This window comes from Toxorhynchites rutilus, chromosome 1, assembly GCF_029784135.1.
Source record: "Toxorhynchites rutilus septentrionalis strain SRP chromosome 1, ASM2978413v1, whole genome shotgun sequence".
Lineage (NCBI taxonomy): Eukaryota > Metazoa > Arthropoda > Insecta > Diptera > Culicidae > Toxorhynchites > Toxorhynchites rutilus.
Window position 1 is genome coordinate 18,854,239 of NC_073744.1, and position 214,990 is coordinate 19,069,228.

At 39.7% G+C, this 214,990-nt stretch overlaps 11 protein-coding genes and 1 long non-coding RNA gene across 15 annotated transcripts; 7 read left to right on the forward strand and 5 right to left on the reverse strand.

The window, feature by feature from the left end:
* The first annotated feature begins 44,063 nt into the window (after positions 1-44,063).
* On the forward strand, positions 44,064-78,209 carry LOC129770921 (probable sodium/potassium/calcium exchanger CG1090). Its single transcript, XM_055774117.1, has 4 exons — positions 44,064-44,790; positions 74,935-75,426; positions 75,488-76,948; positions 77,017-78,209. Exons 2-4 carry the CDS (start codon positions 74,973-74,975, stop codon positions 77,025-77,027), a joined length of 1,926 nt encoding a protein of 641 aa, XP_055630092.1. The 5' UTR covers positions 44,064-44,790; positions 74,935-74,972; the 3' UTR covers positions 77,028-78,209.
* A 5,784-nt stretch (positions 78,210-83,993) lies between these two features.
* LOC129762358 (jerky protein homolog-like) lies at positions 83,994-88,683 on the reverse strand. Of its 2 annotated transcripts, none has more exons than XM_055760575.1 (3): positions 87,979-88,683; positions 85,006-87,880; positions 83,994-84,856 (listed from the first exon to the last, which is right to left on the reverse strand). In XM_055760575.1, the coding sequence occupies exons 2-3, from the start codon at positions 86,085-86,087 to the stop codon at positions 84,757-84,759; spliced, it is 1,182 nt and encodes a 393-aa protein (XP_055616550.1). In that variant the 5' UTR covers positions 86,088-87,880; positions 87,979-88,683; the 3' UTR covers positions 83,994-84,756. The 2 variants fall into 2 exon arrangements, with proteins under 2 accessions (XP_055616550.1, XP_055616549.1); XM_055760574.1 differs by having other exon boundaries at positions 85,006-86,094; positions 86,163-88,683.
* Positions 87,035-90,276, forward strand: LOC129762359 (sideroflexin-1-3). Of its 2 annotated transcripts, XM_055760578.1 has the most exons (6): positions 87,035-87,270; positions 87,334-87,827; positions 88,348-88,696; positions 88,756-88,841; positions 89,058-89,185; positions 89,254-90,276. In XM_055760578.1, the coding sequence occupies exons 2-6, from the start codon at positions 87,670-87,672 to the stop codon at positions 89,496-89,498; spliced, it is 966 nt and encodes a 321-aa protein (XP_055616553.1). In that variant the 5' UTR covers positions 87,035-87,270; positions 87,334-87,669; the 3' UTR covers positions 89,499-90,276. The 2 variants fall into 2 exon arrangements, with proteins under 2 accessions (XP_055616553.1, XP_055616552.1); XM_055760577.1 differs by having other exon boundaries at positions 87,035-87,827.
* A 3,104-nt stretch (positions 90,277-93,380) lies between these two features.
* Positions 93,381-95,330, forward strand: LOC129775794 (ran-binding protein 3). Its single transcript, XM_055780898.1, has 4 exons — positions 93,381-93,510; positions 93,769-94,745; positions 94,805-94,900; positions 94,974-95,330. The coding sequence occupies exons 1-4, from the start codon at positions 93,495-93,497 to the stop codon at positions 95,202-95,204; spliced, it is 1,320 nt and encodes a 439-aa protein (XP_055636873.1). The 5' UTR covers positions 93,381-93,494; the 3' UTR covers positions 95,205-95,330.
* Positions 95,331-103,859: 8,529 nt separating this feature from the next.
* LOC129774398 (puff-specific protein Bx42-like) lies at positions 103,860-105,871 on the reverse strand. The gene is made up of 2 exons (XM_055778130.1): positions 105,764-105,871; positions 103,860-105,693 (listed from the first exon to the last, which is right to left on the reverse strand). Exon 2 carries the CDS (start codon positions 105,677-105,679, stop codon positions 104,024-104,026), a length of 1,656 nt encoding a protein of 551 aa, XP_055634105.1. The 5' UTR covers positions 105,680-105,693; positions 105,764-105,871; the 3' UTR covers positions 103,860-104,023.
* A 2,872-nt stretch (positions 105,872-108,743) lies between these two features.
* Positions 108,744-111,784, forward strand: LOC129770938 (TBC1 domain family member 22B). The gene is made up of 5 exons (XM_055774149.1): positions 108,744-109,595; positions 109,656-110,185; positions 110,249-110,431; positions 110,494-110,717; positions 110,784-111,784. The coding sequence occupies exons 1-5, from the start codon at positions 109,099-109,101 to the stop codon at positions 110,916-110,918; spliced, it is 1,569 nt and encodes a 522-aa protein (XP_055630124.1). The 5' UTR covers positions 108,744-109,098; the 3' UTR covers positions 110,919-111,784.
* Positions 111,785-115,163: 3,379 nt separating this feature from the next.
* LOC129769546 (uncharacterized) lies at positions 115,164-118,692 on the reverse strand. Its single transcript, XM_055771896.1, has 5 exons — positions 118,375-118,692; positions 116,857-118,301; positions 116,591-116,795; positions 116,361-116,533; positions 115,164-116,307 (listed from the first exon to the last, which is right to left on the reverse strand). Exons 1-5 carry the CDS (start codon positions 118,565-118,567, stop codon positions 115,348-115,350), a joined length of 2,976 nt encoding a protein of 991 aa, XP_055627871.1. The 5' UTR covers positions 118,568-118,692; the 3' UTR covers positions 115,164-115,347.
* A 2,939-nt stretch (positions 118,693-121,631) lies between these two features.
* LOC129779767 (uncharacterized) lies at positions 121,632-127,619 on the forward strand. Its single transcript, XM_055787454.1, has one exon. The coding sequence runs from the start codon at positions 121,632-121,634 to the stop codon at positions 127,617-127,619; it is 5,988 nt and encodes a 1,995-aa protein (XP_055643429.1).
* A 1,952-nt stretch (positions 127,620-129,571) lies between these two features.
* On the forward strand, positions 129,572-167,925 carry LOC129777912 (rho GTPase-activating protein 39). Of its 2 annotated transcripts, XM_055784490.1 has the most exons (11): positions 129,572-130,002; positions 131,228-131,318; positions 158,850-159,292; positions 159,780-160,052; positions 160,165-160,484; positions 160,550-161,466; positions 161,532-161,833; positions 161,905-162,925; positions 162,988-163,111; positions 163,173-163,324; positions 165,805-167,925. In XM_055784490.1, exons 1-11 carry the CDS (start codon positions 129,986-129,988, stop codon positions 166,027-166,029), a joined length of 3,885 nt encoding a protein of 1,294 aa, XP_055640465.1. In that variant the 5' UTR covers positions 129,572-129,985; the 3' UTR covers positions 166,030-167,925. The 2 variants fall into 2 exon arrangements, with proteins under 2 accessions (XP_055640465.1, XP_055640474.1); XM_055784499.1 differs by lacking the exon at positions 159,780-160,052.
* Positions 167,926-172,020: 4,095 nt separating this feature from the next.
* LOC129774259 (exonuclease 1) lies at positions 172,021-174,844 on the forward strand. Its single transcript, XM_055777979.1, has 3 exons — positions 172,021-173,736; positions 173,789-174,642; positions 174,703-174,844. The coding sequence occupies exons 1-3, from the start codon at positions 172,291-172,293 to the stop codon at positions 174,716-174,718; spliced, it is 2,316 nt and encodes a 771-aa protein (XP_055633954.1). The 5' UTR covers positions 172,021-172,290; the 3' UTR covers positions 174,719-174,844.
* Positions 174,845-178,914: 4,070 nt separating this feature from the next.
* On the reverse strand, positions 178,915-179,861 carry LOC129762736 (uncharacterized). Its single transcript, XR_008740709.1, has 3 exons — positions 179,387-179,861; positions 179,282-179,331; positions 178,915-179,222 (listed from the first exon to the last, which is right to left on the reverse strand). It is a non-coding gene; the product is annotated as an uncharacterized LOC129762736 (long non-coding RNA).
* A 7,650-nt stretch (positions 179,862-187,511) lies between these two features.
* Positions 187,512-214,010, reverse strand: LOC129762699 (uncharacterized). Its single transcript, XM_055761204.1, has 5 exons — positions 212,934-214,010; positions 189,200-189,311; positions 189,048-189,129; positions 187,934-188,914; positions 187,512-187,873 (listed from the first exon to the last, which is right to left on the reverse strand). The coding sequence occupies exons 1-4, from the start codon at positions 212,992-212,994 to the stop codon at positions 188,102-188,104; spliced, it is 1,068 nt and encodes a 355-aa protein (XP_055617179.1). The 5' UTR covers positions 212,995-214,010; the 3' UTR covers positions 187,512-187,873; positions 187,934-188,101.
* Positions 214,011-214,990: the final 980 nt, after the last annotated feature.

Consider the following 214,990-nt stretch of genomic DNA (forward strand, 5'->3'; position numbering starts at 1 on the left):
TTTAAACGGTTCTATTTAGCTTGCCCTGTAATTTGTATGTTTGTAACATGTTTGTCTGTAGCGCTTTACCACATTAATAGAAATTTGAACCCCTTCCAGTTGACCGATTGATCTGAAATTTGGAACCCACCTTTATCTCTGCAGTCATTATAAAACTGCGTATTTCATGATTTTAAAAATCCAATCCACTAAAAAATGGCGGATTGCATATTTTCTCAAAACCCCATCAGTATGGGGACTTGACTAATAGAACAAAGTTATTCATGAGTAATGCAATTCCAAAATGGCCGCCACAACAAAATGGTGGATGACATATTTTGTCAAAGCCACATCAATATGGATATCAAATGAAAGGGATTGACTAATAGAACACAATTATTCATGAAAAAGCAAATTCAAAATGGCCGCCACCACAAAATGACGAATGTCAAATACAAAATAAACAAAATAGTCAATTACTTTAAAAAAAGTTTCATTCAACTTGATCTGTTTGTACGTATGTTGTACGTATCCCTACATACATACGCTGTCCCACATTAATAAAAATTTGACCCCGTTCCTTTTGATTTATTGATCTGAGACTTGGAACAAACCTTTATCTCTGCTGTCATTATAGTACTGTGTATTCCATTATATAGAAAAATCCTATTTGGCCGCCGGTAAAAAATGGCTGGATGGCTTGACTTGGGGAACACACTACATTATGAACAACGTAAATTCAAAAATTTGGACTTTTTTGTAATTCCCTCAATATTGATATCGAATGAAATGATTAATAATAATGACTAATAGAATACAATACATTATCAAAATATTTCGAAAAAAATTAGGTAAGAAATAAAAATTTAAAAAAAGTTGAATGTTTTTATTGTAGATAATGTTCTAAAAACTAGAAAATAAAAAAAGTAGAAAAAACTTTTTAAGTTAAACGGTTTAATGTACTAAAAGCTAGAAAATAATAAGGCAAGTAGCAGTTAATAGTTATCACATCTCTTCCTTCATTTATCTAGGGCAATGATGAGACAAAAATAAAATCGTGGGGCACAACAGATTTCCATTATCCACAGTTAGTCGTTTCATCATATGCCCACGATTTTATTTTAGTCTCATCATTGTGCTAGATTAATGAAGGAAGAGATGTGATAACTATTAACTGCTACTTGCCTAATTATTTCCTAGCTTTCAGTGCTTAAAAAGTTTAACTTAAAATGTTTTTTTTACGTTAACACATTTGGAGGAAAAAAGGCGTCGTATGAATCAAAGCTGACAAAAACCGGATAATTTTTATGTTACAATTTTTCTGGTATTCATAAACATCCATTGACGATAATTGGAAAATTGAAGAACCCTCGATGTTTCAAAGCGGAAACTATTTCTTGAATGCTTCTAAAATCAGTATGTTCTGGAAGTTCCCGGAAAAGACTACAACCTAGGGGCGTTCCGATAATAGATAACTGCATTGCGCACCATTGCTTGTGGGGATGGAATTTCCTCTGGCGATGGACTGATTAAAGATTGTCCAACGCCAACAGAATGATGAATCAGGGACAAATTCAAAACATAAAAGTAATATATCGATAAAAAATAGAAATGTCGATCATGCTAAATTCAGAAATACTGGACAAGGCACTGAAAAAAAATTACATTCAACGATCTAGCAATTTGAATATTGGCAGCACGTCAACCACAATCACAAAATCTTGGACGCAATTTTATGTTGTCCAAGACAAATATATATTTGGTTAATGAAGACAGAATTTCTGTATCCACCTTATTTATGATTAGTGATCCTGGTAATCAAATAGTGATACCGGACCTCGAAGAAGGAAGAATATTTCACACACAACTTTCCGACAACCAAACTGTCGGTATAGTGAATGATCCATCAGAAAAGGATGAAGACTAATGTTGGGAAAGATGAAGATGAAGAAAAAAAGAAGAAGTAATCAACCGGGAATAGCAACTCTGAAAAACACAATACAATTCATACGAAACATCAATTCAAAATTTGAATAATACGATAGAATGGGAAGAACAAAATAACTTAGATTAAGGTACAAGGTCTTTCACACAATGTCTTCGAGAAAACAAAAGAATTTGCTATGAGAAAAGCACTGCAACTATAATTTCGTTATATCATGCTATACTTCGTTGTATTACTTGTCCGTGTGATAAATATTGTAATAAATGTTTTACTATAAATTTTGCATGTTGCTCGGAAAATAATGTTCAAATCATATTGGAGAGAAAAAAAGATTTTTCGTTTAATAAAAATATCTGTTTCGAATATATCACGTTTCCATTTTATCACACGAAAATTTTTTTTGAGCGTGATATAATCGAGACGTCACTGTACAACGAATTTTGTGAATCATATGACATGAAATGAGCTGTTCTTAATTCATTCCTGTTTCTAGTGTTATATCTATGAAAATCACTCCTCTTTCAACTCGATCACACAAATATCGAGGCAGCAAACCGTTAACTATTTTAAAAATAAACACCACATGTTACGGCCCATACGCGGATATCGGAAGGAAAACACATTTTTTTCGAGCAGACAATTCATTGCACACAACATAACAATATAACATAACACAAAAAACTACACTAAGAACACTATAAACAACACTTTAACATTATCCAGAATCCGCTCCTGTAAAGCGAGAACAATTAGAATAGATATACATGAGAATTTTATTCACTTACATTCTCATCCACCCACAATTACCTGCAGATGGATTGAACATTACATCAATCACAATACAAAACACACAGTACTTACCACTCACAGAACACAACACAACATATAAACATATAAACAGTCATAACAATAACAATCAATACAAATTCGCTTGTCAAAGGATAGGAACGGATGGTAACGATCCCACTGTATACAAAGTGTAATTGTTTATGGCGAATATTCTTGACGCGACCCATACAAGAATTGCGCCATTCAAAGGACTATGGAAGTAGTCGTATGAATAGGGCACGGAATGTTCAGAACACAGTCAGTCGCAATAAAACCTTCGATCAGTATAATTCTACTTTGGCTATATTCCCGTATATTCCCTACAATAACTGCTAGCCAGTCCAGTGTCTTAGAATATCAACAAATATTCACGAGAAACGAATATGATTTTGTACCAGTGTAAATGACTTTTTTTCAGTCTGAATCACACTGCCCTCATTATTTTGATGACAATAACAAACGAGTTCATTTTGTTCATATCGCTGTTGCATGAGCAAATTTGCTATAATGAATGAATGCGACATTGAGTGGGGTTCATAACTTCGCTGTTATTTATACTTTGGATATCAAAAGCAACAAATTGATATTCATCACATCCGAAACGATATTCGTTCTGGCAGTGAATTTAAGTTCAAAATAAATTTTATTTGGCGAGACGGTAGCAACGGCATATGCAGAATGGATACAACGAGTGGTTTTAGCTGCCGTCAAGTCATTTGCGACATCGGGAATTCCATAAGGTATTTCCGATTACGGCATCCGGCAACTGCAAAACCCAACCGCACACAGCAGCCTCAGGTTAGAAGTTAACAACAGCTGATATTCATTTGGCTGAAATGAAATTCAGTTCTAACGTTTCCGATAATCAAAATGAAAATGACACTGGGTGGAAAAAATAAACATCGAAACATATTGAAGGACAAAAGTTCATTTGCTCATATTCAATGGTTGCCTGGATCTGTCATTTTAATTTTCGTTTGGAATTTATAGGTTTTCGAAGCAACCTAGCCCGAAAATCTATGCATTTGATCTTAGCTAAGATGATTTTTTCCAACACTGAGCCAGTCTACTCCCTCTATCACTAGAACTCTGCTCAGAAACCTCTATGGGCGGAGAAACCATAGCTAACATTCCTATACTGCCGTTCTGAGCATAGTTGTCCCATGTTACTTTTTGACAATTTTCACTTTTCTTCATAAAACGATGTTTTTATGTCTAGTCTTCCGGAAAAAACACAAAAAAAATATGGTTTGTTCCCAGCTTTTGAAACAACATCAAGCTCAATTGTCCCATGTTGATATTCTATTCATAACTTTTCCACTATATATTTTTTGTAGATCCTTATCAAATAAATCGGTTCAAGTATAATAATTTCATGTCACGCTTTCAGCAGGGCTAATGTACTCATATCTGGTTTGAAAGAACGAACTAATTCTCAAACAAAAAAAAAATCAACAAAACACATGTACACCGTGTTAGCGAATGCCTATTAACAACGAGATTTATATTCTGCAAAGTAATGCAGATCACTTCCTTCTTCATAAAACGATGTTTTTATGCATAACCTTTCGGAAGAACACAAAAAACATATTGTTTGTTCCCGGTATTTCAAAAATCAACATTAAGTTCAATTGTCCCATGTTGACATTCTAGGCATAATTGTCCCACCATGAATTTTTAAGCCTGTAACCAAGATTTATTGATTCAAATGAGGGGATCTTTTCACATTTCATTGTACAATAGTTCTGTGCTTATAAAAAAAACAGTATATTGCTAAACCGAAATGCTTAAAGCTTCTGGTAGACAAATATGCTAGAAAACTTTGAATGCATTTTTCTCAGTTGCTGATTTTGGGAACATGGGACAACTATGCGTAGAACGACAGTATACTCACGCGAAAAATCGTAACTTGTGTATTGCTGTTGCTATTGTGTATTTTCCGACGTTATTGGTATACATTCAAAGAAAGAGATATAATTGAATGAAGAAACTCCAGAAAATAATTTTTCCCTCAACTTCATTCAGTTTTAATAGTCGTTTAATTCAGCCACCTCATTAATTCTCGGTCTGTCAGACCTATGCACGAGTGCGATAACCATTGCAGAGCGTCCAGCATCATAGATGTGGAAGTGAATCTGTTACATTTTAGTATCAACCGCATTATTTTATTCTGCATGCGCTGTAACCTCGATATTTGTGTGGCATTGGCTAATCATAGAATGGAAGAAAAAAAGTCTAAATAAGGAGAGATGATTGATTTGTACAGTAGTATTTTGCTGTGAATGGTCAAATCGTTTTGCAATCGACATAAGATTCCATACTTTTTGGCAATTTTCTTGATGATAGTGTCAATGTGAACTTGTTGAACTTGAGTTTGTAATCAATAATCACGCCAAAATATTTAATTTTTTATTAAGTCTCATCATTGTTGAAAAAGAAATTTTAACGCTTTTTGTTGAGTACACAAATTATGTTAAAAACACTAATGAAATTAATATCAACGAATTAGAATTCCATTTGAGTTTGAATGATGAATTATACTTCAAAATCTGTGATGTAATTACTTTCAATAACTACATAATAAACTATATTTTAACCATAAAAAAATTCATCAGTTACAATAGAGACCTTTTCATTAGAACGATTTCACGAGATTGCCATATATTTAGTTTTGTTATGATCAATTTTAAATGGTTTGGGAGGTTTATGGACTCGGTTTCAATAAAGATTCAAAAGTTTCCATAACTCTTTGCTGTTGTTTTGATGCTGATCAATTTTCCTCTGAATATATTCAGAACGAGTTATTTTTAATCGATTGTGCATATCTATTGCGCGTACGTATACCAATTATTTTCATTATTCGTTCTACGAAATTTATTGTACCATCTGTCTCTCTTAAGTTTAAGGCGCAGAAGATCCAAATTGTACCAGCTGTTCGAGTTTTTCATAGATTCCAACTTTGGCGTAACTAGTCGATTTGTACACGTTTTCAAGACATTAGTTAGAATAGCTCCTAATACATCTAAATTATCGCCATCGAATGGAAAACCCAGGCTTCTCATCACGAGATTCGAATTAGCCTATTTGAAATTTGATTCGAAATAGCATATTTCGTATAGTTTCTCCAGCACATCGATTTTACGATATCTTCGTTTTTAACGAAATTACCTTCAACATTGATAACTAAAGTAAATAAAACCCAGCCTCAGGATAGGCCATTCGGGATAAGAACTAATTAAGCAAACGGAACCAAATTTGGCATGTGAAGGCTTTAGGGGGCAAGAAACGTATCTATGGTGAATAGACACTCCTCCTCCCTCTCAAAGGGGGGAGGGGTTGCCATGCAAATGAAACACAAATTTCTGCATAACACGAAAACTAATCAAGCAAATGGAACGAAATTTGGTATATGGGGGTTTTAGGGTGCCATAAATGTTTCTATGGTACCCCTTTACTCCTCTCTAAGGGGAGGGCTGCCATTTAAATGAAACACAAATTTCTACATAATGACAATCGTTGTTAGTCCATTTAATGTTTGCTTTAACGAAATTGATCTTTGTTTGAAAGTGAAATGGATTTTAATGCGATAAAACGCACTTTTATCTATATAAATAAAAATCATTTCATGTAACGGAAAAAAATTTATTTGCAAATGATTTAAAACATCATGAAGGAGGATTGTGCTTGAAAATAAACTGATATTATAATGACGAGTTTTGGTAGAAGTACTAGGAACTTTATAGTAATTTCAAAGGGTTCTGCGATTGGACCCATGAACGTGCGCTTCGTAAGAAAACGTGATTGTTTGAAGGTATTTATAACAACAAATTAATTTTGGGCAGGACGAAGTTTGCCGGGTCAGCTAGTTCATAATAAATATGATTATTTCTATCAACCAAATTAAAGCTTTCTAACCGCTCCACAATTTAATCCATTCTGTGTGTTCTTGCAATTGCAATTTGGTTGGTTCAGGTCAATCACGGGTAGCAACTACGAATTGTACAGTCTACCCAAGCTCAAGCTCAAGCTCAAGCTCTAACCACTCCACAATTTAATCTTTGACACCTAAATTCTACCTTTCTTAATTTCGCTGCCATAAACAATTTCTGGTGAGAAGTCAATCAAAATCTTCAAAAATCACAATTTTTGCTCCACTGTACTTATAATAGTCAATTGACTAATCTCGAGTCAACACGTATATATATTTCAAGGGAATAAACCGTTGCTGCTGAATCGTTTAACCGTATTCTTTGTAACCTTCGACAAACAACTGACTATCAACCTGTTGTTCGTACTTGGTCGAAGTAAAACCAAAAAATAAGATAAGAGTCAGTTGTCAAGTCTCGTCTCAGGTAATAATTGTTTACATTACTATCTAACATTCGCAGGCGGAAACTATGTTAAGGTTCTCCTAATCACTTAGTGTGGGATGGGGTAACCGATTTTTAAAGTTTGATTTCTGTAGATCTTCAATCCTTGAATAAGTATATAAAAATCCAAATGACTGATTGACACGCGACTTCTGTCGAGCCACACACAATAAAAACCCCACGCGCTACAAATTGTCCCATCCCACCACAACATCGCCGCCAGCTGGAAAAGTGCGCCCGCGACAAAGCCCGCGTCGATCCTTCTTCGAACTCTCAATAGTTGTCGGCCTCGAGAGTGCCTCTCCACAAACCCAACCACAATCGGTTCTGCACCCATTCCAAACCCTCATCGTCGCTGGGTTCAGCGCAAAACCGATTACAATAAATTAGAGCCAGCGATGAAAGAGACCGTTGCTGCCGTCGCATCTCTTTGTCCGTGATAAATGATTAATATTATTCGATTTGTCCCCTCCGCTTCATCCACCGCGCGCTCCTATTAGAGCTAGCCGAGAGAGGATACCACTCAGACTAAACAAACACGCCAGTTGCCGCGCAAGAGATCGGCCACAAAAATCCGGGCCATAAGTGTGAAAATGCGGCTGCGGATGCACCGCAACCGAAAGTCCTCCCGAAAACGTGCGTACTTAAATTAATATTATTTATGGATTTCGATTTCTACTGTGTCGCTCTCTCTCTCTCTCTCCCTGTCAATAAGTAGAAAAGCGATGACACCGCAGCTTGACAGTGGTCCCTTTCAATTGAATCGAAACCACCGGGAGTCCTTTTGTGACGTGCCACCCTCCAGTCGATTTTATGGACGCCTAAAAGCCCTGTGCACACTTCCAAGAAAACGCGCGCGCGCTTCATCTCTTCGCTCTCAATCGTAGCAGCCGACGATATCTCAAGACGCCGAGAAAACCCAAAAAACACCCGGCTGGCTGGCTAACTGGCATAGCTGACTTCGATCAACCCGCGATCACATTCGCTCAGGTATGTACAACATCCACGGATGGAAGGATCCGCTCACAACAAAAGGACGCTCTTTTTTCCGTCTCACCTCTTCACGGCACTTCAGAATGCTTGCCAAAATTTGGAGTGGAAAAAAAATACAAGGACCCTAAACATGACAATTTATGATCCAATTTTTGATTCGCTCTCTTTTGAAACCTCTTTCAAAAACGAGAGGAAACAGCAGAGGCTGGCGGACGCAAAAAGATTCATCGATCATTTGATTCTCGTTCTTCTGTTCGCAATACAGAACAAAAAAAAAATCGATCGGACAGGCTAGACAAAGCGTCGGCATTGCTCGCAATTCTGCGGCAGTGGCGGAAAACGGTCCGCCAGAGGTTAGAGAAAAGGTACAATATCTGAAGTTGCAATAAATTCATAGTTCAAATCAAATTGTCCCTCGCTTGGCCGCAAAAATTTGGGCTGGTTTCCAGGGATTGGTTTTTTTTTGGTTTAGTTTGGTGATCGATCAAAAGATTTTGGACAGTTTTTCGAAGAAAACTGAAAAACGTAATTAGAGCGGACATTGTGTTGTGTGGAGGAAGTGCACGCGGTAAGTGCACTTTGCGTAATCCGTCTCAATTAGGACTGGGATTTGAATGGGAGTTTCACGAAGGGCGCACGACATCTTGAGATGCGCGCCTCAAGACGCCTGTCCGGGATTGAATGATGGATCGATTGCGTGAGCTGGGTATGATTTCATTAGCCCATTCATTGTCCAATTGCACACCATGGACGCGTTTCAACATTGATTTGCTATCGACATGCAGCAAAATTGGTGAAATTCATGTCCAAAGTGAGGAACACGATTAAAATAATAGAATTTGCTAAATCGCTAATTAGAAGCAGTTCGTATCACAAAATAAAAATAACGGGCCTGATCACGTCACTTCACGCTGAAAACGTAGCGAATTTATACAACGTTATTACGGCTGCCATCGTGTGTGTAGAATCCGGAAGAGTTCATCCGTCGTGACAACTTTGATGAACTCCGTGTTATTCTGAATATTACGATACTGTCAAGTCACGTCGGAAAACAAGCATATTTGTCACTTTTGTTTTAGATGGTGAAAGCTAGTCACGCGGAATGGAGTAAGTTAAATTTCGGTTTTATTTAGCATTTTTGCTAACATTTTGAATTTACAAACAGCAATTTACCCGCTTGGTGGCATTTTTAGAACGAAATCCTGACGTATCCAGAGGACGTAAATTTGTTTATTTTTATTTAGATTCGATAAATGCGCTATGGGATGTAATGGAGGACTAAAAATGTAGCTCCCGTAGACCGATTGAAACATGGCGAAAGGTCTAATTTCGATTGTCCTAAATGAATAGAAATTTTTTGTTTCTATTTTAAGGATTAGACTAACAGAGAGTTGCAACCCCATAAAATGGCAATGGAGGCCACTGGCCCAAAACGATAACTATTATTGATTATGTATAATATTGATTTGTTGATATTTTGAATATAAAATAATAACTGTAATGTTTTTCCAACATTGCAGAGCTTGTTTTTGTAATTCTAATATTCGCAATTGGTTGACAAGACCCGAATCAGGACGATAGTTACATCGAATAAGGCCATTGATCTTTTGTTTTTACGTAATAGATACTTTCAACGATATTGTTTTGAAGACATACTTTGAATGAAAGAATTTTTAAGTTTCTAATAAGGAAAAAATGAATCTATCCTTTCATGACTTTTAAATTAATAATTTTTGAATTATTCTCTAGTTCTTTTTCCATAATTTTGATATCAGTCTAAAGAAAATCTGAATCATTTTCTGCTTTTGGCAAATTCCTTGGAACTCATCAGATGTTTCATATGAAAATTATGCTTCTGACCGACGCTACTGATCAATTTCTGTTCAAATAATTATATCAAACCTCATGTCCCGTATATCAAATTACACGAGAATGGGAAGGATAAGAGAATTAAACTTCAGAATCCCATACGGCAGCAGCTCAGATTATACTGATCATGAGATGGATAAATTGGGGTTTATTCTGAGATATAGAAGATATTATTATTCATCAAAATTGTAGAAACGGTTCATGATTTTAACGTTGACCTATACTAAATACTTCTCACTTTTCAAACGAGTAAGACAGAGCTGAATACGAGAGTATGCGAGATATCGATTATTAAACTCATGATAGTCATGCTTTATCTCTACAGTAATTTATAGAAGAAATAAAATTACATTCCCATATGTTCAACAACTACATTATTTAAGACCAACCAAGTATTCCTCCTTATCTTTGAACCAGCGTTTCATTCAGCAAACTAACGCACCGAGCAAATGATTCATGGAATGAGTCCGTATAGATGGCATTGAAATACCGAACCATCGAGGTATCGCAAACTTGTCATTCTAAAACATACGTTCAATTAAATGGAATATTATCTCATACACTTATTAATTTTACCTACATAACGTTCAAACGCCCGAAATTATGCAACCGACTTAACGTTCAAACGCCCGAAATTATGCAACTGACATGTCTCTTATAAACTGAAATGAACTCTTTCACTTCACGGAGTTTATTTTTACACGCAACTGTCCGTGACAATGATGATAGACATAAAAAGATTAAGTGAAGTGTAAGTGATGTGAAAGCGTTTGTGACAGTGATGTTCGTGATCAAGCCCAACATATTGTGAATGTAAAATTGACAAATATAAATTTGAGTGACTCTTTTTCGACGTTAAAGCTTCTTTTTTGGTCAGTGTGAAGCGCTAGTGTGATAAATTTACGTGACCGGAATGAATCGCCCCGGAAAACAACTGCAACAGAAACAACCGCTCAGAGAAGGTGTAATAGGCTAGAAAGACGGATGGGATACCGTGCGCGAGTATACGAGTTACGATTTTGCGCACTTTATTCCGGGAACCAAAAATTTAATATTGATCCCCATTAGCTCACTCTCGAAAGCCCTGGGATTCTACATCAGGTGTCTACATCGGAATATGAGTTTGAGGCAACCTGAGTACCTGTTCTAATCTGGACTTAGCTCTTGGTCAATGCTCGGAATTTCTTCATATTACGTCAGCTTATGAAGGGGTCTGTCTATTGCGGACATTTCCCCGCAAACCGATTTCAAAAATCTTGATTTGGCTCGGAGCTTTCCGCATAGAAGTGAAACAACTCAAATTCGAGTACCCGAGATGCCTGGGTATAAATTAGGCACCCCATAAATTAAAGGAATCGTCCTGAAAATACTGAAAATGTATTTTTTGACATTTTCATACAAAATAGAAGTGAAGTACACTATCTTACGTAAATTAACCCAACTTTGACGAAAAAGCGTGCAATTTTATAAAACAAAGAGGAACAAAAAAACGATTTTTTCAAGAAAAAGTGAACAAATCACATCATTATCAATTTAAATCTGCGGCGAAAAAAACAATGTTGCCAGACCGGGTAGGTTTTTATCCTCAAATCGGGCGAAATTTAATTTTGCTGCATGGGCATGTAATACTTAGTATATTGTATCATTAACACTTTGTTTACATTGGGGTGCTAAAAAAACTGTATCAATACGGGATTAGAGGAGTTGCCAATGATCTGATGAAAAGCTATTTATGTGATCGAAAACAATTCGTTATAATCAACGGTGTTCGCAGTAGCTTGCGCCCAATTGACATAGGAGTTCCCCAGGGAAGTAATATAGGTCCTTTGCTTTTTTTAATCTATATCAATGACCTAGGAAACCTACAGCTTCATGGTACACCAAGACTATTTGCGGATGATTCGGCTTTATTCTATCCTCGCCATAATACTCAATCCATGATAGCAAACATGGAAGCAGATTTAGCGTTACTAATTGAATACTTCAACGGTAATTATCTTACTATCAATCTTACCAAAACAAAGTATATGGTTTTCCATTCGCCACGCAAAAAAATCTTCCAACATCCAGATCCGTCTGTCTGTAGCTTAACGATTGAAAAAGTCGCATCATTTGAATACTTAGGGCTACATCTAGACTCACGTCTCTCTTGGGACACCCACATAAACCACGTATCGAGTAAAGTTTCAACTTTATGTGGTCTCATGAAAAGAGTACGATGTTTCGTGCCCAAAGAAGCGTTGTTGCGATTTTATTACGCATGTATTCATTCCATTCTTCAATATCTAATAATAAATAGTCTGGGGCCATGCTGCTAAGTCAAGACTTAAAAAAATCCAAACATTGCAGAATAGATGTGTAAAAATAATCTTCAATCTACATTTCTTACATCCGACAGATGCGCTCTATACCAGTATACAGCACAGAATCATTCCTATTTTAAGGCTTGTGTGATTCACAAACAATCATGTTTGTACATATCACTTTACACAATACCAAATTTCACCACAACATGAATTTTCCGACTCGAGTTAACCATCACAATACTAGAAATGCCAATGAACTAATGAGAAGCAGAGCATACACGAACTTGGGTCTTACACGTATTATAAACTATGGTCCATCAAAGTTTAATACACTTCCTAACGACTTGAAGTCCACAACTAACAGCAATAATTTTAAAAGTAAGCTTAAACAATATATAAACAGGAACGTAAGCGAATATTTCCTTTAAGTGTGCCAATCATCCAACCAAGTAGTTTAGTGTATGTTTTGTATTTTTTCGTGAATCCCTCCAAAGAAACTATGTTCCACCGGGATTTCACTGTTTCTTTGGCTGTAATCATACTCTCCGCGTTTTTTTAAAGTTAGTAAGTGTCCACTTCCAGTGGGCTCTGCTGAGCCCATTGGTGTGGGGGTCAGTGGAGGGTATTAAAACATAAAAAAAATTACCCGCATACCGAATTTTTACTATGGCATGAAATCTATGAAATTTATGATTAAAATCTCGATAGACTTACTCGAATTCGTTGAGGAACATCAATTTCTTGATCCAAATCAGCTTTAATATTTAAAATCGGCTCGCTATTCGATATTTAATGATTTTTCAAAAGACGCATATGAAAAATTTTCGAGATTTCAAAAACAGCAACACTTGGATTTTTTTTAAAACACTGATATTTTGGGTTTTTGGCATCTGACGTTTGTTACTACATTACTAGAACACTTTTTTTTATTCACCACCAGAGTGCGCTCATTACCGCCGGAGATCCGAGTGGGTACCAAATTACCCACGGGGTACCGAATTTGTACCAGTTCCTCTACAGGAATCAATTTCCTCAATCTCTCGTTTCTAAATTTTTTTTATATGTATCTCTACTTGGCAGCTTCTTGATCGGCTCAGAACGAAACGATTAACGCAAGCTTGATATGTAAACCTTTGATTTAAATTTCGAAATCAAATCGATTTGAATAGTATAGATTTTGGTATAGATTTTTGAAGGAAAAAGTACAGATGACGAAGATTTTTACCTTAGCAGTCCAGATGAATATGTGACAACACTGTGGACAACGATTTTCGTCGGCAGATAGAGATGATGCATTTAAAAGAAAAATTCTTTAGTAAGTAAGTTGGTAAGTTGGGAACAATTTTTTGTATTATTGAGAATAAAATGTAAATTGACGGGTTCAAAACTTGCAAAGATTTTTTTCACGTAGGATTACGTCTACCTAGAACATCTTGAGAGCATAAATTGAAAAACAAAATGTAGGTCGCGTCATGAAAATCGTCCAATTTTGAGCGCTTATTGCTCAGTCATTTATTGAGGGATTTACGAGAATGTTGCAATTTGGACACATCCTTCCACTTCTTCTTTAAACTTTTCCCACTTATTACCACTATATTCCCACTATACAGTAGAACACGTCTATTATGACTCCGTTTATATTGATCAACCGCTTATTATGACGTAATTACACGACGAAGTTTGGTTTCATTTAAAAAAAATTGTAAAAAAATCGGATATAATGACTACATTTACAGTGACGTGTCGCCTATTATGATCCATTTTTAATAAATTATGTTTGAATGTAATGACGGACATTTTTCCACAAAACGCTTTGTATACGTCGGTTTATTAAGACCCTTTTGTCAATTTTCGTCGATGTCATTATAAACGGATTTAAAAAATAATGAATTTTCGTGATTTTGTTTCAGATGTTAGGAAGAAAGTGAAGTGTTCGGGTATTTTGGTTATTGTTTGAGGTATACATGAAGATGTATTTTCCATTTTTTGAGTGCACGAATAATGATTATTACGCTGTTGACAGCGGGATGCGTAGTTGCTGTCTGAAAATCGGTATCTTACTGCTGGTATCGGTTCTGAAGCAACGGGGTGTCGCATAAAGAATTCCAATGATTATTTTGAAACTATAGAACAAAACCTGAAGCCCCCTATGTAACGGTTTTTCAAAATACGGAAAATTGCCAAAATGGCGGCCATTAAAATAAAAAAAAAAAGTTATTTTTAATGAAAAATCGCTGTTTGGAAGTTCCTAAAAATTAAAAAAATATAAAAAAACGGCTATGTAAAACTTTAAATAATTCATTTTTACAGGTTGATGAAAAATTTCAGCCAAATCGGTCGAGCAGATACTGTGATATCGATACCACCAGCTGGGGAAACATGGTTTCGAGAAAAACGCGTTTCAAAATTCGTACACCAATGCTATATTCCTTGAGGTGACCTCATCCTTTTAGGACATCATTTCTGAGGGCATGAGCTCCCCAAAAATGCAAAAAAATGAATTTTTTCGACCTTCCATACAAGGGTCGCCCCTTAAAATGCATCCTGCTAGTGTTGGAGTGGTTATATTAGTAGCTACGGTTGGTAAAACCTGGATCAGGTGTTTATACCGGAAGGTGATTAAGAGCATACATAGTTGTACATGGGCATTATCAACAAGCATTTTCCTCCATGCGTCACAAGGCAATGTGGTATTTCAATGAACCGGGCCAAATCTAATCGTACTCAAAAATTACCGTTATTGGCGAAATATATGTGGTCGGTGTTAAGTCAGAGGGGACCAAGTCGGAAAAATACAAAATTTCGAGTTATTGATTACATTTGGTTAAGCATTATGTAAGCTACAAACCACATTTATCAGATTTGGAAAATCACGCATACAGCACGAATAACGGATCGAAATTGTTATGATTGATCAACGAAAATCCCTTATAGTATGCAGTCAGAGCGGACCATGTACCATTTACCATGGCGAAATAGCTCTATATCATGTGCAGACAGAGTGGACCATGTGACAATCATTTGTATATTGAATTTAAACAATATCCAAGCGCCGAATTTAAACCAACAAAACATTTTCTTGAAGCTAATAGGTACCTTGTCGAAATTTGCTTGAACCCGTTAGTGTGAAAAGTGCACATCCGGAGTATATTAAAACATAAACTTGGTCCACTCCGACTGAACGGATCAGTGAAAAATACTGGTCTTCGCTGGATCGCAAAATGTACTATGTCAGAGTGCGATTTAGGCTGTAGCGATGAAAATGAATTCAAATTTGACGATTCTATTGACGAATACTGCCTAAGATGATTGAAAATGGGAAGTTTATGATTAACATGTTTGCCGTGCAAGCATATTCATGCCAACAGTAGATGACAGAGTCTATTATGCTGAACGCAAACAAATGCTTATGCAGCTCCAAACTCACAATCCTTCTCGCTCTAATTTTCATAACAGAATGGCACACTCATAACTGTTATTTGATTGAGAAATATTTCGAAATTGTTCAGTCATAGCGAACCAACTCTTAAAAAATGCTTCATTTGGTTCAGTCAGAATGAACCATGTACATATAGGCAGCCAAATAACTGCATTTTTTGGCATGATACTTGATGTTTTTTACAACTATCATACATCAAAGTATTGTCAGAGAGTAGCTAACATTTCTGAGAACAATATTGAACGAAGAAATTAAATGCTTTGAAAATTACAGAGCAGTAAACTTTATGTTCGTTTTTCTCGAAATCATTAAAATGTCACATGGCTCGGTCTGACTTAACACCGACCATGTGGTCGCCATCTAGCTCTGATCTTAATCCATTGGTAAGGATACACTAAAAATATATCCCTTCTAATTAAATAGAAATCAAATCATAAAAATTTACCTTTTTTTAATTTCCCAGTGTTCAAATCACATGTACTGTGTGATCCTTTGACCTTTGACAGACTTCGACTAGGTTCCTCGTTATTGAGCATTGCATCAGAACAAGATCTCGCAGTGTATGACTCGGAGGTCAAGGAAGGGAAAAAAAGGCAACTCCAATAGTATTCAATTACAACTTCATCACAGTGTCAACATCCCGGACATTGGCGGAGATTTTCAACCTAATTAACTCTCACATTCGTTAAGCACAAAGCCCTTGTGACTCTTGTTAATCCGGACAAAATCAGAACCATTCACAAGTTTCACCCATCAGCACTCGCTGTCCAGCAATTGCCCAGTGGCATGCGACCTTGCGGGTCATAAACCAATCGGATCCATAAAAAAACCAACTAACTGTTTGCGATAATCTACGACTCGTGTATGTGTACCGAAATGAGCTGCGAGAAAACCCAAAACCCAAAGTGAATAGAAAATTGACCTCCATTCCCTCGCCATGTAAGTATATTACACTTCTGGTTCATTTCATGAATGACCAGCTGAATGAAGGATACGAATCCGTGCCCGGAGGGAGACCGGAGATCCTAATCGGATAATCCCTATTCATAAATAAACAGTTTACGGCTCCAATTTAGCTCGCTTCGGCAACTCTCAGGTGTGAATGAGCAAACGCATCCGATATCGATCTACGACGATTTTGCGGGACACAGATAATGCTAACAGCAAAAACTGGATTACGGATTACAGCCCGAAAAGTACAAACAGAACAAGCGGCGGCACCCAGAGTCAAAGGATCACAACGAGAGTGCAGAAGCATCGGTTTTGCATGTGCCCAAGCGAGCGGATGAAAACGGCTGGAGGAAGGACCACAGCCCAACATAACGTCAAACAGTGTTAGTTTCGGTATGAAAAGTGTGTTTTTTTTTCATTTCTGATGTGGCATATGTTTTCTTTCCGCTTGTCGGCCGGTTGATTTGTGCCAGCTGAAGGCGAGGGGGTACTTGGCCAATTGAAAAGTTGTGAAAGGAGATATGCTAATATTTGCTTCAATATGTCCCCACCCCCGGCAAGTCGAACCCTGCCTTTGGTGCACAAATTAGTGGGTTATTGAATTCGGTTTCATGCAATTTGGGATGAATGGCAAGAGAGTTCAATAGACGAGCTGAGCTACAGCAAGTTCAGCGTGTTGAGCATGTTTTTGAAGACGGTCCCTGAGCTGCAAGTTTTAACCACTAACAGCCTTTGATCTTCTTCTGGGGGAAAGTGAAGATATAGAACATACAAACTTTTGTAATGTCAAAAGTTATCCCGTTCCATTTTGGTATGTTGGGAAAAGTTATCCTTTTTGGGCTGCTGCTTGCGGAAAACACGAGTTCAATTATAGAGATAACTGGGGAGCTACGTCAGTTATTGCTGGCGGCGGGAATGCAATTTGAGATATGCACTAGCTTGAAAGTGAGGCGAAAATAGCGATATAGTAGGATTTCATCCGATAACAACTGAAACTACCGACGGAGACGTTTTGACTACTATCGAAAATGTGAATACTAACGCTACAGACAGAGCAACATGATGATTACGTCTAGCTATGCGAACAAATGTTCATTGAAACGATTGATTGTCCACATAAATAGACGTAAGCGTTTTCCAAATGGAAAAAAAAATGTTTTAATCCGCAAAATCTCCTAGACCCTCTTCTTGCCGATAATATCCTTCAACTGGACAGATTATTTCATTGGAAATTTGCATGGCTACGCTTGTAGGCAAAAAACAACAAAATTGCGTTTTCCCAACACTAATGGTGCTGGTGATTACGTCTCCTATGCAAACATGGGCAGTGAATAGCTCTTACAATTTCCAAGTCATCCATACATTGGAAGATGGGTACTTTAACATGGAAAAAGTTTTTTCTAACAACAAGTTTTTCATGTGTTGTTTGAAAAAATTATATCTCATTCCAATTTTGTTCAAAATCAAGATAGCGATATAGTGTATTCAAGTTTAAGATTTTATCAAAATATGAACTTTGATTGAAGATATCAACTTTCTATCTTTTATAGTTTCTGGAATATATGCCATTTTTGTAAATTCTTGCATTTGACATGTTTATGACGTGTTGACAAATAGAAAAATTAATTGCAGAATATGTCAATCGAGATAGTTTACACACTAAAATGTTACAACATAAACATAAGTAGTAATTGTTCAAAGAAACCATGAAGAAAGTGTTACTGAGAAAACTCTTTCTCTGTAGCAGTAATCTTCTTCTGATATGAAAACTTGAATAATTTCCTACATTTCATTCTTCAGACAACATTATTTAGGTCTATTAGTTATGAAAAATTTGAATTCAAAAAATTAAAAAATCTACAAATTTAAGAACCAAAAAAAAAACTAAATCTCTTCTTTTAGAAACGGAAAAATGATAAAAATGGTGATAAATGTGAAAAATGTGAAAATTTTTTGAAATGTACAAAATCGAAAAAATCTACAAATTCTAAAAGCGCCAAAAATGTAACTAATGTAGATAAACAAAAATCTTTTAAAAATTAAAAAAAAAATGAAAAACATATAAATCACAAAAGTCTGAAAAAGCCGTTGAAAATGTAAAAGCCCTCAAAAATTTAAAATATAAAAAATAAAAAATTAAGAAATGTTAAAAGTTTAAAAATTCAAAAATGTGAACACGTGAAAATATAAAAAAACTATAGAATTCGAAATATTTCTAGAATCAACCAAATCCGAAGATCAAAAAAATTTGAAAAATGTACTAAATGTAGAAAAATCTAAAAACTAAAAAAATATAAATATAAAATATTTTAAACAAATATTAAAAAATGTATAAAATCTGGGAAAGAACTAAAATGTTAAAAAGGAAAATAAAGTAAAAAGAGAAAAAATCTAAGAAATGTAAAACAAAAAAAACAGAAAATTAAACATTTATTACATTTATGTGAAAATGTGAAAAATTAAAGAAACTGTGAAATCAAAGAATGCATAGAAAAACATAAAAATTGGCAAGAAATCTAAAAACTGGAAAATCTGAACACGTGAAATCTTAAGATAAAAAAAAGTCAAAAATGTAATAAATATAGAAAAAATCTCAAATCTAAAAACATATAAACATAAAAAATCGTAACCATCTCAAAAATCATCAATATCTCAAAAGTCTAATGAAAATCTGTTAAAAAAATTAATAAAATCTGGGAAAAAAACTAAAATGTCAAAAAGGAAAATAAAGTAAGAAAGAAAAAAATCTCTAAATTTGAAAAAATCTAAAAAATGTAAGACAAACAAAAATTAATAAATAGAAAATTAAACATTGATTACATTTATGTGAAAATGTGAAAAATGCGAAAATCTGTGAAACCAAAGAGTGCATAGGAAAACAAAAAGAGAAATCTAAAAATTGAGAAATCTAATTAATTTTAGAAAATCTTCCGACGTATGCATGGCTTGCTTGTTATAAGGGCTATTCTTTTCATTTTTGTTCAGATTGTAAAAAAAATTGTAAAAATCTAAAAAAATCATCAAAATCTTGAAAGTCTGATAAAAATCTGGTAAAAAAATGCATAAAATCTGGAAAAAAATTAAAATGTCAAAAAGAAGGATATGAAGAATGAAAAAAATCTCTAAATTTTGAAAAATCCAAGAAATGTAAAATAAAAAAAATAAATAGAAAAATAAAAATTTATAAAATTTATGTGAAAATGTGACAAATGTAAGAATCTGTGAAACCAAATAATGCCTAGGAAAACATAAAAATTGACAAGAAATTTAGAAAAAATGATAAGGTGTTACAAACTCGTAACGAATTTTGAAGCTTTTTAGGATCAGCTCAAACTGAAATATTTTGTCTATTCACAATACAAATTTCCAATACAATTAACATCAATTTTCATTTTTACTCACAAAGTAGTTTCTTTTCAATAAACCTCGTGCTAACTTTTCTTCCTTCTGTCCTTCGCATTTCCAATTATTCTTTTTACTATCCGCTTTTCCGATTATCCTTTTTTTTCCTTTCCTCCAATTTTCGCCTGATTTCCTGCAATTTTCCAACTCTGCTTCGCACCAAATTTATGTGAAAACAAATGCATTTATAACCCTTTAATCTCTTCCTTTTCAGGTATTTCATGTTTCCGGATTTACGAACTTCTACTTCCGGACGAATGCTCTACTTCAAACGCGTGATACACACTTAAATAAACAAACCTTTTCTGTCAAACGCCGCTACTGAAATTGCCTCTTCGAATTTATGGTTTCGCCGTGTTAGCAACAAGGAATTGAAAAAAAATGTAATAAATGTAGAAAACATAAAAATCTGAAAAATTACAAAATCTGAAAAAATCTAAATAATCTAGAAAAATCTGAAGAAATTCCAAAATCTAAAATATTCGAAAATCATAAAACTAAAAATCCAAAAAATGTCAACGATGTAATAAATGAAAAAAAGGGAAAAAGTAATAAATATTGAAAGCGATTAAAAATCCAATTCGAAAAATAATAAAATTTAGAAAATAATGTGAAAAATTGAAAAACATCAAAAAATTAAAATATTCGAAAAAAACTTAAATCTTTTTTTTAACTTACAAAAATCTAAAAAAATCCAGAAAACCTAAAACCAGAAAAATGCCAATAACAAAAATTGGATAAATGCGAAAAAATCATAAATTCAAAATTTTAAAAATAATAAAACCTTAAAAAATCTTCAGCATCAAGATTTTTGATGCTCATTACAAATCAACATGCTCAACAACAGACAGTGTGAAGAAATCTGAGGAAATATAATAAATGTGAAAATGCGATAAATGGGAATTATTCTGAAGGATATGATCTGTGTGCATTCGAAACAATTTCGATACGTTATTCCTGCTGCACGCGTGATTTTCCAGATCTGATAAATGTGGTATGTACCTTACGAAATGTTAACCTAATGCAATCAATAACTCGAAATTTTCAATTTTATGACTTGGTTCCCTCTGACCGACCGACCTTATAAAAATGAAGGAATAATTTATTATGAGTTGCTTCCGTATGACCGAACACTAAACTCAGATCTCTACTGTCAACAACTAGACCGTTTGAAGCTAGCGATTGACCAGAACCGGTCAGAATTGACCAACAGAAGAGGTGTTGTGTTCCATCAGGACAACGCAAGGCCACACACACACACACGCCAGAAAGCTTGTTTGGGAGGTTTGAATGCATCCACCATATCTGGATCAGGATCTGGCACTAAGCGATAACCACCTTTTTCTCGTATTGCAAAATTTCCTGACTGATGGGAAATTGGGATTGAGAGAAGTTTGTAAAAATAGATTACTAGAGTTTTTCGCCAATAAGGATCAAGATTTCTATGAGAGAAGATTTCTTATGAGGCTACCTTCAAAATGGCAACAAATGAATTTCACGCAAAATTATGGATTTCTTATTCCCCAAAAAAATACACTAATGCCAAAATTAGCCCAAACATTTATTATAGTGTTTCAAGTTAAATCTGATTGACTGTAATATGCTGTAAATTTTTGCTTATCTGAAAATATTGTTTGACTAGTTGACAACCGACTAAGAGCAATCAATTAGCGAAAATGAAGTGAAGGCTTCTTCTTCTTCTTTTTAAACACTGAATGAAAAATACCAACGCCAACCGTGACCAAACCTCGGCTTAATAACTCAATACGGCAATGAACGCAGTTCCTTCATTGAACAGCCCATCACAACCGCAACTAATCCAATTTTCAAGCATTCTACTGAAAACATATCGCCAAGTTCTCGAATCGGGTTAATAGTTTAAACACTCTTGCCGTCGTATTCAATCCCAATCCAACGTCCTCTTTGACAACATCCAGCGGAGCAAAAAAATTACATTAGTCACAGCAACCTACGCGAAGCGATCTGAAGTGCAATAATGAACTTGGAAATGTTATAAATTTTCCCCCACCCTTGAGGAGTGCACGACTCGAGTTGTGTCATCCGTTTCAGGTAGGTATTCGAGAGTCCTTTCCATTCGAAACGGCATCCCTCTCTTCACGTTAATAGGCGGAGGACGCGGACTGTCTTCGTTTATCTAATTCTTTCTGCTAAATTTCAGCCTTATAAATAGGAAATAAAAGCGAAAAGCCAGGCCACATTGTGTAAGTGCTTTGTGCTTCTTCTACCACACCAAGTTTTCTGGGCAGGGGACGGCCCGACAGCAGCGAAGAAGACCTAACCACCGTGTTGTGTGGATGAGGAGAACCCGATTCATTTTTTATGTACGAGTATCATACGAGATAGAGGAGATGTGTCTAAAACGCACCTGCCGGGCAATTTGACCCGCCTGATTTTCTCGTAAACCAGCAAGAATAGAAATTCAATGGATATAGGCAATCGTGCTAGTCGATGATAGAATCCTACCATGCAAGTTTTACATTTGTAACATGCTTTAAAAAAATAAGAAAAATAATTTTCTTTGGAAGCGATTTTCGATGTAAATTTTCTACATCATTTCTATAAGGTTTTTGTTGCTTGAAACCGATTTAGAAGCGATAGCTGTTGGGCATATTTATTGAGTCGAGTTCCCAGTGAATATCTCAGATGAAGAAAATGGTAGGAGAGGTAGGATTCTTTTCTTCAATTCGATTTGATATTTTCCGCATCAGCTAACCATCGGGCAGTATGGCATACCCTCGATCGGGGCAATTTGCTCGTTTTCGGCCGCAAACATTCTCACGAGAGAGATAGCTTGTATGTGAGGGATGCCTGATGATTTTTTCAAATATCTCTGCATGGCACGAATAAATGTCTTCAAATGTAATCATAATGAACAAAAATGAGCAAACCATCACGATATTTCTAAATCATGTACGATAAATCACACAAACAATAGTTTTCTCATACTTTGAAATGACCATAGTATGTTTTCACAAAATTAAATGTCTTCAAAACGAAAACATGTCTTCACATCTGGCAACTATGTTATGTGCTCAGAGAATGCAGGAAAACAAGAGCGCGGACTGGAGAATTAATACACGAATACCGGGAGAACACGCTCACAGGAGGAACGGTTTCTTCTCTTCGCTGGTGGCGAAGGCAAAATATACGCCTTACAAAATAAAATTCGTAGCACTTTTGTTATTCAGTATCTAAAATACAGAACGATTACAGATTACTGAGGGTTAACTAATCTACGTACTGACGTAGTTGTTACCTTAAATTTTAAGAGCACGATCAAGATAAATCCATTCTCGCTTAGGGAGTGCGTATTACACACTTCTCCTATACATCAGGATACGTTGAAGAGGAAAGCGTCACTCTGTCTGGCGAGTGTTTATGGTCCGGATAAACACAGAGATTGGTGGAGAACGGCTGGCTTCGACTTCGATTGTAATTTTCGCTTGGATTGAGGACTCTTGTTTGTGGCGGCTGCGATGGTCCGCTAGCAGCGAAACGATGCTGACGAGCTTTGTCTATTTTTAACTGAAATGCTGACGTCGAGTGCGGAATTGATTTCGCCATCCGAGATATGATATATCTTCGGGGATTATTATTTATTAATTCGTAAGTTCTAGAGGGTTTTACCATGCTGCTTCTTGTGGTCGAACATACAGTGACTCACATTCGTACGCCACTATGCAGATCTCTTTTCCCTTCTTTCGAAAGTCGAAAGCAAGCTTTCGGACCATTCTATCCAGATAAAGTCATAGTGCCATATGAGAGCGAAAAGATTGCGCACAAAGTTTGCACATAGTTACATTACAATTGCTCAAAAGTTATTGATATTCCTCCACAATCTCCCGACATCAATCCCAGTAAAAAAGTACGGAAGTTATCTGTGTAGGAGATTTAGAAACCATCAAATTTCTTAAAATAACGATTTTAAATACAGTCACCGCCAGAAAAAAGTGCCCGTCTACCTAAGTTTCACTTTCTTGTGCACAAAATTACATTATGTATAGTGAAACGTTCTATTTTTCTGTTTTTTATTGTCCAGCAAATTCATGTTTTCTTCAGGAAAGATTAAACAGTGTTGGTCAAAATAAAGTGCCCACTTTTTATTTTATTTAAACTTCAGGTGTAGATTCAACCTGTTGAGTGTTCAGTAGTTGATATGTCCTCCCTTCGCCTTCAACAGTTTTTGCAAACGTTTCGGCATACTATCCACCAGATTTTTGAGGTGTTGCGGGTCAATATCTTCCCAGGCATTCTCAAAGGCTTGAAAATAGTTATGCTTGTTGGTGACCCCTGTCTTATCAACTCGTGTATCCAAAATGGCCCATAAATTCTCTCTCGTTTAACACTTTTTGTTAAACGTTGGTCTGCTCTCAGCCACCATACCTTTTTTACCGTTCTGGTCGTTTGTCTGCCCTCAGCCACCACAGCATGAAATCATGCTAATCTTATATTTTACTCAACCAAGTATCAGTTTATGCTTTCCCTAAACGAAGCTTGATGTTTAGTGAACCTATTCACTAAAAAATACGGTGATCCTATGAGTATACTATAAGATAACGGAACTCAATATCAAACAAAGTAGTCACCCACACAAAACAACGCAAAGTGCGTTGAATGCATAGGAATGTGGGACAAAAATCAGAACAGCTGAATTTAGCCATTGTAACACTTTGGTGTGATGGAAAAGATTGTTCATAAGTGTCAGAACTACTGTTTGCATAAATGTCTCATGTTATTTGAACAATCGCATAGGTGTCTCAAGCGACAAAATCTTTGTTTATCTAAAGTGAAAAGTTCTGATCATTCCGGATACGCAAAAATCATCATTGGAGTAACTGGTTTAAATTATGTTCAAGCAGTTGTTTTCGAAGAGCAGAATAATTGTTTGTATAAGTGTCTTGTGTCATCTGAATAATCTCATGTATAAAAATCTTTGTTTGTTAAAAGTGAAAAGTGCTGATCTTTTCGGATAAACATCGCTGGCATCAATTACACATTTATTGGCAAACACATTAATGGCAAAAGTGTCTCATATTCAACGGATAATGAAAAAAATGTATTGATTATACTTCATATGACTTACTCTTGGAGACTGTTTCGAAAGATTTCACATTTTTTTCACGAAGACGAATAAGTAAATATAATTTTCATATAAAACATCACACTGGAACACATTGTTAAGTTAATACATATATTATATAGTTCACAAAAAAAATTAAAAATGTTCATTTTTCATAATTTTACATTATATCTGCTTTTTCAAGGAAAAATAATTCCGACCAGTACGACACCCAAGTTTAATACGACCGCAAAGGGTTAATATGGTAGGAACAGAAAAAAGGCTTCGTCTCCTTCGCGGTATATTTTGCCTCGTTATCTTGCTGGAACACAAATTTGTTTTCTAGCCCAGTTTTTACCAACGAAACCTCCAAATTGTCACATAATATATCAATGTATGAGTCTGCTGTCATAATATCATCAATTTTTATCAAAGCACTAACAACGGCTCAAGAAAAACACCCCTATATTTCATGTTTCAGTTCAACGCCATACGCGAGCTCGTTTTTTTTTACACTGAACAACTCGAATTTGAACTCATCAGTCCACAAAACAGTCTTCCAAAATTCAAAAGGCTTATCAATATGTTCTTTAGCAAATTTGAGCCGTTTCGCTTTGTTGACTTTGTTAATAGTTGGCAACTTCTTGCAAAACCTGCTCTTCATATCGTGTCCGGCGATCCTTCTTCGTAGAGTGCTGTCCGAAATCGGTTGTTCGCTTCCTTGAACTCCCTGAGGGTAACCTTCTGATTTTTCTGAATTTCTCGAACGAGTCTCCTATCGGTACGGGGATCTGTTCTACGCTTCCTTTCCCTTCCTGGACGATCAGCTACTGAACAATAGAGATTGAACTTATCCATACGTTTTACCAATCTTGCGATGTGATTCATCTTTCTCGATGTCACGAATAATAAGTTTTCGGATCTGCAAGGGAATAGTTTTGCTTGCCGTCGTATTATCCATGGCTACTTAGATATTTCGTACTGAATCTTTCCGACCGACAAATGAAAGCAGCAACGAGGTCAACAGACACTTGGAAATGACAATTAAAAACGAAGGGTGATTCAATGAGAAAATTACATGAACATGTAATATTTTTATGTGGGCTCCTTATAATGACACACCAATTTTACAAGACTCATCAGTTAAAAAAATATTATATAAAACCGCACTTATTGTAAATGATTCGTGGTCTCCAACATCTGGAATACTTATTCCACCGATGCCAATTATATCCCTGACGTAAAATGATATCAAATACTCGAATTTGCAGGGAATATCGAATATTTTTGTCGACAGTTTAAAACATAGGGTGGAGCAAAATGCCATGACCCATGGATAGAATGCACCATAACAACGGGTGGTATGTCACAAAACAAACGAATACAACACACCCAATGGTTCGGACAAAATTTTCAAAAAATAGATGATTCACGCTACTCTTGACGATACCACTTTTAATTTATATTCTCAATGGATTGTGTTTTCTCACGGTGTTGAAAATGACCTACCAACCTACCACGTAAATATCGAAATCAAACAATATTTCGTAATTTTTTTTCCTCTGGAATCACGAAAAAAAGATGCCAAATTAGGTGACTATCATAAAAATATTGCGTTTCGTTGGCCCCATTTCATGAATTTGATAGTAAAATAAGCCACGATCCCTACCGAAAACAGAAAATTCCGTTCCAGCAAATCCTTGCTGCCACTCAAACGTATGATCAATATTCATCTTTTCCGCCATCTGGTATGTTAGTTCTCGCATTTATTTGTGCGTTAATCCAAATCCATATTGCGACATCTGGATGATGTGTTTCACTAGATTTTTTTATCCCATCTGTTTATTTTATTAGGCTGATTTAGCAATTCAGCTAAAGCCGAATTCAGAGCCGAATTTATTCGTGTCTAACGATAATTTTATTGTATATTACACAGTAACCACTTTTTGGCGTAACAGTATTCCTATCTCATCGATACACATTTTTATCTATTACACAGTAGCCATTCGGGTGTAAGAGTATTCCTATTCTATTGATACACATGTCGCCTTTTTTCGGCGTGAGAATGTTCATATTGTTCGAATTTTCACAGTTGGACCATACACAGCGGCGGGACTGTTGATATGAGGCTTCCATTGTTGAGTTATAAATAGTACCAATTACCGATGCAGCAGACCGTAATGTGAGCGGTGAGGGACTGGGATTACCGTCACAAAGATGGTCAGCTGAGGACCCTGAGTCATGAGCTCATGATCGTTCGCTTAGTAGCGGACACGCAACCAATTAGGCTACGAAGATCCTAGTTCTTCCTCTTGTTTTGCAATGAAAGCTGTCTTGAACCGGTCCAACTTTTAGCGATTCAATCTACTGGTTTTTACCTGTCTATCCAGGCAACGTAGCAAACTTCCCATGGGCGCGACATCCAGCTCAGCAGCAGCAGTGCACACTCTTCTCATTTAAGTTCATTAAATCACAACGATGTTACCAAAATTCATAGTGGGCTTGCAGGACGTCCGTAATGGGCACCTTACACGATCAAAATAATTGACAACGTCCTACCTACCTACTAAAATTTATTATTATAATATAACGTCAATTTCGGACACAATTTTTGTATGTGATTTTTTCACCACTTGCAGAAAAAAAGTGATTTGCATTCAAAAAGAATACTAATTTGATTCGGAAAAGTTAATTTTCATTCATAATTTACACTCGTAACTCGTTTTTCCTTCTCAAAAACACATCATAATATTCGCTTCACAAATACAGACTGTTCCTTTCAGTTTCAGAGATGCCAGATTATTTTAGATTGCGAAAATATATGCAAGTTATATTATCTGCAAGCAAATGTTTTTATTCCATAAATAATGCTATGACAGTAGAACCACGATTATCCGTGAGCGGGTGATCCACCGTGCGGATGATTCGCGCCTGCGAGTTCCATAGTAAATCTGTAAGCCCTCTCGGAATTTGTTAGTGAGTGGTAGGCCCATGATCTTCTCCACAATAGTCATGGTTTTTACATTATTTAACACTGATATACACGGCCTTGATTTCTGTATTGATAAAACATAGTTTTTATGTTGAAACATCTTTTTTTAGTGTTTGTATTTCTTTTTTGGTCCTTTAATGGGTCATCCGCGATTTTCGTTATTCGCGGTGAGTTTACCCAACTATTCCGCGGATAATCGGGATTCTACTGTAACTTGAATTAATACGTGATGTTTTTTCACCTGTGATTTTCCCAGATCTTCGCATTCTCCAAATTTGTTAGCGGAGTGTGAAGAATCACACAACTTAGACTAAAGTGCATTCGCTACCGCAAAGAATGACCGAGTTCAACGTTAAAAAAATCGTAAGACGTTGTTGATTTTCATTCACTCTCTCGCCATCACATTGTCAGTTTACTTTGAGGTTTTGATTTCTATCGTGAACAGTACCGTATTTTGCTATTTAAAGTACAGTAATTTACATTTAATGCGACATTTTTCTAATTGGACAGACCTGTAATGCTTTCATTTATGATTCCTACAATTTGAGAAGTTTATAAATTTTAATTGCAATCGCAAAAAAGACTAACAAAAATTAAATGTCCGCTTGCAAATCTGGCAACTCAGTCTGGAAGTCCGGCCATGTTCAGCTGTCATTATGCTCTCAAATGTAATCATATTGTCAATAAAGTTGACCGTGTAAGGTCCGCTTAAGATTGATCTGTTTTTTTGTTATCTATAAGTTAACACGTTGAGTGCCACACGGTTTTATAGCGCGCCTGTATCGTGTGCAGCGAATGCGAAGCGCAATATTGGCAAATTAAAAGCTCGGTGTCAGTCAAGATCTGAACGGAAAGCTCGGTGTTAGTCACCGATGACTGACACTCAACGTATTAATTGATAAATCGTGCGTATTAATAAAAATCATTCAATTTTTCTGGAAAATATATCAATTTTTCCCTTAATATTATATTTTATACTGTCAATCACCGGTGACTGACACGACTTGAACGGAAAGCTTGGTGTCAGTCACGACCTGAACGGAAAGTTCGGTGTCAGTCACCGATGACAGACATGGCACTCAACGTGGTAATAAAAGTCATAAAAGTTTTCTGGGAAATAAATCAATTTTTACCTTTATTATCATATTTTACACTGTCAGTCACCGGTGTACTTTCATTTATTATATTTCATAAAAAACATCTTCGACATCCCAACCAACACAAATTGAGCGTAGGCTGCATAGAAAGGGCTCAAACGCTCAAGTTTTTCAAGATTACTGTGAAGTGAAATGAATAAAGTGATATATCATTTTACATGACTAATCCAAAGATTTTTAACACTTCGGCGTCCGGCGACATTATCCAAAGCTCAGCATATAAAAAAAAACTTTGCCGTCGCGAAATGCCAGAAGCCATCCCATTACCAATTCTGCGGCCGTTTTCGGGATTTGTTAGCCAATTAGATCAAATCTATGTAGGATTCATGGTTTGACTAGGCGCGATACCGCGAACAGCACCCGCGGAGAGCAGAGAATACTCAAAAAAATGTAAGCGGATGGTAAACGGTAATCGAGTTTGTGAAATTCAGCGGCGATGTTTTTTAATTTGCTGGCGCGTATTGAATTTATTTTGTCACAACGATTAGAAAGTATTGTGGTTCTATTATTATTTCTGTTTTCAATGAGAAAACACGCTAATTTTCCATGAACCGTGAAATGGTGACTTTTTTCCGGAGATTCACAATATAAATTATCGTTTCGTACACAGTAAAATAAAAGTGACAAGCAAACAAATTACTTTAAAGAGAAACATCAATATACACGACAAGTCATGGCCTACTCACGCTTCAATGACGTTCCGCCGGCTCTAAAGACGCTAAAAACACACAGATATTGTTAACCACATCAAAGCTTTCCAGGGCCGAAACAGCACCTGGGTTTAGTAAATGGTCAATTCGCAGCGTTTGAAAATTTCGCAAAACAAACATCAATAATGACAGTTCTCACCGGGACACACTGTTTGAAGTCAACGCGCACGCTGTATCACCATATTCTATGTGTTTTACAGGACTTTTTTACGCATACTACCGGTTTTTACACTCGGTGACATAAAAGAAAAGCGATCATCGCACTCCTACGAAATGACATTTCGAGGTTTGGCAGGGAGAGATGCCGCCTTCGGGTTCCCTTTGTTTTTGCCTCTTTCGGTTGTAATCTTGGCATCGCATTAATGTCAGTAGAAAACAGAGACAGCGAGTGCAACAGCAATTCAACAATGAACAATAATGGGCGAAAATAGGTGTTAAGGAAACAGTTTTTGTTGATTGTTTTTCTTTCCTTTCTGTTTGGGCTGCTTTAACTTTCCGCCGGCTTCAGAAGTTTGTATAAACCAAAAAGTCAATTTCACACAACAAAGTAAGTAAGCCGAGAGCTCAATGAGAGCAGGGCGAAGTTTACATCACAATCAACCAGAGCGGAACACTTCAGAGGGCAAGCCTTCTGACCGTGATCTGGATTGTCCTCTGTGAAGGACAAAGACTCGGCAAAGGGAGGAGTTGCCGACTGCAGAAATGTGCTGATGAATTATCGATCGGGGCTGCTATTTTTCAGCACTGTCACCGCCAACACAAAACAAACGCATGGCTCCGATACGTCTCAATCCAGTCACAAACTTCTGGGAAACCTGAGCTCACACACAATCGCAGAATTCCAGTTCAGCAGTCAATTAGAGTGCCAATAGGTACACGGATCCTGGATGCTTTGGGTACGGCGTACGCTTCAATTGTCAACGAGAAGGGGGTTGAAAGCTAGCGCAGACAACAGTTCGCAGCTTTTCCACTAGCGTGATTCCTACATTTTAGAGTTTGGTCCCAACCTCTGCGAAAGGGGTTGGCGAATAATGTGGCCTTTCAGTGCGTTCCTTCGAGTCCTTCCCATTTATCCCTTTTCAACAAACTGTCGCACTTTTTGCTGCCACCCGTTTTGTTGTGCCGCACAATGGAAACCCCGATTCGGAGGGCTGTCACCGCGTGTGAAGAGATTTTCATTTATTAGATGACTTTAATTTATGATAGCACTCAGCTTAAATTATTGATGTCTGTTGTACCGCTCGCTGATGCTGCGTTTCTCCCCGGAGTACACACACATACCTTTTGTGGTGTACCGATGACAGCCTCCTTTGTGGAGAGGGAATATTATTGACAGACTGTAAAATTGGTTGCCTACAGGTCGGATGAGGATTGACACTTCTAACCGTGGTTATCATTAAAAAAAACAAATTCGGCAAATTTTATAATGGAAGCGACTAGGACTTCCTTTTTGTTTTATTCATAAATGCAAACAACTTTCATAAACCACTCACCATAGATCAATTCGGTGAACCTGAAAAGAGTAAATTGTTAAACCTTGACTTTGTAGAAGCAGTTCTAGATTCATTCATGCCTCGCCAATACACGAACTGGGCATATATCGCATTTTGCATTTTTATTTCAATGCACTCATTGTGCTGAGTATTCATCGCGCTCCCGACGGTCTTTTGATTCGCATTTGACACACACACTTGGCCACATGCGATTGAATATTTGTTCCACCGGCACCCACCGTTATTCCACATTCCGTAATCACTTCACTATATCTTTGACAACCCATAAAAACAACAAAAATGGCAATATTAGCAAGTCTTAAGTGTTGTGCTTCATGTTGAGCACCTATAGCCATCTTCCGTACATTGCCATTCAACCAGCTCCAAACAAGCGTTCCACAGAGAACGCACATGGTAACACACAGATACATCGATAAAAATGAAACATCTCGAGAATGACCGCTTCTCGAATTCTCGGTCACAATCGCTAGCAGATTGTTGCATCGGAACGGGGTCGATGCGCACGAGAGCAACTACAAATGACAACTGGAAGCGAAGATGCGCTATTCATACGTACAGGATATGAACAAATTGGAAGTTTCGCGCAACGAAAGCAAATAGCACACTCAAAGTCAAACACTGGTTTCTTGAAGCGACTTAATACATACACACATTTATAACTTGCACTTTTCTCAAAATAAACTCTTTTGTTAGTATCATTGGTCTCGAAGAGACGATTGCTTGGTGAGGTGCAGTTGCAGTTGAATTGGATAGATCCTTGATGGAGACAGTTTTGCGACAGGAACGCGAACCTAATTACACATAGCATTCCAGCAGAAGTTTAATTTTCCTTGTGAGCTGACGGTAATAGCCCAGTTTATTTTTTTCCTACACATTTGGCGAAAAACATTATAATTACGCCTTCGCCCACGTCCACATTTCAGATGGCACAGAATGAACAGAATGAGATAGACAATTCATTCTCGCTCGACGCTCGCCGGCAACGATGTTGCTTCGATGACCACCAAACGAAAAGTGGAAATTCTCCTCAGAGGACATGCAATATCTATATGCTAGCGACATCGTACTTACTGTGCAAGGATGGAATTTATGCCGCAGATATTCTCTTTTAGTTATCCCCCTTCGTTTTTTTTTCTATTCTCGCGGCCGCAAAGTTACCCGTTTTTGACAGCACGGTTAGGTAAGCACAAAAATGAACAGAACAAATGTATGGGAAAATGGGAATGCATCTGGTTTTCAACACTTTACACACTAGAGGATTGTAGTGTACAGCATATCAAACATATCTTAGAGAATTTCCGACTTGTTTGGTAGGTGAATCGTCAGAGTCCGTTGGCAGCAAAAATAGGTATTAACGTTAACTTTATATCCCTGTTTCACCCTGATGTTGTCTGTAGAAGACGCTCGTAGCGAAAGGGTAAATGAAAGACGTAGTCCTACGTCAAAAAATATTTTTTTATACTTCAAATATGACTTATTTCAAGAAAAAAATGTAATATTGAGGTGACATTTAATTGACTATTATAAGTACAGTGGAATAAAAATCGTAATTTTTGATGATTTCATTTGAATATTCACCAGGAATTGTTATAATAATATCGTGGGGCACATTGGATTTCCATTATCTACAATTTGCGACTTCATCATATGTCCCACGATTTTATTTTAGTCTTATCAATGCCCCAGACTAATGAAGGAGAGGTGTGATAACTGCTAACTGCTACTTGACTAATTAGTTTTTAGCTTTTAGTACATTATTATGGTCAATCACAATTAAACCGTTTAACTTAAAAAGTTTTTTTTTACTTATTTTTTTCGATTTTACTAGCCTCGTTTTCCCCCACAACGCAACGAACAGTCTTTTGCCTATAATTAGGCGTTAGCTCATAATGTGATTAGATGCGTATTATGAATTATTCTCGATTTGCCGATAATAGGCATTTATCGATTGTCAGAATCAATGGAGGGATGATTTAGGAATGATCTTGAAGATGATATTGGATGATTTCACTCTATACTCCCCAAAGATTTGACGAGAGCCTGGCTCAAAAGGTTAAACGTCGATAGAAATTTTATCAGATTGAAGTTCGGGTTGTTGTCCAGTCAATACGTGCTCTATTCACGTTTAACGTGTTATGTCTTGCTACTAACAATTTGTGGAATTGTGGTCCAGAATGTCATTATATCGAGATTGTATTTTGGTTATGTAAAAAATGCAATTGATGGATTTAACCGGCTGCTGATTTAGAAGTTTCAAAAGGTATACTCACGCATATGTTCATGACTTTCATTTGATGTATCAAGAAAGACAAAAATACAGATTTTGAACAATGAAAAAACTCAATTTAAATGCAATTACTACAAACAATCACAGTCCTATGTCAAGATCGCGTCCGTGCCTCTGAGCTCAGAACCATCAACTTTTTTTTATCTTTCAAATGGAAGTAACAGAATCATCCTGCATAGCGTTCTTTTTGAAGAAGAGCCTGTTTAAGATTCCAGAACAATTAATAAGTTCAATAACTCTGTCATCGTTAAAATTAGACCATATGCGTAGAAGAATTTTTTCATCAATCACCTTCTACGAGATTTCGGATAGATTAATTTTTTTAATGTGAGAAAGGTGTTTGGTTTGGTGTAAGGTGTAAGGGGATGAATCAAAAATTAAATTATTCTTTTTTATTCCAAAAAAAATTAAAAATATAGATGTTGAAGCAGAGGCAGGTGGCCAAAAGCCGCACACAGAGGTTGTATAAACAGGTTCTGATGAGGTATCAAGGATGCCTACTCATTGACGATGATACTTACGTGAGAATGAACTCCAGACAGCTTCCTGCCAAAAACATCACCTAGCCAAGCCACGAAGAGATGTGACCGGAAGTTCATGATTTGGCCAGATATTTGTATCGGTGCAGCGAAAACAGAGGTATTTATCACAAACAAGACGATGGACACGAAGTTGCTCAAAGAAGAAGACCTAATTCATTGTTGAAAATATGAAAATATGGCCGTTCATAATCCATACTCATATCTTGTACAGAATTTCATCGGTTGTCTAATGTGACACCCTTGAAAATATACGTAGTGCCACATTGAAAAACACTAAAAATACAATGCAAACTATTCTCAGAAATACAATAAACTCGTTACTTTGATTGGGGAAAATCTAAGGGGCAAAATAACGTTCACAATGCACAAAGTTTGAAAAGAGCTAACAATATCTCATCCCTAATTCTCACCGCGGTGATTGATCATTTCACAATCAGACCAATTTTCCACCGTTAGCTCCTAATTAGTACAATTTCACCTTCAGTCGCGACAGAAGGGTTACATTCATCCCATCAAACGTCCGATTGAAAATTCTATGATTGATGGCCCCCGATAACGAATTAGTCCAACGCAAATATACAACAAATCAATGCTCGTTTGGTTGCGTAATAGTTTAGACATTCACCCTGCGGGAAGTCATGATGTTGGGTAACAACGTGTGAAATAAATGTCCTCTGCATTGCCTCGGAATGTCGTCACTCGGTAGGTTTATTCCCGCCACTACCGGTCACTGCAGCGCTGGACAAATTGGTTTTCTGAACAAATTCCAAAATGTATCCATCCCCCTGCTGGGACAGGAAAGGACCTTTCTGCGCCCCATGTGTTCTTCGTTCATTCAACCGCAGCAGAAGCAGCACCAGTCTGAGAAAAACGGCTGGAAGTAGGAGAATAAATTACACCCATCATATGTGCCCTTAATTGCTTTTGTGGTTTATCGATTGCACAGCAAAAGCATCTCAAATGATTTATCTGCATGTGAAATTTCTGCCGACGTCTTTCGCAAGCCCAACGGTGGGCGTCTTAAAGTTGTTGTCGTGGAGATAACTGTCAGTATGACATCTCCGAATCTCCTAACATGAGACACAATGGGCCAGCGAGGGGATGACGCAAGCGGTCCGAAATAAATGTAACGAAAATGTATATAAATAGAAAGGGGTTCAGGGGTAATTATGTCTTCTTCTATTTATGCTTGGCCTTGATTTTGCATAGGGACTAATTTGCGAACGGACGTTTGTTTGTCTCGTGCGCCGTTGGAAATCTTCATTTGTATTTATAATTTCGAAATTTGGGACTTTAGACCAGTGGTGGCCATCCAGCGGCCCGCTTGACTTGTTCGTGCGGCCCGCCGCCTGATTTTATAAATGCTGAAATTAATTATTTCATCTGGAGTATGAATGAGAATATTGCTTGAAATGCCTCCATACAATTTCGCCCAAATTATTTTTGTGATTAATTCTTTTTAGCCATGTGTATCCAAGCTGATTATTGTATGTTTTTATCTCGCATTTCCCATGCTAACTCAATCTTCTGACAGTTGTCTTGACGCTTTTTAAACTGTGCAGCTTACACTCACATCAATTCGTGCGAGTGGCGGCAATGTTTTCAAGTTTATTATGAAATGAAACAGGATGCACGAAAGTGTGTGTCCATAAGAGAGAGAAAGTTTGGGAGAGAATTTATTCGATTTTTGGGGCATTCTCGTCATTGAAGGGCAGTCGAGTTCATTCACCATTTCAGTGGGTTGGAGCGTTATCATCCACCCAACACTACGTCCCTGGATTAGCAAAAACAATACGCTCAGAGAATGTAGCAAACAACACAAGAGCAATAACGGCAATGAAACAGTAGCAATCCACAACAAGAGAGCACACGATCGAGAATAGCAGTGAGTGCCGTAAATGTGCGTTGTTTTGTTTTGGGTTTATTTCGTTAAGTGGATGGAATAAAGAAAGAAAGGGGAATACAGATTAGAGTGGAATAATAGATTAGTGTTCAGTACTGTCCAATAGTCGTTGAATTCTCTGACCGCTTCCCGCTCTTGACGCCGACCATCCTGCTTTGGAGGTAACAATTAGTCTCTCACAATCCATCGTACTTATAAACATTCCGGATGAGCCTGGACTTGACTTTCACCGAGCCAATTCTGAAGGGTTACTAGAAGCCCTACGCCAAACTGATTGGCATTTCCTAGAATCCGCAGATGACATAAACGTTGCAGTTGACTGCTTTACAAGTTTGCTTAAAGGTTACATGGTTGATTTTATCCCATTGCGTAGACCATCCCCCAAGCCACCCAGGGGAAACGCACACCTCAGACGTTTGAAACGACTGAGATCGAAGGCACTTCAAGACTATTGCCAGTCCCGCTGTGTATTCACCAAGCAATGTTTCGCACGGGCTAGTAACAGTTATCGAACGTTCAACCGCTATTTATACAAACGCTACTGCATAAGAACTCAAGAAGATTTACGTAGACATCCCCGAAATTTTTGGAAATTCGTGAATTCAAAACGGAAGGATAACAATGGACTATCCGCGGAGATGTTTCTGGGCAGTGAAGTAGCCAATTCCACCGCAACAAAATGTAACCTTTTCGCAACTCACTTCAGAAGTGCGTTCAATGATTCGACTTTGTCGGGATGCCGTCTTATAGACGCTTGTAGAGATACACCTAGAGATGTGTGTCATCTGAGAAACCTCGCGGTCTCACTGGACCAAGTGAAATTCGCCATAAACAAATTGAAGTGTTCAATGTCTAGTCCCGATGGCATTCCCTCCTTCATCCTTAAAAAATGTGGCGAGGAGTTGATTCGTCCACTCACTGCACTCTTCAATCTCTCATTAAGACAACATTGCTTTCCACCCTGTTGGAAGACGTCAATCATGTTTCCTGTGTTCAAAAAAGGTGATCGACAGAACATCGAAAACTACAGAGGCATAACTTCGCTTTGTGCGTGTTCCAAAGTTTTCGAAATTTTATTGAATGATTTGCTTTTTGACTCTTGCAAGAACTACATTGCCACCGATCAACATGGATTCTACCCCAAAAGATCGACTACCACGAACCTGGCTTAGTTCGTCTCGTTTTGCATAAGCAACATTGATGCTGGTGCTCAAGTCGACATCGTTTACACAGACTTGAAATCAGCATTTGATAGAGTTGACCACGGAATACTACTGGAACGATTAGGACGAATCGGTTTCTCAACGGATCTTGTCAGCTGGTTCGAATCATACCTAACGAATCGTATGCTCACCGTTAACATTGGATCATTAACGAGCTTTCTATCGTACTACCTCCTGGCTGCCAATTGTTCTACGCTGATGACGTCAAAATTTACATGGTCATCCGAAGCTTTGAGGACTGCCACGCTCTACAACAGCTGCTGGATCATTTCACCGAATGGTGTACACGGAACATGCTAACGCTAAGCATTCACAAATGTAATGTTATTACGTATCACCGCAAGCTCAATCCGATAACATTTGATTGTTCAATTGACGGACAGTCTCTCGATCGTGTTCCTAAAGTTCGTGATCTTGGCGTCATCCTAGACTTATCATTTAACTTCAGATTGCTCTACAACGACATGATTTCTAGAGCCAACCGGCAGCTGCGATTTATGTTTAAAATATCCCGAGAATTTAATGACCCGCTTTGCCTCCGATCTCTATACTGCACTTTGGTGAGAACGATTTTGGAATCTAACTCTCAAGTATGGTGCCCATATCAATCAACTTGGACTGCTAGGATCGAATCAATACAACGGAAATTTGTAAGACATGCCCTTCGTCGTCTTCCGTGGCGGGATCCTATGAACCTTCCCCGATACGAAGATCGATACAGATTACTGGGATTGCAGACATTACAGCAGAGAAGGAGCATTGCTCAAGCTATGTTTATCGCAAAAATTTTAAACGGTGAAATTGACGCACTTGAATTGCTAGGGCAACTCAAAATTTATGCATTTACGTGGGGTTTTTATGTCTTCCCTTGTCTGGCTTTTCCCCATCACATATTTAATATTTCATTAAGACAGTTAAAAGTCAGATGAATAAAGAAATAAATAAAGAAATGAAGAAATAAAGAATGTAGCTCGTCCTATATTCAAAATTTCAACGTTTGCGAATGTAATGTAAATAGTCCTGTAAAATAAAATATATGTTGTTTTGTGCAATAAGTCAAGTGATTGATTCATTCGTTGAATTTCCAATTTCGAGTGTCCGATCACCCACCGCCCATTGAAATACGACATATATTGTAAGAATTTTGGCTGGAATTTAACAAAGTATCTATTGGAAATCCCTACTTTTGTTTGCAGTTGCGTGTCTTCTGTAAGTTGAAAAAAATGGAAGCCAGCACTAGCAGAAAACGGAAAGAATCCGACGAAGGACGTGTTTTCCAGGAGCAATGGTCCGAAATGTACTTTTTCACGTGCATAAATAAAAAACCGGTATGTTTGATTTGTAATGAAGCTGTTGCTGTAATGAAAGAGTTTAGTTTGAAACGACATTATGAGTCGAAACATGCGTCTAAAATGGATAAGTTTGTTGGCACAGCCCGTGCTGAAAAATTTGCTGAGTTAAGAGGAAAACTAAGTAGTCAGCAAAATGTTTTTGTGAAACCGAAACAAGAAAACGTATTGTGTATAAAGGCAAGCTACATTGTTGCGGAAAAAATTGCTGCACGATCAAAGGTGTTTTCGGATGGCGAGTTTGTAAAGGAGTGCATTGAGGCTGTGGCTCAAACGATATGCCCCGAAAAAAGCAGTATTTTTGCACAAGTGAGCTTATCTCGGCAAACCATCACAAGGCGAGTTGAGGACATAGCAGAAAATTTATTGCCGAGTTTGAAAGAACGAACTGCTGACTTTAAATTCTATTCATTGGGCGTGGATGAGAGTACGGATATTTCGGATACAGCTCAATTAGCTATATTTGTTCGGGGAATAACCAAATAATTTGAAGTGACTGAGGAATTGGCTTGTCTTTTTCCGATGAAAGGAACGACAAAAGGCATCGATATTTTCAATGCACTACGTGAAGTTCAGCAGAAACTCAATCTATCATTGCAGAAAATGTCTGGTGCAGTTACTGATGGAGCTCCTGCTATGTGTGGCAAGTTTAACTTTAATTTCACTTTCCATACTTCGTATTAATATTGACTTATTACCGTAGGAGAGAACGAAGGTGCTATCGCTCATCTTCGCAAACAACCAGAAGTTTCACAGCAGTTAATGCAGTATCAATGCATCATACACCAGGAAAGCATCTGCGCTAAAAATGTGGGATTCAAGGATGTTATGAAGGATGTTGTCAAAATCGTGAATTACATTAGATCACAAGTGCCTCTTTAAATCAAAGATCCCTGTTCCGTGTATGTCGCTGAACTGGGTGCGATACACTACGCACTGGGGATCATTGAAACATTGCCCATCGACCACTATTTTATTTTTTCAGACAGTCTCAGCTCAATAGAGGCAATCCGCTCAATGAAGGTTGATAAACGCTCATCTTATTTCCTATCAAGAATAAGACAACTATTGAGTGTTTTGGTCGAAAAATTATTCAAGATTACCTAAGCATGGGTTCCCTCTCATTGCTTGATTCCGGGGAATAAGAAAGCGGACTCGCTAGCTAAGGTGGGCGCTTTAGAAGGCACTCTTTTTGAAAGGCAAATTGCTTATAATGAATTTTTCCACATTCCTCGTCAGCACACGCTCGTAAGTTGGCAGCGCATGTGGAGTGAAGATGAGTTCGGTCGTTGGTTACACACGATTATCCCTAAGGTTTCGACGAAAGCTTGGTTTAAGGGATTGAATGTCGGTCGTGATTTCATTCGCGTGATATCTCGACTTATGTCCAATCACTACAACCTAAACGCGCATCTCTATCGCATTGGGCTCGCAGCAAACAATCTTTGTGATTGTGGCGATGGCTACCACGACATCGAGCATGTTGTCTGGTCGTGTATCCGGTTCCATATTGCTCGCTCTCAGCTCTCTAGAGCACTGAGAGCACAAGGCAGACAATCGGAGATCCCCGTCCGGGATATCTTAGGTAGCCGTGATCCTGATCTTCTGCTTCATCTATACCTGTTCCTCAGAAACGCCGATGTCAACGTTTAATGATGTTTCCTTCGTTGTGTCCCTGTTTCATATCCCTCCTATCCGATCGAAAAAAAGGTTGTGCCAAAGGTTGTGCAGTCCACTGATCATTCAACAAGAGCCACAGGTTGTACCGCTCATGACAACTCTACACGAGCTGATGATTGCGCCGGCTAGTGACCATTCTATCCTGGGTTCCTCGAGTCGAGAAAGACGCACCTCGCTAGATATGAGGTACAGACTAGGGGGCGTTGCTGATTAATGGTCAGCTGCATCCCAATAGGAAGTATCCCGTGTCGGGCACACGTACAGAGCATTGGAGACAGCAACATCTCAATTACGAAAACACTTGTAATACTAACCTCGAGCCAACCGCGAGTAATCGGTTACATATTACCAACATAGATAATAAGAAAAATTGTCAAAGTATTGAACTCCCGGCCCCGTGAGGCTAACGCCATATGAGCCTTGATAAAAATATATATTTTGGAAAAAAAAAATTAGTTCACACGCACTGAATCATCGTGAGTTTCAAGCCTTTCTTGAAGATTTGGATGCACAGTATGGTGACATTCCATATTTTACGGAGGTGCGATGGCTCAGTAGGGGAAAGGCATTGCAACGTGTTTTTGACCTTCATAAATAAATTGTGGAATTCATGCAAAGTAAAGGAAACCCGGTCGAGAATTTAAAAAACGAGGAGTGGTTAGCAGATCTAGGTTTCCTGACGGACATCTCAGGTCATCTGAACAATTTGAACCTGGGCCTGCATGGTAGAAATAAATTGGTTCACAACATGTTCAACCAGATCAAATCATTCGAGACAAAACTCACGTTGTTCGAAAAACAAATGGAAAATTTCAATTTTGCGCACTTTCCGACACTGAGAATTTCCAAAGTGATGTCAACTAGGAAATACGTTGATGCACTCCAGGAGATGAAAGTTGATTTTTCACGCAGATTTGGGGACTTCAAAGTACATGAAAGATTTTTTCAAATTTTTTCTACACCATCCAGTATTGATGATGAAAACGCCCCAGAAAACATGCAGATGGAACTCATTGAAATGCAATGTGATGGAGAATTGCGTGACAAATTTGGTAACCACGATCTTTTAGATTTCTACTCCAAATTTGTTCTGGAAGCGCGATTCCCCGAATTAAGAAAACATGCTCTTTTTATCGCTTCTTTGTTTGGATCCACATTACATTTGTGAGCAATTGTTTTCTGTTATGAAACAGGCCAAATCAAAATCAAGAAACAAAATAACAAATGATCATTTGGAAAACTCGCTTCGCATAGCAACCTCTAGCATCCGAGCTGATTTAGATAAATTGGCTTAAGAAAAGTCGTCTAAGTAAAATTGAAATAGCGTATGTTTTTGGTATTTGAACATTTTCTATGTACAGGGTTTTCCAACTTTAAATTCCGAAAGTAAATTGAAATAAAACACACTTAGAATTCGAATTTCGATGAAACTTTTATTTCAAATTAAAGTTTGGTTTATGCCATTATGTGTGAAATACAATATCATTCAAATGTCCACCTAGCGCTTCCTCGCACACCTTGATCCGGAACAGGTAATTTTCGATGACTTTTCGGCACATATGGGGCGGTATCTCGGTCATAACTTCACGAATGTTGTCTTTCAAATATTCAAGAGTTTGCGGAGAGTTGGCATAGACACGGTCTTTCGCATAACCCCACAAAAAAAAGTCTAGCGGGTTCAAATCGCATGATCTGGACGGCCAATTGGCATCACCAAAACGCGAAGTTATGCGTCCCTCAAATTTCGTTCGCAATATGGCCATGTTCGGTCGTGTTGTGTGGCACGTGGCGCCGTCCTGCTGAAACCACATGTCATCCGTATCCATATCTTCAATTTGTGGCAAAAAAAATCGGTTAACATGCGGCCATAGCGCTCACCATTCACAGTTACCGTCTCGCCGTCATCATTTTCAAAGAAAAACGGCCCGATGACTCCACCAGACCATAATGCGCACCAAACAGTGACTTTTGGCGGATGCAATGGCCTCTCAACAATCATGTGTGGATTTTCTGAGCCCCATATACGGAAATTTTGGGTGTTCACATAGCCACCGAGCTCGAAATGTGCCTCATCGCTGAAGAAAATTTGATGCGAAAATTCAGCATTTTGCTGCTATTGTTCGTTCACCCAATCGACGTATGCCCGACGCATTCCATGGTCACCACGCTCTAATGTTTGTACCAGTTGGACTTTATATGGATGTAGGTGCAAGGCCAAATGCAAAATTCGCCACAATGATGTGTTTGACAAGCCCAATTGCTGAGCATGCCGTGGAATCGAGACATTCGGGTCATCCTCCACACTGGCAGCAACAGCAGCAATATTTTCGGCCGAACGCACATTACGATGATGCACAGGTTTCACAATATCCGCTACGGATCCAGTTTGTTCGAATTTACGCACTACATTAGCGATTGTGTGCTCTGTAGGCCGTCCATGACGACCAAAATCCGTCCGTAATGCTCGAAAAACATTTGCCGCTTTTTCATCATTTTTATAGTATAATTTAACAAAATTAACACGATGTGCGATGCTAAAACGATCCATATTGTAAAATGGCAGACATTCAACTAACGATATGACGCTTTGGTTGACAGCTATGTCAAACGGTTGTCAGCGCAGGGCTGTATACTTTCGGAAGCCCGAAATGGAAAACCCTGTATATTGAAATAAACTAAAAATATTCTAATATTTTTTTCGTAATGACTGAAAGAACACCCAATTAAATCGTGATACAGTAATCACATAATTAAACCTAGTTATTGCCTGCTATAGTTGGTCATATAAAGTACCAGTTAAATTCGTATTTTTTTATTTTATTATGGATAGTAGTGGAAAAAATCATTGCGGCCCGCGAGCGCGATGAAAAATCTGATTCGGCCCGTGTCATGGCCATACCTGGCCACCACTGCTTTAGACGAAGGGTTTTATCGCTATTCAAATTACGATATTACTTTTTCGAACCATTAATGTTATTATCTTTTTTTTCGATGGCCCTATAGTGCCTAGAGGAGCTTCGCTAACCTCTCGGCCGCGAAAATCTTAATGTCTTTTATCTATGTTCATTTACAGAAATCTCGTCTTCTCGGCTTGTATCGTCAATACATAACTGGGACAGATCCACATTGAACGTAAGCCAAACAAATACTCACTGATGACAGATAAAAACGCTACTAATATTTGCCCTACGATCTCTTTGGCCATACCGAGGTTTTCCTAATTGATTGCAAACGTCGGTGGTTATCAATCATTACCACGGCTATTATTGAAAATAAAAGCAAAAGCTCGTCTGCAGTCTCCCAGTGTGAGCTCGGAATTTATGAGCCATTCTCAGCTACTCCCACGATCTCTTTGAGGAAAAAAAAAGCAAAAGTGTGAAGGTTTCTCCCGAAGAGCGAAAACTGTCAGATTGCGCCTGTCACAGAGGCACTGGTACTGCGTTCGTGCACTCAGCACAGCCTACCTCGAAGGGGCTCTCTCGCGTGCTCTCGGGAAAAAAGCACGAGCGCACATTTTCCCTTCGCATTCCGATGGTTTTCCACCGTGGAAAACGCGTTCGACGTCAGTCCAGCAGCGATCGTGAACACGCTAAGGGCTGTCTCTTTCGGGTTTCCGCACAAACAATAACAAAAAAATATTAGTTACCACCACCATCACAATCGCCACCAGCACTTCCTTCGCTTCACCGTGATACCACCGTAGTTTAGAGCCACTGTATCTGCAAGTAGGATCAAAGAAGCTACGGAAGAACGGTGCCAACCGGGCGGCAACGACGGGGCTTTTTTGCGAGTGCGTGTGTGCGAGCTTCGAGCGACCCCCAGTAGCAGCAGCACAGTGTAGCCGCGGGGGAGTTGGAGTGGAGCGGATAAGTGTAGCGGATTCGTAGTTCCGTTCCGTGTGCAATCGCGAATCTAACGCGAACTCGGAGTGGGTGCATCGTCGTGCGCCAGGACGGCTCTCCTTCTCTTTTTTCTTCGTCCTAATGCGAGCAGGAAGCGTGTAAAGTTTGGTAATTTTGGATATTCGGTTCGTTCAGAACGTGACCAGTGGTAAGATATGGCCGAGGTTCTGTGAAATATAGCTAGAAAAGCGCTCGGAAGGTTACATCCACGGATATGAAACTGTGATACGAGAAGTGAACGCAATCGTAGAAGATTTCTGAGTGGAGCGTTTAGTTTTTGGTGCATAGTGCCAACAGTGACATAATTGAAACAGTAAACACGGGAGGCCCGCAGAACTCAGCATCTTACATCACAGGATACGGAACTAGGTGAGATTTTCCCACTCCTCAGAAGTACAAACCAGAGGGAGCAGAAAGAGAGGAGAATGGAGAGCATATGTGCGGGAGAGGGTACAGGAATAAATGTGCGAAAACAGGGAAAACGGACTGCCAGAAAAGCCGCCTCGAAACAGGAAAATCGATGATTTTTTTTCGCTGAGCCTGCCTGAATACGATCGAACTTGGCAAACTTTGTGCATGTGCGGTAGCATGTATTTGTAATTTGTTGGAGTGTGGGCTGCTCTTTTCTCGTTGGGTTTGTGAGTGTGCGCTGAAACCATCACGTCATTCAACGTTGTGAATCACCGTAAGGAACGTGGAAAAAAGGCAATGACATGCAGGACAGAAAAGTTCTGCTACATCGCACAAAACGTCGCCAGAATGGATACACTTTTTCCTTGAAGGGGATTGAAGACTTCTCCATATGCATATTTCACACCCACGCACACACACACACACACACAAAGCTCCTCTAAACACACTAATTTGCGAGTGATTGAACCGAATGGAAGATTTTAGTGTTATCGTTAGATAGTAGAAACAGAAACCGTAACAGAATACCTAATCCTGTTATTCTCGAGAAATGTGCCCGCCGAGAATTGGGGAACATGTTTCCACGCCTCGGGACACGTACCTCCGAGTGAGACGTATACTCGAATCTTCGTCGAACTGATGGTACCAGAAAAGACAGAGAATTTAATTTAAACTAATGAAACAATCGAATCTTTAAAATTGAGGATTTGAATCGTGCCTTTTTCCGCCACATGAATTGAAATTAATTTCCCTGACGTGATCAATTTTGGTTGACAGATTATTCTGAGAGAAATCTTAAGGGAAATTGGTTTTTAAATCTAACAAAATAATTTTTTTGGTCTATAGAATTTCCACATTTTCCACATTTGTTCAAAAAATTCAATGATTCAAAAACAACAAGCTGACCCAGCAAAAGTTGTTCTGCCATATAAATTATTTCTAAACATAACTAATCTATTGTCAGCGTGTTTGAATGGTTTAACGATCATTAAAATTAACCGAATGTGATCGTTAAAAAAGCCAATGGAACGATTCCGTTTCGTTCCATTCATGAATTAGAAACCCAACGATACAACTTCAATGGAGCTGATGTACCGGCCTATTTGGAACCGCATTATTTGGTCATTGTCATTCAATCGAGGAGTATTCGCATCGGTACAGGTAAACTTCGATATAACGTACATTTCACTTTCAAAATTGTACGTTGTACCGAATTGTACGTTATATCGAAGCATAATAAAGTACTCACAAACGTAGTCTATAATACATTATTGTGTTGCTGTTTTAGTACAGTTAATGAATAACTTCAATCAGAAAACGAAGCCAGCCTTTCTCATAATGTTTCCCTACGTACTACGTATTTCGAGATTGATTGAAGGTACAAAACTTGTTTTAGCATCACAATACAGATAATTCATTGTTCTATCAGAAAAAAAATATAAAAAAAAATTTCTTTACACTTTGGAAATGTGTACGTTATATCGAGGTAAAATGTACGTTATATCGAGTGACGTTATATCGAGAGTACGTTATAACGAGGGTACGTTATATCGAAGTTTCCCTGTATTCTGAATTTGAAACAGCCATATTGCTTCTTTTAGTAACGGACTTGTAGATGTATTGATTGCTCTTCACCGATCTGCAAAACTCAGTATTAATAAGAGCAATGAATGTTATTTCAGCTGAGGCGAGTATGGTAGTACCCAACGATTTTCGAAGTCAATGTCTGCGTTGTTGAGCAGTTTTCGTTGATATATTGGATAGCCACGTGCGCTTGTAATCGTGTCGTTGGTGAAATCTCTAAGAAAACGATTCGTACATATTCCATCAGCCATGATTCGATCGAAATCGACTTTTGTATCCTTGAATTCGTTCGATTCAAATCAATCTATGGAAATGTGGCAACCTTGCCTCGCAGAACAAACCTAAAAAAAATCATCCGTATTTGTGTAGCAATTTACTCTTTATCAGATTGGCAGACCCGGTAACGAATTTAAATTGTTGAAGTTTAAATGAAAATTATTACTCGGTGTTGTTCAAATGCATAGAAGATGTAGTCCTGATCCTAATTCAACTTTTTTCAATACATTTCCTTGCATTTCCACCAAAACTTTGTACATACACTCTGTCCAACTTCTATAAGACCACTCTGATTCTATTTCGTTGCAACACAAACAGTTAGAATTTCAACAATATACATTCATACATTGTTGAATGCTTAGAATAAAGTGTACTCAACATCAATTTCGTTCAAAAGAGTTGTTTGTTTATTTATTGTGCTAAAATATGATAATTTCAGCTGTCCAGTTTCTATAAGACCACTTCAAAATTCATAAGTATTATCCATGAAAATTCAAAACGATCGGCTGATTTACATGTCAACAATTAGTAACCTTGCCATTTAGACTAATAATCTTAAAAATTCGTGTGGGAATACTATTTACCAAATTTTGCTGAACGGATTTCTCGATATTTTTTCCCATTTTTCCGAAATTGCGACCTTGAGCTCTTCAATCGTGGTGTACCGTTTTCCCTCAGTGTAGATTCTGTGTACAAGGATCCCCCCTTAAGATTTTCAATAGGATTCAAGTCTGGAGAGCGAACCGGCCAGTCGAAAAAATTAAGTTTTTGGTCCTTAATCCATTGCTTAGTTTACTTGCTGGTATGAATAGTAGCATTGTTTTGCTGGAATGTGAATTTTTTGTGATGATATCCACGCAAAAATGGTAGGAGAGAGGATTGCAGAACATGTGTGTAATCCTTGAATGATATGAAAGCTATCTTGAGCTTTCCGGTTGCACAGAATCCCACCCAAACCATGCACGAGCCTCCACCAAAATCCCTGGTTGAAAAATATTGTTCCTTCTTCCGTAAATCACGTCAGTTCTCGTTGAAACCATCAGAACCATCCAAATTTAATTTTTTTCACCAGTAAAGATAACCTATCATTGAAGAACTTTTCGTTATGGTATATAGCAAAATGTATTCTTTTGGAAACATTCTTTGACACAACTTACCATGTCCCACTGTCGGTTCATGTGAGTTTTGGCAAAACTCAGACGTCTTCCGATGTGAGATGGTGTAAAAGAGAAGCTTCAACCTTTTAAGCCCTCTTTATGTAAGGATTTTTACCAAAACTTGACGAATTGTCACCCGAGAAACATTTTAATTTAGATATTGCTTTATTAGCATAAGCGATTTCGAAGTTGTTCTATCTATTTCCCGCTTATCCCGGTCAGAGAACTTCGATTTACGTGGAATTCTCTCCTTCTTACCGTATCCTTGAGGATTCATCAAATAATTGAATACTACTTGATGGGATCGTCCAATTCGACTTCGACAACTTCTTCGATACCAACATTTTTTTGGTGAAATGCATCGATTTGTCTTTTTTCTCTCTCCGTGAGTACTTTTCCCTTCGGAATTTTCCAGATTTATTGATTAAAACACTAAAACAACGGAAAATGTAACTGGTCTTATAGAGACTTGACACTTGAAAAATACAAAAACATTCGTTTACGCTCAGCGCTTGCACACACACATATGAAAATCATGCAATGTATGGAAGTCACCAATATCAACACACTAGAATATAAATTGAAGCATTTTTTGTTTACAATGACACAAAGCAGCAAGATCATCACCTGGTCTTATAGAAGTTGGACAGAGTGCATTTATGATTTGATTTCCCATCTTAACACCATTGTTCCATGGTGTTCTTCTTCTTGTAAAAGACATCGAAGTGCATTTTCTAACGTTGAGCTGTAATAAACTTTTAGTGCACCAATTATGAAAGATGTAAACCTAATTTTTTAATGTTTGAAAGTCTTCTTCATTCTTTATTTCCATATACAGCCTTACATCATATGCGTAGATAAGTTTTTGAGTTGTAATCTTCAAAGGCGTTTTTAACAGTTGAGCTGAGCTGTTCGAAAAAGTTCAGATAATTTTCGAGATTAGCGTTAGATTTGTATTTCTTAGAAATTGTATGTGCCATCTTTTTTTTATTTTTCAGATTCTTTATGTTTTGATTAAACCAAACCGAATATTTTGTGTTTATGTTTCTTCTTTGTCGTCTTGTTGTTATCTCCTCTTCTATAATTTCATTGAACCGTGCCAATTGATATAGTTGAGCCTACATCTTATTAGTTGGTAGTTTAGTGTAATCAGAGCCTTTCTCAGATTCATAATCGAATGGTTTTTGAATGTTATCTATAAATATAGAGTATTCGATAGCTAAGTGGAAAGCTTCATTTTTCCAAAACGGAGTTAATGATTCAGTTACACAGAAATCTTCGGTCATATTTATCATCAAGAAATTCAAGAAGTATTTCTGTCAATTATAAACATTGTTTATTTGATTCAATCCAAGGCCGGCTATTTTATCAAAAAAAAATTGCAGAGTCTTATTATCAATAACAACAACACAACGCCAACAAAATAATTTGATTATCAAAATTTGTGATAAAACATGATATATATTACGTTGATTGAAATCTCCATATATGGGGATTTTTGATTCTGGTGCAAAGGAAAATAAAATATTTTCAGCAACTTCAAAGAGTTTCTCATAACAAATAATTTGAGCAGTAAACAGATGCAAATATATGTACAGTCAATCGCAAAATTGAGTATACACGCCGTGTTGGTTTGTTATTTTTGAGTCTTTCGGGGTTTAAAAATAAATCATTAAAAACGACTTATTATTATTATTATTATTATTACTCTCATGTAGTGATAAGAAAAAAATTGAAGTGGTCATATTTCTATTTCATGTTTAAAAAACAAACAAAAAATCTTCGATTCAGACGCTGCAAAATTCAGTGTACAGTTCAAGTTTTTCTTAGAAAAAAATTGAAATCAGTTCTGAAATGTTAACAGATAACAAAAATCAATCCCCTAGTATATAGTATGGCCCCCCTTTGGCGTTCAGCACTTCCTGCAAGCGGCGAGGCGAGATTTCTGGTCACTGTAGACGGAAGAGCCTCCCAGATCTCCCGAATCGTCGTTTCAAGTTCCGCTTTGTTCCCTGGATTTTTATTCTTCAGATGGTTCTTGGTTTCTCACCAAAGGTTCTCAATGTGTTGAAATCCGGTGATTTCGGAGGTGTTTTGAGTTGATTGGGACATTATGGAATTCCCGCATGATCAGGTCAGTTTGCTTGGGGTCATCATTCTGTTGAAAGTAGTAATCACGAGGGAGAGCCAATTTCTGCACGGGACACTGAAGGTTACGTTTCAGGATTTTCAATGAAGCCATCTTGTCCATCGCCGAATCGATAAACTCCATGGTTCCAGTTCCATAAGCCGCCATCGTACCATACATTATCTGACTTTCTGACTTTTTTGACGCCGTGTTTTACTGTGGGAACCAAATGCTGAATCTGAAGCACCAATCCTGGTTTCCTTTACACTATCTGTCCTTCATCCGATTCAAAGAGATTGGTTTACATCTCATCCGTATAAAGGACCTTGTTCCAGAACTCCTTAGGTCAGTTTACATATGCCTTAGCAAACTATAGTCGTGTTTACATAAGGGCTTCTACGATAACTTGGTCTTTTACAGATCAGATAACTTGGTCTTTTACGGACCAAATTTCTGTCAGATACGGACCAAATTTCTGTGAGTCCTGATTGGCTAATTTCGATATAAATTTTGTAAACAAAGTCGATTTTTTCAGTGCTGCCAATAAAAATCAATAGCGTTGGATTTGCATTGAATTTAGAAATAGTGAATTTAATGAATATTACGATATTTAGTTTAAAGGAAATGTGAAGGAATTATATGCAAGTTTATTTATGTGTTTTTTTTACAATGGAATAAAGTGAACGGAAAAACACTCATTTGTCAATTTAGTTTCGTTAGGTCCCTAATGCGATTTCATATTTCGGAATAAAATTTCCATCGCTAAGAAGAAATGGAAAGTCTCATCATTCACTATGCAGATGGGAGAGTTGTTAGCTCTAGCTCGTAAATATGAAAAAAGAGATGATTGATACCATCCAGGTTGTGTTTTGCTGACTACCAATTGTTACACTGCTGACATGTTCTTTCCCGCTGACTTATTTTGATGATGTAACCAACTATATAGAACTACGAATTTTGTTCTGTTCTGTCGAGGAAAGTTTTCGCTTCATCGATGGTGTAGTCGAATTCAATATTCATGTCATCCACATTATCACTAAAATTAGATGAAGCTGAATTTCGGTATGATTTCAATGCTGCTTCACTGTCCATCAATTTCTGGGCTGAACATTCTTCTCGCCGTTTCGATAGCAAGTCCATCAATTCAACAAGATGTTCTTGTGTATCGACTGTATACGAAGCATTCGGTACTACGGTCATGTGTTGCGAATAAGTCACAATGTTCAAGTTGTTCCTGAAATGCAATGGAGTTGAGCGCCGTTGTTTTGCACGGAGAAAAGACTCTCCAGGCAATATTGGACGAGTTGTTATGGATATCATTATTACATTACAGATATGGGTATTTAAAAACTTATTATATCTTTGTAAAACATATTTTTGAGATTTCCTAATTGAAAATATGCAAAATCATTAAATTTATTAGCCACTTGTCTGATCTTATCTTAGGTCAGATTGTTCCTGTATGCCACTCTCCGGTCTGGATCTGCACTTACAGGTCTGCCAATGGTGCCGGCTTTTTCAGTAGTTAATTTAGGAATGTTTCATTTAGGGTTCTTTCGAAAGAGTCGCACAATTACCCGTTCATCGTCAGAATATAGGATCCGTTTGTGTCCTCTACCCGGCAGATTTCCCATGGTTCTTTTCTATTTCCACTTGACTATGTTTTTTTTTACTGTGGAGTGTATTTTTCCGACAGCAGATGCTATTTCCCGTTTGACCTTTCCTCGAAAAATCAAGCTTGTTAGCATTGTTCATGTAACAATATCTATTAGTATGAAAAAAGTACGCTAATTTGCAATGATCTCACTCACAAGGTTTGTTTGTTTTCTATTAATTCAAGGTGTACACTCAATTTTGCAACGCCTCAAATTGAGTTTTTTTTTCTTCTTTTAGGGTTAAATAATTAGCAAAAGAACTTTTCGCGGAATTTTATTGCGTGTATAGCTAGTTAAATATATGTGTAATTAATATGCATCAAAAAAATAAATATATTGAAATATTTTGTACCAAATATATGAAAAGTATCGTCAAGTAGCATGTGCACACTCAATTTTACGATTGACTGTATCTCTCCCATACGGAGTGCTCTCACCCACACTTGCTCAAACTCGTCGAATTCTATTGTTGGAATAGGTTCTGAATGTATTAATGAATTGATAGCAATGAGGACGCCGCCTCTCGATTTCTGAGTGGGATTTGTGAAGATTACGGTCTTCTCTAAAGACATTAATTAATTTAAATTGGGTCTGTATAAAATCGCGAATGACCTGTAGGGGAGGACGGGGTAAGACGGCCACCCTAAGCACAATAAAACACAATGTATACAAAACTGAAGCATTTTTTCATATCAGCATTGATCTTAAGGATGTTTTCCACAATCACGTTGATTTTCAGAAAGTTTACATCTTATTTCATAATGTTATATGATAAATCAAAAATCATGCGGGGTAACGTTGGCCACCACCAGTCTTCCATGTTTCACAAAAAACACTGCGTCCGGGATAAACATGTCCACGCTGCTGTTGGCAGTTTTGTGTTTGAATACAAACATGATTTTTTTGTACCTATGTTTGAAAATATGACATGTTTGTATTCGTAGTACGTTTGGACCTACAATGTTTCACATTATGTACGAACATGGTGTACAGTTTCTCTTGCATTTTCACCCCAAGTACCGGCAGTGCGTAGAGTAGAAGAAGCGAATCGGACATCACACCACCACCACTCAACACATGGTGTGTTGATATGTTGACATGGAAAAAAAGCTTTCCTAGCATGATAATGGGTGCTTCGTCTAAAATTTTGGGCAAATTAATCTTTATCCTCTTTATCTGTTCCGAACAAAATAAACGTCGATTGATATCAGAGTTATTCACAATTGATACCATTATTGAGTGCACGCATCAATTTATATATTGAGTTCATGTAACATTCGCTATTATTAGCTATTTGAACAAGTACTAAAATTGAATAGAGCGTGGCGGAGATGATTAGTTACCCACAACAAATTTTGATTACAATATTCCTATAATTTTAATCGTAAGTACCAGAATTATTCAGCAGTGACATGTTAGGCGTGACGCTAACCACTCGATCACGGTAGCAACAATTTTAACTGGATCTTCGAATGTTTGCAAATGGCTAATACTGCCTGTTCGCGACAAATGCGACCCGAGCTATAAAACGAGCGAAGAAGAAGAGAAGAAAAGATGATGCAATCGCATACACACATAGCATATGTAGTGTAGCTTTTAGTTTTTTCCTTCATTCAGTTTGTGATAACATCGAGAAATTAATGGCTTGCTACGGCAACTGATATGTCTCTATGCGCAGTATACCTGTTATTGAAGCTCATCTTTCCTCCAATACCCATTTATAATGATATACATATATAAAGGAGAGTATCGAGATACAGAACATAAATTAAAGGAGGGTTGATTGTATTTCTTTCACAAATCTTCATTGCAAAAGCTAAACATGAATATGGTACAGATTTTTCCATAATAATTTTGCAGGTTCCAACTCAACTGATTTTATGCGTTTGATGCATAAATTTTTTAGAAACATTACCCTGCAAAATGATTTTTTCGGAATTGGTTTTTTGAACGACCTAACTTGGACCGCCCTAATCAAACTACCATAAAAATATCAAGAATATCTGTAAACCTTCCTGAAAACAGGCATGTAAAATAAATTTCTGGGCATTTGTTTATTTATTTGGCCAGCTTCTTTCTATTCAGAGAATGTTTTCTTTCCACGAAACCAAGGATTATTTAATCAGACTTGCAAAATGTACATGAACTCATAGCCTATTAGTTCATGCAATTATTGTAATTGTAATTGTAATGCGAACTGAATTTCAAGTTCGTTTCTGTGAAAAAGTATTCTACGAAGAAAGGTTTTAGGATGAATAATTTCTTTCCGTGCATGAAAAGAAACGAAACGAAAGCAATGAATACTGCGTCATCGGGTGATATGTTTGCACATGATGTTCTTGAATTATAAACACCGTGTTTGTTTACACATATTTATGTTTGTGTATCATTGTTCGTGTTTGGGATAGACATCCAACACTAGCGAAAATCGTGTTCGAGTTCAAACAAAAACATGGAATTTTCAAATCGCGTGGACATGTGTAAGTGTTTTTCGGAAGACTGATACATTTGAGGATTATTGTTTCCGGTAGAATTGTACTACAGATCAAAGCCATTGTACTTTAGATCAATCGTGACAAGAGTGGGAGGTGTTATTTTCACTTAATTACCTATAACGGGCTTAATGCGCAACCCTTAACATAGTTACCAAAAACAAATCAAATTTATCATGAACCAATGCAACCATGCAACCAACAAATCAAGTGCGTTCAAATGACATCTTTTATGACAAATCACATCTCTTACGATAGTAGCCGTCTTAACCCCGTTATGAGTCGAGTAAAAATGCCTCAATAATTCAACGAAATGCTTAAAAACATACCGTTTTCTATACAAGCCCACATAACAGATCTGTGTGTTTACTCTTATACCATTGGTTTCACGAGACATGTACATATTCACCACTGAAACACTAAATTTCTAGCGAGCAAAATTATAAATCGATGCTCGACGCCATCTGAAAAGATTATTTTTGTTGTTTTATCATAACGTTTCACCTATACACACGCCAAAATGAGTATACATAATTGAGGGTAATACAATATACTAAAATAATGTATTATAATTGTCCAACAGTTGGTTGTTTCAATAATCTAGAGAGTGGCCATCTTACCCCGGATGGCCGTCTTGCCCCGCTAACACAAACTAAATGTTTATAATCTCTACAGCCTTTTCAACCTTATTTCACGGTAGTAATTTAGAATTTGAAGTGAATTTCATTGCCGTTCAAATGTATTTGCATGAACCTATCTGTTTTCAGTGGATCAACAAGGTTCAAATTTGTTGCAATGACTTGGGGTTTGCAGAAAAACAACCCAGAGATTGCACAATTTTAATTCCAACTATTTACAATTAGCCCACTCCATTCTCAATTCAGTTCAATTACGTCATCAATAATTAAAACTAGTTATAAAGCATCGAAGAAATGGAATGCTTCCTCCAGAAACTGCGAAGAGCTGATGCGGATTCGAAATCAATTACAGCACAATTCGATTCGAATTGTTATGTAACGAAGAAAATTTTTCATTTCAAATTGTCACAGCTGACTTCATTCATTTAGTGAAATTCTCAATCCATGATTAACGTTAGATTGATTCAATCCCGTTACAATCGAGCAACTGGCACAAGAGTATGATAAGTCAGCACCGACACAGTGGGATACAATTATCAGTCACTATCATCACAGATTTCGGTTTTTTTTGCACGAATTTCCTCGCAAACTCCACATTCATCGGAGCGCCCCATGTCGAGTAATAGGATGAGTCAAATCGTCAATTTAGCATCCTTTTTGCCAGTCTATCCGTCCACTTTCGCTCGCAGGATCGCCAGTAATCGATGGTGCGTAGCTGATGGGGATGATGCTCAGCTGCCGCTTTCCTTCAATCGACCGACATCAAGTTGACAGTTGGAAGTGCCACTAGGAAGCGCCACCCCGCTCCATCGCCCGCTGCTCTCGTGTGTGAAGTGGATTTTCGAAAGCATACCACATTCAGCCTCCAATCATTATCCCTCAGCATTCTCGAAGGCTCGTTCAAGTTATGTTTGGGCAAAGGGAGGGAAACATTTTAAATTGGCGTTGACGAAAAACAAGTGAATGAAACAAATATGAAAATAACGGCGACAGATTGACAGCGTTTCTCGTTTCTGGTGCTGCAATGAAAGCACTTTTCTTGGTAGACATTTTTTTCAATGGTACATTGCTGCAGGCAACAACATTTCATCGAAAATAGATTGAAATGGATGTCGTTATGCAAGCAATATGCGTGTTTTAGGTCGATATGTTTAAATGCCTTGGCAATGTTCCGATGGAGACGCCTGGCAGCTGAGATCGTGCGTAAAACACAGTGCGCACACGCTAAACCGAAAAACATCCCCTAAAGTGTCAACATCAAATTACCAAATATCAAAATTAAGCTCACGTAATAAAATTATGCTGTCATTCCGGTGGTTCTTCCACTCATTCTCGCCTGAAAATATCGATTTTTGGTTCGGTCGTCGTCTCCGCCCGCTACCGGAAGGTGAAAGAAAGCTTTCCCACCGGGCAAAAGTATCAAAACCGGAGAGATGGAAAAAAGTAACGCAAAAGTCCCATTACGACCCCATCTATAATGCAGGCCACAGAATGAGACTATTTTTCCCGAATTTAACATCGCCATTATTAAAACAACGTTCGTCATTTCGGGGCCGGGACCCAATACGAAGATGTTGAATGAAAAATGAATCATCCGTAGTGCTGCCCTCCGAGGGTTTGGGGGACGGGAAGCAAAGATGGAAATGATGAAATTTCTCATGAATTATGGTAAGCTTGAGTTTCGCAAAACGCACACGCGTTCAGAAAATCGCCTCTTTCGATTACTGTTAGCGGAAGGAGAACCATTGACGTAATCCTGTTTCCATGTTCGAGCGTTGAGCGTTTCCCTTGAAAGACACAGCCAATTAATCATTTGGATCCGGTGGTTTCCATATCCTAGCGAGTGTGAAATGAGGCGCTAGGTGGCAACCAATTAGAAGAGTATTTGCGATGAAAATAAGCTTGTATAAAATAAAACTAGAAGTGAGAGATGTGAAATCTGAATTCATCATAAGTAAAATCGTGGAGGAAATTATCAGAACCATAGAAATTAACCAGCTTTCTATAAGTAAAGAGCGTCTCAGAATGAAGCAAATTTTCCATCTATACATCAACCATGTTGAGGCAAATAAATTCAATTTATGTACGGGTTTCCGTCAACATTGTCCGTTGGAAACCCCTTAAATTTTTCTGTGTACATATCTACGATTGTGTCTCTCTTTGTCCCATATTTGCCCCCTGAACCAGAGAGTGAACCCTTTCCCAAACATTCGAGCGACACAAATAGGTCGGGAATAATGGTGAAAATCCACAATAAGAAGAATAAACACCGTGTATGTTCATTTAGCCCTGTTTGGTGGAGGAAAATAATTGCTATCCGGCTAGTCCAATTAGTCGACCGAGAATGTTTGAATGGAAATGTTTGGAAAGGCTTCGCATTTTGTTTTGCATCCAATCGATACAACGTTCACGGAGAAGCGCTGAAGTTATTAAATTGTTGGCACGATTAGGGATGGACCGCTACATGAGAATGAAAAAACGGTCGCAAACACCAATAACATCCTGACTACAAGCGATTCAATCTATTCGTCATAGTGGCGTCTGCCTGACCACATCCCCTGAGGAACAACGTGGAACTTGCTATCCGTTGGTTGGATAGTAGCTGTTGCAATTAATGTGACGTGCCTTCTACAACGAGTTTACACCGTAAATCGCTCAGTGTACACTCAGGAAAATAATGAATGAATACGAACTATTTCACGGAAAATTTAACTGTTTGTTAGGCATTATATATACTAGCTATCGGTACCTTCTACGAGGGAAATTGGCAAACAAACAAGTCAAGCAGTAGTACAATTTATCTGTTCGGCATCGGTCCAACGTCGATGATTCATTGATATCAGGAGTGTTTACATTTTATATAATGCATTAAAAACATATTTCCATTTTTTTCCATATTACTCATGGACTCATGGAAAATGAATAGAACATGCCAAAATGTTTAACAATATGTGAACATCTTGAAGACAACAACACTTTTCTTCAATACTCGGGCGTAATACACAAAAAATGTAACGCTAAAAATGCGGTTATTCGTCCACCATAATGCCTCTCTCATCGAAGTTTTGGTCCTTATTGGAGAAAAACTCAAGCAATAGATTTTTACAATCTTCTCTTGATCCCAATTTCTTATCACTCAGAAAGTTTTACAATGCGAGATGAAGGTGGTAATTGTTTGGTGCCAGGTCCGGACTATACGGTGGATGCATAAAAACATCCCAATCAAGCTCCCGGAGTTGTGTGGCCTTGTGTTGTCCTGTAGAACGAAACATCTCCTCTGTTGGTCATTTCTGGGCGTTTTTGGTCAATCGCTAGCTTCAATACGGTCCATTTGTTGACTGCAGCGATCTGAAGATCTGTGTATTGCACTTAGAAAATTTAGAAAAAAAAACAACAAAAAATTTTTTTTAAATAATTAAAAATCAACAAAAAAAATTAAAATAAAAAAAAATTCTCAAAAAAAAAGGGTTCTCAAATGGGGATCAACATAGGGTAGGAGCCTGCCTGTTGGTCTCAAATGTTCCTATCTCACGCCTCCACGAAGATCATATGACGACATTTTTAGATCGGGCGTGAACTGGAAACACACACCTGGTCTTGGCTCCGAGAACGGGTGTCGAAAGTGGCTAAGTGAGGGGGTGCGAGCGAGTCAGAGCGCTATATCTCTCCCGGGGAAGGCCTCCCGGGTCATGGAGGCCTTGCCAACCCGCTGTCTCCCGGGCAAAGGAGATACACCCAGAAAATGGAGCTACGTTCACGAAGAGTAATTAGAATGCGATCACCCGAGGAGGGTCCCCGAACTGGAGCTGGTCCTGGAACGGGCGTAAGAGCGAGCGGCCAGCGGCTGGAGGGCGATGTGCAAGAGCGGGCCACCAGCCGGGTTCAACCCGAAGAGCTACCGCCACACGGAAACAGCAGCCATCGACATCACCCAAGAAACGCTGCGCCTACGAGACGTGTTGCGACTGCCAGACGACAGTCGTCCACACTTGTGGGTACCACTAGGCGCCGGATCATGTGGACACACGAAATGAATGAATTCGTGATCCGCGCCTATTACATCTGCACTGCTTTGGAGACGGACATGAGCGGTCGCCCTCGAATACTAACAATGTTCGAGGAAGCGTATCCAGAGTTCGTCGGGAGGCTTGATCAGAACGCGATGAACGCGAGGCGTAGAGCGATAGTACGCAACAACATGCTCTCCCAAACGCAAATCGACGAGATCAAGCAGCAGGTGCAGAGAGAAATAAGCTCCAGGAACAACAGAGCAAGCGATGTGTCGAGACGAAGTTCAGTACGGCTGAGCAATTCATTCGCGAGTGGGGCACGCGAATCAGCACCAGTGGAGGCCACAGTACTACAACCCCCTGAGCCGGAAGACCCACAGCCAGATCAACAACTACTACGCGATCTGGTCTTCCACTACGACGAGGCGATCTCACAGTTCCGCGACACAGACCCATTGTCGCGCCCCAGGATCCCGAAGTTGCAGCATTCCCGCAGGCTGACAAGTGCAGTAAAGCTCATGAACGAGCACGTTCTTCCGCTGCACTTGGTTGATGCTGAGAACATGGAGGAGCTGCAACTGAAAGTTTACTGTGCTGCTGTGGCGACCGCCAAAAGTTTAGGATACCGTATTAGGCCAAGAGGCGGACTGCTCCAACATCTCCGTGAAAGGCGTGAGCCTCCATGGCGAAGGAGATTGGAGCAACGGATCCTAAACAAACGCGCCGCAATTGGAAGACTGATGGCGTACAAAAGAGGCAGCAGATCGGCGAAATTATGTCGCCAAGTTGCTGTGATCGTGCGGCCTACTGAACTTCGCCAGCTGGGAGCTCACCAGCTGACGGAAAAACTCGACACACTGGTACAGCAATTGAGCGTCCTAACTAAACGGCTGAAACGTTACTCTGACTCTGCAAAGCGCCAGGAACAAAATCGGATGTTCAGAGATAACGAAAAAGCGTTCTACGACCACATTAGCGACGAGAAGCCCGACTACCGCGAAGGTTTGCCAGATATTAGCGATGTGACGAACTTCTGGGCTGGTATTTGGGAGACCCCAGTACAACATCGCGACGGGCAAATGTGGTTAAGACGGGAGGAGGAGAGTTGTGGTGAAATTGGAGAGATGCCAGCTATCATCGTCGAAGAGAACGATGTCCGCGAAGCCTCGCGGTACCTGAGGAACTGGGCAGCACCGGGCCCCGATGGTGTTCAGAACTTCTGGCACAAGAAGCTGACCGTCGCACATCAAAAGATAGCTGAGTGCTTCAATAAGGTGCTACGTGACCCACACAACCTCCCTGAATTCGCCACCCGTGGCGTCACATTCCTCCTCCCGAAAGACAGCAACACATTGAACCCATCAAAGTACAGGCCGATAACGTGCCTATCGAGTCTGTACAAGATATTAAGCAGCATCATAACCGCCAAAGTTTCTGCCCACTGCGAACAACACCATATCATCGCAGAAGAGCAGAAAGGATGCAGAAAAAATACGCATGGCTGCAAAGACCAGGCCATCATCGACGCAACCATAGTCGGCCAGGCGGTTTATAATCAGCGGAACCTAAGCATGGCCTATATCGATTACAGGAAGGCTTATGACTCCATACCTCACTCGTTTCTCGTCCGGGTATTGGAGCTCTACAAAATTGATCCCGTCGTCGTTAGGTTCCTGCAGCATGCGATGAGGCAGTGGAGCACGTCTCTGCACCTTAGTGATGGGGAAAATGTGTTGCAGTCTAGAACGCTGCAGATAAAGAGGGGGATATTCCAAGGCGACTCTTTCAGCCCGCTTTGGTTTTGTCTGGCACTGAACCCCCTCAGTAGGACGCTCAATAGAAACGGTCATGGCTATAAAATAAGGTATGGCGACGGCGCCCACGAAGAAGTGACCCATACCTTTTACATGGACGATCTCAAGGTCTACGCTGATTCACGTCAGCGTCTAGGTGTAGCTATCCGGGTTGTCGAAGACATAAGCAGGGACATCTGTATGGAGTTCGGCCTCGACAAGTGTCGCTGTGTCCACCTGCTGAAAGGACAACTTACCGAATCCGGAGGCTACGAGGTCTATGACGGCGAGTTTATAAGAGACATGGTTCGTGGCGAATCCTATAAATATCTTGGATTCCGACAGCTCACCGGGATTCGCCACTCCGACATCAAGACGGAGCTGCGAGACAAGTTCTTGAGTCGAGTGAACACATTCGCGGTTCCCCTGCTGACCTTCAGTTTTGGTGTAGTCAAATGGAGCAAAACTAACCTAGAGGACCTTGAGAGGAAGATGAGGAAAGCATTCAAAGAGGCCGGAATGCACCATCCTCAATCGGCACTGGAGAGAGTTTCACTACCACGCAAAGAAGGGGGACTTGGAATCGTCGACATTTCTGCACTGTGTGTTGCCCAGGTACGACAACTGCGCGAGTACTTCGCAGAACGCGCCAACCAAAACGCGCTATACCGGGCTGTCTGCGCCGCCGACAGAGGATACAGCGCTCTGCACTTGGCGCAAGCGGAGTACCAACTCAACTGCAATCTGCAGACAGTGGAGGAGAAGATTGCAGCTTGGAAGCAGAAGGCAGTGCATGGTGCCCACCCCCATCAACTGGACCGGCCACACGTCGACAAGGCCGCATCTAATCTGTGGCTAACGCGTGGTGAACTCTCTTCAGTAGTAGAAGCCGACATGATAGCCATCCAGGACAGGATAATGCCGACGAGAAACTGCAGGCGGTACGTCTGGCATCAAGACGTTGATGACATTTGCCGGATGTGCCATCAACCAGGTGAAAACATAGAGCACATTATGGGAGGCTGTCCCGTTTTGGCCAACGCAGCCTACACTGAGCGCCACAACAACGTGGCCCGTATTGTTCATCGACAACTGGCGCTCCAATGTGCTCTACTGGAAGACAACGTACCAAACTACCGGTACCTGCCTGCACCTGTCCTGGAAAATGACCGTTTCAAGCTGTACTGGGATCGCACTGTTCTGACCGACCTCTCGATCCACCACAACCGGCCAGATATAATGGTTTACGACAAGAGCGACCGCAAAGTCACCATCATCGATGTCGCTATTCCACTGAACCAGAATCTGGAGGAGACCCACGGTCGCAAAATCTGCAAGTACCGACCATTGGCCGTGGAGCTCAAGGAACTGTGGGGGCTAAGGGAGGTCCCAAGAATTGTTCCAGTCGTTCTCTCTGGAACTGGAATTATCCCGAAGACACTTCTGGAAGCGCTAAAGGTGTTGAACATCGAGAAGGAATTGGCCGGCATCCAAAAGTCGGTCATCCTTAGCACCTGCGCGATTGTCCGACAATTCCTCGGTCAGGACTAAAACAGCACGAGCATGCAGATACGTGCATTCCGCAGAGCCTAGTCCCCCTTTGGCATTCAGAAGCCCGGGGGCAGGTGAAAATTCTGGCTAGGTTCGCCTAGTTAAGAAGTGAGATAAGTCTGCCAAAAAAAAAATTATTGCACGTATTTTTCTGTTAAACTAACGGCACCATTAACACCATTCACTATTTCAGCGGCCTAGCTTGAATTTTCGCCTTTACAAAAGAAAAAAAAAATTAAAATGTACCGAATTTTCTCTTTGTTGACCTTCTTTTGTTGGTAACTCACAACTGGATGGAACAAACAAAAAACAGAAAAAGTATGTTTTTTAGTGTGATATGTTTACCTCTACAACGAGCCTAAAATTGAAATTGTATGATCGATTTTACGCGAGATATTGATCACTAAAGCCAGCTATCGAAAAAATAATGGATTACTTTTTCCCCAACCTAATATATGCCATATCAATGTAAAAGCACCCGGTGGCCGAGTGGTTAGCGTCGCACATTATCATGCCGGGTGTTCGGGTTCGATTCCCGTTCTGGCCGGGGGATTTTTTCGTCAAAGAAATTTCCTTCGACTTGCACTGTGATCACGCGTATTCTAGAGCTTGCCCCTCGGAATACATTCAAGGCGTGTTATTTGGCTTAGAAAATCTCAACTAAGTATTAATAAATGACGCTAGTTAATGCATACGTTGAGACGGCAAAAGTTCCACAGGGAACATTAACGCCATTCAAGAAGAAGATCAATATAAAAGCAATATGAAAGAGTAAAACAAGAGACACATTGCAAATTAGCACGCAATAAACCTTTTCGCATACTTTGCCACATACAGGTTCACGTTTAAGATCCAACTTCATTTTATAATGAGTATTACACATTTATGCAACAGTACTAATAGCTTATGGATAGCGTAGTCGTGTAAAACAGCTTTGCATTCCAGTCGGCCTTGGTTCGATTCCCTACTTGGCATCCTTTGGACTTTTCTTTTGGTACAATTTCAAGCTGGTGTTCTGTCTGAGAGAAAGACAGGTCTGCTTCCATACGAGGTATGGCTATTAAATAACGAGACTGGTTACGAAAAAGGGTTATATTTTAAAAATTGCGGTACAACGATATGCTGCCCTTCAATATACTCCCCTTGGCTCCTCACACTCCTTCCATACGTTTACCACCGCCCCCCCCCCCTCTAGGGACCCTCCAGGCGCGCAGTCTCGTTATTTAATAGCCATACCTCGTACATACAAATATTTGAAAACTCTCGAAAAAAGGTGCATTTATTTGTTCATTTCACCCTTCACCACACGAAAAGCATTTTTTTTCTGCCAAATTTAATATGTTTTCTGCTTGGGCGTAGAGCTTGCCATTTCGAAACACATTCAAAGCGTGTTATCCGGCATAGAAGTCTCAATTTATTACTACCAATGAAAAAAAACGCAAGTAATACCTACGTTGAGAAGGCAAAAGTTCCACTGGGAACGTTAGTGCTGCTTAAACCTTCAGCATTCGGAATATTTAACGAACATATTTGTATGTCCATGTGGATGTAGTGGACAAAAATTTGATGGGTCTGAGCCTAGGGGCACGGACGGGATCTTAACATAGGCCTGTGATTGTGTGTAGTAATTGCATTTAAATTGAGTTTTTCATTGTTCAAAATCTGTATTTTTTTCTCTTTTGATACATCAAATGGATGCCCTGGAAAAAACCGTTCCCTATATGTACTTGTATCATTTAAACGGGTTAGATGACATAACGTGATAGAATTCGGTACCGCATTCTGTTCAAAAATGTACACAAAACTACCATTAAAGCCATTACTACCCTTTTCTTCTGTTTATTCAATCATGCAGAAGAAGACAAAGAGTCATCATGTATTATTTTTAAACACAAGTCTAAATAGTTAAGACCTACATAAATATAAGCCTGAGTCAAATCAATCTATGACTACAAAAATATATTATAGATAAAAATAGCATTATCTCCTTCGTTACCACGTTGTCCGGAACATTGTTTATAATAATATTATATTCCTGTAAGATCGCGACTACTCAAGCTATCAGAATCTGATTTACGTGGGTATACCCTTTCGATCTTCTAAATCAGCAGCCATTTAAATTAATTTATTGCATTTTCACATAACCAAACAACATACTCGATATTATGACATCCTGGACCACAATTACACAAATTGTTAGTAGTGAGACCTACACGATAAAAACATGAATTGAGCAGAAATTGATTGGACTACATACAATATAATATAAAATTAATGCCTATCATCGGTAAATGGAGAATAATTATTTCACGCATCAACTCACATTATGAGCTAACGCCCGAATTTAGGCAAAAAGATTATTCGTTGCGTCGGGGAGGAAGCGAGTGGATAGTACAATCGACAGAAAACATACCCAATTAAATCGTCAAATTGTTAACTTTTTTTACTATAGCAAAAAAAAATTGTATAAATTTCCTGTCTAACGATATATGACACAACATATGTCGCAATAATCATTTTGAGTAATATGCGTTTGAAAACTCCTAATAAATCGTTACATTTTTCATAGACTGACCCCCCTATATAGAAATCAAACACATAGTCCTATGTCTAAATATCGGAAAGAAAACAAAACACGATTTCTTTCTGTTTTTTTTTTGAAAGATTTTATTGATTACACCATTTTTGCTACACAATTTTTCGCTAACCAACTTAACGGCAAATTCAATTAATCTTATCAACCAGTTTTCTTTTGGTTCCTATGACGTTCATGTAGAGCCTTTCCATACAGATATTTTTTGTTTGAATGGAAAATTACCCCTTCGTTGTTGATGTTGAATAATTCAATAAACAATGATCGCACCGTAAACCGAGAGATAGTTTCAGATAGAAAATTCAAATAAATGCTGTTTAATTTGTTGTCAAATCTGTTTTCATCAAAACGAAAACAAACTTATTTAATTTTTTTGTATCAATTGTAAAAAAATAGCAAAAAGCAAGGTTTTAGAAAATCATCTGTAGTTTTGCAAATATTGCAGTAAATTCTAATGTTAACAGGAAAATTGTTAACCTGATGTATTCCAAAAACACCTATGAAGGCTTCATATGGTTACGTTCAGTTGTTTTCATTTAGCCGATCGATCAAAGTATGGTGAAAATTAAAGAAGCATTTCAACGCATGTTGTACCAGAAGTTCAAAATGCAATGCGTACTCTCATAATGAACGATCCGTAACTCTTTTTTTATCCCATTTGTTTATTTATTTGGGCCCATTAGTATTTTAACTGTAACAGAGCTGGATTTTAATCGTGTACATACAGGGTTGATATTAGGAGTATATGCGGTTTTATCCATTTCCCAGGCCATTTTTATGTAGAACACTGCTCTTTTCGACACGTTTACGAGTTAATTATATCGTTTACACTCATTCCGGCTAGAGGAAGATTGACTACAAAACAATGAATATCCTCTTGTTTCTCCATACCAAGAAGCATTGGCTATCCATTGCTGCCAAATTTGTTGTAATCATACTACACAGAGCTGACATGCAGCTATTTGAATTTCAGTGAAAAATTACCGTACGCACCCTGTACACTTGTGTATGGTTCTATAAATTACACAGTAGTAGTAGCCGATTAGGCGTAAGAGTATTTTTCTGTTCCATTACATTTTGGTAAATTACACAGTAGTAGTCATTCAGGCGTAAGGGTATTCTTTCTGTTCTTTCATTGTTCAATTAGTCCACCGGACAGCGGAGATAGTTCATATTGATCATTGTTGGGTTATTAATAGCACTACAGCCCGATGTTTCTTGCAGAGCAGAGCAGTTGTATGGATGAATCGATCTTCAATCGACCGTGGATCGATCTCCAGCGCTGATGATTGTGGGCCCTCAGTTTGAACTCACGATCGATCGCTTAGTAAGCGAACGCGCAACCAAGTTGCTACGAAGGCCCCCTGTTCGATTCGTAACTTTCATTTCCATGCGATTGCAGGTACGATGATTGCAAGAAGTGATGACACTCACACGTATACATACGTATTCCCACATATACATGCACTCCTAGCACTCCCACGAACTCAAGGGGAAATTTTTCATTAAAACAAAAATATCTCTTTGTTGAAAAGACCTACAGGAATACAGGGTGGGCCATTTAAAGTGGAAGGATTTGTTTTTGCAATAGCAAAGTAAAGAAGTGAAATTTTAATTTTTTTTTTAAATTCATTTATTTTGGTCCAAGGAGATTTGTTCTAACTACTTTTTGATTATGATATCTCGTAAATGACCGCCTCTGGCCTTGACCGCAAAATGTGCCCTTTTTTCGGCATTTTCCATCACTTTGCCCAATGTTTCGGCCGATATGGCAGCAATTTCTTGTCGGATATTGTCTTTCAGCGCAGCCAGGGTCCTTGGTTTACCAGTGTATACCTTGGATTTTAAATATCCCCATAAAAAAAGTCAGGAGGCGTCAAATCAGGTGATCTCGGTGGCTAGTCATAATCGCCGTTTTCGATAACATTTCGCGCAATAATTTGGTCGTGGCAGCCGCTGTATGGCATGTAGCGCCGTCCTGTTGGAACCAGTAATTGTCCAATTCATTTTCACAAACAAATGGCAATAAAAAGATGCCTAACTCTTGCGAACGATGGCGACCTGATGTCGATGGAGTCTCTGCAACACTGGCTCGAACGGCATCAATATTCTCGTCGAAACGTCTTGGTCGTTGTCTGGACAGATGACTGGCATTACCAACACTACCAGACGATATAAATTTGGCATATAATCGACGTATAGTGTTGTCTCCAGGCGATGTTTTAACTTTATTTTTATTTTTCCACGCACGTTTAGTTAACACAATTGAGAAGTTATTTTGAATGTACAGCTGAACAATTTCAGCGCGTTGTTTAGGTGTGTACTGTTCCATGGTTAAAATTGTACTGAAATGACGCTTCCAACGCGGTATGACATTTGTTAATCTGACATCTCTGTCAAAAGTTATGGGGTTGCCAGATGCTTCCACTTTAAATGGCCCACCCTGTATTATAGGGATCAAATGAAAACTGGTTCATAAATTGAATGGCTTTACTATTCATTTAGCTGGCAAAAAATTATGTTATTCCACCAAATATTTGAAAAAACTGAAATTAACCCATTATATTGAACAAAAATCTAGTATCTGGGATCAAGGTATCTAGGATCTTGTATTGAACCTGTGTTCTCGGGAGAAAGAGAAGCCATCCGACGTCCAACTCGGTTAAAAGCACCGCATCTTGGAGTATTTTTAGAATAGAATATTACATCAAGATTCATATGATTAAAATGCTCGAAAACATTTATGACTTTTTTTTGAGAACGAGTTCTTGTCTGGTCCTCCATCCACATTCGTTATGATTACTGGCTTGATTATTCGTTGATACCTAATAAACCCGAATTCAGGCAGCGCGCACACCCATTTAAAATCGATAAAAAAAACCCTTTTAAACCCATAAGAAAATGCGTTTGAAGAACAGTGCCATCCTGAAGGAACTACAACGTACATCGGACCACTGTATTGAACGGCTTCAGCATGACCAAAGTGCCCTAGCTTTACTTTTGTTAGGAACCATGAAAAAATCACGATCCAGTAGATTCACACTGTTCAAGATAAGATCTAGTGGTTGGATTCCACACTTGGAAAAAAGCTATTTTGATTTCGTGGTTCGAAGAAACACTTTATTTCGAATCTGGTATAACTGGATTTAATAAATTTGAGATGCGTGTGATCTATCCGATTTTCTATTTGCGACCAACTCGACTGCCACTGCCACTGGTATTTTATACGATACCAATGGTCAGTGGTGAATGTAGAACAATTCTCCTATTGGCCAACAGCGAGCGAGCGATCATTGTTACGAAAGAGAAAGACTTTGTTGCTTTTAGTACAACAGTGTGGATCACGTTAGGGTGACCAACTTGGCATAATTAACTCATTCCTTAACACACACAATATTCGAGTTGCATTAATCGATGCCAACTTACTGGCTGCTGTTAAGCACGTGAATTTATTTAGGAATAAGAATAGAATTTTGTTACGTAACGATCACGGCTTGAACAGTACAAGAAATTCTACAATTTCGTCAAAAACAACTTCAGCGAGATGAACAGTTTCCCCCCAAATGTAAATTGGGAAGAACGACTGCTCAATCGTAAGAAGGTCGCGGCGTTGACGGTGTCGTGCATTATAATGCACGCTATCGGTCAAGTTGAACCCAAACGAACTAACCATGGACCTATTAACGTGACCAGAAAATTTCACAAAGGAAACAAGCGTAACGGGAATAATTGCAGAGGAAAAAAACATAATGTCACAAAAGTCTGTTAGATATATTTTCACGCGGAAAAAACCTCTGAGCATTATGAATTTATTTTCACGTTATGAAATTGATTGAGTTCAATCTAATGGGGCACAGTCCCCACCAAAGAAGGACAAGAAACCGATGCGGCCCTAAGCCGCCGAGATGACGTGATCCGGGCCGGCCGCCGACCCGCCGTCGGAAGCGGTGGCCACTTGCAAGCAAACCTGTACTCCACTGATTGCCCGATTAGTTTGAAACATAGGAGATGATCCTTTAGTAAGGTCCGACCGAGCTTCAGCAAGCGTCGGACGGCATACGTTTGCCTGGTGCATTCCGTTTGGATGGTTGATTTTTGTTTTGAAATATATCAACATTGCTATTCAAAACTATTGTAACATCATCTGAAGAAATTTCCACACACACAGCCATTTTGGCATAGGCACTTTGAAAATACTTTCAAAAAAACTCCATCCCACTTATCCACTTATTATTACGATTTCATATATAATTTCGCCCAGAACGCCTGCCATGACGTCGATGTGGTGATGCAATGTCAAATATATTCGGATGTTGACTGCTCACTGGCAGAAGCAAAATAGTATTAGAATTGATTGTTTTTTTTACTATTATAGAGGCATTCAACTACGAAGTTTTTTCGCATCTCGCCTTGAAAAATAGCCGATCCATCAATGGGGATCCTAGGATTGAACACACGATCGTTCGTTTGGTGAACGGAGGCGTAGCCATTCAGACTACGCTCCCTGTCCGGGCGCAGGCACAACTCGTCAAATTATTTGCACAATTAACACTCTCTGGAAAACACAAACTCTTAACAGGTAGTTCTTAAATGAACTGCTCGTGTAAATTGTGACTCAAAAACTCAACGTTATAAGGACGAACGCATGGTGTCTCGATTAACAACAAAAAGTGTTCTGTTTACGGATTGAAATTTATACCACCGCGTTCGCACGGATAGCTGCACCGTCGAAAAGATGCAACTGTACCCTTTTCGTCAAACTGCACTCTGTACGATGATTGGCGGAATATTGCTTGGTGATGGAAAGAAAACTGAATGTGGAGCGCATCGTGTTCGCCACTTTTATAGCGGATTGCATTGTTGCGCATTTTCGGTTGGCGTGGTTTCGGTTGCTGAATTTTTGTTCTGCACTCGGAGCGTCGGGCGCGAACCCCCTCTATTTTAGAAATCGCCAATAATATTTTACATGTTACATGAGTTGCAATATTCTCCTTATATTCCTCCTGCACTGTATTCGCATTTCGAGCGAGCGATGAACGCGCGATTGAATATAGTCCTTTATCAAGAACTTTTAACCATGATCCCGAAGTATCCGGCGATCCACTATCGCCTATGTGTGTTTTTCGCAATTCCTCTTCCAAAGTTGTCCCTACCAAACCCATCATATTATGTTGCGATTCAAAATGGATTCGCAGGTGAAAATTTGATCCTTGAGGGTTATTCACATTAACTTGTGTGGAACACACACATCCAGCTTGTTGTTATATTCACCCTTATTCTAGTAGTTACAAACGAAACTGTTTTTCACACTATCATTTGTGAAAATTTCCTTCAAATACTGAACAATACCAATATTCAAAACTGGCCACCATGTTTGAACCGCTCAAATAATGGCTTTTCGCTTACGAAACTATTTTAAGTATACAAAGGCGGGATGCTTAATGATTTCCAGCAATATTGCTATTATTGGAGCTAATCACGCCAGAGTTTCCATTTGCGTGAAGATAATCCAGAAGAAAATAAAAATTATGTGGGTGGGGGAACCTTTACACCGGCAACAGGATAAGCTGTTTCCCTATAATAATATTGTTGTTCATCATGAGTGGCTTCTTTTCCAATCTTCAATCAAATTACGAATTTTAAATCTCTCCAATGACTAACAATAAACACCCACTGAACACAAGCCAACATTTCCGTGGAAACTCAAAAATAAACTGATGAACGGAATCGGAAATCTTCCATTTTGTTTTGTCTCTTTCCGTCTTATAGAAAACAAAGTACGGAAGTGAAACGACGCTTTTATCGTCACAATAAAAGTAGAAAAAGTTTTTCTTATAACCAGAAGAACACTCAAAACTAGAGACAGTCATCGGCTGAAATTTTTGTTATAGTTTTAAGCCTCATGAGCTATCCTTTTTGCTTCGGGAAATCTTGCCTTGGAGCGCATATCTTAATTAAAGTTTGTCCCTCGAATGACGGAAGAACTTTCCATATCGGAACGATCGATTTGAGAAACAGAAGACGGCCGTAGCTTTGGTTGCTCATGAATAATAATTCGATTAACAAGCAAGCGAGCCGCTTTTCCCTGCGGTGAATCATCGAAACCCGCATTGCCATACTATTCGTATATATATATATATATATATATATATATATATATATATATATATATATATATATATATATATATTTTTTTTTTTTTTTTATTTGTATGGCAGCCACCCCTAAGAGAGGGGGAGGGGTATCTAACCACCATAGAAACATTCATTGCACCCTAAAGTTTCCATATGCCTAATTTGGTTTAATTTGCTTGATTAATTCTCGGGTAATGCAAAAATTTGTGTTTCATTTGTACGGCAGCCCCCTCTAAGAGAGGGGGAAGGAGTATCTAACCATCATAGAAACATTTATTGCATCCTAAAACCTCCACATGCCAAATTTGGTTTCATTTGCTTGATGCAGAAATTTGTGTTTCATTTGTATGGCAGCCCCCCCTTTGAGTGGGGGAAGGACTGTCTAACCATCATAGAAACATTTATTGCACCCTAAAACTTTCACATGCCAATTTTGGTTTCGTTTGCTTGGTTAATTTCCGAGTAATGCAGAAATTTGTGTTTCATTTGTATGGCAGCCCCCCCTTAGAGAGGGGGGAGGGGTCTCAAAATATCACGAAAACCTTCCCCGGCCCCAAAAACCCCTACATACCAATTTTCATGTCGATCGGTTCAGTAGTTTCCGAGTCTATAAGAATCAGACAGACAGACAGACATCACTCCATTTTTATATATATAGAAGATATATATATATATATATATATATATATATATATATATATATATATATAAAAATACACTAGCTAAACAAGCATCACCGCACGCATAAAGCATTCCCGCCAGAAATTGTTTATTTTCGGATGCGCCACCGGAAAAGGTCTGTTCATAATCATTGATGTTCAGATATTTGGTGAAGCGATTAAATCCAGTAGCCAGCAGCGCCCGCAGGTCATGCCAAACGGAAATAGTAGGAAACCCAACGGAATAAAAATAATAATTTGTTTAATCAAATTGATTTGCGAGGAGAGAAGAGCCAAATCATCCGCCACAAGAATGGTTTGCGTGGTCTATGATGTATCAAAATGAAGGCATCAAGTTCTCTATGAATGGTATACATTCAATTACGTAATTGAAATAAAATTATACTGGTAGTCATCGTACGATTCGAGCTGTACTATTCAACAAACGACAACGTAAACATAAACATTTCCGAGTCAAACGAAATTGCAGTGGAAAAAAACTCCCTGCTCTTCCAAGAACGATGCCCAACAGAAGCGGATACACGTTAAAATTTTTGTTAACTTCTCCATATCGGTGGAATTCGCCAGAAGCTTTCGATTCACTCGTTCTGTCTAATGTTTGAACAAAGTATCCATTTTCATAATTCCTGATTTCCTCCGGACATTCGGTGAATAATACGAAGAATTGTTGTTTCGGTATGTTAGGCTCTCTTCCGATAAATCTCGCTGAAGATTACTTATTTTATCGGTAATTGATGTTATCAAATGGATGGCCTGTTAGTTTTTAGGCATCGGTTAACTGATGACGACAACGTTTCTGTCTGTAGGATGTAATCACGAAAATGTAGTGATGATTTCCATGGCCGAGTGGTTAAAACACATTATTGCATTATGAAATCATTCTCCGATACAATTTCCGTTCAGTATTTTTACAATACTTGCAAAAAACGTGTTACTCTATGTAGTGCATATTGCATAAGAAAATGTTGATTTTCATTCAGATTTTTAATTTGAATTGATTTTGAGTGGAATTTCACAAATCGAACACACGTAGCTAAATGCCGTCGACGCGAATTGCGTTACTCCATGTACTGTGACCAAGTATGGAGAAGTTCATTCGCTCATTTCTCCACACCTAATTATAAATCACTCTTGTATCTGCTTGGAATAATCATGGCGAAGAGAATGCAGCAAGCAATCGTGAGATTGCACGATGAATCATTTTACACTCTCTGACCATCTTCATTCGGGACTGAGAGTGAACATAACAAAACCAGGAGTGGAAAACAATATTCAATGCATGATTACTCCTTTGGAAGGATCGCACGAAACAAAATAACGAGTGAGTCAAAATAAACTCAATCTGCGTGTATGTATGATTTTATTTTCCCTTCAACTCTCTTCCTTGTCAGTATTCAAGTGCATTTGTTATCGGGAATGCACATGAATCTACCTTCCCGCACACCAATAACTTGCGTTAATATGGTCTTTTGCGTTGGCTTAGACTTAAATCATTCTATACTAGAAACAAAAAAATGCCATTGCAATAAGGCACAGGAAACAACTCTATTTCAACTATCTACCTGTATTGGAGGTCTTCGTAGCCTAATTGGTTGTGTGTCCGCTACTAAGCGAACAATCATGAGGTTATAATTCAGGACCCTCAACTGGCCATCTTTGTGTGTTATTCTAGCTACTACGCCCATGCATCAATCACCATGTGATGGCGATCCCAGCCTCTCACTCCACATACGATCGATCCGCTGCATCAGTAATTGGTGCTATTTATAAACACAACAATGGAAGCCTCATATCAACAGTCTCGCTGTGTTCAACTGTGAACATTCGAACAATAGGAATATTCTTACGCCTAAAATGGATAATAAGTAATAGATAAAAAAAAATGTGTATCGATGAGATAGGAATACTCTTACACCTGAAATGGGTAATGTGTAATTGATAAAAAACATGTGTATCGATGAGATAGGATTATTTTTACGCCTATATGGCTACTGTGTAATATACAACATGAGGAAAAATGTACCCGATAAATTCGGCTCTGTCACAGCTGAATTGCTAGATGAGCCTAATAATAAAAATAAAACAGATGGGATAAAAATAATCTACCTGTATTTTACTGCCGCGATAGAGACTTCAATGATTGATATTTGAGTGAAAAACGAATGATTTTACAGAGACATTCGCTGGCTCAAGCAAAAGTTTCCAATTTGATTCTATCACCGTCTAATGTCACTCCGAGAAGCAAATGAGAGAATGCAAACTTCTCTGAGAATAGATGAGCGGAATCGAGACTGTATTTTTCCGTTTAACTCGAGAATGAACTTTGCGAAGATGATAGGTGAATGTTTTCTGTCTCATATAAAGTGAGGCATAAACGGAGAAAAGAAGGGTGAACTTTATCTGCGAACGAGTGTTGTTGAACGAATTTCGATGCGATTTTGCCCATATCTGACTGTGACAGAGTTTCTGTTATATCGCTTCACGTTTTTCAGATACGTTCGAAAGTTCTGTCCATTCTTATTTCTGCTTTAGTTCGAAGCAGTTCGGGCTTTTGAAAATAATTCGTTCGAACGAATCGTCTAATTTAAGCTTTCGTTGAACACATTAACGACAAAGGTGTAAAAAATATTTTTTTGACGAAAGTCATTTGTGTATTTTCGGTCATTGACGCCAAAGAAACCCCAATATTCAAGAACTATTTTTTGCCATCTTCCATTTTCCGGAAAATGACTATTAAAAAAATCGAACATTTGCCGAAACCGCACTTTTTTTTTGCAAAGACAAACATACTGCGAACTAAAAGTCACTTTAATTAGCAAATATATATAATATATATTGTAAAATTGATGCATTTATTGATACCTAAATGCATCAATTTTACAAGCACAAGAGGATGGAGGTCTCTAAGTATAAAACTAATTGAATCCCCACCTCAACCTGTTTAAACGTTGGACTTGGTCTTCTACCGGCTCAACTTTTTATTCACATTCCCGATTTCACCGGCTCAACTTTTCATTCTATTTCGATTCCGCATATAGTTCGACTCGATTTTTTTTCTTTCAGCTTCCATCTCACTCCGCGCCATGAAATCAAAACAAATGTATGTTCCTTACCTCAAGTACCTTCCGGATTTTTCTCCCGGAATATTCACAACAATAGAAACATAAGTAAACAAACATAATTACTGATTACTGGCAGGATCGCTAATGTGATATACTGCTATCTATACCTCATCTGACAACTGCTTTCCAAAACCAACCCTCTTTTGACGTTGTCCTATTCGTTTACACACTCAATGTAACATACCAAGTACTGGGTAAATACTCTGATCAGGATGGGATTGAATAACGATGACATTTTTCGCTGTCTTCGTGAGCACAAATCTAACCGGTTTGCACGATTTTTTTCTAGCTGCAAACTCCCGAACCCGGACCGCGCCAAGTCCAGAGATGAAGCGAACACGACGCGGTCGCTATTGGCACATGGGCATCGTGTTTCTGGTGTACTCCAGCTTTCGTGCGTATTCGGCATCAATTGGCGACATTACAACGCCGGGAACCGATCTTGACGAGCTGCCCGTGGATGAGCCATCGAATGTGTCACCAAACCCACTGTACCACAGCACGACACCAGCAAGCGAAAGTGATTCGGAAGTGTCTTCGACGCCCGCTGCATCGGTCAATGCAACGGACGCAACTCACCACGGTCATCCTACGTGGCGACCTATCCGAGACGGTTGCACAGCACCTGCCATTGAACAGTTTCCGAAGCCACTGATGAGACCGACGATAAGGAAGCATGGAGGTCTCATCATTCATGTGCTCGTTGCTGTGTTCACCTTTCTTGGATTAGCCATCGTGTGCGATGACTATTTCGTTTCCAGCTTAGATAGAATCTGTGAAGGTAGGGAACAAGGTTTGATTTCCCTCGCAACTTGTTACAAGTTATTTTTTTTCAATTGCAGAAATGAAGCTGTCTCCAGATGTAGCTGGTGCTACCTTCATGGCGGCCGGCAGTTCAGCACCCGAGCTGGCGACCGTCATCATAGGCGTATTCTTCGCAAAGGACGACATTGGTATCAGCGGTGTCATCGGTTCAGCTGTGTTCAATATCATGTTCGTGATTTCCGTTTGTGCACTGTGCGCCGGAACGGTATCGCAGCTGAACTGGTGGCCTCTGGTACGGGATTGTACATTTTACGCAATCTCGATCCTAGTGATGCTGATAGTGATAATCAATGATGTCATCTCTTGGGTGGAATCGCTTATCATGCTGCTATTCTATGTACTGTACTGTGTCGCACTACATTTCAACGGTCCGCTCGAGAAGTGGGCTCACACCTGGAATCTTCCCATCAAACTTCCAACCAAAGAAGAGCAATCAGCACTGGTTACCTACAAGAATCTTCCAGATACAACTTACACCCAGGGACAGCAACCTAGCACTGGACCATCCGCACCAGCACCACAACAAGAACCGCAACAACCCGTAGACCAAGGCTACCCCGCGTATGCCGATCCGAACACTAGCTGGGACCCAAATGCTGCGTGGAGTGATTCTGCCCAAGCTGCTGCTGCAGCACCGACAAACAATTATTCGTATGATCCCAATAGTGCTTGGGGAACCGGCCAGCAAAACTATGGCTACGAGGATCAATACGGACAGGAAACAGCGAAAACTCCGCAACAACAAGTTCAACCGGCAACCCAGACAACGGCAAACGTCACCACAGGAGCCGTCCAAACCACAGCGGACGATTACTACAAACCGAAAGAACCCAGACCACAGGAAACGCGCAATCCATTGGAAAAACCAGTGGACGGCGGCATACTAGCACAAATATCCTGGGCCATCGTATATCCCATCCATTATACCGCCAGGATGACGATGCCCGATTGTAAAACGGAAAAGTATAAAAACTGGTACCCGTTCACCTTCCTCGTTTCCATGATCTGGATATCGTTCTACTCATACTTCATGGTGTGGATGATAACGATTATCGGCTCCACCTTCGGCGTCCCTGATACCGTAATGGGACTAACGTTCGTAGCAGCCGGTGTTTCCGTCCCGGACGCCCTTAGTTCCATTGCGGTCATCAAGGAAGGATATGGCGATATGGCCGTTTCCAATGCCGTTGGATCGAACGTGTTCGACATTCTCGTCTGTCTCGGTTTGCCCTGGTTCATACAAACTGCCATCATCAAACCGGGATCCCACGTCAATGTCATCAGCAAGGGTTTGACCTATTCGACACTATCGCTACTGTCCACCGTGATCTTCTTCCTATTCGCAATACACTTGAACGGCTGGAAGCTAGACAAACGTCTCGGTATCATCCTGATGGTGTGGTACCTGCTCTTCATCACCTTTGCCTCACTGTATGAACTCAACTTCTTCGGGATAACGAATCCCGCACCGTGTGCCAGTGAGTACTGAACCAAATGCGTATCTTAATACCCAAGCTGATAAGCTTTTTTTTCTCATGTATTGCAGCCGATTATTAGACGTTACCATACATCATAAGTGTGTTACCCTTGTGCTCGCAACTGTACACACGAGTTGAAACGCTAGTGTACCGCACGGAAATTTCAGAAACTTCAAAGCCCAGAAAGCGTCATGTCCATGACGGATTAATCTAGTACTATTTATTATTGTTTTCGTTCTACTTCCTATGCGATTTAGATTTTGCCGCCAATGAGTACAACAGTCTGACCCCGTGGGTGAGATTTACATTACTTGCGGTACGTCTTGAAAGCTATATTATTCACCCAAACCACACAAAAGAAAAAAACAAACCGACTGAAGTTTGCCAACGTCATTCCATTAGCTAATTTAAACACAAACTGATTGCTTCCCTTTTTTTCGTTAGCGATACTTACTTGACCGCACACTGTTACTCGAACTTCACCTATCACTTGTTAATTCTTAGCTACAAAGTAGTACTAGCTCTAGAATTGTATTTTTTCCTAAACCGCTCCCATACAGACACCATGACGCTAGCAAACGTCAAACCTGCCGATTGGTGCTAGCGGTCGGGAGGGGTTAGTATACCAATGCACACTGTTTGCATGTAGCAAGGAGGAAGCGGGGAGCCACCCTTTCTCTAACCTGTAAATACTCAGGATTTCTGAATATACTCTCTATATATAGGCAGCCTAAATCTGAAACATAGCTTTCGTCTCATAATAAAAAAAAAAAGTATTATTGTTTCATATGTTACTGTTAACCTTTGTTTGAAATAGAACAAATTAAACTGTGTTGTTATCGCTCTAGTTCGAATCTAAATCAATACACGGCTCTATGTCTGGTCATATTTCCGATATTCAATATCGGTTTGCTACAATGTTTTAAAAATGGAGCAATCATTAGCAAAGAAAATTATAAAACAAAAGTGAATAAAATGCGTCATGCAAACACCCAAAACAGCGAATATTAAAAAAAAAAAGAGCAGAACAGTTTTACATAAGGAAATCATAGATATTACTATATTTACCAAGCAGAAGAGGGTATTAAAAGAATCTTAAGTGAACTAATCTTAACTAGATCGTTTACTCTCTGACGATAGATGGAACGAACACAGTTATACTTATTTACTGCAATCGCAGCGAACTCTAAACTTGAAGGTTCCCGGGTCAATCGTGTTAATAACAATACTATATTTACAAACAGTCAGCATAACATAACCTCCAAACCGTTTGAGTTATCGAGTTCCCACTCTAATGAAAAGCAACACCATGTTGTACATGTACAAGTATCTATAACCTAGTTCGATTAAGCAAGGAATGTAATGATTATCGGCCCGAGGAAGAAACATCGGTGCTATTGTAAAAATAAACACCCACAATGCATATGACTCTCAGCAAAACCATTGTCATGATAATAATGGCACGAATCATTCAGAATAGAAGAAAACCCACGTCGCTCCAAATATTCCGAAACTACCCAATCAACACAGTTACAATAGCTACTACCTGCGGACATCCCGATTGTGCCATCAGTATGGAAAAACCCCATGATGTGGAATCGAAGCATGAGATTTTTGTGAAATCCATATGTCCTGCCTACAACAACACATGGACCTAATCTCTATTCTTTCCTGAATAGAGCTCACGGAAACAATAGATTAACGATGCACACCTGAGGCGTAATGACAAAACAATTATCAAACTGACACGATTCATCCCGAGAAGGTTAATCTTACGCGCGAAAATGTTTGCAATGTGAAAACGATCGTTTCCCTCAATTACAATTGTTCCATGCAATATCGTTTTACAACCGGTAACAACACCCTTTAAGCAATTCTTGTGTGTGTAGCACTGAAAAGAGTAATCACCGTCAATTTCGAACTTTTGGAAGGTTCGCCATTTGAATCCAACGGTACTTAACTAGATCAAGCAAAACGCGCAATCTGATGGAGGAAGAGAAGTTGGATGTCGGTATATTGGTTTTATGTTAGTTTCAACATATTAACAGCGCGAAAGTATGTAACTAATCAGTCACCTGCGTACTTACTCGTGAGAGATGATATTAATCGTAGCATAGGTCACATGATTGCACAACAAGAAAGAAATAACACACATACCGCTAATGCTAAAACAAAATGCCGGAAGACCCAAAATACCAAACAAAACAAAAAATCACTCGATGGAAACAGAAAAATAAAAAAGTGAAAGAGAGAACACAGTTGAAGCTTCATATATGTTAATACCGCCGTGAGAAAGCGTTCATCGTTCGAGAATTGTACTTGAAAATTTTCCGGAAAAAAACGTAGCAGAACAAACTATAAAACAATTTATTCACACTATACCTATACCACACACACACACACATACCACAAAAAATCATTAGCATGCCGCGAACATATAGCATGTCAATCAGATAAGAAAAAAACCAGATAAGTAAGACAACCAACCAGAACAAGTGAACAAAAGTGAACTGCTCATACCATGAGATGTTAATTGTTGAGAAGTTAAATAAAAATGTATTGAAAATCAACACAAAATACGATTGGAGCATTTATTCATTTATTTACAATGATTCAACATCCAATTCAAACTCCCGGCTGCACCGATGCTTGTCAAGTCCTGCTCCACCTGGTCTAACCACCTCCACCTTCTTGTTCCTACCGGATCGGTGCGAACACCATCTTTGCAGGGCCGCTGTCCGACAATCTTGCAACATGCCCTGCCCATCGCACTCGTCCAGCCTTGGCGACTTTCTGGATGCTGGGTTCGCCGTAGAGTTGCGCCAGTTCGTGGTTCATTCTCCTTCTCGATACTCCATTTTCCTGTACACCACCGTATATTGTTCTGAGCACTCGGCGTTCGAAAACACCAAGTGCTTGTGAGTCCTCTTCAAGCATCGTCCATGCTTCGTGCCCATAGAGAACAACCGGTCAAATTAGGGATTTGTACATGGTACACTTCGTACGGGGTCGGAGTTTGTTGGACCTCAAGGATTTGCGGAGCCCATAGTAGGCACGACTTCCATTGACTATGCGTCTTCGAATTTCATGGCTGTTGTTGTTGTCAGATATTATCAACGAGCCAGAGTAGACAAATTCCTCTACCACCTCGAGCTCTTCGCCGTCGATCACAACACTACTACCAAGAAGAGCTCTGTTGCGATCAGTCCCTCCTGCTATCATGTATTTAGTCTCAGACGCATTGATCCCAAGCCCAATCAGCCCTGCTTCGTGTTTCAGTCGGTATACAAGTCGGCTACCGTCGCATGTGTTCTTCTGATCATGTCCACATCGTCGGCGAAGCAGATAAACTGATTAGACTTGTTGAAAATCGTGCTTGCCTGTTGAAGCCCGCTCTCCACATAACACTTTCCAGCGCCACGTTGAAGAGCAGACAGGAGAGTCCATCGCCTTGTCGAAGTCCCCTGTGAGTCTCAAATGATTCCGACAGCTCACCTGAGATCCGAACACTGCACCGCACACCGTTTATCGTTGCCTGAATTAGTCTTGTCAGCATTCGGGGAAAGTCGTGTTCGTCCATGAATTTCCATAGTTGTCGTCGGTCGATTATATCATATGCGGCCTTGAAGTCAACAAAGATGTGGTGCGTGGGCACTTTATACTCGCGGAATTTTTGGAGGATCTGCTGCTTTGTGGTTCTTTAGCTGATTAATGGCCTCCTTAACTTCACCAATCGTCGGGGGTGATACGTCGTCGTTGTTCACTGCGCCGGTCCTCCTCAACGTCGTCTTGGTCTCCTGTCTGCGCGCTGTTCAGGTGTTCATCGTTGTGCTGCCTCCGCCTTTCGATCGCCTCGCGTTCGTACGTCAAGATGCCTCCTTCCCTGTTCCTGCACATTTCGGCCCGCGTCACAAAGCCTTTGTGCTAGGCGTTTAGTTTCTTGAAGAACCTTCGCGATTCTCGAGAACGATAAAACAATTCCATCTCTTCGCAATCTTTCTCTTCCAGGCGGCTTTTTCCCGAAAGAGAAGTGTTTGCTGCCTTTCAAGGAACTTATACCAACAGGTAAATTTAAACAAATCCAGATTATACAATTAGTGCACAAAACAGTTTATTTTTAGCTATTCCTATTGTCAGAAAGTCCAACGATTTTCATGCCTCGGGAAATCAAAACCGAACGGTTCGCCGAAAGGTCTTGACAGACATCAAGCAAGAGTTGAATCCAGTAGAAACATCCGGTCCAGTTTTTGTAATGGGAGATAACAATACTATCCCGAGACGGATATTCCGTCAAAGGAAATCGGGAGCAGCATCATCAACATCTCTAATGGAAATCCCAGTGATTCGCCCGGTTCTGATAGGTTAATTCAAGCTCTGCGGCAGGAGATATCGAAGAGCTACAGAGAGCTTCAGGAAATTAAAATCTGCATTACCGAACCACAACTTCCCCTAGGTTTTGATTAGAAAGAAAATCTAAACAGATTATCTTTACGCTACAATGAATAAATATATACAATAGAAATAAATTTATTCAGACAAATTGATTATATCTCTCCATGATACCTGAAAAAGCTAACACGTCACAGCCTCACTGTTACTGATGTCCAGTCCAGTCCAGTCAGTCCAGAATACCTTGTCATATACGTACTCTGCTTACGCTGTATTATTTTTACCTACACAACGTTCAAACGCCCGAAATTATGCAACCTCTTATTTATTTCGTTTTTCTCTTATAAACGGGAATGAACACTTTCACTTCATGGAGTTAATTTTCATACGCAACTGTTCGAATACGGTGGATGTGGAAGCAATTCGAAGCCCAATCCATGCAATTACACACGAAATTCGATTTTTTTTTTCATTTTTTTCACAATAAAAAAAAGTTGCTTCACTCGCAATGCTGTAACTCACGAACCAATCGACCAATTGCTGTCAAATTTAGACACGTATCCATTGAAAGATGGTGCTTTGTGATAGTCAAGTAGATTTTCGTAAGAGGCGCCATCTAGACGTCAACCTTATGAACTTTCTAGCCGAACTGTTAGAAATGTTCACACAATTACCCGTTCATCATTAGAAGACATGATCCGTTTGTGTCCTCTACCCGTCAAATTTATTATGTTTCCACTTGTTTATGATTCTCTTCACTGTAGAGTGAGTTCTTCCGACAGTAGCTGCTATTTCCCGCAATGTCTTTTCTTGGCTAGTCTTACTTGTTATCATTGTACGTGTATGAATTGGGGAAGACGGGGTAAGACCGCCCCTTAAGAAAACAAATTTTTAGTTAAATGTCCTTCAGGATTTCCCTTATTTGTTGTGCTCAGTATTTGGATTTCGATCAAAATCGAATGATACACAATGTGTCATGCAAGTAACCTCTCACGAACATATAACCAAATATGAGAGAATCATTCAGATACTTGTATGAATGACAGTAATCACTTGTGTAACTTTACATGATTAAACCAAGAGAAGAACGAAGACTGTTGTTTGCATATTCGAGCTGTGTCATCATTCGGTCACCATTTGCGGAGAGCAACGAATGGGAAAAGAGAGCGGTGTTGCCAGTAAAACTTTGCCGTCTATATGAATATACACATTTCAAGGGACAGCGGCGTTAAAAATGGAAAACTATTATCTGTCTACCCTTCCCTTAGTCTCTATCGAGCTAAATAATCATATAGTTTGCACTCTCTGAGACTTAATAATCAGGATCTGCTACATTAGCTGAATATGAATCATTCGCTTTGCGTAGTCCGTACGATCCTGCTGTTTCATGATACATGGAGAGGTCGATATGCATATGTTAGAGGCAAAGAAGAAAATAAACTTTCTGCACCGAAAGCGTATATGATGGTTCTGCATGCGTGTCGGTGTATCATGAAGTGCGAACCGATGCAAGAGTTGTCTCGTTCTCTTTTGTGTCGTGATTTGCAGTACGTAACAAAAAAAGGATGCCGCTGGGGGAAATGATTTGTGTATGATCATATTTGAACGAACGAAAGCGATTTTTTAGTGAATGGATCATTTGGCAAACACTGGTTGTGCTGCATATCTTTGAGTATATAATAATATACTACTAATATGTGAAACTGTTGATTATATAACTTTTTTGGCGTTTTTTTAAATTAATTTTTGAAATGATAAAAAAATACATTTTATTTTGCTGGTGGGGTAAGAGGGACCATCCGCGGGGTAAAACGGACCATTACGAGATAAGACGGAGCGATGCTTTTTTCAAACAGTTAAGTCTAGTAAAAATAACAGGAACAGTGTTGTCTAAGGTACTAAATGTTTAGGGTTCTTCATAAACTACACACAAACTTCTGGAAAGGCCATCCATATTCCACGTGCAGAGTTTTGAAAATATTCGTGGAAAATTTACCAAATTTTCGGGATCTATAAGGACGATTATCTACGTGGGTCTAAAATCTCTCAAAATCTGTTCACGTGAAGTCTTTCTAGTTCTGATTCGATATGTTGTTTCGTCAGCCAGCTCGAATTTCAGTTCCTTGACATCTCGCATTGTGATGGCGTAGAATCGATTATCCAGCTGCAGCAAATGCTCTCCCAGTTCTTGTTCTGAGTAGTGGTAAAAACTGGATTAACTGATCCGAGCTTCATCGTTATCTTCATCGTTTATTGCCTTTGATTTGTTGGTGGTTCTAGAAATTCCAAAACTGACTGAAGCTGTCCTGATGGACATGCCGTTATCCACTGCCGCTTTAACCATATTCAGCTTATCCAACGTCCATTGCATCCACGACGACTTCTTTATGTACTTTCGAGGTATTTGTGTGTAAAGAGACGAGCAAAAAGATATTTTATTTGATATGAAAATCATTCAATATCACAACGTGTGGCGCTTTTACCTCGTCGAAAATGGTCCGTCTTCCCCCCAGAACACCTTTTGCATTTACACGCATTTTATATTATATTTTACATACCTTTTCACGCAGGCAGAAACGGAACAATTTACTGCGACTGGGACACTGATAACTAACAAAATATACAGTATACAATCAAGTGTTACAAGGTGTTTCTAAATGACAAAAATATACTACAGTTGAATTTCACTCGTTGGGCTATCTTTAGTTGGGCTTCGATTTAGTTGGGCTCCCGTTCGTTGGGCTATAGCCCAACTAAATCGAAGACAAACGTCAATTCTGACAACGTAAAATTTTTTTCGAGGGGCTCGTGGATGGTGTTTTTAGGTTTAAAATAAATTTTAAATGAATCATTGAAATAAATAAAATCGAATATTATTCAACAAAAACAATATTTATTTTAAACGTTTCAAACAAAATTAAACAAACCACGTAAATTCATTTTCAACAAAATGGTAGAGTTCTTCAACATGCTCGTTTTAGCCATTCAACTTCGGTGATTTTCGAACGTAGCGCGTTCAAACGGCATACTTCTGCAACATCATGCTTCATATAGCGAACTAGGCAATCAATTGACTTGATTGCATCGCCAAAATCAGGATCTCCGGTACTAGTAATGGAAGTATCAAACGAATTACTTCCATCTTCTGTGTCTACCAACCATTCTTCTTGCATTTCAGGTTGATCTTTCTTGAGAACTGATGACAAAATCTCGTCATCAGAGAACACTTCACTGGTTACCCAATCTGGATTATGATCACCATCATACACCTGATCTTTGATCCACAGATCAATATCTTGCTCAGATGTTTTTGTTCCTGCCAAACTGTCAATCCTGGACACAAGCGCTTTGAAGTCATCATCGGCCGCTTTCGAGTCTACATTAACAGCATCCTCCGGCAAACCATCGATCAATTTCTTTCACGAATTACGTATAGTTTTGTCAGATATCTCCTCCCAAGAGGTTGCCAACCACGAAATACACTGTTGAAGATTAATCTTCTTCAATCGTTCTTCGAAACTAAAGAGGAAAGTACATAAATAAAACCTCAATTAGAATTTGAATTTAAATTTTGAAAAAGCACAGACGAAAAACTATCGTGCGCATAGTTTTGTGTTTATATTTGGAATTAATTACAAAAATTTAATGTTTAATATTTGGAAATTTACCTTAAGTGTTCGTTTTCCAGAATTAATGCGAGCATCAGTTTTCTTTTATACTTTCGCTTGATTGCATTGATGACCGATTGGTCCATCGGCTGGCATTCAGCAGTTACATTTGGTGGGAGGTAGATCACTTGAATCAGTCCATCGTCACTCTGTAGAGATTCGTCAACGTCATAATGACTGGTGCAATTAGCAAGAACCAGCAATGCCTTTGGCTCCAATCCTCTCTCGGCCGAAAATTTTCGAACAGCGGGGACAAACTCTTCGTGGAACCATTGACGGAACAACAGTCTGGTCATCCAAGCCTTTTTGGAATGATTATATGAAACGGGAGCTCGTGGTTTTGCAGCAGTGCAAATGAAATACAACGGAAGCTTTAGGGAACCATCTATGTTGGAGCAAGGCATAAACGTATACCTTGTCTTGTTTTGCTTCCGTCCGCTTGCCACGGTCTCATCACAGGTAACGACAGAGCGTGTGGCTAGGAGCTTGATGAACAAGGCAGATTCATCTGCATTAAAGACTTGGGATAGTGATAGCTGCATTTCCTGAATCTTCTTCTGTAGAACCTTCTTGAAATTTAGGTACGCTTCAACGTTTACCGATGCCTTTTCTCCTGTTACGGCTTTCACGCGCAATCCAAACCGCTGCTTAAAACGATGCATCCAGCCATCCGAAGCAGTAAAACCGTGCACCGCATAGAGCCCCCGGTCCTGGAACATCTTAAACAGCAGCTCCGCCTTTGCTTTAAGAATATCCACTGTCAACAAAATGTTGGACTGCCGCTGCTGTAAAATCCAGATGTAAAGAGCTTCTTCCAGCAAAGGGAACGTCTGCTCTTTCAATGTTTTTCGATTATTTACACCATATTCCTTGAACTTGTCCACCGCCTCACGAATTGCTTCTTTCTTTTGGATTATTCTCGTGACCGTAGAAGATCCTACGCCGTACTTCTTCCCAAGAAAGTCATGCGTACCACATCCTGCTTCAAAATCTTCAATTATGCGAACCTTCTCCACCAGCGTCAGGAAATTGCTCCTCCGTTTCCGGTTAACGTTCGTACTGGATCCTTGCAAACCATCCATTTTGAGCCTGGCGATCGAAATGAACGTATATTAAATCTACGCTAATTTTAATATCAAACTTCATTAAGAACTTACCAATTAATCCAACCTAGAACGAAACTCAACCACGAATGAAATAAACGTCAGTGGTGTGAAAACTTTTTTGCGTTTCCCATAACAACAAACAATCGGTGTGACCCTCGATCGATTTTCGACTTTGACAGTTCAGCCCAACGAGTGAAAGTCTTTCACAAATTGGGCTAAAAGCTTAGTGCAACGAGTGACTGTATTATTCTTCTTGCGTAGCATATTTGCCAAAATACTGAGGATTGCTTATAAAACTAGAAGTGGTTCTCACTCCTCCGGGCGATCTTACCCCGTCTTCCCCTATTTATTTCTTTAATCCTACTCGCCATTTTGATAAAAACTATTTCAAACATTAATAAAAAAAATAAGAATAATGCATCAAAAGAATACACGTATCAGAAAAAGTTTGTATCAAATAAATGGAAAATATTGTCAAGTAGCATGTGTACACTCAATTTTGCAATGTGAATAACAAGTTAAAACAGCAAAGTCATTAAAATCGAACAAATAACCATTAGAAAAGTATGCAAAATACATAATCTAGGTTGAAGACACTCCTAAAAAATTTTTCGTGTTGTAGAAACTGGCACAAAAATGTTTACAAAAATGTCCAATTAGAGACGAATCTCTGTATATGCTTTTATGACATCACCGATTTCAAATGGGCTCGTCCGATGTCGTCACTGCTGGCCGCTCGCGAAATCCACAGACGCAAAGTGAAAGAGTAATGAATGAATAAATCAAGGGATGGAATGAATTCTCCGGCCATATTCAGCTGACACGAGTTATCAGCATGAACGCGTTGAGTGAAATCACACTCACACAATCCAAAACGCCAGCTTTTGAACTGCGTGTTATTTGTTCCCAGCAAGGGGAAGACGATCAACCTCTGATAGAGCTTGCTCAAAGTTGTATTTATAAGTATGACGTTCCGTACACACGATACTTCTTCACCATTTCAATTCCTGTTGTGCAAAAAAATCGATTTTTGACCAGTCAAATAATCAGCGCAAGAAACCGTCGACGACAGTTCAGTGTAGTGCGACAGACGGAAACCAATTGAAATCTCCTCATATCAGCAGTCAATTTGGAACAAGTCTAGGAACCTTATCACCGAGTACGACCGAGATCTGTGAAATACTCAATAACTCTATTATCGATAATCTTCCGCAATATTCAGTGTCGTCAACTTGCCATAATTGAGAGTTATCGGAGATATCAATTATCAGTAGCACTATTCAGAGGACAGAGCTGGAGAAAAAATCTCATCCGTAGCACGGAGATTGTAGTAACGTTATCACTTCTGTCCGAGAAACATCTAATAACTCAACCGGCCAGGACCTTTCGGACCTTTGGATTACATAATAATATTCCTACAGTATAGCATATACTTATATGCAACCTCTCTAAGCGCAACAATTGTGTTCGTGATCAGGAACGTTGAACCAAGTGTACAAATACGACCATTATTATAATTGTAAATTAGCTACGGTACTCCCGTTTGCGCTCGAGAATAATGTCGTCTCTACCTCGCGTCAATTTGGACGAACCACGGTATGACCAGAGTACGTACCTCAATCGGGCGAAACACTTCCTAATCGTTACCAATCCGCTCAATGTTTTCGTCACCGAGGAGCAGCTGGATCGTGCCGCACGGATCGTTAAAGATTACCGGTGAGTGGCGATCAGAGCCTTTTCTTGTTTTGTAAGTTGAAGATTTTCTGGTACTACAATTGTTTGAATGCGACGTAATGCCTTCGGTTGCGATGTTTGTTGTTGAGTGATATATTCACGGTGTGACCGAAAAATATCTCACACAATTTACCTTCTATAAATAGACAAATAACGAAAATGCTGAGGTATATAGTCCCTGGAGAATGATCGCGTTTTCTTTGATTTTTGAGTAAAACCAATTATACAAGTTGCTTCATGTGCGTTGATTACTAATCAGTTTACGAACGGTCACTGAGAATCGAGATTGTATCGGAGTGTCCTACAACATAGTTGGTGAATGAGCAAGTAAACAAGAGAAATGGATGATTGCCAACGTAGTATACTATACTGGCAAACATCCAAAACGTAATTGCCATTCACAACTAGCATGATTCTCATCGAGACAAACACCACCGCGTCTCTCGTAACACTAGTTTGAATTTCGAGATCACATACAACTAAAGCAGTATTCATCCATCAGCGCCGGCAAACCAGTGCCCGATATTTCCTCGGTGGACGAGCTGTGGGCAGCCAAATACCTGTACGACAGTGCTTTCCATCCGGATACGGGCGAGAAAATGCTCCTGGTCGGCCGTATGTCCGCCCAGGTGCCCATGAATATGAGCATCACCGGCTGTATGATGACGTTCTACAAATCCACTCCGGCGGTTATCTTCTGGCAGTGGTTCAATCAGTCCTTCAACGCGGTCGTCAATTACACCAACCGATCGGGGAAGTCTCCAATCAGCCAGGAGCAGCTGCTAACTTCGTACTGCCTGGCCACAGGCGGTGCTCTCGCAACGGCACTCTCGCTGAACCGGCTTGTGCGGGTAAGTTGTCTCAAGTTCAAGCATGTGATTTTTTTTTATCTTGCTTTACATTTTCGCAGAATGCTCCACCACTTGTTGGCCGACTTGTGCCGCTAGCAGCTGTCGCCGCCGCGAACTGCATCAACATTCCGCTGATGCGCATGCAGTAAGTACGGTTGGATCGCTTCATTTCATTCCATTCGCGCTAGCTTGGTCGTGGCATGGCAAAAACATGCAAAAAGTGTGTGTTAACCATGTGGTGCGAATTCTCCTCTTCTGACGTAAATTGATCACGATGTGAAGAGAAGCGTATGAAATGATACAGTTTTTAATATCAAGTCGAAGATATTGTTTCTAATGGTACTCTTTTTCTGATAACCAGAGAACTGAAGAACGGCGTCACGTTAATCGACAGCGAAGGAAATGAGCTCGGGCAATCGGTTCGCGCAGCGAAGGAAGGCATCGCAGCGGTTACCTTTAGCCGTATTCTGATGGCCATGCCGGGCATGGGTAAAACAATTTTCCAGTTTCAACAATCGATTATCAAATGAACTATTGCCAATTTTTCCCATCCCCAGTGTTTACACCCGTACTGATGAACACGCTCGATAAGCGCGGCTTCCTGAAGCGTGTTCCCTGGGCGAACGCCCCCATCCAGATGTTGTTCTGTGGCTTCTGTCTCACGTTCGCGACCCCACTCTGCTGTGCACTGTTCAGCCAGAAGGCATCGATAAGCGTTAACAGTCTTGAGGCGGACGTCCGCGAAAAGATTCGAAAGGAACGCCCCGAACTGGAGCTAGTCTATTACAACAAGGGACTGTAAATTTCACTGCCGGATAGATATTACTCCTGTATGGGTCTCGCGAAGCTGATCATTTGTGCTTCAGTTACAATGAAAGTGAAAGGGACAATAATAGATTGTGAAAAGTTATATATTATGCGTGGTAAAACATTGGGAGATTTTATTAGCTTTGTGTTATTCATGTCGAGCTTAAAACCAACCAAACAGATGGATTCATTCCAATTGCAATTTTATAACCAATGTAATGTATACTCAGCATGGGAAGCCGCCATCGTCTTCACAGTCGTGTAAGGTGTTTTGACAATAATCGATACTAGGTAAAAGACAAATATTGTAGAAAATGCTATGGAAAATATTCAGCACAAATAGAATGGGATTATTTCAATCTGTATAACCTATAGAAATAAAACATACCATATACACAAAATACTAAATTAACATGTCTCCACCGAGGTTATCGATGTGAATCGAGGTGGAATGTTGGAAACAGTGGCGTACCTGGAGTGAGTGGTGACACCCAGTGTTGCCACACGTACAGATTTTTTTCGTTATTTTTGGTACAGATTTCGTTTATCAATTTTTCCCATCAGTAAAACATGTTACTTTAATATAGAGAAAACATATTTGAAATGGAAAAGGTAATTTTCTTTTATAATTTTAATTTTCTGAGTGTTTATTCAACCCAACGCGAATTTCAATTGGACTAACAACATATGTAGCATATGTAGAGCTATCACTTTTTGTTGCCGTATAAACTTTCCTTGGGTGAAAATGAATACAACAAAACAGACAGCTTAAACCACACGACCCGTTCTCGAGCGGGAACACACCTTTGTTTTATTTGTGAAAATTGAAAGAAATCGTTTCATATATCATGCCATTTTTAACACAACTGCTACCGTATACAATTTTAGACTTACACTTGTGCTGAATTTTTCACAATCCACGATCGGTCATTGATATGAAATTTCACGAAGCAACCAACATCAAAGTTTCAAGTTTAAATTTTATTTGCTAGAATTAATCGTATCATTCACCCAATTTGCAGAATAAAAATGCCCCCGGCTTGCATATATTTCCAATGCTGATTTCCCCCGGGCACCTTGGTTTTGATGTCTCTGTTAGGGAACACATGTCGGTGGGAACAAAAGTTCCCCCTACTTTCATGTATTTGCAATGCCGATTTTCTCCAGGTAGCTTGATTTTGATGTCTCTGTTAGGGACCCGCCGCATGTGTCGTCAATTTCGACCAATCATAAGTTGGTGGGCCTGATTCTCCAGCGCGAATGGAATGTGCCAACAATGAACTCCTCAAAGTGACATGAGCCAGGTCAACGTATCGCCGAAGGCGATTGTTCTGACGTGAGAGGTTCATTTTGGAGTAAAATACTCAATGAATTACAAATGGTGCAGTGTTCATTGAAATATATGTCAAAGCTTGTGTATTTTGCAAAGGCTCTATGTATTTAATGTGTTTCATGAATATATATTTCTTTTATTTTAAAAATTTTCATTCCTTGTTACAAATATGTACAGGAAATAATTTCGTTCATCTTTATAAATGTTTTCCTCTTATTGTAATTGATGAAAAATAATATCTTTGGCATAAGAAAACAAATAAAAATATATTTTCAAATCTGTTTTTGCATAGTCCCTTTGCATTAATATGAGTGTATGTTATTTCAATTGTTTTGATTTCGTATCCGTGTTTTGATTCCGCATTCGTTTTTTGACTTAGTGTCCGGTGCTGATTTTAGCGTAATTATTGCTAAAAGTTTATCGGAAGGTTGACTATTCTTTATAACATTACAGTGAACATTAATTTTATAGTCGCCTCACATAAAAGTCATCAAGGTAAGATATATTTATTATCGCATTCAAATAAATTTAGAAGTTAAATTTTGTTCACAGACAATGATAAAAATGATGGAGCTGTCAAGAATCTTGTAATTCCACTGTCCGAAACTGCGCTGTTATCGTTCGGATTCTCACTGGATGAGCCCGGTGAGCACGCATCTCGCATCTACCTTATGGTCAAGCTGGGTCTTGAAATGGATAAGCACAGATGATACTCCATCCGAAACTACTGATGAAGATGCTCCTCCACTAGTGGATGACACCGAGGATGCCTCACACATGGAAGAAGTTGATTAAACATATACAGTTTTTAACTACTTAAGTAGCTTTTCGTAATTTTTGAAAGTCTGATTTGTGTTTTTGGAGAAAGGAAACGGTATGCTGAATTGAGTTTCTCGTATCAGTTAGGGTCAACTATTGTAAACTTTCAATTTAATTTTGTACCGCGTTATAGCGGCTGCAGAAGATGTATATTCTTGTCATTAGTAATAGCATACCAAATACTTGAACTGACTACATGTTAATAATAAATATAAATCATTTCAAAATTCACAATTTAACTGGATTGCATTCGAAATTGCCTATTTTTTCCGAAAATTTTCATAAAGTAGATGATGAATTCATCTTTGAATCTGCAGTAGCTATTGCCCGTTGGGAACGGCGAATTATTAGAGATCGTTCAAATCCTTTGGAAATGCCTAATTCTATTTTTGGCTACCATTGCTGGTACTAGTCGATAACGAATGAGGATACGACTTCAAAAGTCACAAAATAGCATGTTTTTCCACTGCAATCGCCCACGGGAATTGAGTGAGTGTTCATGAGAGTTCACTCAAGGTAAAAATCTCACCACAGCCGCCTTCGGGAATTGAGTGAGGCAATTATTCCGAGCTGTCACTTCACATTCGCGCATCAGAATCAGCCCCGGCAGTCTTCCGACAAACACTTACACATGTCCACCCGATGTGAAAATTACATGTCTTTGTTTGAATTCAAACATGATTTTCGCTAGTGTAGAATGTCTATCCCAAACGCGAACAATGATACACAAACATAAACATTGTAAACAAACACGATGTTCATAATTCACGAACATCATGTACAAACATATCACCCGATGTCGCAGTATTCATTGCTTTCGTTTCGTTTCTTTTCACGCACGGAAAGAAATTATTCATCCTAAAATATTTCTTCGTAGAATACTTTTTCACAGAAACGAACTTGAAATTTAGTTCGCATTACAAAAACTGCATGAACTAAGAGGCTATGAGTTCATGCACATTTTGCAAGTCTGATTATATAATCCTTGGTTTCGTGCAAAGAAAACATTCTCTGAATAGAAAGAAGTTTCTATGAGATTTTTTTGCGTGCATGTTGCCAATTGAAGTCTGGGGAAGCGACTGCACCATTGTCATGATAAATGCTTCCCTTCCCTTTTCATATCAACGCACCAACACACCGTGTGTTGAGTGGTGGTGGTGTGCTGTCTAATTCGCTTCTTTTACTCTACACACTGCTGTTGCTTGGGATGAAAATGCGAGAGAAACTGAACATCATGTTTGAACATCATGGGAAACAAACATGACACATTCTTAAACAACGGGTACAAAAAATAATGTTTGTCTGCAAACATAAAACTGCGAGAGTAGGGAGAACACTGTTCGTCTCGTACCCAGTGTTCAATGTGAAACACGGAAGACTGAGCCCCGGTATTTCCGTTAGGATAGGGGTTGAGATTTTTCAATTGTTCGATAGTTAGTTTCATGACATATATTATTTTCTTTAATATAAAAAATTGTTATGGAGTGCCGAAATCGATTGACGCAAAAATTTCAACAATCCATCATGAAATGACTGAGCAATAAGCGTTTGAAATTGGACAATTTTCACGATGTATTCGATTTTCGATTTTCAATTTGTGCCCCAATATGTTCCCGAAAGACGTAATCCTACGTCAAAAACAACAACAAATTCGTCGGTCTTACAATTAGTGTGTACGTTCGATAATAACACCGTTTTTGGCTCACGGTCACTCTTTCGACAAAGCGATCGCATACCACATTTCACTTGACGTTTGCGCTTCGCAAGGGATTTCTAGTCATTAGCTTGACTTTTCTTGTGGGAGCTAGGGCTAGCGCAAAAAGTAAAACGAACGAACAAATGGCGAATGTCGATCGTAAGTTTTGATTTTCTTGCTCCTTGTGGCTGATCGGGGTGGTTTTGGAATATTGTAAAAATAGTGCAATTTAATAATAAACGATATGGGGCTGAATGATTTTGGTTGTGTATTGCGAGAAGCCTCCGATAACCGCACAAAAAGTTGAAGGAAAATTGTGCATCCTTGGTTTGTGGTGTTGGGGATGGAAATGTGGAAAAAGAAGAATAGCAAAACTTTTTGTTTGTTTTCGTTGCGTCTTATTTTTTCTCATTGTAGGTGACAACAGAGACAACATGCTCAACGAGGAGCAGGAATCGTCTCAATCAAACAGCTCGACAGGATCGGGAGCGGTCCCACAGCAGTCCACACTTTCCGGCAGTGGATTCCAGCTCAAGTCGAGCATACTTCGCCAGCCAGCAACATTTGGTTCAGGAGCCGGCGCTGGAGGAGGATTGGGTGGATTGTTCGGTAATTGTTCCACATCCGGATCGTCGGGGCACATCGGTAGTTTCAATTTGAAACCAAGTGTGTTGAAACCATCTCATCTCGGTGGCTTTGGGAGTTTGGCTGGTGACCAGAAGGAACAGGACCAGAACGAAACTAACAGCAATAGTTTCAGCTCGAATCCATTCCTTAAAACTCAGAATAGTGAGGAAGAACCGGAAACTAAAACGGACGAGGCGAATGTGGACAAAGAGGAAAACAGTGGTGACCCACTGGCCAAGCTGAACCGGTCGTCACTGCCAAAATCCAATCTGTTCGCGAATGTGAAATCAATTAGTGAAGACAAAGGCTTTGTGTTCGGTCAAAATGTGCATGAAAGGGTCACCGGTGAGAACATCCAGGCAGATAGCTCCGGCCCAACTGCTGGTTTATCCTTCTCCAGTACTTTAACTAACAACAGTAATGATTCTTCGTCGTCAAACTCGGTTGTTGTGGCTGGAGGAAGTACAACGGGAACTGCAATGTCCGGTAGTAAGCCGGAAGGGAACGACGAGAGCCTCGAGGAAGCTGCTCGACGATACGAAGAGAGCAGAGGTGCCCTCAAGAGGAAGTTTGACGAAGTGGAAACTATCACCGGCGAAGAGGATGAACGAAATGTGGTCGAGATCAACTGTAAGCTTTTCGCGTTCGCCAAAAGTAATTGGGAAGAACGTGGCCATGGCACGTTGCGACTTAACGATAAGGATAGTAGAGAATCAAGAGTTGTGTTCCGGCAGGCGGGAAATCTCCGAGTGATTATTAACACGAAGGTTTTCGAGCGTTAGAAACTTGGATATTTGCATTTCATTACATGGTTTTTTTTTCGTAGGTATGGTCTGGAATGACTGCCGATCAATCGAGTCACAAAAGCCTGCGTTTCACCGCCATGGACAACAACGGTCAGGTCAAAGTATTTCTCGTAATGGTACGTACGAACTTGAATTTAAACAAAGAAAACGCGTCGAAACGCCTTGCCATACTTTCCCCCACCCCCACAGTCTCGCCCTGATGTGATTGCAAAGCTGCATAAAGAACTCACGAAGCGTATTCTGACAGCGAAGGAAACTGCAGCGGAACAGGACGATGAGGCCGGCAAAGAAAACAACAATGACAATGCCAGCAGTGTTAGAGCGAGCGAGGAAAACTGCCCCGAGTCGACTGAGAATGCGAAAGATGAACCGGGAAATGGCGAACCCTGCGCTAAAAAACGTCTCAACTCGTCGACCTAGAACGCAGGACAAAGCGCAATCGATGGTTCGGAGTTCTGTCTGAATTGGCCCTCCCCCGTATTTTCAAAGTGTTTCTCGCTGGAATTAGGAATTTTCAAATAAAAACGCTTCAACACATGCCGAAAAGTGGTGGATGTTTGGCTAATTCTAGTTTGGAAAGATTTTCCTTTTGTGCGACTACATTTGTAATGTATTTGGCTTCTCCGCCAAATGTTATTTAAGTGAAAATTGTGGAGCAGAAAAGCGAATAACAAATAAGACATTGTGTTTATGATTTAAACCGCATTTTACAGACCATCAATTATTTTTTATAATAACCAGAATTATTCTGTTCTGCCTCTTTAAAAAATATGTCCAATTACAGGTCACAACCGCCTCTAATGCGACACTGAGTGGTACCGCGCTTTTTTCAAAAAAAATTGTAAGGGGTTGTATCTAGGATACGACCGCATTTTTTCGACGTAGAACTACGCAATTATATTATGCTACTTGTTTACCACTTCGAATATTAATGTAGAAGGCATCGAAATTTTTGTAAAAGATTATGTACTTCGTTACAAATAAATTTGAACGTCCTTTTACGTTTGATATGATGCCTAGGACTACCAGAATATGTGAACGGAACAATTGTCAAACGATCATTGTATTTTACATTTCCCTCTGAAATAATTGCACATCTCAATGTTTACGTAGTTCTCGAACTGCGAAAGTTCATTCACCTCTAGTATCTAAAATGACGATTTTCCCAGGCTTCTCTATTTAAAAGTATGTTCTAGGGAAACATATTCCGGTCTGCACAATGACAAGCGAGTACAAAAGTACTCAACACCAAAAAATACCCCCGACTTGCATGTATTTGCAAAGCAGATTCCCCCAGGCACACTAGTTTTAAAGTCCGTGTTAGGGAAATACACTTCAGTGGGAACAAAAATATCCTCGACTTGTATGTATATTTGCAAAGCGGATTCCACAGGTACATCGATTTAGATGTCTGTGTTGGGAAAACCGTAAATCGGGCCAATCAAAATGTGGCAGTTGGGGCGTTTAGATAACGCTTGATATATTACAGTTATTCTATTGTTCATCTCATAAAAAATAACATTTTGTTAATTGTGATAGACGTGAGAATTGTTAAGAAATGTTCGAGTTACAAGCATTGGAAATACGGGTAGGTTTATCACACAAATCGGCAGAACAAATGTATGGGATAAAAGGAAGGTCTTCCAGTTTTCAAGAATTTAAACTGTTCAGAGATTAGCGAATTGTAATGCATAGCATAACAAACAAATCTTAGAGAATTTCCGATTCGATTGGTTTGCAAATCATTATAATTCATTCACAGTGAAAATAGTTATTAACGTTAACTTTATTTCATAAAAACGTGACCTGTTTTCTGATTTGGCACCCTTCCTGAAAGACGTAGTTCTACGTCAAAATATTATTTTTTTTATGAGATGAACAATTAACTGTAAAATGTCAAGCGTTATCTAAACGCCCTAACTACCAAGTTTTCATTGGCCCGATTTACGGTTTCCCCAACACAGACTTCAAAATCGATCTAGAGCTGTTTCGGCAGTCACCGCCAACAAAAAAAATTACTTGACTAAAAAATGAATTGACTAGCGTTGACTAGCGAGGATGACTGGTGAACTAGTCCAGTCAGTGGTTATTTTAACTGACTCGACTAATGAATACAAATCTGCCTCTTCATTCAACTGACTTCAATCCACATTTCCATTTCCCCCTGACACTAATTTTGCCACAACCGTATGCAATCTTATTGTACGTCCATATAAAGAGGAACGAAAACATGACTCCTGATGCAAAAACAGGAAGTGGGTTATATCTATGGTATAACCGCAAGGGAGACGTACGACTATCGTTGATTTAGAGATCATTTGTTTGAAGTTGAATCTGAATTCATTCTGAATGAATGAATGAATATTTGGAGAACTTCGAAAACGAGAGCGTTACGTTGGAGGCACAAGTTTTTATGCATCCAATATTGGATACGGAAATATCCTACTGATGGGGAAGAATAATCTTCAGAAGCTATCCTATTAATTGCGATTGATTGAAAAATCACAAAACTAAATGTATTTGATCACAGTGTTACATGGATAGAAAACACTCGAACATTACTGTGAAACAATATTCGAGGAACTTCTATTGGTTTCAGAGGATTTCTCTCGGTAACCTTCTCAGGTTACCTAAAGATAACTCTCCTCCGTCGCGATTTAATTTCTATAAAGCTTACGCATAATGGAACATAACTCCGGGACGATTGTTTCTAGAGGAGTTCTCTCGGCTTCTCAGGCTTCTGAAATATAACTGTGTCCTTTTGAGACGGAAGTTCAATATAGATGGATAACGGAATATAACGCCGGTCCGATTGATTCTAGAGTTCTTCCGGTTATCTCTTCAGGTTTCGCAAAGATAACTCTCCGCCATCGCGAATGGAGTTCTATAAAGCTATTGATTAACGTATCGACGGGACGGTTGATTTTAGAGAAGTTCTCTCGGATACCTTCTCAGGTTATAACTGTGAGAATGGATTTCGATTGAGAAAGATGCGATAAATAATAGAATATATAGCCGGTCTAATTAATTGTACAGGTTTTCTTTTTTAGGTTACCTAAAAATAATCTTTGCCGCATGTTGTGACACATGAGATTTTCGGATTTTTATTTCGTTGAAGGGTCGATTGATGTATACGGATGTAAACGGAAGCAAGATTACTTGGGTTTAATAATCATATCAATTAAAGTCAATGCACATTGATCCTATGACCTTCTGAACTTCTGAATGAATTGGATGACCTAGAACATATAATAAACTCAATGTCATCATAGCACGCGGGCTTTATGAACCATTTAGGGTTAGGTTTCTTGTTGTGAACATTGCACCAGTCGTTGTTGAAATGGTAGATCAATTGGTCTGAACTTTAGCATGTTTTGGAGGACCTACAACATATAATATGTATATAAACTCGAAGACAATATAGAACGTTGCTGCTTGGGTAGACACCACACACAGCAGGAAGTGTAAGCAGGAAGAAAAAAAACACTGAGAGTGTGTAGGAAAAGAAAGATCGATCCAAGGCAAATACACCTTCGATCGATCGAACGATTAATGTCAAAAAACGAAATTGGTTAAGGAATAGAAAGGGTGAGGGAGGGATAATATTTATGCATTGTGAATATATTTCACATAAAATTGAAGCACACATATAAAAAAAACTGGATAAAACTGGACAGTATTTGAAAAAGCTGGAAGATTTCAAGGTTTAACTGTTTGACTGGATCGAGGAAAAAAAACTGGAAAAATCCAGTTTAAACTGGAATATTGGCAATGCTGCTACGGATAGAGTCAGTCGGTTAGTCAGCCGACTATCCTCAGTTGACTATGACTATGCCATGCCTAGTGATCCCCGATTTTTGATATTAATCGTTCATCAGCTAATCGAATAGTTTTCAGCAGTTTGTTATTCGATACGATTAATCGCCCCAAATAATCGATTAATCGATAAATCGTCACACCGAAAGAAATAATTAGTTAGACTAATATTTCTCATTTGCTAGAAAGCCATATGGAATCAAAAAAGTGTTCAATTCGCCGAAATCAATTATTATCTTTTACGCTCCCCTTGTAAACAAAGCTTAATGTGCGATTCACATAGCACGTTACGGAGAAGAACGTCTACGTTCCGTCAACGTCTCCACCAATTCACACATGCAGTCAATGCTTCCACCAGCACCGTCACGTCAAATGCCAAACGAATGATTTATTTAATTTTATTCATGGTGTCGCCACCTACAACAATTTTAAATTGCAATGCCCTCTTTCAAATCAGCATGCCTAGAATCAGTTCTAAATTTTGAAAAATTCAATGTGAATCATTGAATTCAATTATTTAAAACCTTAAACCCCGTAGTCCGACCCTTATGCAATAACAATAATACATAGAATAATTCTTTCAACTAATCGCGAATGATTTTCACTCCGAAATTTGGAGCTAAAGGCCCATTTATACGTTGCTAGTAGCTGACTTCACAATGAGCAGCTACTGACCCGGTGAACTCGCTTGACAAATGGTTGACTCGCCTTGTCCGTTCACACAATGTGAGCTGCTGACAAGAAACCAGATACCACGACACGGGTTTACCAGAGATGCCAGGCGATTTTTCAAATGTCCATCAAATAGTCAGAAACAGCAATCAGGTCCGAATTTGTCAGATGATTGATCCGAAATCGGCTTCTTTATTGGCAGTTTTCATCTTAGGTTTTCAGTTGAATTTATCATTACACAATTTTATAGCGAAACACACGCTGGCCGTGTTTAAAAATACTTTGTGCTGAATTTATTTTATACTGAAGGTACTATCCGAAAAAAGCAGAAAGAAAAAAGGATTCGGGCCAGGAATTGGATGCAAAGAAAAGAAGCAACAAATACAATATTGAAGTAACTCTACAATGATGATCTCCGAGAGTACAGAGCAGTGTTGAGAATAACACCTGAAAAAGTGAGAAAACTGTTGGATTTAATTGCTCCACAAATATAACGCCAAGATACACTCATGAAGGATGCTAAACCTACAAGAGTGAAACTAGAAATGATGTGCCTTTCTTCTGGAATATCGTTCAGATTATTGTCGAATTTTTTTAAAATCTCGAAAGCATCCATAGCTAAAATAATTCCGAAAGTATGTGGTGCTCCAAATGGCAGTCTAAAAGATTTTTCAAAATTTGATTTATTTCGCCTTGACAGCAGCTTCGTGTACCAATTTGTGAAATAAAAATGTTAGTAGATTTGCAGGAGCAATTAATACGCCTCAAAAACTAAAATAATGAATGAAAATCTACTTTTTCTAAATCGAATATGTATTCTGTTTCTTAGAACAATACTTTTTTGCAAGTTTTGAGTGAATTTTGAATTAAAATCGTGCCCGATAATGATTTTATATTTAGATCCCCAAGAAAACTATTTTTAAAAAACGTGCCCCGTCAGCGTGCAAAACTAAATAATAACGATTCCGTTTAGAAACTATGAGGGTTTAATTTGTTCTTCCAATAATTTTCAAGTCTATAAATATCTTCGCATATTTTCAAATATCTTAAAAATAGAGAAATGTAAAGACAATGTCAAGATTTGGCATCCCTGATTCGAGCGCTAAAATCTGTTTTTGACGTTTTGAGGGATGCGAGTGCGAGTAAATTCAAAAAACTTTGAAGTAGCTCGCACACCGAATCACACATGACACTAGCTGGCATGATGTGTTCACACGGTGTGAGTAGCTGCACTGCAGTAACTGACTAGACCGACTCGTATGTTTACTCGCACCGTCTGAACCCGGCTTAAGAGATATGTTGGCATAAAAAGTACAGTTAGTTACTTATAAAGCGATATGCTGAGGCACCACTCAGTGTCGCATTGGAGTCGGTTTTGACCAGTAATTGGACATTTGCGACTGGTGGCGACTTTCAATGTGGGGCTATAATTTGGGCCCCGAACTCAATGTTTACAAAAATGTCCAACTAGAGGTAAAAATGTCTAATTAAACGTGTTGCATCACAGATCTGTTCAATTAGCCTTATGTCGATGTAGATGTAAATTACTGTATAACCAAATCAAAACAAAAGCCGAGACACAAAGCCCAGACAAAAACCAAACGAGCCGTCCGTCTCCGTCAATTATTCTTTTCTACAAACCCTGCCGGTCGTTTTCGTTGAACGTATGCTGACGGGTCGTTACGTTGCTGGTGTATGTGAATGTTTTCATGAGAATTGCATGGTAGAATCATTGACGTATCGTGACGTGACGGGACGTGAACGTGACGTGTATGTTGTATGTGAATCGCACTTAATTCGCGTTGACGTCATTGAGCATCGTTTACGAACTTAGGGGAGCATCAAAAATAATGATTGATTTTCAGGATAAAACTGCAGCGGCCGTACGTTTTTTCTATTCTGGGTTTGGATCGATTAATCGACGTAAATTATTCGTTCGCTTCGATTATTGATCGTGCAGTATTCGTTCGATTAATAATCTATTTCTGTAGGAAGTATTCGATTAATCGATTAATCGAACGATTATCGGGGATCACTAGCCATGCCCTGATTGAGACGATGACGTGGTATCTTATTTATTTTAATTACAGTGGAACATTTCTATAGAAGCAGAAAGAAATAAATAGACATGATTTTTTCACCTGACAAATATGGTTTTACTTGGCTGCCGGAATAACTCGTTTGGTCGCCGAGGTTGAAACAGACAGCTAATTTTTGATGTTGAACAGGTGAACGATGATGGCTGATTTTCATTTGATTCGGATGATTTTGAATTTTTATCCTAAGCCGTTCAATCCATTCTAGCAACCAGATTTCATCCGTCTTGACATGTTGGCTCTACTGCTCAATGTAGTATACACCCTTATTCCTGTTTTCGAACGAATACAAAACGTTCGAAAGTATTAGCGAATTCGTTTTTGTTCAGTTTCAACCCCAGTGCCGCACTAACTGCTGTCAAAACGTTTTTTTATTCACTCAGTGTCGCACTAGTTCGCCCCGAAAACTGTTAGTTTCGCACTGAGATGTTTCACGGGTTGGCACTCGGGTTCACCAATACAACTATACTGAACTGTCAAGTTCCGAATATTATTTTGGAAAATTTAAAAATAAACACTATGAAAATGGAAAACCTGATGCTTTTGCTTTTGTATTATTGGAAGCGTAATCCAATTCGGATTCTGATTTTGAAGAGTATATTCGAGTAGACGGCATTAAGCTACGTGTGCTTTCATTGGGAGGTGAAAATAATGATGGATATTCAGGTGGAATAAATTTCAAAATCAAAATTATGAATGAAAATTTACTTTAACGTATCGAATATTTATTTTATGTGATTAAATAAGAGGATTTTTCCGATATCGCAGAAACATATTGAACGAAAACTGTCTAATGATGATTTTATATTATAATAGTAATTATTTGTGGAACAAACAGGAAATGCATCGACAAATGGTTAAGTGAGTGTCAGAACTACATGTGTTAGGTAATCGAACAATATGAAGTACAAATTTTCATTCAAACTTTTATATGTTTACACTGCACTTGGCCCTTCTGATCTGATGGAGAACAATTTACCTCCCAAGCACTAATATCAGCCGGGTGACGTCTTTAGAGAACCCCCATTGAACTGACAGGAGCCAACATATTGGGTATCCCACTGACATTTTCCCTTTGTTTCCATATGATTTGGGTATCCCACTGACAGTTCTGCTTGAGATTTTGCTAACGATCCTAGCATCAATCATAGCACCCGGCTGACTAATATCACCACCAGACGTCGACACTGTACATTTGCCGTCGTAAATATAAACAAATCAGACTATATAACGTACACCAACAAACCAACGCATTCGTGAAACTGAAAACGTTTTTTTATTACAGAGTCAGTTTGGCACTGACTCAGTTTTAAAAACGAATTCGCTATATGCCTCATTCGTATCCTTGGTTTCGTACAAAGCAAATCTATCCATTCGAACATCGTTCGATCGAAAGAATTACCCTATCCTTGTTTTCGTACGAACGTGCTTTTAGTCTGTCAGTCAAACGCTACTGTTGAGTTGCGAATCAGATCAAGTGGTTTATTGAGACGATGTGGTATGTAAATTAATTTTCTCTCATGTTTAGTTTAATAACAATGGGAAATTTCAATAGAAGCATAAAAAATAAATAGAGATGATTTTCTTCTGTCGATATTTTCGATTTTGCTGTCGGAGAAAATCATTTGGTTGTCGACGATCGAATGAATTGATTTTCTCCGACAGCAAAATTGAAAATATCGGCAGACGAAAATCATCTCTATTTATTTTTTATGCTTCTATTGAAATTTCCCATTGTTATTAAAATAAACATGAGAGAAAATTAATTTACATACCACATCGTCTCAATAAACCACTTGATCTGATTCGCAACTCAACAGTAGCGTTTGACTGACAGACTAAAAGCACGTTCGTACGAAAACAAGGATAGGGTAATTCTTTCGATCGAACGATGTTCGAATGGATAGATTTGCTTCGTACGAAACCAAGGATACGAATGAGGCATATAGCGAATTGCTTCTATTCAAATTTCCCACTGTAATTAAAATGAACATTAGAGAAAATTAATTTACATACCACATCATCTCAATAAACCACAAAAAAACAAAAACATTAATTGAATTTTCTTCTACACTTGATCTGATTCGCAACTCAGCAGTAGCGTTTGACTGACAGACGAAAAAGCACGTTCGTACGGAAACAAAGATAGGGTAATTCTTTCGATCGAACGATGTTCGAATGGATACATTTGCTTCGTACGAAACCAAGGATACGGATGAGGCATACTTTCGAACGTTTTGTGTTCGTTCGAAAACAAGAATAAGGGTGATAGTCGCTGCCATTCTCCTATTATTTATATCATGTTTCGCTGTACTATTGCCCATGTTGCCGCAACCCGGAAGACACTCGCTTAACGTGTTCGTCGCCCCATCAGCCATATACGTGTGGGTGACATTTTCATTTTCATCGTTGCTTTGATGAAATTTGAGTGATGCAAAAGATCTTGTATCTGATTATTTCGATTTAAAGTCATTTAATAAAAAAAAAACCATTCCAAGATTTATAACTAGTTTATTAATTTATTATTTTTATGTATCTTTCATAATCATATATACCTAGTAGAAAAGAAATTTGCTTGTCATTGAGGAAAACAAGATATCAGCACCGAATACACATGCGGTGTTGATCTTGTTTGCGCAACGGATAATGTTCAATTTAATCCCTTCTCTTCTTACGATCTTTATCGCGATTAGTGCTCCCGCTACCGCCAACCATAGCGTCTTCCTTCCGCTTCGGCGCTTTCTTGGCCATAGTCAAGAACTGATCCAAACCAAACGGATCCTCTTCTTTCTCGAACTGCACCGGTCCCTGGCGAGCTGCCTGAGCCGACCGATCCGTACCGCTAAACTCCTTATCCGGCACAAACCGCTGTGTGCTAATGATCTTATCCAGATCCGCACCGTATGCATCGTTGTCGATTGCTTTGCTCGGCCGATACAGATGCGTACCGAGAGAGTTTCCCTCGCGCCAAGGCTTGTCGTACACATTGTATGCCTCGTCATCCCCGTATCCAGAATCCATTCCTTTCGTTGTGTTGAACAACCTCTGATCGAACTGGGCTTCACCCGATAAGCTGGACTTCGCGGGCATTCCAAGCGCAATTTGCTCGGAAATATCCCGCTCTCGTTCACGCTGCAGTTTCGAGCGCTTATCTGGGGCGGCACGAGCGAGATTACGATCGCGGGCGCGCTCACGGTGCCGTTCGGCACGAATTTCATCACGTTCGCGGAGGTCCGCTGAAATGGCACCAGGATCACCGGACCCTCCAGCCACCTCTCCCGGATGACGAATTCCTGCACGTTCCTCACGGGCACGTTGTGCCATCTGCCGCAACATATCCTCTTTCTTTTCCTTTTCTTTCTGCGCCAGCTTCTTCTCCAATTGGGCGCGCGCCTCAACAGCTTCGCGAGCCTTTCGGTCGGCGATATACAGAGCTTCTGCCATTTTCGCAAACTTTTCATTGATATGAACCTGCTGCAGCCCACGACCATCCGCTGCCAGACGCTTATCGAGTGGTATCGTGTATCCTTTGGCGTTCTTCCAATTGGAAATACACGGAGGAACCTTCCATTCCTTTTGCTCTTTCACAGTCACCTTCCTAGTCGGCGAATGCAACACTGGTGCAGGAGGCGACGGTGGACCCCGAGGAATTTTCTTATTGATCCGGAAACGAGGTGGTTCCATTGGATCTACCTGAGCTTCCACCATGCGGATAACGCGCTGCTTAGCCCCTGAATTAAATGCATCTCCCTGCTGAGAGGGAGTGTATCGAATGTATTGAGCAGGAGCTTGCTTTTCGGCCGCCCGGACCGGCATAGCGGAAACAATCTTCTGGTTGGTTAACTTCTCAAGAGCCTTTCGCGTATTCTCCGTAATCTCGTCGATCGTCTCCTGATCTGGCTTCTGTAATTCCTCGGCATCTTCGGCCAGAACTTCCGCCGGAAGCAATTGATTTATGTTGGAATAAACAATCTTATCCTTCGAATGTCCCTGTCTTGCAATGGTGTCATATTTGATTTTCCCGCTGGAATCCAGTTGCACTGCAAGCGCATTTGATTTTTTACTGCTACTGCCAGGTGCCCCCAGTCCTAGGGGATGTTGTGCTACGTGAATCTCTGGAAATGCTCCGCCATCGCCAAAATCTGCTTCCGTTCGGGGAATCCATCCCTTCCGCTGGCCATAGGGAGGAGCTGCTACTTTTGCACTCACCAAAGCGCCCATCGACGGGGTGCCCTTAGCGATGTGTTTACGCTCATCGTCGCGATCCCACACGGGATTCGAGGGCGTCGGCAGTAAACTAGACAATGACATCGCACAAGCTTAATCTGGGAATTAATTTTGGGGAAAATATTTTTAAAAGGAATTTTAAAAACAACAAATCACTAGAAAACACACTTGATTCTACAGCAGCACGATATCTCTCCACAATGGAGAAGCAGGAAAATATTGTTTGACACACACTGACAGGTCGCAGATGAGTTTGGCCGAACTGGTCGACGTCTGATTATACCGTTCAAGTTTTGAGGTACTAACGATAGAACTGACTATGAGGGCTTTTTAACTGATAATGGATGGAGAAATTAAATACTCGCAGTTAAAACTTGCAACTAATTCCCTACGTACGTATTTCATGTATGTACCCACTTTCAGGTACCGCAGGTAGAATATTTTCTATATACTGAATTAATGCATTATCTACCCGCCTAGAAACAAAGTTACCGGGATACGACTAAACTCTGAAATGATATATAAAATCGCTGCAAATGTAACGAATAAAAAATAAAATACGACGGAGATGTGTTTTTAAAACAAAACTATTTGCTTGCTATGTTTCTTTTCAGACATTATTTTAAAAAAAAGCAATCTCGTTGAACTTTGAGTATAAAAAATATATAATGATATTCGACCCTAATCGTATGATATACCAGAAACAGTCATATATAATATTAGCTGTACCCTGTCACGCTTTGCTGTGATACATTGTTGCGGTTGCATGATTAAGATGAATTTTTCAATTTTTTATGTCATAACAACAATCCTAGAAGTGTAGATTGTTTTGTACATTGTATCAAAGTTTGAGCTCAATCGTTTCAATTTTTTGGATTGTATATTGTGCCATAATTTAGGCTCAAACGGTTCCGAACTTTTCGAATTTTTGAACCATACACAAACGAACAGAACAATTTTATATATAGATGTTTTTTTAACACTAGAACTCGGTCGGTATAAATAGGTATAAATAGGTATGAATATAGAAAAAGTCATAACATCATTAAAAAATATAAAAATTAATTTCAACACAAAATCTTGCGAACAAATTACAACCGGTCAAAATGACCGGTCGTGATTTTTGATGTTTCTAATTCCGAAATTGCTTAGAAACAACGTCAATCTGCCATTACGGTACCAGCCAATCAAAATTTCCGGAACAATTACTGCTTCTGAACCACACAATTTGTGAAATTTTTTTGAATTTTGTAATATATGGGTAATAAAGAAATGGGTAATAATGAAATTAGTGCAGTTGAAATACTCACAATATTGTGGACAATTGGGTTGATTTTATAAAAAATTACAGTTATAGTAGTTTGCAGTGCACAATGGTCCAGGAGATGTATTTAAGTGGAAATTAGCATTTAGAGCTCAACAGTTATTCTCTAGACAAAAACTATCTTCGTCTAATCTTCTAAAAGTCTTCCGAAGACAGTTTGTATGCAGAATTTAAAATATAAAAGTTAAAGCAAAAAAACAGTTTTTTCATGGTGACCCTAACGTAATTTAGAAAAAAGGCGCTATATCGGTTATTTCAAGAGATAGAAAAAACTTTGTTCTACAAAGATGTCTCAAATAACTGGGACTACACCGTTGTTGAACCGTTGTACCTCTTTCTATAGAGATAAGAAAGTTAGAGATATCATCGACAATTTTGGTCACCCAATTTTTGATAACATAAAAATGAGCGCTCTATCATATGTAACAACTTTGTCGAAGATAGTTTTTGTCTAGAGAATAACTGTTGAGCTCTAAATGCTAATTTCCACTTAAATACATCTCCTGGACCATTGTGCAGTGTAAGTAAGTTGTGAATATTTGTATCATATTGAGGGGAAACAATTACAATATTCTAAATATATATTGTTATCTAGTTATAAAACTTAACCCAAAAATGCCAAGTCGCCCGAAAATATCTAGAGTTTTGGAAGACAGATTCAAGAGAAAACTTTTCTGATATCGATCAAGATGTTTATGAAATTAAATTCTGAAATTTGACCAGTATCCGAAATATAGATGATCAATCATAAGAAAAATGTTTGTTTCCTCGGAGAGCATTAGTAAAGAGAATCAATTTACTTAGACCAAGAAGAATATTAGTACTTTCGTCATATTCGGATTAGAATGACCGTCAACATAGCTATAATTGCTGCTGATGGAACTATCTGCACAAAAAGCTGAATGCACTTCAGGAAGGATAGAAAGACAAAGCATTTTCAAAGCAATAATTGGAGGGGTAGAGTGTGTGTATATGTGAAAATACGTAAGTATACGTGAGAGTCACTCCTTACAATCTTTGATCACATCCATGCCTCTCACGCTAAAGGTCATGAGTTCAATTCTCACTCCCAACATTCTTCCAAAAATGGAAGTAAAAAGTGACGAACCAGCCAAATGAGTAGAAAATCACTATAATACAGATAGAAAAAAAAAAAATCTTTGATCGATCGGTTAGAAAAAAACGGCTGAACGTATCGATATGAAATGTTCACAGGAGTTTAGGGGATACACTATGCTAAAAATGTACCTGCTAGCATTCAAATTTACTGCAATATTTGCAAAATTACAGAAGATTTTCTAAAACACTAAAAAAACGTAATTTGTTTTTTTATACGCGACAGCGTAATTAGTTTTTTTCATCAAAGCAACAAATTAACTTTATACAAAATTTATTGGAGTTTTCAAAACTACCTTTCCGTTTGCGATGCGATAATTATTTATTGAATTATTTATCATCAAAGATTAAGGATTAACTTTTCATTCAAACAAAAATATCTTTGTATGTAAAGGGCCTACATGAACGTTATATGAATCAAATGAAAGCTGTTTAATAATGTTAATTGGATTTGTTATTGAGTTGGTTTGCAAAAAATTGTGCCAGTCTACAAAATGTTTAGAAAACAGAAAAAAATCTATTGATATTTGCTTCCTTATATTTTAGTCCATTATATCTACATACACCCAGATGAAAATATGTTAATAACATATTCCAAAACAAATGATATGCATCCCATGAAGCCACCCTGTCCAAATATTGATACTCTTTTGGGTAATATAAAAGTTTTATTCTGAGACTTTCCCATTAACGTGTGGTTGTGTCAAAATAGCGAGAAAATTTCATTAGTTTCCCTACCGCAGAAACTTGTTCAGCGTATTTACGAATTTTATATACTCTTTGGATTGTTATCTTCCAACTGGAGCCGCCGTTTCGAGTGAAAGAAGATTCATCCGCCGGCACCAGGCGGAAACAGTATCCTGCAGGGAAGGATGACCTATCAAAATAAGTCCTACTGCAATATACTCGTCATTTGTAACAACATCAGACCGTCATCGTCAGCCAATTAGGGTGCGATCGAGTGACAACATAATTCGTCTTATTTTCTTTTATTGCTGGTTGGCTCCGAGTCTCACATACTTCGCATCGTAGGAGCAGTAAACGCACGACGTTAGCGGAAATCATGAATAGCAGTAGTGATACCGGTTCCTCATTTTGGAAGAACAATTCGGCACGGATACCGGGACGCCCAACGATGGCAACCAGGATGTCATCGGGAGCGGTGAGAACTCAGGGGGGATCGACTTCGGCAGGGGCGAGTAGTTCATTCCAAGATTATCAGGAGTCGGTGAGCGATGCGTGGGATCTTGGGGATGACGAGTTTTGTATCATTTCCGGTGTGGTTGACACTCCCCGGATATCGAAAAAGGTATCTCAATCGGCGGCATTGAACGTTATCAAGACTCACAGAACTGGTGGAAATAGTGAAAAGGGACGAACCGTGGTTGAGACGATGGTTTGCAGAAGTATCGCATCTGATATGCGCAATGCGATTACAGGAAGCGATGTAGCCGTAGTCGAAAGTCTGGATGGGATGAAGATTTGCAAGAATATAGATAATGAAGTCGAAGGAAACGGTGTTCAACAACACGAGGAGTTAAACAACATGACCGATAACCGGTAAGTCGGTTTTTGTAAATAATATAATCAATAAATTTTCTATTGTAAATTATTCGTTAGGCTCCGACAGCGGTTCCATGCTTACCCAGGTCGTCCCCAGCTGCTAAAGCTTTCGTCTCATATAGCTTCAAAGGACGTCGAATGTGAATCCAAGTACGAGAAGTTTACCAACATTCTAGACGCCCCTTTGTTGAATCTTATCGCCCTGAAGGAATTAAGCTGGTCAGGGATCCCGAGGAAGATGCGTGCCGTTACGTGGCGACTGCTGTCCGGCTATCTGCCAACGAGTTTGGAGCGCCGAAATACCGTCCTTGAGCGAAAACGAGTCGACTACCGGAAACTGGTTCAGCAATATTTTCACGTTGACAACCGGGACGAAATCCAGCAGGATACGTACCGACAGATCCACATCGATGTACCTCGGATGAATCCTCACGTAGCGCTCTTCCAGCAAAAGTTAGTCCAGGAAATGTTCGAACGCATTCTGTTTATTTGGGCCATCAGGCATCCGGCTTCTGGTTACGTGCAGGGCATAAACGACCTTGTGACGCCGTTTTTCATAGTGTTTCTTCAGGAATCCGTTGGAACTGGTTTGTTTTATTGGATGAAGAACATTTTTTCGCATAACCAATAGTCGTTCCAATTCATTGTAGACAAAGATCTGGAAAAGTATCAGTTGGGAGATCTATCCGAGGAGCAGCGGGATATTATCGAGGCGGACTCTTTCTGGTGTTTGTCCAAATTTCTCGATTGCATCCAGGATAATTACATTTTTGCCCAGCTAGGAATACAAGAGAAAGTGAATCAACTGAAAGAACTAATCCAACGGATCGATGGTAGAGATAAATAGGCAAATCCGGGATGAATGGATTTTATTTGTTTTTGCATTTGATTTCAGGAACACTGCACCGGCATCTACAGTCGCATGGGGTGGATTATTTACAGTTTTCTTTCCGCTGGATGAACAACTTGCTAACCCGTGAACTGCCACTGTACTGTACGATCCGACTATGGGACACGTATCTGGCTGAATCGGATGGTTTTGCCGTGTTCCAGTTGTACGTCTGTGCCGCCTTTTTGTTGCACTGGCGTGAACAGCTGCTCCAGGAGAAAGATTTTCAGGTTGGCTAAATGATATAATACCCCTTTTCTCGTGGGTTCTGAAAATGTAAATTATTCTACCATCAGGGCTTGATGCTGCTGCTGCAGAATCTGCCCACTCACAGCTGGATGGACTCGCATATTGGTGTGCTGGTGGCGGAAGCATTCCGTCTCAAGTTTACCTACGCTGACACACCGAAACACCTCGAGGGCAAAAGTTGACAGCATCACAGCGAGCGCAACTACAACTACTGTAAAAATTATCTCTATAAGTTTATCTGAGGATCGCCAACGCTAGATAGTATCGGCAATATTTGCAGTTTCTCTTGTTTTCTTTATATTTCTCGTGTCGTTTAGGTCTATTTTGTTCTAACATTGGTTTCACACAAATTGTACGTTGAAAAGAATTGCGGCGGGCTGTAGACTTTAGCTTAATTTTAGGAAAAACACAGTAAAACATAAATTTCTATCGATCAAATTTTCGTTTTTGGCAAAAAGATATGCGATACGTAGGGAAACGATTATTGAACAGGTTAAAATCCATTACATTGTAAATAGGAATGCTTCCATGGGAAGGAAAAGAGTTATGAAATTTGTGAAAAAGTTGAATCAATGGTTGTTTACCTTTTTAGATTCCGTGTTGCGTAGATATGAACTACATAATCGGTACAGACGCGATACGAAGCTGCGAAAAAACTTCAACTGGATCAACAAACGCTGAAGGTTATTGCACAGCGTTATCATTTCAATGTGTCAGAATTTTTGAAGGAACTGCCAATAAAGATCGAAGAATCTACTCTCCGAGAAAGGAATAATGAATTTCAAAGAAACGCGGCAAAGCAAACCGTTTATCGATGGTAGAAAGGACTACAAATAGATGTTATGATTTTTTTATCATTATTGCGGATTGCAAATTATATTTAGATATACATAGTGTTTTATAGGAACAATAAATCCGATAACTCACCACTAGAGAAGGGATTACGATTGGAACATTCAGAAGGGATGACAAAAATGATAACGAAAACATGATAAAACCAATTATACACAGAGGTAATCAAATTAGATAATAAAAACATACACGTTAACGCCGATGCTCATTTATCTGAAAACCTTGCGTCTATAACTAACACCCCGATTATGCAGTGTCGGACAACACATTAAGACTCTAATGCAAAAAAATCAAATTAATTTTAAATGCCGATTCATACATAGTACATGCGAAACCTAGAAGCGAGTACTTATACTAGTATGACAACTTTGAAAACCGCAATTCAACGCAATCAAAGCAACCTATTTTAGCAAGACGAACTGACAGTCAACGAAAAATGGGTCGCACGAAAACACAGCGGATGGTCGTCCGCAAAATGTTCAAGGCAGGCAACAGCCAATGCGAAATCGCAGAGTACTTGGGACGACCCGAAACAGCAAAACGATCGAAGTAGGGAATGGTAAATTCTATGAATTCGAATTCGATCGAAATATCACTTTCGAACGGAATGCAAATCCGTCGGAATACAGAATCGGGGTGTCGCGTGAACAGGAGGTACTCCCCTTTATTCCGCGCGGCGAGTGAGGTGAGATGGCTCAAGTCACTGCATTCCCGTAGGCGAATGGCGTGACTATAATTTGTCACTAAGTGAGATTCGAAGTGGTGTCCTCATATGTTATCGATTCGGGTATGAAAAATAAGTAGAAAAGTAATGTAGCTTCCACAACGAAGCGAGAAACTTTGCTATCTCGCGTCACTCGCCGCGTGGAATAAGGGGGACTGATAGTAACAGAATCCTATTTGGTAGTAATATTGTAATTGACAGCGACGAGCTAGATGTGGTCGAAAAGTTTGCCTACCATGCCTCGTTGGTAACAAACGACAACATTAACAGCTGCGAAATTCGAAGATGCATAGTTACAGGAGTTCGAGTTCGTCGCAATCAGGGATTTTGCGCAGATAAGCGGTTGGCTTAGCGTCACTCCCGCGAGAGAGAACGTCCGCTGTGTTCTTCTTTAAATTCCCCGGCAATGAGACATTCACTGAGGGCGGGTTTCTCCTTTCTCCTCACAAACCCGGTTAATTCCGCGACGTTTTCTGCGCTCTCGAGAGGACCCGCGACACTGTTGTTTCGCAATCCGCGATACAACCACAAAACTGAGAACTTCGTCTGGTTCCAAGAACACCGGAACATGGACCGGATTTATGGGCGAAACATTGTGAATGGTCGAAATCTATTAGGTGTACCGGTAAGTTTCTTCGGTTTTACAACAGATGGCGTAACTTGATTATCATTCCAGTGAATCAAATTTTCAGACATTTGTTGGAAAACTACTGTCATTGCGCGTCTTTTTCAGTATATGTCAAAAAGTTGACGCGTCACAACATAGTTTTTTGCCACTTCGAATATGTCGAATTTCGTACCAACGAAAGTGTCTTGGCGGGGAGTGTTACTTCATTACTTCAATATGAAAAAAAAGCTTTTTTTTTAGGCATCGCGTTTTGGTGGAAGTTTATGGTGACCATGCTCCAACTGAGCGAACGTGTCAGACGAGATTTGCACGGTTTAAGGTAATATTATATTATCAGGCACGTAGTGTAACCGGCACGGCACGTTTCATGCAAGACCAATATTATTGCGTGTTTTTCAAATGTATATGCGTACATATAGCGGAACGGCTTCGAACATACACAGCACGTTTCAGACAAATGCATGAAGGATTTCTCGAAAAGAATATTTTGCCGGTGCCGGGCACGACTACACGGGCGAGTAGCACCATACATACAAATCAAACGTCGAAGTTCGTGATATGGGTGCGTTCGTCGCTCTTCGGTACGACATCGGTTCAATCAGCAGTAGCATTTCTCCGCTCCATCCGCGCTGCCGGTCCGTACAGAGAAGTTGCTATGTCTGATTATACGAATACATCATGTATTTGTCTGCCGGTGTCGGTACGTGCCGTTCACGCTACGTGCTGGATAATATAAAACGGCCTTTAAAAGTGGTAATTTTGACTTGGAAGACGAAGAACGTTCCGGACCACCAAAAAAGTTTGAAGATGAAGAATTGGAGTTTTTACTCGATCGAGATCCGTCACAATCGCAACAAGAACTTGCAGATACACTTTGAGCAGCTCAGCAAACTATATCCGATCGTTTAAAAGCAATGGGAATGATCCGAAAGATAAGACATTGGGTGTCTTATGAATTGAAGTCACGAGACGTCGAACGCCGTTTTTTCACGTGCGAACAACTGCTCCTACGGCATAGAAAAGGGTTTTTTTTTAATTGAATCGTTACTGGCAATGAAAAGTGGGTCCATTACGACAATCCTAGACGTCGGGCAACGTATGGATACCCCGGCCATGCATCAACATCAACAGCCGCGGGGAATATTCACGGCCAGAAGGTTATGCTGTCTATTTGGTGGGACCAGCTGCTAAAACCGAATGAAACCATTACGGGGGCCTCTACCGACGACAATTGATGTGTTTGAGCCGACAGAAAAACGGCCACAATACACGAGAAGGTTATTTTGCAGCACGACAAAGCTCGGCCGCATGTCGCGTTTTGTTTTTCGATCGATGCAACATGACCTGGGTGACCAGCACTTCTCCAATTTTGATGAAGTCAAAAATTGGATCGATTCGTGGTAAGCCGACGAACCGGCCGATTATTTCCGCAAAGGGATCCGTGCATTGCCAGAAGGGAAAAAGATGGGTGACTAGCAATGGGCAATGCTATGAGAAAACTTACCTGTACTCATATTAATATCTCCTGGAATGAAGAACATTGTGAATAATTTTTTTTTAAATAATCCATTTCGTTGCATCAAAGTGATTGTCTAAAACGACTTTTGTTTTCCAGAAAAGTGGTAAGAAAAAAGACACAGGAGTCACGCTTACCGGCCACTGCTTAATCATGCTGGCACAACCGTTCATCTCGCCGTTTTCGTTTCTTCGTGAATAAGGGCCCTATTATAGAAATCGAGTCGATACGAATTTATTATGGATACCGAGCTCGAATTTCATGTGTTGCGATTGCATATATTTTGGCGTTTCTGAAAAGGACGCAAACCAAAACAAAATAATTCTCTGAAAGTATGCTACAAGAAAACCAAACAACTCGAAAAAGTATGACAGTTGCACCGATAGCTATCGAATTGCTCGATAGGTATAATATTAAAATAGAGTTAACGAACAAAATTCTTATCGACTCGATTTCTGTAACAGGGCCAATTTTCAAATAAATGAATGTTTCAATTCGCTCTGTACAGAGAAGGTGTATTTTCTTTATTGAGCGTGACAAGAGAGCAGCAATGAATTGAGCCAGCATGAATAAGGTGTCACTTGAAACGCAGTAAGTTCACTAGTGAGAGGCGCTTTGTCAATAAGAGTGAATTTCCAATGCCCTTATCATAAAAAGTCTCGCTGTTGGATCGGTTCTTTCTCTCTTATTTCGGTATTTAATGAAATTTTTCTTAGAGAAGTCTTAAACTTTCATTTATTCGTACTTTTACGGGCATCTGGTCTAACAGTCTACACAATTCGATTGCGGGAGTTATCAAAGGGTAATCGTTGCAAAATAGCACTTTCTATCACATCGCTTCCAGCGTGTATGTCAGGGTAGAATACTTGTATCCGGAGTTCGCTCTTCTCACTAGTAGCAATCGGCATCATTAACCTCTACGGCGTAGTACGAGAACAGTACGTCATCCAGCAACGAGCCGAAGCTTTCGGTGTTTTGTAACCATCGCTCTCTGCTGGCAACAAGCTCGTCAAAGTTTATTTTCGCTATTTTCTCAAGAAAATCATCCGCCGTTACTTCGGCACACTTTTTGAACAGATCCTCGTGAAGCTTTCTCGATTCGGATGTAAATGAGTTGTGCAGTGAACATTCCGCCATTTTCATGTTGTTCTGGTAGGTAACCGAGAGCAGATTCATGTCGTTCATTTTAACTATCGATTCTATTATTTCATCCGGGTTGATCAAACGAGGTACATTCCCGCTGCTGTAATCCGCATCGTTTCGCTGGGTGGATTTCACCGGGCTCGTCGTTTTCGTATGTTCCGAATAGTTGGTGTCCATGACAGGCACTACATTACTGCAGATTCGTTCACCCGTTGCCGGATCCACCTGACTCTTGCAATGCTCCATGAAGTTGTACTTGTCCAAATAAGCCATCAGCTTGCGGATAATTTCCACCGCCTGTTTGACCACTTCCAGATCACAGTCGTCATGCAGACATGCCAACAACACACCCAACCCACCCCTCAGTGAGAGTTCGTTTAGCACCTTTCGCAGACGCAGCAGAATTTCCTTGTCCGTCAACGTTATAATCTTCTTATGCTCCTTTGAGAACGTCACAGCAGGAAATGTACCATCGATCATGCCCTGGTGCTGGAACTGCCGACACATAACAATCTTCCAGAACTGCAGCGCATTTATTTTGACCTCCCAGTAAAGATCGTTGACAGCGCAAAAAGCCAACACCGAAAAAACGCTATCCAAACATTGCGAGTTGATCTTGTGATTGGCGTAGATTTCCCGAATTGTGTTCACCGCTTCACGCCGGACCACTCCTTCGCTCTCGGTGTCGAACACTTTTATCAGGTGATTCTGTAGTGAGAGGGGAAATGGAAAAACTCGTATCACAACACAATTGAGCTTACCATTAAATCCAATTCAACCAATGATCTCTCCCACAGCACCTTGATCTTAACCATCAGTGTAAGGCAGCGCAACGCCGAGGCTCTCACATACGGCTCAGAGTCGTTCTTTGCTACCGCTTCCACCACTGGAATGATTTCGCAATCCAAAATATGCCTCTGAAATGCCGAATATTCTAGAATGATAAATATAAGCACATCATCCAGTAAAGCAATTAAACTGAGACTCTCACTGAATTCAGATATTTCCACAATGGACGCGAGTAGCTCCAGCGCGGAGTCGCGCACTTCCCAGTTGGTGTCGTGCAATCGTTTGTAAATAATCCGACCGAGGAATTCCAGCCCCGAACCCTTGATGTCATTCATGAGTAGTGCTAGGCTTGGCGCGAGAAAGTATTCGATCGAAAGCTGAGTTAGTTTGAGTGCGAGAACTACGTGCTGTAAACGGAAAGAAAACTCAACGCTTACCCTTTACAATACAAACCAAAATCTCACTTACCCTTGGTGGCAAATTCGGATTGCCTAGTAGATTGAGCATGAAGTTTACCAACGTGGTGGACTCTATACACTCGTTCCAAGTGAACTTAAAGTTCTGAATCAAAGTGTGCAGTCCGGTGATGATTGCCGCCAGCAGGTTGGGTCGTGACAGTATCAGATCTGTGTTGGAGAAGTCGCACTGGTTCTCCAGATAGCACATGCTCGGCAGAAACTCCTTCAGGACGTAAACAAATGCCTGGAAGGCGATAATCGCCCGCGACCGAGGTAGAGTGTGGATGGAAACGATTCCCTGGATCGATTTGATTGCCAGCTCCGTCACGTTCATGTTGTACGCCTCCATTACATCCCTGCAGGCATAGCACAGACGAACTGTGAACTCACACGATATGTCGAATAGTTTCATGCAAAATTTTTCTATATAATCCGGCGGCTCTTTCGAGGTGAGACTTTTAATTTCGTAAATGGCGGGGAAAAGCTGCAGCAATAGAATCTGGTCGCCAAATTTGATGCTCTGATTTTTGAGCACCATCTCTTCTGGCGCTCGATCACCGAGGAGGCGCCAAGCGTGATGATGAAACTGACCCATATGCATAACATTCTGTACGTTCCCTCGGCGAATCGAGAAGTTGACATAGTTGAGGAAATTAATGGTATACTTCTCGAACGGGAGAATGGTCACTTCTGTATCCTCCGGTGGAATGTCCATGCTGACAAGACGAACACAATTCGCTAGGATGTGTGCTTCCCAGATTTTCGTCATGAAGCTGTGATCCTGGATAGAGTCTGCGTAGCGCCAGAGATTTCTCTCGAAGCGAAAAGTTATCAGTATATGATAAGCCGCTCGGTTAGTTTTGTTACTTTCAAGTATTTTTCGGAGTAAAGTACAAAGCAAATTCAATAACGATGTTAGGACCCGCTGAGCCTTCTCATCATTTACCATAACGGTGTTTTCCTGTTCCGGGTGTTGCCACACACGATCCAAGAGAGGCGATAATATGCAACTAACGATTTCCCGCACCAAATCATCGTCTCCGATCAAGCTAAATTTTTCCAGAACTTCATGCAGAAACAGAGATGTTTCTTTCAGTATATAGATCGTCTGCAGCTGACCATTGTAATAATCTATACAAACTTTCCAGGACTCTGAACTTTTTATCCAATTCAATCCCACCGCATGATTTGTGATAGCCTTCAAAACCGACACATGAGCTAATTTAATTGATGAATGGTGAAACTTTCCATTCGTTCGTATACAAGCGTGAAATCGATCCAGCATCTTTTTATTCTGAACGCGAACAAAGTCCCACTCGCCCTCAACGATCATTGCAAGTATTTGCAATGTGAATGCGGCCGTATCCATCGAAGGTACCATTTCACTTTCCCATTGGCACAATGCATCCTCCAGCCATTTGAGTACCTCTGGGGATTTCAGCAGCTTCTTGTGTTCTATCAATTCACAATGATTACCAAATCAAAGGATTACTTGAATATTACTAAAAACGGTAGTTTTTACACTTACCCTCGTTATATTTCCCCGTTAGATGGGACAGTACCATCTCCAGATACACATCGTTGTTGATTTTGAAATCCCTATTTAGCAATGCCGTCAGCACCTTGTGAAATTTCTCCTGGCAATTTTCATCCTTTTCGTGCAATTTCGGGGCCGCTGGCTTGTTCGTATCACTGGTACTAGCTCCTTCGCGAGCCGACATTGTTATAGATGGTGTGTAGAACTTAGCTCTCTTGTTTTTATTGTTCTGATTCGCGCGGCACGGGCTTCAATATGCGAACATATTGTTGTTGTGTTGTTACAGAGAGGCAAATGCCTGACGGCAAGTATTATCAGCGGTGAGATGATACAAATGTATGCCAATTCATCATGTCGCACTACACTGTTCGTTGCGACTATATGTGTCGGATGACAGTTTCGTTACTAAAATTTCCGACGAAGCAAACAAATCGAGCCGCGGAAGGGTAATTCCGCATATACTTGACAACAGTTGAGTGGAACTATAAATTATTGCTTGGCTGGGAGTGAAGTAATTTTACAGCTGTTAGTTTACTTTAAATTAATTTCATGTTTTTAATCTTCTTTATTAATCTTGTTTCTTACTAACAAAAATATACACATTGCAAATTACTAACATACATTGGTCACGTAATTCTGAAACCGGTTTCACCGGTTGTGACACAGCACAGGTTCAAAAGGCCGTTCAGAAATCAAGGATAACAGACTATCTTGGATTATTATTAGTGGATGTAGACAACCTTTCTTAGGTTGTTGTTAGGTACCCAGCAAACATAAAATCGTATGTATAGCCATAATTGGAGGCGATATACGGTTCCCGGAATAAATCCCTATGAAAAACGACTGCAACAGATACAACCACTCAGAAAAAGTGTAGTAGGTAGGCTAGACGCTCACTCGCTAAAGCTCGGTCGGATATTCCTAAAGGATCGTATCCTATGTTTCAAATTAACCGGGCAATCAGTGCAACCCAGGTTTGCGTTTGCGGCGGTGGACTCGGATCGCATCATCTTGTCGGCTTGAGCCTCGATTTCTTATCCTCGTTGAATGAGGACTCCATGCCCATTACATTAACCTCAGAGTTAATTTCGAAAAACGAAAACGAGAGAATTAATTTCTAATAGAAATGTGAGGCATTCATACACATGATGTTTTCCCGCGCCACAATATTTCTACCCTACAGCACTTTTTACTGCGGCGATTTATTTCGGTCACGAATAAAATATATCCGCTCCTACCTCTTCCACGACCACGGTCGGAATGAGCGAATATAATTTCCGGTCCTTTGATCATCGGAACATTCTGTGGAACCGGAATTACAGTATTATCAACGAACAATCCCGTAGTTATTCGGAAGTTCCTTTATGCTCGGTTCTATCTCGCTTTCAACCATTCTGGGGCGATTGTCCTTAACTTCCAAGCGCAGATAGTCCAGAGTTTAAAGACAAAGAAAACACCACCGAGAGTTTGCGGAAAAGTGTTTTGGAGATTATGGGTTTCAATCAGCGTCCTGGCCTAATTAAGCTATCGAGTCAGATCTGGCACTCAAAATGGAAGGCCGCCCTAATCTACAAAAGGAAAGGCACTCTCATTGTCGATCATCCAAGAAACATACTCATGAAGAGAGGGAATCAGATCCACACAAGCGATATTAGGAAACGTGAGGCTCTACAATACTGGAATATGTGGTACCACACTGCAACTTGAAGAAAGTAGTGAATCACTGAGCAATTGGCTTCACAGATAAAACAGATGGACCAAACAGCGAGAGTTTCTTCCTTGCTGGGTCTATGTCCTTCCTTTCCGAAACTATCGGCCTGGAGCTCCCGCCGGTTTCCGAAATACAATGTAAATAGGATTTATGATTGATTCCAACCCCGTAGTCCTCCGAAAAATTCTCACGGAACTACTTAACCACCTATCACCGCCTGCCAAACATGTCCAATGTCTTTTAACAGAAGCAGTAGCAGGATTCATCGCCGCGACTTACCCGTCGGACCACTTAATTCTGGTACTGTATGACTCGGCAGACGTGATAACATCATAGGATTCGGAAAAACCGACGCACTCATTGGAACAAAAAAAACTCACTGACGCACGTCCGCATATTATATTTATGTGGTAACCAGGTCGTTTCGGGATCCTCGGGAACGAGGTGGCGAATCAACTTGCAGTAAACAATCTAGTTGCTGCAGATGTACTGAAGACATGGGTGGCCAAACTGTCCGAGGGAAGATGGGCCCAGGAATGGTTCGTAACAGGCTAAGATGTAGCTAGAGACTTCAGCTCACGCGAGGTCAAGGAAGACATTCTTAAATGCGATGTTCGCCTACAACATGGACAAAGACAGGAACAAGAACCGAATCTAGTGCGGCTGTATCATCAGCAGAACACGCCATATGTCATTACCCTCAGTTTGAGGGTCCAGGAGCACTCTTGGGGAACCCCGAAAAACCATGGATGCCCTAAGAAATGACGAATTCAGAATTGTAGCAGTGATATTCTACCTGAAAGCCAGTATTTATGCAACCATACAGGGAAAATTGTAGGCTAAGGATAAAAGAAAACATACAACGATGAGTGTTACGCCTCTCAGGCTGAGCGCACCTTAACATCCAATTGCCTCTTCGAATCTTGTTCAGAGTTTTGAGTTCAATGGATGGAAATAGGGGAAAAAAGGAAACTATAGCAACCATTGTTAGAAGGAAAAATCTAGTAGGCATTGTTGAAAAGAAAATCGAGATAGTTAGAAAAGAGAGTAGCAAGTGCGAAGTGCGAAGATTTTCAATGAAAATTAAATTATTTGAAATTCTAGACCAGGTAAAAGAAACAAAATTATTTGATTTTGAATTCGAGTTAAAAATTAATTCATTCATAGATTAGCACCAAGCATACACCTAGCCTCAGTTAAATGATTCTACTGCTAAGTGATTTATCTACTATAAAGGGTAAGCACTTAAGTTTACTTAAATTAAACCTTAACTTATTTCTAACATTATACTTAAAATAAATAGGCTAGTTAAAAGGCGTATTGAATACACCTGAGGAGGCTTCCTGATAGAACAGGCAACAGGAGTCACTAAAACGTAAGACTTACTAACTAGACCAGAAACAATCATATGTAACTAATTAAAATTTAATTATAGGAAATTTTAATATACCCAGCAAAAATAGTGGTGATTTGTTTTTCGGAAACTGCACTCCTGTTGGCGAAGCCAACATTTTAAAATTTCGTTTTAAACATAACGATGTTGGATCGGACCACAAACGCTCCAGACAGAACCGGTAAACAAGCTACCGCAGATCATCGAAACCTTATTGGCTCAACCCCGGAAGTTTCAAGTCTCCATAACATGGTAGATCCGCCCGCGGGTACATCTAAATCTACCGTTGTACAACAAAGTACGTCGAAGGTGCCATGTTCATGTTTGGAATGTGAGAAACCGGACACTAGTAGCATGGTCCAATGCGACAAGTGTGATGGATGGGCTCATTATTCATGTGTAGGTGTGGATGAAGACATTGCGGACCGAAGTTGGAACTGCTCGAAATGTGAAATCGCGGGAGCATACCGGAAAGGTAAACTGAAGTCCAAGAAGATCTCATCATCGCTGAAGACATCGAACGCCAAGGACCGGAAGAAGACGTTACTTGTTGCGATAGTGAAAGGTGGCGGAAAGAAGACGACATCGAAGGTTGTTAAAAAGTCAACCGATAATGGTCATGCTAAGGAATCTGCTGATACAGAAGCATGCGGAAGAGGTGGAATGTCTGTGGATAAAACTAATGACACGGCGCAGAAGGCTAAATCGATTGTTTCTGCGTCTTCCTTTAAATCTGCCAAAGCACGTTTGGAGGTTCGCTTGAAGCAGATTGAAGCAGAAGAAACGCTGATGGCAGAAGAAATGAAACGTAAGCGCGAGCTAGTAAATAAGAAGTTCGAAGTCCTCAAGGAGTTGGCTGACCTGGAAGATGATGGTGAATCTGTGGACGATACACCAAACTCTCACGGTAAAGTGGAAGGTTGGCTGAAGGACAACGACAGAAAATTCGTAAAAGAAAAACACGATTCAGAGCACGATGGAGAGGATAAGTTTGAGGATGACGCCAGCAACAGTGAAGAGGACGTTTCTGTCGACAACGAGAGCAACGAAGTATCTGGAGATGAGTCAGAAATGGGAGATGAAGAAGTGTTGGAAGAGAACCATGGCATAGAATCATTCAAACCCGGAAGGCAATCGACGATGAAGGATGCAGCTAGTAGAACGTCAGGAGCGGGATCTAAGAGTCATTTACAAAGATACAAACGACTCACTAAAGATGAGTTAGCAGCGCGTCAGGTCGTTCCACGTGAATTGCCCAAGTTTAGCGGCAATCCCGAAGAATGGCCAATGTTCGTCTCAACCTACGAAGATACCACAGAAATGTGTGGGTACACCGAAGCCGAGAATATGATCCGCTTAAGAAATTGCTTGAAGGGGGAAGCGTTTTATGCAGTTCGCAGTTTTCTCATGCGCCCGGCAACGGTGGGAAAAGCAATGAATGCCTTAAAGTTGCGGTTTGGAAGACCGGAGACAATCATCGAGTACCTTAAGGACAAGATCCTGTCGTTGCCGGCTATCAAAGGAGAAGCAATAAATAAGATCGTTGATTTTGCTCTTGAGGTGCAGAACTTGAGTGCCACCATAGAAGCTTGCGGAAAAATGGAGTATAGCTCTGACGTAACTCTACTGAAGGAATTAGTGAACAAATTACCACCTCACATCAGGCTTGATTGGGCGAAGTACCGGAAGAACAAATCAAAGGTGAAGCTTTCTACATTCAGCCGTTGGATATATGGTCTGGCAGAGGACGTAAACGTTGTTTTCGAACCACAGTTTCGAGTAGGAAAACAGAAGTACGTGAATACCCATTCAGAAGAGGTTGGTAAAGAGGAGTCACAGAAAATCCCTCAGAAACCTGTAGCGAAGGCTGATTCCTCAACGAGCGCAGCAGCAGATAAAAACAAAAGTTGTTTGGTGTGCAAAGGTGGTTGTACGAACGTCGGGAAATGTAAACGAATCCATGAGTTATCGTATGAGGCAAAATGGGCGACCATCCGGGAATTCCATCTATGTCGTAGGTGCTTACGACGCCAAAAAGGAGGCTGTGATGGTGCGTGTGGAAAAAATGGATGTACCTTTAGACACCATGCGTTGTTACACAAGGATCTCAACGATACGGTTACTGTTGGGGAATCCGGAAATGACACTTCACGTCGAATGCAAAACGAGGAGCGCAACATTAATACTCATCTATCCGGCAGTGGTCCAGGTACTTTCCGCTATGTGCCCGTTACGCTCTATGGAAATAACAAGCAGGTGAAATGCTTCGCCTTCCTTGATGATGGATCGGAGCTGACTCTCGTTGACGAGGAATTAGTTAAAGAGTTGCAGCTTTCTGGAGTACTGCACCCACTTTGTCTCAAATGGACCGGAGGTACACATCGTTTCGAGTCGAACTCGCACAGCGTAAATATTGAGATCTCCGGTCACGAAGGCAAACGATATCGGCTTCAAGACGTCAGAACGGTTAAAGAGCTTCAGTTACCTTGTCAGTCGCTGGACATGAACTATCTCGAACGCGAGTTTAGCTATTTACGAAATCTTCCTATCGATTCTTACTCAGAAGTCCGTCCCCGAATCTTGATCGGCCTCAAGCACGCCAACATAATGCTGGTACGCAAAAGCCGTGAAGGTAAAATGAGTGAACCTATCGCGGTGAAGACTAACCTTGGCTGGGTCGTTTATGGTGTTCAATCAACGGTGGATTCCATGAATACTAGTCACACCTACCATATCTGCACTTGCAGTGAGACGGATGATACGAAACTCCATCAAATAGTGAAAAATTATTTCTCACTGGACAGTGCAGGAATCATCAAGCAAGAACGCACATTGTTATCCAGAGAAGATGAGCAAGCTGTGGCGCTTCTGGAATCCCGTACTCGCTACAACGGTGAACGGTTCGAAACCGGATTACTGTGGCGATCAGATGGTATCCGTCTACCGAATAACAGATCAATAGCAGATCGGCGTTTTAAATGCTTGGAAAATCGCATGGATAGAGATAAGGAACTGGCGAAGGTCCTACACGAAAAAATGGCAGACTACCGAACGAAGGATTACATTCGGAAGTTATCACCGGAAGAGCTCGCCGAAAATCACGAGCGTGTGTGGTATCTTCCTATCTTTCCTGTCAGCAATCCCAACAAACCAGGAAAGATAAGGATTGTATGGGACGCTGCAGCCGCAGTTCACGGAGTTTCCTTGAATTCAGCGTTGCTCACCGGCCCGGACCAGTTGTCGTCATTGGTTGGAATTCTGTACCAGTTTCGAGAACATAGAATCGGTATTTGCGCAGATATCCGGGAAATGTTCCACCAGGTGAGGATTCTTCCTGAAGACCAACACTGTCAACGGTTTCTCTGGCGTGATGATCCCGAGCAATGTGAGCCGAGCATCTACGTAATGCAAGTAATGACATTTGGTGCCTGCTGTTCGCCAAGCGCTGCCCAGTTCGTGAAGAATCGGAATGCGGAGCGGTTTCAAAATGTGCACCCAGAGGCGGTGGCGATTATCAAGTACAAACATTATGTGGATGATATGGTGCTGAGTACGCAGACGGTGGAAAAAGCTATCGAGTTGGCTACAACAGTGCGATTCATTCACGAGCAGGGTGGATTTGAAATCCGCAACTGGGTGTCTAACTCACCGGAAGTGTTGGCCAAAATCAACGGCATAACGGTAACTGAGAAAAATTTGGATTTAACTTCGGAGCTGGCGAGTCAAAAGATTCTCGGTATGTGGTGGGATACCCAAGCCGACACCTTCAAGTATAAGATCTGTTGGTCCCGATTTGATAGTGATCTTTTAGAAGGAACCCGGCGTTCGACGAAACGTGAGATACTGAGGACGTTGATGACCATTTACGATCCTCTAGGGCTTATCGAACATTTTATGGTTTTGTTGAAGATTCTTCTACAAGAAGTGTGGAGGGCTGATGTAGGATGGGACGAATCAATTCCCCAGGCACAGTTCGAGAATTGGCAAGTTTGGCTGAAGTTGCTTCCGGAATTAGAGAAACTGCAAATCTCACGATGTTACCAGCGGAATACAACTGTGGACGAAGAAACCATCGTAGAAATGCACACGTTTGTTGACTCCAGTGAAACAGCAATGGCAGCTACGGTATATCTACGCTTTGTCAGGAACGGTGATGTGGATTTCACGCTTGTGGGAGCTAAAACCCGTGTGGCACCAATCAAGTATACGTCCATCCCAAGATTGGAGCTCCAGGCTGCAGTAATAGGGTGCAGGCTAGCTTCCAGTATAAAAAAGAACCTGAACTTCAAAATCTCGAAGCACGTTTTCTGGACGAACTCGCGGAATGTCCTCTGCTGGTTGCGCTCCGACCACAGACGATACAGTGTGTTTGTCGCGTCGAGAGTTGGCGAAATCCTGGAATCAACAGATCTGCAAGACTGGAGATGGGTGCCTACTGGTTCCAATGTGGCTGACGATGGAACTAGATGGAAAACCCGACCGGATTTGACATCAGAAAGTAGGTGGTATATGGGCCCCGCGTTCCTGAAAAAGTGTGAAGCAGAATGGCCGGTCCTTCCCATCAAAACTGTCTCTACCGAGGAGGAGCTACGACCGAGACTATTAGTTCACTGTCTAGCACCGGCATCAGTGATCGACGTTGGGAGGTTTTCGAGTTGGCGTACAATGATAGCGGTGACAGCCTGGGTATTCCGGTTCTTTTCAAACCTCCGCCATCGAATCAGCGGAGAATCAACAACGTCAGGGCCAATTGCAAGCGAAGAGCTGCGTCGAGCCGAACAGTATCACTTCAAGCAAGCTCAACGGGAGGTCTACCAAAACGAAATCACTGTTTTAAAAACATGTGATAGTAACGGAACGTACAAACACCTTCAAAAAAGCAGTCCTTTATACAAGCTGAGCCCGTTTGTAGATGAATTCGGTGTCCTGAAAATGAGAGGGAGAACGGGAACTTGCACATACTTACACGCCGATGCAAGAAATCCAACAATTCTACCACCAAACCATCCGATAACGTCGCTGCTTCTCCGCTATTATCATGAAAGGTACCTGCACCGCAATCACGAGATTGTTGTGAATGAAGTCCGTCAAAAATACCGCATCTTCCGTCTTAGACCGGCCCTTGCAAAAATCCGAAAAAATTGCCAATGGTGCAAGAACCGCGATGTACTTCCTCAGCCTCCGGAAATGGCAGATCTCCCAGAAGCTAGGTTGGCAGCGTACACTAGACCTTTTGCTCACGTGGGGATTGATTATTTTGGACCAATTGAAGTATCTGTGGGTCGGAGGATCGAGAAGCGATGGGGAGTTTTACTGACCTGTCTGACAACCAGAGGGGTCTATATTGAAGTAGCTAGCACTCTAACGACTAACTCTTGTATAATGGCCATTAAAAACTTCATTGTACGGAGGGGAACGCCAGTCAGTTTCTACAGCGACTGTGGCACTAACTTTGTAGGCGCTAGCAAGGTGCTTCGAGAAGCCTTGCGCGAAGTTGACCGACACCAGTTGATGCGAGAGTTCGTGACACCAACTACGTCCTGGCACTTCAACCCACCTGCTTCGCCCCACATGGGTGGAATCTGGGAGCGCCTAATACGGTCGGTAAAGCGCAATCTGATGGAAGTCCTTGCAGTGAAGCACACTACTGACGAGGAGTTGCGGAATGCGTTGACGGAGATAGAGGGTATACTCAATTCGAGGCCACTAACGCATGTTCCCATCGAAGACGAAGCAGCTGCAGCATTGACACCAAACCATTTTATTTTGGGGTCATCGGATGGATCTAAACCGCTAACCCTGATTGATGACGACAAAGCGAATCTACGGTGGGGATGGCCAACATCTCAGTGGTTGGCCAATCTTTTCTGGAAGCGCTGGATCAGAGACTACCTCCCTGAAATATCCCGGCGCACGAAGTGGTACGAAAAGGTAAAGCCATTAGAAGTTGGAGATATCGTGCTCATCGTCGACGTCGACAACCCGAGGAACTGTTGGCCAAAAGGAAAAGTTATCGGTGTGGTGTCCAGTGGTGGCCAAACGCGTAAAGCGACGGTACAGACTAGCAGCGGTGTTTATGAAAGACCGGTGGTGAAGCTGGCGGTATTGGATGTCCGTCGCGGAGTCGAGTAAGGTGGACCGATCGGATCATGCGGTCCGCTTACGGGGGGGAGTGTTACGCCTCTCAGGCTGAGCGCACCTTAACATCCAATTGCCTCTTCGAATCTTGTTCAGAGTTTTGAGTTCAATGGATGGAAATAGGGGAAAAAAGGAAACTATAGCAACCATTGTTAGAAGGAAAAATCTAGTAGGCATTGTTGAAAAGAAAATCGAGATAGTTAGAAAAGAGAGTAGCAAGTGCGAAGTGCGAAGATTTTCAATGAAAATTAAATTATTTGAAATTCTAGACCAGGTAAAAGAAACAAAATTATTTGATTTTGAATTCGAGTTAAAAATTAATTCATTCATAGATTAGCACCAAGCATACACCTAGCCTCAGTTAAATGATTCTACTGCTAAGTGATTTATCTACTATAAAGGGTAAGCACTTAAGTTTACTTAAATTAAACCTTAACTTATTTCTAACATTATACTTAAAATAAATAGGCTAGTTAAAAGGCGTATTGAATACACCTGAGGAGGCTTCCTGATAGAACAGGCAACAGGAGTCACTAAAACGTAAGACTTACTAACTAGACCAGAAACAATCATATGTAACTAATTAAAATTTAATTATAGGAAATTTTAATATACCCAGCAAAAATAGTGGTGATTTGTTTTTCGGAAACTGCACTCCTGTTGGCGAAGCCAACAATGAGTGCTACTCAAAAGGGATACAACAACGGAATTGACAGTAACGGATGTACAAGATAATGACCAGGCACGAACTAGGATAATTAGAATGGATACTAATAAAGTTAACACTATACGAGGTCCGTTGAAAACGTACTTTTGAATTTAAGTATATTCGATTTTCGCTTTTTTGTGTTATGTTGGTACTCTCGTCACCGGAGCCTTATCCTTATCCTCGTTAGATGGCGACTTCGTCAACATTGCATTGACCCTAGAATGAACTTCATTACAAACAAAATCATAATGAAAATTGAGCTTGTTGAAAGTCACTATAATACAGAAATATATATATATATATATATATATATATATATATATATATATATATATATATATATATATATATATATATATATATATATATATATATATATATATATATATATATATCAAATTTTGTGTTAAGACACAATTGAGTGCACGGACGCATTCCGAATGTTGATTTTAAAATATGGCTAGGCCACTTTGGACCGGACCAACGCTTTATCGGTGGTAGAAATTTTTTCAGAGGACCGAGGAGATGTAAACGACGAAGAGCGTGCCGGACGCCCGAGAACGTCAGTAACAGACGAAAACATTAATGAACATATTATTGAACAATCGTCGTATCACCGTCAGAGAAGTTGTTGAGGGTCTAAACATATTGATTGGCTCGTGCGATTGGATTTTTACCAATGATTTGGGCATGAGACGGGTCGCTGTGAAATTCATACCAAAATTTCTATTTTAGGCAAAAATCAGCATCGAATTAACATTGCTAAGGAGCTATGTACGCGACGACTCAAATTTGTACCAGAGTGTAATAACTGGTGACTAATCAAGTGTTTGTCATGGACCAAAGGTCCATCATTCCAATGGAAGCTGCTGGAATGGAATAGGTAAGAATCGGAGCGATCAAACTCAAATTTTCATTGAAACTTGATCATTGATTTATTATGATCATCCAAATCTAACTCCAAATTTGAATTTCATCTTTACCAAGACGGGTCTATGGTTGTGTTTTGTTTACAAACAAAACACAGTAGACTTCCAAGATGGCTGAAGAGTGGTTTTAGCAAGTTGGCCCACCTTAGGATATACTTCTACGCGCCTTGATCTTTACATGACATGCCCCCACACAGTGTGTTCCGTCACTGCGAGGTCGAAAACATTTCTATCTCTTTCTTTTTATCATTCCTTCTCATAGTTTTCATATACGGCTTTACGTTTTCTTCGTGCGCTCGCTTCTCACATTTGATGGCTGTCGGTCGTCGGGCACATATCTTCTTCGTACAATTGCGTATAACCATCGCGTTCCCCAGAGGTTCTTTTTTGTCTTTTTCCCCCAGAGTGCTATTTTGTTTTTAAGAAAAAAGTAATCATCCGTGAGTGGCGACAGTTCGAGTTCTTTATCGGCAGCAAAAACCAATCGCGAGTGATTCGTGCAAGTGTTTCCTCCAATAGTTGAAAATGTAGCGGTGTTATTTCAGGCTCAAGTTTCACAAAAGAAAAACGGGAAGAAAATTTGCATCAAAGATTTTCTGTTCGATGCGTGCTGGATGTGAGCCTGTGTGCGTGTGTATTCCTGTGCCTACTTTGCGTTGCCAAAGGCAAAAAGAGTCGGGGCTTCTGGTTGAAACGAGTGAAACATAAAGAAGCGAAGGAAAATGTCAACATCGGAGAGGTTCGTTCCGGGAAAATTATCTTTTTTTCGTGTCTATACTTAGTGTGTGCCAATTCTAAGAAGTGCAACGGAGAGCAATTCGATCGCGAATATGGTCCTATTGTTGCTGGGTTGGGTATAATTCGATCCAAATGCGAATAGAAAAGTCTGCGATCAGAATCCAGTCAGCAACAGAAAACTATTTTTTTGCTGCTGTCAAAATCGATACCGATTTTCCGAGTTTCCCCCTTGCGCGGCGCACTCCTGGTCAGTCAACGCTGTTCTCTGTTCCTCCCAGCCGGTGACTTGTTCGTGTTCTACCCTTCTCGCTCACTGTTTATTTGTGAAGACACAATGCAGCCAGAGAGTGCGGAAAACAGCCGGAACCAATACAAGACGATGAAGGGGTGACAAAATGCCTCGACGGTGTGGTTTTTTTATTTCTTACAAGAATGAAAATCATTATTTGAGTGATTTCAACAGATTCCGGTAATTAGGGGGAAATGGATGCGGAAAAGTCAGGCCTCCAATATTGGGTGTGCCACATTGCGCCTCTTCCTCAAGACAGAAAACTTTTGCCCCCACAACCGAAGAGACTGTCAATGTTCGATTGGATCGAGGCGCAGGAAGTGCCGGATGTCTGGTAGATGTTTTGAGACGCGTGTTGGCAGGCGAATAAATTAATCGATGATTAGTCATAACTTACTCGAACCAGATTGTACCCCAAACGTACACATAAAATTGAGAAATGATAATAATTGGATTGGATAGATTGATTTTATGTATTGAGCGCCGAAGGAAACCAAGAAAACCTTGATTGGCACCTGACACCGGGCTTTGAAGTGTCTGCATCGCATAATGATAATCAATGTGATTTTCGGAAGAGCCTGAAGGCCAATGTCTTCTCAAGACTTGGAAACCGTAGCCTTTCTAGTCGTAGTCACTTCGTCACTGTCACAGTGTATAATGAATGGAAAAAAAATCTATAATAAAGAAGACCTCTTTGCACGACATTGACTGAAGGCAGGCAGCAATAGAGTGCAGAACATGATAATAGTTTGAGTGTGTGACCCTTGGGGGATGAAAGCTAAGTGAAAGGACTAGTTGTTCCCATTTTTTCATCTCTCTATCGTTTGGAACCGAGCTTAGCAAACAAAAATCTGTACAAAAGCGCTCTAAGTGTGTGTTTTTCTATCTCGTCCTCTTTTTTTCTGGCGGTATCACACATCTGGCGCCGGGAACACAGAGTGGAATGGGTGGAAATCATCGAACCTCGCACCAAGGAGCACATGTATGCTAATCTGACGACAGGCGAATGCGTCTGGGACCCACCAGAGGTGAGTGTTTTATTGAACTTTTTCCCCGTTTTCGGTCATATATTTGATTCCCGCTCTGCAAGATGATACCGAGAAAAGGATTCAATAATAAAATTTAAGACGTCTCGATATTTTTTTTTATTAACAATGTTTTCAATTTGCTGGTGGCATCGTACCCTTTCTGTTTGAGGGTCTGTTAACAAATGCCAATCCGATTCGGCAGAATGGAAGCTGGTGCGCATGGTGCAAATGCATTCTCTGTCCCAACTGAGGCTATTGATCTATCATTCGTTAATTCGAACGACTATCTATCATAGAATGCAATTATCTTGGACCGAAAGAGCAGCAACGGACAGTAAAAACAACACAGTTGAGAGCTAGTGGATGTGTGTGTATGCTTTTGTTTGATTTTATTGGCGGCTATTACGGAATACGCGAAAAACAACGCTGGAGATAATGGAATATTTTGCAGCTGCTAGAATCGAGATCTTACTGCGGGAAGTATAACGCCATGAATAACTTTCTGTCAGTTGGAATAGCAGCAAAGAGTAGTCGCCTCAGCAACGAATTGATAAAGCAATAATGAGAGTTTTATTATCGCAATGAGCGTACGGATCGATGCTCTGCGCTTGATGACTGTTGGAAACAGCTATATTTTATTCCATCCGGTCTTTGGAGCTTTGAACCCTGCCATAATCCGCAATCGCATTAATATTCTTCCTATTCCGAGCATAGAAGTTTGATTTCTAAGAAACAGAACAATCATTCATTCATAAGCTAGGCCGAAACTCCTGCTGCTGTCGGCTATTTGTCACACTTCGAAGAATCGTTTCAACCAGACGTCAGCCAAAGGAAGTTATGCTTCCGATTCGGCTGCCTTGTACTGTTCCATGCATGAGCCGAGGTGTGATTTAATGGAAAAAAAATCAACGCGTTTCATTTACACAGTGATTCCTGGCCCATCCATGTACAAACAATCGATCTCCAGAGGACCACTCCACTAATGAGCTCTCTGGCGTTCAATATGAAATTAATTGCTATGACAGTAACCGGCGATTTCATGACTCGTGACTCGTTCCAACAAAAACGACCCTGTAGCTAGCTGGGCTAACGTTTTGGTTCGATGCTCCAGTTGGTGTGTGCTCAAAAGTGCAACATTGTGCAGCGCTGTTTGCTTTCAGAGCTAACCTTGGAAGATGTGCCGCAAGCTGACCTGGGATTGCAACTCTAATCAATAACATCAGAGGCGGCGGCGACGGTACCGCCATCACCTCGAATCTAGGTCAATCTCGGTTGGGAACACCAATGTTTGTTATTGCGCCTCCTCTACCGCGCTCCATCTAGCCATTCGAAAATTCATATCGTGCAACAAACGAGCGCACACGAGATCGGTTCCACCCCGTTGGCTTGCATCTCTCTATTGTGTGGTTCCATAGTTTTGCGGGTCAATGTCGTTTCCTTGCATGCGCAAAAATTCGCAAAATCAACCGCAAGATTGTGTGTTTACAGCAAGAGCATTTTCGCTCGATTACGCATCGAGCGCCATTTAAGACACTGACGTGTAATTTTTTGAATATTTATAAAGGAATTCGTTTAAACTTCCGTTCACACTCCTTTGTTCTCGTCTTCCCCATTCATTAATTTATTCGAACGGCTCTCCACAAATTTTACTTTCAGTCGTACACGTTATGACCCCTGGCCAGTCGCTCTAATCGCAGACCGTTAAGACGAAAAATAAATTCCATCACAAACTGAATGTTGAATATTTATTGGTGGCAGAGTTTCGTCTCATCCGCTTGGACAACGAGAGCGGCGATACGGAGCTTCGAGTTCAAGGTTGCTTTCGGTTATATCAGCAAGTAGCTTCCCGCTCCAGTTCGCGCGGGAGGTGATTGCGGAGTACATACCAAAACAAAGTTGTCTCAAAATAAATGCCTGATTATACTACTCCGTCGATCGAAATACACGCGCTCTAGTGTGTGCTTTGCCTTCTTCCTCTTCAGTCGTCATTTTTAATGTTGCCTTCTATCCTACACATCATCTTTTGGCGCGTGTCTTTTTGTTTCTTTTTCGTAAAGTGGATTTGCGGATCTTATTTAAAGGTGAGATTCAGCAGCGGCAACACCAATCGGCAAGCCGAACCGATTCGTTGACTATCGAAAAGACACTTTTCGACATGTCAAATAAAATAGATGGGTTGCATTGAAAGTCTATGTCTAGTGTGCGTAAATGCTTCTTCTTCTCTTTTATATTGTAAAGGCTTCAAATTTTCAAATTCATTTGTCCTTAGCCTTGAATTTTTTTTTTTTTAATTCAATTTTATTATTCAACATAATTGCCTTCGAGGGCGATACAGCGATTATAGCGATCTTGCAACTTTTCGATACCATTTTTATAGTACTCTTTCGGTTTTTCTAAAATAGGCATCAGTTGCGGTAATCACTTCATCATCGGTCTTAAATTTCGTGCCAGCGAGCATTCTCTTCAGGTCTGCGAGCAGAAACTAGTCGCTGGGGGCCAGATCTGGAGAATACAGTGGATGCGGAAGCAATTCGAAGCCCAATTCATGCAATTTTGCCATCGTTTTCATTGATTTGTGATTTCTCCATTTTTTTTCAAAATAACAAAAGTTGCTTCACTCTCAATGTTGTAATTCACGAAACAATCGATTGATTGCTGTCAAATTTTGACACGTATCCATTGAAAGATAGTGCTTTGTGATAGGCATGTAGATTTTTGCAAAAGGCGCCATCTAGACGTCAACCTTATGAACTTTTCAGACGAACTGTTATATTAATCATGAACGAAGACTGGATAGAAACAGAGCCCTTTTTCTTCCGGCCCAAATCGAAGGAAAAGCCATTAAAGCCATTCAGATCATGAAAGAACTGACAAGATATCGCTCCGTTACAGACATTTGTGAGATTCGACCGACAAAACTGTCAGTTTTATGCGTGTATCTAACCGGAAGCACGTGAATTAGATTGGCATTTTACGTTAGAATATCGTGTTTACATCTCTTCTCAAGGACGTAGAAGGAATAATAACTGAAGCGGCCCTGACGTGCGAAGCTATGAAAAGTATCGCTGCAAGTGTTTCGAGTCACTTTTGTTGTTTTTGGGTTTTCTTACCACATTATGGTGCATAAACCGAATTTATCTGTACTACTTTTAGTATCTGAGCACACTGCCAGTCAAAAGTGTAAGTCGAAATTAACGCTGTGCCACTTTCTGGGAAAGACATATTATTTGTGCTGGGAATTTTCGAGGAGAAATCGATTCCTTCTTTTAGCGGTAATAGCTCTTTTCCAGCTAAACGAAGCGGATTGTTATCATTTTGTGCAAAAAAATAAAATGTCGAAGAGTTCTATGCTTATTATTTATTGGCCCGAAAACTTGTTTCAATAGTATTAAAAATGTTTTGAAACGGGCTAATGCAATCTCAATTCTGTATATAAACTGGTGCCCATTCGGAAATCCATTTCAAGAACGTCGTTTTATGTTTTCTGAAACGGGCACGGTTTGCTGAGAAGCGTCGAACGACAATGGAGTGTCTTTGTCAAGGCAGGTCGAGAAAAAGTTTGGATTGAGTTGTCCCCAAGGGCCCCTCTCAGGGCTAGAGACGAATGACCGGTAAACGTTTGAAGTCTATAATTCAACAATAAGAAGAAGAACTGGAGGAATAAATCTATTTAGTAGTGAGTGTGAAGTGACGTGAGAATGGTCTCGTTAACTCGCCAAGCACTATGCTCTTCTCTCCCAATCCCATTTCTTGTCTGCCTCTGGATTGAACGAAGCCGCATTTTTTGTAAGCAGTTCTATTATCAAATGCTCACGAATGTCGCTATAAGTGGCGTCATAAAAGCGTAAAAAGACCTACAGATGATGGAGTGGTGTCTGTCGGTGTATCCGAAGAATCTGACCTACAAGAACTCTTTCGAGATATTTTGCACAATAGGTCTACCTTGAACTAGAGAGTCCTCCACGAAAAAATGGGTGAGTAATGTCAGATACATAACCGGGGAGTTTTAGGACCAAAACAAGAGCTGCTAATTTAATTATATTGTTTTAATTTCATTTCATTTTTTTGTGACTTGTACATGCCTGGAAAAATTAATGTAAATGTAAATTTTGGTGATTCTGACAAGAAAGGCTGACTGAAGCTTCTTTTGGCTTCTTCTTTTCCTTCGTTTTCTACTGTTTTTTATATTTAGGCTTTGTATTTGAATGTTCATTCACCGAGAATGTTTTAGTGACGAGGATGATGTTGTCATGGATTATAGAGGCGAGTGTCTTAGAATATCAACAAATATTCACGAGAAACGAATATGATTTTGTTCCAGTGTAAATGACTTTTTTCAGCTTGAAACACACTGCCCTCATTATATTGATGACTATAACAAACGAGTTCATTTTGTTCATATCGCTGTTGCATGAGCAAATTTGCTATAATGAATGAATGCGACATTGAGTGGGGTTCATAACTTCGCTGTTATTTATACTTTGGATATCAAAAGCAACAAATTGATATTCATCACATCCGAAACGATATTCGTTCTGGCAGTGACAACGAGTGGTTTTAGCTACCGTCAAATTATTTGCGACATCGGGAATTTCATAAGGTATTTCCGATTACGGCATCCGGCAACTGCAAAACCCAACCGCACACAGCAGCCTCAGGTTAGAAGTTAACAACAGCTGATATTCATTGGCTGAAATGAAATTCAGTTCTGACGTTTCCGATAATCAAGATGAAAATGACATTGGATGGAAAAAATAAACATCAAAACATATTGATGGACAAAAGTTCATTTGCTCATATTCAATGGTTGCCTGGATATGTCATTTTAATTTTCGTTTGAAATATATAGGTTTTCGATGCAACCTAGCCCGAAAATCTATGCATTTGATCTTAGCGAAGATGATTTTTTCCAACACTGATAGAGGCCTTAAACTTTTTTTTGTTGAGAAAATATGACCTAAACTCTCGATTTTGAGAAAGGCCGTTTTGGACGCCTCGCCGCCATCTACGATTGCAGTCATAGGCGATTCTATATTTGTACAACCACCATCATTAACACGTTGAGCCCCGTGTCGGTTCCTAGGGGCTGACGTTGAGCTTTTCGTTAGAAAAACATTGATCTTTGGGACTGACAGTTATAAAAACGGAAATATAAGAAACATTGTTTGTTTTCGGATCTTTTACAATATGTGAGTACTTTCTAGTCGAACTCCTGATCATTTTCTTTCTATACAATATTTATCTTTGGGAGACCGACATTGATATTATGCAAATGCTCTTGATGCGGGCTGAATGGAAAGCGAAGTAAGAAAAAAATTGGGCTTAACGTGTTAACAACGCATAAAATCAAAAATCCTCACGTGTGATTCAATCACACAAACACTCTTCATCGAACAGCCGCTGTCGTCCGGTTGCTAGCTGGATGAATGATTCTTCAGCAAACGGCATGAAATCGATACAGTGCCTCAACCGAACAAAATTGCACCACTGTGTGTGTTGGATCGATGGCACGAGAACGGTTCTACGATAGAAACGTGCCTCTGGACGCTTGAACTTGCAAGTCCACAGTTGAAACTGTTTTGGAAAAATAGCACTGAAAAGAACTGATAAATTAACTTCTTCTGCTTGGTAAACCATGGAATAAAACACGCTACGGCAAGGAGCGGAGCATAAACACAGACAAAATATTTTTGTTCAGGTTGTGACATGAAATTTGAATTCGTTTGCTGCTGCTGACCTTGTTGTTGGTACTGGTAAGATTGTTTCTGTTGATGTTGCTGCTCTGCTACCGCTCCTTTTGTTGGTGTATCAAGTTCTGTTTTTGGATATGATTACCCTGCTTTGATGGTGTTAACCACTTCCCGGTTAGAAAATGACTAATCGCTTCTTAGCGGCGCAGATAATTTAATGATAGCTGGCAGGAGAATCACAAAGGGTTGGGGCTTGCGACGCGATATTTCGCTTCTCTTCAGGACCTGAAGAGTATGCGATATCTTCCAATGTATCAAGCAAACCCGTTGTATTTGATAATCAGCATTAGGAAAGACTGTTGTTAACTCGCTGGTGCGAGACTGAGGTTGACTAAAGTGAGGCCAATATTTATTTGAGTGTTTTCGTTCGTACTTTGCTTTTGCATGTACGATCGTACTTTCCAGGCACAAAAGTCGACATGCTCTCCAAACCTGTCGAGTAAAACTTATTTTGTTTTGAGTTGTAATTCGTTCTAGACTTCCAAACACGGCAACATTGTAACAATAATGCATTATGATAAGGATTGACAGTTAGAAAAATTTGTTGGCAAATTTCGGTTTGAAATGCTGAAAAATCGTGGATGAAGCTTGTAGAGCTTAAAGATGATTATTTGGAAGAATAAATTGAAAAAGTGAATTGTATTTTCAAAACTGGAAGAAATTCAAACCCACATAGTGTAAATGAATAAAGTAAATTTTGTGTAAAACTAAAACTAAAGGTAAAATGAATTATAATCAAGTGTTATTTCCATTTCCATACAAGAGAAGAATATCGAGTTATTACCCGTATCCACACAATGGCACTGCAACATATCTGATAGAGAGAAGTCCCAAAAACAGAACTTAATATGAAATTGATTCCCTCGATTCCCCCGCTCCTAGCCATCAAGAGGAATAATTTTCTTAAAATCCTTCAACAAGTGTAAATCTTTCACAATACACGAAGTTCTTCTCATCTGTTTCTTATTATTTTTTTTATCACACTTCGAAAGTATAATATCAATTTCACCTGCGTCTAATCGGATCGGATAAATGCTGAAAAAATTCAGTCGATCATAATATATATAACATAATAACACAAGGCTTGCTATCAAATATTAACACTCAGGGTACATTCAGTTCGTCGCCACAAGTGAACGGGAAAAGCTCTGGTGGCGAACAATGACCGGGTTAGGAACTCGATACCCCTAAGCGAATTACCAAGGTGCAGAGGAAAGCGCGCTGCTCGTCGTTGTTTGAACCGCAAAGACAACACCAACCGGAAAAGAAGGAAACGAGACGACTGATATGAATATACCTTTCCCTTTTAGCACCTTACTTTTCCAACCCGCTCGATATGTGGGTGTGTGATGGCTGAAAACCAGAAAGGGGAGGAAGGTGTCTCCACACTCTCCCCGAACACCGTTTGCGCTGCCCGTTTTGGTAGTAATTCTGATTTTTGTCGCCGCCACCACTGTTGCAGGCCTATTACTCATCGCAAGTGACGTCTTCGTCTCTTCGTGGTGGGCATTTACTGTGGCCGCGTCATCCGTTGTGTGTTGTGTACACACCAGAGAACTCGCGTGGGCACCACATCTTAAGTGTGTGATACGGTTATAAATAATATCAGTATTGGCCTATTGCGGAGAATCACTAAACACATGATCCGACACAGACTTGCTGGCTGGCAGTAGACCATATTTGTTCTGTTTACTGACCCGAAACAGCTTTCCTGCGTTTGACTGCGGCTGCAGTGGTTTGCGGTTATTTGTGTTGAAAACACAGGAAATGATAGAGTAGAATCGATTTGTTCTAGTGATAATCGCTCGTCTTCTATAGAGTTATATCAAATTAAACATTGTTTCATTATTGATTTGTTTGTTGAGAGTGTGGTGTTTCCCTGGGTTTTTTTTTATGTAATAGATTCTACAGAGCAATGATGACTTTCGGTTCACAAAGACGCGTTGAAATGCGCTTCCTGCATACTCTCGCTGCACTGATGATTTTAATATTGTTCCCGGATTCGTCTGCCGGTCGTTTGTAGCAGAGCTTAGGTTGATAGTGACCAAGTGCTTGTGCAATCACCGTCCATTGCAATAAAATACAAGCACGTTCGGAGTGGATCCAAACACGGTAACCTCGGGGAGACTGTTCACTTCGATTAGTGAAACTTTTAATCGCTCTACCGGCTATATATGTGTGTCCGTTAACAACGGGGGCATATACGACAACGGAGCCCCAACGTAACAACAAAATCGTTTTTGTTTTGCTGATTTCGACGTAATGCAGCCAGGCATTCCTGAGAATATAAAAACTGAGTCAAACTAGAGAAAAACGACTAACTGTGCGAATTTGCTGAGCATCGGGGCAAGGTAACTACAGTTTACCACGGCACCGATTTCACTTTCGTACGTTTAACGACTGACCCAGGCGAGGATGTGTGCTTAGTACACTGCAGTTACGCGATTAATAACTAGGAAAAGATACAAACATTGATAAGTGTTATGAGACAGAGAGAAAACTCGTCTTTAAGATGGATAGTTTCCGCACCTCAGGGGCATCAGAGCATGGGCCATGATGAAGACCCAGCGGCTGATAACACTTTCTTCTGTTAGACAGGGACAATTATTCAATAGGGAAATTTTCCGATTGTGCGACTTATCGCAAGATTTCGAATAAGACTGTTTGTAAATAATATAGTTAGGAAGTCCAGTTGCGAAAATGAGATCTTCTGCATTTCTCCCAGTCATTGACCGTCACGATCAATTTGTTTTTTTTTTCTCGAATCAAAGTATGTGGAATATATTCTCCCGAACTTTTGCATCACCATCCGCGACTACTTTTCGAGTAAAGTAATATAATTGAGAGCCAGGGGGATATGATGTCATAAATCAATTCGAGTCATTTGGGCCTCTCGCGCTTTACAGAATTTCTAAGTCGTCGCAAAATGAATGAGCAGAAGTGCAATCCAAATCAAATCCATTTCGGCACTTCAATTCATTTTTACCTTTTGATTCCCGAAGAACTTGAGAATTTGTTGAGACCGAAAGCTACCTCTTTTGCTGATTTTTCGTTCAACGATATAAAAATAAAAGATTACTATCATTCAAGGGTTCGTCTGAACTATTACCCTAATATGAACATCCAAACAATATAGCGTTTTTTGACGGAGCAACGGTAAATGGTACAGCCTCCAGCCAGCAAACCGGTGGTGCACACGGCCACTAGCTTGAGGAGAGAAATCGAGAAAGCGGTTTTGATTGAAAACCTTCAACGCCTCTTCCATTATTTGCATAGCAATTAGCCGCCAAACCTTTATAATTCGAGTGAAGTGTGCTCGTTAAGGAAGATACAAAAGTGTTTTTTTTTTCGTTGACTACGCGTTCGTGGTAGTAGAGTCTTTACGCATTTTCTTTGCTGGACTATCCACAGAAGACAGACGGTAACCTTGCTTGCCGCTCGTGGTAACCTTAGCGAATCTCAGCTTGAGATGATAAGTTTTATTACTGAATTTATATCAATGCCTGTATTTATAATGTACTTTTACATAGCCGAGTACCGGAAGAACTTTTGCCATTCTTGAATTTTCGTAGGCATCATTCATAGTAAACTAAGAATATCATTCTCTACGATTGTGAGTTCTAAATGCGTCCGAATATAATTTTGGTAGATTGTTTTTTTACCCAAACTTATTTCTTATTTAAATGAAGAATAGTTCCCTAATGTTTTATTCCTCTATGCTTTGAACGTTTTTTATTCATTACTCGTAATAAATCGCATCGCACGATTTTGCGATTATATATTCATGTTGAAGCATCATGACCTCCAAAAATCGATATGTGTTCTTTCGCTGAGGTGTTTACATTTACACACTTTCTGTTCAATCATGTCATTGATACAATTTGCTAGAAGCGCAGCTTTTCTGTTTTAATTTAAAGGAAATGACAGCTGATTTATTGGTGTGTGAAGCATCATCAGCCTAGCGAAGTGGTGAATGCCACCTATGCCACAACTGATGCAATTGAGCCGATCATTGGAGCACTTCTAATATGCTAAAAACATGAGAGGGCGATTTTTCTGCAAAAGACAACGCTCAGTCACATGTTGCAAAAGTCGTCAAGGATCGATCCGATGGGAAGTATATGAAAAATATCATGAATGATGAAGTTATCGGTCATTTAGTTTTTTTAATCTTTGATGTGTATTTCATCGCACTAAACTGGTATTGTGTCAGCCAATTACCAGTCTCATGGTTTTTTTTGTTTGTTTTAACGTATAATTAGGAGCTTTTTGAAAGAAGAAAAGAGTTAATTTTATTATCACCCTTCTAGATTCCTGCACCATCTCGATAAGATTTATTTCGAAGCGCAAATTGTAGTTTGCTCGAACCTGGCAGTGCGAAAAGAGCGAGTTTGCATCTAAATGTTTCACTAAAAAATTAGTGTACGCACAATTTATATTCCTCCTGTTCTTTTGCGTATATTTTTTTGGTTTCGAATATTTAGTTCGAGTTCGAATGTGAATTCCAAAATATTATTCCATCTTTGAGAACAGAGTTTCTCTTTTACGTGGTGTTCAATTGATTTTCATTTATTATCAAGATTAATTTCAACCATTGTAATCTTTTTTGAATATTTCTTTCTCACTTGGTATTATTTAACATTCTGGTAAATGATCTATCCGGATAAATGGTATCCGTATGAGCGTGTTTCTTGTATATGCTCTAGAATATCGCTGTGTTATATTATTCTTCAATCACCGATTGGTTGTGTTCAAATTATTCGAAAAGCAGATCAATTTAATCTTGTCCTTTTATAATTCAACAGCTTATTTTTATTGCATGGTCTCTTATGCTTACCAAGATAGTGTACATCTCTCACAAACAAAACCATCATATATTGATGTGTAGGAATTTCAAAAGTAAGAAAGTTGCTTGCTTTGCGGATGGATTACCATGAATTTCCGCTTGTAAGAATAACACTTCATTTGGAAAAAATAACATTCTTTTTTCCACGTATCGAAAAAAATGCTCGAACTTCTCGTTCAAACAATTATTCTCTTATTGTAGGGTAGGTGGGGATAGTTCGCCATTTTTGAATAAATTTGGTTATAACTTTGTATTAACTTCGTAAAATGTGATCTTCCACAATGAAGCTTACTTTTAACCTTTTATCTTTATTATTCAGGAGAAATTGACCAACTAACCCCACACACGGGATAGATAAATTGGTCAAAAAATAGAGCATCATATAATAAGTATGTTCTTTATGGTCAAACGAAAAGCGAAAAGCGGTTCATATATTATTAATTAATCAATTAAATCAAAATAAAAACAATTTTACGAATATCATGTTGTCAAGTAAAAAAAAAGAATGAAAATTTCAAATTCTCACCTTTTATCTGAAAAACTGCATAGAAGTCTTCTTCAAAATATTCAGTTTATTCATCATTGCCATTGCAGCTACTGCACACGTGCTTTTGTCATGAGAAATCGAATCGATCAGTTTTCGCGATGTACACCAAAATTTTCGAGGAACTCCATGAGATACGGTCAAGTTGGAGGACGTGGCTCGGCTTAGGCTGGTAGCTTCTGGCGCCTTAATCGAAAGCGTGAAATTCTTCTTCTTTTTGGCTTTGAGAGGCTTCAAACTTTGCAGTTCATTCGCCTCTATATAGCGTGGAATTCCGTTGCAGAAAATTTCTTCAGCAGAAGTCGAACGATTTTTACAACCGTATGCCCAACTAGACCTGCTGTTGTGTGACGAACTAGCCCACAAAAAAAAACATTTAAACTAATACGTACAATAAACCTTTGTTTTATGTTTTGAACCATTTTTTTCATGATTATCAGCCGTTTTTAAAATTCTAAAATACGCACCATGAATGATTCCATGAATGATTTCGGAACCATGTCCGCATTTTAACCTACCTCATTAAAAAATTTCCAATTTGCTTATTTTATTGCATCAGCAATCCGCTATATTTCAACCATAGATCGCAAAATTTTTGGACGCTCAGATCCCGAAATATCGTCACTGACCAACTTACCCTTGTGACTAACTAGCCCCGCCCTACTCTATTATCTGTCTTTCAGGATGAATGCTGAACGGAATTCGATATTTCATTCTATGAATTTGATGGTGACTGCTTGATATTGACAGGGTTTCTTCTACGTGTATGGTCTACATCAGGAATTCTCAAACTATTTTGGGTGAGACTCCTTTTCCAGAATGGTCAAAAATTATTGTTAACATACAAAAATTCGAAGTTTCGAAAATTCATAAAAATTCGATGTAACCTACATAACCTCTACATAACCTCTATTTTATATGAAAAAATTAAAAAAAAATCGTTTTAGATATTTTGCAAATCAAAGATTTTTTTTGTTAATAAAAAGTTCTAAATTTTTTCCACGTTTAAACATCAATACTCTCTTTCTAAGACACTATTTCGGTACGACTCATTGTTTTTGAGATATAAATTATCCAAGATTTCTCTTACTAAAATCGATACGCCCTTGCACTTGAGTCAAAAAGGTAGTGCAGTCTTGGAATTGATCCATCTGGACACAGGAACTATTTGAACTTTCAAGAGATTTACAAAAATGGTCAAGTCCTAAGGCAAATATTTTTAGGAGCCGATGGAATGATAATTTTTTTCATTTGAATTAGAAGCAGACCATCCTACGAGAATATTTTGAGGTGATGGAGTCATGGAATTGACCCATCTGGTTATAGGAACCATTTCAAATTTCAAGAAAATTACGAAAACATGGCACTGAAATTATTGTCTAGCGCTAGAAGCAATTTTCCCACATTTCTAGCAGTTGACTCTTATGAAATAGCCAGAATACCGAAACTTCTCACAAAACCCTCATTTCAGAACGCCATGTTACTACATTATTATTTTACGAAAAATTAGCAACCGGTTTTTCAAAGTAACAATCATATTAATGTAATTTTTCTCAAATTGATTTTCAAATCATGCCAAAATTAATTCCACCATTGCCACAATCCATCCTACGCAAGAGATGGAAATCAATTCGCGACCGGGTCGCATTCCTCACCGATTCGTAAGTCAGACAGACGTCCGCATGATCCAGGCGCCAGCAAATTATTCTGCGTTCCCTTCATCTTTTACGTTCACTCTATTTCCATAATGACAACATTTGGTTGGCACGCATGCAAACCCAACAACAGATGATGATGAATGCTTTGGAAGCAATGTCCTGACGAGAGAGTGTGAGAGATAAAGGAAGGGAGCAGAAACATAAAAGTCGAACCAAAATAGGCACTGCTGCCACAATAATCTTGATGCTGTTGGAGGTGCCGGAGTATTACGTAACAACAGCAGGGTTATAGCGCAGAGCGCGAGACGCGAGCGCGAGAGAAGATATGTAGGATAAATAAAAAAAAAAGTAATGTACACACGTAGCAGGAACGGTTAAATGAAATCGAAAGCAGCAGGGAAAGAAAAGTGAAACTAACGAGCCTAATTAGCAAATTACTAATTTGCTTTAGCGTCCGTGATTCGAAGTACATGCGTTCGTTCGTTGGCAGAAAAGTGGAATGAACTTGAAGGAAGTCGGCTCTGGTGCGTATCCGCGAGTATTGATTGAGGATTGAGAAAAAATCAATTCGCCGGCAAACAATGGTTTGGCGTATCTCAAATCATGATTGCTGATAAAAACCTGACAAAAATGGATAATTTTATCCAACCGACTGAAGAAGACGGGATAAAACTAACCGAAAAGAATGACCATAAGTATGCATTATCATCAATTATCTAATCGAGAGCGCTGTGGTGTTTGTATAAAGCGTCCCGCCCCAAAACAGAAGGCACAAATGAAGCGTCGGGCAAAGTGAATGAACCACGAGCTAACCGATCGGCAAGCATACGAGAGAACACCGCAGTGAAATGCATAAACATACATATATCCCATCCTATGTATATTCGACAGTGGAACTGGGAAAGTTTTGGTATCCGAATGCGTCCGTGAATGAGATGAGACGAGATGTGGAACTCGACACACGAGAGGAAACTTACAATCAACGTTTTAAGTAGTTCTAATTGATTGTTATTATTAGCTAGATTGTATCATCATTGTTTTGGCCTCACCGAAATCAAGCTAGACCATAATTTAACAGCAGGCATACAATCGCACGAGAAAAAAATGTGCTGAATCACATGATGGGATTAAAGAGCCATATTTGTAGGATTCATAAAGGCACGTGACAGAAAGCCGACTGCGACTGCTGGAAAGGCGTTTTTTCTGCTTTCAAACCCAAGAATTGCAGAAGAGGACGTGAGCAACCAACCGAATAAGGGGGAAAACATAAATCGATAAATGCTTTGCCTTGATGGGTGTTGTGTCTGCAAGCAAAAGACAGAAAAGAAACAGGAAAAGGAATCCCCCAACAGGGCTGCTGAATTGAGTGAGTGAGCACATAACGCAGAATGAAGACGGGGATAGAGGAAGGTCGCCTTTCTGCACAACTAGCAGTCAGCACGTTGACACGGGGACAATGCAGCAAGGCATCACGAAAACTTATGCAAAACATCGAAGGAAGAGGGTGAAACGATTCTCGCATGTGTGATAGCTCGTCAGATGACTAAATCTTCACCCTGCGGTAGAAGCGGTAATACAACTTAAATCGTTGAGTTGTATGATGTTTGAAAAATTGAAATTAAAATGTTTTACGATCTGTAAGACACCGGTCTCATCGGAAATCTGAAAATGAAAAGTCCACTGTTGGTCCGATGAGACCGGTACTAACCAGATGGAAAATTCAGTGTCAGTCCTCAGGGACGAGGTGTTAAAAAAATAATTAAGGCATAATCTGAAAAAAAACGATATAAAGAATGATAGAACCATGACATGTTGAAAGAGTTTCCAACCCGGAAATATTCTTGACCTATCAGGAAGTGAACCTAATACCTAATTAAGGAATTCCCGCCTAACTAGATCCCCGGCTGAGCGAACCCGAGACTAATTCTAGCCGATACTATAATTCATCCCAAAGCATGTCAAGATAATATTCTATCAGGGAAAAGACTGACCGATCTGGAATTGAATTAGTAGGTACCGTCGATGGGGGTGAGATTGAGTAAGATAGACAAATATTGCGAATATTTTCGAAAGTTGTGAACCGCCTTACAATTAAATTTCGAACTTCTGAATCGGTCCATTGGAAACAATCAAAAACGACTACAATCAATAATTACGAAAATAAAATTAATATTATTTGCAAGTTCAATATTTTTTAACAAAAATTAGCTCATTTTAATTTGATTTGTCGATCATTCAAATCGCTTCAGTGGTTCAAAGTCATGAATTTTTGGAAAAAAGTGGAAAAAGTTGATTTTTTGGACCACTCTAAAATGGAAATGGTCACCCTAACGGAAATAAAAAAATACGGGTCTAATGTTTTGTGATAAAGAACAAAATTACCACTTTTGACGAAAATCTGAGAACCACTATATTGGTTTGACATAGAATTGCTGCATATTAACTATAGGAAATTTTATAATTGTGTTGCAATAGATTGTTAGGGAGCGTCCAAATCGATTGATGCAAAAATACCATGAACCTATCATGGAATGTTTGAACATAAGATGCTCAAAGTTGGACAATTTTCGTGACGGGACCGATACCTTGTTTTTTTTTTATATGAACTCCCCATATGTCCCTGGAAAAGGTAATCCTGCGTCAAAGCTTCTCGATGATTCTATTACATATTTTCAATCCTTGAAAAAAAGGAGGTTCAAAACAAATGAATTTTCACGACAGTATGAGCGCACTTTAGAATTTTATATTCTCTGTGCTTTAGTAAGGAAAAGATGAGCAGTGTTATTTATTCATTGTAAAGCTAACCGATAATGCATACGTTTGCATCAGAATTCAGGACATCACGCTACATATGAATGTCGAAAAGAAATGATTCTCATTTAAAAAGATTCAAAGACTATATGAATAAAATAGGTGAGATGGAAATATTATGAACATTAAGGCATAACTTTTTTTGGAAAGTTAGAAAAACAATCTGTGATTTCTGTATGAAACACGAGAAATGTTTAATCTGTATCTACAGATTCTTGGTTTGAAAAAGTCTAGAAAATCTGTAGAAATACAGATTATTCTGTAGATATGATAACCCTGATTCCAACTCTATTTAAACATATTATTATCTATATTGCAATAGAATAATAGAGAACATCCAAATCGACATCCCGTAGATTCATCAAGAAATAACTGCAAAACATCGCTCAAAATGGACAACGTTCTCGAAGTGATCGATATTCAGTTTTTCATTTTGTACTTCAATTTGTTCCCTATAGACGTAATCCTACGTCAAAACGAATCGATTGTTTCTTCAAGACATACAAGAACTTTTTAAGCAAAATGGAATTTAACGACAATATAAGCGCACAAATTTTCACATTCACTGGCCTTTGCATATATTTTTAATTTTATTATTTATTTATTGTAGCGCTAATCGATTTATGTTTGCGCAGACTTTTGAATCTATTCCACATTCGGTTTCAGGCAAGAGTCTCGCGGGAGTAGTCATCGAGAGTAGACGCTTTTTCGTTTGCTCCTTCCTTAAATGTTTTTCGTGTTCGTTTCTCTATAAGTGGTGGCAAAGCGTTAGTTGTGATTGCAAAGTGTTGTCCCCGAAGTTCTCCGTATCGTTATTTGGAGAAATTTCATAATAATGCCGGTTACAAACGTGGTTCCTATTAGTTAAATTTATAGAAAACGCTAACGCCGACGGTGAAATTTTCTCGCTTTGTGTGCCCGATGTCAATGTGTTAGTTTTTTTTCTCGGGAGAGCGTGTTAGTTTTAATTTTTTTTTCCTCCCGGGTGTGTTTTTGAACTCACCTTCTTCGCGTGTGATACACTCGTTATGCTTGCTCGTTAAGTGAGAGAGCCGATAGGCACAGAGCCTGAGATATGCTCTGAGAATGCTCTATTTGGCGAGAATAGCTTCTCTCGTTTCTACCGCTGTTGCTACAATAACGGGAATATGGACATCAACCAACGCGTAGTTCGAGTTTGAGTGCGTACCGCTGTGAAAATATCACCATATACCTCGGAGGAATTGCAAACATCATTATTTGGCAAAAACCCATGCTAAGTTCTTCAATTATATAATTCATTAAGTCATTAACTTATCATTGTTTTATTCTGGGGTTAAAGACTACGCGCATTGAATAATCGCTGGTCCGATTGGTTTGAGAGGAGTTCTCTCGGTTACCTTTTCAGGTATCCTACAGTTAAATTTTCGCAGTTGCGATTGAATTTTGATAACAAATGCGTGCGAGAAATTATTGTTACAGGTTTTCCTTGTCATACCTAGAGACCTCTGCCGCGTGTTGAGATATGAGTTCACGTTTTTAGAATCACATCACTTACCGCAGTGAATCCTGATTTTTCTTAACCATTCCCACTAACAACTATCCCTTCCATGATAAACGCTAGGGAACCACGCTATAGAGGCGACCCTTCTGGTCTTCGGGCGGCGAATATCATACTAACATTCCTTCCCTTCCCCTGGTGACTGTAAGGACGTGGCCGGCGTCGTTATTGACCATTTAAAGCTCGAATCACCGAAAATTGCACAACGAGAATGATTTGCTAGTCCCAAGCGTCATTCTGTGTGTTCTTTGTGCAATTTGGTTGGTTCAGGTCAATCACGGAGAGCAACTACGAATTGTACAGTCTACCCAAGCCCAAGCTCAAGCTCAAGCTCCACATTCGGTTTCAGGCAAGCTCCGGTTTAGAGGATATGATTCGCAAATCAAGTATGCTGCAAAATTAGCTGTCATTGTCAAACCTATCGAACTACTCGGTGAGTTCAAGGCAGATGTACGAAAAAAGTGCGCCCGTTAACACATTGCGGACCGCTCACGAGATTTCTCGTGTTTCGCGTTCCGTCTGTTACGGATGGATCACGGAATAACCAGTGTTTTCTACACTTGAAGGTTGAATCCTTGGTTTCCCAAGAATCTAACAAGGCCTATCGATGCCTCGCTCTCGTCTCATCCACATCGAAGGAAACGATCTCATTCGTGGAATCCGAAAAAAATGAAGCGTTCAAGTTTGCCCAAAAACGTGCAGTCATTAATATGTTAAGCTGAGTTAGAGGAGCGGTAGAAAACAGTACGGCAGAAAGCGGAAGGGGCTTTATCTGAAATTTTAAAGAGAAAGGATCACAAGAGCTTGAATGAATTCTGCACTCTCTCATTATTTAAGTAGTATTCAGCTGCTACTAGTATTTTATTCGAAGATAAACGTTTGCAACATGATCTGTTGTAGAGTTCACAAATGTGCACAAGCGTATTTTGTTTTGTTTTCAAAAAATCGGTATACTTTAAAAATGGTTACAGAAATGCAGATTGAGTATGCGAAGTCACTTCTTTAACTTCAGCATCATCAACGTTTTTATCAGAGAAAAACACCCGAATGCAGTTTTGAAATTTTAACATTTAAATGAAAATTTTTAGTTAAGTTTTGACGTAGAACTACGTCTTTGATTTCTATATAGTAGGGTCACTCTACGAAAAATGTAACGTTTATTAAAAGTTTTCAAATGCATATTACAAATGTTATCAAATGCATATAGCAAATTTATCCAGCAATTTTTTCGCCTGAGACATCAACAGTGGAAATAATTAAACATGTGTACAATTTAACAAAAAAAGACGTTCGTTAATCGGACCGAAAAATCAATACACTTGTCGAATTTTACTCGCTAATTGAACTGCAAAACAGCAAAAGCAATACTTCAAATTGAAGATAACATCTATTATTGATACATAACTGCTTCGCATCTGAGTTAACATACGCCCTGTTATAGATAAGTCCAGTTGAAGATAGTCCAGTTAGGGAATGACTTCTGTATATGACAGTTAGGGAATGACTTCTGTATATGACGGGGTGATGGACACCATAGTGTCTTCCGAGCTGCGGCAACATGGGCAATTGTACAGCGAAAAATGATATCAATACTAGTAGGGTGGCAGCGATTATCATATCATTTAAAAAAACAACTGTTCTGAACAATTACAGTCCTACGTCAAACTTCCGCCCGTGTCCCTAGGCTCTGATCCATCTACTTTTTGTTTTATTTTTTATCATTTCCTTTTATGATCTCTTATTGGTCTCCATACTACGCGGTACGAATGATGTGATTTGTACTCATTCTGAGTTTCTTATAGCGCGGTTTCCATACAACGCGCTACGGATTAGCCTGGTTTGTATGCAAAATCCGAGTTTCTCATAGCGCGGTTTCCATATAACGCACTCACCGCGTTATAGGAGGGTTGACTGTATATCACGCTACATTTAACATTTAATTCATTTATTAAAGTCATCTTTTTTTGACAATCATACGAAGGCGGAGTAGGGGAAAAATATTGACATCAAGCCGTGATATTATTGAAACGTTATTTTTAAAAATCTGTAAATTCTGTATAAAATTCTAAAAATCTGCAATCTAAATCTACAGGTTCTTGGTTTAAAAAAGTTTGAAAAATCTATAGAAATAGGGGAAGGTTGTCCTAATCCGACCGGTAGCCCTGAACCGATCACCCCTTGGATCTCGGGAATGGCGTTATCTACCGGTAATGTCAAATGAAGCCTGTCACTACGCTAACAATTTGGTTGTATGGTGACCAATTTCCTGCTTCCTTCATTCTAGCATTTTGGCGCAGTTTTTTGTTTTCAATGCTAAAAAAAAGGAAAAGATAGATTTTTGACCTGTACGGAAAATGAGTTAAATGCTCTTGTAGATGTCGAAAAATTGCAATACTAGGCAATTTAGGTTTCTTATGGTCTGTTCATCAAAACAAGCTATATACATTGAATTTACCTGTTACCTGTAGAACATGGGATACCATTAATTGAAAAAAAGTCAAGGTGGTCCTAATTCGACCCGTTATTTTTGTTCTATATGTGGGCGTTTGTGTTCACGTGTTGACCGTTGAGCGTTAACGTTGCATTTGTTTCCGTTTCCGTTTCTGTTTCCGTTTCAGTTTCCGTTTTCGTTTTCGTTTCTGTTTCCCTCTACGCTTCCGTTTGTCATGAGTTTTTTCACTGCCGCTATTACGTTCTAACACTTTCTTTGTCTAACTCAACTCTCCTAACTTCATTTCCGGTCTCTTAGTGCCGTTTTCAATGAACCGGAAGCCACCATCTTCGTTTCCAAAATGGCATCGGAATATGATATTCGACATCCACTATTGTAGCCCTTTCACCCAATACCCATATCGTAGTGAGTATCCATAATTATTAGTCATTTAGAGCCATTATCAGCAAACCGGAAGTCAAAACATGATTATGTTGGTTTTACACTCGTCGGTTATTTTCACTTATTATCTATATACAGAAACCTTTTTTTTGTGCGGGGGATAGGGACCGCACAAAAAAAATCATGCAAAACTTCACCAGTAGCTTTAAAAAATCGTGTTCGGTACACATTTTGAAAAAAAAACCTTTTTTTTTGTGCGGCAGATAGGGACCGCATAAAAAAAGTTTCCCCCAAGAAAATAACTCAAATCCACACCGTTCACCGTTCAATTTCCTTTTGTTTCCTTGCTTTGCGATGGGACAGTTTACCTTTTCGGTTGCGCGTGGCTCTTTTATGCTTTTAGTTGCATGTCGAAACGTGTTGCTGTTAGAAATCATGTCATGCAAAAACTTAGAAAAACTTAGAGCATTTGATGAGAGAAGGGGAATGATTTCAGAAGTGGATTATTGAGACGCAAATATGCTTTTTTCGCACTGAAATGCATATAAACCATCGAAAAAAAAACTAAATGGACGATAACTTCATCAAATATGCTTCTTTTCATATACCGCACAAAAAAAACCTCACAAGAACAAAAAAATCGCACAAAAAAAATTCGCGCAAAAAAATCCGCACAAAAATAGGTGTTTGTCCTTTCCGGCCAATTGGGAGTAGGTTCGCTGCAAAAAATCGATGGTCGGTTCAGAACCATGGGGGGTTGGCTTAGGACCACCATTTTTGAAGGTGATAAAAAAAGGACTTCCGATTTGGCTCTCTGTTTTCTCCTTTTTAATCACTCATGACCCACACCGACCAGCATAAAACATAGTTTATGAGTTATAGTATTCATTTCAATGCCGAAGTCGCCAAAAATGAAAATTTTATGTGATGAATTGCCGTTGCAAAAAGGAGGTCGGGTCAGGGCCACCTTCCCCTACAGATTATTTTGTAGATTATATGTCGCCCGAAGAGCATCAGTCGCAATGAGACTTTCTAACGTCGAGATCTACTGTCATCTCGAAAAAAAAATTTGTCAAGAATCGACATTCTGGGAATCAGTTGTTTTTCGGAATACGAGGCAAAACGTATGGTTTTGGATGCCAATAAAAATATTCATCTCCATTTTTTATTCGGAACTTGCTGCGAAATGTGGATTTGCACGATCAAATACCCAATGCAAAATATTAGTTCAATCGAACTTCATTTACGACGTTAAGATTTGAGTTTTTTGAAAACCGAAAAATCACCCAAGGGGGGAATAAAGAAAAGCGGAGTTTTAAAAAAAATGTTTTGATGTCAAATGTCTTAGAATTGCACGGAACGTCGAGATTTACTGTTATCTCGAAATTTTTTTTACTTGTTGGCACTGGCAAACATTTTTTCTCAAGATAACAGTAAATCTCGACGTTTCATGCACTTTGACACTAGTAAATGAAGTCCGATTGAGCGAATATTTTACATTGGGTATTTGATCGTGCAAATCAACATTTCGCAGCAAGTTCCGAATGAAAAATTGAGATAACTATTTTTATTGGCACCCTTTTCCTCGTATTCCAAAAACAACTAAGTCTCAGAGTGTCGATTTTTGACTTTTTTTTCGAGATGACAGTAGATCTCGACGTTTCATGAAATTTTAAGACATTTGGTATTATTTTTTTTCCGAAAACCCTGATTTCCCTTACTCCCCGCTTGGGTGTATTTTGTTTTTCAAAAAACTCAAACTTTGATGGCTGTGCGACACGAGTAAATGAAGTCCGATTGAGCTGATATTTTGCATAGGGTAGCTTTTCGTGGGAATCAAAATTTTTAATCAAGTTCCCTTTGAAAAAATCGAAGATCACTTTCTTCCCATACATCCATTGGCACTCTAACATACGTCTCCTTCATGCACAGATCGCTTATCCAACTGCATTGGATTCTTTTTTACGCGATTTTTTGCACGATTTTTTTACGCGATTCTCTCGAAATCACACATTTTTTTACGGGATTTGCTCGAAATTACGTGATTTTTCATGTGATTTTGTCTTGCACGTGCATTAATCGTGTTAAAAAGTTCAGTATACATTGAATCCATTAAAATCAGATGATTCTGCCAGATGTGTTTGAGCCATGAAAATAATTTTCAGTTTGTTGCTAGATAACAATATCTATATTGATCAATTGTGGTGTTTTCTTCGTTTTCATTAACATCGGTCTTAGAAGTCCCTCTAAAATGAAAACAACTGTACCATAAAAAATCGATTTCTTTGCGACTGTCCTGAATTATTAATAGTAATAACAGCTGTTCGTGTTATACTGCATCTGAATAGTTTTGCGTGTGGAGGAAAACGGGTGTGCATCGTTTACAGCGGCGTCATTCATGTTAAATCCATCTACTGGTGTAGCAGCTAGGGAGCGACTGCGCTTGCTTTCACTTCATTATGCGTGCAGTGCCACGTGAAATAACGATCGACCATCGTTGGTTGTTTGGTTCGTACGGACCATGCAGCTGAAATGCATCACGCTGAGCTGCTGGGTGAGTAATGGGAACAATTCCTTTGTTTACATTCAGCAGAGCGGCTAACTGTCTGTGGAGTGCGATATAAATGAAATTGATAAGCTTAAAGTTGCGCAAGCCACAATAGTATATCTTTCATTTAGGAATTTTTGGGCATTAATATTATATGTTAATTAGTTGAATAAAGGTATAAAAACACACCCGGAGAACTACTGATGCGAATGAAGATGTAACAGCCTGTTTTAGGTCAAATAAGCAAACCGAGGCTACTATTTAAAGACGACTCGCAAAGTTAGCCAATCAAGCGCACCACCAAATCTGCCGGTCAATTCAATTTACGCTCCCCGTGGTTCGGAATGCATGAGGTCCTGTTCAAAATGACCATATTATGCAAGCGCGAGAATGCAGAGTGCGCTTGTATATGCAACCAATTTATTAATTTGCGTTTAATTGCTTCCAAAAACGACGATCGATTCGCATGAATTGACCGACCTCTGAAACAAGGGAAGAGGTGATACAACCACACAAGGGCCAATTGCTTTATGATGGCGGGCGTAAACGACAGTTGTGTTTGTGTTTAATGCAAACACATCATGTTGGATTGTTGAAGGAGTCACACGACAATTATGAAGACCGGCTGACAACGAGCCGGGCGGGAAAGCGGGGGATCCGCGATAATCACAAATGCAAATTAAGCAATACAAACACACTGCTGGAGGACAGAGAAGCTACTTGAGCGCCTTCGTTAATGGAATCAGCTGAGAAATCAATGAACTGTAGAACTAAACCACAGCGTTCGTTGGATCGAACCGAGAGAGATATTTGTACAATTTGAAGTTACAGCTGTAAACATTCGATATTTGTAAATATTTGTAAACGTGTGTGGAAGAGTGTGAGTATGAACATCATAAATGTTTTGTTTTCATTGTTCTTGCTAACAAAAATGAGGAATTCCAATATAAAGGTAGGAACAGACTTGTTGGGTCCAGAAGGCCTTTTATTTTTCAACCAACGTTCTGTACAACGTACCAATGTAGTGGGTGCTATATGCATTAGGGTGGCAGCAAAAATGGTCATGTCAAATTTCAAAAACCGACCACCGACCGACATTTTGTTTATTGGCCCCAAAAAAATGACCTGTGCAAAGTTTCAGCTCAATCGGACATAATTTAGGGGTGTCTCAAAACGCTGAAAGTTTTGATTTTTTGATCCTCGGAAATCTTCTAAGGGGGAAGTAAAGGGAGTTTGGAGAATCGATTTTTTTTTCGATGCCAAATGACTTAAAAAGGCATAAAACGTCGAGATCTGGTGTTATCTCGAACAAAAATGTTTTGCCGAAAATCGACCTTTCGGGACTTAACCTGTATCCGCTCTGTTTCCGTGCAGTTATGCGCGCAACCCATTTTTCGTTGACTGCAACTAGAAAACGAGAATTAAAACCGTAATTAAAATTACATGATAAATACTTACCAAGATTCGAAAAACACAAAATACCACTGAGAAACATTAAATTTTTTTCAAAAATCGGTCGAAACAACATTTGAAACAGCCGAAACGAGGAATTGATCCTAAATTTTGTCGCTTCATTTTAGTTGTTAAATATGCTTTAAACGCATTTTTTAATGAATGATTATTGCTATAACAGATGTTATAAATTTCTTCGAAGAATGCAAATATTTTTTTATAAATGGATTGAAGCACTGGATTGGATTATTTTTTCCCAGAGTTTTGTCACTTTCCTTTTTTTTTGCTTGAGCAGTGGTCTTAATGTTTTGACCGACACTGTATATGAATTATCGTACGATTTAATTGAACAAAACTGGAGTTAAGTACATCTTTGAATTTGAAAAAAAGAATGGTAAGAGATTTCCAGCATGTGTTGATGTTTATTGCGTGATTTAGTTATTATATGAGTTGTTTGAAACGAAGGTTCAATGTAATGATTTTATTTTGAGATTTATATTCACAAACATAACTAATATGGCTAATATAAATTGCATATATACAGGGTTTTCCAACTTTAAATTTTGAAAGTAAATTGAAATAAAACACACTTAGAATTCGCATTTCGATGAAACTTTTATTTCAAAATAAAGTTTGGTTTATGCCATTATGTGTGAAATACAACATCATTCAAATGTCCACCTAGGGCTTCCTCGCACACCTTGATCCGGAACAGGTAATTTTCGATGACTTTTCGGCACATATGGGGTGGTATCTCGGTCATAACTTCACGAATGTTGTCTTTCAAATGTTCAGGAGTTTGCGGAGAGTTGGCATGGACACGGTCTTTCGCATAACCTCACAAAAAAAAGTCTAGCGGGTTCAAATCGCATGACCTGGACGGCCAATTGGCATCACCAAAACGCGAAATTAAGCGTCTCTCAAATTTCGTTCGCAATATGGCCATGTTCGGTCGTGTTGTGTGGCACGTGGCGCCGTCCTGCTGAAACCACATGTCATCCGTATCCATATCTTCAATTTGTGGCAAAAAAAATCGGTTAACATGCGGCCATAGCGCTCACCATTCACAGTTACCGTCTCGCCGTGCTCATTTACAAAGAAATACGGCCAGATGACTCCACCAGACCATAATGCGCACCTAACAGTGACTTTTGGCGGATGCAATGGCCTCTCAACAATCACGTGCCTCATCGCTGATGAAAATTTGATGCGAAAATTCAGCATTTTGCTCATGTTGCTCGTTCACCCAATCGACGTATGCCCGACGCATTCCATGGTCACCACGCTCTAATTTTTGTACCAGTTGGACTTTATATGGATGTAGGTGCAAGTCCAACTGCAAAATTCGCCACAATGATGTGTTTGACAAGCCCAATTGCTGAGCACGCCGTGGAATCGAAACATTCGGGTCATCCTCCACACTGGCAGTACGCAAAAAATGTTTCATCAATACAGAAAACATTAGAATATCCATCTGCAAGGTGGTGTGCACCAGTGGTCAGACAATATGAAAGCAGATGATACAAAAACAAAAGAGCAAGTGCCTCACGTCTCACTAACACATTTTGAGAAGCTCTATAGAATTACTACGGAACTCGCTTTCGCGGATAATCCAAATCGTTGATTATCCGCTCGCGGTTAATCGAGGTTCCACTGTATAATGTCGATCAAAGGATACATTGTTTACATCTAAAATCGTATAAAATGCGAAAAACTCGACTTTATTTATCACTACAGATGATGTCTCAATACGGTGTGACAGACATCAGTTTTATCATATACAATATTGTAAAATCGATTTATACCGAAATCATATATGTACATCAGGCTGACGCATGAGAATATAAATTGAATCAATATAGTACTGCAAAAAATTGTATGACATGCTGTGGAGAATCGTTCAACAAATCATATCAGATCGTAATTGAGGCCATATTTCATCATATTAGGAGCTTGACATATCAAGATTCGCGATGTCGTATGAACAGTGTCGACGTCTGGTAGTGATATGGCGTTTAGGGAGGCAAAGTAATCTCTACCAGATCAGCGGGCTCGAAAAAGCTTTAAATTGGTAAAATTTGAATGAAAATTTTTACTTCACATTATTTGATTACTTAAAACACGTATTATATGTACGAGTTTTAACTGCTCTAGAATTATATTCCAGATTTTCTTAACCGTTACCATCACTCATTTCAAATATCTATACCCCCTCCCATTAAATGTCAATTGAATAATTCCTATTTTCAGAAACATAAATGTTGTCATACACCCATTCCATGTCAAACCGATATAGTGATTCTCAGATTCTCAGATTTTACATAATATATCCGAAAATCAGAGATGTGTTATTTTTCATTCTTGAGTTATTATTTTGCAAATTTAACATGTTTTAAATCTTCGTTCAATATTCCTATATGACTAGACTAGACCTATGCGACTGGAATCCAATCTTCCTGCAATTGTAATATTTTCTCGAAGAAGGTTAGCTTATTGGCTTCAATTTAATATGTCAATCATCTAAATCGGTTCAGTAGTTCAAATGTTATGAATTTTTGCAATAAGTCGTTTTTGCATAAAAGGGGAAACATGATTTTTCGGACCACCGGTTGACTTTGAATAATTATAACTCAAAAACGGAAAAAATAGCATCTCTGATATCGAGATATGTTATGTAAAAAATCCTCAGCTTTCAAGAAATAATAAATATAGCGCCCTCTAGTCCAAAGCCACGAAACCAATAAAAAACGACTACAATTAGTAATTACGAAAATAAAATCCACTTTGTTTGCAAGTTCAATATTTTTTAATAAAAGGCTCATTGGCTTTAATTTGATATGTCGATCGTCTAAATCGGTTCAGAGCTAATATGTTTCACACTCAAACTAGGTGTGTGAGTAAAATAATGTAACATTAAAATAACTTTTCATTTCCCCCTCCCTATACCACCTGCATGCTTATGTCTCTCATCGTTAGTGCACTAGAAATACGGAAATAATGGGCCTTATTCCCGTATACACATCACGGAGTTTGTGAAGCGTCAAAGGTAATAATGGGTTTTCAAGCAGAATGAACACTTTTCAGATAGAAATTATGAATCAAAATTAACTTCATTTTAGTGTTCAATAAACTCTTAAAAAAATTGTATCCGACGATAATCTTTATATTATAATGATAAGTTTTAGTGGAAAACTAATATCGTATCCAGATGTCAACACCGTTATCGTTGCGGATATACTTCAATTCGTTTTCACCGTGAAGTGAAAATTTTTTTCAATTCACCGTTGCGTGCTTCAATAGTTACATTTGTTTCTAATGGTTTTCCGATCAAACACACAAATCAATTCATTCAGACACACGCAGAGTGTGATATGATTGATTGATGACTCGTTGTTTGCTCGTGACTTTCGGTTTGTAGAATCTGGGAAATTGTATCATTGTATGAATTGTATCACACAATATTGGAAACGAACCTTAACAACTTGTTTTGCGAATGAAGATTGTTTCACTTTTACATCACTTCTAATGATCTTTTCTCACTCTCCGCAGGGCGTCAACATCAAGCGCACGGATGCGTCCCAGTGGTGGGAACTGTTTGACACCAACACCTGTCGGTTCTACTACTACAATGTGGCCTCGCAGAAAACCGTCTGGCATAGGCCACAAAACTGTGATATAATCCCGTTGGCGAAGCTGCAAACACTAAAGCAGAACACCGACCCGGGTGATCGGAAGGATGGCCATGGCTCGACCGTTGGTACCCTGCAACATCACGGCGGAGCCAAGCATCACAGCAGCAGCGGCGGCGGCGGCGGTTCAGGAACGGTGGGCAAATCATGCGGGCACCGAACGGGAACGGGAGTGATGGACTATCGGGATCGAGATCATCATCGGAGCTCTAGCTCAGGACACCGCAGTGGTAGCGGTCACGACAAACGCAGCAGCAGTGATCTCCTCTCAAGCCCCCAGGGGAGACACAGTTTACAGCACAGGTGGGTTTGTGAGCTCCCGCTCCCTCTAACTAAGCGTGTGATGTAGAATAGTTTGTATAATTGTGGAATTGTTTTCTGCTGTGGTCCGCCGAGTGGAAATTTGTAGTATTTGCAAAATAAGTCACTTTTGCTCGTAAAAGGACTAACCCTCGAACATATGCTCGCATCGCATAAGCATACATATATACATATATTACGGATTTCCGACGGCGGAACCATCCAAAGATGATGTTGTTGCAACCGAGTGAGATTTTTATGTTTTATATTTTTTCTCTTTTGTTTCTCTTTTTTCTTTCGTATGTAATGCTACGCGCACAAAAACAACCACCAAAAAATCTTCTGTTGCATCCACCCCTTCTTCTCGTCTCGACCGTATCGCGTACCGTGTGATTTGCTGTGTATGAATTTGTTGTGCACAAAAACAAATTATGAAAAATAAATAAATATGGGTACCGTTCGATACCCGATACAAACAAACCACATAAAGACTGCCACCCAAAACCACCGCCACTGATGCAGGGTTTTTGATGGGCCGCAACATTGCGGGCGAATCGCATAAATTTTGCAGGCACGGCCATCCAAACGCCGCGGGGGGTACGTCTTCCCGCAGCAGCCAGAAGTATCTGGACTCTGGTAAGTCCAGCGATAGCAGTTTGTCCAGTGCGCATGGCTACCACCGGCGCATGCAGGACGGTGGCAGCCTGCGAATCGGCACAGGAATACAGGGCAAAAAGTATGCTGGTTCCGCCGGGGACAACTGGTAAGTCGCTTCCTCTCATTTGCTCTCCGGTGGTTGGTGGTAGTGTCTCGGTTTGAATTCTGATGGCTCAGTTGTCATTCTTTTGTGTCTTTATTCCCCTCCCAAAATTTAGCTACCGGATGCTGCAGGAAAGCTCTAGCTCGCACAACATTCCACATTCGGTACCGTCGTCATCAACCGAGAAGCTAGGTATCGCCTCAATGCATCATTCTCCACTTCCACCACCACATCAGATGCTATCTTATTCGATGTCAAACTCGTCCGATCTGGCTGGTGGAGGGAACCTATCGTCACCATCCCACTCGATGAGTACGCCGCAGTTCAAAAAAAAAATCATCCACGAGAGCAACCTGGGAGTCAAATCAGGCATCGCTGCCAGCAAAGATGGAAGCGCCTTAGTGTCGAAGCATGAAAGTTTCGATTTTTCGGGTAGTAAGTAACGACGTTTGATAAATTGTTCTTTCTCACATTAACGAAACAATTCATGTTTTCCGCAGATCCTCCCTCGTCAATCGGTCTTACACGCTCTGGAAGCTTTCTCTCGTCAGCTGGTATAACGTCCGCTGGACCGATGGCTGGCACTCCAGTTACTTCGCGGCCATATCACCACCATCAGTCGTCACAGCCGGGACCTCAACAGCACCTGCCAGCCTCTCATCCTCGGAAGGGTAGCTTCGATGGAAACAATGGCGGAGCCAGTGACGATTCCATGCACGAAAAGTACTTCAAATCGGTGGAAAACACTCCAATTTCACGAAGGCGCCATACGACCACATCCTCGTCGAAATCTTCATCCGCACAACAAAAACACTCGAGCGACTCTAGTCCGCAGAGTCCTATTAGTCCACAGCAGCATCAGAAGAATCAGAGGCCATCAGCGCTAGCAGTGGAACCCCCGCAGGGCCCCACTAACACCGGCGGATATAACAAATCTAGTCAGAAAAGTAACGATTCCGAGTTGTTCAATCTGGACATAACCAGCAAGCCGGAGAAATATCTGGACAAGATGAAAATCGACAAGGGCAAGGTATCACCCAGTTCGATCTCGATGGGAGGAGGAAGCACAGCACAAATTGCCAGCTTACAAAAGACTTCCTCCTCTAGCGGAAAGCTATCTTCTAGTCAAAATGAGATGGCCACAGTGTCGGGTCAAAAGCCCATCGCCAGCAAGGATCAGTTTTCACTGAATCTCAACAAACCAAACCTGGAGAGGCACAACAAAGAAATGCAGCAAGCACTGGAGAAAAAATCGGGCTCTGGATCGACTCAAACTGTGGCATCGAACAATTCATCGTCGCACAACAAGCAACCTCCGGAGAGGAAGAAAAGTAAAAATCATAACAATCAAGGGACAGGGTACGATTTTGATTACGACAATGGCAATACTTCGCCGTTATACTGCAATTGGGATAAGGTAAGCAAAATAATCAATTCGAAATAGTTCTGCTTCAAACACACACACAAATTTATTGTTTCCAGGAAAAACTCGAGCACCTGCTGCCACTTCAACACTACATTCTGGAGCAAGCGAAATTGTCCGGATGCTACGGTTTCGGCGAGTTTCTCGATTCGGACTCGTTCCACTCGGACAGCCAATCGGAGCACTCCTTCTCGGGCCACGAACCCGACAACGAGGATTCCGACCATTCTGACGGCCATGGCGATTATTTGTCGCACTATCCGTACGAAGAGTATGGTGCGTATCGCAAGGACGATGGCGGAGGCGTTTCTTATTACAATTTCGAATTCAACTTTGGCGATCGAGAGGAAAAGGAGGACATGTAAGTGACGGTGCTTGATATTCGTGTGTTTTTCGTCAGCATTCACATGTACGCATATATGTTTCTTTCAGCTCGGAAGAGGTAACAGCTAAGCTCGAAAGTATACAGGATCAGATCTATAGTCCCGTGAAGAATCATCCACCATTGCACAAGTATTCCCCTTTCCATGCGGCCAAGCAAAGTTTGGAGAGTTCTGGATTCGGTTCGGACTCGATAGACCGAGGTGCTTCGGCGGATAGTAGCCAGGCAAGTTCTCAACAACAGAAAGGAGTCAACAAAGCAACCCTGTTGCAGAGATTCCAGGAGAATTTGCTCTCGCACAGTCCCGGGAGCGTGGGCGGTAATGGGAAGATTGCAGAAATGGCTTTGCTAAAAGAGTGCGATATAGAAAAGTTTGCGCAGGACAATTTAAATTTGCATTCGAAGGGAATCTTTCGGAAGAAATCATCCATCCAGGATATGTTGAGTTGGACACCGAACGCCATAAGCCGACCTATGCTTTCGCTGGCGAGAGACAAGGCCGGTAAGAAGATGGCGACCGAACTGTTCAAGCTGGTTCAGATCTACATGGGCGATCGGAAGGCTCGGGTTGGGATGAGTTTGAATTCGGTGGCGATTGATATAATCACGATGGCGATGGGACAATCGCAGCTGCGGGACGAGCTGTATATCCAAATGTGCCGTCAAACCACCGAAAATCCAACCAGAGATTCGTTGATACGTGGTTGGGAGCTGATGGCAATTTGTCTATCTTTCGTTCCACCATCGCCGACATTCCAGCCGGCCCTTCTCGGGTACATTAATAGGCATCGAGATCCGTCGTTCGCAACAACCTTTCCGGAGGTTGGCAAATGGCCGATCCATGTACAGATATCACACTACGCAACCATTGCCTGCCGGAGGTTAGACCGGATAGGTAGTTCCGGTCGAAAACAGGCAAGAAAACCTACTGAGGAAGATATTAACCAGGCGCGGGAACAAATCTTCCGTGACAGCATGTTTGGCAACACACTTAATGAGGTTATGGAGCTGCAGAGCGATAAATTCCCCGATCTACAGTTGCCGTGGATTCAGACTACGTTGTCCGAACAGGTCAGGATTAGACCTATCAATTTGTTTCAAAAAGGTTGTTGAAGGTTTATATCACATTTTAGGTGTTGCTTCTGAATGGCAAGCAGACGGAGGGAATTTTCAGGGTGCCAGCTGATGTCGACGAGGTTAGTTTGTTAAAGAATCGTTTGGATCGATGGGAGTTCCCGGAAAACAAAGGAACAATGGGTAGGTTGAGGAGAAATTCGATTCTTTTTTTTCAACGAAAACAAATCGAGCTTTTTTCCAGATGCCCATGCACCTGCAAGTCTGCTGAAGCTGTGGTACCGAGAATTGTACGATCCCTTGATACCTGACGACCTCTACGATGATTGTGTTGCTACGGAAGATCCGATTGAGGCAGCTGCTATCGTAGAAAAGTTACCAAAAATCAATCGCCTGGTAAAATCCTATTATATATACACGCAGGGTGGCCACCCTTTCGGGAAAAGCGGGAAAAGCGGGAAATGCGGGAAAAAGTCGGGATTTTCTGCTTATTGTTTTTTTTTTCTTGGCGCTCTAAAGTGTTACTGTTTGTATTTTAGTGAGTTAAGACTTTCCAAGCAGCGTGAAACTGTGTTTTTTCAAAAAACCCTGCTCTGTTGAAGAAAGTAATTGTAATTTTCCATGGAGGACCCAGCAGTAAACTGGGAAATGTTTAAGAATTTTACAAGCGAGGTTCAAGAACTTACATCAAACCCGTCGTACGAAATTCTTGATTGGTAGATGTGGATTTTCACTTCCAAGGAGCTGAGAAAAAGCTAATGGAATTTGGACGACTTTTTGAGAACATTGTACAGTCTGTTTAAAAACATTCCTCTGAGAGGGTCAGATTACACAGCCTAACGGGTTCAACTGTATTTCTGTTGGTGTTTTGTGATGTTCGCTGGGTAGGGAACGAACGTGTAGCGGGACGTTCAGATCAAATGCTACCACGCCTCAGACGGTTTGTCGGTGAGGTAAGGAAACAGGAGGAGAATATGCTTAAGGAAAGCCAATCAAACTTAAAACGGAGTTTTGTATCAGTTTTCTGTATTTATTCTGTATTTATATTCGAAATTGTCGCCAATGCTCCTGGGACCGAAATTGACTTTTTGTATTAATGTTTGCATTAAAAGAATGAACTTTTTTCCGATGGTGATAAAAAAACTAAGACAGATAATTGAGTTATCAAACTTTCCCATGGAAGGTTAATACGTTAGCTTACTTGCAAAAAAAAATTTACGCCCTTGCGAGCGTCCTTCCTGCAGTTAACCGGAAAATTCGCCTTGGCGGACAAAAACATGCGTGTAGGCAGAAATTCTCGATGGGACGCAGCTGAGGGACGTTAGGAGGATCCGCCGATTTTGGGATCGTTTTGAGTAGTGAGCTGACGTCAGATCCACCCACAACCCCGCATCTTCGCCCTTATGGTATTTCTTGATGAACGACACAACTTCCGGCAGGCACTTCGTACTATAAATTTCCCCATTCACGGCCATTCCGGAGCTAAAGAAGAGCGTCTTTGACATCCCCTCTTCGCTGATTGTCAGCCACAGCAGCACCTTCTTGGGGAACATGGTGTGTGAAATAAACTTCACTTCGAAGCTCACTTCCTTTGTGGGGGAGTAAAATACGAAGTGCCCACCACCGCCACGTCGCGATTCGCCGGGAAATCGACTTGACCATCTTATTCAGCCGCTGTCGTTACGTCATTACCTGCAGCTCCGAGACCAATGGACGAGACTTCCGCTTCCTGACATGTATGGCCATGTTCGCCAGGTACTTTTTCACTGTTTGGCCGGTTTTACCGATCCCCCGGCCAAGCGCACTCAGCGATGTAGCTACTTTTCCCTGGATCTTCCTCTTCAGCATCCTTTGGAGCTTCTTGTCGCTCAAGGTCGTCGGCCGTCCGGAACCGGGCTTTTTTACGATGCTCTGATTGTTGTCCAATAGTTCCAAGATGGTGTAGATGCCGGAACACGATGTCCGTTTTCGTCGCGGCGGGGTACCGTTCTTTGAACGCGCACAGTTCTGAACGGAGTAGCTTCACTGTTATCACCATCACGGTTAGAGTTCGACTGATAAAGCTGTCAATTTTTTTCTGCTGATTGATGCAGCATGGGTAGTTTCATCAGTGCGTGTGAAGGTAAACACATGAGAAATCGGCAATTTTAGTCCATTTTTTATGTAAACGTTACGGGAGCATCGACAGTCAAATCATTTTTGCATGAATATCAGACAGAGGCATCGATGGTTCCTCTCCCTTTCGATTACCTAACGGGACTTGTAAGAGCTGTTATGGAGAAAACTGTGAAGCCCGAACGACTGAAAGTGAAATCCAAATAACTTGTTGAACTTTAACTCACAGAAACCAATCTACTGGTACCTAGAAGTATTGAAATTGGACTTGCAACGAAATTCACAAACAAAACAAAACAAAAAATTCCGATAAAGATGTCCTAATATTTCGTACCAGCTGTCGTGAGTTCTACTGCGGATTTTTTTCTGTGTTATTTTATTTTTGATAATTAACGAAATGATTAAGCATGGTTTATTACTTTAAATAAAAATTTGAACAAATCCTCATATCTTACTTCTGAACCCTACAACCAACCAAAAATCTATTGCTGAGGAACACACCGTCAAATTTTTTGTCACATGCGGGACTCGGAAACAATAAAGTAAAGATATGTTGGCCATTCGGGTTTCTAAAATCAGTTTTTAACTCAAGACACAATGTTATCAAATTTTCATTTTTGAGGGTCGGGAATTTCGTGAAATCGCGCGGGGAAAAGTCAAGAAAAATGCGGGAATTCAAAAATTGAAATTAAGTGGCCACCCTGTACACGCAGTCTGTTCAAAGAACAAAACCATCAGTGATCCTGATATCTGTTTCGCAGGTTCTTACTTATCTAGTGCACTTTTTGCAACAATTCGCTTTACCGGATGTGGTCGCCAATACCAAAATGGATTCCTCGAATTTGGCTATGGTATTCGCGCCTAATCTGCTCCGATGTCAGTCCCAGGACCCGAAGGTTATTCTCGAGAACGCGCGCAAAGAGATGGCGTTCATGCGTACCCTGATACAGCACATGGACACCTCAAGCGTGGCATATTTGGTTTGATTCTTCGTCCTTATATCTGTGGTGAATTCTTCGTAACGTTTATCGTAACGCTGCCTGGGGGAACCATTTTACTTAGCTTATATCTGGGGAAAAAATAGTCTTTCATTTGGAAGGACACCAAAAAAGTCAACCTGTACAGATTTTGTTTATTTTATGAAATGTATATTTTATTCGTTTTTATTAGTTACAAAGTTTATTTAAAAAAACAATAACGGGTAACCAGTTCTATACCTTACTGTATGCATTGCAAACAATCGAATTTATTTCAAGATCTCATCGAAAAGGCTCTCTCGTTAGAGACAAACATAGTTTTATCGAATCCGAAAGCAAACATCCGAGTTCGACATTTATAATACAACCTTCTCTAAGACTGATTCGATATTTAACACCACTGCACACAGCGATGCCCAAGGTGCTGAATTGGATACTCCGGACTCGTAATACGTTTCAAATAGATTTCACTATTCTGTTTCAGTTACCCTTACAGATCGACTAAGTCGCAAACTTTTTTAATTGTAGATTTCCATTGCTGATGGTGAAAAACAATAGTTTTGAATAAATGATAGAAAGAAAATTCACACCTATACTACTTAATATAAAAAGTGCGAATGTTCACTATCGATTAACGTAATAGTCTCGCTTTCAATCCTACCCTAATCAATAGTTTTTGGGAGAAAACAATAATCATGCTCAATGTTCGCAAGATCCGCTTCGATATCAAAATTTAATACCTGCGGCGAGAACGAATGAAAGCATGTTCATATTACAACAACAGTAAAAGATATGCAACCTTTTTTACCCTGATATGAATCCATGGAATTATCAACGCAACAAACTATCGATCCCGAAAGAATGATCATAACAGTCAACTCATTGTAAGCATAGATTTCTTCACATTACGTTGACTTTTTTGTGTTTCTCGTTCCCATCGATTACATTATTTTTGTTTGCGTTGGTTTTAGGTTTTAGTACTGTAGACGACTTTTACAATTTAGAAACGTACCGAAACGCGTATTCGTCGAAATCCCGTGAGAAGGGGAAACTATACCAAAACTGACTTAGCATAAATCTTGTTTTTTTCGTATCCGATAAGCGTAGGCGAATGGGAAGAAAGATTTCTACGCAATCGAACACAATTATTGAGAATCAATTTCTCCTAATAACTCACTTTCCTACCGTATCGAATAAGTTTTTCTGCTAGCGTGTAAGGAAGGGCTCTTCTCCCTATTAAATCTCTTTCTAAACTGTCTCCGTTTGTTCGTTGCTCCGATTCACTTACGGTTGGGAAAAAGGTATTAGGTATTAGACAAAACAGAGTTCAGACAGTTGTTTATCGAATTATCGGAAAAATAGCTTACAAATCCAGCAAGGGTTTTAACGGTTCTTGATTTTAATTCGCAATAACCCAAAAAATATGAAAAACGAACTAGCATCATAGTTAGTACTAGTTATTGCTATCTTACAGAGTTCATTCTAAAATACACAAACGAAAACGTACGAAAGAGGATGCATTGCTGAACGTAGACTTTAGGTCAGCTGTTCGTGCTGTGAGAAGATGGGAAAGAGACCTAATAAGGAAGAGCGAATAAAAATGAAAATAGGAAACAACAAATGTAAAGTTTATATATATTCGATCACAATAAGCTGCAGAACAGAACAGAACATAAAAGTACGAGCCACGAAATTTAATCCTGAGTAAAATAAAAATACACAGTTATTACTATTGCTATTATTTCTTGCAGAAATTATGAACTATCATCAATACGGGATAGAATTACCGCAACAGAAACAGAACAAAACTTAACACAAAATACGAGACAACAAAGATAAAAAAACGTAAATTATTATAATAATCTGAGATATTGTATAATAATAAATTATATGAGAAATACACAACCCGTAAAATTGCAGCGAATAGAAAATTGAGAAAGCTGAACTTTGAAGAGGGTTCGTGTTCCATAGTCATTCTATAGGCCTTCCGGAAATGTGTCAGTGAGTGGCAGACTCTTGCTCTTTTGCTTTGGTCATGGCTTTGACGTTGTCTGACCACTGGTGTTCAAGCTCAAATTTCTTGTGAGTACCCGAATTATTTGGAAGAAAATGAGAGAAAATGAGAGCGACCGCTGCCCAAAAAAACTACATCAAAATTGTTATTGATGCTCAGGATTGTCAAGAGGAAGGAGTCCGGTAGTTGGTATGTAACCCAGCGCCCATCCGCGAATCATGAAAATTACCTGAAACCCGTCGACTTGAAAAACCATGAAAAACCCAAATCGATGGCCGGCTCTTCTCAGGCATCATCGACATCAGACATTGCCGGGGGTAGGTGAACTGAATAAAGCTCCCATCGTTGAATGCTCCTTGAGTATCCTGAAAGGGCAACAATGAGCAGCACAGAACATATCCACTAGGATTGGGGGATCTTTATAAAAAGACCGATCTTGACGAATCGATTTTCAAAACAGCGTAGGGATCGCTTCACTGATTACATCGGTACAAAAGAATCGATGTTTAAAAAATCGAAAACATTTTTTTCCAATTTATCTACTTATTTTATATGAGTATCATCTTTTCCTCAAACATGGAATGAAAATTTCATGATTCTATTTGTTTAGTCCCTGAAGAGGAGAGAAACATTGCGTCGCAAATTTAGCGAGTAAGTAACGGCTCAGTAGCAAGGAGCAGGGGAGCAATTTTCCAACCACAAAGCAGCAAACAACGAAAGAGAGGAATTTAATAAAAGCAATGAGGCGAAACATGTTTCCTTCCACCAGAAGAACGAGGAATGAAAGTTGGAGGATCGGGTCAAGAAGTCGAAAAAAAGTGTTTTATGCTTGATTCTTGTGTTTTTTTTTTCAACCGTTTTATAAGTAGTGATTGAACAGAACCTTTCAAAGAGAATTCCTGTGATAGTTTCCGCTGTGGACTTTCGGTTCAAGCGTCCAGAGGCATATTTCCACCGGTGAAAGGTGCATCATCCGACCAGAGCCTCCGCTATCGAGACTATCGAAATCAACACTATTTAAAAATCAAAATCAGTTTGTTTTGCTTCTCAACATAAAGGCCACAAAAGATAGATCTCTGAAAAAAGTGTTTTCCAGAGCATTCATCTTGTACCATCAGGGAATAATTAAGTTAAATAAATTAATATATTAAAGCATCATTAGAAACTCAACAACTCTTAGTAGCTGACGTTAATTCTGATCCTGTCAGAATTTGTACGAAATTAAATTAAAGAACGAACGAACGTGATGAATTATAGAGGTTTTAAACTTTTCAGTTTATTCGCTTCTAAAAATCAAAGAATGGCCAAACTGCCTTTTTAGCAAGCCAAATTAAGTGCTTCAAAGCGGCCAAACGCTGCCATTATGTTTATGAATGTAGATGGGTCTGGGCCTAGGGGCACGGACGGGAGCTTGACGTAGGACTGTGATTGTTTGTAGTAATTGCGTTTGAATTGAGTTGGAGGTTCAGGAAAAACAGTTTCTTATATCAACTTATATTTTTAAAACGGGTAGGATGAGGTAGAATCCGGAATCACATTCTAACATGGACACAAGGAACTCGACACTATTTGATTATAAGTTGATGTGAGTACACCCTTCCGTACCTCTAAATGAGCAGCCAGATAAATTCTTCAATTGCATTTTTCACACTATCACACAACATGCTCGATATCATGATTTTCATTTTTTAACCTTATTTTTTATTTTTTAACCTCGTCAAACCTTAATTTTCAACTTTTTTACTGTATTCACTGTTCATGGTTTGAAAAAAATGTTGAATAAATTTCCTGTATAATGGTATACAACATAACATATATCGCAATAACAATTTTGAGTAATATGCGTTTGAAATCTCTCGTTACATGCTTCATTTTCAAATTCGTAATTTTTATTACGAAAAAAATACCTATTTAGAAATCAAAGACGTAGTCCTACTCATATTCTCGGAGAAAACTCACATTCTCGAAGAAAACTCTGTTCCTCTGTTCTGTTCAAACGAAAATACACTTAGCACGAACAACACAAACAAAGAGGAGAACAAAACCACACACAGCTGTTTGTCTTTCTCTAGCAGAAAACGTGACATGAATTCAGTTCCGCTATTTATAATTCATCCGATAGTTCAGGTATTATTAAGCATGGAGCTGAACAAAGCTATCATTAAAACGTCACACTGATGAGGAATTGTTACTTGGGTTAGGCCGTTAAGATTCTCCAGTTTTGTTGTACACAAAAGCATTGTCGGTTAACTCCCACGAAAATCTTACAAATTACGATGAGCGAAACCCAATCTCGCTAGACTTCACAAAACCAGGGGTGACATTGCGCATTTCGAAACGAGTGATTATTGTTCGTTTCGACCATTTTGACATGCCTTTGACCAGCTTTGTTTACGAACCCAAAAATTTTACATTTCTCTACGAGACAAATTTTGCTCTAAATCTAGTATACCGAAAATATGAACTTAAAAAATATACATAATACTAAAACCATTTCGATTTGAGTTCGAATTTTCTCGAAACGAGTTACTCGTTTCGAAATGCGCAATGCCACCCCAGTTAGGGCAAATATGGAGACATTTCACGGTATGACTCGTGAAAATTAAATGGAGAGGTTCTCGTAAAGCACAGCCAAAGCAGCAACTGTCGTCAACTGATCGTAAGTTGTAAAGGAATATGGGATATCTAAGAATATCTCGGGAGATAGAGTTTATTTATTTATTTTTTTTCAAAATATATATTTTATTAAGGCACATGTTGCGTTAGCCTGACGGGGCCGGGAGTCCAATATTTTGACAATTTTTGTCTTACAACTATGTTAGTAATATGTAACCGATTACTCGCGGTTGGCTCGAGGTTAGTATTATAAGTGTTCTCATAATTGGTATGCTGAGATCCATCGTTGCCTAATTGCTCGTCTCGTTTTCTGGAATAGGGTCCATACACTCTACAAGTTAGTCTCTTGAAGATTCGAAGTGTTTAGTCTCTTGAAGATTCTACCGCGATTCTCGAGAACGATAAAGCAGCTTCATCTCCTCACACTCTTTCTCTTCCAGGCGACGCTTTTTTCCCGAAAGAGATGTGTTGATGTGCTGCCTTCGCTTCTGTCTGTATCGTTCCATGTTTCGTCGAGTTGCAGCATGGCTGCGCGTGCTGCATCCATCTCGTTCAAGAGCACTCGGCACTCGTCATCGAACCATTCGTTCCGTTGTCTTCGTTGTTCATACCCGATGACTGTCTCTACTGGGCTGCTAATTGCTGCATTCAAGGTGTTCCAGCATTCATCGAGCGGAGCTGGAAGATAGGAGTACGACCTCTTTTACTGGAAAAAAATCTCAAAAAGAGTGCATGATCGTTTTCTCTGCTATTCTTCTTGGGTGGCACTTACGTTTCCCGTGGAACTTTTGCTTTCTCAAGTACTTCGTCGAGATTTCATGCCTTAAATATATTCTGGAGTGGCAAGCTCTGGAATACGCGTGATCACAGTGCAAGACGGAAGATTTTTTTCTGACGAAAAATCCCCCGGTTAGAACTGAAATCAAACCCGAACCCCCGGCGTGATAATGTGACAATGCATGATCTTATTAATTTCTACATTTTCCAGTATATCACAATCAGCCTCATGCGAATCCGAATCATGAATTTAAATCTATTAAACGTACTTAGGTCGTTCCGAAACTTCTCGTCCTCACAGTATTCAAACATTTGGCTCAATCAGCAGATGGATTCTGCACTGAAATTACACATTTCAATCAAGGCGCGTAGAAGTATATCCTAAGGTGGGCCAACTTGCTAAAACACTCTTCAGCCATCTTGGAAGTCTACTGTATTTTGTTTGTAAACAAAACACAATACGCTAGTGCCGAAGCTCGCTCCTGATCAGTCTGTCTCTTTCACGCTTCAAGGAAATAATTCCCCTTCTGCTTTCTTCCGTACTGTTTTCATATACCGCTCCCCTAACCAACTTAGTGACGAAACGGCCTTACCTAGTACCATAGACCCGTCTTGATTTCAATCATAAACCTCATAAACAGAAACCCATGCAGCAAACAGTTGAGCGATCTGTGGCTTGTGACATAAGATTTATTTTGCTACACCTGAACTCAGCAGGCGCGAAAATGAAACCGTAAACTTCCTATTCCCAAAGTGTATTTCCATTTTTTGCATTTTTCATCGCGATAGTATAGTAAACATCCGTATGTTCCCTGTGATTTGTAACGTCTACTTGTTCAGTGTAACGTCCAATCCGTTTCGTCATGGGCATTACCGGTTTGATCCCATTTTTGGAGAAAGCCTCAAAACAGATCCAGTTGCGCGAGCTCGCTGGACAGTGCGTTGCTATCGATAGCTACTGCTGGTTGCACAAGGGAGCCTTTGCTTGTGCGGACAAGTTGGCCCGCGGGGAAGTCACCGACATCCACATCCAGTACTGCCTTAAATACGTTCACCTGCTGCTTTCTCATGATATAAAGCCAATTCTCGTGTTCGATGGAAGACATCTTCCCGCTAAGGCAGGAACCGAGGCCAAGCGGCGGGAAACAAGGAATAGCTCGAAACAACGAGCAGCCGAGTTGCTGAGAATGGGCAAGACAGAGGAAGCGAAAAGTTTCCTGCGTCGGTGTGTGGATATCACACACGAAATGGCACTGCAGTTAATCCAGGAATGTCGCAAGCGAAATGTAGACTGCGTAGTGGCCCCCTACGAGGCCGATGCTCAGTTGGCTTTCCTCAACAAAGCAGGAATCGCACAAGCGGTGATTACGGAGGATTCGGATCTGATGCTTTTCGGCTGCAGCAAAGTTTTGTTCAAGCTGGATTTGAGTGGAAGTGGTTTAATTATTGAGGCGGATAAGCTCTTTCTGGCTATGGGTTGCAAAGAAGAGAAGTATACATTCGATAAGTTCCGTTACATGTGTATATTGTCCGGATGTGACTACTTGGATTCGCTCCCCGGGATCGGTCTAGCGAAAGCACGCAAATTTATTCTGATGACCGAAGAAACCGATGTTCGGAAAGTGTTAGCAAAAATTCCAGCTTACCTCAACATGAGACAGTTGGAGATATCGGAAGAGTATACGACCAGTTTCTTGAAAGCTGACGCTACATTCAAACATATGATTGTATACGATACTGTTAAACGAAAACAAGTCCGATTGAACGATCCTCTGGAGCTGGGAACAGATGCAGAACTTTGCAGCAATGCGGGGACTTTCCTAGATGATGAAATTGCTTTTCAGCTTGCATTAGGTAATCTGGATCCATTCACGATGAGAAAATTGGACAATTGGCATCCGGACGATCCGAACTGCCGAGCAACAGGAGGACGTACTTCCAGTTGGAAGCAAACTTCTATTACGAAACATCCCAGTATTTGGAAAAGCTCCTATGAAGGCCGCAAACCCAGCCAACCTGACATACGGGAAGATCTCACGCGAAGGAATGCGTTCAAAATAGCTGGAGTGCTGAAACGGCCGGCCTCCATTCCGGATACCGAAGAATCGCAAAGGAATCAATCTATAGACGATGTATTGGAGTCGTATGGGATACAGAAAGAGGAACCTGTGATGAAAAAACTTTGCTTGGATGTGATGAATAAGGCACAGAAGAAGCCCATCGATTTTAGTGAGATTGAAGTACTGAATGATATGGCAGAGCTTGAAAATAGCTCTAGCAAATCGCCAAAAAGAAGAAATCCTTTCCAGGTAAAAAGAACAAAAAACTATTTGTTGAATCATTTTAATATTTTATTTTCAGGTAGCTTCTACTGGTACCATCACTATCAACCGTCGTTCTGCGGGTGGCGAAATTCTCATGTCTCCGACCAAACTCACTCCGGAGAATAGTTCTCTACTGCGGAATGTTAGTCCTGTTAAAAGGATCGATTTCGATAACAAAAACCCTTCGCAAATGCGCTCCAAAAATGAAAAGCTTAACCGGTTTAAGCGAACCGTAATTGCCAGCAACGGACAGAAGGTCATCAGTCGTTTCTTCTCTTCTGGGTCCTCATCGAGTACAGTAAACCAGCAATCGTCTAGCGCTGATTCGATCGGGAGTTCACCAGCTCGAGAGGAACAATCGGAAAAGGAACGCGATGCCACTAGCGTTTATTTGCTATCGCCTGAGGCTAAACTTCACCATCGGGGCGATCACACTCCCAAGAAGCAAAATCCCAATAATCATGGAGGCAACCTACGCTCTCCGAATCCCCCCGTCAAGGGTGAACGAAGCGTGGAGAAAGTTGACGTTGGTTTTGTTGAAGAACCGGAAGCTGGGCTCAATTCATCGCAGAAAGAAAATCGAAATGTCGGGGAAAAATCTACGCGGTTGCAATTATTTGAGAGAGAAACAACAAGTGATAATAATGACGAAGAAGGTGGCGCGTGGATAATTGAGGATAAATCATCTTCCAGCGATGATGTTATAGAGGTTAAGGAAGAGAGCAAAGTGAAAGATACTCAAGATTCATTCGGTATACTGTCGCAACGATCGTTGACCGCGAAGGACTCCCAGAAGAAGACTTGTAAGCGGATTGGGTTATTGAAAAGTAAAAAGCTGCCGGATGTTGGTGCTACCCAGAGTAAGCTCTCGATGTTCGGATTTCAGAAAAAGTGAGTAGACTGATTTGTTTTGAATTTTAAATATTCTAAGTTATATATGTGTTATTTTAGAGTTCAACTCAACTAGAACATAGGTGTAGGAATGACAGCGCACACTGCCTGACAGAAAATTAACTGCGATTCATTTCATTATTACGGCCAAATTTTCTTGGACGATTTTATTAAATAAAGTGATTGTTTGAAATATATTCAATGTTCGACTCTGAAGCAGTTAGAGGTTTTAATAGGAAAGAAAATACCCGGATGATTCCTTTGAACCATTTTATACCATTTATTTGGAAAGATTTGTCAACTCATCTATGCTACTATCTATGATTCGAACCGATCGATCGCAATTCTTGTAATTTTTCAGAGGCGATGATAATTTTAGTTTTTTTTTTTTGAAAGCGATATACTCAATATTTTCCAGAGCAAATGAACATTGCTATTCAAAACTGCATTGAGCCAGAAAATAATCTCTTAATTATAAGGCTGTGTGTCATAATAGCAATCATTATTCTTCGACTATAGACTGGGATGTTCGAATCTAAAACAAGTGAAGAATTTTCGATTCCTTTCGTTTGATTACCACATAGGGTGAATAGTCGAAGAAGCACCGACACTTTTTGCACTCACAAAATTTATACCTGCCTTGTATGATCCAAACTCGACGTTGTAAGTGTGGTGTGCGATCTGCAAATTCAACGGTTAGAAAATGTCCAAAAAAGTTTCTTGAAATTTACGCTCAGAAATCTGGAATAGAGAGAACACCTGCCAGCATAGAAAGATCTCTGCTGTTTGGTAGACCTGGATACTATACTGCTTTTCACAACTATAGAGCCACTATTTTTTCTGAGTTTCCAGAGATATGTAAGAAGTCGGTTGAATTGAAGTATATAGTGTAGGATATAACAACTATCTTCATTTAAAAAGCTGGCAATTTGAACTTTATTGTTGTGTTCAGGCGCGAAACAAAAGAAAAATTCCAGTATTTCATAACTAAAGTACCAGATGCAAAAACTCTCACTCCTTTGCAAAATTAACGTTAATTTCACATGAATTACAATAAGTTTCTAATTTTTAGGTCATCTTTAGTTCTCAATCAGTTCAAATAACCCATTCGGGGTGGTTTTGACCAAGGTGGTTGAAAGTTTGCTCGCTGTGATTGTATCGAATTTTCGATTCGATTTATTAACATTAGAATTCCGATTATCCACGGAATAGTCTGGCTATCTCACAGTGAATAATGAAAATCGCGGAGAACGCAATCAAGTACTAATAACGAGTTTCAAACAAACACATGAAATGTTTTATCAATACAGAAATCATTAAACTATTCATCTACAAGGTCGTGTACACCAGTGGCCAGATCATGTTAAAGACATGACCAAAATAAAAGTGCATGAGCCTATCACTCACTGACAAATTCCGGGAAAGCCTATGGATTTACTATGGAACTCGCTGTCGCGCATAATCCGCACCGCGGATCATCCGCTCACGGAGAATCGGGGTTCCACTGTAATAGGACCCATTGTTCCAGGCCGGTCATCCAGGAACACGGATACAGACAAGGTACGATCGTTCTCATACAGCATTACGGGAATGATGCGGAAAAAAGCCTGCTTCTCAGTTTTGTGGTCTGTAGTAATTGGCCAAATAACTACCTTTTCTGGTATCAGGTTTTTCCACCGTCGAAATTAGATTTCTGTAAAGCGTGTGCGCAATGCATAATGGAACATATCGCCTAGACGAATATTTCTAGAAAAGTTCCTTCGGTTACGTTCTTGGGTTTTCAATAGGGTAGATAGGGGCAATATGGTCCCCCTAAGAACGAAACGTCCTAAATCATGTAGGAACATCTATAAATTATGCTACATATTAAAACCTCACGATTTGAAACCTTATTGATCGATGTAGATTGTATGAATGCGTTTTTAAAAAAAATTATTTGAAAAATTTGAACTTTTAAAAATGTGTTCCACTTCCGTCGATCGAAAACACTACGGGGCAAAATGGGCCACCATGCGGGGCAATATGGGCCACCATGCGGGGCAATATGACCATGTTTATTGATTGAATAATTTAAGCATGTTTTCGTAGGGGAATAACGTAACAAGTTCATGAAACGAAAACTTATTCTAGTTTGCAACTTTCACGTGTATTGAATTTTCATCCAGTTTTCATGTACAAAACATAATAATGGGATCAAAGTGATGGGACTACAATTTTACGTTGCTTAAATCAGGAACAGGGAATATCTGTGCATCGATAGCATTGGTTCCGTTTATCGTCACCCGTAGAGGAACTGAATTGTTTCCCACAGTAGCAACATAAGGTGTTCTGTGGAATATTCCATAATGGTTATTCCTTGCTCAGCACCCAGCGCTCATCTGGCTTTTTCTCCGTATTGCTAGGATTTTGGAATTTTTGCTCTGCACCTGTTTAATAATGATAATAATTTTTAGTTTACTTGCTGCTCCTATGGAAAAAAATATAGTTACTGGAATCACTGATGTTCTATCGAAGTTGAATTTTCTGGTGGAGAGTTGTATTTCTGCTGTTCGTCCTCCAGTAAATCGTAGAATTTCCCAACTGCAACGCCATTGAACCATTTAGTCCTAGCGGCGGAGGTTGCTTCTTGTGTCCGAAGTGAGATTTGTGGGTGACACTTACGAAAACCAGACATAATGCACAAAGGATGCCGGTCACACTATCGTACTATTTTTCGCTGTTTCGGTGGCCGCGTTCAAGCTGGTCTGTGACTACATTTTACAATCGGATGTTCTGATATGATTCCGCACCATGATTCCACATCTAACTCTATCCAACTATGTTTACAAATTTTGACAGCGATACTTACAAATTATGTTTAAAAAATACCTGGTTATTATGCCCCAATCAGGTATGCCCATTCCGCTCCGTACATTTACACCCAATAAAAATGAACCGATCTTTAACATGGAACGGCAAAACAGCGCAATAATTCACTGATTTATGGTCAGAAATAATACCAGTATGAATTGATATAAAGAGCAGAGTCATAAATTTCAGCATGGAGCGTACAGAGCTTATTTTGTGAACTGCTTTTTTATATATTTTTCGTGATAGTCGCCCAGTGAAATATTTCTTTCAATATCTTCAAACAATTTAATTTGAATACGGTTTCACGGAAATACATACAAAGAGTATTTCTAACACAATTGTTGGAAAATAAGTGTTTTTGGTTCAATAAAAAGCCCAAACAAACGTTGGCCCATTTCGCCCCGCCTGGTCATATTGCCCCTATCTACCCTATATAATTACTATCCACCCTCATGATTGGAACCAAGGCGCCTAGAAGTATATACTAAGGTGGGCCAACTTGCTAAAACCACTCTTCAGCCATCTTGGAAGTCTACTGTGTTTTGTTTGTAAACAAAACACAATACGCTATTGCCGAAGCTCGCTCGTGATCAGTCTGTCTCTTTCACGCTACAAGCAAATAATTCCCCTTCTACTTTCTTCCGTGCTGTTTTCATATACCGCTCCCCTAACCAACTTAGTGACGAAACGGCCTCACCTAGTACCATAGACCCGTCTTGATTGGAACACTATGAAGAGTAAGCACGATGAATAAAGAAATGTATCGCTGGTAGTGATCCCCGATAATCGTTCGATTAATCGATTAATCGAATACTTCCTACAGAAATCGATTATTAATCGATCGAATACTGCACAACCAATAATCGAAGCGAACGAATAATTTACGTCGATTAATCGATCCAAACCCAGAGAAAAAAAAACATACAGCCGCTACAGTTTTATCCTGAAAATCAATCATTATCATTGACGCTCCCCTAAATTTGCAAACGAAGCTTAATGCCGTCAATGCGAATTGAGCTTCGTTGACGAGCTTAGGGGAGCGTGAAAGATAATAATTGATTTTCAGGCGAAATTAACACTTTTTTGATTCCAGATGGTTTTCTAGCATATGAGAAGTATTAGTCTAACTAATTATTTCTCTCAGTATGACGATTAATCGATTATTTGGGGTGCTTAATCGTATCGGTACCCACATTCCGTTTTGCCTGCCAAGATCGGGTCGATGAAATGTCAACAATCGACCTCAAATGCTGCCACCTTGCAATCGAGTTATCGACCTTTCATATGCATTCATCGAACAACTTGACGCCACTTTTTTGCCAACATGTGCAAGGCGTCGACCTGCATGTAACGCTGCTTCCAACACTGATCGTCTCTTGTTTGTATTGGTTTGTTATGAAACATGAAAAGGAAAAACATTGATCGATTTTAATCATTTTATTCAAAAAAACACAAAATGCATATAAAATATAAACAAGATATATAATGTAATCGGTGCATTCGGGTTGTCTGGATTGACGATTCGAATCCAGCTCCTTTTTCTCCTTGACACACATATGTGGCTGAGGAGGTTTCTTCAATGTGCGCGAAGCACGAGATCTCCGATATGGAAAGTTGCTCGAAACACTATCGATGGTCAGGTCCAGATGCTGCTGCTGTTGATGTTGTCCCCTGGAACAGCCACCATGGCTTGGAGGATACTGCTACGGGAAAGCCGATGCTGTTGACTGCTGTAATAGAAGTGGAAATAAGCACTGTGGTGATGGGGGAAGTCATTTTTCTCATTCACCAGTTGATGGAAGCAAAAAAGCCACATCATCCGAACGGGTGTATTCATAGCTGAAATAAAATAAAATAATTAGTATTTTAAAATGTCTGCTATCTAATAGTATACCTGGTAAGAAACCACTTTGGGAGAATCTGATAATGTCACATCTTGCGTTTGTGATTAATTTCCACCTGTGGCGAATCTACACCGTCAGTCTCCCCACACTGTTGATCTGGCTTAGCATCATTCAATTCAATACCGTTCGTGTCCTTACTTCGTTGGTAGAAATGTCTCAGAACGGAATAAACTTTCACTGATATGCATCTGCTCAGTTGTTCCGTATCGAAATTCATTGCTTGTTGTGCCTGCTTCTGGGCAACGTTGTCCGGATGCATATGAACTAGTTTAGCTTCCGTGTTGGACCCAATTGCGTTCAGGAATGCCGCCGGTAGCAATCCGTTCGTTCCAGATTCATAAAGTAAAAACCTATCTATTCCACAAACTCCAAACTGAAAAAATATATAAAATAAAAAACAGAAAAAGATTCCATACTCACCAGTTATATGATCCGGTTGTTTTGGTGTGAGATGACAGTTCATCGTTGAAGAAAAAGTGATGCCGATTCGTTTTGTTAATCATTCTGTATTTTCGACCAACGAATTTTCGATGTTACGTATTTGGGGAATAGGCATGACAGAATGGATTTTCAAAAGGAATAAACACACTTTTAAAATAAAAATTATGAATGAACATTATTTTTCTCAAATGAAATTAGTACTCAATGTAAATGAAAATCACTATTGCATGCAAGTGATGAAAAAACGTCATACAAAAATTATGCCTAAAGATAATTTTATATTATAAAGGTAAGTTTTTGTGAGAATATCTGAAAATTTATAGAAAATAATTTAAACTAAGGTCAGGAAAACGTACTTCAAGTAGATAAATAAAGCCAAGAAACAATTTTCATACAAATTCTACCAATTTAAAACTGCCTCCGGGCCGACTAATCTGATAGAGAAAAGGTTCCCTCATACAAACTAATGGCGTGTCCAGATGTCAACATCGTACCGAATAGGCACCAGCGTTACGGTCGGTGTAAGGTCGATGATTTTTTCGTCGATTGGATTGTGGGTAATCTTCTCCGTCGTCATGTTTGGGGTTGAATAAAGACTAAAGGCGTTGAATAACGGAATATATGACTGGTCCGATTGATTTTAGAGAAGTTCTATAGGTTAATCTATCAGGCCTCCCAACTCTCCGCCGTTGTGATTGGATTTCGATAAACATACGTACGATAAATAGTTGAATATATAAATGGACAAATTTTCGGATTTTCGTTTCGTCGAGTGATCGATAGTTCGCATAATCACATCACTTACCTCAGTGAATCTTGAAACCGTAACTACTTGTACCCCACTCCCCACTAACAACTAGTTCTTCCTTGATAAATGCTTGATAAATGCCACGCTATAGAGGCGACCCTTCTGGCCTTCAAGCGGCGAATATCATACTAACATTTCTTCCCTTCTCCCGGTAACTGTAAGGACGTTGCCGGCGTCGTTACGTTCACGTTCACGTGAGCTCTAAACCTGCCTTGAACTGTGAAAGGATTTGTTAAGCAACTCTCGAGTTTTCAGTGAAAATTTCCGTGTAGTGATCCTTTTCATGCGTCCTGTAAGAAATAATTTTGGTAAGAATTCTAATGGTGAAAATTCCCACTAGAGATAGGGGAAATACAACCAATAATTTCCAATAGGGATACTTAAATTTTTCATATTAATAAGTTAACAAAGAAGCTTAAGTTTTTTTAGAGCACAGTCTTTGTGAAGGTTTAGGAGAAAAGAGAAAAATAAAGAAAGGTAGTCTATCGTCAGCCATCGAGCTGAACGGTCGTGCCTCCTGGGACAGAAGAACCAGAGAGCAAAGTGTTTTATACATAAAAAAAGAAGGATCGGTGTTAACTATCTTTGCCTGGACGTTTTTTGGCCGGAACCAGCTGAAACCAATTCTTTTGTATGTATTGTACGTACTGCTATTTCGTCCAAATTCATCATCTGTTCCGGAAATTTCTTCCTCGAAATACTTGTGGATTTCGTGAAACCAGCTCCTGATTTGTTGGAAACAGCTGTACGATGCTTTGACAATACGCTTGGCGCCCGTTTTAATATTCCTGGATGCCGTTTAACGAACCCATTGATTTATTTACCGTTTTTTAATGGATTGGAACGAGCTGACTTTCTCACCTCATGTGCTACGCTTAACAGTAATCTATTTGTGTTCACGGGAATCCAGCTTTTGCTTTGGCTAACAGCCATTTAATTATTCGTCCTTCTGTGGCATCGAGAACGGTTGCCTTTCCAGGACCTAACTTATTGCATGCGTTTCTGACCGGCGTTTGTTTTATTTTATTTTATTTTACAAACATCAACAGGCTTAACATGTTTGCCCTAATGACCGAGAATTAATTATTAAATAATAAAACTAATAATAAAACTATAGAACTAAATATTAAACCTATAACAATTATAACTACTTAAGAATAGCAGAATAAAGCGCTTTGAGGGACGAACGGGAAAGGTGATAATCAAAAGACGAACTACAAAGATTGAACACGCGACACATACTGGTTACGGGTTCATTGTAGCCGTAATTTGTTCGAGATGGTGGAAGGTACAAGTAGTTACGGGTACGCAAATTGCGACGACTAATGTTAAAATTAATTAAGTATAGCAATTCGGGGCAATCGATATTTGATAAAATAATATCAGATACAAAAAGCGCTTTGGTAACATTCCTTCGAGAGCCCAATGAATCCAATCCTATGAGACTACAGCGATCCTCGTAGCTGGGCAGATTAAATGGGTCATTCCATGGCAGATTACGCAAGGAAAATCGAAAAAAATTTCGCTGAATCGACTCAATACGTTGTACACTATTTTGGTAATATGGTGACCATACAACGCAAGCATATTCTAGAACGGATCGAACCAATGCACAATATAGGGCCTTGATGCAATGTACATCTGTGAATTGATTCGTGACACGAAAAATAAAGCCGAGGACTTTATTTGCTTTAGAAGTAATGTAAGCTATATGATCACAAAAGGTTAGTTTAGAGTCTAACATAACTCCAAGGTCTTTAATAATGTCCACACGTTTCAAAATTTCACCGTGCAGTCTATATTCAAAGCATATCAATGTGCGCTTTCGAGAAAACGAAATAACCGAACATTTGGATGGATTTAAAATCATTCTATTCGTTGCGCACCATTCAGCAAAAATATTCAGCTGCTCTTGCAGAAACTCCGCATCTCCAGTGGAATTCACACGGAAAAACAACTTGAAGTCATCGGCGTAGGAGAGCTTCAGGCACTTCAGACGAAAATTAATGTCATTAAGGTATAGCAGAAAAATATATGGGCCGAGGTGGCTCCCTTGCGGAACACCAGACGTTACACGAAAAGGAGAAGATATAGTGTCTCCAATTTTCACCGACATAATACGATCAGCGAGATAAGACCGTAGCCAGAATAAGAAGGGACCTTTAAAACCAAGACGTTGAAGCTTAGCTACAGCGATGTTGTGGTTGATTTTGTCGAATGCTGCGGAGAAATCGGTATATACCGCATCGATTTGCTGTCGCAGTTCAAGTGAACGAGCGATGTATGATGTGTACAGAAGAAGATTCGTGGAAGTCGACCGTTTAGACACGAAACCATGTTGTTCCTCGACGATGTAATTGTTGCAAGCATGGGTGATAAAATCCAATACGATGATTTCGAATAGCTTTAGATGGCACAAAGGCACGCGATTCCTCTATAATTAGTTACATCCTTCCTAGAGCCTTTTTTGAAGACAGGGAAAACAAAAGAATTTTTCCAAGCAGTTGGGAAAGTCCCACTCAGGATGGAGCGGTGGAACAAAATACTCAACGGCAGCGAGAGGCTACTGGAACACATCTTCAGTACGATAGATGGAATGCTGTCGGGTCCAGCATTCGTAGATTTCTTCAATCTAGAGCAGGCATCTTGTACAACATTACGATTAATTGTAGGGTAGGCTCCGACCGATGACAGGCTGGGTACATTTTTAACGGTTGCAGAGACTTGATCACTATCAAGACTTTCACTGATAAAAACACCACTGAATTGCTTACGAAACAACTCGCAAATGCTTTCACTGGTGGAAGCTTCAGTATCGTTACGTGTCATCACGGTGGGTAAACCAAACTCTTTCCTTTGTTTATCGACGTATTTCCAGAACCCACTTGGGTGAGCACGCAGATTCGTTTGAATGCCATTTAAATAGTCGGCGTGTAAAACTTTGTTCAGGCGTTTGTAGGTTCTGTTCACAAAAGAATACTGACTTCTCCAAAAATCATTGCGACACTTAGCAAATTTTCGAAGGTATGATCTTTTCAGTGACTTCAAGCGTTTGAGATTAGCATTTGTCCACGGAGGGTTGAGCGACTTCTTAGCCTTCTTCTTGGGAACAAACTGTTCAATCGCGTAAAGTAAAACATTGGACATTGATGACGTGGCGTTGTCTATATCCTGGTTCTCCAAAATATCATTCCAGTTGATACCAAGAAAATAACGGTTCATTGACGAGTAATCAGCTTTTCGATAATTGTAATAAGTTGATTCAGCAGTGTTGGCGAAGATGAGCGGTGGTGAAATAGATATAGATATCAGAAGTGGGGGATGATGTCGACATAATTTCACCAGAGGAGCGGGTGCTTCAATGACTACCGTGTTGTGAGCGAGTTCTGAACTGATGAAACACAAATCAAGAATGCGGTTGTTGTTATTGAAGATATGATTCTTCTGACATAAACCGGCCGTGCTGACACTATCAAGAAGCCGTTCCGACAAACGATTCAGAGTAGAATGTGAATGAACTGGATACAAGTAATCCGAGGCGCTCTGTGTCCAATCGATATTTTATTCATCGCAATATAGCAAATGAGATCTGTTGGGTGGAATAAGAAACAAGTAGAAATATGGGTATCCTTGTTCCAGCCATGTTTATTTTGGTGATAACTTATCGAAAAACAAACTAAATATCAGAGCAGTGTACCTATATCCTTAGATACAGGTCTTAGAATACATTTAAAAAAAAAATAACAATTCAATACTGAAGTAAAATGTATGAACGATGTGCTCCGATGAACAATTGCAAATATAAATATATATAGAAGGTGTATTTGCATATGAAATAAAATTAAGATCATATGCGAGCGTAACATGCGCAAATTTATAACACATGCGAATTGGGGCTCTTCTGGTATTAACTAGTTCGTCCGTAACTCGTTGATAATATTTTCTTTCGTTGATCATATTGTTTTCACATATCCACATTGGAGAGTCTTAACCCTTCTCTTCGTTGGCGGAGAAATTTTTGATGAATGTAATACTTTTCCGTTTACTATTTTTGATAGCAAAGGCCAAGGCGGTATAATAAGGTGGAACGTTATGTCAGAACTGCTGTTCAGCCATTACTTGAGTTCGAATTGACAGCGACCAAGCGAACGGCTAGAGTTTTCCGAGAAAGATAATAACAAATGGCATGCAATGATGAGTGCATACCGCTATGTGTTTGCTGCGCATAAACGTTGGTTTTGTTTACGCTGTTGGCATCATTGTTGTGTTTTGGTGACTGCTGCAAGTTGTTGCCTGCATTGCTGTTTACGGAACGTGAGGGTTGTTGCTGTTGCTGCTGGGATTGGCACGTCAGCGATTGTGGGAGCTTTGCTAGTGGGTATATGAAAGGGCCACTACCGGCGGGCTTGTGTCGTACTGCTCTAAGTTCCATTCGCTTTGGTGGCATTAATCGTTGACGACCCATTAGGATTGAGTGATAGCGATACGCTGTGGATATCCATGCATATCGTTTCCCGGCGACTGCTGCTTTTGCCGGAGACTCACCTGATCGAGCGGGTTGTGAGACACAACAGCTAGTTCGATTGAAACCGGCCCAGCGTATATATATGTTGGTGTGGACCGCTATGTAGCATAAAAATTAGACCTGCTTTGTTTATAAACAAAAATAGTCGCTGTCATTTTTTATCCCCTCTCGCATCTTCCATGCCTTATCCTCATACTGTCGAAAACGAACCAACTGTCAATTCCAGCTCCTTGGCAAAGGCAGCCGTGGCAGTGTTCCGAGCTCTGCAATACAATTTCCTTAACCAATGTTATGGCGGGTTTACATTAGGGAGATCTATAGCTATAGATGGATTTATTCACATGAAAATAGGTGTAAACGGGTGAGAATAAATATGATACACTTATTCGAGGTATATATAACTTGAATAAATTCAGCATATGTAAACGCTTGTGAATTTCTCACTGGTGAGAAATCACTAAAGTTGGATGCAGTTCTACTTCAGGTGAATAAATTCACCGAAAATATGAATATGTTCATTATAGAAGTTCACGCTAGTGTAAACGGTTGATGCGATTTCTATAAATCTCATCATATTTCTATATATTTCTTCACATAAATATATCACTAGTCTAAATCCACCCTTCAAGTTGCTAAAACCATTAAACGTAAAAACAATAATTGTATTGATATCAACACAATTTTATTTTATTGATTTTCTTGACCTGAAACGCCATGACTCAGAAATAACATTTTATCGAGTGGTTTTTATAGCTATTTCGATGATGTTGTCTGGCATCAGTGTCGAAAAAATAACGATGCAAACACCGATACAACCAAAACCATTGCGGAAAAGCACTAGCTCGAGTTTTGCGACGTTTTCACTATACATTGCAACGGCAGATGAAAATTTAATATCTTGTGAGTAATCGATTAGAGTTTGGTTGATATTACTTGATGAGAAGTGTGCGAAAAAGACCATTTTCTTCACACTGTTCCGCAAAATTATTGATTTTCGGGCGAGGGTTGAGGGAGCCTTCACCTCAAGCGTAACTAACAGTACTTAATTGCCAATTATTCGAATAATTATAGTTTTGCAAGTATACACAAATATAATTTATCAGAAGAAATAAGATAGCTAGTGTGGACAACAGTACTGTATGTCAAGTGAGCAGAATTATGTACAGGCTGGTATAAGGGAGCTTCACGGTATAATAGGACCCATAATATTTTCTGAATCAAACATGTATTCTATTTAACGGAGAAACATGTTATTTGCAACTAATTTAAGAATCCTGAACGAGAATTGTGTCTGAAGAAAATTTTGTACAGTAATCGTTCGCTAACTGGTCCTTGTTTAATTGGTCTGCTTTTTAACTGGGCGAACGTTAACTGGTCTTTGGACCAGTTAAAAAGCAGATTTTCGCAAACAATCGACGCCATATTCAAATGGAATATTTGCTGTAAGGGGCATTCGAATTTAATTTGAAATGTTATGAAAATTGACATTATTTTCGCATGATAAAAACGTTGATTAAATCACAGAAAAATAATTTCCTCAAATTACATTTCATACCTGTTGTCGCACTCAATGCGAAACTTCCATTGGAATCCTTTTGTTTATTCAATTTCATGACCAACACGAATCAAACAATTCATTGAAGTTCCCCTCGATTTTATTTGACGTTTAACATGCTGGACCAGTTAAAACGCGAATGTCGATAACTAGTCTCCCCTTTTCGACCAGTTAGTGAATGTTTACTGTATTATAATGAGTTTTGGTCAATTAGAAGATCAATCAATGAATAGTTCTGCGATTGGATCCATGAACGTTCGCTTAGTAAGAACACGTGAATGTTTGAAAGTATTGATAGCAAAAAATCCATTTTGGACGGGACGAAGTTTACCGGGTGGGCTAGTATTATATACAATTTGTTACGACGCGTACAAGTTCGGGATCAGAATAGAATTGAACATTTTTGCGCTTTTGAACATTTGCAAAGTGTTTCCTTCCGTATCTCGACTGATTCAACAGACTTTGCTAAACTTGCTAAAAGATTGTCAACTTAATAATTTATTTTTTAACACATTGCGGATCGCTCACGAGTTTTCCCGTGTTTCGCGTTCCGTCTGTTACGGATGAATCACGAAATAACCCGTGTTTTCTACACTTGACGGTTAAATCCTTGGTTTTCCAAGAATTTACCGATGGCTCGCTTTCGTCTCATCCACATCGAAAGAAACGATCTCATTCGTAGAATCCGAACAAATGGAGCGTTCAAGTTTGCCCCAAAACGTGAGGTCCTTAATGTGTTGATATAAGACTTTGTTTTCCAAAAAATACTTTTAAAATCAACACCAGTTGTTGCGTTCGGTTTTTAATGGTTTATTAGAATGTTGTCATCAAACACCTCGAATGTACAAAGTATAAAAAATAAATAAACAAAAACACCGTGACATAGTAGGATTCCGTTTTCCTTTTGGTAACATTTGAATGTGTTCTTAGTTCGAGTTTGATCTTCTATGAAGCAAAATGTTTTCTTTTTTTTCAACAAGCAATCTATAGTATTGAACTGGGAGGAATGTAGTGATAAACGACTAAACAAATGAATTGCACTTTGATTGATCAGTTGAATGCTTTACTTTGTGTCTCATCTCATCTGATGCTCACTCGGATGCTAATCTACGCATATATGGTAATGCTGATAATTGCAAATTGCCCATCTGCAATGGAGAAACAAAAATGTTGCCGGTATAATCCATCTGTGCAATGCGACGAAATACCTTCGATCTTTTCATAGTCAACCGGAATGGTTTTCTTTTCATGTTTGTTGCCTTCATCGAACAGGACCAGGACCTTCAACTAAAACACTAATATTTACACGTCGCGCACGAATATGTTCTAGAAAAATAAAAACAAAATAGCAACATGTTCTTCTCCGTTCTCTGCGCTCATTTCCTTCGTTGCAACCAAATGAAGATTCTGTTGACCACCAGTGGCCACAGAATGATAAGAGTTAACATTCGAGGTGAAATCTCCTCGAAAGGCCACCATGGTGGATAATCCCGGGCCACAGCAGCTCGCGATTGGGTTTTATCCATCTTCTGCTGGGCACTGCGCAAATTGGCAACAGACTGTTCCACCACATTGACCCGGTTGTTCACCTGCTGAACGCTGGCATTCAGTCGCTCGATAGCCCTTGTCAGCTGAGCGGTAACCTCGGCATTGCCAACAACCCACGATGCCGACGAGCCGAGGCTGTGGTACTGTTCCCGGTCGATACCAGCAGCGGAGGCACTCTGCTGCGACAAACGACTTCGAGACGAATGGACGGTCTCGATCGGACGGAACGTGGACTCGGTCTCGGAATCATCCACCGTGTCGATATACTCGTCTTCTTCGTCGCTCGACTGAACATTTCCGTTTTGATAGTGGTGATGCTGGTGATGGTGGTGACCGTTTGTGAGCAGTGGTTTAACTACTGCGCCATTTTGGTGCTGGTATCCATTGACCAGTGGGGGTACCGCTGTTGCTGCTGCTGGGCATGTGGCGTTGATCATTGTCGGTGATTGTGTAACTGGTGAGACCCGAGCTGGGCTGGTATCTCGTGAAGCCAGTGGTGAATTTGGACGGGAGCGTACCTTCTGGATAGCCTCCGGAGCGACCATCTCGAGATCGCTGATGTTGACACTGCTGTCCAGATCGGGCGAGCTGTACTCGAGAAAGTTGGCCACATTGTCGTTGTACGACATTGTTTCCACTATCTGCAAGAAGATGATTTGTGTTAGACTATGATTTGTACTCTCACTAGAAGTGTGGCTGGCTTTATATCACTTCCCCAACCGAAAATGCAGCGGAAAATTTATAAGCTTGCTCTATTTGTGTATCTCAATTCACCTTCTTCAGCTCATCGACGTATTTCTGCATGGCCACCTCCTTCGGCATGTTGCCTAACCGGTTCCAAGCGTCATGTTTCGCTCTGAAACCATGAAAGAAGAACAAGTTTTGTTGCTGCCACATAGCAAATTCGAAAAACAAGAATTTCTCACCTTCTAATCACGTCCCAGAATGCAGGTCGCCGTTCGGTGCACTTTCCATGGGTCGCTTGCTTAAAAAGCGAGTAGAAATTAAGCAGCATATCATTGCTAGGCTGATAGGGACCTGTGGCAGATGAGAGAAAAAAAAAACAATCAATAATCGCTTTCGGTGGTAGTCTATAACGATAATCTTGCGTATAATTTACATCACCAACGAGAACTTCGAGCGAGAGCATGGCCACGATAGTGTAAATCTTCCCAGACCCCTCTAACCCCAATTGTGAGGCTCGATAGCTACATCCGTGTATAACCGGCCTAAAGCAATTCACAAACATCATGAGAATTGAGTTCAGAGAACAACAACAACAAAAGCGAAAACAGGTGTTCAACATAGGGTAGATAGGGGCAATATGACCAGGCGGGGCGAAATGGGCCACCCTCCGTTTGGGCTTGTTATTGGACCAATAACACTTATTTTCCAACAATTGAGCTTGAGCTTGAGCTTGGGTAGACTGTACAATTCGTAGTTGCTCTCCGTGATTGACCTGAACCAACCAAATTGCACAAAGAACACACAGAATGACGCTTGGGACTAGCAAATCATTCTCGTTGTGCAATTTTCGGTGATTCGAACTTTGAATGGTCAATTACGACGCCGGCCACGTCCTTACAGTCACCAGGGGAAGGGAAGGAATGTTAGTATGATATTCGCCGCCCGAAGGCCAGAAGGGTCGCCTCTCGCGTGGTTCCCTAGCGTTTATCATGGAAGGGATAGTTGTTAGTGGGAGTGGTTCAGAATAAATCAGGATTCACTGCGGTAAGTGATGTGATTCTAAAATCTTCAATTTGAAAATTTTTAAATTTTTAAATATTAAATTTTTTTAATTTTTTAATTTGTAATTTTGAAAATTTTTAAATTTTAAAGTTTTGATTTAGTAGGTTTTTTTAGTAGATTTAGTTTAGGATTTAGTAAGGAACTCGCTGTCGCGCTCGCGGATAATCGAGGTTCCACTGTAACTCACCCACTCTCCCTTGACACGATGAGTTCCATGTTGGCTATTGGGGGTCGACATTGAAATTTCTGTCCTACACACTGAACGGCACTTGGGAGTAGCAAACCAGTCTCATTGTGTAAGTTTCGGTGATTCAAGCTTCAAATAGTCGATAACGACGCCGCTCGAAAGCCAGAAGGGTCGCCACTATAGCGTGGTTCCCTAGCGTTCATCATGGAAGGAATATTTGTTAGTGAAGAGAGATAATAATGAGGATTTACTGAAGTAAATGATGTGATTATGTAAACGCGAACTATCGATCACGTGTCACAACAGAGATAGGTATCCTGAGAAGGAAAACCTGTTCAATCAATTGGGCCGGCTATATACTCTATAATTAATCAAGATTACTTTTTATCGAGATCCAATCGCGACGGCGAAGAATTATTTTCGTGAAAAACTCTTCGAAATCATTCGACCCGGCGATATATTTCGTTATCGATTCTTAGATCTACAATCTGCTATATGGAACATTAAATTAGAACCAAATGTGTCATCCGCAACTATCTGCCACTGAAATGGAGTATAAAATTCGTAAATATAATATGTAGCTGAAGTATGTTAACATGGACGCATACAATGACTAATCGCAATGGCGGGAAATAATAAAAAATAAAGAATTAGAAAAATTACGATGCACTGTAATGAATGAATCAGATTATATTATGTGTTAGAGTCGTTAAACTTTTTTGATGTCATAAGCTACCCGAAAATGAAGAAAAAAAAAATTAGATTTTTTGTATTTTCCAGTTTCTCCCTAACGATTTCGATAATTACTTAAGAGTTATAATTTGAATTTTAAGATTTACGATTTTGGAGATTGCATCGCACCTCTCTTATTTTTGTTCGCTTGATATCATTTACTCTCGAAAAATAATCACCTCTCACACTCACATTCTATCATCTCTCCAGGAAAGCAGCCAGTTAATGATTCCTAACGAAATTGGAATCATTTCCAGGATTCCTGTTAGAAGTTCATTCGCCAGAAACAAAACCCGTGATGAACACTTCAAAATTTAACATTTAAAAGTTCTATGTCGACATATATGGAATTGAACTTTCAAATTAAGAGAGACGTATGAATAAATGAATAAAGCAGTAAATTGACATTTGGATTTGAGTAAGTGTCAATGTTATCGCGAAGCTTTTTCGTGGGGCGGAAAATAATGTAATGAACATAAGAGCAATCAGAAAGTGTGTTATCCGATTGGGCTGAAAGAAACCAATTTTTAGCATTTTACATGTGATGAATTGTAGTGTTCGAAAAAAAAGTAATTGAAAAGTGCGTGGATAAATAAGTGAGGAAAAAAACTTAGCTGAATCTACTGTCTGCTCTCTCAGCCACGCCAATGTTTCCTCCGGTTGTGATACAATCACTATGACGCATTAACTTTGAACTCGTTCTGGAAGGTACACACACACACAAACCCTTGTATATTGGTATGTCCGAATCTACCACACGAAACAACCAAACCGCCGCGCGACAAGAGAAAACACTACAACACTAGATCAAACACGCGATCGATAGCACAACGAAAACGATAGAGTGATCACCACCACATATGAAGTATGAAAAATGGCTTCGTCCAATACTTCATTTCGCCATTTATTTTCATGTTCATTTCCATGATTTGTGTAGAAAATTTCATTGTTTTCCATTTTACACGAGAGTAAAGAGCTCACTCCTTGCACCCTTCAAACAACGCAGGGCACAAACTGCGCATTTTCCGTCTAGAACGTTGCAAAACTCCCCCGCTCACAGTGATGATTGAAAAAAAGACATTTTCGAAGTCACAATTCCACATCCTATTCACAATTATATTTGAAAAAAAACACCACTTTACAATAACAACAGGTACGGAGCACAGGAACATTTTGCACAGTAACAAGCAACTTCAAACGGAAATATACGCGGAGTAAGGGGACACACGTCCGCTCCCGATGACTATTCGATTGAAACTCTCAACACTTATTTTCCAACAATTGTGTCAGAAACACTCTCATTAAGTATCTCCATGAAAGCCGTATTCAAATTCAATTGTTTTATAAAGATACTAGCTGACCCGGCAAACTTCGTCCCGTCCAAAATTTATTTTTATTTTTCACATCCATGTTTTCTTACTAAGCGCACGTTCATGGATCCAATCGCAGAACTGTTCATTGATTGATCTTCTAATCTACCATTTCAAATTACCTTTTTACTATAAACTTCCTAGTACTTCTACCAAAAATCGTCATTATGATATCATTTTTTTCTCAGACACAATTCTCGTTCAAGATTTTTCAACCACTTGCAAATAATCTCCGTTACGTGGAATAAATGTTTGATACAGAAAATATGATAGAATAAAGACAGCCTTAAATCGGACAATTCCTTTCTCGAGTTTTGCTCTTATCAACACATTCGGCGATCCATTTTTCTTTATATCGATAGAAGACGATATAGGAGTGCGTTTTATCACATTATAACCCATTTCCACTTTCGAACAAAAAAATCAATTTCGTTAACGCAAACACCCAAATAGACTAACAACGCTTGTCAATATGTAATTGTAGAACATATGCGAATTGAAGTTTTCGAATTTTCCCATTTTTTTCAGAGTTTTTTCGAAAATGTTCAGTTGTCATGTTTGGTTGGAATATGTTTGGTTGAAATGTGTGTATTATTTTTATGGGACTCACTCTCCAATCCAGGAGAGGAAGTTGTGTCGAACCACCATAGAAACATTTATTGATACCTAAAACATCCATATGCAAATTTTGGTTCAATTTGCTTGATTAGTTCTCGAGTTATGCAAACACCCCCTAAACCTTCTAAAACCACCACATGCCAAATTTGATTTTGCTTGATTAATTCTTGAATTATGCAGAGAATTGTGCTTCATTTGTATGGCGGCCTCCCTGTAGGGGGGAGGAGTGTCGAACCACCATAGATATGTTTCTCGATCCCTGAAACCTCTATATGCCAAGTATGACTCCATTTGCTTGATTAGTTCTCGAGTTATTCAGTCACTTTGATCATATTGTTATTTTTGTACATGTAAACTGAATGAAATCCAATGAAATACACGTGATAGTTGCAAAATAGAATAAACTTTCGTTTTATGCACTTGTTACGTTATTTCCTAACGAAAACATGCTCAAATTATTGAATCAACTAACATGGTCATATTGCCCCGCAGTGCTTCCGATCGACGGAAATGGAACACATTTTTAAAAGTATAATTCTTCCACATACATGTTTTTAAAGCATATTCGTACAATGTACATCGATAATAAGGTTTCAAATCGTGAGGTTTTAACATGTAGCATAATTTATAAATGTTCCTACATGATTTAGGACGTTTCGTTCTTAGGGGGACCATATTGCCCCTATCTACCCTATGTGTAGGGTACAATGACGCGGGAATATTCTGATACATGTGGATGTTGATTTGGCAAAGTTTGTCATTCTCCAACTCGCGCACACGCATGACTCACATGAATATTAACGTGGTGGTGTTAATGTATCCTATATGAATAATAAGCAGCAACGAAAACAAAATATTGACCATGCTTGTAACCGGTTTTAGCGCATACCAATAATGCATGTCGAGTCGATTACTGAATCAAACGCCAATCAACACGGCGGCGGCGGCGGCAGCGGCTTCGGTAGCCGACGGGAGGTTCAATTGGATGGATGTTGGTTTAGCAAAAAGCGCAAGTTGCAAGAGGTTCAAATAATCGAAAAATGATGACGAGGCTACCTAAGGAACACTGGGGGAAGCCTGTGCTGAGCTGAGCTGCCCCATTTGGCTTTCTTACTGCTTCATTTTGTGTGTCTACTTAAGCGATTCAGCAACCATATCACGGACATCAATAACTAATGTGCCGATACAAGTTCAGTCAGCAAAATAAGCCACGGCAATGCATTGGCCCCAGGAGGTGCGTTTTGCAAAGCGTGATTTGATCGATTTGATTCGGCGCGGTCAATTAGTTTCGACGAAAGGTTGAAACTGAAAACAGCCAACCATCATGAGTGTTGTTGCTTATTTCGTTGTCTGTCTTTGGTTCGCGTATTGATTGCATCTAATTATTCATTGCGCTCCAAGGAGATACCAGAATGAGACCTACAATATCGCGAAATGAATTGTAGTGTTTTCTGAAGTATAAATGAAATACAGTTAAAAAAACTGTCTTCATTTTTCTGCAGACGATCTAGCTTATCCCTAAGAGCATATCCCATCTGAAGATCCTTTAAAAATCGTGCAGAATATGTAGGGTAACACGGGGTGATTTGGACAACCCCTTTATCTAAAAAATTACGGCTCTACTTGGATTTTTTATAATGTCATTTCCTTCTATTGTTGAACCGTATGTACCTAAAGTAAAAAAAACTTTGGTAAAACTTCACAAGTAGAGGGAAACGGTAGCATAAACACAGCAAGCACTTTGATCGTCAAAAAATGTGAGTTTTCCGATAGTGGTTTTAAGATTTTTCCCGCTAATTAAACAAACTTTTCGTGTATTGTGCAGTAAAGTTCTGTTCGCCTACAGAAGAGGAACAATTTGATGTAGCGAAACTATAAGTTTGATAACAATAAATGAAATTAATTGCATTTTAATTTTCGCGTGTTGTGAGGGGTGACATGGACACGTTTCTGTGGGGTGAATTGGTCCTACAGGTTTGAGACTTTTCTTTGGTCTAATTGATTCCAGATGCCGCTGAATTACAAAAATAGGATGGACAGACAACGCTGGGAGAATGAGGAGCTTGAAAGAGCAACGCAGGCCATCGAGAACGGATTTTCTTTGACCATTGAGCATCAAAAGTGTTTGAAAATGCTCGACCAACAGTGAAAAGATTCATGCAGAATTCGAGATGGTGTCAATCCAACTTTTCTGGTCTGGAATCTGGCCAAGACACCTGGTATCGATCCCAAAACATTGTTACTGATTGTAACATTGTCCCAAAATACTTTACGTAAACATAAGTATGTTTTTTTCGATGAAACACACACTGGAACAAATCACCCCGCATCAAATTTTAATGTCCAAAAATCATCTCTTTTATTTTATGATATATTTGATATATTTTGATATATTTGGTAGATTGAAGCTTTATATAATGATTAAACATTATTTATTGAGAGAAAACAAGTGTAGCTCAGTATACAATGTGACATTTTTTATTTAGACCGTATTGGTTTGGAAATATTAGGCGATTTGCTTAGGTGGTCCAAATTCCCCCCTTTTCCCTTAAATAAAAAACTTCAAAGAACTAGTTTTGAAAGGAAAAAACTCTATAAACATTCTACAGGCAAACCTGTTTTTGAGCGGTTGCTTTTTGTGCGATTTCTCATTTGTGTGACTATTTAGGTGCGATTTTATGATTTGTGCGATTGGTTTGTGTGATTCAAGATCCGATGTCATAATAAAATCGCACAAAAAAAGTCGTACAAACGAGGAATGACGCAAAAAGGGACCGCACAAAAACAGGTTTGCCTGTACTTCATTAACTGGAGAGTGACGATTTCGAATTCATTGAGTGCTTTTCAAAATCTACCAACAACGCTCTAATCGTGTTTGGATCAAATGTAGAGGTTCTGTTTTTGACGTAGGACTACGTCTAACCGGAAGATATAGGGAGTAAAATGAAAATATAGGCACTGAACAAGAAGGAAAAAATGAAAAATTTTGAAAGCTTATAACGTGTTCGATACAAAATTACTCGATTAAAATTGTAGATATTCGATTATTTGAATTAATCGAACGATTAACCGGCGACACTCGTACACACAGGTCGTCGCGCGGATGTCGCCTATAGACGACGCTTGTAGCGAAAGGGTTAATGTTTTGTCCAACACTGTGTTTACGTTCAGAATATCTCCCAGGCACGATAATGAATTACTAGCTGGTAGCAAAGTGCCGATGGAAAGACAAGTATTGAGAACACTCATGATAATTTTCAATTCATTGGGGCTCGTCGCAAACGTGAAGTTCCTTAGAATACTACTACAAGAGATTTGGTGTTCGGCGATAACTTGGGATGACCCCATTCGTCCTGAACGATGTGCTAAATGTTGTGTGTAGTTGAGAGCAAGGCGTTGAACTATAGGTGGACAGGAATGTCAAATGCTGTTCGGTCATTGCTCGTGAAGAAACAAATTTGTTTACAAAACAAATCGTATCTATTGGTGACAAGTGCATTCGTTGACAAAATAGTTGCTCACGCTTTACTGTAGCTAGGTAGTTTTCTGGATGTCTATTATAACAATTTCTCATAATTGTTTCTATTTTTTTCTACAATAAGCTACAATTAGCAGTCGAATCATAACAGTGCAGTAGGATGTTTTTAGTATATCTTTTCGCTCCTAGCCGTGCAATCAATGCCTTTCTTTCCAAGCAAGATGTACTTCTGTATAGCTCCCATCGGTGGGGGGAGTTCTATCAGCTTACGGTGATAGTGACAAGAAATACAGCACTTGTTCGCTATCTGGGCGTTCTTTAACTGGGCTGTATTTTAGCTGAGCACTCGCTAACTTTGCTACAGCCAAGTTGAAAGTCAGTTAAACGTCAAATATAACAACATTGGTGAGGGGTACTCCAAAGCATCACAGATCTATAATAATCAATACACTGAGAGAAATAGTTAGTACATATTAATATAACAAATTTTATTCTGACTAGAGCCAATTCGATAGTCATTTTCTACCGTGCTAACTATTCGTACATTCTAAGTGAATAAATGGTAAATACAAATGTCAACATTTATAGCAGAATATCGGCTCAACATCGATCCAGCTTTCGGGACTATGAACCAACGGCCAATTTATCAATATCGGGTTGCTTTTGTATTGTCATTGTATGTTCAGTTCTTGCAATAATGGCAAAAAAGGTTATGTTTTGTTCATCTATTTCCATCAAATAAAATATACAAAATGTAATCGATTAATTTGAGAAGCAGAAAATCGGAACATGGTGCAAATGAACTGTGTGGCGAGTTAGTATCTGCGCAGGTATTTTGTTGCCGGTGCCGTCTAGAGTGTTTGATAACCACAAGAATCGGACGAATTTCGCTGGCCCAATATTTGTGCAATAGATGAAGTGAACCAGCTGAAGACTTATTGAAGAACCCAGCAAACATTGAATTGTATAACCAGCGTATATACATCATCATTTATCCAATATTTTGGGTGATATATGATGCACCTAACTATCATATACACACTTGCTAGACAACAACATACACAAATACATATACAAATAAATAAATATTGTCATTCGAATATACGATTCAATACAAACATAGAAAAAAAAAACAAATAGCGAAAAATATTTAAGTCAACTGTGATTATAACCTCACGAATCGTCATTTGTATGTATGAAAATATTTATGGGATATAAATGATGTAAGGTAAATTATTCTGGTTTGTTCAGTCGAAAATATGATCATGGTTTGTCCATTTTTTTGAATGCTCTAATTCAGCGCACCTGTGTCAAATCAGGAATTCGAATGTTTCAAAACATACAAGTAAAATAGTCTTTTTAATGAATTACAGGATTCTAAAATCCACCTTCCACCTAATCCACCTAAAATCCTATTGGGGTCAATGCGCCCCTCATTTGAGCTAACTTTCAATTAATCACCAGATGATTATTTGGCACGTATTCAGACCTTTTCTGGATTATAACACTTACAAATATTGTGAACATCATGCTTGCACACCATTTGTATCAGATCTACATAGCTAAACCATGTAATTAACGCATTTCTAATCATGATCGAGTCTGATCATGAGTTGTCCGATTCACTAATGTTGTCTTGTCCACATGATTTCTATGGCAACCGCTTGGCGCGCTGCAGTTTGTTTGTTTTGTTTTTGGTATCCTTCGCGCATAGCAGAAATCTAAGATAAGATCAGACAATAGGGGGTCTTTTAGGACCAAATTTCTGTCAGTCGTTCTAATTTCTGATTGGCTGATTTCGATAAATTTTGTAAACAAAGCCGATTTTTTCAGTGTTGCCAATAAAAATAAATAGCGTTGGATTTGTATTGAATTTAGAAATGGTGAATTTAATGAATATTACGATATTTAGTTTAAAGGAAATGTGAAGAAATTATATGCAAGTTTATGTATGTGTTTTTTTCACAATGGAGTAAAGTGAACGGCAAAACACTCATTTGTCAATTTAGCTTCGTTAGGTTCCTAATGCGATTTCATATCTTGGAATATAATTTCCATTGCTAAGAAGAAATGAAAAAAGAGATGGTTGATACAATCCAGTTTGTGTTTTGCTGACTACCAATTGTTACACTGCTGACATGTTCTTTCCCGCTGACTTATTTTGATGATATAAAGAGCTACGAATTTTGTTCTGTTCTGTCGAGGAAAGTTTTCGCTTCGTCGACGGTGTACTCATAATCGAATTCAATATTCATGTCATCCACATTATCACTAAAATTAAATGAAGCTGAAATTCGATATGATGTCGATGCTGCTTCACTGTCCATCATTTTCTGGGCTGAACTTCTCGCCGCTTTGATAGCAAGTGCATCAATCCAACAAGATGTTCTTGTGTATCGGCTGCATGCGAAGCATTCGGTATGTAATATGATCACGCTTAAACCCAACTCATCAATATTCAAGGCCTCTAAGGCAATAAACCACCCCCGAGGGCGCTGGGCGATATAAACATAAAATGTGATACGATACCCGAGCCAGCAATCTGGCCCAAGGGTTCGTTTACTATTTATGATTGTATAACTCGACGCGCACCAAGGGCAGCGGCGAGTTTGTCTTCCTTCCGCCCCGCTGCGAGTTTAGCTAGCAGCAGAAATTTAACCAAACATGTGGCGCGCATCCGGCACACATGTTTCAGCACTTTCTTTTCCTATTTACTTTGACCCACAAAGAAGTGCTTTCTCTCTCTCTCCGAAGAACGCGTCTGACCAAGGCCATCACAGCCCACTCTAACTGCTGGTGCGATGCTCCGCCCAGCATAATTTGTAAATATTTTGTGTAGAGTTTAAGCCTATTTTTGTAAACTAGTATTTAAGCCCCGAGAGTCTTTTCTTTGAATACAGATGTCAGTTGACAGTATACAGTAGAGAGGCGACGCTTGTACGAATAGCGTTTGTGTTTATTAATTTACCAAATCCGAAAGTCGACGCCACTGAATGGCGTAAGTTCCTTCTTCTCGTTTACATGGCGACCAGTGACACCGAGTCACGAGTGAACCGACAGATCCGATGCTGTTATCGCGTATTAAAGTGAATTTAAACGCAGAGTTTAGAGCCTACTGAGCAGAGGCAATGGTGAACTGCAAAGTTTAAAGCCTTTTAAAAACAAGAAGAAGAAGAAGCCTACTGTTGTGTTGTGTTGTGTGTGTTAGGTCCCAACCAACCGGGTACGGTGTGAATATGAATCATTTAAGCTAAGAAAAATTCGCTAAATGAACTTTTAAACCAACCGGACGCAGTGCAAGTGTGAATAAATTGAGTAACGAAACATTCAGCGAAAAGATGGTGAAAGTGAAAATCGGCAAAGCGGGGAAGAAATTGGACCCCAGCGGAAACTATTGAAGCCGTTTACGAAAAATTAGAATCGCAGACACAAGTGAAATCGTGAAGCTGACAGTAGCCACCTGGATAAATAACATTCGCAAGTCAAGCAGTATTTCAAAAAAAAAAAAAAAAATGAACATCGATTTGGATCCAACTGGACACCCCTGAGATCTGACGGAAGCAGAGGCACCCACGCCCCCCCCACCCCCGAGAAGAGGACACTTGCGGAGAAAACGTGGCGTAAGTCAGACTCGAGTTAGTCTAATCCTTTTATATACGGATATCATGTAATAAATTTATAGTCGAGGCACAAAATATTTTTTATCGTAATACCCACGCGGCAGTAGGAATAGGTAGTAGGAATTAGAAAAAAAAAAAAAAGCAATTACAATACCCACAAAATTGGTTTTACATATGTACCGTTGAACATGGGGTTATTTAATACCAAACCCGTTAGTAACACGGGCGACGCTCAAATCCAAATTTTAAATCACCTAGAGAACCACAGTGTAATGCACGAAGCTCAAGGAGCGATTATCTGCGTCACACTTGCCCTCATATCCATACTACTAATTTCGAAAATATACAAAGCATATAAGGCATGCATGAACGCACATGCTATGCAAGCGGCAAAAGCTCACGCAGCCGTAGTCGACACCGTCTAAAAGAATTCGAAAATTTTAAAACATGCGTTCGAACGCAGCCTCAGCATAATAAATTCTTTACCGATAACCATTTTTCCTTGTCTCCTTGAATGGACGAAGTAACAAAGCTCATCCAATTGAATATACAAAAACTAAAACATATACACCTGACTATACAACAGGAACTGGTCAGAAAACTAAGGAAAAGTACCTTAGCCAAACGCCTCACGGAAGCGGAAGCGCTTGTGAAACAGATTAAAAAATTGTCGTCTACGTTACTAGACACAACCCACGGCTCAGAAATCATAAAAATAACCGAAAAGGCGGACCAACTTTTGAACGCAATTAAGGCGTCAATCGAAAAGGGTAGACCAAGAACACTCAAGGAAATTGCGCTAGCCGTCCTATTTTGCCTCAGGTTACAAAGAAAACCGAAAATGGCTAGCATACTCGAAATAATCAAGACTACATCGTCTATAGTTCCGCAATTCGACGGAAACATAGACAAACTGAAAGCCTTCGCTGACGCTTTAAACTTGGTGAAAACATTTGAAACACCGGAAAACAAAGCAACCATAATTAACGTCATACTAACCAAACTAGAGGGACGGGCGAGAAATGCATTCACTGAAACACCGACATCGGTGAGCGAGATAAGCAAAATTTTAAAAGCTAAAATAACGACCAGCCCACCGGAACAAGTTCTAGCTAAAATGGCTAACTTGAAACAAAACGGTGGAATCGAACAATTTTGCCTGGATTTAGAAAAATTGGTGTTCAGTTTGGAAACAGCGTACACCGCTAAAGAAATTCCGCCCCAAGTTGCCAAATCTATGGCAAACAAAGAAGGCGTCAAACATTTAGCCGGAGGGTTAAAAAACGAAAAAACCTCGCTCATCATAAGAGCAGGGAATTTCAATTCATACTCCGACGCGATGACTAAAGCGTTGGAGGAAAACTTAAATAATGCGAGCGCATCAGTATTTGCATACTCGCAAACCAACAGAAACGCCAACCGTTTCAACAACAACGTTGACACACATTATAATAATTACAGGCGCAGGCCAAACGACTTCCATAACCGCGGTAGAAACCAAAACAATTTCAACCGCAACAATTTCAACCAAAATAATTTTCAAAACCAACCGCGTAATAACTATAACCGTTTTGGCCAGCAAAACCAAGTTCGAGACCAATTCTCAAACATAAACCCACAGCGAAATAACAACAACAACAATAGGCGGAATACAAATTTTAACCGCCCTCAGCAATACATCCGCCTAACGGGAAACGAGTCACAACCGACGGACGCCCTCCAGTCCGAACCGGCATTGACATTGGAGGAAAACAAACATTACGGAGACCAACATTAAATATTTTTAAATGCGACGTGAATTGTTCAATGTTCGTTACACTATACTTACAAATGTCAAGCAAACCATGTATATTAATAATTGATACAGGCGCTGACATCTCAATAGTAAAAGAAGAAAAAATTAACGGAAAACAATTAATACACCCCGGAAATAGATGCATTATTAATGGAGTTACAGAGGGAAAGACCGAATCCATAGCGAGCACAAATACAAATATCATTTTTGACGATATCCAAATTCCACACCAATTTCAAATCGTCAACAACAAGTTTCCTATAATTGCAGATGGCATTTTAGGCAGAGATTTCCTCACCAAATATGAATGTAACCTATGCCTCAAAACATGGCTAATGACCTTCAACTATGAAAACACCAAAATTGAAATTCCGATTCAAGATAGCTGGGAAAACAATTACATTATTCCCCCTAGATGCCAAATTATAAAACACTTCCCGTCACTCAACCTAAACGATGATGCCCTTGTGATCGCACAAGAAATCAAACCAGGCATTTTTTGCGCAAACACAATAATAAACCCAAACTCACAATTCATTACAATAATTAACACAAATACCACACCAACATCAATCCCAAAAACCTTCGCCCCCACCACTATCCCCCTTAAAGAATACACCATAAATCACATTACAACGGAATTAGGAGAAAACCCAAAAGGTAGACACGAGAAACTGATTAAGGAACTCAATTTGAATCATACACCCCAACATGCCCAGGAGAAATTAACAGAATTATGCACTAAATACAACGACATTTTTGCACTAGAAGACGACATATTGACAACCAACAACTTCTACAAGCAAACCATTCACCTTCAAGACAAGACACCCGTTTACATAAAGAATTATCGAACCCCGGAAGCACAAATTTCAGAAATAAATAACCAAATCAGCCACATGCTAAATAACAAAATAATCCAAAATTCCACCTCACCATACAATTCTCCCATCCTCTTAGTCCCAAAGAAATCAAATACTCAAGATAAAAAATGGCGATTAGTGGTTGACTTTCGACAACTAAATAAAAAGATAACCCCAGATAAATTCCCCCTACCAAGAATCGACGAAATCCTCGATCATTTGGGCAGAGCCAAATATTTTACAACCCTAGACTTAATGTCAGGTTTCCACCAAATCGAACTTGACGAAAAATCAAAAAAGTACACAGCATTTTCGACCTCTAACGGTCACTACGAATTCAATAGGTTACCATTCGGTCTAAATATATCACCAAATAGCTTTCAGAGAATGATGTCCATAGCACTTAGCGGACTCCCACCTGAATGTGCATTCCTTTACATCGACGACATCATCGTCGTCGGCTGCTCAATAAACCATCACCTTATTAACTTGGAAAACGTTTTCAAACAATTACAAAACTACAACTTAAAATTAAATCCCAAAAAATGCTCCTTCTTCAGACCAGACGTAACATATCTAGGTCACAACATTTCAGCGGCAGGTATACAGCCCGACCAATCAAAGTTTTCAGCGGTAACAAACTACCCCACACCATCATCAGCAGATGAAGTGAGGCGTTTTGTTGCCTTTTGCAACTATTACCGGAGGTTCATACAAAATTTCGCAGAAATAGCGTACCCATTAAACAAATTGCTCAGAAAAAACGCAAAATTTGATTGGTCTCCCGAATGCCAAAATGCATTCAATAAATTGAAAAACGAACTTATCTCACCAAAAGTTCTCAAATTCCCCGATTTCACACAAGAATTCACCCTAATAACCGATGCTTCAAAAATAGCATGCGGCGCCGTCTTAGCCCAAGAAAACGACGGTATAGAACTACCCATTGCATACGCAAGCAAAGCCTTCACAAAAGGTGAAGCCAATAAATCGACAATTGAACAGGAATTGACAGCAATTCACTGGGCAATTACGTACTTTAGACCATACCTCTACGGGAGGAAATTCACAGTAAAAACGGATCACAGACCGTTAGTATATTTATTTTCAATGAAAGATCCCTCATCAAAACTCACAAGAATGAGGTTGGATCTTGAAGAATTCCATTTTGATGTAAAATACGTTCAAGGTAAGCTAAATGTGACTGCAGATGCGCTATCACGAATAGCAATTAATTCCGAGGCACTTAAAACTATAAAAGTCCTGGGTATACAAACCAGAGCAATGACTAGAAAACTAAACGAAACGAATAACGACACAGAAATTACAGACAATAATTCAAACCCCGACGATACTGAGTCTGATCAGCTCAGAGCGTACGAGGCTATTGAACCCCGAGAATGGCAAAACCTACCTAAACTTCTATGCGGACGCGCATTAGAAATGAATAAAGAAACAAACGCTAGCGGAAACAAAAATTTGAAATGCGCAATAATGAATAAAAAAAGAACCGAAGAAAAGTCGTCGACAATAATTGAAAATGCAAGCAACACAAAAGAATCCCTGGGAAAACTAGTAAAGAAAGTTGAAAATATGGCCAAAAACTTGAAAATTAGCATGATAGCTCTAGCGTTATCAAGCGTAATTTTCCAAATATGCAGCGTGCAAACCTTTAAGAAGATTTGTAATGACACGCTCAAAGACTTGCAAATAGTGCTCTACACACCCAAGCGTGTGATAGAAAGCCAAAACGAAAGGTTCGAAATTATAAAAAACAATCACGATACACCCACTGGTGGACATACAGGAGTCACCAGACTATACAAAAAGTTAAGCAGACTCTATTCTTGGAGTGGCATGAAAAAAGATATCAGTAGCTACATCAAGAAGTGCATAAAATGCCAGCAAAATAAACACACAATACGAACAAACGAAAATTTCGTCGAAATTAAAACACCCCAAAAAGCATTCGACTGCGTATCGATTGACACAATTGGACCATTTAACAGATCCAATAATGGAAACCGATACGCACTGACCATTCAATGCAACTTAACAAAATACATCATTATTAAACCCACAATAGACAAACAAGCATCCACCATAGCCAAAGCCTTCATAGAAAACTTAATTCTGGTCTATGGAATTCCAAAACTCATCCAAACAGACCAAGGAACTGAATATAAGAACGAGTTATTCGAAAACATAGCTTCATTACTGAAGCTTAAACAAAATTTTTCCACTCCATATCACCCTCAATCAATAGGAAGCCTGGAAAGGAACCATCGTTGTCTTAACGAGTACGTAAGGCAATTCGTCAACCAAGCACAGAGTGACTGGGATGAATGGTTGCCTTACTACACATTCTGCTACAACACAACACCACACACAGATTTCTCATACACTCCATTCGAGTTAGTTTTTGGAACGAATGCTAAATTACCACAAAACCTCACAACAAGCACATATGTAGAACCAATTTACAACATGGATTTATATTACAAAGAACTTAAATATAAACTACAAATAGCATCAAATACCGCTAGGGAAATAATTGATAAGGTAAGAAAAGCCAGAAATGAGACACAGAAAACCATGGCTAGACCATCAAAAGTAGCCATTAATGATCTAGTATTTCTATCAAACGAAAACAGATCCAAATTAGACAAAGTATACGTAGGACCATATATAATAATTGACATTAAACACCCTAACGTAACAATAAGAGATGATCAAACCAATAAAGTCCAGACTGTACATAAAAACAGAATAATACCATATGAGCAACCCCACCCTAAGGGGAAAGGGATACCTAGTTAGCAGTTAATCCTTCCGACAGTTATTATCAAAATGTATATATTAGTTAGTTAGCAGTTAATCCTTCCGACAGTTATTATCAAATGTAAAATGTATATATTAAACAAATATTAAAAATAAATATATTTATAAGCAAATAGAACACCCAACGAAGACAATCCGTATAATCATATTATAAGGATAATCTTTATAAACAAACTTAATTTTTACCTGAATACACGAAAAATGTACATATCACAAACATTGAATAAACACTAAAATTGTAAGGTCAGACGAATCTTACCACCTAATTTAACTTGAATGACTTCTCAATGTTACGTCATTCTCCGAAAGGGGAAAGGTGTAATATGATCACGCTTAAACCCAACTCATCAATATTCAAGGCCTCTAAGGCAATAAACCACCCCCGAGGGCGCTGGGCGATATAAACATAAAATGTGATACGATACCCGAGCCAGCAATCTGGCCCAAGGGTTCGTTTACTATTTATGATTGTATAACTCGACGCGCACCAAGGGCAGCGGCGAGTTTGTCTTCCTTCCGCCCCGCTGCGAGTTTAGCTAGCAGCAGAAATTTAACCAAACATGTGGCGCGCATCCGGCACACATGTTTCAGCACTTTCTTTTCCTATTTACTTTGACCCACAAAGAAGTGCTTTCTCTCTCTCTCCGAAGAACGCGTCTGACCAAGGCCATCACAGCCCACTCTAACTGCTGGTGCGATGCTCCGCCCAGCATAATTTGTAAATATTTTGTGTAGAGTTTAAGCCTATTTTTGTAAACTAGTATTTAAGCCCCGAGAGTCTTTTCTTTGAATACAGATGTCAGTTGACAGTATACAGTAGAGAGGCGACGCTTGTACGAATAGCGTTTGTGTTTATTAATTTACCAAATCCGAAAGTCGACGCCACTGAATGGCGTAAGTTCCTTCTTCTCGTTTACAGGTACTATGGTCATGTATTGCGAAAGAGTCACGATTTTCAAGTTATTTTTTAATTACAATGGAGTTGAGCGCCGTTGTTTTGCACGAATCAACAAGAAAAGATTCTCCGAACATTCTTGGACGAGTTGTTATGGATATCATTATTATATTATAGATATGGGTATTTAAAAGACTTATTTTATCCTTTATCCTTTTTGAGATTGCCTTACTGAAAATATGCAAAATCATTAAATTCGCGCCAATCAAATGTTACGATTCATAAAAACAGAAATTTGAAAAATCCGAAATTTTATAATATTTGGCAACTCTGGCATCTTTAAGACATGGCTTCGTTTTCGAAGAAGAGTAAGAAGCCAGTTGTATCATATTGTCTTAGGCAGAAATAAAGTTTCTCTGTGTTGAGGTGGACACTTTCAAAATGCCCAAGAAAAGGCAATATTCTGAAGAAAGCCTAAATTATGAATGGATCAATATGATGACAGTAAATTCAAACAATGATAAATGCAACATTTACTTGAAAAAACGATTTTTTTTTCATTCAAAAATGGTGATTTCTAAAACCGTACAAACCATGATCATAATTTCTCTTTGAGGAAAATCGTTAAAAAAACATAAAAATTTGAATAGTTTCATCGCCTTATAATAAGCCAAGTTAAGCGGTTAAATGTTTGCTGTGGTATGTAAAATGAATGTCAGATTCAATGGACATCCCTACCAGAGGTCTGTTTTCCTCGATAGTCGATTTTACTCGATACCATACGTAAACTTGAATGTGTCATATCTGAAGACTGTGGTGAGAAAAGCGCGCATAAAATATTTTTATTGTTGCCATAAGGCAATACGGAGGTATGTGTTTTGGTATAATTGTAACACGTGCATTTTCACCGGGTAAATGTGAGTCCACTGGTCCCGATCACATCGGTTATAAGATGATCAAGCAGCTGTCCCCGTTAGGTCAAACCACTCTCCTCGACATTTTTAATGATCTCTGGTTGAAGCTCGACTTCCCAGCGGAATGGAGACATAGTATTGTGATCCCCATCCCCAAAGTCGGCCAGAACAGCTGCTCCGTGAAAGGATACCGGCCAATATCCTTGACCTCCTATACGTCCAAGACCCTAGAGAGGATGGCGAACCGACGGCTCGTCACCTACCTGACCGAAAACAAGAAGTTGGACTGCCGACAGTTTGCCTTTCGACCGGGGATGGGCACAAACACGTATTTCGCATCCCTTGGAGAGGTGGTAGCTGAGGCCAGAAAAAATCGACAGCATCTGGAGATGGTAGCCCTGGATCTAGAGAAGGCGTACAACCGAACCTGGATTCCATTAGTTCTTAAAACACTGGCTGACTGGGGGATAGACGGCAACCTGCTGCACTTTGTTCAAAACTTCGCGACAAACCGGACCTTTGAGGTAAAAGTCTGGAACACCAGCTCCAGGCGCTTTCATGAAGAAACTGGTGTACCTCAAGGTTCCGTCTTAGCCGTCACCCTCTTCCTGATAGCGATGAACAGCCTGTTCCGGGTTATACCGAAGGGAGTATGCGTATTCACGTATGCGGACGACATCCTTTTGGTAGTGGTGGGGAACACGCACAGGGCACCACGCATCAAGATCCAGGCAATGCTTTCGGTAAATGGGCTGTCGAACGAGGTTTTCGACTTTCGGCGCAAAAGAGTGGTCACATGGTGGTATGCAGTCACAAACACCAAGGTTGCAATTCGGGAGTCAAAATCTACAACGACCGCATTCCCCGCCGTAGAACGTTGAGAATCCTGGGAGTGGTGGTCGATTGCAACCTGAACTTCCAGCACCATTTCGACGAGGTGAAGAAAAGCTGTGCCACCCGGTTAAACCTCTTAAAAACCATCTCCAAACCTCACCGGAGTAACAACCGAACGATCCGTTTACGGGTGGCCAAAGCCATCATCAATAGCCGCCTCACCTACGGTCTCGAAGTGACATGCCTGGCCAGAGATAAACTCCTAAAAACTCTATCACCGATTTACAACAATGCACTACGGATTATATCTGGTCTGCTACCATCAACACCAGCAGCCTCGGTATGCGCCGAAATAGGAGAACCTCCGTTTGACATTTTTGTGGACGCGGCGATAGTTTCCAGAACTGCGAGCTTTCTCTCTAAAACCAGCGGAGGTAAGGAGACACACCTGACTGTTTTAACGAACGAAATCTTGCAGCAGGTGACACACTCAAACCTCCCATCAATAGCTAAACAACTTTGGTTTGGGACTAACGACTGGAGGTTGCCGGTGGTCCAAGTGGATGATACAATCAGGAACAACTTTCGAGCTGGAGCGAGCTCTGTGGGTCTGAAGCAAACCTTTGTCGAACTTGTCTCAAGAAAATATCACAATCATGAAATTCGCTACAAGGTCGGTTCCAAAGAGATGCAAGGAGTTGGTTTCGGGGTAAGCGGTCATAATAACTCTCTTATTTCCAGCAAGAAGCTCGTCGACATTTGCCAGGTTTTCTATACCGTCAAGCAAATCGATCCTGATAGTTACCGACTCGGCTAGCCTCATCGATGCCGTTGGCGCGGCTATAACTAGGCACCCATGGATACAAGCTATCAGGAGGTATCTGCTGCCGGATACAGTCCTCATGTGGGTCCCCGGACATAGTGGCATAGCAGGCAATGAAGCGGCCGACCGTTTTGCTGGAATCGGTCACCTTGGACAACTTTTGACGCGCAAAGTACCGCTAGACGACATCAGACTATGGATCGCCAACACATTCAAAACTTTTTGGGCGGAAAAATGGTCCGTTGAAGCGACGCTGTTCCTCCGGAGAATCAAAGGATCCATCACCAGATTCGAAGACGTGAAAACGATGAGAGAGCAACGAATCTTATCCAGGTTAAGAACCGGCCACTGCAACATGTCACACAACTTCAACAGAGGACCCTTTCATCCCCGCTGTGACTTGTGCGAGGTTCGCAATTCAGTCGAACACATCCTCTGTATTTGCCCAAAGTATGAGAACCTCCGGAACTCACACGGGATCAGCGGGAGCATTCGAGATGTGCTTGGCGACGACCCTTCACAAACTACTGCACTGCTCTGTTTTTTGAAAGATGCCGATCTGTACTTTGAAATTTGAACAAAAAACTTGTGATTAAATCGGAGATCCTTGTTCCTTCCCCTTTGCGATAAGGGGAACAAGAACAGTCGGCATCTTCGAGTGGCGCGGATTCCCCATCTGTGGCCTGGGGCCATGGCAAGCGGACATCCTCGTCAAACCAGGGGAAAAAAAGCTCAAATGCGTAGAAATTCTCGTGACGAAATCTGTTTTTGTTTTATTGTTTTATTGTTAATTGCTTGTCCGTATGTGCATGTAAAATGGATAGTAAGCGCACTTTGCGGCATGGTTTCGGCCGTTTTTACTGAGACGAACCAGCCCAGGAGGCTGAAAGTCTCAAAAAAATAAAGAATAAAAAAAAACCGGGTAAATGTAGCCGATATTTCGAATCATGGTGCTGTTCGACATATATGTTTAACAATTTCTTGTTTGTAGACTAAATCAATAATTAGCACGATAGAAAATGACTAGATTGGTTGCATTTTTCAAAAAGTTCGTTATATTTACAAATTATTTCTTTCAGTGTAGTTTTTATTTTGCGCTTCTATATTTTTCAATTAATGATTTTTGAATGCAACATTGACGCCCCCCTCTGTGTTTCTTGACGTTTGAAAGATCAGCCTAGTTAACGAGCCGAATTCGATAAATTGGCTGTGCCATCCGCCCAGTAAGCGGACAACCGCTGTAACGCTGATTGTGGGTCCACTGATTTCGCTCAGGGAGGAGGAGAATGCCGTGGATATACCGGGGAGGAGATTATCAGATCCAGAAGATCCGGAAAGAGCTGTTACAAGAAATTGGTTTTACATAAATGCTAGAGCAAAAGAAGTTTGACAATGATTGCAACAGATTCGTGTTCACGTTTCAAATTAGTTGTCTTTTCAAAGGAAATCCTGAGCCTTGAATTTTGTGTTTTGACTTCTGTGTTACATGAATAAATTTGAAGCGAAATGTTGTAATGCTAGGTTTTGTAAACACCGTGGCAATACTGCTGGTATTTGACATATAAATTAGATTAAGAGAGTGTCGTTTATCAAACGGAATGATAGAAATATGTAGCAGGTGGAATGCGTGACCGGAATAAATCGCCACAGTAAACAACTGCAACAGAAACAACCACTTAGAAAAAGTGTAGTAGGCTAGAAATATTTGGCGCGGGAAAAACATCATGTTATACCCTCACATTTCTTTTATAAATTTATTCTCTTGTTCTCGTTTTTCGAAATTTATTCTGAGGACAATGTAATGGGGACGAAGTCCCCATTTGGCGAGGATAAGGAATCGAGGCGGCCCAAGCCGCCAAGATGACGTGATCCTAGTACACCGCCGACCCGCCGTCGGAAGTGGCGGTGTCTCGCACGCAAACCTGGGATCCACTGATTGCCCGGTTAGTTTGAAATATAGGATACGATCCTTTAGCAATGTCCGACCGAGCTCTAGCGAGCGTCGGACCGTATACGTCTGCCCGGAACGTTACGTTTGCCCGGTTAACTCTTGTTTTGAAATACAATACCGCGCCACAATATTTATAGCCTACTACACTTTTTATGAGTGGTGGTTTCTGTTGCAGTCGTTTTCTCTTGCGCTTTATTCCGGGAATCGGTGGAATGGCATCTTCAACAATGTTGTATAAGTTAGAAGAATATATATTTGCTTATTTTTGTCTTCAGTTATTTTCCTCAGCGAGTTGATATGAAACCATAACTACACAACCAAACAAAAAGTAAATGAATCTGAAAGCTACGTCTCGCTACTCGTCTCATGTTCTGTCATGAAAGTGTCAAGAACGAAACATCTATCGTTTCAGCATGTTGGTTGAGAGCGTTGAGAGTACTACCTCAAGTCGAAAATGTAAAACTGAAGACAAGTGCCGAAAATACGAATACAATCCAGCTCCACACCTTCGTTGACGCTTCAGAAAATAGGTTTGCTGCAGTCGCATATATGAGATTTGAAGAAGCACACTCCCTCATGAGTTCCCACAGAATGAAGGTTTCCGAAAAATATTTTTGGTCGGATTCTAGAGACTTTCTTTGTTGGCTTAATTCCGATCATCGCAAATATAGCCAGTTCGTAGCATTTCGAATAAGCGAGATACTAGTAACCACCGACATACATGCTTCGAAGCAACCAAAGAGAGGCAAAGAGAACCAAATCTATCTCCATAATCATGCTGGTTCCGTGGACCCTATACAGATTCATCATGGTACGACTACTGAAGAAATAAGAAAGTTCTTGCTCCATCATGACATTGCCAGAGAATCGCCGATACAGATGGAACAAATTTCTAGTTGGAAACGATTGTTGCGGTGTATGGCATATGTTCAACGATTTCTCGAAAATATTTGGAATAAAATACAAAATAAGCCAAAATTTATTGATCATTTAGTGCAGGAAGAACTGAGAAAAGAAGAAAACTACGTTTATCACATCACGCAAGAAATAAGCTACGCAGAAGAAATAAAATTTTTGAAGTCGTCAGACTCCGAGTCGTAGAAAATCAAGTGAAAAATACCTTAAACAAGCATTCTATATAAGCGATGAGTTTGGTGTAGTACGCATGAGAGGAAATTATTCTGGATTCTAAGTGACTACAATTTTATGTGATGTTACATTGGAAGTGACTCAACAGTTTTTGAACAAAACAATTTTGTCACGCTACCGCTGTGTCTTGCCAGCGTAATGAACTCAAAGTCGAGGCACTTACAACCAGCGATTAGAGGAGGAACTAGATGAAGCAAATTGCACGAAGGCAAAGCTTATATCTGATTATGTTATGCCTCGAGCCGAAATGGAATTAGTAATCATCCCCACAAAATGTTTCTTTAGTAGCGGTAAGCATTTGAAGCATTCTTGGCAAATGCAAACACCATGTCGGAAGAGAAACCGTTCGAGGCAGATGGAAGATAATTATTTCTACTCGTTGAATCCTGTTTTCCCACTAAACGCTGAATGAAACATATTCAAACCCACATAAATGGCAGTGGTTTTTGTTTGAATAACCTAGCACAACTGAATTTATATAAACACACGATGTGTGTTATAAAAACTAGTTTTGAGATCCCTCTCTAGTATACAGGTCATTAACTCTTTCTCCCGTGAAATGATGAAAGAGCGTTGCGATGCGGAAATTAGCAACGTTTACCAAACGAGTTTGGATGCTTGGACACAAATCTGATTTGGGCAAATTTCATAAACCTTCACCCTGTTACCTATAAACTTATCGAGCACAGCGAAATGTTTCTTGCATTCCGACAAGAAAACTTGATAAGATAGTCAAAGCTCAACCATAAATAAATTTTATTATTCCATAAGAAGATAACAAAAGCAAAACAACGGTGCGCAATAAAACGCAAAGAACACAAACCAGTACAAAAACACTTACCATTTTTCGGCAGTCCACGAATAACGTTTACAGCGGCATTGAATCGCTCCTCGATCGACATTGCTGCTGTATACTGTCCGTAGTTTTATCTTCTATGAAACTTCACGTTTACTGTCCTCTAAGCTGCACAGTGTCCGCTTATTTTGGACCAGCTTCCTTCGTTATTATGTTGATCACAACGACCCTCGGATATATAGTATACCCTTCAAGTTTATATCCACACGCAAATATGATACTAAAGAAACGGTCTACCAAAGGCAGAGATAGATCTTAAACGGCCGGCAAGCGCCAGCGTTGAGGGATATTACGTAAAAACGCGTTTAAGCCGCTGCTACTGCTGCCGCCGCTCAGCGGTGTATTACAACAGCAAGGCAATTTTCTAAGTCCAGCGCTCCCGCACACAATTCTGATACTCGAACCCCGACCGAGACCAGTAATTATATGTACATATTAAAACTTGGTGACGATAGATACCGTCGCTCTGACCCGGGTCTTCGTCGATCGCTGGGGGATTTGTAATTCAATGTATCGAAAAATTTCACCTGCACTCGCGCTGCTGCCGCTCTGTAGTGTTTGGATGGTTTTGCTTTTGGATCTATTCGCTTTGTGTAACATAAAGAAGCCGCTCAATTTTACACGGGGTGTGTTTTCGAAAGAAAATTCAGCCCTTTGATTACTCGATAGCTCAATTAGCTGAATTGTTGTACAATAATTAATTATTACTCATTGACAGCACTTCAAAATAGAATGTCACTCCACTGACACACACGCAACTTTGACTTCCCGAAATTTGCGATTGATAATCCTGCAGCTTAATTCCTATTGAGCCACTTAAAATTCCACTGTAATCATACACACAATTCCCAGCCAGAAGATGATAATTAGTTTGTTTTGTAATAATTGATATCGCCCTCGTCGTCTTTGCTTTGAATGGTCTCTCCTCTAGAAGCCCGTCAAGCAGCACAAAAAGTTACATTCATTTGGAAAGGGAAGAGTTCAGCGCAGGAGCGCAAAAGATAGACACCACCGACAAACAAACAGCACACACGGACGATTCGAGACTGACTAACAGAAACGTCAAAAGAGCCAACTGTTCTTTCCACAGAGCCCCGTTAACTGTACTCAAAATAAATAAAATAACAGGTACATCACATCGTCTGTGTGAACCAGGGGTTAGACATCAATTGAATATAGGCTACCCAAAATCAAAATCAATATGGCGTCATTCGTTTATCAACATATCATTTACGAGGATTGAAATCGAAAAATGCGCTGCTTTATTCTAACTGCATGAGCGATTTTCATATTTCAGTTTCACATGGAGGTGTTCACATTTAACATGGAGTTTAAAGTTAGCCACTATTCGACTATATAACCGGACCGAGTTGTAAACAACAGTAATTGATAGAACCAAAATGTCAGTGAACCGCAGCAATATTGGGTATACTGGCAATATGAGCGATTTGACGTTTTAGTCGTACCCCTGGTGTGAACATACGTTTTTTTGTGTAATTTTAAGAGCCCCCGCAGACTGCAGACTGACTTGTCGGTCGATAGTTCGGTCGGCTTCTTAATCAGTACGGAGAGGTATGCATGTGCGCACATTACACCGATTCAGTTGGGTCGGTTTTTGCATCAGTAGGCCGATCCAAGATGTGTGGAATAAAGGTGTGACCGTGTCGTCAATAAGTTCGCGAGGGGGAACGGTATAAATATACAGAGGACTGTGGAAAGGGATTTGACTGCAAATAGAGATGTCTAAATTTTTCGTTTATTCAATTGTCGATTAATCGTGGGGTCATTTTTAAATATTCGATTCATTCGAATAATTGTTTTTCTGTCTTCGATTAACCGAGCGAATATTAATTTCTTGTAATCAAAAAGAACAGACATATTTGTAATAAAAAAGTATGAAAAAGTATGAAGTATGATGTCATAATTTTAAAAGTTACACTAAATATAATTTTGAAATTAACATGGTGCAGAATAATTGTTTTTGAATGAAATGGTATTTTAGTATATTGGTAAATTTACCATTTCATGATTTTTTGAGGACG

Excerpts from the sequence above, each read along its gene's own strand:
- LOC129769546 (XM_055771896.1), bottom strand. The coding sequence starts at position 118,567 with ATGTCGGCTCGCGAAGGAGCTAGTACCAGTGATACGAACAAGCCAGCG. Across the intron at positions 116,534-116,590 it reads TGTGGAAATATCTGAATTCA|AATATTCGGCATTTCAGAGG; the intron begins GTGAGAGTCTCA and ends TTATCATTCTAG. Across the intron at positions 116,308-116,360 it reads TGGTTGAATTGGATTTAATG|AATCACCTGATAAAAGTGTT; the intron begins GTAAGCTCAATT and ends CTCTCACTACAG.
- LOC129774259 (XM_055777979.1), top strand. The coding sequence starts at position 172,291 with ATGGGCATTACCGGTTTGATCCCATTTTTGGAGAAAGCCTCAAAACAG. Across the intron at positions 173,737-173,788 it reads AAAGAAGAAATCCTTTCCAG|GTAGCTTCTACTGGTACCAT; the intron begins GTAAAAAGAACA and ends TTTTATTTTCAG.
- LOC129762359 (XM_055760577.1), top strand. The coding sequence starts at position 87,670 with ATGTCGTCTCTACCTCGCGTCAATTTGGACGAACCACGGTATGACCAG. Across the intron at positions 87,828-88,347 it reads CGGATCGTTAAAGATTACCG|CGCCGGCAAACCAGTGCCCG; the intron begins GTGAGTGGCGAT and ends TTCATCCATCAG. Across the intron at positions 89,186-89,253 it reads GATGGCCATGCCGGGCATGG|TGTTTACACCCGTACTGATG; the intron begins GTAAAACAATTT and ends TCCCATCCCCAG.
- LOC129774398 (XM_055778130.1), bottom strand. The coding sequence starts at position 105,679 with ATGTCATTGTCTAGTTTACTGCCGACGCCCTCGAATCCCGTGTGGGAT.
- LOC129779767 (XM_055787454.1), top strand. The coding sequence starts at position 121,632 with ATGTTGGATCGGACCACAAACGCTCCAGACAGAACCGGTAAACAAGCT.
- LOC129770921 (XM_055774117.1), top strand. The coding sequence starts at position 74,973 with ATGAAGCGAACACGACGCGGTCGCTATTGGCACATGGGCATCGTGTTT. Across the intron at positions 75,427-75,487 it reads CTTAGATAGAATCTGTGAAG|AAATGAAGCTGTCTCCAGAT; the intron begins GTAGGGAACAAG and ends TTTCAATTGCAG.
- LOC129775794 (XM_055780898.1), top strand. Across the intron at positions 94,746-94,804 it reads GAGTGATTATTAACACGAAG|GTATGGTCTGGAATGACTGC; the intron begins GTTTTCGAGCGT and ends TTTTTTTCGTAG. Across the intron at positions 94,901-94,973 it reads TCAAAGTATTTCTCGTAATG|TCTCGCCCTGATGTGATTGC; the intron begins GTACGTACGAAC and ends CCACCCCCACAG.
- LOC129762358 (XM_055760575.1), bottom strand. The coding sequence starts at position 86,087 with ATGGATGGTTTGCAAGGATCCAGTACGAACGTTAACCGGAAACGGAGG. Across the intron at positions 84,857-85,005 it reads CTGGAAAACGAACACTTAAG|TTTCGAAGAACGATTGAAGA; the intron begins GTAAATTTCCAA and ends TTTCCTCTTTAG.
- LOC129762699 (XM_055761204.1), bottom strand. The coding sequence starts at position 212,994 with ATGTCGATCGAGGAGCGATTCAATGCCGCTGTAAACGTTATTCGTGGA. Across the intron at positions 189,312-212,933 it reads TCGTGGACTGCCGAAAAATG|GTCCCTATCAGCCTAGCAAT; the intron begins GTAAGTGTTTTT and ends CATCTGCCACAG. Across the intron at positions 188,915-189,047 it reads ACGTCGATGAGCTGAAGAAG|ATAGTGGAAACAATGTCGTA; the intron begins GTGAATTGAGAT and ends ATCTTCTTGCAG.
- LOC129777912 (XM_055784490.1), top strand. Across the intron at positions 159,293-159,779 it reads AGACACAGTTTACAGCACAG|ACTGCCACCCAAAACCACCG; the intron begins GTGGGTTTGTGA and ends AACCACATAAAG. Across the intron at positions 162,926-162,987 it reads AGACTACGTTGTCCGAACAG|GTGTTGCTTCTGAATGGCAA; the intron begins GTCAGGATTAGA and ends ATCACATTTTAG.
- LOC129770938 (XM_055774149.1), top strand. The coding sequence starts at position 109,099 with ATGAATAGCAGTAGTGATACCGGTTCCTCATTTTGGAAGAACAATTCG. Across the intron at positions 109,596-109,655 it reads AACAACATGACCGATAACCG|GCTCCGACAGCGGTTCCATG; the intron begins GTAAGTCGGTTT and ends ATTATTCGTTAG. Across the intron at positions 110,186-110,248 it reads TCAGGAATCCGTTGGAACTG|ACAAAGATCTGGAAAAGTAT; the intron begins GTTTGTTTTATT and ends AATTCATTGTAG.